The sequence below is a fragment of the Triturus cristatus genome, chromosome 7 (assembly GCF_964204655.1).
Source record: "Triturus cristatus chromosome 7, aTriCri1.1, whole genome shotgun sequence".
Taxonomy (NCBI): Eukaryota; Metazoa; Chordata; class Amphibia; order Caudata; family Salamandridae; genus Triturus; species Triturus cristatus.
In genome coordinates, this window is record NC_140590.1 from 1,852,126,039 (window position 1) to 1,852,367,812 (window position 241,774).

The window sequence follows — 241,774 nt, forward strand, 5'->3', positions numbered from 1 at the left end:
GGACTTATTTTCCAATATTCAGGGTGGACCCAGAGAGATAAAGAGAGAAAAAGAAGAAAGAAGAAGGAGATAGAGAGAAGGTGGTAAAGGAAGAAAGGAGGGATGAAAAGGAACCTACAAGGGTGAGATAAAAAGACAGGAAGGGTAGAGGGGTGGCAGAAAGAAGGAGGAGATAGAGAGAAGGTGGTAAAGGAAGAAAGGAGGGATGAAAATGAACCAGCAAAGGCGAGATAAAGAGACAGGAAGGGTAGAGGGGTGGCAGAAAGAAGGAGGAGATAGAGAGAAGATGGTAAAGGAAGAAAGGAGGGATGAAAGGGAACCTGCAAGGCTGAGATAAAAAGACAGGAAGGGTAGAGGGGTGGCAGGAAGAAGGAGAAGATAGAGAGAAGTTGCTAAAGGAAGAAAGGAGGGATGAAAAGGAACCTGCAAGGCTGAGATAAAGAGACAGGAAGGCTAGAGGGGTGGCAGAAAGAAGGAGAAGATAGAGAGAAGGTGGTAAAGGAAGAAAGGAGGGATGAAAAGGAACCTGCAAGGGTGAGATAGACAGACAGGAAGGGTAGAGGGGTGGCAGAAAGAAGGAGGAGATAGAGAGAAGGTGGTAAAGGAAGAAAGGAGGGATGAAAAGGAACCTGCAAGGCTGAGATAAAGAGACAGGAAGGCTAGAGGGGTGGCAGGAAGAAGGAGAAGATAGAGAGAAGTTGCTAAAGGAAGAAAGGAGGGATGAAAAGGAACCTGCAAGGCTGAGATAAAGAGACAGGAAGGCTAGAGGGGTGGCAGAAAGAAGGAGAAGATAGAGAGAAGGTGGTAAAGGAAGAAAGGAGGGATGAAAAGGAACCTGCAAGGCTGAGATAAAGAGACAGGAAGGCTAGAGGGGTGGCAGAAAGAAGGAGGAGATAGAGAAGGTGGTAAAGGAAGAAAGGAGGGATGAAAAGGAACCTGCAAGGGTGAGATAAACAGACAGGAAGGCTAGAGGGGTGGCAGAAAGAAGGAGAAGATAGAGAGAAGGTGGTAAAGGAAGAAAGGAGGGATGAAAAGGAAGCTGCAAGGGTGAGATAAACAGACAGGAAGGGTAGAGGGGTGGCAGGAAGAAGCAAAGAGGTGCAATCAAGACTAGGCATTTGGCGTCCCCAGTGGTGGAGGACAATTCCCCCCCCCCCCCCCCCCGATTGATTTCTGGTTTTAAAATGCACAAATTAAGCACGGTATTAGCCCAAATGTCATCAATGTACATTGGTGCTAACTGGAACACATAGCAGTGGGTCGGCCATGGTGGCATTTTAAAAACAAGCCACAGAGGTATAACAGGATCCGACAGACAGGCGCTCTTTTTGCAGATTTGTGGTTAGAGATGCTTCTTGCGCTGAGGGTACCCAAGTGTCTGAAGAAGGGCAGTACTTTGAGGTGAAACCTCAGCCATACCTCCGATCATAGCCAAGGTTATCACAGACAGCGGGGTGTCTCCTCGTAATGTGAACGTCTGGTCTGAAGTGAAGCGTTGGTGTCTATGTGATGGTGGACATCCCTTGCGCGGCGTCTCCTGAACCCGGGCTGCGCGTGCCACAATAAAGAATCCTAAGGCTGCCATTTCTGAGCTTTGGATTGCTCAGTATGAGCCAGACCGAGTGCAGAGATGGGTAGGCACTGATCACCAGGGCGCAAAGGCAACTTTCCCAGCCCTCTGATTGCACCACCCCAGATGCCGAGATGTTGATGGCGATCATGAAGGAAGAGTAAAACAGGAAAAAGAAGGTCACAGCTTTGACTGCTCCAACGTGAGCCTTGACCGACGGGCTTCGGAACCCACCCATGGCACCCCCTTGCATCTGCCGAGCATGGCGGCACAGAGAGGCAACCAGGAGTCCGGCAGCCAAGACAAAGAGGAAGAAAGGCGGTGAAGACCCCAGGAGACAAACCAATGTCCAGGATTTTAAACTGGTTTGAGCCATAAAGGCGGGTGGAGTGTTGCCACCAGAGAAGGGTGATGAACTGTTACTGAACATGCCATCGATGTTTGCTAGCACAAGCAGGGCGCACCCCAAGGACTCGAGCCAGGACATGGCCAGCAGCCAGGGCAGCCATTTGGAGAATCCCAGTTTCACGCATGCAAAGATGGCAGAGCTGAAGTTGGCGACCTTGACGCAGTAGAAGGTGCAGAGCCAGGTGGCGCACCAGAGGCTGGAGAAGTAGAAGAACATCCAGTTGACCATGAAGGGCTTGTTGAACCCCTCCTGGGTGATGAACCTCACCAAGAAGAACTGCATAACGTAGTTGAGCAGCAGCGCAAACTGGAAGCACAATCGAGTCGCGCCCAGAGCTCCAAGGATGAGTTCAGCCGTCCCAACAGATCTGCTCTTCGTGCAACCCCAGAGATTTAGAGCAATGAGGAGTCCATTGGCTACGACACTGGTGGCCGCCTCAGCACACAGTATGGCCATGCAGGCTATCACCAAGGGATCCATGGGTTATTTTTTGCCACCTTAAAATTCACTGTCGCCTTGATGCGGTTTTCAGGAGGACTCCTCACTCAATCAAGCAATCAGAAGATTTGTAGAGCGCTTCTTGTCACCCGTGAGGGTATCCAGGCACTCACTCAAGAACATTGTAGTCGCACATCTCCTACGGAATCCCTTATGAACCCATTCACAACACAGAGAACAGGATTCAAATTTTAGATTTGACTTGGGTTGTGATTATGTGAAAAGAGCTTTGTGGATGCAAATCTGCTATACATCATTAGCCATCCTCTGCCTAGAAATATTTGCATTCTCCATTACAGAGCTCTACAGCTCAAGTCTAATGGACTTTTGCACGGCGTCAGCTGGTGCTTTAAAAACACTCTGCCTCACCTTAGGACACCCAGGGACCCCACAAAGAGAGTAGGAAATATTTGTCCATGAGGCAGGATTAAATATCATTTTGTTTTGTGACCCTCTGCAAAAACAAAATAGAAATTGTCTCTAAAGTTGTTTGCACGTGACTTCCAATTCCAAGTAGCGTCATCATTTCACAATCTCTCGTGGAGTTTTGATGCAAAGCCTTGTTGGCTAGTTCCCTGCGAGAGACTGAAGGAGACCCTTACATGACCCTGTGCAGGGGAAAAGAGACCCTTCTGGGACACTGCGTAGGGGATGAAGAAGACCCTTCTCGGACCCAGTGCGGGTATGAAGGAGACCCTTCTTGGACCCAGCGCGGGTATGAAGGAGACCCTTCTCGGACCCAGCACAGGTATGAAGGAGACCCTTCTCGGGCCCAGCGCGGGTATGAAGGAGACCCTTCTTGGACCCAGTGCAGGTATGAAGGAGACCCTTCTGGCACCTTTTGCGGGGGATGAAGGAGATCCTTCTGGCACCCTGTGCAGGGGAGAAGGAGACCCTTCTCGGACCCAGCGCGGGTATGAAGGAGACCCTTCTCGGACCCAGCGTGGGTATGAGGGAGACCCTTCTTGGACCCAGCGCGGGTATGAAGGAGACCCTTCTGGCACCCTGTGCAGGGGATGAAGGAGATCCTTCTGGCACCTTGTGCAGGGGATGAAGGAGACCCTTCTGGCACCCTGTGCAGGGGATAAAGGAGACCCTTCTAGCACCCTGTGCAGGAAATGAAGGAGACCCTTCTGGCACCCTGTGCAGGGGATGAAGGAGACCCTTCTGGCACCTTGTGCGGGGGATGAAGGAGATCCTTCTGGCACCTTGTGCGGGGGTAAAGGAGACACTTCTGGCACCCTGTGCAGGGGATGAAGGAGACCCTTCTGGCACCCTGTGCAGGGGATGAGGGAGACCCTTCTGGCACCTTGTGCGGGAGATGAAGGAGATCCTTCTGGCACCCTGTGCAGGGGATGAAGGAGACCCTTCTGGCACCCTGTGCAGGGCATGAAGAAGACCCTTCTGGCACCTTGTGCGGGGGATGAAGGAGACCCTTCTAGCACCCTGTGCAGGGGATGAAGGAGACCCTTCTGGCACCATGTGCAGGGGATGAAGAAGATCCTTCTGGCACCTTGTGCGGGGGATGAAGGAGACCCTTCTAGCACCCTGTGCAGGGGATGAAGGAGACTCTTCTGGCACCTTGTGCGGGGGATGAAGGACATCCTTCTTGCACCCTGTGCAGGGAATGAAGGAGAGCCTTCTGGGACCTAGCACTGGTATGAAGGGGACCCTTCTGGGACTCTGCATGGGGGATGAAGGAGACCCTTCTGGCACCCTGTGCAGAGGATGGAGGAGACCCTTCTGGCACCTTGTGCAGGGGATGAAGGAGATCCTTCTGGCACCTTGTGCGGGGGATGAAGGAGACCCTTCTAGCACCCTGTGCAGGGGATGAAGGAGACCCTTCTGGCACCCTGTGCGGGGGATGAAGGAGACCCTTCTGGCACCTTGTTTCGGGGGATGAAGGAGACCATTCTGGCACCCTGTGCAGGGGATGAAGGAGATCCTTCTGGCTGTGCAGGGGATGAAGGAAACCCGTCTGTCACCTTGTGCGGGGGTGAAGGAGACCCTTCTGGCACCTTGTGCGGGGGTGAAGGAGACCCTTCTAGCACCATGTGCAGGGGATGAAGGAGACCTTTCTGGCACCCTGTGCAGGGGATGAAGAAGACCCTGCTGGCACCTTGTGCGGGGGATGAAGGAGATCCTTCTGCCACCTTGTGCGGGGATGAAGAAGATCTTTCTGGCACCCTGTGCAGGGGAGGAAGGAGACCCTTCTGACACCTTGTGCGGAGGATGAACAGAACATTTTGAAAACGTCAAATTATTCAGAACATATTTGCAACAGATACATCGGAGACAATTAAACCATCCAGCGGGGTTTTCCCTTAAACGGATAGAACCCATTGGTTCCTGAGTAATTAACATATATTGATAAGTATCACCCAGAGATAAAAGATTTCTCAAGGTTGGTGCTTTCTTATATGTAATTAGTGGTTTATATGGTAAGAATTTCTGTAAATCATCGATCCCTTCACTATACACTGTGATGAATCTCATATCTTTATTGTGTGTGCAAGCATCCTGCAATTTATGAATGCTTGGTTTCAATAGGTCTCCTCTTTGCACTGTTCTGGCCCTTTCACTTGCTCTGGACACCACAGCATTCTGATAACTTCTTTGTAAAAATCTCCTAGTGATATCACCCTCCTGAACCTCATAATCTGAATGTAAAGTACAATTTCTTTTAGCATGTATAACTTCACCATATCGAATATTTTTTGTCTGTTTACTGGAGTGACCCGAGTCAGCATGTAAAATGGAGTTCGTGGACCTAGGTCTTTGATAGAATCTGGATATTAGCCGCCCTTCTTTACTATTTAGCTCCAGATCTAAAAAAAACATGCCGTAAGTTCTACCTCGGATTCATGCCAAATCATAAACATGTTGTCCATGTAACGGCCCCAATAGACCACTTTCTCTGAGTTCTCCGAGGAACTGGACCAAGCGTGCTCTCTCAAACCCATAAAGAGATCTGCATAAGAGGGAGCAAGCCTGGATCCCATAACCATTCCCTTCAATTGGTGATACAGATTATCTTGATAATAGAAGAAGTTGTTAGTTAGCACAAATTCGGAAAATTGTAAAATCATCAGTGAATAGGAGTAAAAGCTGGCTGATTTTGTAAACAGAAACGATTTGAGCGCCTCCAAGCCAATCTTAAGAGTAATGTTAGTGTAAAGACTATTTACAATCTTAGGTGCATATGTATCAAGCCCATTTCCCGTTTACAAAGGGCAGATTCTCAGAATCAGCCTGTTTACAATCGGGAAAAAGCCTTTTGGGCTGTATCATTCCAAACGGCCCTCGCAAAATAGGGATTCGCAAAATTTGCGATTCCCTTTTTTTTTAATGCATTTAAGGAATCGCAAATTGTGATTCCTTAAATGCAATGCAGGAAGCACCCAATTTGTGCGAATTTGGCTGAAGAAATCGCAAATTATCACCAACTCCAAGTTGAAAAATGCACTTTTTTAATTTTTTCAAAGTGCCATGTGGTGCCCATACATGCCATTAGGGCATGTATGTGCACCAGATGTGCACACATACATATTTCAGGGTTGCAACAGGGTGTTCTTTTGACACCCTTGAAATTGCATTCGCAATTTGCGAGTACCTAATGGGTACTCGCAAATTGCGAATGTCTTCCCATTCATTCCTATGGGCCTCTAGGCACCATTGGAATGAATGGGAAGGTATTCCTTAATCGTGATTCGTAATTTGTAAGTCACAATTAAAGAATATGTAGAAATCGCAATTATTAATGTGATTCCTCATACATTGCATTTTGCGACTCCTTAATAGTGATTCGCAAAAAATTGCTATGGAGGACTCGCAAAACGATGTTTTAATACATATGCCCCATTGTTACTAAAAAGTATTCTGGGTCCCATGGTATTTCAGATATTGGACTCAAAAAGTCTTGCAAATCCTTGATGTATGAGGGAAGTGTACTAACAAACTGAGCAATATACAAATCCACAAATTTAGAAATATGTTCAGCGTGGGAACCAATAACCAATATGATCAGTCGCTCTAGTGGAGTCTTTCACCCTTTATAAATTTTTGGTAAAAAATTAATAATGAGGGTAACTGGGAAAGAGACTGTAAGATAATTACACTCCTCTACATATATCAGTTCTTGACCCTTAAACTTTTTCAGTTTATTTTTCAATGTCACCACAGACGTTTCTAGCATTTGTATGTCCACACTCCTATAGTTGACAACATCACTCATTTGTCTCAGTGCATCCATATGATAGTCACTGAAATTCCCCACAACTACATTTCCTCCTTTGTCAGCTTGTCTCACAATTATAGACTTATCTGACCCCAGCTTGTTTAGTGTTTGTCTTTCATTCCTATTCAAAATATCTCTCACATTGCATCTCTTTACATTTTTAATATCTTCTGATACTAGATTTTGGAACATGTCAATTACATTGTCACTATGTAACACCAGAGCAAAGTTGACTTCTCTTTTCACCCACTACTCACTATACATTCTAAATCTATGACCAAATCATGGGCAATGTCTTCAATATTACCACCAGAATCATCAGCATTTAGACTTAACAATACAGAAATATCTGACAATTGTTGTATCGACATATATCTGTCTTTAAAAACTAATAAATATTTTCTTGTAACTGGCTTGTTGGCAAAGACGTGTTTCGGCTTATGTTTATGTGGAAACCTCAATAAATCAGCTTTCCAAGTCCAATCATTGGGTTGTGTGTTTTGGTGCAAATCTTACACCTTTGCTCAATACCTGTAACTCATAGTGTGAGAGCGGTCTATCGGATAAGTTGCTCAACAAATTCACTACTTCATTCTGTCCCTGTTCCTCTGGGATCCTATTCTGACTCCATCAGGATTTGCCTCTTCCATGGACAGATCTCATGCTCCCTCCTTTGGTGCTTCTACATTCCTTGGTGGAGGTCGCATTTGTAGCATTCTGATTCATTTCATCTCCCTTAAAAAAGAAGATGATGTTTCCTGTTTCCAAGTGGAATAGGATGTGGGTGGATTGTCACTTTCTGTCTCACTTCCACTAATAGCTATACTAGATACACTGCTCAGACTAGTGGACACTCGATCTTTCTTCATTGTTGTGTCAACTTTCCTTGCATAAGTAAAAACTCTACCAAGAGCATCTCTGGTGAATTTTTGTTTCTTACGTTCTTGAAGTTCGTCTTGGTATTTGTCCATTACTCCTTCTAAGATTTCAAAATTCTTTTTGGTATTTTCTGGACAGTTAAGAAGTTTCATCTCTTTACATAAATCTTCAATCTGTTCAGTTAAATTCTGCCTGTGAGATTCCACAAACTCAATTAACATCTTCATTAATTCTCTACTAGTTTGATTAATTTTTGCCTCCTCACTGTGTGCATTGTTCTCATCTTAATCATTCACTGTAGGAAAAATATTAATTCTCAAACCTCTAGGGATGCAGTTTACTTACAAATTCTTCATCAGGGATAGGACATCCCAACATTTAGATGAATCCTCTTTCTTTACTAAAAGACCCCGATTTCCTTGTCAGTCAGTCATTACTGACATGTGGATATACATGCTTATCTTCTAGGGCTCATAAAGTGGGGCACGGACTTGAGATCATTTTGAAAGGGTGTTTTAGCAAGTAGGTTGTATGTGAAGGAGATTTGGATGTCAATTACTGAAAGAAATGGATGTGTATCAGGAGCTCATAATCAAATGACATATTAAGTATCGAGGTTAAATTATGATCGTGTTAGCAGTTTTTTATTGTGTTGGAGACATGTGCTTAGTCCCTTTTAAAGATAAATATGTATATATATTTTTTACATGTAGTTACAGGTACAGTAAATTGAATTGAATGTTTGAGATAGCGAGAAAACAACTGTGATCTGCAATAAAGGATTGGGTTATTTCAAAACAAGGTATTTTTCTTGAATTGGCCCCGTAGTGTTTTGACACTTAGCAAGTCACAAGCCTATGAAATAGCTGTGCATGTTTAAAGAGAGGGAGACTATATATAATTTAGAGCGAATGGGGAGGATCACTGATTTCAATGCAATACTGGAGAGAATTTGATTCTTAAAGATAGTATGTTCGTTTCAATGTTTTTTTAAATTCGAATTTAGATATTTGACTTTGTTGAGGAATTGTTGTTTCAAAGTGTGAGCAATTACAAGGACCCGAGTGGTGACAGCATGATTGTGATCAATGCTGAGGTACAGAATTCTGTAGGAATTGATGAATTCTAAGGTATTCATATTTTAAGTGAGTCGAAATATATTTTTGGGGCATAATAAGTGACGAGGGATGAATTACCTTAATAGGTTCAAGTCGGTTCCATACTATATAAATTCAGCAAGATACAAGAGCATAAAATAAATAGTAGTAAATTATGACAACAATGGGGTCAATATAAATTGTGAAACTTAGCCTGCATGATGTACTAGCATGTTTACAATTAGAAAAGCATGGGACATCAAGCTATTCCACAGATTTAATCAGGTTAGGATGCATGTAATCAAGATATAAACTGTTCTCTTTTTCATTACTAATTTGTACACATTAGGGTAATTCTCCTTTTGTATTTATTTTGTTTGTTTCTTGTTAGACCTGGCACCTTGGCGTGAGTTTCCCTTCCACTTTTTGATGGTGTGCCTCGATTGTTTTGCTGGTGTTGTCCGCTCAGGGCACTGCGCCACGGCTAATCCGTGCCGCAGTGCAAGTGCTCCCTAGGTAAAGTGTACCTGTAATTGGTGTCCATGATTGGTTTATTGGATTCACTGTCAGTCCCCAGTAAAGTGCACCAGGGGTGCCAGGGCTTGTGAATGCCAATGCTGCTGGTGGGCTTGCAGCGCTGGTTGCGCCACCCACGGAAGCGGCCTTGTAAAGTGTGTCTAGGGTCTGCCACCGCAGACCCTGTGCGCGGTCCGGGACCGTCGCGCTGACTGCGCAAGTGCCCCCACTTGCCAGTCCCTGAACCTTCCCTTACCTACATATTAGCCACCCCTCTGGTAGGCCCACGGGCAGGGTGCCTTGTAGGCATAAGGTAGGACATGCCCTGATGTGTGTGGCATGTCTTAGTAGTGAATTACAGCCATTTTCGTTCTTCACTATTGAAGGCTACCTGCTCTCCATAGGCCAGAATGGGCTGCAGGGATCACGCCAACGCTGTGACCCCAGTGGACTCAGAGAGCATGGTAGAAGTGTCAAGTTTAGTATGCCTGAACTCAGAATAATAAAATACTTCTTGTAGTCAAGTTTATTTTAATATCCTGGGTTTGTAAATGCTACTTTTAGAAAGTTAGTATTTACTGACCTGACCATCTCAGTCCGCCTCTGCTGTGTGTGTGTGTTCTGCCTGGCAACAGTAAGGAGCAGGGTGGGGGGGATCCCCCAGAGACAGGTTGGCTGCCAGGTGGTGGGTAGAGAGGTGACACCTGGATGGGTGGGAGGAGTACACCTTGACTCTTGAATAGCCCTGTGCTCTGCCACCACAAAGCCGGCGCCGCCCCCTGTGGGGCGGCTGATGTCTCTGCCCTGCTGCTGAAAGGAAAGAGCAGAGTCACCATAACAAAGTGCTCCAGAACTGGACTGAGCCAGGCCTAGGCCCCCTGGCGCTAAAGAACAAAAGAATCATGGTATAAAAGTAGGAGCCTGGCTCCTAAGAAATCAGAATCCTGTTTACCACAAAGAACCTCTGCCCGACTAGAAGGAGAAGAAGACGCTGGAGGAGCTGGCCTGCTGCTTGCCTTGCTGAGGAAGGAGAGGAAGAGACTTACTGAAAAGACTTTGCTACTTTGTGCTTGAACATTCTCCAAGGGCTTGATCTGAGCTTGCCCCCTGAACTGAACCCCAGGACCAGTGGGTTCTCTGTGTTCTTGCTCATCCTCCAATTCGAGCCGTGTGGGCATCCCGCTGGAAAAGAGACTGCGCCCCTCATCGCCCCTCCTAGGGCCGTGACACTCAGAAGCTCGCCTGCCTCCAACCCGTGAGAGCCCCGCTCTGTCCAGAGCCGCTCTCTGTCCCCGGGCCAGGCCGCCTGCATCCCTGTCACCGCCTGCTACTGGAGCGCGCTGACCGCGCTATCACCCCTCCCGCCGGAAGCCGTCCGACGACTGTGATCTACGCCGGGTCATCCAGCTGCACTGACCGTGCCCTGCGACCCCGCTTCGCTATCCCCGGACATCTCAGGCCGCGCCGCCCCCGCTGTGGAGACCCCTCCTGCACCACCGTGCTAAAGGGTCGCGGGCCGCGCCTGCCTACTTGCCCACACCTGCTGATTGAGGACCCAAGAACACTTCCCAAGCTGAGAGTCGCACCGACCTGTGCCGACTCTCCACCTCACGAAAGAAGTTCCAGTATCGGGCTCGGGGCCCGCAACGCCTTATTTCCCCGTTCGCAGGAGTCGATCTCTGTGAGTACTGGAACCACAAGTAACATTTGCAAGAGACTACAAAGTATCCATTTGAAGCTACGAACAACGAACATTTGCCTGCTTTACAACCTGGTGGCATAGCGAAAACGTTATTGGTCTTGTGATAAGTCTGCTGAGATATATATACCTATTTTTACATAAAGAAGCGTATTTTTATATATATCCAAGTCTGGTGTCCGTTTCTGGGGGGATTGATGTATTTACTGTGTGTATGATTGTAAGTGCTTAACCAACAACGCCTGAGGAATCGCCTTGGCTGCTCACGCCACGCACCTAGAGGGTGAGCAAGGGTCATTCGCGAGGGGTTATCCTGCGCCCTGACGTGGAGGAGAGGGTTCCTGCTTGACACAAGGGCAACCTTGCGCCAACCAGAGATCCCCGACTCTAACATTGTTGGCAGCGGGTGGGATTTCGGATTTGCACTTGTAATTTGCATACAGTGAATTATTAATCACCAGATAGTGAGAGCAGACCAAATAACGCAGCCACAGGTTTTCATTTTTGAACTTTGTTGAGACATCTGCCATTACTGCAACCATGCCTGGCTCACTCTCTGCTGGAAGAGCGCTCTCTGTGATTTCTGGAATAGATGAGGTGGATTGGGAGAGACTGGAAGGCTACACGATGGAGCAATTGAAAGGCTACAGTGTAAAATTCCGAGTTCCCCATGCTGGATTCAAGAGGAAGAACCAGTACACCAAGGCGTTGAGAGCCTGGAAGGAGTCACGAGACCCACGGAATGCGGGGGACATCGTTCCACCCGACAACCTTGAGGAGCCCAGCAGAGTCCGGTCGCCAGAGGAGCTGGCAGACAGGGCAGCCGACAGAGCGCATGCAATGGAGATGGCAAAGTTGGCCGGACAAATGGAAATGGAAAAGCAGAAGTTGGCCCTGGAGGCACAACAACGCCAAATGGATCATGATATAAGATTGAAGGAGTTGGAGCTGAAGGCGAAAAGTTTGGACACCGCTCCTTCTGGTGGCAGCGCTCCACCAGCGCAGGTAGAGTCCAAGGTGTACATCCCCAAAGATGTAGTAAAGGAGTATTTTAGAAAGGATGACATAGGGCAGTGGTTTAGAGCCTACGAGGTGGCCATGTCCTCACACCGGGTCCCTGAGAAAGACTGGGGAGCGGGGTTGTGGGGAAGGTTCCTGGCGGAAGGGCGGGACACACTGTTAGATTTGCCCTTAGAAGTCCAGACCTCATACCCCCATATGAAGGAAGCTTTAATGACCAGGTATGGGTTAACTCCTGAGCTATATAGACAGAGGTTCAGGGAGACCAAGAAGATCCCTGAGAGTACGTATGTGGAATATGTGACCTTTTTCTGCAGAGCGCTGGATGGTTGGGTGAAGGGTAGCAAAGTGAATGATTATCAAGGGCTGCTTGATTTAATTGCATGGGAGCACTTGTCCAGTCAATGTTTTCCTGAGCTACGCCAGCACCTGATAGATAGCAAGCTGTCCAACCCGAGGAAGCTTGCTGAGGAGGCGGACCGCTGGCTCAGCACCAGGGTCCACAAGGGTCAAGTGGGAGACTCCGCCAAAGGTGGGCAGGGTCCCCAGCAGAAGAGTGGGGGGGACAAGGGTAAACAAAAGGGGTTCCAAAAAGGCCCCCAAAGTAATTCCCAAGGGAACCAGCAGAAGGGTTCTCAGCCTCCCCCACCCCCGCAGCAGAACGGGGCCCCGACAGGTAGACCTGTTCCAAAGGGGCCCTTCAATTGTTATAGGTGTGGTGACCCGGGTCACATTGCCTCTGATCCTAAGTGTCGCCTGTTTGGTAAGACCGCACCCACTGGTGCTCCACCCCGGCAAGTAGCTAGTGTTAACTTTGGGGAGGAGGTAGCAGTCCAGGAGGGTGGGGGTCCCGGGCAGATGACCCTAGTCTCGCTAGGAGACAGTGAGATGGTCCCTGTAACCTACCTGCCCTCTAACACTAAGAAATATGGGCAAGTAGTGACCATCAATGGAAAGAAGGTTGAGGCTCTTAGAGATACAGGAGCCAGCGTGACCTCGGTGAGGCAACACCTGGTGTCTCAAGAGCAAATTGTACCCAATGCCTACTGTAGGGTTGTCAATGCTGACAACGTAGAGAGTCGTTGTCCAATGGCTCAAGTTCCCTTTGAGTGGGGGGAGGTCTCTGGTACTCTACAAGTCGCTGTGAGAACTGACATGCCTGTAGACTGTCTGCTAGGGAACGACCTGGAGAGTTCCCCTTGGGAAAAGGTGGAGAAGACCACGCATCTGAGGATGGTGGGTCTACCCGACTGGGCGTGCGTGACCACCCGGTCCATGGCAGCCAGTAGGGGTGTTGAGAGGGTCCTGGAGCCTGAGGGAGAGGTCCAGGAACCGGCCTTAGGGAGAAGGCGCAGGAGGCGCGGGAAACCGGCCCCCGAAGTTCCCACGGCCCAGGAGGAAGTAGACCCTGAGGGGGATGCTCTGGAGCCTACCGGGGAACAGATTGCCGAACTGGGAGATCTGCCTGAGCTGACCCATTGGCAGCAAGAAGGAGGTCCCTCCAGGGAGGAATTCTGCAGGGAGCAGAAAGAATGCCCTTCTCTCGTGGGTATGCGGCAACAGGCTGCAGACCAGGCCAACGGTGTTCAGGCCAAAACACACTACGTGTACTGGGAGAGTGACCTCCTGTATTCCGAGCCTAAGGCTGCTGAACCTGGGTCAGCCCGTGTGCTGGTGGTACCCCAGAAGTTCAGAACCTTCCTACTGGGGCTGGCTCATGATGTGCCGTTAGCAGGACATTTGGGGATGGACAAGACCTATGACAGGCTTGTCACCCACTTTTACTGGCCCCAAATGCATAAGAATTCAGATTCCTACTGCAGAACCTGTCAGACTTGCCAGGCAAGTGGTAAGAGCGGAGGGAAGCACAAGGCTCCTCTGCAACCTTTCCCTGTGGTCGGTACGCCATTCCAACGAGTGGGTATCGATATTGTGGGGCCTCTGGATCCCAAGACAGCCCTGGGCAACAGGTTCATCCTGGTCTTGGTGGACCATGCCACCCGGTACCCTGAAGCCATCCCTCTGAGGACAGTGACGGCCCCCGTGGTGGGCCGGGCACTGATGGGAATTTTCTCCCGAGTGGGATTCCCTCTAGAGGTGGTGAGCGACAGGGGGACCAATTTCATATCCACATATATGAAATCCCTGTGGAAGGAGTGTGGGGTAACTTACAAGTTCACCACTCCTTACCATCCCCAAGGAAATGGGTTGGTTGAGAGATTCAACCGAACCCTCAAAGGCATGATCATGGGCCTGGACGGTCCAATGAGGCGTAAGTGGGACGTCCTCTTGCCATGCCTGCTCTTCGCTTACCGAGAGGTGCCGCAGAAGTCTCTAGGGTTCAGCCCCTTTGAGCTTCTGTATGGTCACCCGGTAAGAGGACCTCTGAGTTTGGTAAAGGAAGGCTGGGAGCAATCTCCCAGGAAACCTCCCCAGAATGTATATAGTTACATGCTGGCCTTCCGAAACCAGACTCGGCGTTTCAGGCAACTTGCTGAGGCAAATCTGGAAGCCCGCCAGGAGGAGATGAAGCGGTGGTACGACCGGAATGCCACTCTGGTAGAGCTTCAACCTGGACAAAAGGTGTGGGTCTTGGCCCCAGTGGAGCCGTGTGCACTTCAGGATAAGTGGACAGGTCCATTTGAGGTTGTGGAGCGCAAAAGTCCTATCACCTACTTGGTGGACATGCAGACTCCCAGGAACCCTTTGAGGGTCCTACATGTTAACCGCCTTAAGCCCCACTTAGAGAGGACCGAAGTGGGCATGCTGCTGGCCACTGATGATGGAATGGAAGAGGAGACCGAGCCTCTTCCTGACCTCTTAGTGGCCTCTGAGAAAGATGGGTCAGTGGATGGAGTTAACCTCTCACCCACCCTGACGCCCGAACAACAGGAAGATTGCCGCCACTTGCTGGGACAGTTTTCCGACCGATTCTCCCTGGTTCCTGGTGTCACAGATTGGTGCGTCCATGATGTGGACACAGGAGACAGCTTACCTGTAAAGCACAAGGCTTACAGGGTAACTGACAGGGTCAGAGCTTGCATTAAGGAGGAGGTCTCCAAAATGCTTGCGCTAGGGGTGGTTGAGTCCTCCAGCAGTCCTTGGTCCAGCCCCGTGGTCTTGGTCCCCAAAGCTGCTGCGCCGGGAGCCACACCTGAACTCCGGTTCTGTGTGGACTACAGAGGACTCAATTCAGTAACGAAGACTGACGCGCACCCCATCCCCAGAGCTGACGAGCTCATTGATCGGCTGGGGGCTGCCCGGTTCCTCAGCACGTTTGATTTAACGTCTGGGTACTGGCAGATCGCCTTGACCGATGGGGCCAAAGAGAGGTCCGCATTCTCTACACCAGATGGGCACTTCCAGTTCCGAGTCATGCCATTTGGGATGAAGAATGCCCCTGCCACCTTTCAGAGGTTGGTCAACCAGGTACTGGTTGGGCTGGATGCGTTCAGTGCCGCCTACCTGGATGACATCGCAGTGTTCAGTGCCACCTGGCCCGAACACCTGCGCCACCTTTGGGAAGTGTTGATGGCTCTGCGCCGAGCAGGCCTCACGATCAAGGCAAGCAAGTGCCAGATCGGGCAGGGTTCCGTGGTGTACTTGGGACACCAAGTGGGGAGTGGCAAGGTGGCACCCTTGCAACCCAAAATTGAGACCATCCTGGCTTGGGAACCCCCCAAGACGCAGACCGCAGTGAGGGCCTTCCTGGGGCTCACTGGGTACTACAGGAGGTTTGTCAAGGGCTATGGAACGATCGTTGCCCCCTTGACAGAGCTGACTTCCAAGAAGCAGCCCAGGAACGTGATTTGGACTGACACCTGTCAGAAAGCTTTCGACACCCTGAAGACTGCCATGTGCACGGCGCCCGTGCTCTTGGCCCCTGACTTCTCCAGGGAATTCCTAGTACAGACAGACGCTTCAGAGCATGGTGTAGGGGCTGTTCTCTTGTGGAAATATGGATTTTTCTGGTCAGTTATGTCCCCTATCTTGGACCCCAACGGTTCTATGTGCATGTCACAAGTACATGTATGTTCCCTCCAGTTCCAGTTATGAAGATGCAAATACATGTGCGTCCACCGTTAACATGTCCTCTGCTGATCCGCCATGAATGGGCCGGATATTCCATTCCTAAGTACGAAAGGCCACCGCCTTTATATGGTTCACTTATGCCATTTTACAGTCCAGGCAAGTAGGCCCTGATTCTGTCATCAAGCTTTTCTTGCCTTCTGCCTCTGAAAGCTCCAGTCTGAGCCTGCATCTGTGACCATGAACTTTGTCTCATTCTCTGCGCGGCTCACGAAGCCTGCTGCCTGCCAAAAACTGTATTTCACCTTCGAAAATTATCTGCTCCGCTCCCTGCCCAATGCATTCCTGTCTAGTAGCTTAAGTAAACATTCTGCCAGTTACCGAGCAAAGGCCCGGCTTCTCTGTCTTCATGCAAATAATTCATAGCCCTGTTACTATGGAAGATTCCGCCCTCGCATCTAGTATAGACACTTAGACGCTTGTACACGCACTAATAGTCAGTATAGTCAGTATAGAATAAGATTCCACTCGAAGATACCTCTCTTTTGGATAACTTAGTTCTTTAAACATAGGATGTTAGATATGATTTGGGATTAGGTTGACTTGACCCTCCAGACTTCTGTCGCCATATGTAGAGCTAAATGTCAAGTCCCCTTCACCCCCTAGTTGCACGTCAATCACACGTCATGCTGCTGCGCGCGCATTTCTGCCAAGTATTTCTGCTGACATTGCGAAATTCTTTCATGTGACCACCCTCTTATGACATCACATCTGATGACGTTCTGTAAACACACCCAGTTACGCCTATCTTTGCCACGTATGAATATATTATCTCCACTATCAATTGTTACGCCTCTTGTATTTGCTTCACTGTAATGCTTATTGTATAAAAGTAATTGATTGTCAATAACGTATGTACTTCACTTCCTGAACCTTCGTGGTGATGGAACCTGGAGCAACCGATTATAATCGACCTCTGGAATAAAGCCCATTCCGAACCTCTAATACCACGGATTCTGCCTCTTATTTACTGAGCTATTTTATTATGTTTCTGTATCAAATTAAGTCCCGGTAATTAAATTATTTACCACATGAATGGCGCCCGAACAGGGACACTTTCTCATCTCACGCGCCGGCGGTGCGTTGCTGGCCCGGTCTCCTGCCACAGCTGGACGGACAACAACGCGTACCAGCAGGATTTCCTGTATCTCCCTCCGGTCAAGCGGGGGCGACTGAGGCTGCGATCAACACCCAGACGAGGCGGTGAGAAGTGCGAAGTATCCCGACCAGAGCCTAGCTGAGAGAGCAAGATCCGAGGTATACAGAGGCCCACCAGTTTCCGAAGTCCTAAGTCGAGTCCAGTGTCCGAAGTGTTCGAGTCGAGTCCAGTCCGGTTCAAGTTCAGTTCAATTTCCGAGGCCTTCCGTTCCGAGCTACCCGGTGAGTACCATTACTGGGGAGGCGTTCTGGCGTGCACATAAGTTGTGCCGGTCCAGACGGGTTTGGGTACACAAATCCGGTCTGCACTGTTTCAGCAGTGTATCTGTACTGTTTAGCAGTATATCTAGTATATCAAGTATATAAATTCAGAATAAGTCAGTTAATGTCGAGTATTATGTTTTAGTGATTAAGTTTTTCCTAGATCATCGTCATCATCACCGCTGCTCATTTTAAATGATAAATGTTAAAATGTATTGATACGTCCTGCATATTGTGGTATGAATGACTGTTCATTATTGTGTTTTATTGTATTAAGTTTGTTCAAGATCAAGTAGCAGACCAGTTCTCAATATGCCGCTCTTTTCGAAACTAAGACAGATCACAACTAGAAAAGGGGTACTCGAAGAAGCTGTTCCCATTCCTCCTAGGGACACTCCAGGGTACTTCATGTATCATAAACATGGCCTAGACGCCATATTGTTTCTCGATTTATGGGTAGACTACACTAAGGAATTACCAGAAAGTCAGAGGTGGCCCGCAGCTGGGACCTGGGATGCAGAGTGCATCGTGAAAGTACAGGAAGAATTATGGAAAAAGAAAGCTAGACAATCACAGAAAGACGCCATTGAATTATGGCGTAAAGAATCACATAGACGAACAGAAAAAGCACGTAGACAGGAAGAGAAGAGTAAAGAAAATTCAAATGAAGTCCGAGAAAATCTATTAATTAAAGAAGGTGCACGAGTGAAATCGGAACAAGTAGACAGACAAAGAAATGCCCTTATGAATGGTATGTATCCCCTTCTGGCTGAAGGATTACCTAAGGCTACTCCAGGGATACCAAAAGACTTGCCAACCCCATTATTTCCAATAAAGGTACATCCTAAGGGGCATCCTAGAACCGCAGAAGATGTTTTTCTTTCCTCATATTTAGATGACACAGCTCCCGAGTATGCTAATCCCGCCCCACATAGATCGCCTGCCAGGGAGGTTCATCGCCAAGATCCAGTACCCGTATCCCTACAACAACAAGTTCTGACACAAGTTCCGGCAAGCACATCTGTTTCTGCATCTGTCCCTACAGCCACTTCTATAGCTGTCACTGCCACACCTATAGTTGCTGTATCACGTTCAACGAATCCTTTCACACCCGATACCCCAGACGGGGCTACCGGAGGTGCTACCAATATCTTTTCTACGCCACCTAGAATAAATAAACTTACTTTTCAAGAATCAGCACATCCACGTACCCCCAAACTCATAAATGCCCGCACGCTTAAGGAACTTCTAGTAGATTGTAGATATGACCCTGTGCCCGGCAAGGAGGACGAAATGATCCTGGCATCATTACGTATCAGACGAGCCGCGGTGTATTTAGGGAAGTTACCAGGAATGACTATGCATCTAGATAACATATATCATTATGTCCAAACAGGGCGAGATTCTGAATGTATTAACAGAGCTATGGAATACCAGAAAGTGGAAATACAGGGGGAACTGTTACGTTTCCTCATAAATTGCGTAATCAGAAATCAAGACCGACCGGGGGTAGATCCGGAAATAATGCAAACTCTTACTAGATGGAGCCAGAATATATCAGAAGGGAGACATGATAGGCAAAAATGTATAATAGCCATGTGCAGAAAGATCCGTAAAGAAATAGAACGCCTACACGAAGAAAGATTAACGGTAGACCAGTTTGAACAAAACGAGGAGGAAGAAGGATCAGGACTGCCCACAGGACAGTCAGAAACCGTAGCCTATGTAGGTAGAGGAAAATCTTGTAATAGTACTGGATGTCTTACTGATCCGATACGACCGATATGTCTAGAAAATAACAGGAATTTTCAAACACCAATAATAAATATAAGGTCTAACGAGCATTCATTCCAAGTCGCTGACAAATTACTGCGAGAACGAAGGGGTTATCATTTTCTTGATTCTATGGATGAACAAGAATTAGCTAGGTCAGCCGTTCATTGGATTGACAGTCCCGGAATGTATGGTGATAATACAGTAGCACACACATTTTTGAATCTCACCCCAGATGAACAGCGTTTAGTTGGGATTTATATGATTCAACAACTCCTTATACTATATAAAAGCCAACATTCAGATCCTGGTCCCTTACCTGATATATTGACTGAATTACTCACGAATAAATGGAGAGGTCCAGGTACTAAGCTAATTAAAGAAATACTAGAATCAAGAAAGCAGTACATTCTTTTTATATGCCCAGAACATGTCTCACTGCCCACTAAGGAAAGAACCACGTATTACATGGACAGACAGAATCCCTTACGAGAAGTGCACCCAATACAGGGCGAGGACAATCAGTTTAAACGTGTATATGTGTATACGCCCATATCAAAAATAGAATTGTTAGAAATGAAGAAAGTGGTACCCAGTCATGACAAAGACCCAGCGGGTTTCCACCGAGAAATTAAAGACATGTTACTCATGGGAGAGTATACCTATCCCGACATTATGACAATATTAAAGGTATTAATGCCTGCTGGCATTTATGAAAAACTCAAGGAAAAAGAGTGGGAGGTGGGAGACCAAAAGATAGAGTGGACAGCATTAGAAAATGAAGAAAAGGCCCGAGGTCCAGGTTCGGGGCTTGGGGACAAAACTAAAGCACTACCAGGTTTACTAGTACAGGTACTGCCACGTTTATTAACCACGAAAAAGGAAGACTGGGGTGCAATCTCAGCCTGTAAAAAAAAGCAAGATGAAGACACTAGTGATTTCTATGCCCGATTCGAAAAATGTTTTGGTATAAATAGTGGTATAAAAGCAAGTAGCGAGTCATACCCACATCTGTTTGTGACAAAATTAGTTGAAAATTCCTTGCCCCAAGTGAAGAATAGAGTATTAAAATTCGAGAGTACATGGCAAGGTAACACTCCATCACAAATGTTACAAATGTTACAGTATCATCACAATAGAATTAGAGAGGAACAAGATCATGAACAAAGACGCATGAAAGACACAAAAATGAAAATGCTAGTCTCCCAGACAGTTCCAGCTGAAGGACATAAAAAGGGTACGACACATTCTGGCGATTTAGCAGGACCTGTAAAAGGGACATGCAACTATTGTAAACAACTAGGTCATCATGTACACGATTGTCCAGTCCTGAAGCGTAATATCGCCACGGGTATTACAAAAGAAAGACCACGGCCACTTAGACAGGATCAGAATGAACAAGGAGCTTTGCAGCATGCACAGTCCATGTCAGCTCCACCACAGACTATACAGTTTGTGCCAGCTGCACCAGCACTGCCCGTTGCTGCCACGCAAACCACGACACGACAACTGTACCAGACCGCACAGTATGACTATCCTGATTATCAACGATATGCATGAACCAGCCTAGAGAGGGAAGTTGACTTACCCCTTATCGAGATCCCTGTAGATCAAGAAGGACCTTATGTGCATAGTGAATTATTAGGCCAAGACAGAAAATTTTTACTCGATATAGGGGCAAGTCGAACAACTATAAAACGTAGTGAAGTTCCAGGGGCACCCCTCTCAGGCTCACAGAATATTTCCCTTGGTTTTTCAGGAAAACCTATTGTTAATGAAGTGTCACAACCTCTTCCACTTACGATAGGACCTTTGACCCGAACTACCGATTTGTTGCTTACTAAATCATGTCCAGAAAACCTGTTAGGAATAAAGACATTGAAAGCTCTAGGAGCTATAATATGTTGTTCTCCGGAAGGAGTAAGATTGTTTTTACGTGATTTTAAAGGTCATTATGTGTCTAGAGACATGGATCCCCGATTGCAGACTTTACCTACACATCTATGGGCACAAGGCCCTACTGATGTTGGTTGCATGAATATTACACCATATCGAGTTACACTAAAGGCAGGAGTGGTACTACCACGAATGCGACAATACAAGTTACCACCAGATGCTGTAGTGGCTTTACTACAAATCATTGACGAGCTCATTGCCCAAGGAGTGGTTGTAGAAACAGACTCCAATGTATGTAATTCACCGATAATTCCGATTCTCAAACGAACAGATCCGAAGGCCCCGCCAGTATATCGATTGATTATTGATCTGCGCGAATTAAACAAGTGTATTGTGCCACAATTCCCTGTGGTCCCCGATATCTCATCATTACTGACAGCTATTGATTCCGAAGCAACATTCTTTACTGTAATTGATCTCAAAAATGCCTTTTTCAGCGTCCCAATAGATCCGGAAAGCCAATATTTGTTCGGATTTAGTTTAAATGGACGTAGCTTTAAATTCTCACGCGCACCTCAAGGATTTACAGAAAGCCCCAGCATCTATAGCCAAGCACTGAAACGAGAACTCGACAGTATCCACATGCCAGTCAACACTGCTTTGCTTCAATATGTCGATGATCTGCTGATCACCGCCCGAAGCGAACCTGAATGTGAAAAAGCATCACTGACGGTTTTACAATTTCTAGCCGAAAAGGGGCACAAGGTGTCCCCTTCTAAGCTGCAATTCTGTGTCCAGCGAGTTATTTACCTTGGTCACTCGCTGTCCAAGGAGGGAAGGCAGCTTACACCCGACCGCATTCAGTTAATAGCTAACATGCCAATACCCAAGACACAAAAGGAGGTGCGGGCTTTCATAGGCCTCACTTCATATTGTAGGCAGTGGATCCCTCAGTATGCATTTCTAGCAAAACCACTCATTCAGTTGACAACACAGGAGGCAGCCACATCGACTGTTCTCCCTTGGACTCAGGAACACACACTAGCTTTTGAAAGCTTAAAGAAAGCTCTATGTCAAGCACCTGTTTTAGCAACACCATGTTACAGAAAACATTTTACACTCTTTATTACAGAACGAGAAGGTACTGCCTTGTCAGTACTCACACAGGAACAAGCAGGAGCACACAAACCATGTGCTTATTTTTCTAGTACATTAGATCCCGTAGCTCAGGCTCTGCCTGCGTGCCTGAAATCAGTGGCAGTGACAGCTTTAGCAATCAGACAAAGCGATGCCATAGTGTTAGGACATCCATTGACAGTACAAGTACCACACGCCGTAGAGGTTCTTGTGAATCGAACACAAACACAACACTTGACTATAGCACGACTTACAGGGTATGAACTAACATTGTTTCAGCCACATATAGAAATCAGACGTTGTAACACATTGAATCCTGCCACACTTTTACCTGTAAATGGAACAGACCCATTAGCCCACGATTGTATTGATGTTATTACAATCACGACGAAACCCAGACAAGACTTGACAGATGTTCCATTGTCAGATCCAGACCTGACGTTGTATGTAGATGGTTCATGTATGAGAACAAGTACAGGAGAGTTAGTGGCCGCTTACGCAGTCACCACAGACACTGAAATTATTGAAACCAAGTGTATAAATACCTTGTCCGCTCAAGCAGCAGAGCTCGTCGCTCTGACACAAGCCTGTATTCAAGCCACAAATAAAAAAGTCAACATATACACTGATTCACGTTATGCATTCGGAGTCGTACATGACTTCGGCGTGCTGTGGCGAGAGAGAGGTTATTTAACTTCTCACGGTGCCCACATTCAGTACGGACCCCTCATTCATGCCTTATTAGATGCAATACATTTGCCCATTGCAATATCGATTATGAAATGTAAAGCTCATACGAAAATTACTGATATCGTTTCTCAAGGCAATGATCTAGCTGACAGAACAGCTAAACAGACTGCTCAAACTCAAACATCCGACATGACAAAGACAATAGTCCAGACACCACCACATTGTATGATGGTTAAGGATCCCGCTCTTGATGTAATTGACATACAGACATATGCTACACCAGACGAAATAAAGAAATGGACTGAATTAGGAGGGATCCAAACCGATCAAGGATGGATGATGAAGGAAAAATCTGTGTGGTTCCTTCCTGATTCAATGGTCCAAGTTATAATTAACACTGTACATAGTCCTGCACATCTAGGAGAAAAAGCTATGCTAGATAGCATTCAACACATTTGGTTTAATAAACATTTACGAGCTGCAGCCAAACAAAAAGTTCGTACCTGTCTGATCTGTTGCCAGTTCAACCCAGGAAAAAGCGTTCCCGTAGAACAGGGTGGATTTCATCCTCCTGACCATCCTTTTGAAGTCCTCCAGATGGATTATATCCAGATGGAACGATGTAGAGGATTTAAATATGTTCTCGTAGTTGTGTGTGCTCTTTCCCGTTGGACGGAGGCATACCCGGTTTCAGATTACACTGCCCCGACTACTGCCAAACAGTTGGTTCGAGAATTCTTCCCACGATACGGTTTACCACGTGTTGTTCACTCAGATAACGGCCAGCCGTTCTCATCCGAATTAATGAAACACGTTTCACTTTTGTTAGGCTATCAGTGGAAATTCCACTGTGTCCGACACCCCGAAGCAGCAGGTCTCGTAGAAAGACATAATCAGACTCTGAAAATAAGATTATCCAAAATATGCAGAGAGAAAGGTGTCGACTGGGTAGTAGCATTACCAGTTGCACTCTTTTACACAAGAATGGTAGCACACTCTCGAACAGGGCTATCCCCGTATGAAGTGATCTTCGGCAGACCACCAAATATGTGGGGGACGCCTGTACCACGCAAAATAACTGATATTGACTGTAACATGCTGACAGATTACTTGGCTTCCTTGATGTCTGCACTACAATCTTGTCGTTCACAGGTAGCTGCAGCTTTTCCTGACAACACTGAGGTGAAACCCCATGACGTGGTTCCGGGAGACTTGGTCCTCGTGAGGAACTTTGATCGCAAGACTCAGCTGGAACCTAGGTGGAGGTCACCTCAGCTGGTGTTGCTCACCACAAGAACAGCCGTAAAGATCGAAGGCAGAAAGGGATGGATTCATTCGAGTCATATCAAGAAATTTCATGGACTAAAATCAGATGTGAATACCTCACCTTGTGTGTCTTCACCCATTGACTCAAAACTTCCTTTTGTGGAAAAAAGTGATTCTGAACATTATAAATTAAAGCTCAGGCCCAATCAGTCGAGCAATTTGATTGTTTAAGTCCTCTCCAAGGTGAAGCGGTTGAATTGTCTCTGACATGTATCCCTTGGACCTGAATAGAGAATACACCCGAAAAATGTTGAAACGACAGGCGTACTGTAAATCACTGCGTGGTCATTGCATAGTGACGTTATTAATTTTATTTTTCTCAAGTCTTTTAATAATTACTGCAAGTATATTGTTGCACATATATTATCCTATTTCTAGACATGTTTACAATGTTACTGCTGAACATTCTTTTAGTAAATTACCTCCGCTTGAGTTGTCTTATAGATTTGCACTGCGCAATAACACGTTTATTAGTATGTTGCATCATTCCCATCAGGTTAGCAATGCTACAAATTGTTGGATATGTGGCCGACTCCCTCCCTATCAGAATGATAAAGGAATTCTACCTCTTTTTCCATACCCGTTCACACACAACGGCTCCTGTGGAGCATGGTTTAGTTTAATTAATTCCCAAGATTCGACCTCTGCAGTTTATCAAGACAATGGGGTATGGGGAAATCTGAACTTAGTTTTACTTAAGGTCTGCCACCCCAACAAGGAGGGACTTCCCAAAGGAACAGGAACTGATCTAGAAAATGAAGTATATGGATTAGGTAACTTTACGCTTAATCTCCTGATCTTGAATGTCGAATCCGAAGCTACTTCAATTTTGCCCGCTATGTCAATACTTCCAGTAAAAGGTGAATTATGTATAAGAAAGAATGGTTCCCTACACATGGGCCATAGTAAATGCACCACTGTAGTAGAATTTAGTGATCAAGGCAAGTCTACATTTAGAGCTTCCCGCCATTCCTATTTCATATGTGGTCAGACGGCATATGTACGTTTGCCTCTAGATTGGGATGGTACTTGCTACATTGGATTCCTTTTGCCACCTGTTTTTCTAGCTCCTCCTGATTATCACAGAAATATTAATTTAGTATATAATAGAGTAAGGAGAGATCTCCCAATAGTCGACTACACTGAAACAGCATGGGAAAAATACACCGATTTCAATAAAGGTCTCTTTCCCTATATAGGTACCGTTACTAATAGTAAGCTGATACGTAGATTAACTAGAACCCTTGAAGCAGTAGTGAACGAAACTATTTCCGCCTTAGGCAATTTAACAGAAGAGCAGTCTGCTATGCGGATTGTTGTGCTTCAAAATCGTCTTGTCCTTGACGTCATCCTGGCTGATAGGGGCGGAGCTTGTAGGGTCATCGGATCAAGCTGTTGCATTTTCATACCAGAAAATTCGCCATCTGTATATAAAGCCATAACTCGTCTTCATAAGATTGTAAGCCAGATACACCAGAATCCAGGCACCTGGACTTGGTCCGGTTGGTTTTGGAGTGTATTATCTACCTTTGGATGGAGAGTTCTATCCTTCCTAGGTATTGGCCTTCTCATACTATTCAGTTGCTGTCTATGTCTACAATGTGGACCAGCGATTTGTGGTCTGTGTGCCACATCGTGCATTCCACATCAAGATTTTCATTCAAGATCCCGGAAGAAGAAAGAAGAACAAATGATGCTATATGAACAGATCAATGGATTAATGAAGATTGATATCTCTTGACGGGCAAGTAGGGGACAAGGAGGGAATGTGGAAATATGGATTTTTCTGGTCAGTTATGTCCCCTATCTTGGACCCCAGCGGTTCTATGTGCATGTCACAAGTACATGTATGTTCCCTCCAGTTCCAGTTATGAAGACGCAAATACATGTGCGTCCACCGTTAACATGTCCTCTGCTGATCCGCCATGAATGGGCCGGATATTCCATTCCTAAGTACGAAAGGCCACCGCCTTTATATGGTTCACTTATGCCATTTTACAGTCCAGGCAAGTAGGCCCTGATTCTGTCATCAAGCTTTTCTTGCCTTCTGCCTCTGAAAGCTCCAGTCTGAGCCTGCATCTGTGACCATGAACTTTGTCTCATTCTCTGCGCGGCTCACGAAGCCTGCTGCCTGCCAAAAACTGTATTTCACCTTCGAAAATTATCTGCTCCGCTCCCTGCCCAATGCATTCCTGTCTAGTAGCTTAAGTAAACATTCTGCCAGTTACCGAGCAAAGGCCCGGCTTCTCTGTCTTCATGCAAATAATTCATAGCCCTGTTACTATGGAAGATTCCGCCCTCGCATCTAGTATAGACACTTAGACGCTTGTACACGCACTAATAGTCAGTATAGTCAGTATAGAATAAGATTCCACTCGAAGAGACCTCTCTTTTGGATAACTTAGTTCTTTAAACATAGGATGTTAGATATGATTTGGGATTAGGTTGACTTGACCCTCCAGACTTCTGTCGCCATATGTAGAGCTAAATGTCAAGTCCCCTTCACCCCCTAGTTGCACGTCAATCACACGTCATGCTGCTGCGCGCGCATTTCTGCCAAGTATTTCTGCTGACATTGCGAAATTCTTTCATGTGACCACCCTCTTATGACATCACATCTGATGACGTTCTGTAAACACACCCAGTTACGCCTATCTTTGCCACGTATGAATATATTATCTCCACTATCAATTGTTACGCCTCTTGTATTTGCTTCACTGTAATGCTTATTGTATAAAAGTAATTGATTGTCAATAACGTATGTACTTCACTTCCTGAACCTTCGTGGTGATGGAACCTGGAGCAACCGATTATAATCGACCTCTGGAATAAAGCCCATTCCGAACCTCTAATACCACGGATTCTGCCTCTTATTTACTGAGCTATTTTATTATGTTTCTGTATCAAATTAAGTCCCGGTAATTAAATTATTTACCACACTCTCACAGATGACTGAGGAGGGCTGGGACCAACCCGTAGCCTTCATCAGTAGGAGGTTACTTCCACGGGAAAGTAGGTGGAGTGCAATTGAGCGAGAAGCATTTGCTGTGGTCTGGGCGCTGAAGAAGCTAAGACCCTACTTGTTTGGGTCTCACTTCCGGGTTCAAACGGACCACAGGCCCCTCAGATGGTTGATGCAAATGAGGGGTGAGAACCCGAAGCTGTTGAGGTGGTCCATCTCCCTACAGGGTATGGACTTTACGGTGGAACACCGTCCTGGTACAGATCACGCCAACGCTGACGGTCTGTCCAGGTATTTCCGCCTTAGTGACGAGGAACCCCCTGGGCAAGGGTAGTTCTCCCCACATTTCAGCTGGAGGGGACACGTGTTAGACCTGGCACCTTGGCGTGAGTTTCCCTTCCACTTTTTGATGGTGTGCCTCGATTGTTTTGCTGGTGTTGTCCGCTCAGGGCACTGCGCCACGGCTAATCCGTGCCGCAGTGCAAGTGCTCCCTAGGTAAAGTGTACCTGTAATTGGTGTCCATGATTGGTTTATTGGATTCACTGTCAGTCCCCAGTAAAGTGCACCAGGGGTGCCAGGGCTTGTGAATGCCAATGCTGCTGGTGGGCTTGCAGCGCTGGTTGCGCCACCCACGGAAGCGGCCTTGTAAAGTGTGTCTAGGGTCTGCCACCGCAGACCCTGTGCGCGGTCCGGGACCGTCGCGCTGACTGCTCAAGTGCCCCCACTTGCCAGTCCCTGAACCTTCCCTTACCTACATATTAGCCACCCCTCTGGTAGGCCCACGGGCAGGGTGCCTTGTAGGCATAAGGTAGGACATGCCCTGATGTGTGTGGCATGTCTTAGTAGTGAATTACAGCCATTTTCGTTCTTCACTATTGAAGGCTACCTGCTCTCCATAGGCCAGAATGGGCTGCAGGGATCACGCCAACGCTGTGACCCCAGTGGACTCAGAGAGCATGGTAGAAGTGTCAAGTTTAGTATGCCTGAACTCAGAATAATAAAATACTTCTTGTAGTCAAGTTTATTTTAATATCCTGGGTTTGTAAATGCTACTTTTAGAAAGTTAGTATTTACTGACCTGACCATCTCAGTCCGCCTCTGCTGTGTGTGTGTGTTCTGCCTGGCAACAGTAAGGAGCAGGGTGGGGGGGATCCCCCAGAGACAGGTTGGCTGCCAGGTGGTGGGTAGAGAGGTGACACCTGGATGGGTGGGAGGAGTACACCTTGACTCTTGAATAGCCCTGTGCTCTGCCACCACAAAGCCGGCGCCGCCCCCTGTGGGGCGGCTGATGTCTCTGCCCTGCTGCTGAAAGGAAAGAGCAGAGTCACCATAACAAAGTGCTCCAGAACTGGACTGAGCCAGGCCTAGGCCCCCTGGCGCTAAAGAACAAAAGAATCATGGTATAAAAGTAGGAGCCTGGCTCCTAAGAAATCAGAATCCTGTTTACCACAAAGAACCTCTGCCCGACTAGAAGGAGAAGAAGACGCTGGAGGAGCTGGCCTGCTGCTTGCCTTGCTGAGGAAGGAGAGGAAGAGACTTACTGAAAAGACTTTGCTACTTTGTGCTTGAACATTCTCCAAGGGCTTGATCTGAGCTTGCCCCCTGAACTGAACCCCAGGACCAGTGGGTTCTCTGTGTTCTTGCTCATCCTCCAATTCGAGCCGTGTGGGCATCCCGCTGGAAAAGAGACTGCGCCCCTCATCGCCCCTCCTAGGGCCGTGACACTCAGAAGCTCGCCTGCCTCCAACCCGTGAGAGCCCCGCTCCGTCCAGAGCCGCTCTCTGTCCCCGGGCCAGGCCGCCTGCATCCCTGTCACCGCCTGCTACTGGAGCGCGCTGACCGCGCTATCACCCCTCCCGCCGGAAGCCGTCCGACGACTGTGATCTACGCCGGGTCATCCAGCTGCACTGACCGTGCCCTGCGACCCCGCTTCGCTATCCCCGGACATCTCAGGCCGCGCCGCCCCCGCTGTGGAGACCCCTCCTGCACCACCGTGCTAAAGGGTCGCGGGCCGCGCCTGCCTACTTGCCCACACCTGCTGATTGAGGACCCAAGAACACTTCCCAAGCTGAGAGTCGCACCGACCTGTGCCGACTCTCCACCTCACGAAAGAAGTTCCAGTATCGGGCTCGGGGCCCGCAACGCCTTATTTCCCCGTTCGCAGGAGTCGATCTCTGTGAGTACTGGAACCACAAGTAACATTTGCAAGAGACTACAAAGTATCCATTTGAAGCTACGAACAACGAACATTTGCCTGCTTTACAACCTGGTGGCATAGCGAAAACGTTATTGGTCTTGTGATAAGTCTGCTGAGATATATATACCTATTTTTACATAAAGAAGCGTATTTTTATATATATCCAAGTCTGGTGTCCGTTTCTGGGGGGATTGATGTATTTACTGTGTATGATTGTAAGTGCTTAACCAACAACGCCTGAGGAATCGCCTTGGCTGCTCACGCCACGCACCTAGAGGGTGAGCAAGGGTCATTCGCGAGGGCTTATCCTGCGCTCTGACGTGGAGGAGAGGGTTCCTGCTTGACACAAGGGCAACCTTGCGCCAACCAGAGATCCCCGACTCTAACATTTCTCTTATATGTTTTTCTTTTTCTAGGAGTGTTAATGTGTAACATTGTTTCCAATGCAAATATTGTTTTTCCCCAGTTGTTTATTCCGTTTGTGTTCTCTAAAGATGTTTTGAACACATTTGTTTGTATACTGTCACTTGGTACTCTTTAGACAGGAAATTTGAATATAAACTAATATGATGAATATGTTTTGTATATACTATTTTTGTTACTAAGTAAATGTTTTTCATGTTTTCCAAATCACAGCTCCTGAAGAAGCGAGGATATCGCGCAACATGTGTTGGCTTGGCTGTTGATCTTTAGGAGTATATACGGATCATCGAATGGACATTTGAGGGTTTTTTCCATAGCATGAACTAAAATGTATATATATATATGTGATCAAGGCCCGTGGGAAGGGCTGAAATGCGTCATGGCGACTTCTTGCACGAAATAAAATTTTGCACCAAGTTGTGGTCCATATCCGTTGTTTGCTTACGAAACAACGCGCAATTGAAGCGGAGTACCTGTATGTATATATATATATATATATTTTTTTTTTAATGTATATATGTATTTATATATTTCTTTCTTCTGTCGTCGTTCGGATTACTCCAAGTATGGACACGGACCCAGGATACGTGCAAATAGTTGTTTTTATTCCTCTGTCGCCATAACACGTTTTGGCTCCCGCCAGCCTTGTTCACATGACATGGTTGTGCAAACTGTTTGGCATTTTTGAAGTGACAGTGCATAATTGGTGAAAATCACGTGACGTTAAAAATCATAGACATAAACGACAAATATTAGATGTATCTGTATCGAGCCATTTCATACAAGGATACATAGGTAGTTAAAACATATAGAAACAATTGCCCTCTAGATGTCATTTATAACGATTAAGATATTTCATTTTTTATCGTATTGTACATTTTTTGTAAAATACCTGAATCTACATTTATCCGAAATGTTTGATATGTGTCCACTCCAATTATGCTGGTAAAGTGCCCTGATATGCCCTACATATCTCCAGACAGTGTGTCCTGCGCAGGGTTTTACAATCTGCAATTTCTTCAATGATGAGGATGAATCCTCAAAAGTGATTGTCTGCATAAAGGTTTGTCTTAAATTATTTTCTGGTATGTTTCTTATGTGTAAAACTAAAGTGTTTACGTGACATGAAAAAATATAAAAAAATTGAAACAAAATCGATAAATGAACGTAGTATATACTGAGAGCAATATTACATCTTTGTAGTGTTGTTTCTATGGTGTTGTTTCCATTGGATCTTAGTATACTTCATGGATTCTTTTTTTCGATTTTCAATGTGAGTAAATGGTGGTGGTTGGCCCATAACTTTGGTATGTTTGCAGTACTGTCAACACTAAGAAATCCTTAGAAGACTGTTGGTGTACATGGATGGTTAAGTACCAATACAAGGGAAACTCATCTTGTGAGCTGTAAACATATGGCTGCTAATGTTCAAAAATGGATTTCTGCAAATCCGCTATTGATGTACAAAGATGCATATAGTAAAATCACCATAAAATATGGGAGATTGCATAAATAAATAAATAAAAAAAAATGCAAAAATACATCACTATATAATATACATAAATATAAATATTAATATATAGCAGCATCTAACTGTACCAATGATATTTTGTGATCATACAATCTATAAAAGTAGTATTAAAAACCATAAAACCCATCAATATAAGCAGCTGTAATTGAAAAGAAGCAGTTCGTAAAACCCATTAAAATACATCATGAACAGCTATAAAGATCTTCTGTTACATTCAGGCCTCCTGGGTGTTTAGTGTCGTGTTCTAAGATATATCTGGTCTCGAGTTTTCTAAGCTTGTGTTCCCTATCTCTGCCTTATCTATTGCGGGGGATAGCGTCAATCAAATAGTAGCTGATTTCTCTGCTGTTAGATTTGTGGAACTCCCTAAAGTGTCTAGCCGCCGGATGTGTATTGTATTGATTTGTGATTGCGCGTAAGTGTTGCAACACCCTTTTGTGCACTGGCAGTTTTGTGCTGCCTATATATTGAATGCCGCATGGGCACGAAAGCACGTATGCAGCAAACTCAGTTTTGCATGTGAGTAACTTATTGATCTTATATTCCCTGTTGCTGAAGGGAGTCAAGTACGTGTTTTTGTTGATGCCGTGTATGCATGCTTTGCACGTTTTGCATTTTAAAAATCCCTTGTGTGTTTAAAGCCAACTAGTACTTTCTATAATCTCAGGGTTAATTTTAACAAGACTGTCCCTCATGGGTGGGGGTAGCAGGGGTCCAATCACTGGGTCATTTAGAACCAATGGCCAACTTGTTTGTATAATCTAATGTATGGATTTTTGTTGCCTACTGTACCCCATAATGATTCTGAACTCATGTCCCTGATCTTGTCATGTCTTGGGTCGTAGTATCTAGTTGTTTATCTCCCAAAAGTACCTCTCTGTCCAAGAGCATCGATTTGAATATGGCTTTATTAATTACATTTAGGGAACATCCTCTTTCCAGAAATCTGGATTTACTGTTTCCCTGAGCTGATTTCAAATCAGCTTCATTGCTGCAGATACGCCTGAGCCGCAGCATCTCCCCGCAAGGTATGCTGTTGATCAGGTGTTTGGGGTGTGTGCTGCCAGCATGTAGGGTAGAGTTACCTGCTGTTTTCTTTCTATATAGGCGGGTCTCATTCTAGTTGTTGTGGATATATACCTGTGTGTCTAGAAAATTTACTGTGACCTCGCTGATAGTTGCTGTAAAATGTAGATTAACGTTGTTATGGTTAATAGCATTGACAAATTCCTCTGCCTGTTCTTTTGTGCCTTGCCATACTACCGGCAGGTCATCAATAAAGTGAAGCCACATTTTAATGTTGGCCTCTACAAAATGTCCGTGTTCAAACTTGAGGACCAGCTCCTGCCACCAGCCCATGTGAAGACATGCATAGCTGGAAGAGGAGCTGCCCCCCATGGCAACTCCTCTTATGTGATGATATAGTAAGTTGTTGAGCATGAAAATGTTATTGTACAGACAGAACTTCACCAATTCAACTAGCATGTTGCTGTGTTCTTTGTATTGAGGAGCTCGCTGCGCTAGATAGTGTTCAATAGCATTCACGCCGTCCTCATGTCGGATGCTAGTGTATAATGAAGTTACGTCTAATGCAATGAGCAACTAATTGTCATGCCACGCAAAGTCTTTGATTTTCCTTATAAAATCGCTGGTGTCACGGACAAAGGAGGGCAAGGATTTGACAAACTCTTGTTAGAAAAAGTCAACATACTTGGATGGATTCTCCAACAGTCCCTCTCTTGCTGTAATAATAGGTTGGCCTGGAGGTTTGCTCAAGTCCTTATGTATTTTGGGATGAAGTAAATAGAGGGAGTAGTGGGTTTTTCCTTTTTGAGGAACTTGTGCTCTTCCTAAGTTATGAGCCCTTTAGTTCTCCACGATGACAGTTTGCTGTAAAATTCTTTGTAGGTGGCTTTGACATTGGCCATGTTGCTCTGGCTATAGCAGGATCTATCGTTTAACTGGCTGAACTCTTCATTTTTGTAATCCCCTTGCGACCAAATGACAATGTTGCCACCTTTGTCACTGTTCTGTATGTCAATGCTATTGTCCTTTTGCAGTTTTTTCATCAGGTTGTTATACTGTTGGTCTTGTTTGTTGTATTTTCTCTTTGGCATGAGAGTTGTTTTATTCAGTTATTTGATAAGTGCAATGACTGTCTCGTGAAACACGTTGATAGAGTCTTGGGGAGGAATCAGATTAAAGGTAGATTTGGATCTAAATGGTGTAGATTGTATCAAATTTCCTCCGCTTGGTACGCCGTTATGTGTGCTGCTCGCACCTGGAAATTCTCTCTCATTTCCCTCCCATAGATCTTTCATATCTCTCAGGAGGTGACTGTCTGATTGTGTAAGGTTCGGATGTTCCTTGAATTCCCTTGCTTCACTGCTTGTGGGTTGATGATCATTAATTCCAATTAGCTTATGGTATTTCTTGAGTTTTAATTTTCTTACACCTTTATAAAGATCCATCCTCGTAGAGGCATAGTTAAAGTCGTTAGGTGGAGAGTATGATAGTCCTAGGCCGAGTATTTTTGTTTCTTCTATTGACAGTTTGATTTGAGACAAGTTGACTACTGTATTGTTGGTCATTTCATTGCCGTTTATTTCTTTGCCAGTATCCTCTTCCTCTTTTCTTGCTGGCATTTGTAGCGCTTCCTGTTGGTCTTGCGCCTCTGCCTCTGCCTTAAGTTTTTGTCCGCTCTGTGTTGTTCCTCTGTGGGCTGAGTCGGAGAGTTTGCCTCCGTTCGTGGCATAAAAAATTGATCTCTTCGCCCGGCGATGGTTTGGTAAGTTGTGTCTCACCCTGAGGATTTCTCATGTCCGACTCAGATTCACTGCCCCCTGCTGAGCTTAAATCTGACTGGGATGTGTCATTACTTGGTCCTGCCCTCCTTGAAATCATAGTAGTAGGGCCTTCTGATTTTTTTAATTTGGACACTCTAAGCGCATCGTACTTCTTGGAGAAGGTAAATATTCACCCCAAATCGTAGTCGTTTTTGTCTCTTTGAAACCTATAAGCTTTTCGCTCCTTTATTTTATCTTCTTCTTCTTTGAGCCTAACCATCATTTCTCTGCGTAGTATATATATATATATATAGGCACGTTATTGTTAGAAATTAGCATTTAAAAAACCTTAGAAATTCACTGAAAAATCCATAGGTTTTAGGGAAAGTTATAGTTAGTTGGACATTTCATTCGTACAAAACCAGAAAATTCCCCCGTTATAGTTAGTTCAGCTAACTATAACTCGCGCCCCCGCAATGCACTGCTGATGACGTCACATATTACATCTCTCATGACATGGTCAGTGACATCACTGATGACATCACTGATGACATCTCAAATGACATCACTGATGGCATCACTACGCAAACACGTCCCGTGGCACATTTTAAGTTGGGGGATTAAGTCCCTGTGAATCCTGAGGGTACCTGGGGTCCAACTAGCCCACCAGGTTCCTCCAGTAAGCGCCACAGAGCTGCGTTGCAGAGAGGTGTAAAAAGGGGCGTGGCCTGATCCACCTCTCTGCAACGCAGGCCTGTGGCACTTACTGGACGTACCTGGTGGGCTAGTTGGCCCCCAGGGGCCCTCTGGATTTAAGAGGAATTAATTCCCCAACTTAAAACGCGTCACAGGGCCTGTTTGCACACATGTCACCTCAGGCCCCGCCCCCTGCCTTCACCACTATGCAAACACGCCCCGTGGCACGATTTAAGTTGGGGTATTAAGTCCCTGTGAATCCTGAGGGTCCCTGGGGTCAAACTATCCCACCAGGTTCCTCCAGTAAGCGCCACAGAGCTGCGTTGCAGAGAGGTGTAAAAAGGGGCGTGGCCTGGACCACCTCTCTGCAACACAGGCCTGTGGCGCTTACTGGAGGTACCTGGTGGGCTAGTTGGCCCCCAGGGCCCTCGGGATTTAAGAGGAATTAATTCCCCAACTTAAAACGCGTCACAGGGCCTGTTTGCACACATGTCACATTAGGCCCCGCCTCCTCCCTTCACCACTGTGCAAACGTGCCCCGTGGCTCGTTTTAAGTTGGGGGATTAAGTCCCCATCAATCCTGAGGGTCCCTGGGGTCCAACTAGCCCACCAGGTACCTCCAATAAGTGCCACAGAGCTGTGTTGCAGAGAGATGTAAAAAGAGGCGTGGCCTCAGACCACCTCTCTGCAACGCAGCCCTGTGGCGCTAACTGAAGATACCTGGTGGGCTAGTTCGCCCCTAGGGACCCTCAGGATTGTAGGGGAATTCATTCCCCAACTTAAAACGCGCCACAGGGCGCGTTTGCATAGTGTTGCTGGGAGGGGTCGGGGCCTCCGGCGCAATGCCCGCTTTTTTTAAATGTATTTTTTGGGGAAGTGGGGCTGTGTGACCCCCCTTCCTTTCCTCTTTTTTGAGCCCTGGGGACCTCATCTCCCAGGGCCTAACCCCTAATTGGTTTATTTCATTTTTTTAAAAGGTAAGTGGGCCGGGCGGCCTCCCTCCCGAAGATATTTCCACCTCGGGACTCTGCCTCGCTTTTTGGGGTTTTTTTACTGGGGAGGGAGGCCACGTGGCCCCCTCCTGGGCCACTTCTGACCCCGGGGACACCATCTCCTGGGGCCGGCCCTCTCCTTTGGGGACTGTGGGGGGAGCCCCAATGCCCCCACGGTCCGAGCCGGCTACCCGCCTCCTGCGGGAGCCGGCATTGCTTTTCCACATGGGGAGCTGCTAACATGCAGCTCCCCGTGTGGAAAAGGAATCTGCTTTGCTTCATTGAAGCGAGAGCAGGTTTCCCTGCTCTCGCTTAAATGAAGCAAAGCAGTTTTCAATGACAGGGTGGGAGCCGCACAGCTCCTGCCCTGTCATTGCAAACAGCAGTGTCCCGGGGGTGGGCACCTCAGGACACTGCAGGAGCTGGCCCTGGTGGGTGGCGGTTCCCAGGGCCATTACGGGCTCCAGGAGGGGGGTTGCGCTGCCCCCTCCCTTCAATTGCAAAGCCCCGGGGAGGTGGTGTCCCCGGGGCTCGGGGGTCTGTAACGGACCCCCAAATTAGCCTTTTAGTGCCCCGGTGGTGGCGGTCCCCGGGGTGTGTGGGGGGGCTCCAGTCAACCCACACAGGTGTAATTTTTTTTATTTTTAAACAAGCCCCGGGGGTGGCGTTCCCAGGGCTGCGGTGGGGCCGTGTGCCCCCCGCATATAATGAATGAAAGCCCTGGGGGGTGGCGGTCCCCAGGGCTTGGGGGGCCTTAGAGGCCCCCCCACAGATTAACAAGCATTGGCATAGCCGAAAGGTCTTGCCTTTGGGGCCTTATAAGTGTTTAGCCAGAGCTATTGACTTTGCTAATGTCTTTAAGCTGTGCTGTAGAGAAGTGTGGCTGCTGTGCAGCTTGCTGAAAAGTTTTAATAAAAAAGTGTAGCAAGCATTTTTGTTACCTTATATATGACCAAGAAGGCATTATGTAGAACTGAACGACCACATTAAAAAAAGTATTTACAATAAAAAATGTCCTCAGTTTTCTTTTGTTCTTTCAATGCTGGCAACTTGTTTCTGCCTATTCCAATGGTTGTTTGGTGGTGCTGAGTGATGCTGTGGTGGTGCTGAGTGATATTGTTGTGGCGGCGCTGAATGATGCTGTGGTGTCCCTGAGTGATGCTGTGGTGGTGCTGCTTGATGCTGTGGTGGTGCTGAGTGATATTGTTGTGGCGGCGCTGAATGCTGTGGTGTCCCTGAGTGATGCTGTGGTGGTGCTGCTTGATGCTGTGGTGGTGCTGAGTGATATTGTTGTGGCGGCGCTGAGTGATGCTGTGGTGTCCCTGAGTAATGCTGTGGTGGCCCTGAGTGATGCTGTGGTGGTGCTGAGTGCTGCTGTGGGGGTGTTGAGTGAGGCTGTGGTGGTGCTGAGTGATGCTGTGGTGGTGCTGAGTTTGTTACACTCTGCTTGAAAACAGTTGTGTTGGGGGAGCTGATTTCCGTGTGAAGCGCTATAATGCCCTTGGTTCAAGTTTTTTTTGAGGGGGCATAAACAATCGGGGGGTGAAAGTTGGGAACTATTACCTGTATTATAACACTAGCAGCGGCCAGACCCTAGGGGAGAATCAACAAATGCCAGATTCCGAGAGCAGGCTGGGGTGGTGCTGAGGGATGCTGAGGTGGTAGTGGTGGTGGTGACTGGTGCGGAGACGATGCTGATGTGATGCTGAATGATACTCAGGTCTTTCTGAGTGATGATGATGAGATGGTGTACTAGTGCAAAGGCGATGCTGAGTGATACTGATGTGGTGCTGAGTGATGCTGTGGTGGTGCTGAGTGATGATGTGGTGGCGCTGAGTGATTCTGTGGTGGTGCTGAGTGATGCTGTGGTGGTGCTGAGTGATGCTGTGGTGGTGCTGAGTGATCTTGTTGTGGCGGCGCTGAGTGACTGTGGTGTCCCTGAGTGATGCTGTGGTGGTGCTGCTTGATGCTGTGGTGGTGCTGAGTGATATTGTTGTGGCGGCGCTGAGTAATGCTGTGGTGGCGCTGAGGGATGCTGTGGTGGTGCTGAGTGATGCTGTGGTGGTGCTGAGTAAGGCTGTGGTGGTGATGAGTTTGTTGCACTGTGCTTAAAAACAGTTGTGTAGGGGGAGCTGATCTTCGTGTGAAGCGCTATAATGCCCTTGGTTCAAGTTTGCGCTATAATTATGCGGGACAGGCAAGCGGGTATGGCCTAATGTAATGTAATCGGACAATATCAGGTGAAAGCACTACGCATTCACAGCTCAGGGAGTGCTTCTTATGACAAATCTCCTAATATCACACCCGTTGCGGCTAGGACTGCGGATGTAAGAACTGGGTAACTAGGTTAGAATCTCGGCTCAGGCGCAGCATCTTGTGATTCCGTACAAATCGCTTTGTTACACTGTGCTTAAATACTGTTGTGTAAGGGGAGCTGATTTCCGTGTGAAGCGCTATCATGCCCTTGGTTCAAGTTTGCGCTATAATTATGCGGGACGGGCAAGCAGGTGTGGCCTAATGTAAGATAATCGTACAATATCAGGGGAAAGCACTACGTATTCACAGCTTAGGGAGTGCTTCTTATGACAAATCTCCTAATATCCCACCCGTTGCGGCTAGGGGAGCTGATTTCCGTGTGAAGCGCTATCATGCCCTTGGTTAAAGTTTCCGCTATAATTATGCGTGACAAGCAAGCAGGTGTGGCCTAATGTAATGTAATCGGACAATAACAGGTGAAAGCACTACGTATTCACAGCTCAGGGAGTGCTTCTTATGACAAATCTCCTAATATCACATCCGCAAACAATGAATGAAAGCCCCGGGGGCTGGCGGTCCCCGGGGCTTGACGGGGCTTTAGAGGCCCCCCCCACAGATTAAAAAAAGCATCCCCGGGGGGTGGGGGTCCCCGGGGGCTGGGGGTCCCCGGGGGCTGCGTGCCCCCCCGCAACTCATTAATCAATCCCGGGGAGGTGGTGGTCCCTGGGGCAATGTGGGGGGGATTGGTGCCCCCCACACTTTTTTTTCACTGCCTAAGGACCTGGCCCACTCGGGGGCTTCAATACAACAAAGCGCGGGAGCCCGCGCTTCGTTTATTTTCTCGGCCTGATTCACGCACCCAGCGTGAATACGGCCGATTTTGTTTTTTTAACCGCTTTTTGGAGCCCTGGGGGTCCTTGTGGGACCCCCTGAGCAGGCCTCGCGGGTCAGGGTGTTTCTACCCTGCTCCTTTTCTTGTTTTTTTGCACTTCCTGGTTTGAAGTGTTGATAGCCAATTAGAATAAAGCTTGTGATCGGGAGGGTGCACGGATCCTCCGTGCCTCTAAATATAGAAACTTTTATTTTTTGATTTTCTCAGCAACTACTGAATTGATTTACATCATTTGAAACAAGCATTGGCATAGCCAATTGGTCTCGCTTTTGGGCCCTTCTAAGTAATTATGCAGAAGAATATCCTTGGTGCAACAACACCAACTGTTGCATGGTTAAACATTTATAAGTGTACACTTATAACACTGGAAGGGGAATAATGCTGGGGAAGGCGGAGGTGGTTTGTGGGGGTGGGGCGGATGGTCAGCGCGGAGCGCCATAATTGTGCTCCACCCCCAGTTCCGCCCGGATGCCACCTTGCATTTGATTACGACAAATGCATTCGTAAACGGTGATTGGAACAGATGCGGTGTCTTGCTGAACAATGGTGCGGCTGAGCGCAATACACAAATAGCGTCCTCATTCCATTAGCGGTTGGCAGCGGCTTTTGAAAGATTTGGTATTACCAATGAATAATGAACGAATACACGGCTCCTAGAGACAATGTGGTTCACTCTCTGATGGGTTGCGTCCGCAGCCGCCTCTGCCGGTCGGAGGAGTCGGGTGTGGAGTGTGCGCATCTGGTTGCGGGGGGCCGTGGGTGTGGGTGGTCGTGGTGCTTGGATGTAGCGTATGAATGCAATCGTTCAGGGACGAAGCGCGACAGAGGGATGAGGAGGACCACAGTGAGGTTGGGGGCAGAGTTTTGGATGGGTGGGCTCCGGGGTGCACACAGGAATGCTTGGGTGCAGGAAAGGGCACTCAAGAAAGGGGGTGGGTCTCGGGCTGTGGGATGCTCAGTTGAGGGTTGCGGAGGCGTAGATGGTGGGGCTCGGGAGCACAGGGTGGCGTAACAAGACAGTGGGGATGGTGGGGTTGCCGGGGTGGATGGGGGCTTATGCTCGGAGCTGCTGATCTTGGAGGAGGGGTGGGGGCTGGGTTTGGGTCTCGGCGTGGTCCAACGTCCTGGGTTCCTGGGCAGGGTGATTGGTCTCGTCGGCGAGCTCAGGTGGAAGTGGGCAAGGAGGGGACACCATGATTGAGCAGCCTGGGGAAGGGGCAGCGAGGGGTTTCATTGCGAAGTTAAGGAGAGCGCTGGGAATGCCGGGTGGGAAAGCGGCGGAGCGCAGAAGCAACGGGGGAGGGGCTTGCAGGAGGGGATGTATGCATGAGTTGGGTAGTCTTCTTTCCATAGCCTTTCATACTTCTGAGCCCGGTGTGGTTGGTTACAGTTTCTGCGGGCGCTCGGGAGATATGTCGGGGGGCCGGGCACGGTCTTGGGAGGGGTGAAGGGGTGTATTGCAAGGGAGGATGCGGGGAGGGCCGAGGGTGATGGGTGCAGGGGTGCCGGGCAGACTGTCACCCTCAAAGTTGGGAGGTAATAGAGCCTGGCTGGGGGGAACTTGGAGGCAGTGGGGCACAGGGTGTGCGGTTTCAAAGGGGAGGTTGGGTGCGGATGCACCCGAGGCTGGGCCCAGGGCCACCTCACGGACCTTGCAGCGGCACGCATGGAGGATGGCGGTACGGTTTGGTTGACATTCAGGAGGATGGAGGTGCTGCCGGGCTCGATCTGCTAGCGGGGGGCTAGTTGTGGAGAGTTGGGAAGGAAGCAGAGGTTTTAGTGAGCGGGGGAGGGGGGTTGGGAGGCAAATTAGGGATGGGTGACTCACATGACTCGGGAGGTGGTGGAAGGGTGGATGGGTACAGGGGGGCACCCAATAGGGGGGATTGTGTCCCGGACTGCGGGAGGTTTCAATCGAAGGAAGAAATGCTGGGAGGGGGGGTCGGGAGCAAGAGGTGGTGGAAGCCGGTAACAGTGGGCGGGGTCGCTGTCTCAGGGGAGGAGACGAGCTTGTAGGCAAGGCTGGGTAATCAAAAACACATACACGCTGACTAGGGTTATAAGGTGACAAAAGCGCGCCGGGGGTACTGATTTAAGTGGGTTGGGAAGAGGCGGCAACAGGTCAGATTACAGGGTAAAGGAGGGAGGGACCGGATTGGGGTGGATGAGGCCGTCGAAGAGGAGGAATTTCTCGATTAAGGATATCAGGGTGGGCGGGGGATGACCAAACCTGGGCAGTAAGGAACACTATGCTTTCCTTCCATGGGGGAGGCGGATGGTCTTGCATTTTAACAATTGTGGCGGAGCATGGCGGCTTTTAGAACAACTTCAAGCTTGATTTGTGTTTAATGCTAGACTCGCATTTGCATACTACGGTATGGCTGCATTAAAAATACATGCAGTTGCAGTTGGAAGGCAAAGTTGTGGGCCTCGAGCATGGCATGGGGGAAGGCCATGTATCGGAGTTAGGAAGCCACACCCGTCCGTGTCTGGAATGGTTGGATCCACCGCGTGAATGGTTGCAATGAATGAGCTTGTCCTCTTAGGCGGGGCCCGGCTTTGTCAGGACAGTGCTGCCGAGTGTTAATGCTGCCATGTTTGGAAGCCCCTCTAGCATTCCCTCTTATGAGAATAATTAAGGCTGTTACGCATGTGCAGCGAGGGGGTCATGTCCGGTCAGCGGCTGTGTTGAAGCGTGCGCTTGGGAGAGCAAGCCCGCGAGCGATGCGAGGAGTGCTCGTGCGGCCATGAAAGTAAAAGACAAGACAAGCCTGGCCTCAAAAGTGGTGCAAGCGCGAGCGTCCGCCATGGCAAAAGTGAGAGCACCGCGTTTTAATGACCCGTGACAGAGGAAAGACAGATGGCGGCTGTGCGTGTAACCGCAAGCTTGAGGCCACCAAAAGCCTGTGGTAGCACTTTCAAAACCCACTTACTAAATGTCTCACAGAGCAGCGCATGCACTGGCTCAGACGAGATCTAAAAAAGCATGCTTTCTGAAGCAAGCACTACCTTTTTGTCAAATTTGATGTAATTCCTTTCAGCAGTTCCAGCTGTAGCTGTGTCTAAAGTTTCCAATGGGAAATGCATTTTTTACCTCTATTTTTTGATTTTCTCAGCAATTACTGAATGGATTTACACCATTTAAAAAAAAGGGTGCATTCTGAACCAAGCACTGCCTTTTTGCCAAATTTGGTGTAATTCCGTTCAGCAGTTTTCTCCGGGCTGTAGCCATGGAGAAAACACCTTTTGAGACCACCCTTTTTTCCCGGCCCCCGCTTGGCGAAGCACCCCGAGACTTTCAAGATAGGAGCTGACCGGAGCAGGCCATAAGTTTTGAAAATTTCACGAAGATTCGTCAACCGGCGCCAAAGATATTGGGAAAACAAAAAAAGAGTTTCCTATGGAAACTAGGTCCTAACTATAACTACCTACTGGCGACTGCCAGTAGGTAATATATAAAAACACATATAACCCTCAAAACTCATATAAACATTAACACATGTCTTTATGAAGTAATAAAACATAAATACATTCTAACACCAACCTACACAACAAACAATACATTTAGGCATAAAGCATTGCACCACATTACCATATCAAACTGACAAACTACATACATGCCAACAGACCCCACTCAGGGGGCAGGCTCCTGATTTTCAAAGCCAAATCTGGTTTTAATTTAGCTTCCTCCCATCTGAAATTTTGTCAACTTCAATGCAAGTCAATTCGAGAAATCCATCCCACAATTATTTTATTTAAATCCCCCTCTTTCTGCAGGTCCAATGTTGCCAAGTATAAAAATACTGTGCCTAGCTACACTCTACCAATCCCACAAACCATAAAAAGTAAGTGAAAATAAGTCTTACCATAGAAGTTCACAAGCAGCAGGCAACCACAACCAAATGGACCCAAAGCAGCCAAACAATAACGTGAACTAAATACAAAATAAAGTTATTTGGAAAAAATGGCTGCCTAAGGAGGATTTAAGAATAAAGACTTTTTATTCAGAAAACAAGTGCAAACAATTACAAAAATGTATAGTAAGAGCATTATATACGTATAAGAAAAATTGTAACAATAATAGAAAATAGTGGAAAATACTAATGTAAATATATTATATATTAGCATTTCCGATTATAACAACAATTATGATATAATGGAACTCATATATATATATAGTTAGGAATATTACAAAAGATCAAAGCGATACATTGAAAAGTCTGGAAAAAGACCTTACACTGATCTGCAAGCATTCGGATAAAGGGGGTAATATGGTTCTCCAGACTAAGGAACAATACTGTAAAGAAGCAATAAGAGAGCTATCAGATAGTAAGAACTATGAAAGATCAACCAAAGAGAAATATAATGACAGTATCTCACAATACCATCTGTTAATAAAAATATTGGTATGATAAAATCATGTTGGGGACCGACGAGTATCTGTTTTTAAGAAACTTGAACCCTATAACACCAACCTTTTATCATATTCCCAAACTCCACAAGGACAGCCTCAATCCTCCTGGTAGACCTATAATATCCTCAGAAGGAGGCCTTACGGAACACCTATCGATGTTCATTGATCATTTCTTATTTCAGGTAGTATCACAGTTGTCATCCTATGTAAAAGACACGAAAGATTTTTTAAACCAAATTTAGGCATTGAAGTGGGATCCATCTATAAGCTGGTAGTACTAGATATTGCTAGCCTTTACACCTGTATAGGGCACTCCAGTGGAATAAAAGCTATCCAACTTTATCTGAACAAACGTCCATTAAAGTATGCAGCACAGAATGTGATGCTGCTAGAATTTATGGAGTTCTGCCAATTGAACAATATTTTTCTTCTTCAAGAGAAGTATTATAAGCAGATCTCGGGGACTGCGATGGGCACTTGCTTCGCTCCCAGCTATGCAAACTTGTTTGTTGGCTGGTGGGAGGAGCAAGAGCCCAGGTCGCATCAGGGAGTGTATGGATCTGGAGAAGTCATTGCCTGGAACAGGTGCATTGATGACCTGTTCCTGGTTTGGATGGGGTCAACTGAATCTGCACATGAGTACATCACAACTCTTAATGACAATGCTTTAAATCTGCACTTTTCGGTAGAGGTTAGTTCAGTGGCAGTGAACTACCTCGACCTGAAGGTGTTTATCACAGATGGCAAAATAAATACGGCTTTATATAGAAAACCTACAGACAGAAATTCGACGCTTCACGCGTCCAGTAGCAATCCAACTAAACTAGTACAGAGTATTCCGTACGGAGAACTTTTGAGACTCAAAAGAAACAGTTCTAGGAACTGTGATTTTGAGAAGGTTGCACAAGAATGTATCACCAGATTCAAAAATAGGGGCTATGAGGACACCCTCTTGGAAAAAACTGTTCAGAGGATGCGACAGATCCCTTGACAAAGCCTCTTGTGTGACAACACAAGATGTTACAAAAATAACAATTTGATTGAAGGGAAATTCAGAATGATTACCACTTTCTCGGAGGGTGCTATTACTTTAAAGCAAATCCTCAAAAGAAACTGGCATATTTTGAAAACGGATGTGACGATTAGTGCAGATATACCTAACGCACCACTAGTAACTTTCAGGAAAGCTAGGGCAATTAAGGATATGTTAGTCCATAGTCACCAATTGCAGGACATGTCAAGGGAAGAAACTCTCAAAGAAATTAGGGGATCCTTCCCCTGTGGTAAATGCAAGGCCTGCAAGAACAGTAAAAGGGTCTTGGGTTATAATGTTCCAGTAGTACAAATTAGAAGAAACATAACTACGTTTATAACGTGCACCACAGCATATTCAGTATATTGCCAAGTTTGTCCATGCAGATTGAGGTACGTAGGCAGTACCATCCACCCAGTGAAAGTGCACCTTTTAGAACACATGCGGGCTATCACCAAACAAGATCAAGCGTACCCAGTAGCATGACATTTTGCAATCAGGCACAGTAGCAACAGGGATTTGGCTGTGCGCAGAGGACTGGGCCTGTATTTGGTAAGCCGAGATCCAGAACCTGTTCCATGACCTGAAGGGGTCCACCAAATGTCTCCTCACAACTGGCATAAGACTGCTATTCGTGTCTTGCTTTGGTCACATAAAGTGGTAGAGGCAGTGTGCCAAGTTTTGTGAGTCTTTAGTACGACGAGACCTTTTTCTCTGTGTAAATAGACAGTGTGCTTTACTGACCCTTCTGGTCTGCAGTTTCATCTTGTACTGACATTCTGTGTTCCTATTGATTGCATTTATGTATAATATGTGTATGCCACATGTTGTAGGAGGACTCAATCAATCATTCAGAGTTTGTGAAGCGCAGCTACTCACCCGTGAGGGTCTCAAGGCGCTAAACTCTGGACTCTGTCTGAGTACTAGGACCAGTGAGATCCATTTTGAAAGGCCCCTGGTTTAGCGCAGCACATGGCGGAGCTTGGATACAGTTTTCACAGGCACTGGAAAAGTATTGCCTACATTTCGCGAGTTTCTGAGGGGCGGAAACCCAGACATTGAAGTCAAGGAGGATGGAGAAAGGGCTTCCTTTAGAAGTTCAATACGATGGATGCTGATTGGTTCTTTCTTAGCACTGGTATTTGGTAGATGGTAGGAGTGATGGGGGGGTCCAGTTTCTGTTGTTCAAGGTGAGGAAGTTCTTAGGCGAGGTTCACCATTTTCCTGACTCTGATTACTGCTTAAAAACACTTATGACTGCCAGGTGCATAGACCGCAGAGTTAATTGTACCCTTGTTTTGGATATGCATGCTTCAAGCCAACATAATGGCTTATTGCTGTGATAGCTATCGTCATGCACAAAGGTTGGTCTGGGCCACAGCCAGAAACAAGCATTGGCATAGCCAATAGGTCTCGCCTTTGGGACCTTATAAGTGTTTAGCCATGCAACAGTTGCATAACAAAATACTTATAAGGTCCCAAAAGCGAGACCTATTGGCTATGCAAAGCGGCCCTGCGGGATCACGATCAAACATCAAAGCGGCCGCCGCGAAAGTAATTGCGTTAAAGAGCGGCGCGCGCGCCTGCGCACTTGCACTGTAGCTCTAGGCTGGCCTGGTAGCACTTTTTGGAGCCCTCTCAATAAGTCTCGCCAGACCAGCGCATGCGCTGGGTCAGGCGAGACCTAAAAAGCATGTGAAAGACAACCAAGCAAAACCAGGTCCAAAGTCTCACCTCCTCTGTCTAGAAAATTACCCTACCACCCGACTTTTCTCCTATTCCAAGTGCTTCCTGAGTCCTCCGTAGAGGAGTCACGTGACTGCTGTAAGCAGGACTGGTGTCTGCATGTCAGCCATTCTCCCAGAGGTGAGGGGACATCACTTGAAGTATGCACATTCTGTTGGAGAGGATCTTTCTAACTAGCCTAGAAGCCTGGCTGCGTTCCTTCTGAAAAAGAAAAGGAATGTGCCGGGCCCTGGAGGAGGAGATACTGTCCTGGCTTGAGGAACCGGAACAGGATGCTTGTTTCCGGTCCAGGGAGGACCTGGCTTAGCAGTTCGGGCTGGACTGTTGCCATGAGGCACAGGGTCAAGACTGACTTGCATATGGCCAGGTCTAAACTGGTGTGGCATGGTGAGCAAATGAATGATGGATTTAACCCAGATCTCTTGACTGGGGTAAATGTTTTGATTTGTTCTGCATTACGTCCATCAATTGTGTGTCTTTTGCTTCCATATGAAGCAGGGCCTGAGGACATGTGAAGCTAAACCTGAGGGCACGTGAAGCTGAGCATGACTCCACATGAAGCTGAGTTTGAGGCCATGTGAAGCTGAGTCTGAGGCCACGTGAAGCTGGGAACTAATCAAAAAGAGAAGAGGGTCCCTGAAGTAAAAAACAGAAGGAGAGGAATCCAGGGACGATACTAACAGCCAAACCGAACATAGACTTCTCCAGTTAGAACAAGACAAGAACAATAAGTTTACAATATTAAGGAACCATAGATCAGACCAGTTCAGTTTATAGTTTATTTTTCATCAATATAAATATTTGTATTTTGAATTTAAAAAGATTTTTAATCAAAAATATATACATCGATTTTGTGAGCTCCACATAAGTTCAGAACATACATAAACAAAACCAAGCCAAGGAAGAGAACAACATGGCATATTTGTAAGAACAATCACACCCAATCCTACTCTACAAAAGACATACATGTCAAGACATTAACCACAGATAAAGCAAGATATCATGCGGATTATTCCATATTGTGATTAGAATCTTCGTACAGCTTTAAGAGTTCTTGTGTGCTTTCTCTCATTTGTAAAACAAAATATATAGGAACAGAATTGCGCTGATGCGCGTTTCGGAAGTTAAAGACCGGTTGAAGCCAATAGTGCGCCCTCCATCTGGGCGCTGCCTGTGCTCTGTAGTCAGTGGCCACTGCCATCCATGCTGCACTCTTTCAAGCTCACTGCAGGGTTCAAGCACGGGGTCATATGGATTCATATAACCATCGTCTCGTATCCATGGAAGGTGCCATCTCATGAGTACTAAGTTCAAGATCAAGCCTGAATTTAAAGGTTTCCCACCAAACCAGGAAAGGTGCCCAGGGGGGTATATGGGGCTGTCCCTGTTCCCATGATTCAGGAAATGATCCTGATTCATTAATTTAATGCGAGAAGTCTGACGTCATACGGAGCCGCGTTCCGTCATTAACAGGAATCCCGCTTCCTGATCATGAGACTGGGGCATCCCCTCCCCCACCCCCACGATACACGTGACAGTGAGTGTTCTCAGAGTGGATGGTTTCCATTGCCACCAGTCATTTTGGAATGTTATGTCATCTATACATAGCTAAAGCTACAGATCACATGCAACACCTTGAGCCAGTCCTGACTTTTTAGTCTACACCAATTTGGATATTGGGATTTCTCAGCACAACAACTGAAAGCGGAACTACACGTCCCAGAATGCAGTGTTGTGTTGTCTAACAGGCCAGGGCTGACTGCAGGGGCCACACAGGCACTGAGCGGCCAAAAACACTCTTTTATGTCACCCTTTTGAACAGGTGCATCACGGAGTCTGGGGATTGTGCAGTACCTGGTGTACCTGTTTTCAAAACCTTACCTTGCTGGGCTGCACCAAATAACAATAGCCACTAGGTAATGGCTGCATCTCAGTGTGTGAAAGAATCAACACAAACAGCAGGTCTCCGACTGACAGCAGCAGGACTGTCAAGAAGCTTAGGTGATGGAACATCACCTAAGTAAGAGCGGTCTCAGAACTTGCACATTCACTCACTCACTCACTCATTCACCTATACATTCCTCTCAGTGACTCAGAGCACACGCTTCAGGGCTCTGACTGTAATCTACGTGTCACTCAGACCTGAACTGTAGTGCTTGTGTAAGCGATGGCCGCTGGCTCTACTCTGCCTTGAATAATATGTCCGCATAATGTTCCTGATGAAGACCTGTGTTAGACCTGGCACCTTGGCGTGGGTCTCCCTTCCATTTTTTGCTGTTGCCTCATGTGCTTTTGCTGGCGTTAGATGCTCAGGGCACTGTGCCACTGCTGTCCAGTGCCACAGTGCAAGTGCTCCCTATTGTAAATTGATGTATGAATTTGTGATTCCATGATTGGATGGTTTGGTTTACCTGTCAGACCCTAGTACAGTGCATCAGGAGTGCCCAGGGCTTGTAAATCCAAATGCTGCTGGTGGGCTTGCAGCACTGGTTGTGCCACCCACAGAAGCAGCCTGTAAAAGTGTGTCTAAGGTCTGCCATTGCAGAGCCTGCTTGCAGCCTGGTACTGTCATGCTGACTGGGAAAGTGCACCCACTTGCCAGTCCCTAAACCTTCCCTTTTCTTCATATCAGACACCCCTATGGTAGGCCCAAGGGCAGGGTGCATTGTAAGGATAAGGTAGGACATACCCTGGTGTGTGTGGCATGTTCTAATAGTGAATTACAACCATTTTCGTTTTTCACTATTGCAAGGCTACCTGTTCTCCATAGGCCAGAATGGGCAGTTTGGTTATTACATCTTATAATCTTAACTGACTCAGGGAACATGGTAGAAATTCGAATTTAGTATGCCTGAACTCAGAATGATAAAATACATCGTTTAGCGAAGTTGGTTTTAACATTCTGTGTTTGAAAATACCACTTTTAGAAAGTAGGTATTTTCCTGTCTAACCATTCAAACCTGCCTCTGCTAGGCTGTGTATTCCTTGTCTGGAGTTTGAGTGACAGGGCTGGGGAATTCCAGGAGACAGGGTGAGGTGGCCCAGTGGTGAAGAGAGAGATCTGCATCTAGATGGGAGGGAGGAGCTGCACCTGGGACCTGAATAGGGATGTGCCTTCCCTCCACAATGCTGGCTCCACCTCCTATGGTGCGTCTGATGTCTCTGCCCTGCACTCTGAAAGGAAAGAAGGAGTCAGGTAAACAAAGTGCTCCAGGACTGACCAGAAACAGTTTGAACAAGGAAAAGGCCCCTCTGCCTTCAGAGGACAAAGGATTTTGGGGTATAAGTATTGGGACCCTGATCCCAAGAATTTAGATCACTTTGGGAAAACAAGAAGAAACCTCTGCTGAGAAGAGGAACCAAGAAGAAACTGAGGGGAGACTATCCCTTAAACTGGGGGATTGGCCTGCAGGGGTTGCCTACTGCCAAAGAGAGGAGAAAGGAACTTTGTGTGTACTTTTGCTCAACTTGTGTAGGATCTCCAAGGGCTTGGAAAAGAGCTTGCCTACTGCTGAAGTCTCAGGAACAACAGACTTCAACCACCAGCTCCCCAGAGTTCTTTGGAAGTGCCTGCTGCTGTTTTGGGGCCTTCTGAGGGACTGCGTGTCACAAGGAGCTGGAAGCGCGACTCAAGAAGGAGAAGCGTGCCGCCGTCGGAGCTGTTGTCGTCGCATCGCTTAAAGGAGTGTCGCCGCTGCAGTTGTCGCATCGAGCGGAAGCGTCTCGCATCATCGAAGAAGTGTCTCACAAAGCCGAAGATGCGTGTCGCCATCACAGCCATCGTAGCTGATGCATTGCACCGCATCAAGGAAAGCACCTTGCATCCACGGAGAAGCGTGTCGCCGTCGGAGCTGTTGTCGTCACATCGCGTACAGGGGTGTCGCCACTGCAGTTGTCGCATCGAGCGGAAGCGTCTCGCAACGTTGGAGAAGAGTGTCGCCGCCAAAGCCACTGTCGTCGCATCGCATAAAGGGGTGTCGCTGCTGCAGCTGATCCATCAAATCGAGTCTTCTCGCAACATCGGAGAAGCGTGCCGCATCTGGAAGATCTTCACGTCTTTATTTCTTTGCACCAAACTTTCATCGCATCAACATCGTTGCAACACTTTTGTTGCCCTGTGTGTCGCATCTGCAGGTACATTGACTTAAAGTGTCGCATTTAAGAACTAAAGAGAACTAAGCTAAATTCTACCATCTTAAAGTAATAGTATTGTGGATTTTTGTGGTTTATGGTCTTGTGGTAAATCTATATAAAGAATATTTATTTTTGATATAAAACCTGTGTTGTGTCCATCTGTAGTGCTATCACTGGATTACTGTATGTGTTCACAAATGCTTTACACACTGCCTCTGAGATAAGCCTGTCTGCTCGTGCCAAGCTACCAAGGGGGTGAGCAGGGGTTATTTTAGGAGTGTACCCCTTTACCCTGACTAGAGGCGAGGGTCGCTATTTCTCACAAGTGCATACCTGTGCCAACTGGAGACCCCCAAGTCTAACAACCTAACAATGCAGGGACCAATATTTGAGTGCCGAAACATGTTGGTGGACATTAGAAGCCGGGTCCACTGCTTGACCCTCGTGTTCTTATTCTTGTGTTAGGGAGACACCATTAGCAGACATGCCAACCCTCCCGATTCAGGCGGGAGACTACCGATTTCAAGGCTAGTCTCCCGCCTCCCGATTCAAGCATCCAGAAACCCGATTCCTCGGGGTTTCAGCTGACAGGGCTTGGTATTGTGTAACGTGCTAATTCTTCCAGCAATAGTCAGCGTGGCGACGCGGGGGCTCTAGAAGTGGTGAAAAACCAACAAACCCTCGTTAACAAGCGAATGGTCTTTTAAAGACCTGTGAAGTACTCGGGCGGCTGTGTGTGTGCCCGGGAAGCTGTTTCAGCCCGGGCTGCCACACGGAGGCTAGTGGGGGGGAGTGTTGGTGTTTGCACTGCCAGCAACCTGCCAGGCCAGTGCACAACACTTGTATCACCCTCTCTCTGCCTGCCATTGCGCTCCATGAAGAAAAAAACGTGCATTTGCGTTTCAAATGTCCGATCCTGCAGCAGCTCACTCCCAAGGCCCATACATGACAGTAACCCGATTCAAGGCCCCATTCTCCTGATTTTTTCTAAAAAATGTCCCACTTTGCTCTTCTGAAATGTTGACATGTATGCGTTAGATAACACTTTAGCTTGCCCGCGCACCATTTTAATATACGTCTGACAGTTTAACAAAAGGAGAACAGAAATGCTGAGGTAAGAGACACAATCTCACCCAAGATAGGGAAGCCATAACTTGGAGTCTGTACAATCATTGAACAGCAGCACACATGATGCTTCCCTTGTGTAGATGTGGAGCCCAGCTGTAGCGGTGGCGTGTTGTGAAGTTTACAGCACTGGTTTGGTGAGGGGTCATCACCCCGTGTGTGCACATGGCTGTATGACCATTCCATAGGGGGCTTGGCTGTTTCAGTTTGTTTCTTTGCATATGGCCATGTCTGAACTGTGGAGGCGTGGTGAGCAAAATAACGATGGATTAAACCCAGATCTGTGACTGGGGTGAATGTTTTGCCAATGTGCAACATTCCGTCCATCATCTTGTGTGTTTTTAGGTCGAGGACCGTCCGGTCTGCCGAAGGCAGAACCGGAAGTCGGAGATTTAATGTTTTGGAGAAGAGGGGCTTGAACCCGCCCCTCTTCTCCCCTCTTCTCCATTGGCTGGCCTCTTGAATGCTGGCCAGCCATTGGAGAAGAGGCTTTGTCACTTCGAACAGGCCCCGTCCTTTTCGGATTCGGGGGCGTGTTTTTTCGTTACTTTTCTAATTATCTCCTCCAGCCAATGGCAAGAGGAGAGAAAAGCAAAACACGCCCCCGAATCCGAAAACGCCACTGCGTTTCTCCGAGGCATTTCTGCTTCGCCTCGGAGAAAGGCAGTGGTGTGCTTCTTTTTACCAATGGCATCGCTTCTTGTGCCTCTTGAAAGAAAACAGTAAAAGAGCGCACTGTGTGTGATGGCTCGAGCTTCTAAAGAGCCGGCTTTACTTCAGCAAAGTGCTCTGAAAACGATGTGCCCCGGGGCCTTGAGAGGGAGAGCGGCGAGACATCCTCTGCAGCCCCGACTTTGCAATGAACTCTTCAGAGCTCGAGTACACGCGCTTTAACACTCACTTCATTCCTTGTACCAGTGCAGGGCGCGCTGCTCGATTCGGCGACTGCTGGTTGTATAAGTGCAAACTTTTTCCCCATGTCGAGGCAGTTTCTGCCCTCGTCTTGCACAGATGAAAGGAATTCAACTGCACAGCCCACAAAATGTATGCAGATTTTTTTCCCTGTACAAACCTGGAAAAGGTTTGCCCCCTATTGTGCTTTCTCGGTACTTGCCTTAATCCCCATTTGTAGCATAAAACATGCTACTGACTCTCGCTCCCTCTCTCGTTTATCTGCGCTCTTTAGTGCATGATTTCTCACCCCCCCGCCCCCAACCCCCAGATACACTTTCGACTTCCAATCACAAAATAGAACAGCAATAACGTTCAAACATCTTCGCTTCACAGTATTCAAATCTGGCTGATTTGTGTTTTTCCCCATTGTACATATGTTAGTCAGATAATGGTATCGAGGGACAAAGAGCAAAATGGATTTGCCCAGGATCACACAGTTTATGGAAGTAGCGAACACGTGATGCAGATAGGGTTTTTCGTTTTTCTCGGTGCACAGTGTGGCCACCGAACCCACTCTGTGAGCCTGTAGCTATGTCAGAGAAAGACTAGAACAAGCCTGGGAACTAGAGCTCAAAAAACTATTCAGCCAAGAAGTCCCCTAAACAGCTTCTGGGCGTTCGCAAATATAGACAGATGTGGTTACTTAAAAGAAGTAGCTTGTCCAGAATCACACATTTCAGTGAAGTGGGATACAGGCTTAGGTCTCTGCAATGTAGTCACCAGGACACGTCACCACTCCAGCACGACTGTGCAGTCTTGGTGCTTTACTTTCATTTAACCCGATAAAAGGTGCCAAGGCTTGGTGTATTTTCGAGGCTGCTCTAAAAAAAGAACTGTGCGTCTCTTTGACGTCTGAGAAATTAAAGAGAGTTCAAAGGTGGGGGGCGAGGTTGGGAGTTCAGATGGCATAGTTTAGGACTGACATAGCCGAGCAGATCTCTGTCCCTAGAGTGGAGTAACGACACTCCCACTACCCCACACGAGGACGTGTGCTTCGAAGGCCCGGTTTGAAAACTGGCTTCTAGGCGCCCGGTGCGATCACTTTTCCAGTGAACCTTTCCCTAATGAAGAACAGTTCTGTCAATAGTTACCATCCCCGCCCCCTTCCTCGCCCCTCTCCGGCCCCGCACCCGGTCCTTCCATGGGCACTGGATGACGCAGGGTCTTTTTCAGCTCCCAGTCCTGGAGTACACTGGTGTCACCAGGACAGCTGTGTTTAGTGACTGGAGATGTGTCACGACAGCTTTCAAAGGTCACGGTGCTGCAACTACAAGGTCAGAGTGAAGAGCGTGACATGGGAGGGACCGGTAACACTTGAGGGAAGAGCCTTCATTTCGGCGGCACCCATTTTTTGGAGGAAATGTCAACCTTCATGTATGGCAGATGCTGGATTTATAAGACCTCACGGAGTTGGCAGGTATGGGACCTGGTTGACAGTGAGGTCGAGTGACTTGCCCAGGATCACACAATCGTATCAAGCCAGGATTAGACTTTATATTCAAGGAAATACCTAACTTTTCATCACTGTGGGCTCCCATCCCTTACCTGGGCCCCTGAGTCCATCTCGTACTCTACCACGATCGATGCCCGTCATATCGCATTGCCACCCACCCCCCTCGATGTGCAGCGCTTTAATGCCCCAGCCATTTCGTGCGTAGGAACTTCTTTTCTGAACAGCGATCAGTTTCAGCACTTGACAAGGCCACATGCCTATACAGAACGAGCGCGGATGTCAAATCGTAACTAGATTATTTGGAACCGCTGAACCCTGGTTATAATCCTTGCTTCAGCATGTGACTAATTGTGTGATTTAAGGCAAATCAATGTTTCTCCTTCCATCTTACACTGTGAATATATTTTAAAAGGCGTACGGCGGGGTTTGGGGCATATCAGTTTATCTCCCTTCCTTCTTTTAAAAGTTGTATCGGGTACTGACTAAATTGAATGCCCTTGTCCAACACAGCTGCTTTTTAGGTCGAGGGACCGTCAGGTCTGCCGAAGGCAGAACCGGAAACCCGGAGATCTTATGTTTCTTAGAGTGGCTATTTAGCCCGCCTCTCTTTTTGGCTCTCCTCCATTGGCTGGCTTCCTAAACGGAGGTCAGCCATTGGAGGAGAGAGCCGTCCCTCCAAATAGGCTCCGTCTTTTTCAGGTTCGGGGGCGTGTTCCGTGCTGTTCTTTCCACTTTTTAGCCGCGCCCTTTTTAGAACAGCAGGAACACGCCCTCGAAGCCGAAAAAGTTTTGAAGCTTCCATCCGTCCTTTTCGGATTCGGGGGCGTGTTTTTTTGATACTTTTCGCTGGGTGTGTTTTTCTCTCCTCCAGCCAATGGCAAGAGGAGAGAAAAAGAAAACACGCCCCCGAATCCGAAACCGCCGCTGCGTTTCTCCGGGGCATTTCTGCTTCGCCGCGGAGAAAGGCAGTGGTGTGCTTAGGCAGTGGTGTGCTTGTTAATGCTTGTTACAAACACGCATTCGTAGGAGACTGTCCTGCGTGAATGTTTGAAGCTAGGTTGTGATCCACCAGTCCTCACTAAGGCAGACTTTTAAAAATAGCAGCGTAACATGTAACCAACTGTGCCAAGCCCTACCAGCCTTTCACCCCTTTATGTGTGTCTCCTTTTAACAAACAAGCATTCGTAGGAGAATGTATTGCATGGCTGTTTGAAGCTGGGGTGTGATCCACCAATCCCCCACTAAGGCAGACTTTTATAAGCAGGAACGTAACATGTAATTGAGTGTACCCAGACCTACCAGCCTTTTACGGATAGCAATACATATTTTATTCAAGTGTGTGTATTTTTGCTCCAAACGCGGTCGCTTTCACATTCGCCTGCCACGCTTGTTCAATTTTCTGTTGGTTTGCTCCCGCCCCCCACCCGCTGTCCGTGTTCACAAAGCTCCCACCCCCCCTCCCGTTGTCCGCATTCCCTTGGTGTGTGTCTCCTTTTTACAAACACGCATTAGTAGGAGACTGTCCTACGTGGATGTTTAAAGTTGGGGTGTGATCCACCAGTCCCCCACTAAGGCAGACTTTTATAACCAGCATAGTAACGTGTAACTAACTGTGCCCAGCCCTACCAGCCTTTCACACCTTTGTATGTGTCTCCTTTTTACAAACACGCATTCGTAGTAAACTGTCCTGCGTGGATGTTTGAAGTTGGGGTGTGATCCACCAGCCCCCCACTAAGGCAGACTTTTATAAGCAGCAACGTAGATAGCCACTCTACCTCACAACATCCCTCTCCCTCACTACATCACTGTTTCACTACCTCACTCTTTCTCACTACATAACTCTCTCTACCTCACTACTCCACTCGATCTCACTACCTCACTATCTCACAACTTCTCTCTCTCAAAACATCACTACCTCACTCTCTAGCTCACAACCTCACAACTTCACTCTCTCTCACTCGCTACCTCAATCACTCTCTATCTCACTACCTCACTCTTTCTATCTCACTAACTCACTTTCACTCTATCTCACTACCTCACTCTTTCTATCTCACTAACTCACTTTCACTCTCTCTTTCACTACCTCTCTCTCTATCTCACTACCTCACAACATCCCTCTCCCTCACTACCTCACTCTTTCACTACCTCACTCTCTGTATCTCACCACCTCACTCTCTATCTACCTCACTCTTTCACTACCTCACTCTCTCTCTCTATCTCTACCTCACTCTCTATCTACCTCACTCTCTCTCACTACCTCACTCTCTATTTCAATACCTCACTCTCTCTCTCTATCTCACTACCTCACTCTTTCTATCTCACTAACTCACTTTCACTCTCTCTTTCACTACCTCACTCTCTCTCTGCTAATGCAATAGGTATCAGATATGCAAAAAAAAGCTAATGCCAATAGAAATGACAATGCCATTTATTTAGGGATACAAAAATGATTTAAAAAAAATCATGAGCAATACCAATAGCTCTACCTATAATATTGCCGAGACCATTGCATTGTAAATGCTTGTTCTGTTTGTTTCTGACTGCAGAGAGCGCCCCACAGTCCTCTGACGCCTCACACCCCCTCCTTGGTGTGTCAGCTGCCTGTGTTGGACCTGTCTTGTGTGTGGGGGGGAATCCTGTGACGTTCCTCCTTCATGTATTCTGTGTGTCAGGGAGGACGGCGCTGCCGCTGTCCACGTTGTACCTCTGTAGCGCTGTGAAGCTTGGTATGACACTTTACACTACACAATACACACAAAAAACACATGTCCGATGCTTGTTTTAGTGGATACTTTTGTGAACCCTCCCAAGATATGGGAGCAGAATTTACTTTTGTTGCTAGCCATAACCGCGTGTCCCAGAATGAAACATCCTTTAAACTAAAAGGCAAGGCTCGGCTGGAGTCATGATAGCTGGCATAGCGCCGTGCAGCTGTGACTCAAGGCGCTCTCCTGCCAGCTTCTTACAGTTCTTCCCAACTTCCCTCCCCTGAGTTAACAGCGAAGCCCTCCCCTTCACGCCTCCGGTGCTCCTCTCACACAAAATATGTTGTAGCCTTGGTGTGAAGGGCAGAAGAAGCTTACTTTGTGGCAGGGGTCAGAGTTCGACAAAGCACCCCTGGCCCAGCCTCACCCTCTAGGCACTTTCAGGCTCGCTGCCCTCCTCGGCACAGCACCTCGCAGCCCTCCTCGGCACCGCGCCTCGCAGCCCTCCTTGGCACAGCGCCTCGAAGCCCTCCTTGGCACCGCGTCTCGCAGTCCTTCTTGGCACAGCGCCTCGCAGCCCTTCTTGGCACAGCGTCTCACCCACAGCCAGCACCGAGATGGCAAATAGATTTGTGGAAATCAACAAAACCCTCTCTTCTGTGAAAGCCAAGACCCCGGAAGAGCTGCTGTTCACCTACAAGGGGGTGCTGTACCCCAGCACCCTGTGCAGCCCGGAGACCTTCCAGGCGCTAGACGCTTTCCAGCTCAGGGCAGACGACCTGCTCATGGTGGCTTACCCTAAATGCGGTGAGTAAATGCGCTCTTCGATACATTTCTTTTTTGTCTGCAACAAAAGCCTAGCGGTATAGCCAACAACACTTTCAAGGCTTGGATTTTTCAGCGGCGGCGTTAATGATGAAGTGAAACTACACGTCCCAGAATGCAACAGTTTGTAGCTTTAAAATGGCAGCACTGGGTATGGGGGTCCCAGTGGCACCCTGGTGCTACTTGTCTAAAACCCATATATATTAGATTGAGTGGTTCAGTCTGGTTGTGACCCCTGTTCCTCATACAGTAAGACGTGTCACAACTCTGCCAACTTGTAACTTTGAACTGTGAGATCCCAGCGCCTGCTGCCCTGTCAAGTCTCACTGGTCCATGGTGATGTGCTGCTTCAGTACAGGCTTTTTCATTGCATTCTGGGACTTGCAGTCTTGTTTATTCCATTATAAAACAGGACTACAAGTCCCACAATTCAACGGAGACAAGCAGGCCTGGAGCAGCAGATCACGCATGGACCTGGGAAACTTTGGCAGCTCAGCCCCTGATGCCAAAGACCACAATGCGCGCGCATCGTACACATCTGTCAGCTCCCCTGTCCCTGTCTGGCACTGGAAACATGATATGAGTGCCCCCTTCCGCAGAAGTCTTTCTGTGAGCTTTCTTCTCCTGCAGTTCACGGTCATTAGCTGGCAGGAGGCACTGTAGGGCTATATTTATTTATTGGTAGCGGCTGCTTAGCCTGCGGCCCGGTAAATCCTGAATGTTCGCTCCTATTTACCCGGCAGCTGGCTGAAAAGAGGCTTTAGTTAATGTTTTATTTGTCCCGTGGCCTTGCAAATCGAAGGGGAAGGTCACAATTCACCTGGTTAAATAGTAGAGATTCTGCAGTGTTCGACCGCAGCCCTGTGAGCAACGACACTTCCCGGCCCCTGGCTATAGTAGAGGTTGCTCTGTTCGCCCTAAGTTGGCAGAGTTTGCCCAGACGTGGGTCCCTTGCTCACTTTGCCACTGGATTCAAGCTAGCCTGGCCGATGAGGGGTGTTACCCCGAAAACGGTCCCAGGATGCTTGTTTACGGTCTAGGGAGTATCTGGCTGGCAGTTCGGGCTGGACTGTTCCCATGAGGCACAGGGTCAGACTGATTAGCATATGGCTGGGTCTAAACTGGGGTTGCAGAGTGAGCTAAAGAATGATGATGGATTCAACCCAGATCTGTGACTGGGGGTGAGTGTCTGAAAAGTTTCAGCGCTCCGTCCATCATCTCCTTGTGTTTGCTTTGTTCACCCTAAGGTGGCAGGGTATGCCCAGACGTGGGTCCCTTGCTCACTTTGCCACTGTATTCAAGCCTGTTACCCTGAAACTAGTCCCAGGATGCTTGTTTCCAGTCTAGGGAAGACCTGGCTTGGCAGTTTGGGCTGGACTGTTCCCATGAGGCACAGGGTCAAGACTGATTTGCATATAGCTGTGTCTGAACTGGGGTGGCGAAGTGACTGGGGGTGAGTGTCTGATAAGTTACAGCACTCCGTCCATCATCTCCTTGTGTTTGCTTTATAGTAGACATTCTGCATTGTTACTGTCCGGCCGCAGCCGTGTGCGGCTAAAAAATACCCATTATATACTGCCTGGACAGGAGGTGAACAAACACAAATGAAAGGTCATTATTCACTGGCCAGGGGCTTAATAACAAACATTATGCAGTATTTTTCCAGCTTCCTGCCAAATTGAGAAGAAGCTGCACGCTTTACCCGTCTGCTGGCAAAAATGCAGACATTATGCGTAGTTTGCCAGGTCGTCTTGCAAATTGCAAAGAAAGTTCATGTTGGGCATGGCTTTCTGAGGCAAACAAACAGAAACATTAACTTTTTCTGTCCTCCTAGTCTTCACCCCCTCTCTGTTAGTGACCCTAGAACATGGGATATATTCCCGCCGTACAGCAGTGGGGAGCATGAGCACCCTCCCTACACAGGTTAGGGGCAGGGTGCGAGCATGTTTAGGTTGTGTCACAGCAGGAAGGGCTCTATGGAAGGTACACCATATACCCAGGGCGGGTTTGGCAGTGGCAAGTGGGGGGGCGTGGCACGGATTATGCCTCACGGTACTCACCTGCCCATTAAATCTACTACTCCGGTTAGCATCTCAACAGGTGTGCCAACCCGGAGGGGGCTTCCCCTACTGCCGGAGCAGTTCTAGGGTATTTCCCGGGGTGGGGTGAAGCTCGGGCTTGGTGAGTAGCTGGGCAGGGGCCCAAGCGTGGGTTCCCCCTACCTCGGAGGTCAGTTCCACCCACAGAATACCTTCAGAGGATGCTGAGGCCCCATTGAGGGCGTAGGGCCGGATCGCCTCCCCACTGTTGGTGTAGGGTGGAAGTGCGCACACCCTTACTACCTCTCGTTGGAAGAGGCGCTTAGCTGAGGGGGTGAAACTGATCGTCCACCTGTCCTGGTAAGCGTGGGCACGCTAGCACCAAGATTGTGCTGGGCCTGTGTCTGGTCTGCGAGTGCCAGTCGGCCTGAGCCCTCTCACCAGTGATGTTTCTAGGCCTCGGCACCAGCCTGCCAAGATGGACTGGTGTGTGAATTGGCACCAAGGAAGTGCTTAGCGTGAACTCAGACCGTCATGGTCATCCGGATAAAGCACGGACACCACAGGTGTCCGGGAGACCCAGGCTGCCGGCCTGTCACTGTCAACCGATGGACATGCTGGTTCTCACGTGGAGCCATGAGGTTCCAGGCCCTTTCCCACCGTACTGCAGAGAGAAAGTGCATGCACCCTTCTGGCAAATATTGAGAAGTGGTGCAGACATTATTGTTTGTAAATGTAGGTCAGGCCTGCCATTGTGGCCGGTGGGCGCACTTACACCACCACAGGGCTGGTTCTAGGACGTTTGGGGCCCTGGGCAGAAAGGGAATGTGTGAGGCCCCTCTAAATTGCAGACACATGACCATTCAGGGCTGTTTGCATCTGAATAGATGCCCCTGCGCCTGAAGCTTCAGCCCCCCTCTCAGTCACCTTCAAACACCTCTTAACAGCTCATCAAGGGCGGAAGGTGTGAGGGTTGCCATCCCGCTGTGCCTCTCCAATGCTGCTGGGTATCTGAGCTTTGGTACTGCATCGGAGTCTGTTCCACCCGACCTCAACGGCATCGGAGTCAGGCCCGGCTCCAGGAATTTTTATATGGGTGGGCCAAGGGTGCATTTGGGTGCGCCACTGCGGGCTCGATTTGTCGCATATATGTCTGGGCAGGCCTGCTTCAGGGCCCTCCTTTATCTCTTCTTAGTCTTACAAGGCCCAGTAAATCGCACTCTTTTCCAAATCTCTTTCTAAATATTATCACTCTCAAAAACTGTTTTTTCTATGTAATTTTCCTTTGATGGGAAGAGGAGGTTACTGAGGTGGTAGTATCAGGCAAGTGACACTACTTGGGCTCTCTCTGTGCGAGCCTTCATGGAGGATCCCTCTTCATTACTACCTCCACCTGGCCCCAGACTCCGCAACGCACTGCCGTGCAGGCTTGATTATCCACTACTCCTCTCCAGTGCACCTTATCTCACAGCTGACCTTGGGCCCCAGCCCCATATCAGGCATCATCGGGCTCCACTTTCATTTTTCCCGGTAAAAACAGTAAAATCACCTTCAAACTTAAAACATTGAATATAGCAGTAAATATAATTAGCATGCCCTTTAAAGTATGTTCCACAGTAGCCCTTATGACCCGACTGCTAATTAAATAAACAAAAACAGAAAGGCCATGACAGCGCTGATGCGAAAGTCTTTTTTGGCGCCGCACCAATAATCACTGCCATACGCCACAAGTGCCCCTCAGCTCCCCATAGCCCCTCCCCCTCATGACCTCCTCCTCAGATTCCCTCACTGCCACCCTCTACCAATGCCCCTCATTTCTCTGTAGCCCCTCCCCCTCATGACCTTCTCCTCAGAATCCCTCACTACCATCCTCCAGCAGTGCCCCTCATCTCTCCCTAGCTCCCCCTCCTCCCCCCTCCACCCATGACCTCTTCCTCGGATTCCCTCACTGCCACCCTCCAACAGTGCCCCTCATCCCTTCATAGCCCCTCCCACTACCTCCTCCTTGGATTCCCTCACTGCCACCCTCCAACAGTGCCCCTCAGCTTTACGTAGCCACTCTCTCATATGCATTTCATTTGTTGTGTAGCGCTACTCATATCAGTGTAGTGTGTGTCAGTACTTTACACCACGCACACATTATACAGAGACAACGAATCATACAAGTATGTAAATCAGCCTACAGGGAATGTCACATAAGCCAATGAGGATTACATGGTGTACGAATCACGTCATCCATACTGGTGGGCAGTTATTTTAAGAGGGTTTGGTCTGGAGAAGCTCAAACTCAGGATTTAAAGAGTACTCCAGTGGTTAGGGGTTGGCTTTACTGATAAAAAATGTATATCTGACCAAACATACTCATTTTAGCAACATTAGAATAATGAAAGACTGGGGAAGTTCTAACTATATCACAAAACAAAAAACGCGAAGTTCTAACTATACCATTCATGTTTGTCTGCAGCTCTTTGATGACAGTTCATTGGTCACTGTCCTATGTTAGGATTGTACCTTCTGAACTGCAAGTAACACAAGGATCTCTGTCACAATGACTGTAACCCACTGAGATTCCGCATAAAATACAGTTCATCTGCATTTAAAACTACTAACAGACAAATGATTGCTCTCCAGCAGGATCATTAATCACCAGCGTCATCTGGGCATCTTGTATTGTCTTATTGTTGTCCTGCATCAGCCATAATAATGATAAAAACTGATTAAATGAAGCGCACACGAAGTACAGATCCTGCTGGGCCTGTGCAGATTTTAAAAAGAAAAACAAATAGTAACACATTCTCTTACCTACTCCATTGGTCAATCTTAGTGTCGCAGCCTGAAGTGATAAGCAGCTGCAGGGGTTGGGAAAGGTGAATAAAAATAAACAAACTTATTTTCTCCTGCACTACATAGAACAAGCATTTACAATGCAATGGTCTCGGCATTGGTAAAGTTAGAGCTATTGGCATTGCTCATGACATTTTTATGTTTTTGTTTTTAAAACATTTAAAGAAACTGCATTGTTATTTACAATGTCAATAGTTTAATCACTCTCAAATGCGAGGCCTATTGCATTTGCACCCACACACAGATAAATATTGTAAACAAGTAATGGAGAATTGACGTCAAAGCATTATGAGCAACATTCTGTGAAATGTTTATGACATTCAGAAATTCACAGATAATGCCGGAAAACCTTACTCCTAGGTAACTTTAGTATTTCCATTTTCACATTAGCAAAAACACAGAGTTACACGTGCTCATGTGAAAATCTGTCAATCAACTGCATATTCATTATCCCTACACCCCCTTTCCTCATCATGAAAACAACTAAACTACTGCCTCTGTAGACGTACATTTACAACCTTTTCCAATTTGGAAAGAGATTGGAGAGCATTTGGTTAATACCCTTAAAAAGTAATTACGTGGGTCACACTGCATTATAAACATGGAACTACCAATTACTTGCAGCACATGTATATAGATTTGCAGAAGGCGGCAAAAAACCCAGCCTTGCTAGAACCAATCCCGGATAAAACATGAGCCCTGATGAAATAAGTATACTGCCATAACTTGTCATGTTATTCCAAGGCACCAAGAGGGACAAGTGGAACTTTTTTTCTCAGGGAAAAGTAGATCTCTGAAGCATTCCATCCCTTGGAGAAATATATATATTTTTTATAATTCCAGAGCGCTTCTAGCTATACCTGTGATAATAATTATAACAGTGTGTCAAAAGAATAGGAAGTGTTTTACAGGGGTACGCTAACTGACGATTACAATATGATGATCAGCATGAAAATATGTACCAAACGCACAACTCGTTCGAGTGTTTGCAAATGCAAATTAAACGTTCATCAAGAAAAAAAATGCAATTCCACATTCTAATGTTATACACATTCCAGCAAAATACAAAATAATGCCCATACCACAGTTATACACAATTGGTGAACCGGGAAAGGCTTGTGCAGAATAAAAGGTTGCATGACAAATACAGGCGTGTAGTCCCACTGAATGTTCTACAAATACTAGTTAATAGAAGAGAGTAGTAGTAAAATGGAGTTTGTGGCTCAATGGAAACTCAAACCATCCTTGTTGTTAACTGTGCCAAAAGCTCCGTATCATACAGGTTGCAAGGCAGGTCAGCTCCCTGTTGTTGTTTTAGTGCAGCACTGTGAATGACGTCTACTTACCCCCCCGAGTGACATGCCCTATGCCCTCCTCTCCTGGCTGCGCCTCGGGACAAGCCCTCACTTGTATGTGTAATGGGTCAGCACCTCAGACTACACCTCATCTCTTACTAGTCTGTGGCCCTCTCCCCGGTACTACTCCTGTTTTTGTACCTCCTCTCAAGTGTATGTATCACTCACACCAGTCAGTGGCCCTCTCCCTGGTACTCCTGTTTATACATCTCCTCTCCTGGGTGTGCATTACTCCCCCCTCAACTCTCACCAGTCAGTGGCCCTCTCCCTGGTACTCCTGTTTAAGCATCTCCTCACCTGGGTGTGCATTACTCCCCCCCTCAACTCTGACCAGTCTGTGGCCCTCTCCCTGGTACTCCTGTTTGTTTATGCATCTCCTCTCCTGGGTGTGCATTACTTCCTCTGATCTCTCACCAGTCTGTGGCCCTCTCCCTGGTACTCCTGTTTATGTACCTCCTCTCCTGGGTGTGCATTGCTTCCTCTCATCAGTCTGTGGTCCTCTCCCAGGTACTCCTGTTTATGTACCTCCCCTCCTGGGTATGCATTACTCCCCCCTCAAATCCTCCAAGTTCTTGGCACTCTATTTGATACTCCTAGAAATGTGGCCCTCTCCCGACACTCCCAGCCCTCCCCCTCCTCTTACCGCCTTCTCCAGGTGCCCCCTGGCCAGGTCTCTGTTCTTGGTGTGATGGTGCAGCACGGAGCCCAACTGCAGGTGTGTACGAGCTTCCTGGCGCGGTCCCGGCTTGCTCCCCAGCACGGCCTGCAGGCAGTGCACGCACAACTTCACCTTCGGCGGGCTGGAGGTGCGGAAGTGCTCGGCCAGGCCCAGGAGCGCCACGTACCAAGGCTCGGCCGCCTCGGCCTGGGGGGGCTGCGGCGCCACCATCTTGGCTCCAACAACAAGCGGCCCGGACCCGACGCCCGACGCTCTCGCGAGACCTCTGCGCCGGAGCGGACGATAGACGTCACGCACCCGGAGAAGAGGCTTCTGGGAAATGTAGTCTTCTAGGACCGCCGGAAGCGGATTAGCATTGATTCGAAGCTCTGCATCCCTATTCTATTCCCTGCGTTGTTTACTTGTTTTATAATTAAATTGGGGAGGGTAGAGGGGAGCGGAGTTCCAAATCGACCTGCACGCAGAACATGCGCAGTGCTAAAGGATGCATTGGTTCGCAGACGCCACACAGTCCCGCCACGCTGCAGTGCCATCAGCCATGGGTGATAGATACAAGTCATCCTCGCACAGCGTGCTGATGAAATCTAGCTCACATCATGTGGCTCTGCAGGTTCCGAGGCCGACCACACAAAGTGCCCCCCGTGCACTCACCCAGTCTCCTCTCAGGGTCGTATTCGAGCAGTCTGCTCTCATAGATCGTCCTCACTCTCAACTGTCTCTTCACTGCAGCTACCACCGGGGGGCGCTGGAACAAAGCCCCCGTCAGGGTTTCGAGTGTCTGAAGAAAGAAAAATCATCAAGTCACCTCAGCGGCCAAGCACAGAGCTCCTGCCGTACAGTAGGAGATCAGGTGAGGGAGCAACGCCGGGACACCACCGCCTTTCTCCGAGGCACAGCAAAAATGCCTCGGAGAAAGGGAGCCTCATTTTCGGATTTGGGGGCGTGTTTTGCTGTTGTCTCCTCCCTGAGACTTCTCGCAAAAAACACGCCCCCCGATCCGAAAAGAACGGGGCTTCAACGGAGTGACTGGACCTCTTCTCCAGTGGCTGGCCAGCATTTAAGAGGCCAGCCAATGGAGAACAGGAGAGAAGAGGGGCGGGTGCAAGCCCCTCTTCTCAAAGTCACTCCAACTCATTAAATCTCGGAGCGAGACTGCGCAAGCGCAGCCTTTCGCAGCCGAGACCTAAAAAGAATATCCACGCAGCAGGACAGTAGGCAAAGGTTACCGCGGCCAAAGAAAGGATTTGTCGCCTTCCGCCATGCCCCTGGTGGAGCTGAAGGGGTGAAAAAATAAACAAAGCCTCGTTAACATGTAAATGGTCTTTTAAAGACCTGTGAAGTACTCGGGTACAACTGCGATAATCTCAAAAACTGTCTGTGTGTGCCCGCATGGGGGCACACACACGAAGGGGGAGGTGGGGGGGCTTTGAAGCACTTGAGCCCCATGGCGTTGCGCGCCTCCCTTCAAGCCCTCACTGCAAGGGCCAAGGCTCCAGTTTACAAGACACATACATTTAGGGTGGTGCGACCGGTGCCTGGTTAAAATTACGGACAAATAGCGTCCGTTAAAGAATCCTTCACGGACAACGGACAGACGGCCGAAATTACGGACTGTCCGTGAAATTTACGGACGGTTGGTCACCCTACTCTGACCTTCTAATGCAGGCCGGTGTGCGGACTCACACGAACTGTGCGTTTTAAACCAGTGTCCAACCTGCCACCGCAGGTCCTGGTTAACACTCTTTTGCGCGTAGTCCGGTTGGCCCGTAGCAAACACAGTCCATCCAGAGGAGGCCTTTCACCTCCACTAAGCCGGGTCTGGTGGCTCAGTGGACTAATGCGTCTACTGCAGGAGCTTCTGTTCAACGTCATGGTCACAGGTTCAAATCCCGGCGGGTCCACGCAGCCTTTCATCCACATGAGGTCGATAAAATGAGCACCATTGAGTTGGGTAACAACAAACATCTGTTATTCAGCGCCAAGATAACCGTAGTGGTGAAGGTGCGCTTTACAAATACACATGTTATGTCATGTTAAGGTGGAGGGCTGGGCAGTCAGCCACAGGTGTTCACTGCCCAGGTAGCGGGGAGACCCACAAGGGTTCCCCTACAGAGGAGGTTTGCTCTTCCCTTAAGTTAGACGGGGGAGAGGTCGCCTGTATTTCAAGCTGCGATAACGGATTGCAGTGGCGCAGCCTCATGATGTTTCCTATCAATAGATTTAGGCCAAACCCATTCCAATGGTAACAGTGCGCTTGGCATACCTTGCGTGAAAATGCCACTTATGAAATGCGGGCATTTCTATGTATCAAACTCTATGGCTGCCATGATGTTTGGTGCCGGTTAGCACCGGAGGCCGGGGGAGCACATGAATTAATGAATGAATATTAGCCGTATAAAGCGCAAACTTTGCCCGGAGGAGTCAAGGTGCTGCAGAGACGGCCATCAGACAGTAGTACCTGTGGGACTCATACTGATCGACTGGTAAAAAGCCAGGTCTTCAAAGCCTTGCGGAAGAGAGAGTGAGACTCTTGTCCCGAAATTACAGAAGGGAGAGAGTTCCAGAGCCTAGCAGCAGCGACGGAGAAGGCTCTGCCCCCCCATCTGACTCTCTTAAACCTGGGGACTACCAACAGATTTTTATTGGCTGATTTTAGCTGTTTGATAGGAACATAACGTCGGAAGAGACCTTTAATACCTTCCAAAACTAGATTATAGTAGGCCTTGTGAGTGAGACAAAGAGCCTTAAACAGGATTCTCCGGTTTAAAGGGAGTCAATGCAACTCACTAAGAGTGGCCGAGACTGAGTGGAATTATGGAAGGTCCATCACCAGCCTGGCTGCGGCGTTCTGTACCACCTGCAGACGATGAATGAGCCCTTTGTTAACACCCAAATAGAGGGCATTACAATAATCCAGTCTAGATAACACTAGGGCAATGACTGCCTGCTTTCGAGAGGTGAAGGAAAGAAATTGCGAGATTTTCCTAAGAATCCTGATGTTTCCGAAGCAGGTGGACACCATTTATTAATCTGAAGGCCCAAGGAGAGAGAATTGTCCACATCTGGGCATTCCTCAGCGACAGACATAAACCATTAGGCATGCAATTGAGATAGCTGACATCTGCCATTTGCTAGTCTTGCAGAATATATGGAGGTAGAGATTGTGACACCTGGCCTCTAGGACCAGATCACGGCCCTATAAAGACATAGATCTGCATTCTGCAGCTTCATGGCAGACAGGACATAAATTTAGGGGACACATATGTGGTTCAAAGAAATACCCTTTGACCTGTTTCACAACTTCAAAGGGTTCATGGAGTATAACTACCCACTGCCACCAAATCAAGAGGAGAAATCCGCTTGTCGGGACACAGGACCGGAGAATCTGGACTGCGTCATGCACATTGCCAGAAGACTATTTTGAGCACATGGGGGATATGTGCCCGTGGAAAGAACAGCGTGCCTTCCTGAATAGTGGCTGACCTAGGCCAACAAACCTGCTGACGTGTGGCACCCTGAAGTGGGCTCCCAAGGACCTGTCAGCTGGTCTCCTGTTCTCTTGGAGGTCTCGGGGATATCAAAGATCTCCTATGAGGGGCCCACACCATCTACCGGTGATGTCTGGAGAGTGGTGCCCTCTACGTCCCCCATCGCCTGCTGAACGCTGGACAGCGCAGTGTTAGCCTGGAACTACAGAACCTTGCCTGGAGTTGAGCGTGCCTAGTGTGGAGCTCAAGAAATTGCTCGCATCTATGGCAAAGTGGCTCCGGTGCTGCAGGAACCTCTGCACGCATAAGCGTCACGTTGGAGGTGAGCGGGTTCACCGGTTGCAAGATCCAAAGTGGCCTGCTTCATTGACTGTGCCACAATTCTCTTGTGTGCCACGTCAACTACATGCTCATTGCGTGCAGTGTCTAATTCACAGGTTGCGACCCACGGAGGTGGGGGAACACAACCATTGCAGAGTCTCATTCTACCTCCAGGCATTGCTGAACTTGCTCCTGTGTGTGTGTGTGACCGGAATAGTCTTGTAGATTGGACATCAAGATGTGCAGGACATAGTGCCTCATTTCCAGGGAGGTACAGAATTGCAACTCTACTTTGTGTACACTGAAGTGTCTGGTGCGACTCATCTTGTCGTGCCCCAGACCCTGTGCCCTGTTTGCCAGGGCGCAACCAGAATCAATGTGTATCAGGCAGTGTGCCTCCTCAAGTCGAGAGGCTCACCTGTGTGTTGTTCCCCATTCACTGCTTGTTCTCTCTCTGGCCCCATAACGGTGGACCAACTGCCCTCTCCCCATCTGGCTTGTTAGAAAGGGTAGACGGACCGGGAGGGTCGGCCGGGGTCAGGAGGAGAGGTCTCCGGGGAGAGCCGTCTCCAGCGATCGTACAGACAAGTAACTTCCCTCCCCCACAGACAGATACCACACACGGATAAGGTTCAGTGTTCTTTATAAGTACTTCTTAAGGTACGATTGAATGGTACAAGGAGGTCTGGACTCAGGGGTCCCCTCGAATCGAGTCTCTCAATGCAGGGGAAGGGGGAGCGGGACAGTCTGTTTACCAGTCAGGTAGTTCGGATGAGAGGATGACTAGCTCACAATCCTCGAGCTTGGTGGTTTAGTTGGTACGGGCCGCGGCGGCGCCAGCAGGTCCCGGTCGAGATGGTCGGGACACGGTCCGCGGCAGCGCCAGCAGGTCCCGGAAAGATGGTCGATGTACGGTCCGCGGCAGCGCCAGCAGGTCCCGGTGAGGATGGTCGTTACAACGGGCCGCGGCAGCGCCAGCAGGTCCCGACGAGGATGGATGATGCAGAAGGCCGCGGCAGCGCCAGCAGGCAGGACGATGGTTCACAAGAGCGGGCTACGGCAGCGCCAGTAGTCCGTCAAGGCTGAGTTCTCTCGGTGTCTCTCGACTCCAGGATACAACTGCCTTCCTGCTCCGGAGTTGCCCCAGTTATAGGGCAGGCGCCCTTTGATGTCCGGACCCTCGCACTTGGAGGTCGGAGGGCCCGGGATGAAGGTGTCCAGACACCCAGCAGGGGGTGGAGCCAGCGCCTGGGGGAGCTGGAGGCGATCGGCACCTGGCGGGGGAAGAGCTCTTGACACTTCGTCCTCCCATTGACCTGCCAAGTGGTCCGCTCACCTCCCGGGTGGATGGTGGTGCCGGGATGTCGGGGCCGGCCAGGCCCGGGGTTAGGGTCGGGGCGAGGCCACGCGGCCTCGTGGTGCAGGGCCCAAGAGGGCGGCTTGAACCGGCCGGGGGAGCCGGTGGGGCTGGGCCCCGTGATGAGTAGAGGTCCGAGGGCAGAAGATCCGTCGGGAGACGGGGTACAGGTGCTTTTCGAGGGTTATGCCTGGTGGGCCGGAGCTCGGGCCCTGTCGTGCGGGGAGGGAGCAAGCCCTTCGTGTGGCCTGTCCAACATGCGTCCCCCCCAGCTGAAGGCGGGGAGAGTCACCCATCTCCTTGGGGACTCTCTTCGTCGAGGCGGAAAAAGCGGGACAGGCCATCCGCGTTGGCGTGGTCTTGGCCTGGTCGGTGCTCCACAGTGAAGTCCATTCCCTGCAGGGAAATGGACCAGCGCAAGAGTTTTGGGTTCTCCCCCCGCATCTGCATCAGCCACTGCAGGGGTGGATGGTCGGTTTGTACCCGGAAGTGGGTACCGAAGAGATAGGGCCGGAGCTTTTTGAGGGCCCACACCACTGCGAAGGCCTCCCTCTCGATGGTGCTCCAGCGCTGTTCTCGGGCCAGGAGACGTCGACTGATGAAGGCCACCGGCTGGTCATGACCTTCGGGGTTTAACTGAGAAAGGACGGCCCCGATGCCGTGGTCGGAGGCGTCGGTCTGTACCACGAATTCCCGACTGTAATCGGGGGCCTGGAGCACAGGGGCGGTGCACAGGGCGGCCTTCAGCTTCTCGAAGGCCGCTTGACAATCGGGGGTCCAGTTAATCCGCTTCGGTTGGTTCTTGGACGTGAGACCCGTGAGGGGCCCCACGATGCTGCCGTAGTCCTTCACGAACCGCCGGTAGTAGCCGGTGAGCCCCAAGAAGGCTCGGACCTCGGTCTGGGTGACGGGGGGCTGCCAGGACTGGATGGCAGCAATCTTAAGTTGTAGCGGGGCCACCAGCCCGCTTCCCACTTGGTGCCCAAGGTAGGTCACAGACCCTTGGCCAATTTGGCACTTGCCGGCCTTAATTGTGAGGCCGGCCCGCTGGAGGGCCTGTAGGACCTCTTGGAGGTGACGGAGGTGGTCGGGCCAGTGGCGGCTGTATACAGCGATATCGTCCAGGTAGGCAGCGCTGAATTCTTCGAGCCCCGCCAAGACCTGGTTCACGAGGCGTTGAAACGTGGCGGGGGCATTCTTCATGCCGAAGGGCATGACCTTGAATTGGTAGTGGCCATCGGGGGTAGAGAAGGCTGACCGTTCCCGAGCCCTGGGTGTGAGGCCGATCTGCCAGTAGCCCGCTGTTAGGTCGAAGATACTGAGGTAGCGGGCGGCCCCCAGCCGGTCGATCAGCTCGTCTGCTCGGGGGATCGGATGAGCGTCGGTCCGGGTGACAGCGTTCAAGCCCCGGTAGTCGACGCAGAATCTCAGTTCAGGTGCGGTGCCGGGGGCAGCGGCTTTGGGGACCAATACAACCGGACTGGCCCAGGGACTGTCCGAGGGCTCGATGACCCCGATTGTGAGCATCTTGGCCACTTCCTCCTGTATGCAGGCCCGTACCCGATCTGGTACGCGGTAGGCCCGGTGTCGGACAGGGGGACTGTCCCCGGTGTCCACGTCGTGCAAACACCAAGGGGTGACCCCGGGGGTGAGGGAGAACAGGGTAGCGAACTGCAGCAGGAGGTTCCGGCAGCCCTGGCGTTGCTCCGAAGTGAGGGCGTCAGAGAGCCGGACCCCGTCCACGGAGCCGTCATTCTCCTGAGTCTTCAGAAGATCCGGGAGGGGTTCGGAGTCTTCCTCTGCCCCACTGTCCGTAGCCATCAGGAGGCTGAGTTCTGAGCGCACAAAGTGTGGTTTGAGTCGGTTGGTGTGGAGGACCCGAAGGGGGTTCCGGGAGGTCCCCAGGTCGATGAGGTAAGTGACGGGGCTTTTGCGCTCGACCACTTTGAAGGGCCCCGTCCACTTATCTTGCAAGGCACATGGTTCGGTGGGGGACATCACCCATACTTGTTGTCCAGGCTCGAACTCAACGGAGGAGGCATTGTGATCATACCACCTCTTCATGTCCTCCTGGCTGGCCTCGAGGTTCGCCTTGGCCATCTCTCTGAAGCGCCGGGTCTGATTGCGTAGGGCCAGGAGGTATTTGAAGACGTCTGGAGGGGTCTTTAGGGGGGACATCTCCCAACCTTCTTTTACTAGGCTGAGGGGCCCTCGCACAGGGTGCCCGTACAGGAGTTCGAAAGGGCTAAAACCGAGGGACTTCTGGGGAACTTCTCGGTAGGCGAAGAGGAGGCACGGGAGTAGTACATCCCACTGGCGACGGAGGGGCTCTTCCAATCCCCCAATCATCCCCTTGAGAGTGCGGTTAAAACGCTCCACTAGTCCGTTCCCTTGGGGGTGATAGGGGGTCGTGAATCTGTAGGTGACCCCGCATTGTTGCCAGAGGGACTTCATGTATTTGGATATAAAGTTCGTGCCTCGGTCGCTGACGACTTCTCGGGGGAAGCCTACCCGGGAGAAGATCCCCATTAGGGCCCGGCCAACCACCGGGGCTGTCACGGTCCGTAGGGGCACCGCCTCGGGGTAGCGGGTGGCATGGTCCACCAGTACTAAGATGAACCTGTGTCCTTGTGCCGTGCGGGGGTCCAGAGGCCCCACAATGTCTATCCCCACCCTCTCGAACGGGGTGGTGACCACAGGGAAGGGTTGCAGAGGGGCTTTCAGCTTCCGACCACTCTTCCCGCTGGCTTGGCATGTGGGGCAAGATCGGCAGTGGTTCAGGACGTCGTTCCTCATTTTCGGCCAGAAAAAGTGGGTCACTAGGCGGCTGTACATCTTGTCCTGGCCCAGGTGTCCAGCCAGGGGGGCATCGTGGGCCAGGTTGAGCAGAAAGTCTCTGAAGCGGAGAGGTACCACCAGTACTCGACCGGCCCCCAGCTCGGCGATTCTTTGCTCGCTGTATAGCAGGTCGTTATCCCAGTAGACCCAGTGAGTTCCGGTGGAGTCCCCTGCGTTCTGGGCGCTGGCTTGTTGGCGGAGTCCCTCGAGGGAGGGACAGGTCTTTTGTTCCTGGCGGGACTGTTCTTGGGTGGGCCCCCCTTTTTGACGCCACTGAGCCAGGTCAGGAAGGTTCTGGGGTTGCGCGTCCCCTTCGGTCATCGGGTCTGGGAGGCTGGCCTCGTCGTTGTCTTCTACTGGGGCGACCGGGGGCGGAGGTGCTGGCCATTCCGGTTCTTCTGATCGGGGGACGGCACGGGCGGCCATGGACCGGGTGGTTACGCAGGCCCAGTCCGGGAGGCCCAGCATCCCCAGGTGCTCTCTTCTCTCAACGGTGGCCCACGGGGAACTCTCGAGGTCATTCCCCAGGAGGCAGTCCACGGGGGCATCGTCCCGGACCGTCACCTTCAACAGGCCGGAGACCCCTCCCCATTCGAACGGGACGCAGGCCATTTGACACATACTCTCAGAGTTGTCTGCCGAGCGGACGGGGCAGAGAATGTTCGGCAGGATCTGCTCGGGCTTCACCAGGTGACAGCGGACGGCCGTCACACTGGCGCCTGTGTCACGCAAGGCCTCGGCTCGCTGTCCATTAATGGTCACCCACTGACCGTACTTCCTGGTGTTAGCGGGTAGGGGAGCCCGTGGGACCATGTCTCTTCCCCCTAAGCACGCCAGGACCATGGCGGCCGGTTCCCACTCTTGCTGGGCCGGCTCATACTCTTCGGGTTCCCCCGATAATCGCTCTTCCCCCAGGGCGGCGGCAGCTACCTGGCGGGGCTTGGGTGTTTGGTTCTGCGGGCAGCTCGGGTCATTGGCGTAGTGGCCGACTCGCTGGCATCGGTGGCACGTGACGTTGGCTCGGAACCCAGGACGCCACGGGGGGTTGCCCCGGCCGGCCGGAGGCGGGGTGCTGGCCACGGGTGTTGCTGGCAAGGCGTCTCTCCCTCGCCCCTGGCCCCCTCCTCCTCCCCGAGGACGGTGTTGGCCTGGGTTGCTTCTGTTCTGTTCGTGTGGCCCCCTCCGGCCCACTCGGGTGCTTTCCCATCGGTCAGCTTCGGCGGCGAGCTGCCGGGGGTCAGTCAGCTTACTGTCGAGGAGGTGCTGCCTGAGCTCGACGAAACAGTTGTTCGACAGGTGCTCCCATACCATAAGGTTAAAGAGTTGTTCGTAGGTGGTGACATGGCTCCCCTTGATCCAACCCTCGAAGGCACGGCTAAAATAGTTCACGTATTCTACCCAAGTTGTACCTGGGATCCGGGTGCAATCTCTGAACCTCTGGCGGTACATCTCGGGTGTGAGGCCGTAGCGGGTGAGGAGGGCAGCCTTCATGTGGTCGTAGGACGACATTTGGTGATCTGGGAGCTGCAGTAGGGCATCGCGACCCTCGTTGACAAACCTCCCCCAAAGTCCGGCTCCCCAATCACTCCGGTCGATCCGGTGGGAGGTCATGGCGATCTCGTAGGCTTTAAACCACTGTTGTATGTCGTCTTCTCGGACATACTCGCGGACAACATCCTTGGGGATGTGGACTTTTTTCTCGATTGGCCCCGGGGTGTGTGGTCGCTCAGGCACCCCCAGTTCTTTATTCTGTTTCCGAAGTTCTATCTCCGCTAGTTGGCGCTCGTGCTCGAGCGTTATTTTTTTCTCCTCCAGTTCTCTCTGTCTCTGCTTCTCTTCTCGTTCTTCTCGGAGCCGCATATGCTCGAGGTTGAGTTTCTGTTCAGCTAACTTGAGTTCCCCATCCATCTTGAGTCGTGCCATTTCCAACTCGTGCAATCTGGTTCTTTCTCTTTCTCGGATCTCCTCCTGCGAGAGGCCCGTTCCCCGCTCCTCGGGAGCCGTGGCGTTCCCCTCTGGTGTGATGCTGCTTTGGTCGGGGGGTCCGGCGACCCCAGTTTCTGTCCACGACTCTAGGGCGTGCTTTAGATCATCCTTGGTACTCAGGCCGGTGGTAGCAATGCCAAGTTCTATGCAGAATTGTCTCAGATCGCGGTGGTTGTATTCTTCTAACTTATCCATTTGGAATTTCTCGGTGGAGCTGCTATCTTTGGCTGACATCGTGTTTTTGTCGTGGGGTGAGCTACTCTCTGTACGATTACGCGTTGATTCGGATCGCGCCGCTGGCCACCAATGTTAGAAAGGGTAGACGGACCGGGAGGGTCGGCCGGGGTCAGGAGGAGAGGTCTCCGGGGAGAGCCGTCTCCAGCGATCGTACAGACAAGTAACTTCCCTCCCCCACAGACAGATACCACACACGGATAAGGTTCAGTGTTCTTTATAAGTACTTCTTAAGGTACGATTGAATGGTACAAGGAGGTCTGGACTCAGGGGTCCCCTCGAATCGAGTCTCTCAATGCAGGGGAAGGGGGAGCGGGACAGTCTGTTTACCAGTCAGGTAGTTCGGATGAGAGGATGACTAGCTCACAATCCTCGAGCTTGGTGGTTTAGTTGGTACGGGCCGCGGCGGCGCCAGCAGGTCCCGGTCGAGATGGTCGGGACACGGTCCGCGGCAGCGCCAGCAGGTCCCGGAAAGATGGTCGATGTACGGTCCGCGGCAGCGCCAGCAGGTCCCGGTGAGGATGGTCGTTACAACGGGCCGCGGCAGCGCCAGCAGGTCCCGACGAGGATGGATGATGCAGAAGGCCGCGGCAGCGCCAGCAGGCAGGACGATGGTTCACAAGAGCGGGCTACGGCAGCGCCAGTAGTCCGTCAAGGCTGAGTTCTCTCGGTGTCTCTCGACTCCAGGATACACCTGCCTTCCTGCTCCGGAGTTGCCCCAGTTATAGGGCAGGCGCCCTTTGATGTCCGGACCCTCGCACTTGGAGGTCGGAGGGCCCGGGATGAAGGTGTCCAGACACCCAGCAGGGGGTGGAGCCAGCGCCTGGGGGAGCTGGAGGCGATCGGCACCTGGCGGGGGAAGAGCTCTTGACACTTCGTCCTCCCATTGACCTGCCAAGTGGTCCGCTCACCTCCCGGGTGGATGGTGGTGCCGGGATGTCGGGGCCGGCCAGGCCCGGGGTTAGGGTCGGGGCGAGGCCACGCGGCCTCGTGGTGCAGGGCCCAAGAGGGCGGCTTGAACCGGCCGGGGGAGCCGGTGGGGCTGGGCCCCGTGATGAGTAGAGGTCCGAGGGCAGAAGATCCGTCGGGAGACGGGGTACAGGTGCTTTTCGAGGGTTATGCCTGGTGGGCCGGAGCTCGGGCCCTGTCGTGCGGGGAGGGAGCAAGCCCTTCGTGTGGCCTGTCCAACATGGCTCTTCCGAAGAATTTGTGCCACCAGGTAGGAGTGAGAGGAATTGACTAGGCTGGAGAGACGCTCTTGAGAAAGTTCTGGACCAGGTCAAGAGACTGCGTGACCCTCCTTTACTTCACAAAACTGGGCTGGCGCCAAAAGGCCCTGGTGGATCCCTGTTTGTAACAAAGTGTTGCTGTTGGCCCGTTTCTGCTTTACAACCTGGTGGTGAACTTCCCGAGTGGTGCCAAGACCCCCCTTGTTTACGCCTATCTCTGGTTTATGCTTACTATCTATCCCCACCTGCTTTCCAGGGACCCAGATGAGGTGCCACCTCAGCCATGCATGGTACTATGTCCAGAAGAAGGGGCTGATGAACCTCACTCTGGGGTGTCTGGGACAGTAGGGTTGATCTTGAGGGTGGCGGGAGGCTTGAAACCACGGGGTCTGCAGAGTGTTACCTATTGACCTCTGTGGTATCAGTGGCACCCCATTAGGGTGCGTGTGTGTGTGAAAGTGCCCATACGGACCGGGCTGGTACCTGTTGTATTGAGTTGTGGTGCAGAGTGAGCGTGAGTGTGCCGGAGTGACCGTCTGTGGACTACTGGTGCTTCATGGCAAAGGTCGGCAGTACTGGTTTATACGTTGTTTTCTTGTCCAAACCACTTAAGCTCACAACTGTGGGTTACCCATCTGGCCTCCTCCCGTGGTGCTGCTAAAGTGTGATCATTCTCTGTATGTGCATGTTACTGATAGTCTTGTAGTCCTGGGGGCACCCTATAGTCATGTGAAATTGCCTTATTAGGATTATGGGTGGTGGGAAGGGGGTGGCCAAAGTGTTGCACCTCACAAGAGTGCTGTGGGCAGATTAAAGAAGGACTTTCCCCCTGTGTACATATTCTCGAGATCTGATCAACACAAATTGGGCTTAGTGCCGCTAGTAATATTAACAAGTGGGATTTATGCCCAGGCTGCATAGTATTCATGTTGCATTGTTTCATGTGTACATGTGGAAGATAAACAACATTTCTCATCATAACGTGTGCAGTCTCTCTTTTGTGCTGTGCCGAATATTTATCGTGGTGGCGTGCTGTGCTCTTGCTTTACACATTGCTTCTGAAGGACCCTGACTGCTCAGTGCCAAGGTACCCAAGAGTGAGCACGGGTTGTACAGTGTGTACAATCCCCTGCCCTTGACGGGAGCAGTACCTCTGCCTGGCTGGAGTATCCCTTCGGCCAACCAGATAGTTCCGGTTTCCCTCGCTGCTGGCTGAATAGCTGACAGCTGCCACAATGTGGCCAGGAAACAGGCATAAAGCAGAGAAACTTCACTAATTAACCGGCTACTCTCTAAATACCATGTTAGAAATGGGGTTGTTGGTTGACTGGGGCATTAACCCTGGTCAATCAACAGCCACAATCCCTGTCAGGGTGAACCACAAAAGTCACTAAATTATCCTGTGCTTAATCCTCTGATACCTTGGCTCAAATGTAGTCAGGCTTAACTTAGAGTATTTATGCAGCACAAAACTGATAAAGTGAAAACGCAACACAGGAAAAATTCCACACCAATCTAGTAAATTGTAATAAAATATTTAACACTTGAATGACAAAATAATAATCAATAGAACCAGAATTATGAATTTCTCATTGTGAGAATGAGTCAAAGTAAAAAAATGTGTTCAACAGTAATGTACCCGATACAAAAAGTGTATTGGGCCCAGTTAGCACTCATCCTTCAGACTTAGAAGAAATTTAGCCAAAAATGTTCTGAGAAAGTAAAGGTCCGCAATACTGCAGGAGGTGTCCAAGTAGGGTGTATTGTTGTCGGGGTGCTGCGGGACGAAGTCACGGTGAAGATTTCTACATGCAGACATGGTCACTATTTCTGAAAGCCTACTATCTCCTGCGGACAAAGCTGGATGCTGTAGCCGACGAGAGTTTCACGAGGTCAGATACGCCTTCCATTAAGAACCGCTGAACAGGATTTGCTGCTGCGGAGAAGAACGTAGTGAGAGCTGCCACAAAGTGAGGCCAATCAGCGATGCTCCTTGGACAGATAGACAAGCACGTAGGTCCTGGTCTTCTATCAGTTCTCAGAGGAGTGTTTAGCTAAAAAATGTCGAAGCACAAAGTTTTAGATCTTGGCTACCCTCAGCACCAACGGTCCAGGATTTGAGGGGCACCCCTTGGGGGTTAGGACTCACTCAGGCTGGGTCCAAGTGCAGGTTCAAGATGTTTGAAGTCTGCTCTGTCCCTGAGACTCTGATCAGGAGACCAGCCAACTAGCCCATAAGGTTGCTCTGGTATTCCTGGGTTCAAGTGATGAAACAGGGATCAAGCAGCAGGACTGTCCCCTGAATGTTTAAGGCAATCTCCAGGCAGCAAAGAAGTCCTTTCAGGTGGAGCAAAGCAGTCTTGTGGAGTGCAAAGCAGGCCACAGCAGCAGGCAGTCATCTGAGAGCCCACTGTAGGTCCAGAAAGTGAACTGACAACTGGGTCTGAAAGCCCTATTTTAATATACCTGGTGCCTTCATTGAAGTAGAAGAAGTTTCTAGAGAAATGCCTTTGAAGTCCTTGACGTTTCCTCCCTCCCCTGCTTTGGGTCCAAGCTGGCTGCATGAACAATGCAGTGGTGACAAGTCCTTTGTGAGAAGGCAGGGCACATCCTATTCAGTTCAAGTGGGGCTGTGCTCAGCTCAGCACCCTACATCCTGCAAGTTGATAGCCCATCCAGGCACACCTATTCCCTCTATTGTGTGGCTGTCTGGTAGGAATACACAAAGTCCAACTGCCACCTACACTCAGTTATGTGGTACATGAACAGGATGCTTTCACCAAAATAGTTGGGGCAGGAAAATGGCAACTTTCTAAAAGTGGAATTTTTCAAAATCCATCTTTTTCATTAAAGATGATTTTTATTACAATTTCTTAGACACCAAACAAGAAATGTTTTCCCATTCTCAATCAAGTGTTAGCATTTAATATATGTAATAAGGCAACCCAGTGTTATCCTATCGGAGAGGTAGGCTCCACAGTAGGGGAAAACCAAGTTCGGAATTTTCACTACCAGGAGATGTAAAACTTAAACGTGCATGTTCAGCCTTTTAATCACAGTGTACCTTGCCCTAAGGGCTACCTAGGGCCTAACTTTGGATTGATGTATATGCAATGAAAGGGGAGTAAAACAGAGCCAGGAGGCAGTTGCCAGTATGATTTGAAAATGTTGCTACATACTGGCTGGCACCTAGTGAGAGGACCCCGTGACCCAACGCCCAGATGACTTACATGTTCAGTTGAGTCATCTCTCCCTGTGCCTCACTCAGACCACAGGTATGTTTTGTCCATGATTTGAGCAGGGAGCCTCCGCGGCTGAACCTGGGGCAGGGGGCAGTCAGCATCCTGTCTGAGGTGTGCCTGCTCAGTACTTAAAGCAGCCTTGAAGGCAGGTGGATGCCTGCTCTATGAGTCCTTGGGGCTTTACTCTCTCACATGTTACTGTTACCCTCCCTCTGAAGGCAGGCTGCTTCGATGGCTGGGCAGCAGAATCTGCCAAGTTTGTGTCTATGGAAGGGGAGGTGGCTGCGGCTCTGCTCTCAAAAGCCCTAAAAAATGTGGGGCTGATGGGAAAAAAATGGTAGATACAGGTCTCTGGAGAGAGAGATGCAGTGAGCCAGAAATCAAGAAAAGGAAAGATAAAGGGTGAATTTGTTAAGGAAGAGAGGCAAAGGAAGAAATGTGACATGAGAGGGGAGATACTGAAACAGAAAAAAAAGTGAAAAACGTACGAGAAGGGAGCGAGACTGAAATGAGACATCAGATGACGTTAGAGCATAATGAGAGCATGTGGTCTTGGAAAGAGTAGGAAGCACCTTCTGCATCTTCCCAGCAGGACACTAGTTTGAAAAGAGCTTTGATCGAGGATACAGTCGTGAAGAGAAAACAGGGAAAAGGTCATTGTATATAGAGCAGACATGCTCGGTCTGGAACAAACATAAGGAAACAGTGAATGGTGCAGAGAACGCCAGGGTGAAGCTGGAAAACGCCAACTGTTTGCACTACCGGAGTCTGTTTCCTGGGCACACATCCTATCTTGTGCGGAATGTCTGCAAGCTTTAGCAGGAGCTCCCAGCCCCTCACCCCCAGAGGCAGCAGATAGAGGCACTGCCAGGTCCGCAGACAAACTCTTTGGACGTACACAAAGTTTGGCCTCGGGCATGAGGACAGCAACTATCTATACGCATTGCTGCCGGGGGAAACTACTGGGGCCCTCGCGTGCCCTGTTGCCGGAAGAAGCAAGTGGGTCTGAAACAGAACAGACAGAAGAAGAACAAGCGCGGTACCTCAAAGGCAGCCGCGTGGTTATTTTTGCATCGCGCTGTCAATTTAAGTGAAAGCGCGATGCGAAAATAAACACGCAGCTGACTTTTCCAAAGCCGAATGAGAAGAAAAATGTGCGTAGGGACTAATGAAGGAGAGAGTGTCACGCCGCGAGTAAACGATCCAATCCCGGTGGGCGTGGCCAAAAGGAGACAAGGCGGCAACAAGGAGGGACTAAGAAGCCTCCTTTGCAATCAGAAGCCAGCGTTTTGCATGGACGATGAAGCTACCCAATTAAAAAGATGGGCGGGGCTTCAACTCCGCCTCCGAGAGCTTCGGAATCTGTATTGATTCCAAGAAGCTCTTGAATGCTGAGACCTAAAAATGGGTTCAACCAGGCGCGGTGCGTCCATTGGGGCGTGGGGGCGTAGCCCCCCCGCCCGCGCCTCGCGCCCGCAGCTCCCTCCTCTGTGAATCGCGCCCGCAGCTCCCTCCTCTGTGAATGTCAGTCAGCATGACGTCGGACCGTGGGCGGTCCGGCGTCATGTTGACTGACATCATTGTCAGACGCCTTTGGGAAAGGCAGCACAAGTGCGCATGAGTGGGCATGGAGCTTAATTTTTACTCCGTGCCCAGTCATGCGTACTTGTATTTTTGCTGCCTTGCGCATGCCCATTAGGAGCCCCTCGGTCTCCTAATGGGCAGGCGGCGGGCGAGGAGTAGGCTGTGCCGTCATCCAATCCTGGCGCTGCTGCAGCGCCAGGATTGGCTGAGGGCCGGGTTGCCAGTCACTTGCGTCACGTGGACGTGGTGTTCCGGACCGTTTGAAGGGGCAGAGAGGCGCCAACGCGGGCCAGGAGAAGAGGCGGTCACCGGTCAGGTAAGTGTTTTTTAATTTTAGGGTGGTTTGGCTGGGTTGGGGTTGGTCAGGTTTGGCTGGATAATCTGGCCGGGTTGGCGCCTCGGCAGTGCTGGGCTTGCTTGCAGTTTTGCTGGTACTAGTAATAGGTTAGTAAAATTAAGGTCGGGGGAAAGTTTGACCTTTTATTAGATTACGATTTGGTATTGTTTGCTGAGCGGTTGACTGAACTCTGGCTTCTCTCAAGATTACATTTTGGTAACGGCTTCAGTGCTTGTTCTCCTGCTTCATCCCCAAATTACAGGTTCGCTTTCGCCCTGGTAATCCACCATTGATGTTACCGGCAACATTTATTGTGGCTTTGGTTCCCTGTGGCCTACCACTACAAAGTTGATAAGCTTAAACACCAAAATCTACTTTTCTAAGATAAATTCAATGTTTATGCAACAAAATAAAATCGCGTTTGTTTTTTTATATCTTTAGCATACATTTGACAATTTCCTTTGAAAAAGCTATGGTGAATCAATGCCCTGGAGTATGCAGATGTGTGAGTGACGAGATTGCACCTTTTCACCTGTGGCTACCCTCTCACTTCCACTGCCCATTGCCCTTCAGGGTTTCGCTTTGCTATCCATGCTCACTCACGCACAGGCGGAGCTAGAGCTACCTTCTGGGGAGTGGGAAATCTTTAGACTTAGTCGATCAACACCTGCGAAGCCTGTCATATAGCACTACAGCCACATATATGGTGCCACAGTGCTTTACCGCACAGTTCTAGAACTGAGGTTCAACACCTAAGGGGAGTTGCAGTGTAAAGCAGCCAAACGGACCGAAATGAATTTCTGGCAGAGAATGCTACGGCTAGTTTTTAGAGGGTTTAAACTGCAGACTTGGTAGGTGAGAAAGCGATTGGCAACAGGATGGGGAGGAAGTAGCCATTCATCCAGAACCGCACCTTCCTAGCACGCATTATAAAATTAAAAAACAAATGCACAGTCTCACCTCGCCTCATTCATAGAATAAGCAGGTTGCAAAGAGGGATGTCAAGTCCGCCTCCAGAAGCAGACTCACGGTCCTCTCGCTGCCTCAGACCCCCGGCCATCTCACGCTTGATGGTTATCATTTGCGATGGTATGTTCTGGTATTTTTAACAATTTCGTGCATTATGTACTCATGGAAGTTGAATTTAGCCATAATTTCAAAATCTGATATGAATCCAACCTTCATGGACCAACATTGGACATCACTGCCAGAAAGGGCCTCTGTGGTGGTCTGGTAACAATGGCCCCTTTCAATATACATTGGCTACGAGCATGTGCGTTGTCGGACTCTCTCGCCGCGGTGATGCCTGGGGATGCCATTGGGCCACGTACAGGCCTTCAGACTCTATGTTAACTAGATTTTCATTTCTGTGAGGAGGTTGTTTTTGATGCTATGAATGAATTCACATATGTCCAGAAAGCAACCAGCAGCTACTTGTAAAGTGTTCATTCGCTTTCACACTCATTTGTTTTTCGGTATATAGTTCTCTGATGAAACAGTGTGCATCCTTGAGTGCAGTGCAGCGAAGGGTGAGTGATGTCTGTGTGCGTGCAGGTTGAGCAGTGTGCCTGTATGAGTCCAGGGTGAGTTATGTGGATGGGTGAATGCAGGCTTAGTGAACCCCCTGTAGGTTGTTCCGGCTCGCTCGCTACGCTCGCTCGCCACAGTGCGGTATTTACGCCTCACCACTTTCAAATGTCACCAGCCGCCACTGGGTTCAACTTCTGGTGAGCATCAGGCTTTGCACACAATGAAAGTGCTTAAATATTCACTCAGTGCCTCACGAGCCCGTGGCTCGCTAGTAAATGCCTGTGTGAAATGTGTTTTAAAAGGGGCTGTTTAAAGCGATTTCAAACCCTCCAGCGAGAAATGGAGCTCACTCACCAGCGGTGGCCAGTGCCTCACGGGCCTGGTGCAGGGAGGGACATTGGTCCTCAGTTCGCTGTTTCAACTGTACAATGCAGCCACAATCAGAGTTCAGCGGGCCCCTCAGGCCTCTGGGCCCCGGTGCCACTGCACCTGCCGCACCAATGGAACTCAAGTATGGACTTTCCGGGCCTGATTTGAAGGGATTGCCTAATGCGCAGTCTGCAGGGGTGTGAAGTTGGTTACAGGAGGCGTGGGCAACCTGTAGCGCCCCCCCTCCCCCCGTGAAGCCCCGGGACTGCACGTTGTGGAAGAATGCCGACTCTCCCGGTGCCACGTTTGTGACTCTTGAGTCCAGACCCGGCAGCCTTTATTCTGCAGTCAGTGGCGCGAGAGACAGACGCGACTGTGGCACACATGTGGCGTGCACTCAACCACGTGATCATTCCCACACAGCACACATTTTTCCTGAAAACTGTCAAGAATAAACGTGGTTTGGGTTTGGGAGCAATTAGTGTATTAATGTCTGACTTGTTAAGCAAGTAATTTAAGATGCTGCTAGAATTGTGAAGTATTTTGTACATCTGGGCGCACTGAAGACAAACACCATGAGGTCAGGGAGTGTCAGTGGTGCGGCCTCAGTGCAGCACACGGTGCCAGGGTGAAAGCACTGGGTACCAACAGCCTCGAAGTGAGGCCTCCAGTTCTTGCCCACGCAGCACCATGGCAGCTACAAGCCAGCCCTCTGCCGGATGTGAACAGCAAGGCCAGCACTGTCTCAAAGCCCCGCCAATGATTGGCCTCTCTGCTGAAACTGCTAACAACGCTGTTAGAAAAGGTAGACGGACCGGGAGGGTCGGCCGGGGTCAGGAGGAGAGGTCTCCGGGGAGAACCGTCTCCAGCGATCGTACAGACAAGTAACTTCCCCCCCACAGACAGGTATCACACACGGATAAGGTTCAGTGTTCTTTATAAGCACTTCTTAAGGTACGGTTGAATGGTACAAGGAGGTCTGGACTCAGGGGTCCCCTCGATTCGAGTCTCGCAAGGTAGGAAAGGGGGTAGCGGGACAGTCTGTTTACCAGTCAGGTAGTTCGGATGAGATGATGAGCTCACAATCCTCGAGCTTGGTGGTTAGGTGGTACGGGCCGCGGCAGCGCCAGCAGGTCCCGGTGATGATGGTCGTTACAACGGGCCGCGGCAGCGCCAGCAGGTCCCAGGAAGATGGTCGATGTACGGTCCGCGGCAGCGCCAGCAGGTCCCGGTGAAGATGGTCGTTACAACGGGCCGCGGCAGCGCCAGCAGGTCCCAGGAAGATGGTCGATGTACGGTCCGCGGCAGCGCCAGCAGGTCCCGGTGAGGATGGAGGTTGCAGAAGGCCGCGGCAGCGCCAGCAGGCAGAACGATGGGTCACAAGAGCGGGCTACGGCAGCGCCAGTAGACCGTCAAGGCTGAGTTCACTCGGTGTCTCTCGACTCCAGGATACAACTGCCTTCCTGCTCCGGAGCTGCCCCAGTTATAGGGCTGGTGCCCTTTGATGTCCGGACCCTCGCACTTGGGGGTCGGAGGGTCCGGGATGAAGGTGTCCCGACACCCAGCAGGGGGTGGAGCCAGTGCCTGGGGGAGCTGGGGGCGATCGGCACCTGGCGAGGGAGAGCCTTTGACACCTCGTTCTCCCATTGACCTGCCAAGTGATCCGCTCACCTCCTGGGTGGATGGTGGTGCCGGGATGTCGGGGCCGGCCAGGCCCGGGGTTGGGGTCGGGGTGAGGCCACGCGGCCGCGTGGTGCAGGGCCCAAGATGGAGGCTTGACCCGGCCGGGGAAGCCGGTGGGGCTGGACCCCGTGATGAGTAGTGGTCCGAGGGCAGAAGATCCGTCGGGAGACGGGGTACAGGTGCTTGTCGCGGGGGTATGCCTGGTGGGCCGGAGCTCGGGCCCTGTCGTGCGGGGAGGGAGCAAGCCCTCTGTGTGGCCTGTCCAACATGCGTCCCCCCCAGCTGAAGGCGGGGAGAGTCACCCATCTCCTTGGGGACTCTCTTCGTCGAGGCGGAAAAAGCGGGACAGGCCATCCGCGTTGGCGTGGTCTTGGCCTGGTCGGTGCTCCACGGTGAAGTCCATTCCCTGCAGGGAAATGGACCAGCGCAAGAGTTTTGGGTTCTCCCCCCGCATCTGCATCAGCCATTGCAGGGGTCGATGGTCGGTTTGTACCCGGAAGTGGGTACCGAAGAGATAGGGTCGGAGCTTTTTGAGGGCCCACACTACTGCAAAGGCCTCCCTCTCGATGGTGCTCCAACGCTGTTCTCGGGCCAGGAGACGTCGACTGATGAAGGCCACCGGCTGGTCATGACCTTCGGGGTTCAACTGAGAGAGGACGGCCCCGATGCCGTGGTCGGAGGCGTCGGTCTGCACCACAAATTCCCGACTGTAATCGGGGGCCTGGAGCACAGGGGCGGTGCACAGGGCGGCCTTCAGCTTCTCGAAGGCCGCTTGACAATCAGGAGTCCAGTCAATCCGCTTCGGTTGGTTCTTGGACGTGAGACCCGTGAGGGGCCCCACGATGCTGCCATAGTCCTTCACGAACCGCCTGTAGTAGCCGGTGAGCCCCAAGAAGGCTCGGACCTCGGTCTGGGTGACGGGGGGCTGCCAGGACTGGATGGCCGCAATCTTAAGTTGTAGGGGGGCCACCAGCCCGCTCCCCACTTGGTGCCCAAGGTAGGTCACAGACCCTTGGCCAATTTGGCACTTGCCGGCCTTAATGGTGAGGCCGGCCCGCTGGAGGGCTTGTAGGACCTCTTGGAGGTGACGGAGGTGGTCGGACCAGTGGCGGCTGTATACAGCGATATCGTCCAGGTAGGCAGCGCTGAACTCTTCGAGCCCCGCCAAGACCTGGTTCACAAGGCGTTGAAACGTGGCGGGGGCATTCTTCATGCCAAAGGGCATGACCTTGAATTGATAGTGGCCATCGGGGGTAGAGAAGGCTGACCGCTCCTGAGCCCTGGGTGTGAGGCCGATCTGCCAGTAGCCCGCTGTTAGGTCAAAGATACTAAGGTAGCGGGCGGCCCCCAGCCGGTCGATCAGCTCGTCTGCTCGGGGGATGGGATGAGCGTCGGTCCGGGTGACAGCGTTCAAGCCCCGGTAGTCGACGCAGAATCTCAGTTCAGGCGCGGTGCCGGGGGCAGCGGCTTTGGGAACCAATACAACCGGACTGGCCCAGGGACTGTCCGAGGGCTCGATGACCCCGATCGTGAGCATCTTGGCCACTTCCTCTTGTATGCAGGCCCGTACCCGATCTGGTACGCGGTAGGCCCGGTGTCGGACAGGGGGACTGTCCCCGGTGTCTACGTCGTGCAAACACCAAGGGGTGACCCCGGGGGTGAGGGAGAACAGGGCAGCGAACTGCAGCAGGAGGTTCCGGCAGTCCTGGCGTTGCTCCGAAGTGAGGGCGTCAGAGAGCCGGACCCCGTCCACGGAGCCGTCATTCTCCTGAGTCTTCAGAAGATCCGGGAGGGGTTCGGAGTCTTCCTCTGCCCCACTGTCCGTAGCCATCAGGAGGCTGAGTTCTGAGCGCACAAAGTGTGGTTTGAGTCGGTTGGTGTGGAGGACCCGAAGGGGGTTCCGGGAGGTCCCCATGTCGATGAGGTAAGTGACGGGGCTTTTGCGCTCGACCACTCTGAAGGGCCCTGTCCACTTATCTTGCAAGGCACATGGTTCGGTGGGGGACATCACCCATACCTGCTGACCAGGCTCGAATTCAACGGAGGAGGCGTTGTGATCATACCACCTCTTCATGTCCTCCTGGCTGGCCTCGAGGTTCGCCTTGGCCATCTCCCTGAAGCGCCGGGTCTGGTTTCGTAGGGCCAGGATGTATTTGAAGACGTCTGGAGGGGTTGTTAGGGGGGCCATCTCCCAACCTTCCTTGACTAGGCTGAGGGGCCCTCGCACAGGGTGCCCGTACAGGAGTTCGAAAGGGCTAAAACCGAGGGACTTCTGGGGAACTTCCCGGTAGGCGAAGAGGAGGCACGGGAGTAGTACATCCCACTGGCGACGGAGGGGCTCTTCCAATCCCCCAATCATCCCCTTGAGAGTGCGGTTAAAACGCTCCACTAGTCCGTTCCCTTGGGGGTGATAGGGGGTCGTGAATCTGTAGGTGACCCCGCATTGTTGCCAGAGGGACTTCATGTATTTGGATATGAAATTTGTGCCTCGGTCGCTGACGACTTCTCTGGGGAAGCCTACCCGGGAGAAGATCCCCATTAGGGCCCGGCCAACCACCGGAGCTGTCACGGTCCGTAGGGGCACCGCCTCGGGGTAGCGGGTGGCATGGTCCACTAGCACTAAGATGAACCTGTGTCCTTGTGCCGTGCGGGGGTCCAGAGGCCCCACAATGTCTATCCCCACCCTCTCGAACGGGGTGGTGACCACAGGGAAGGGTTGCAGAGGGGCTTTCAGCTTCCGACCACTCTTCCCGCTGGCTTGGCATGTGGGGCAAGATCGGCAGTGGTTCAGGACGTCATTCCTCATTTTTGGCCAGAAAAAGTGAGTCACTAGGCGACTGTACGTTTTGTCCTGGCCCAGGTGTCCAGCCAGGGGGACATCGTGGGCTAAGTTGAGCAGAAAGTCTCAGAAGCGGAGGGGTACCACCAGAACTCGACCGGCCCCCAGCTCGGCGATTCTTTGCTCGCTGTAGAGCAGGTCGTTATCCCAGTAGACCCAGTGAGTTCCGGTGGCGTCCCCTGCGTTTTGGGCGCTGGCTTGTTGGCGGAGTCCCTCGAGGGAGGGACAGGTCTTTTGTTCCTGGCGGAACTGTTCTTGGGTGGGCCCCCCTTCCTGACGCCACTGAGCCAGATCCGGAAGGTCCTGGGGTTGCGCGTCCTCTTCGGTCGTCGGGTCCGGTAGGCCGGCCTCGCCGTTGCCCTCTACTGGGGCGACCGGGGGCGGAGGTGCTGGCCATTCGGGTTCTTCTGATCGGGGGGCGGCACGGGCGGCCATGGACCGGGTGGTTATGCAGGCCCAGTCCGGGAGGCCCAGCATCCCCAGGTGCTCTCTTCTCTCGACGGTGGCCCACGGGGAACTCTCGAGATCATTCCCCAGGAGGCAGTCCACGGGGGCATCGTCCCGGACCGTCACTTTCAGCAGGCCGGAGACCCCTCCCCATTCGAATGGGACGCAGGCCATTTTACACATACTCTCAGAGTTATCTGCCGAGCGGACGGGGCAGAGAATGTTCGGCAGGATCTGCTCGGGCTTCACCAGGTGACAGCGGACGGCCGTCACACTGGCGCCGGTGTCACGCAGGGCCTCGGCCCTCTGTCCATTAATGGTCACCCACTGACCGTATTTCCTGGTGTTGGCGGGTAGGGGAGCCCGCGGGACCATGTCTCTTCCCCCTAAGCACGCCAGGACCATGGCGGCCGGTTCCCACCCTTGCTGGGCCGGCTCATACTCTTCGGGTTCCTCCGATAATCGCTCTTCCCCCAGGGCGGCGGCCGCTACCTGGCGGGGCTTGGGTGTTTGGTTTAGCGGGCAGCTCGGGTCATTGGCGTAGTGGCCTAGTCGCTGGCACCGGTGGCACGTGACGTTGGCTCGGAACCCGGGCCGCAACGGGGGGTTGCCCCGGCCGGCCGGAGGCGGGGTGCTGGCCACGGGTGTTGCTGGCAAGGCGTCTCTCCCTCGACCCTGGCCCCCTCCTCCTCCCCGAGGACGGTGCTGGCCTTGGCTGCTTCTGTTCTGGTCGTGTGGCCCTCTCCGGCCCACTCGGGTGCTTTCCCATCGGTCAGCTTCGGCGGCGAGCTGCCGGGGGTCAGTCAGCTTACTGTCGAGGAGGTGCTGCCTGAGCTCGACGAAACAGTTGTTTGACAGGTGCTCCCATACCATAAGGTTGAAGAGTTGTTCGTAGGTGGTGACCTGACTCCCCTTGATCCAACCCTCGAAGGCACGGCTGAAATAGTTCACGTATTCTACCCAAGTTGTACCTGGGATCCGGGTGCAATCTCTGAACCTCTGGCGGTACATCTCGGGTGTGAGGCCGTAGCGGGTGAGGAGGGCAGCCTTCATGTGGTCGTAGGACGACATTTGGTGATCTGGGAGCTGCAGTAGGGCATCGCGACCCTCGTTGATAAACCTCCCCCAAAGTCCGGCTCCCCAATCACTCCGGTCGATCCGGTGGGAGGTCATGGCGATCTCATAGGCTTTAAACCATTGCTGTATGTCGTCTTCTCGGACATATTCGCGGACAACATCCTTGGGGATATGGACTTTTTTCTCAATTGGCCCCGGGGTGTGTGGTCGCTCAGGCACCCTCAGTTCCTTATTCTGTTTTCGCAGTTCTATCTCCGCTAGTCGGCGCTCGTGCTCGAGCGTTATTTTTTTCTCCTCCAGCTCTCTCTGTCTCTGCTTCTCTTCTCGTTCATCTCGGAGCCGCATGTGCTCGAGGTTGAGTTTCTGTTCAGCTAACTTGAGTTCCCCATCCATCTTGAGTCGTGCCATCTCCAACTCGTGTAATCTGATTCTGTCTCTTTCTCGGATCTCCTCCTGTGAGAGGCCCGTTCCCCGCTCCTCGGGAGCCGTGGCGTTCCCCTCTGGTGTGATGCTGTTTTGGTCTGGTGTGACGCTGCTTTGGTCGGAGGATCCTGCGACCCCAGTTTCTGTCCATGACTCAAGGGCGCGCTTTAGATCATCCTTGGTACTTAGGCCGGTGGTAGCAATGCCAAGTTCTATGCAAAATTGTCTCAGTTCGCGGTGGTTGTATTCTTCTAATTTCTCCATTTGGAATTTCTCGGTGGGGCTGCTATCTTTGGTCGACATCGTGTTTTTGTCGTGGGGTGAGCTACTCTCTGTACGATTACGCGTTGATTCGGATCGCGCCGCTGGCCACCAATGTTAGAAAAGGTAGACGGACCGGGAGGGTCGGCCGGGGTCAGGAGGAGAGGTCTCCGGGGAGAACCGTCTCCAGCGATCGTACAGACAAGTAACTTCCCCCCCACAGACAGATACCACACACGGATAAGGTTCAGTGTTCTTTATAAGCACTTCTTAAGGTACGGTTGAATGGTACAAGGAGGTCTGGACTCAGGGGTCCCCTCGATTCGAGTCTCGCAAGGTAGGAAAGGGGGTAGCGGGACAGTCTGTTTACCAGTCAGGTAGTTCGGATGAGATGATGAGCTCACAATCCTCGAGCTTGGTGGTTAGGTGGTACGGGCCGCGGCAGCGCCAGCAGGTCCCGGTGATGATGGTCGTTACAACGGGCCGCGGCAGCGCCAGCAGGTCCCAGGAAGATGGTCGATGTACGGTCCGCGGCAGCGCCAGCAGGTCCCGGTGAAGATGGTTGTTACAACGGGCCGCGGCAGCGCCAGCAGGTCCCAGGAAGATGGTCGATGTACGGTCCGCGGCAGCGCCAGCAGGTCCCGGTGAAGATGGTCGTTACAACGGGCCGCGGCAGCGCCAGCAGGTCCCAGGAAGATGGTCGATGTACGGTCCGCGGCAGCGCCAGCAGGTCCCGGTGAGGATGGAGGTTGCAGAAGGCCGCGGCAGCGCCAGCAGGCAGAACGATGGGTCACAAGAGCGGGCTACGGCAGCGCCAGTAGACCGTCAAGGCTGAGTTCACTCGGTGTCTCTCGACTCCAGGATACAACTGCCTTCCTGCTCCGGAGCTGCCCCAGTTATAGGGCTGGTGCCCTTTGATGTCCGGACCCTCGCACTTGGGGGTCGGAGGGTCCGGGATGAAGGTGTCCAGACACCCAGCAGGGGGTGGAGCCAGTGCCTGGGGGAGCTGGGGGCGATCGGCACCTGGCGAGGGAGAGCCTTTGACACCTCGTTCTCCCATTGACCTGCCAAGTGATCCGCTCACCTCCTGGGTGGATGGTGGTGCCGGGATGTCGGGGCCGGCCAGGCCCGGGGTTGGGGTCGGGGTGAGGCCACGCGGCCGCGTGGTGCAGGGCCCAAGATGGAGGCTTGACCCGGCCGGGGAAGCCGGTGGGGCTGGACCCCGTGATGAGTAGTGGTCCGAGGGCAGAAGATCCGTCGGGAGACGGGGTACAGGTGCTTGTCGCGGGGGTATGCCTGGTGGGCCGGAGCTCGGGCCCTGTCGTGCGGGGAGGGAGCAAGCCCTCTGTGTGGCCTGTCCAACAAACGCTGATGCTTAGGGCCTCTTGTGAAGTTGTGTTTTTAGCTGGCATGTTCACCTATTGCCCAGTGGGCGCTGGACGCTTGCACCAATGGCTGGCTGTTCTTTCGCGAGCCTGTAGCCAGGATGTGTCCTATCCACCTTCCCAGTGAGCAGGTATTGCACCTGACCTGTTTATAGTCACTGAGCCCCCCTCCCTGCGCCCCTTGTACCCTCGCACCTTCAGCTGAGCACTAATGTGCAAGGGTGTGCCAAGGCCAGGAGGCCTGGAGATGCGTCTGACACATTGGACTCTTCCTCAAAGGAGGGAGGGAGGGGGGGGGGGGGGAATGCTCATGACGCAATCGAAGCAATGTGATCACAAGAAAATAAAGCACACAGCAACATCAACCCGTAAAATTCAGACAAATGCCCTCAGCCGGACTCCACCGGGCTGCCAGATGAACAGCCGCCTTCAGAGGACCAACGAATCTGTCATTACTACCAGAATCTACTTTTACTACAAGAAGCTGTGAAGTACCTCTAAGGGAAACCCTTGCATGTGTCTTGTGCCCAGCTGGACCCATGCACCCACCTCTGAAGGTTCGCGCCCTGAGTGCGGTCCCACCTCTGAAGGTCCGCACCCAGAGTGGGGTCCCACCTCTGAAGGTCCGCGCCCTGAGTGCGGTCTCAGCTCTGAAGGTCCGCGCCCTGAGTCAGTCCCACCTCTGAAGGTCCGCGCCCTGAGTGCGGTCTCAGCTCTGAAGGTCCGCGCCCTGAGTGCGGTCCCAGCTCTGAAGGTCCGCGCCCTGAGTGCGGTCCCACCTCTGAAGGTCTGCGCCCTGAGTCAGTCCCACCTCTGAAGGTCCGTGCCCTGAGTCAGTCCCACCTCTGAAGGTCCGCGCCCTGAGTGTGGTTTCACCTCTGAAGGTCCGCTCCCTGAGTCAGTCCCACCTCTGAAGGTCCGCGCCCTGAGTGCGGTCTCAGCTCTGAAGGTCTGCGCCCTGAGTGCGGTCCCACCTCTGAAGGTCCGCGCCCTGAGTGCGGTCTCAGCTCTGAAGGTCCGCACCCTGAGTGCGGTCCCAGCTCTGAAGGTCCGCGCCCTGAGTGCGGTCCGACCTCTGAAGGTCCGCGCCCTGAGTGCGGTCTCTGCTCTGAAGGTCCGCGCCCTGAGTGCAGTCCCAGCTCTGAAGGTCCACGCCCTGAGTGCGGTCTCAGATCTGAAGGTCTGCGCCCTGAGTGTGTTCCTAGCTCTGAAGGTCCGCGCCCTGAGTGTGGTTCCACCTCTGAAGGTCTGCACCCAGAGTGGGGTCCCAGCTCTGCAGGTCCATGCCCTGAGTCAGTCCCAGCTCTGAAGGTCCGCGCCCTGAGTGGGGTCCCAGCTCTGAAGGTCCGTGTGGGTCCCAGTTCTGAAGGTCTGCGCCCTGAGTGGGGTCCCAGCTCTAAAGGTTCGTGCCCTTAGAGATGTCCCAGCTCTGAAGGTCCGCGCCTTGAGTGCGGTCCCAGCTCTGGAGGTCCGCGCCCTGAGTGGGGTCCCAGCTTTGAAGGTCCCTGCCCTGAGTCAGTCCCAGCTCTGAAGGTCCGCACCCTGAGTCAGTCCCAGCTCTGAAGGTCCGCAACCTGAGTGCGGTCCCAGCTCTGAAGGTCCGCGCCCTGAGTGGGGTCCCAGCTCTGAAGGTCCGTGTGGGTCCCAGCTCTGAAGGTCCGCGCCCTGAGTGCGGTTCCAGCTCTGAAGGTCCGCGCCCTGAGTGGGGTCCCAGCTCTAAAGATTCGCGCCCTTAGAGATGTCCCAGCTCTGAAGGTCCGTGCCCTGAGTGGGCTCCCAGCTCTGAAGGTCCGTGCCCTGAGTGGGGTCCCATCTCTGAAGGTCCGCGCCCTGAGTGCGGTTCCAACTCTGAAGGTCTGTGCCATGAGTGCAGTCCCAGCTCTGAAGGTCCACGCCCTGAGTGGGCTCCCAGCTCTGAAGGTCCATGCCCTGAGTGGGGTCCCAGCTCTAAAGGTTCGCGCCCTTAGAGATGTCCCAGCTCTGAAGGTCCGTGCCCTGAGTGGGCTCCCAGCTCTGAAGGTCCGTGCCCTGAGTGGGGTCCCAGCTCTGAAGGTCCGCGCCCTGAGTGCGGTCCCAGCTCTGAAGGTCCGTGCCCTGAGTGCGGTCCCAGCTCTGAAGGTCCGCGCCCTGAGTGGGGTCCCAGCTCTTAAGGTTTGTGCCCTTAGAGATGTCCCAGCTCTGAAGGTCCGTGCCCTGAGTGGGCTCCCAGCTCTGAAGGTCCGTGTCCTGAGTGGGGTCCCAGCTCTGAAGGTCCGTGTGGGTCCCAGCTCTGAAGGTCTGCGCCCTGAGTGGGGTCCCAGCTCTAAAGGTTCGTGCCCTTAGAGATGTCCCAGCTCTGAAGGTCTGCTCCCTGAGTGCGGTCCCAGCTCTGAAGGTCTGCGCCCTGAGTGGGGTCCCAGCTCTAAAGGTTCGTGCCCTTAGAGATGTCCCAGCTCTGAAGGTCCACACCCTGAGTCAGTCCCAGCTCTGAAGGTCCGCGCCCTGAGTCAGTCCCAGCTCTGAAGGTCTACGCCCTGAGTCAGTCCCAGCTTTGAAGGTCCCTTCCCTGAGTCAGTCCCAGCTCTGAAGGTCCGCACCCTGAGTCAGTCCCATCTCTGAAGGTCCGCAACCTGAGTGCGGTCCCAGCTCTGAAGGTCCGCGCCCTGAGTGGGGTCCCAGCTCTGAAGGTCCGTGTGGGTCCCAGCTCTGAAGGTCCGCGCCCTGAGTGCGGTTCCAGCTCTGAAGGTCCGCGCCCTGAGTGGGGTCCCAGCTCTAAAGGTTTGCGCCCTTAGAGATGTCCCAGCTCTGAAGGTCCGTGCCCTGAGTGGGCTCCCAGCTCTGAAGGTCCGTGCCCTGAGTGGGGTCCCATCTCTGAAGGTCCGCGCCCTGAGTGCGGTCCCAACTCTGAAGGTCCGTGCCCTGAGTGCGGTCCCAGCTCTGAAGGTCCGCGCCCTGAGTGGGCTCCCAGCTCTGAAGGTCCATGCCCTGAGTGGGGTCCCAGCTCTAAAGGTTTGCGCCCTTAGAGGTGTCCCAGCTCTGAAGGTCCGTGCCCTGAGTGGGCTCCCAGCTCTGAAGGTCCGTGCCCTGAGTGGGGTCCCAGCTCTGAAGATCCGTGCCCTGAATGCGGTCCCAGCTCTGAAGGTCCGTGCCCTGAGTGTGGTCCCAGCTCTGAAGGTCCGCGCCCTGAGTGCGGTCCCAGTTCTGAAGGTCCGTGCCCTGAGTGCGGTCCCAGCTCTGAAGGTCCGCGCCCTGAGTGGGGTCCCAGCTCTTAAGTTTTGTGCCCTTAGAGATGTCCCAGCTCTGAAGGTCCGTGCCCTGAGTGGGCTCCCAGCTCTGAAGGTCCGTGTGGGTCCCAGCTCTGAAGGTCTATGCTCTGAGTGTGGTCCCACCTCTGAAGGTCGGCGCCCTGAGTGGGCTCCCAGCTCTGAAGATCCGTGTGGGTCCCAGCTCTGAAGGTCTATGCCCTGAGTGTGGTCCCACCTCTGAAGGTCTGCGCCCTGAGTGTGTTCCTAGCTCTGAAGGTCCGCGCCCTGAGTGTGGTTCCACCTCTGAAGGTCCGCGCCCTGAGTGCGGTCCCAGCTCTGAAGATCCGCACCCAGAGTGGGGTCCCAGCTCTGCAGGTCTGTGCCCTGAGTCAGTCCCAGCTCTGAAGGTCCGTGCCCTGAGCGGGGTCCCAGCTCTGAAGGTCCGTGTGGGTCCCAGCTCTGAAGGTCTGCGCCCTGAGTGGGGTCCCAGCTCTAAAGGTTCGTGCCCTTAGAGATGTCCCAGCTCTGAAGGTCCGCGCCCTGAGTGCGGTCCCAGCTCTGGAGGTCTGCGCCCTGAGTGGGGTCCCAGCTCTAAAGGTTCGTGCCCTTAGAGATGTCCCAGCTCTGAAGGTCCACGCCCTGAGTCAGTCCCAGCTCTGAAGGTCCGCGCCCTGAGTCAGTCCCAGCTCTGAAGGTCTGCGCCCTGAGTCAGTCCCAGCTTTGAAGGTCCCTGCCCTGAGTCAGTCCCAGCTCTGAAGGTCCGCACCCTGAGTCAGTCCCAGCTCTGAAGGTCTGCAACCTGAGTGCGGTCCCAGCTCTGAAGGTCCGCGCCCTGAGTGAGGTCCCAGCTCTGAAGGTCCGTGTGGGTCCCAGCTCTGAAGGTCCGCGCCCTGAGTGCGGTTCCAGCTCTGAAGGTCCGCGCCCTGAGTGGGGTCCCAGCTCTAAAGGTTCGCGCCCTTAGAGATGTCCCAGCTCTGAAGGTCCGTGCCCTGAGTGGGCTCCCAGCTCTGAAGGTCCGTGCCCTGAGTGGGGTCCCAGCTCTGAAGGTCCGCACCCTGAGTGCGGTCCCAGCTCTGAAGGTCCGCACCCTGAGTGCGGTCCCAGCTCTGAAGGTCCGTGCCCTGAGTGCGGTCCCAGCTCTGAAGATCCGCGCCCTGAGTGGGGTCCCAGCTCTTAAGGTTTGTGCCCTTAGAGATGTCCCAGCTCTGAAGGTCCGTGCCCTGAGTGGGCTCCCAGCTCTGAAGGTCTGTGTGGGTCCCAGCTCTGAAGGTCTATGCCCTGAGTGTGGTCCCACCTCTGAAGGTCGGCGCCCTGAGTGGGCTCCCAGCTCTGAAGATCCGTGTGGGTCCCAGCTCTGAAGGTCTGTGCCCTGAGTGTGGTCCCACCTCTGAAGGTCGGTGCCCTGAGTAGATTCCCAGTTCTGAAGGTCCATGCCTTGAGTGGGCTCCCAGCTCTGAAGGTCCGTGTGGGTCCCAGCTCTGAAGGTCCATGCCCTGAGTGGGCTCCCAGCTCTGAAGGTCCGTGTGGGTCCCAGCTCTGAAGGTCCATGCCCTGAGTTGGCTCCCAGCTCTGAAGGTCCGTACCCTGAGTGGGGTCCAGCTCTGAAGGTCCATGCCCTGAGTGGGCTCCCAGCTATGAAGGTCCGTGTGGGTCCCAGCTCTGAAGGTCTATGCCCTAAGTGTGGTCCCACCTCTAGAGGTCGGTGCCCTGAGTGGGGACCCAGCTCGGAAGGTCTAAAACTTCCCTGGAACAGGGCTCAAGTCCAAAAAGAACCAAGTGGGGGACCAACCAAGTCAGGCAGTATGCACGTGATATCCTGACGTGTGACATTGAGGCAGGTGATCGCACACGGCATCACAGGAGGTGGCATCACAACCCATGACCTCACAGGAAGTGACCTCACAGGAAGTGATCTCACAGGAAGCAACATCAGATCTTACCTCCTCACACATATGATTAGCGGGTCTTTTGTGCGTTCATTTGAGAGCATTACAAGATTTACCAAATGAAGACTGATCAGTACTCAACTTGTGACTTGATTGCCCTGTTTGAAGGAACTAACAACTAACAGTGCAAATGTGGATGGAGTTTGGTGTCTGATTAACTGCATTAGACAAGCAACTACGTTCTACAGGCTCGCATACTAAACTTGGCACCAAGTCCAAAGCACATTACATTAAAATGATAGAAACGGAAATTGTGAATTTCAAAACTCTGAAATGTATTAACCTACCTAACATACCATCATTATATACATTGACAATTTTGGCACGCTTTGACCATTATCAAAATGCAAGTTGCATACTACATTTGGAATTCTAAACATGGCAAAAGAGATTTGCTATGAAAGATACGGTTATAACTGGATATTCTGCCCATATAAATAATTCAGACATTATGGACCATGATATGTTGCCACAGGATGTTTAACCAAAAGAAATGTGTATTTAGGGAGACTTTTTACTTCACTGAATCCCTAACATGTAGGTAACAAAATCACTTTAAAAAGTCCCCGTGCATCTGAATATCTTTTGTTGTGGTGAGCCGTAGGATCCACCTTCCGAGACTGAGTTTCACCTGCACGTCGATGATCAGTCAACCATCTGTTGACACATGACCAGAGAGTCCAGAGGGGAAGAGGAGGGCCCATTAGATCTATGAACTTTAGTGAAGAAAGTTGTGTGATACCCAGACAGTTATGTATGGGAAACATTATCAAGTTCATGGACCGGAAAGCTGTTTCTCAGTTGCTTGACGTCACTGGTAGTGTCTTTATTGCCCTCAAAACAGGTTGCAGTTGCTCTGGCATCTCATTCCCACCATCGTCAACATAGTCTTTGAAAGTATCGGACAAGAGTTTATAAGTAAGAGAGAATCTGCAGCACAGTTCTTTACATTAACACAAATATACACACTCAAAATTACTCTTGCGCATTTTTTGAGGGACTTTCTTAGAGGGTGTTTCTGCTGACACTGATGTAGCCAGTGTTCTTAAGTACATGGGCAGCCAGTACTTTCCCAGCATACATATATTGCCCGTGCAAACTCTGTGCGCACGACTCCTTCAGCTTTAAGCCCACACTTTAAAATATCCTAAAAAAAGTAGTAAAAGAATCCAAGAATCACATGGTCGATATCAGGAAAGAAACGGTTTAAGTATATAAAGTAAACTGTTGAGCAGGGTGGCGATTAATCATTTAGCTGTTTGAATTAAAAGTCTACTACTGCAGAGCCCTGTGTGCAGCATGCAGATTTGTTTGAATCATAGCTACACCACCTCAAACTTTCACCATTGCGGAAAAAGTATTTACTTAGAACTGAAGAGTTGAATTAAAAGCATCCAAAGTTATGAGGTAATTACATCGACCAGAGTAAGACCTTAGTAACAGCAGAAAACAGTGCTGAAACGTGTCAGACAGATCAGTGGACAATACATGGGGCATGAAGGGAGTTCCTTCCTTGCCATGTTTGGAAACCATCCAGCATGCTTGCAGAGATTGTTAAGTGGATTATGAAGCCAAGGGGCAAAAAGTGTATTCACCTGTACTCATGATGTAGGCAGAAGAGTCACACCTCCGTAAGCTACACATAAAGCAACGGTGCCCTTTGTCAGTGTAAAACTTACTTTACCCAAGGACTGAAGGAGAACGAGAGATGGTAAAACATTGATGAATACAGAAAAGGGGATGGAAAAAGAACCCGAAAGAATAAAGTAAAGTCAAAGCAAGTGTAGGATAGCGAAAAAAAAAGATAATCACAACCCCGGCATTCAGGAATGCGATCGTAAGTAATTGTTTGGTGCTCTGCAATAATGTTAATAATTAACTCTCAAATGATTGTCACGTCCACATTGAGCAGCCGACACCTGTCGTGTTCTTGTTGTTGGCATAATCATATCTAAACCACTCTCACATTCACCAGCGCAGCCTAAGGACACCTCAGCCTGGAACCAGTACCAGCAGAATACCCACACACACAATGAACCATACATGTCAACGTAACAGGTATCATCTGCATATTAAAATATTGGTAAGTTCACCAGTGTCTAAGGATGAGAAGGAAATGGAGGTAAAGGTAACTTACAAGAAAAAGGCACAGGCAATTCCTGTTTCAGCTGGCACTGCCATGAAGTTTTGCTGTGGCTAGGAAATATTGCTAGTTTGCATGGAAATACTACCCAGTGTGGAGATGTAGAAACAGTGAAAGACACCACAAACTACGGCCAGTAATCAGAATCTATATTAGACTACACTCACTTGTGAGAACTTTGCACATCTCAGACGTGTTACACCTCCAACACCGTGCCCTGAAGAAGGCCTACGTGACCTACTTGTTTATAGTAACAGTGACCTATTGGGCTCGCCCACTCATTGTAACTATATCCTGAGGGACCGAGCCCTTTGTAAGCACACATAAACTTTCTTCTTACACATTGCATAGCTCTGAATTACATCAGTCCCCTACACCTACGAGCATCATAAAAGCAAAATTGCCCTGAGTTATTGTTTTATGATACAGTACATCGCAAACTCTGCAGCATCGCAGAGGAAGGTAGGTGTGAGAAGGGCAAAGAACAAAGACAGCCATACCTAGACGGGGTAACAACTTGGCAAACTGTAACAGTGCCATATCCAGCGCTCTCAAATTCCCAGAACTATAAATAAAAAAGCTACTTCTCTACCAAAGACAACAGCTCTTCAACATCTAGAGACTGGGGCTGCTAAATAAAAGCCAAAAACAATGAATCGTTCCCGAGCAGGAACAAATCAGTATTCAAAATAAAAGTATCGGTATTTCAAAAGCAAAGTCCCATCCATATGTGTAAGAGAATGTTCTTCTCTATTGTCTTAGTTGTCAGGATCTCCCCTCATGAATTTGACATGGTAGATCATGTTTACAGGCACACCAAAGATGTTTGCAGCCAACACGTGTTTCGTCTTAGGGTAAATGGCCCAAACGACTTCCTCAGGGCATAAAGAATCTGTACTCTGCTTAATAGCGTGGAAGTAAGCCTTCCACCTGATTTCAGAACACGATTGGAGTACTCTCCATACATTAGACTGTTTACTGCTTCACTGACTTCATTTGCTGACCGGGATAAACTCCTTCGAGTCATCTTCGAGATATTTGCTTTAAAATTACCCTTGAGGGACATTGACCGAAGTATTTACCTTATTTGGGACGGTTACTACTTGCAATTCACGCTATTAAGGAGAACACGGATACTTTATGCCCTGAGGAAGTCGTTTGGGCCATTTACCCTAAGACGAAACACGTGTTGGCTGCAAACATCTTTGGTCTTCCTGTAAACATGATCTACCATGTCAAATTCATGAGGGGAGATCCTGACAACTAAGACAATAGAGAAGAACATTCTCTTACACATATGGATGGGACTTTGCTTTTGAAATACGGATACTTTTATTTTGAATACTGATTTGTTCTTGCTGGGAAACGATTCATTGTTTTTGCATTTATCTTTTGTTACCTACTGTAACGGAGGATTATTGGGATATTGGTGGCTGTTTCCCTTTCTGTTGCCTGGAGCACTTCCCTGTCTTACCTTCTATATACACAAATATTGATTTTGCGCAAATGTAACCTAGCCACAGTTCGAGGTCTTATTGCTAAATAAAAGCCATCCTTTCAAACGTTTGGAAATCATTGTTTTTTGTGGAAGGGGTGGATTTAGTTACCTGTGCACAAAACTGAGATCCTTGGGTCACGGGGGAGCGAGCAGGATTCTGCAAACAGCCCTTATTCAAAGTAAAAATGCACATTTGCAACATGGATGAGAGAAGAAGCAAACAGGCAGAGTTTACAAGGCAACAAATAACTGAGAATCAATTTGTGGAACAGACCAACCATGACATGATGTGTTCAAGTTGGAAGTTTAACATACATACATCGGTCTTTGAACTTTCACAAACCTACAGCAGTAAATGAATGCTGAACTGGGGCCTAGCTAGGAGTGGGAGGCAAAGAACTGTTTAATAGGAGTGGATGAAATTGGCGCAGTTTGATTCTGCAGAATGACATTAAAATTTTGTGAGGTTCCGTGGAATTCTGTGGCAGGGCGGAGTGGGCACTTGGTGCTTTTTTCTTAGTGCAAAATGCCCCTCGTATCCAAAACTGGATGCACGGATGCATTGAACGCTATGAAAATAGTGCAGCCAAACGCCAATCTGCTCCCTTACATAGTCTGCATTGATCATACTGTAGAGCAGGGGTGTTCAATCTTTTTTAGGTTGAGCTCCCCAGCTCAATTTTTTTAGATGTGTGCCCCCCCCCCCCCCCCCCCGCCCCCACCACCACCTGACAGAAATTTCTGGAATCTGGTACTCTACATAATGAAATGCCATCCACATATCCCAGGCCATATCCGGCAAATAATGTTAAACACACTAAGAGTGTTTAGTAAACTGCAGTGGGTGTGGTTAAATGACAGAGGCTTATTAACCAGTTCAAATCAAAATTTTCCAAGCTAAAATGTGCACAAAATATTTTTACTAGGGTTTTACTTACGCAGTTGAGTCTTAATGGGACAGTGCTATCTGGAGCAGCCCATTCACCTCCGATGTAATTACCCTCAAGTCTGGTAAATACCTTTCCTTCCATAGTAAGCAAGTAAAGAAAGCCTAGCACATTTATTTGAAAAAGAAGGCTCTCACAGGGTGCTGACATCCCTTCCTGTGATGTCCTGTGATGTCCTGTGACACTAATGCGCATTGCGTATGCTAATTAGCCCCCCACTTGTTTTTTTTTAGGACTTGCGCCCTGAGTGGGGGTTTAGGACACATGTCAGGCTTATGTTTAAAAAATAAAAAAGTGAATGATGTTGCCTATTTAACTTCAGAGCAATATTGTGACAGACTTTGTACTGATCAAATGGATCTTGGTGCAGCTGCACGTTGAACTGGCAGCATTGCAATGCATGTAACTACAGCGGCGACCGGCGCTGGTAAGAGCAGTGAGGTGGCCACATGAAAGTCAGCAGACGATGGAATAGGTCATATTAAATAAATAAGTAAAACCTATTCGGTCCCACTGCCCCACTCCACTGCCCTACCGTGCTTGCCTGCACCAGCCACGACTGACGTGTGCGCCTCCCGGGAGTGGGTCTAGGCAGAGAGTGGAAAAGACTGTTAGAGGCTGAAAGGGTTTATGGCAGCGCTTAATTAATAATAATTAAAAAGTACAGGTGCCAAAGCTGTTATTACGTCACTTCTGCCAGCACTGGCTCTTGCAGGACGGCTCTATACCAGGACCGCTGAGTCTTGAACAAACCAGCACACGCCTCCTTCTTACTCCACCCTGTTTACCCTGCCTCTGTCTCATTCTTGCAGGTTGGTTTTCATCTCTGCTTTATTCCTTTGTCTCTGTTTTCACATCGTTCTTGTCCTTTTTCTTTCCCCCTATCCTGCTTTGCTCTCTCTTGCTCTTGGTCAAAGTTGGATGATGAAAAATAATTCTTGGTCCCTAAAAATGAGTACCAGGGGCCACCACCTGCCAGCTCCGATATAAAGGAAGCACTGCCCACATGTGGAGTCAGCTCAGGTATGGACTGGTTGGAAACACTGTTCGTAAGATCGCCCTTTGCCCCAGAACGACCCTTGGCCCATTCGCCACTGCCGCCTTTGCACTGCAGCATTAATCATGTCATTTGTGTTCATTACCTTAAAGCTTCTGGTTGCATGACTATATACTTGTTTGCCACACAAAGTGCAGACATTATTCAGTCAGGCAACAAGTAGCGCTTTACAGAGGTGCTAATGTAAGAAATAAATATAAGGCGTGAGTTGCGTACATTGCTAGAAATCCTTCCGTTCAACACAGGCATAGAAAGGCTGTTGAAATTTCCCATCATCAAACGCTCTCTTTTGCCTTTCCGCAAGACTTGAGAAACCCTACTTTTCAAGCACGTTGTAGCGGGATCACGATAAAGCATTTCTTTGTGAGCAAAATGCGACAGCTGCAAATTGTGCAAACTAGCCACGCTTGCAATTCACATAGCTGCCCATTTGCTACTGGCACAAAATGAGCATGGCACAATCTGTACATGTAAATGATAAAAAAAAAATCGAATATTTATGTTCCGGGCCGCATGCTCAAAGGATGTCAACCTTGTCACTGACAAGTATAATGGCCTTCTTCATAATTCTCACTTTCTTTTCTTTGCCTCCTGAGGCTCCCAGCATCATTTCCACTCGAATTCCATTCACTTAATACAAATAAAATTGTAGTTGCTTAATTGATTACACTCTCTCATGTGAGGCAACATCAGCTGCCAAACCCCACAGTAGCATGAGCCAACTGCCCTTCATTTGTCCCCTAAGCGATTTGTTTTCAGCCTAATATCAAGAAGATCTGTTTTAAAAGTGTGCTCTTTGAGCACAATGTATTAAACAAACATGAAAATGGCTACAGTAAATGTGTACTTTATTCATTTTGAAAGAAAACCCTGCGTGTATGGCATGCCCATACTTACACAGTTTAAAGAGACACTTTCCTTCCTTTCTGTGAAAAGATGACCATCCCGGCACAGTTAATTCCCAGAGCTGAACTGTTTCGCTTTCGGTTTCACAGCACAGGAGACTCCCTGCCTCCCACTGCAGCTGAAGCATTTCAGCTCCTGGAAGGAGCTTTCATTTGAAATTACAAAAGTATGGGCATGTCCTGCCCCATGGATTTGGTAACAGTGAAAGGTTAGATATTGCGGTCGAGTTCGCACCCCCCTGAGATGGTGATGCGCCCCCCTGGGGGGGCACGCCCCACGGATTGAAGAACTCTGCTGTAGAGCATGTAAGGATGCTGCCACCAAGTGGCATGGAATGGCTTCTAAACTTTAGAAACCACTGCATATCATTCTGCAGGGCATGCTCCTTGGCGCCCTGACATATTCTGCAGTGATTACTGAACCGTATGTTGCAGGGCGCCGAGGGGTATGCACTGCAGTGCACACCCCTCAGTGCCCTTATCTACTTTGCAGTGATTGCTGTAGAGTATGTAAGGGTGCTGAGGGGTCTGTACTGCAGTGCACACCCCTCAGCACACTTACCTACTTTGCAGTGATTGCTGCAGAGTATGTAAGGGTGCTGAAGGGTCTGTACTGCAGTGCACACCCCTCAGCGCCCTTACCTACTTTGCAGTGGTTGCTGCAGAGTATGTAAGGGTGCCGAGGGGTATGTACTGCAGAGTATGTAATGGTGCCGAGGGGTATGTACTGCAGTGCATACCCCTCGGCCCCCTTGCCTTCTTTGCAGTGATTACTGCAGAGTATGGAAGGCTCCGAGGGGTATGCACTGCTGTTGTCTGGTTTCTTATCAGGGCCCCAAGAAGGAGCAGTCCCTCTCTATTTAAAAAACACTGCAGATTAACCCCTTCCTGCCCTAATGCACCAGTGCTCATGTGCGTCGGATTGCCCCCGGCCGTCTGATCACATGGCACAGGGAATCCATCTGGCGCGGGCACCAGAGGGATTCCCTTTTCCCACGAACAGCCTCGGGAGCTGGGAAAGGCCTCCCCAGCTCACGGGGCTGTCTCTTTGGTTTATGTGAAATAACGATCAGAGCGCATGTCGCGCTGACGTCATTACACAGAAACCGAAACGTTTCACTTTCTAGATGCTCAGGGGATATCTCAGCCCCCGTGCACGCAGACAGTCAGGAGAGGTGTCATTGGAAAGGGGAGAATCCCCCCTTTCCAATGGTACCTCTCCCTAGTGGATCCGTGCTTGGGGATCGCCCCAGGAGGGTGATCCCCAAGCAGGGATCCATCCACTAGGCAACTAGGCACCAGGGAGGGGGAAGCAGCCCCTTGTGCAAGGGCCTTTGCTCCCCCCGAACATATTTTGAAAAACAACAGTCTTTCCACCCCCCCCGGGGGGCAGATGGGGGCAGTAGCCCCCAATCTACACCCCCAGGGGGACAGAAAGCTCACTAAAACCAGTTTTTTTTCATATGATGTAGGGGTGGGGGCTGCCTAAGATGCCCCCAACCACCCCTCCAGCAAAAATCAAGTCTTTCTGCCACCCAGGGGGGCAGAAAGCCCACTAGATCCCAGGGATTATTTGTTTTATTTTATTTAGGGGTGGTGCCTGCCCGAGATGGGCATGCCAATGCCCCCACGCAAAATTCCACAGTCTTTCTGCCCCCAGGAGGCAGATGGGGGAATAGCCCCAATCTGCCCGAGAGGGGGCAGAAAGTACGTTAGACACCAGGGATTTTTTTAATGTGTATAGGGGTGGGGCCTGCCCAAAATGGGCATGCCAATGCCCCCACCCCCCAAAAAAAATCCACAGTCTTTCTGCCCCCCCGGAGGCAGATGGGGCAATTGCCCCTGATCTGCCCCCCGGGGAGGGCATAGAGCCCACTAGGAACCAGGGATTATTTGTTTTTATATACATAGGGGTGGGGGCTGCCCAAAATGGGCATGCCAATGCCACCATCCCCCCAAATAATTCCACAGTCTTTCTGCCCCCCCGGAGGCAGATGGGTCAATTGCCCCTGATCTGCCCCCCGGGGAGGGCACTAGGCACCAGGGATTATTTGTTTTTATATACATAGGGGTGGGGGCATGCCAGTGCCCCCACCACCCCAAAACAATTGCCACAGCCTTTCTGTCTCCCCTGGGAGGCAGATAGGGGCAATAGTCCCTTATGTGTCCCCTGGGGGCAGAAAGCCCACTATGCACCAGGGATTTTTTATTTTTTTTATATATGTAGGGGTGAGGGCTGCCGAGAATGCCCCCACCCCCAAAAAAGGCTGTCTGCCCCCTGAAAGGCAGATCGGGCCATAGCCCCCTATCTGCTCCCTGCGGGGGTAGAAAGCCCACTAGACACCAGGGATATGTTTATGGGCATGCCAGTCAGAAGCCCCATAGGGAAGTGTTGCTCCCTTTTTTTAGGCACACATTTCGGCTGTTTCAGTGATATTTTTATTCTCATCTGCACCCAGGTGGGGGCAGACATCCACTAGAAACTGGAGTTTGGCTGATGTTCTGCGTGTACTGACCTTTGGCTGGCATTTTGCGGGCGGTGTGTGCGGACCTGCACTTGGCTAATGGTCTGGGTGGGCTTGTGCTTGATGACGGTGAGTGCAGATTGGCGCTTGACTGGTGGTATGTGTGGAGTGGCGCTTGGGTGGCGGTGTATGTGGACTGGTGCTTGGCTGGCTGTGTGCAAGGATGGTGCTTGGCTGCAGGTCCGAACTGGCCGTAGGGGGCACTGGACATTTCCCCGGTGTGCCGGAGGGGTGGGGGCTGGTTTTCTGGCCATGGGGGGTGGTTTTGTCACTGGGGGCCGGTTTTGCAGCAGTGCTGCAATATCGGGCCCCAGTAACACAAGCGGGGGCGGTGCTTTTTACCAGCACGTCTCCTACCTCCCAGGGCCGGTCAAGCAGCAATCTGCCAGGGCTGGTGGCTGTTCCCAGTCCGGACCTGCTTGGCTGGCGGTTTGCGGGGATGATGCTTGGCTGGTTGAGTGCATGGGTGGGGCTCGGCTGGTTGTGGCGTGGATATTGCTTGGCTGACTGTATGCATTGATAGAATTTGGCTGGCGGTGTACATGGATGGAACCTGGCTGGTGGTGCGCATGGATGGAGCTTGGCTGGTGGTGTGTGTGATGGCACTTGGCTGGCGGTGTGCATGGATGGCACTTGGCTGGTGGTGTGTGTGATTGGTGGTGTGTGTGTACTGACTCCTGGCTGGCAGTGTGGCTTGCATCTATCCCCCAGTGTTTTCTTACACAGAATCCCCCGTAAACCTCAAATTTACTTACAAAGTCCCATTTTCCTGACATTTCAGTGTGGGTAAGTTGGAGGATCAACGCACAGGCACAAATTTTATACTACCCAGCATTCCCCTTCGTCTCCTGAGAAAAAGAGATACCTGGGTGCTCAAAGTAGCATCAGCCTAAAAACGTAAAAACAAACTGCCCTTTTGGACTCACTTTGGGCCCCCCTCGATCTCTACACGTTTTTGGGCTTTCCATCTAATAGGCACTTGGACCATCTGCACAAGTAAGGTATCATTTTTATCGGGAGAGTGAGGGGAACACTGAGTGGTAGGAAATTTGTGTCGTGTGGTGACTTTCCCACACAGATATTAGAGGAAAATGTGACTTTTTAGCAAAATTTGAGGTTTGCAGCGAATTCTTGGAAGGAAAATGTTTGGGCATCAATGCAAGCCACACCTCCTTGGACTCCCAAGTGTGTCTAGTTTTCAGAAATGTCTGAGTTTTTTAGGTTCCCCTAGATGTCTGCGTACCCGGGACCAAAAACACAGGTGCCCACCTATCTATTACAAAACATCTTGGTTTTTCAAGGGGGCTACCTGGGTTTTTGGTCCTTGGCTCAGTGGCCATCTAAGGAAACCTACCAAACCCACATATTCTGAAAACTAGACACCCAGGGGAGTCCAGAGAGGTGTGGTTTACGTAGATCTCCCAACATTGCCCTACCCAGAATCCCCTGCAAACCTTAAATTTAGCTAAAATCCCATTTTCCTCACTTTTCTGTGTGGGGAAATTGTGGGATTACCAGGCTGCCACAAATTTCCTACCACCCAGCATTCCCTCAGGTCTCCCAATAAAAATGGTACCTCACTTGTGTGGGAAGGCATAGTGGCTGCAACAGGAAATGGCCCAAATCGTACTGTGGAGACTTCAAAATTACCTATCTCAAAACAAGCTGGTTTTGCATGAGGGGCACCTGGGTTTTCGGCCCCTGGCTCGGCGGCCCTCTAGGGAAACCTAACAACCCCAAACATTTCCGAAACACAGAGAACCGGGGGAGTCCAGGGAGGTATGGCTTGCGTGGAACCCCAACGTTTTCCTACCCAGAATCCCCGGCAAACCTCAAATCTAGCTAAAATAATCAAAATGTTCCCCAAATTTCTGTTTGGGAAAGTTGTGGGTTCACTGGGCAGACACAAATTTCCTACCACCCAGCGTTACCCAGATCACCCGATACAAATGTTACCTCACTCATGTGGGTGGGCCAAATACCCGTGACAGACAAGGGACCAAACGTATTCAGGAAACATCAAAATTACCTATCACAGAATGACCTGGCTTTGAAAGGTGGGCACCTGGGTTTTTGCCCCGGGCTTAGAGGCCATCTAGGGAAACCTACCAAACCCACACATTTCTGAAAGCTAGACACCCGGGGGAGTCCAGGGAGGTATGACTTGTGTGGATCCCCCAATATATTCCACCCAGAACCCCCACAAACCTCAAATTTAGCTGAATAATTCACGTTTTCCTCATATTTGTGCATGGGAGCACCGTGCCAGCACAAATGTACCACCACACAGCGTTCCTCACAGTCTCCTGAGTAAAATGAGACCTCACTTGTGTGGGTGTCCAATGCAAAATTGGTTAAAACCGTATTATTTTTAAAAAAGTAGCTCTTATAATTTGCTGTGCTTTACCCGTTATGCCTATATTTTTTGCCCTTCCCAGTCCCAGGCCCTTGCCCACCCACACAAGTGAGGTATCATTTTACTCAGGAGAACGCTGTGTAGTAGGACATTTGTGCAATACCCTCCCCCCTAACAGAAAGCTACGACTAGAAACGGGGCCATGGAGTATGCAGTCTTTCAAGGCTGTATCAGGTGACCCATCTAGCTTTGAAGGCAGCCCCCAAATGCCAGAGTAGCAGAATGACCAGTCTGGCCCTGTGCTTAGGCACTGATGCTGTCTTTGTGGTGCCTAGGGGACTTTTAACTTGGCCACAGTCCACACAACTGAACTGCAAATACTAAGGACAATCCCTATTTACCTGGCCACCGGCTAGATAGAAGAGGTTATGTACTATTTGGCTTGTAATAAAGCAAACAGCCAAGACACTTCACTCATTACCCGGCTGCTGGCGAACCAGCAACCGTGCAAATAGCAAAAATACCGAAGTATTTACTTGGCTGCTGGTTAAATAGAAGACATTGTACACTATTTGACCGGTAGCCTGGCAAATAGCAAATAAAGTTCAGTATTTACCCGGCTGCTGGCTACATAGCAGACAGTAGGCACTGTTTGGCGGAAGGCCTTGCAAATAGAAAAGGAACTTCACTCTATCCCCAGCTGATGCCTCATCGCGTTGGATGTTGTGTTTTGCTTCGTGCAGATTTTAATAGGTATTTACACCAGGCAGAACTGCAAACAGGAGGAGAACACGATTGGGATTCATCTCCTTGTGAACGATAAGGTCTTGACGTATTAATATTTCATTCGCAAAAAAGTGGTTTCAAATTCTGCTCACACGCACTGAGGATGGAATAGGGTTTTGCAACCAGACATATGTATTGTTCTGTCAGTTCACAAAATGCTGAATCGCTTGAGGTTGCAGAACGGCTTCCGACCTAATATTCATTAGCCGAGGACCACCTGTGAAAGATTGTTATCAGAGGGATGGTGGGCTGCAGGGGACTGCACACCACCCTCCCTATGACTGTATTCCAAAACTGAAAACATATTTTTTCAAAGCAGCCTGTGATCCTTAACAGAACCAGTGCTGCTTTATGAAAAAGGTTTTCGGTTTTGGAAAACCTCCCCACCCTAAGGCTGCCAGCAAGATTCTCATAAGGAAATGGGTCTGCAAGGGGCATCTTCCCCTTTTCAAACTAGTGACCACCACAACTAGGGTGTTGTGTGCTCATCAATAGTTTGCAACAGCATCAGCAGTTGTGAACTATCAATTGATTCCTTTTCAAATTTGAAAGAAGGGAGAACCCCTTTCATGATCTCTCCTAATTGCAATTCAGAAATGATCGCTAAAGTCTCTTAAGGGCTTAAGATTGTTGAGCTGTTAGCCAGCACAATCTTCAACCATAACAAGCAAGACATTTGCTTTGTTCAAGGTGCCGAAACTTTCATGAGTAACAATGGCCCTATCTTCCAAAGCCAAGACTTCAAGGAATACCTGCAGTCACTGGCCACAACTCACTGGAAGAATACGCCCAGGTGACCCCCAAGACAATGGCGAGGTCGAGAAGAATACACTCTTCGGTTATTTTATAAACCCTATCATACTTTACGTGACGTGTGTTGCGTGATCTACATTACAAACACGTTCAGAGATTTGTGCAGGCTGTAAGCTCGCCCCTCTCTAACCATGGCAGCGACAGCTCCAGCTGTTTAGAGCCCCTATCAGCACAGTAACTGGTCTTAGCTGGACCAATAGAAGGTGCGGTCAGAGCCTTGCGGGATATCTGTGTCCACACTGGGTACGGCAGTGCAAGCGTGATCCAGAGCTGTGTCCACACTGGGTACGGCAGTGCAAGCGTGATCCAGAGCTGTGTCCACACTGGGTACGGCAGTGCAAGCGTGATCCAGATCTGTTTCCACACTGGGTACGGCAGTGCAAGCGTGATCCAGATCTGTTTCCACACTGGGTACGGCAGTGCAAGCGTGATCCAGAGCTGTGTCCACACTGGGTACGGCAGTGCAAGCGTGATCCAGAGCTGTTTCCACACTGGGTACGGCAGTACAAGCGTCATCCAGAATGAGTCGCCACTGGATCTGAACTCAGGAGCCGGGAGTTGGGTTTCGGCAAGTATCATCAACTGCGACAGAGAGCATGCATGTGCAAGAATTTGAGGAACTCCTTTCCCTTTGGTCAATTTTACCATCAAAAGGCAGCGAAGGCACAGGCTGGCCTGCCTATAACATGGGGTGATGTCATTTGATACAAGCCTTATGTATTTATTTATTTAATTTAAATCAGCTGGATTACGTGATATCTCGAGTGTTGACAGGGAGCTGGTTAATCCAAGTCACCACCGTCCCTAGATGGGCTGCTCCAAGGGTCGCCAAGCAAAGCCTGCGCCTGTCTTTGTGAAAATGTACACTCTGAAGTTTCGGGCTTTGTCTGGGCTCTTGCAAAGCACTTCGGGAGCTTCAGAGCACTGAAATAAATGAGCCATTCCCAGCGTCTTGTTTAAACCTGCAATTAGCCATTTTCCCCCCTAACTGTGCTGACCCAGTTCCGGTTTTCTTTAAATAATTTCCTGCATGAACCGCTATCCGTGAAACACATTTCCACCTACCCTCCTCCGAGCACGCGCCTCTGCCCTGATGTAGAGGACTGTAGGGAGAGGCGTGCAATCAGCGAAAGCAGGCCATAATTGATGTCCAGCGTTCCCTGTAAAGCCAAGATCCCAAAACACTCCCCACACTGACCCTTAGGGTTGTACGGCATTAACTATTCTGCAATGTCTTTGTTAATATTTCTTTAACGCTTGTGTTTTTATGCAGATTTAGGGTACAGGACTCATCAGCCAGTACCCTTGTTTTGCTTTTTGTGGAGGGGGTTCTACTGGCACTTGATGTGCTACCCGCTCCCGTACCTTAATTATGGTCATTCCTTCACAAGAGGCCAGACTGGCCTTCTGTACGGACAGATTCCTTGTCCGCTGACCTTATTCAATAGTTGCTAGATAGCGCCTCTCACACTACTGACAGTCAGAGCACTATGCAAGCAGCTGGACTGGCCCTTTCAGGTACTGGCTACTGTGGCCATGGCCACACGCTAAGCTAAACTTCCCCCTACTCCATTACATGTCCTAGTTCACTGGCCCAAGAAGAGACAGCCCTGCCTTTAGGGACTTGCCCTCCCTGGTTTAGACATTGCACCATGCAAGAATCTAAAGTAGTCCATGCACAGGTACTTGTCCTAGTTCACTAAATAAAATGACTCTTGCACACGCGGTGGCTAGACGGGCCTAGTTCCCGTGTGCATGGTCCATCAGCGCAGTCGCTCTATCACGAAAGGTGAAGTGCAGGTCCTCTCTGAAGCTCCTCCTATACCAGTCCTGCTCATCGAAGACTAGAATCCTCACTCTACATAGACATACACGGGCAGACGCAGTGTCCAAATTAAACATTTGAACCAAATATGGGCACATGTTTTGCTTCAAGCCATCAGTCACTGCTTAGCAGTGAAAGGTAGTTGGACTAATGTTGTGTCACAAGGAGCAGTGTTTGTTTGTATGTCTCCTCCCAGCAAATCCAGCAGCTGCGGCGGTGAGGCCCCTGGGGAAGGGTAGGGCTGGGCAAAGGAAGCTGGGATACGCCACTCCCACCAACCCTTCGTCCAGACCTGGTTCACCAGCTGCCCTGGTCTTTGTCTCCTTGGTCTTGGTCGTCCTGGTCCTTCTTGTACTATTGTACTTGTTATCATAAACTTTGCCTTTTGGCCAGGTCCCCGTAGTCTTGGCCCATCTGGCTCTATTACTTTCTGGTCCTCCAGGTCCTGATTACCTTGTCCTGGTTCTCCTAAGCCCTAAACCTCCTAGCCCTGCTACTGCAGGCCCTGGTCCATCTGGCTTCTCATGTCTGGTACTCTTAGTCTGAGTCCTCCTCGATTGGGTTGCTCGGATCCTCCAGGACCGGTTTCTTTTTCTTCTAGTCCTGCTGGTGCTGCAGCCATTGTTCCAGGTCCTGTAGATCCAGGTTCTTCTGGTTCGGTCCTCCTGAGCCTGGTCATTTTGGTCCTGGTCCTCCTCCACATCACTGTCCATTCCGCTTGGTTTTCCAGATGCTGGTTGACCTTCTTACATCAGATCCTCCTCACCCTGGTCCTGCTACAAGTAATGATTGCTCAGCCCCATTTGGTTCTCCTAGCCCTGGTCCCCATGGTCCTGATCTTCATGATCCTCCTATCCCCCTTTCCATTCCTTTTGGTCATGGTCCTTTTAGTTATCCTATTCCTTCTTGCTCTGGTCTTCTGGTGGTGGTTCCCATGGCCTTCCTAGTCCCTGGTTGGCGTATCCAAGTCTCCTGGTTCTACAGCCCATTACCTTCCAGGTGTGATCTTCATAGTCCTTGTCAATCAGGTCCTGATCCTCCTGGCCCTCACCCACCCGCTCCTTGACTCCATAGTTCTGTAATAACCTGTTCTGGTCCACTGTAGATCTTCTTAGCCTTTCCTGGTCATCGTTACCATGTACTCCTGCCTCTGGTCCTTTGCATGTTGTGTTTCACAGGCTCCTGGTTGTGGACCTTTTTATCCTCCTCTCCCTAATTCTCATCCATCGGTTCTCTTAGTCCTGCTCCCCTGGTTTTATCTGGTCCTCTGGTTTGTCTTTTCCTAATCCTTCTGCCATTGGGTCCCCCTCCCTGGTTCATGTAGTCCTGGTCTTAGTTTTGGTCCTAATTTATCTGGTCCTCATGTATCGGATCTACTGGTGCTGGTCCCACTGGCCATGATTTCCCCTGACCTCCTAGTCCCCAGTTCTCCTACCCCATCCTAGTCCTGCTTGTTCTCCTGGTCTCCTGGTTTTTGTTTTCAACCTTGTTCTTGTTCATCGGACTGTGGTCTCTTCTATTATTGTCCTCCTAGGAATGGTCCTCCCGGGTAGGGTCATCCTTGTGGCACTGGTCCTCCTAGTCCCGATGTTGCTGGTCACCCTGGTTCATGCAGTCCTTGTACCCTGGTTTGGGATCCCTGTGAGTTTGACCCTCATACACTTTCTGCTCCTAGTCCCACTGCGCCTGGACTTCCAAGCCCTTTATATCCCTTCTAGTCATTCTGATCTAGGGTCTCCTGGTCCTGTTAGCCTATTCCCGATCCTGGTCCATTCGCTTCTGGCCCGCACTTCTTGTCCTGGTCCTTGCAGACCTGGTAGACATAGAACCCCTGGGGTCCACCTCCTAGTGATTGTTCTCCTGCTGTCATCATCGTCCTCATACTGCTCCCACTCCTTCCTTTCACCGCCCCCCCCCCCCACAATGTCTTTTGCCAGGTACAGCCTGCAAGCCTGTCACTCAAATATTTATGTTTGTTTTCTGCTTCCGATGTCTTTTGTTGAGACAGCACTGACAAGGACAGGAATGAAGGCTCCGTACGGACTTCATCGAATCCACTTAAAACACTGTGTAGCCTGTGGGAAATGGAAGCGGCCCTTCCTAAGATGCATTGGTGCAGATTTACTTATATTTGGAGCAACGCAGCAAGACAACTTGCAGCACCGCGTCCAGTGGAGAGGGCAGGAATGCACCATATCTCCTAAGATACAACGCATTCCTGCTCTCCCTCTGCTCTGGCTGTCAAGCGCCAACGCAGACACCCGTGCGCCATGGTGCAGAGATACCTGCGCTGCAGCCAGGATGGTTTTTGTGCAGGAACGGACACCTTCCTTCGCAAACACAACCCTCTGATGCTTTGTCTTCTTCCTATGTGTGCTGCAGCACGCGTAGAACGAGGAATAAAGTCAAGAAATAAACATATTTCTCCTCGTTACGCCTCGTCAGTCCTGGTAGACTCACCATCTTGGCGCATCCCCAGGTTTACTAGAGATAGTAAATCTTGGAATGCACCAAAAACATGAGTGGATGCGTGAGAACACCCGCGCTTCACAAACGCTCCACCCACGGAACACCATCCCAGGGCAGAGTGGAGTACAGCGGTGACTCGCGGTGCCTTCCGCGGCTCCCGATTCAGTACGCCATGCAGAGCCGTGCAAGGTGGGCCTACGCGGTACAGTAAATATCACTTTAGGGCTTACCTGCCTTTGCGTTACCCTGCGTGATGCAGGATCAACGCAGCCCTTGATAAATCGGGCCCATTATGCGGGTGACTAAAACCCAATGTGGCTGATGGGGCCACTCATGAAATGGGACCAATAAGCATTTATACCTGAAACCCACTCTGCTAGGTGAATAGTATGAAAAAGATGTTTATTCAGGGGTAGCTGAGTGAACTCCTCCTCTGAATTACCCAGATGCAGCGCTTGCATGTCTCCTGCGTTCACTTCCTCATTCCACTGAAGTCCCATTACTTTGTCTCACTCCATTTAGCCCCTGCCAGTGTCCTAAATCATTGGCCCCTCAAGAACCAATCACCTACTGTATGTGTCCCTCCATCTGGAGCCCAGATACCACCTGTCTGTCTGCATTCCCTGTTTGCTGCTGTTTGCCGACTGCTGCTGTGTGCCAGGATTGAAATAACGAGCAGGCACAGTCCTCCTTACAAAGAAGCTAAAACTAGGACTCAGCCTTCCACAAGAAGCAGAAAAAGAGCCAAGCCCTAAATAATTATCAAAAGGCGGATCACCAGCATTAAAAAACAACGAACGAGTGAATAAAGCATTTATGTAACATGCTTTAAAACCACATTCACTATTCTTTGCAGGCAGCCAAATGCTCCTGGACTGCAGCCCCAAATATATTTGTGTGTGTGATCCTAAAGCTCCTAAAACAGAACTCTGCCAGAACTAATAATGTTAGCAAAAGAAACAATGGAAACAAGGATCCCATCCGGCAACAACTCAGTAGAGAACTGGTTCACCTTCACGAACAAATTATTAATTCAAGCACCCAAAATTAATTACACACAGAACAGAAGGTTTAAGCCCTGTGCAAATATTTCAACCAAGGCCTAGTATCTAAGAAAAGAACTGAGAAAGGCGGTGAGGAAAAATAACTTGTAGAAAGTCCCAAATCACGCCTGGGAGAAAATAAATATCATCAAGAAGCAGTATAAAAATGAAATCTGGAAGGACCAGAAAGCACAACAGGAGACATTCTGGACAAAGTTACTTTCTTGTAAAAGAGACAAACAACAGGCATGGGAATAAGGAAATGGCACAACAAGATCAATAGAAGTAATAAATAATGCCTCTGTAACAGAGACTGGTTGGGTAGTTCATTTAAGTAAAATATTTGAAGATCTCACAATATTCCCGAAAAGGGTAAGAAACAGTAACAGCAAATCTCTGGACCCTAACCTTTCTGGGAAGAAACACCTTGGACCACAAGACCTCGGTGCCACCCTAGCCCCACCACAAGCCCTGGAAAGTCAACATTACACCGTAGAAGATATCTCCAGAATCATAAAACAGGTTCGCAACGACGGGGCCCCAGGCCCAAATGGCATCCTACAAGTCATCTTCAGGAGTGATCCCGACTATCGGGCAAAATCATTAACAGGTCTCTACAACGATATCGGTCTAACAAGTACCCCCCACCCCCCAAGCTGGAAAGGGTCAATCCTTAACCCGATCTTCAAGGGAGGTGACAGGGCAGACCCGGCAAATTACAGGCTAATCGCACTTATTGATGTGGAAGCAAAATATTTTGCCTCATTAATCCTGGAGGACATGGTAGAATGGTCCAACATAAAAGGGCTGATTCCATTCAACCAAACAGGGTTCCGCAAAGGATGTGGCACAACAACAAGTATTTTAGCCCTTGCCACAATAGCTGATAAGTGCAAACGCCTGCATAGACCACTACAGCTGTGTTTTATAGACTTCATAGCTGCGTTCGACCGTGTGAACCGCGGTCTGTTATGGAGTAAACTACAGAACCTGGGTCTCCCGGAAACAATGTTACAACCAATTACACAACTGTATATGTGAACGTGGGTCCGTGTGAAAGTAGCAAATGACACAAAATTGTCAAGAAAGATACAAACAGAGATCGGACTGAAACAAGGCTGTGTACTAGCCCCCCATTCATTTAACCTCTTTATGGCAGATCTCTCACCCCGATTGGATCAGGCAAATACACATCCTCTGCGCCTGGCAACATTACCCATAACGCACCTCTCATATGCAGACGATATAGTCTTGCTTAGTCTAACCAGAATAGGCCTACAGAGAGCACTTAATGAGCTACTAATGTTTGATAACACCAACGCCTTGGAAATTAACACCAAAACAAAAACTATGTCACTCACGAACTGTACGCGACATCAGTATCAATTCAAGCCGGGAGAGACGAGCCTTGGAACAGTCAGTACTTATAAGTACCTGGGGGTCTATATTGACAATAGATTGCATTTTCAATTTCAGAAACAATATCTGGAAAAAAAGGAAACAGCATTATTCATGCTTTCTGTGTCCTTGCAAAAAAACTATATGGTCCCTCCTTTACGCCACTAATAGCAGTGATGGCCGCTAAACTACTCCCTGCAGTAACCTATGCAAGCATAGTGTTAAATGGCAAAGACGGAAAACTTCTAGACTATCTGCAAACAAAGGCCTATAAAAAAGTCTTTAGTCTACCTCAGACAGCTTTCCCGGCTCAGGTCCGACTGGAATTTGGCGTCGTCAAACAGGAGATTGGGAGGAAATACGCCGCGATTAAAATGTGGTACAAACTCTGGCAGAACCGATCTAATACCTTAAAAGACACCTTGTGGCGAGCCCAGGAAGACGATCCAAGCTCAAGTTACGGCAAATTCCTGAAAATGGCATTGAACGAAACCGAGACAACCGAACTTTGGGCGCAGAACCCTTCCTTCCAAGTCTTCCGCAGTATAACAAGCAAAGCGGCTAAGCTACAATCATCACTAGAAGACAAATGTACCTTAGCCAAAAGATCCCATGCCTGGAGGGTTCTTCAATCTTATACAGCACTTCGACCGGCGGAATACCTCGGTACAACATTTTCATCCCACTTGAAACGAAAGTTAATGGCAATTAGATGTGGGGTATTACCAAGCCTGGCTGATCTACCTGCATGGAAGTATAAAGGCGGCAAAACATGCAGCTTATGTGGTGCAGCATGGCAAGATTTTATCCATCTCATGTGTGTCTGCCCCAGCTTAAAATCGAAACGCAAAGGCTTTTTATGACAGAGGGATCCGAACTTGTAGATCGGCCATCATTAGAGGACTTGGTACAACAGACCCTCAGTTGACCTGTAAAATGATGAAACTTGTATTATTTTATGAAAAAAACTATATGGCTGATGGGAGCAGGCACTGCCAACCCGGCGATGTTTAGTATCTCAATTGCAATTTTAAAATGTTAAAAAGTTTTCAATGTTAATATTTGATGAAACTGTAATCCTGACAACAATTTTACGATACAGAATCACAAACTCATTTTAACAGGTCTCATGATAGGGACATTATTTCCAGCTTTTAGGATAAAATAAGTAACATGCTCTTTTTTTCTTATCTTTTTCATATCTTAAATCATTTATATGTTGTTAAACTATTGATATCTTATTTGCATTGTGACATTGTTATGGTTTTAATTAACTTAAACAATAAAGAATTGATTGGTTGATTGATCCTAAAATAGAAGTTGGATTACTACATGTCTTATTTGAATATTCAAATTACAAATGTTTTTATTTAAAATTGATTTTCATTTATAAACAGCAAAACTTAATTTACCCACTTTCATTTGGATATACTATTGCACATTTGCATGGGCACTTACTTGCAAATGCTTTACACACGCTGCATCCGCGTTAAAAGATGGCCACCACCCTACCATTGCCGGGAGTCAATTTGTAGTTCTTGGTCAACTAAATAAAGATCTCCTTCACACTATTTACCCAGCCCCTGGTCAAATAGCTGATCATCTCTCCAATTTAGCCTGTGACCTGCTAGACAGCAGAGATTGTGTACTATTTTGCCTGCTGCCGGGTAAATAGCAGAGATGATACACTCTTTGACCGGCGAGCCGGTCAATAGTCACTTCTATCATTATTAGCCCCCTCTCCGTTGCATTGTTTCCTCCCCTTCTGAAGGACTTTGTCTACACCCAAGCTCTCCATGCCACTCCTTGCAGTAGAATATGTTTTGTTCCCCTCACTTCCTGCCTCTCCCCGTCCTCCCATGTTCCCTAATATGAAGCATGGGTCGGGCACTGGGGTTTTCTCCTTTGTGCATGGACCCCTGAAATGAATGCATGCCCCCTCAAGGGTGGGTTCCCAAGTACCCAGCTGAAAATAAACCTGCTCTCGCTGCAGGGGCAACAGCCAGGTGGTCGTTTACACAGGTGGCACAGATGCAATAATGTGACCTCTGAGCTTTCAGTATCAGTACCTAATGAAATGAGGCTGACCTGGCCTTTTCTGTATCTTAATGGCTGCATTGCTGTATTTCAGGCACCAACTGGACCCTTCAGATCTTACATGACATGATGTACAACATGCATGGCAAGGAGCCACCAACCTTCACGCCCATCCTTGAGTTTGGATCGCCGGACAAATTCGAGGTCAGTGCCAAGGAACAGTGACATTGTATATTATACCAATAAATTTAGTTCATTCTGTTTTAGAATACACCTATGTGGACAGTGTTCATTCATACTCAGTTTTATATTTGCATCATAGCCACGCCCACACCAGCCCAGTCCTGTCCAGAGGGTAACCAGCGAACACGGTTGGGTAGGTGGTAACAATGTCTGTGTGGTTCTATGCTTCAGTGAAGCACAAACACAGAAGGTGAAGGATGTATAAACAGCACAGAGGAGAAGGCAAATAGTCCTGGATTAAGCACGCACCACTATTTGAATAGCAAAGATTCACTTTGCATTTGCTGGTCAGGTTTACCCTGGTGGCCTGTTAAGCAGTCCCGCTGCCTCTGCTCAGAGAGTGCTTGTGAGACAATCCCTGATAGGAGTTGTGCCCAGGGTCAGATATGTTACATGCTAAGTTTAGATTGCAATCATTAATCAATCGATCAATCAATCGGATTTGTAGAGCCGAGCTAATCACCCGTGAGGGTATCCAGGCGCTAGGATCCTGCTGCAATCAGTCTAAGCGCCCTGTTTGAGGTCCTGTCTGTCTGCAGCTGCACTCTTACAGGGAATATTTTTTCTGGAGTAAGTGTATTTAGGAGTGAAAAGTAAGGAAGAGTATTTAATAAGTCAATATACATTAAAAGGAACAGTAACGGCCCCTCCCACCATTCTTACAGCTTTGGGTGAGCTGTAACAGCCTGGATGTCACACTTGTAGGGTTGCAATGGTTGGTCCTTGCGTTGATGCTGTCTTTGGCAGAGCTTGGGTGAGCTGTAACAGCCTGGATGTCACACTTGTAGGGTTGTGATGGTTGGTCCTTGCGTTGATGCTGTCTTTGGCGGAGCTTGGTTGAGCTGTAACAGCCTGGATGTCACACTTGTAGGGTTGCAATGGTTGGTACTTGCGTTGATGCTGTCTTTGGTGGAGCTTGGGTGAGCTGTAACAGCCTGGATGTCACACTTGTGGTATTGCAATGGTTGGTCCTTGCGTTGATGCTGTCTTTGGCAGAGCTTGGGTGAGCTGTAACAGCCTGGATGTCACACTTGTAGGGTTGCGATGGTTGGTCCTTGCGTTGATGCTGTCTTTGGCGGAGCTTGGGAGAGCCGTAGCAGCCTGGATGTCACACTTGCAGTGTTGCAATGGTTGGTCCTTGCGTTGATGCTGTCTTTGGCAGAGCTTGGATGAGCTGTAACAGCCTGGATGTCACGCTTGTGGTATTGCGATGGTTGGTCCTTGCGTTGATGCTGTCTTTGGCGGAGCTAACAGGGGCAATGGGTGGTGCAGGCTGCAGTTGTCTCCTAAAAACGACCCGGGCACCTATTTGTTTACAAACTAAGCACTGACTGCTCGCCTGCACAATCCCATCCCAGGTTTACAAATGTATGGTGGATGTTATAAGAATTCTATAATGAAGGGATTGTCTTTCCTCCTCTACTTCTCATGTTCTGCCTTGCTTTATATATATCCTTTGTATGTGTGTGTGCGGGGAGCAGAAACCTTGGAGAAACGCTATACATGAGCATTTCTGTAACAGAGTTTGCGGAAAAGGTGACCGCGACCCTTGACCTGGCCTCCCTGAGTCAGACACCTTCCATCAGTTCTTCAATGCCCTCTCTAAGTCTGGATGCAGTTCTCCCCATACCTGGCTCAGGTGCCTGATCCCGGCTGGCGGAATTAAATTCTAACGGTAAGAGTGGGATGTAATCCAATCTACTCACCCCGCCCCTGTCGGGCCAGGGTCCAGCATGAGAGTGGTCATTGTCCCTGCCCCGAAAGTAAAATGCTCTTTGTTGCATATACTTATGGACTGTGTTTGTTATCTTCTGAACTGGATTAAGTTCCTAAGACCTTTGTGTTTTTAAATACAGAACAGTACAAAGGATGAAGGCTGTACAGATGCTGTCAGAAATGCATTACCCAGATGTGGCCGTAGGAATTGCTCAGTTTTTACGTTCAGTTAGATAGAGTTTTTATGGGTTACAGTAGTGTGAGGGGTGATGGGTGGGCCTTATGGGTTTTAAGTCAATTTTGAACTCCAATTGTTTTTATGTACTGTTTAGAATGTTTTATGGCCAATTGTCCTAATAAACTTGTTTTCTACCGACATTTCTACTCCATTGTCACATGTATGTCACCTCTAACTCTGGAAACCTCCCCCCGTGTTCTCTTCCTGTATGGATATTTCTCTGTCTTTAGTTGAATTTCTGTGAAGGTCTTAGTGTTAAGTCCTGTTTTTACTCCTCTTTTCGTTTTTCTGTAATAATAATATTCTAAATGTTAGGTCCCACTGGGGTAGATTGATGTACAGAAGTCTGGTCCAGAAAACAAACACTGACAAGTAACCTTGCCACTGAGCATCAGCAAGGATGGCGAATCCCCTATTTATTTTTATGTGTCATTTAAAAAACACTCTACTTCACTTGAAGTTGCCATTGGAATATTCATTTAAAGTGTATATTCTTTTCTGCTGCATGATATGACTTGTGATTGGCCTTTGATAATGTTAAACTCTTATTAAAAACAAGCATTTGCAATGCAAATAGGTCTCGCATTTGTGCGTTAGAGCTATTGACGTTGTAAATGGCAATGTTTTTTACCTACACATTTTATTTTTGGAGTGAATGTATGTAGTGTGCTAAATCCCTTGGAAAGGTCCTGCACTTCGTAATAAATATATTGAAAAAGACACAAAGTGTAGATTGTGTCAACAATTGCATGGCACGTACCTCATGGGTGAAGTGTCGCCACACATGCACACCGTGGTGCTTTACTAATGCGAAACTCATTTATAAAAGTAGTGCTTACAGACTAACCAACGCGATCGGGATCGGAGTATGTGAATCCGAATCCTGGCTTCTCTTTCATTTTCTAGACTATTTGACTCACTCTCCTGCGTCCTGGTTATCCCCCAAACACTGGGAGGCAATAAAGTTTGCCAAGGGGGCGGGGGCAGGGGGGGCTTCGGGGGTACATGAAAATGTATTCATTGCCTAGTTGTCAAATGTCTCCCGTTGCTATTAGTTAAAAGTGTGCAGATTTCATTAAGATATTAAGAGTACTTTACTTGCATCTATGGGAAAATTGACATTAACTGAACAAAATGCCAGAATGCGTGTCAGTTTTCACAGTGTTTTAGACAGTACTGGTTGCTTAGTTTCATTGCATTAATTTTTGTATTTACTCTTTTACACAGCATCCAAAGTAGGTTACCTAACCCCAAAGCCCCGAGTTGGTAAATGACCCATAGAAGGGAGTGTTTTACAGTTGAGCAAATGTGTCCAAATGTAATTTTGGTAGTTCCATGGAATGATCAGCCAATGAGGTACTCGATGAGCAGTTATTTAACTACACGTTCAAAACGTGTAGTATTGTGGCTGTTGTTTGTTTGTACACAACCACCTCTCTGAATGTGTTTATTAACACAGAGCTTCATCTACCAGACAGTGCTCACAGAGGGGCGACTAAAGCACAGAACAAAATATATTCATCTATCCTGAGTTTGAAGGCACCTGGAAGGCTTAGGTGCCCGCCCGGAGAGGCTAGGGATCCCAGCGCTTCTACAGACTCTGCCGTGCTCCTCTGCACCAGCAGGGCACAGCTCAGAATCTGCAGCTTCTGCTAAGAATAGGTGAGGGGGATGGGGTTAGGGCATGCGGGAGTTGCTGGCAGATTTCCAGGTTATTGAAAGTGATGATTCTGACGTGAGGCAATGGAAACTGACTTTGTTTGTTTGTCTGCACCAGTCTATTTCTCTACCATCTACCGGGCTCACTGTCATGTATCCATTCATCTCTCTTTGTTAGAGGTGCGCGTAGAGCTAGCCGGAGACGAGCCAAGTGTATACGAGCCAGTGGGCGAGCAGTGAAAATGATTGGCATGTTAATCATACAGTAAACATGATGTAAATGTGCGATAATGTCTCTTCAGAATTAAAAAAAAAGCATTTCTTTAGCGCGTCACCTCAGTACAAAAGATTATAGCACTGAATTGAGAGGAAGTTATTAAAAGTGCTCGTTTTAAGCATGAGTTAAAACACTGCTGCTCCTCCCGCCCGACAACAATGCCATTTGGGAACTAAGAGGCGTCCGTTGCCATGCATACCACGAATGTTACCTAGAGACTTATTATATTTAGAGTAACATTAAAATCTAGTTCATTAAACACGAGAAGTTTTTGTACAGCATGCATCCTGAACTCGCATATTTCAAGGTGGCAATAATAAAGATGAAGAGAGCACGAACGGGAGTGGGGGGGAGGGTGAGTAGTCACAAACTGAGGAAGGGGGCGGTTGGGTGGGGAGACAGGGAAGAAAATAGTGTTAGGAGTAAAGGGGCCAATAGCCGTGGAAGGATACAAATGATGAATGATGAGGGACTAACAAGCCTCAAACCAATCGGAAGGCAGCATTTAAGACAAAAGCCAATGGGCAGAGAGTGGGCGGAGCTTTCACGAAGCTTCCACACTACAGTATATACTGCATTCCTCACAAAGTGATGGCAGCGCATTTGCACTGCAACGCTAGGCGAGACCTAAAAGAAAATAGTGTGAGGCGTAAAGGGGCCAAAAGCTGTGGAAGTATACAAATGATGAATGAGGAGGGACTAACAACCCTCAAACCAATCGTAAGGCAGCATTTAAGACAAAAGCCAATGGGCAGAGAGTGGGCGGAACTGCCATGAAGCTTCCACACTACTGTATATACTGCATGCCTCGCAAAGTGATGGCAGCGCATTCCCGCTGCAACGCTAGGAGAGACCTAATGAATACCTTATTCAGATGCCCTGGGCCACTCTCAACCCCTGATCCTCATCTTCATTATAATGACAACATGAATAACCTTCTTTTATATAGGAGTACTGCCAATAACAATACCACTCAATTTGTAGTTATAGTCGAATTTCAACATCTGAAGGATAACAGGCTGAGTTGTCCTAGCCAGGGTTGAAAGTGGTTGTGCTCAGATGTAAGCAGGAAGCATTCAGCTCACTGAGCCATCTTGCCAGCTTATCTCCTTGTGTGCTTGCCATGTGACCTGCAGCTGTGACGCGCTGGTAAAGAGGGGCCACTGAGGGGTCCAGTCCTCAGCCACGTCAGACATGTTATTGGCCACTTCTTCTCTTCCAGATTATAAACCAGATCCCTCCTCGAAGAGTTCTAACAACACATCTGCATCGCGACAACATCCCCAAGTCAATGGTGGTGAACAAAGTGAAGGTAAGCTCTGCCCTCAGATGGTTCAAGTTCTTAACTTCCGTGTGTGAGAGATATTTACTCATCTCTGCTCAGTGTCACAAATGTTTTGCATCAGAATGATTTTACTGTGATATCCAGAACGATGGGCCAGATGGACGTAGGATTTTTTTTAGGTCGCAAATGGCTGGATTCACAGCTTATCATTGCTTTGTGTGTAACTAGATTGTGTACGGTCACACCCCTTGACATTAGGTCAAAAGGGGACTAGCAATAGTTTTATTAGGTTCAATACTGTGGCATATTGCAATCCTCTGATTGGACAAGTCTATGAAACACATTAATAACTTTACGCTGACTAGGTGCCTTTTGCAGTTTTTTTTTCCTCATAAAAAAGTATTCATTTTGGAGGGGTGCCATGAATCAGAATTCTTCATTTGAATTATTTTAATATTCTTTTTGAGACATGACTTGATGTCAGATCTCCTTTTGCATTTGACTGAGCCTTACACTGATTCCCTAATTTGATTCAGGATGCATTTTGGATGATTTTGAGACTAACCATATTTTGCCTTCTGTGATGAGCTTTTATTATTTAATAAACCGTCATGGTTTCTAATTTTTATTAAGTCTCAAGGAGGCATATTTAACTGATTATGCTGCCTGTGCTCTTAACTATTTTGAATTTTTCAGGGGCACATTGCCTCATATATCCTGGAGGCTAACACCGCGCACCGAACCTGCACACAGGCTTTACCTCATATGTAATCAGATTATCAAAGAGAGCGTCAACACACATTATCAATACACTGAGCCAAGATGGCGGACGCGAGTTAGTATCGCTCTGTGTCTTTCCCCTTGTGATCCATATTAATCCCCTGCATCCAGCCACCATCTGACCATCAGCAGGTGTGGGATCCCCCCTGAGGTTCACTGCCCCAGAAACCCCAGTGAGTCCCGCTGGCAGCTCTGCCCAAAGCGACGTTACTGGCGACGAAGCTCCAGCCCGCGCCGGATACGTGAGGCCTGCACTCTCCAGCCCTGGCTGTTTCCTGCATCACAACCCACACAGGGGCGGCGGACGCCCCTGTGGACCCACTGCAGAGTCGGTGAGCGGCGGCCACATCGCCCCGACGGAGGCTCATGCGCTTGGCGCAGAGTGGTGACTGTGGAGAGGCAGCCGCGCTAGAGTCGGGAGCCACCCACGAGGGACTCCCGGGGCGAACCCTGGGACCATCAAGGCAGCTTGTGCGGGCTGCGGCAGCTCACCCCGTATAATCAAAGGGCTGACACACGCAGTCAGAGCGGGCTCGAGGATGGTGTCAGGAGCCTTATCTGTGAGCCGCCTTTACGCCCTCGGACAGAGGCAGTAACGGCAGCCTGCTGGAAGCCGTGGCAGACATTGAAAGGAGCGGCATCTGTCCACAATAGCCTGGATGCGAGTCCCCCCGCAGTGAGGTGTCAGGCTGAGATCTGAGGGCAGCGGGTCGGTTCAGGCCTAGGCCCCAGCCATGGGAACCACATACGCCACAGACGTATTGCCAGGGCCTTCTCCGGTCTGCACCAGGGACTGTGAGGGGCCCCTCTTGAATTGATCCGCACCCTAATTCACAGCGGCACACGCAGCAAGGCATTTTCCAGCCATCTGAGGCACACTCGGACCTATACGGTTAGACACCGGCATTAGTCGATCTTAGGGCAGAGCGGGGGGGGGGAGGGGGGGATTTAGGCCTAAACCACCCCTCCCTCTTGTGGCCATACCGGATCAGGCACTGAACACACAAACTGGTCCCCTCTCTCCCACCCCGCAGCATCTTAATAAGACGACCCACATCCTCCAGCCTTCTTATGTGTCTAGTCATTGTAGCCTACTGCAGCCATGGCAGAACAGTTCTGAAGTGACACAACTCGCAGCGTGTTCCAGGTACAATAAGCAAGGAGGCCAGACTGGTTTGTACCCACTCACGGAGCTCATCATCCCAATACTGGTCAGACCCCTCTGTCAGTCTGCTTTGCATCAAGACGCCCTCCCCAGGAGCTAGAGGGATAATAGCTGCCATGTGGGACCTACATGTGTGTGTGCCTGCCAGAAGGAGCAGAGGGGCAAGATCTGGTGGCCTATGTGGAGCGCTGGCTGACGGAACTCCTCCCTGAAGGGGTGCTGTCACCCCAGTTTGTGGTGGAACGAGCGCACAGGGATCCGGCCCACAAACCCCACCAGCGGCTAATCCACGACTGTTTTTATTCAGACTGTTGAACTTCAGAGACATGGATACTGTCTTGAGGGAAGCCCGCAAACTTGTCGACCACTAGGTCCAAAATGCCCAAATTATGCTGTTCCCTGACTATACAGCTCTGTTACAAAAGCTGCGCAGCTCCTTTAGTGTTGTAAAGCGCTAGCTCCGAGAGCTGAATATGCGTTACTCCCTGTTGTTTCTGGCCCTTTTGAGAGTGGTGTCAAATGGCGTTACTCGCTTTTTCGACACACCGCCGGATGCCTGGGACTGGTTGGAGGGAACTGGCCTGGCAACTGGACTCAAATCGCCCAATGACCCTCCGACACTGAAACGGAACAGAAGAGGCCGGCGCAGAGGGGGGGATCAGACTACCGCACCCTGCCATTGGCAGCTCCTGACCATGAGCAAATCTTGATGGAAAGACCAGAAGCCCTTCATGTAGCGGCAGCACTTCGTGCCGCAATACAATGTTCCGACCAAGAGGTCGAGTCCGCCAAGTCTCTGAGTGAAGATGATTCTACCTCCACTTGGTCCAGGGACCTGGACTCGCCGCACACTCCAGCTGTCATGCCCCAGACATCTGATGACATAATTTAAGGTAGTGCAAGATGTTAGCAAACTAAGCTATAACATAATTTCTGTGCATTTGGCGGGAGGGTGGTCAGCAGCCGGGCTCTTTTCACGCTACATGATTATGGAACTATGGGTCACTCTACTAGGTGGGCCGGGACAAGGAAGGACCTGACCGCAGCGCTCCCCCCTGTCTGATGATGAACACATGTATTTACACTGTGGGGCACATTTGGTACTCAAGTAGGATAATAGAGGGGTAGACCATCGACTATAACACACAAGGCAGTACCCCCACAGTCAGACACTGATACACGTAGTAGTTGCCATGGTTAGGCACTATAGTTTGGGCAAACTCCTGTTGAAGTTACACAAACTACATTTTTAACTGCTGTTTTTCTTTTGCACCCCCATGGAGCACCACCTGAACACCCGATTCCATACTGCATACACATACCGCCTGGCGACTACAGATGCCATTATCCCTTAACATGGCACACACAAATATCATAACATGGAATGTGAGGGGTATACACACCTCGGTGTGTAGATACTCCATATATTCCTATTTGCAGCGTAGATCCACTAGCATAGATCTCCTGCAGGAAACCCACCTGACTCGATAAGAAGTGGACCACTTCGGTCGGGGCCGGCGGGGTTAAGTATACAGCACTAACTACTCCCAAGCTAGAGGGGCCCTGGTTTGGGTAAAGGCAGGAGTTCCTCATGTAGTAGAGGAGGTAGGAGCCGATGCAGAGGGCAGATACCTGTTAACAAATGGTAGACTTAACAGCCAAAGTCTCCTCATCGGCTCCATCTATGCCCCTAATGTGGAGCAAACTTTGTTCCTCCGAAAGTTGAGGTTCTAGCTCGTTGGAGTGTCATCACCTGGCTAATAGGCAGTGACTTCAATTCAGTACTTGATGTAGCGCTAGACTGATCGTTGCCACCACTGACATGCACTCTAGCCACATCCAATATGCAAACACTGGCAACATGGCTCACCCACTGATCCCTGGTCGACATATGGTGTGCCCGCAACCCAGATGTATGTACATATTTCTTCTATTCCCCAGTGTACGGACTCCATGTACGATTAGACCACATTGTGGTGTCTGCCTCCCTTCTCCCCTTACTCGTAGAGATTGAATACCTAGGACGCACACCCTCCAATCACAATCCACAACTCTTACAGCTCAAATGGTAGGTAGGCCAACCACCAATTCCCACTTGGCGCCTCCAGCTGATGGCATTGGAGGATCAGGCATTTCGGTCGACCCTGGGGGTCATGTCTGTGGGGTACTTTGAGATAAACAACAATTCTACCTGCGCCGCACTGCTAGAATGGGATGCTTTCAAGGTAACCATCAGAGGGCACCATCTAGGACTCACAAGGAATAATCGCAAACAACTGAATGACTCACTCAGCAATATAGAGCACATGCTCCTCCGACACGAAACTGATGCCGCCACACACCTGGGGGCCACAAGATACCTAGAGGAATTGCACAGCGAACATGTAGCATTATTGGAAAGGCTTTGGTGCCACAACTACTCGACACACTCCGCACGCAGACACGCAACATTCGATAGAGCAGGTCGACTGCTGGCATCGCTGCGACACCAGGAACAGACCTGCGAGCCCATACACGCACTACGCAACGAGATGGGACGCATGCTATACATGCAACATGAAATACATGTATCAATGACAAGGCACTTTGTAGCACTCCACAAAACCTCGGGATGTAGCGACAGAGGGCAGCTGGGTGACTTCCTAAACTCGGTGAGCATACTTAAATAACTCCTGAACAGTACATGACACTCAATGCCCCAATCACTCCTGATGAAATTCGCAACGCAGTTGCGGCACTGGTGACAGACAATACCCCTGGGCCTGGCTCCCAGCTGAATATTACAAGACATATGTCACCACACTGATCCCATACCTACATGCCCCCTAGTCCTCAGCACTAGAAGAGTTGGAACTTCCTTTATCGATGTACAAATCAGGCCTAATGTCCCTGTTGAAGCCGGGCAGAGATCCTGTGGATCTGGGCTCCTATAGGTGACTGGCCATACTGAATGTGGACTACAAGGTACCAGTGAGAATCCTTGCGGACCGGCTTGTGCCTATAATTCCTACTCTAGTCCATGCGGATCAAAACAGGTTTGTACCATTTCGCAGTACCTCCCTAAACCTGAGGTACTGATTCAGAGTCGCTGTATATTCAACATGTCACTGGCCACACTCGAGATATTTAATATTGGACCCAGAGAAAGCCTTTGACTCCCTAGAAAGGGATTTCCTGTTCACCGTGTTGGCTAGCAGGGTTAAATTGCTTTATAAGAAGCAGACGGTCCAGGTAAAGACAGGCCTATATATCTCTGAACCAATTGCAATGGGACGGGGAACCAGGCAGGGGTGCCCGTTATCCCCACTCCTCTTCACCATAGCCATAGAGCCCTTGACTGAGGCCATTCGTACTGGGCTGGTTGGTGGTATCCCCCTCGGAGATGGAGTACACACAATCTCACTATACGTGGATGATATCCTGGTGTATATGAGGGACATCCGGTCCATTCATCCATCACAGGTGCACATCCTAGGAGAATCTGTAGACTTATCTGGACTGAGGGTCAATGCGGCAAAGTCCTCCCTATACCCCTTTAATGACACCTGTCAAGACCCTATGTACGTCCTTAATGGAGAACGTGTGCAATGCAGAGCTGATACCTACCGCTATCTCGGCATCCGTGTTTACCGGTAAGAGGCGGACCTCTTAGATGGCAACCTAGGCAGACCGCTGACTGCCATCCACTCCCAAATCTCCTTTTGGAGCACACTTCCATTATCTGTGACTGGCCGGGTTGCCCTCACCAAAATGGCGATTCTACCACGACTTTTATACTACTTTGCAAACTTACCCCTATACATTCCCCTGGCATTCTTTTCTGGCTCTTGAGAAGACAGTTGGAGACCTTATCTTGGGCAATTCTCGCCATCGAGTGGCCATCAAAAAACTTTACCTACCTACAGACCACGGAGGCCTAGCAACACCAAATATGGAACAATATTATCTTGCAGCATAGCTGCAGTAGGTGGCCAGATGACTGGCCTCTCGCCAACTCTGTGACACAGCAACCACACAGCCATCCTTGTCTCTTACCACCCTGCTCCACTTATTTAACCCTTGTACAAAATCCAACGCGCCTGAACCTCTGCTTGTTAAGGTGCCATACAGATGTTATTGCAGGTGCCTATATATTACCCAGAACACAATGCCATACGCACCTGCCTTACCACTCCAGGGCACGTCTAGGGGTCACGCTGTTACCACAGCAGCCGAACTGCGCAGTTTGGGGGGGAAATTCAGGACATAGGAGACCTGTATTGAGATGGCGTCTTGATACCACATGCCACGTTGGTCGAGAAGGAAGGACTGCACTCAGGCCGGTTCCTGCTGCACCGTTCGCTCCTGGTAGCCCTGACTACTAAATGAGGCGATATAACTAACAAACTGCCAACGCACCTAACGATCGAGTACCTGCATGTGATGGTTCTTGGTCAACACCTTATTCAGTGGTTCGCCACAGCAATCACATTTACACCAATAAGGCTCCATTGGTAGGGGGACCTAAATTGCCCATTAACTGATCCTGATTGGGCGGTGGTATTAGGGAGCCCCAAGCACATTCCCCGAAACATGCGCTTGCGCTAGATTCAGTGTTATATTACACAGAGAGCATACCTCACCCCAGCCAAGATCAACAGATATTTTCATCGTATCGATGAAGCCTGCCCAGAATGTGGCATTTATTTCGAATGGGAGACTTACAGCCTACACCTCTATAGCAGAAGTAAATAGCACAAAGTAACCTCTCGCTTCCTAGACTTAGGCTCGGCAGTAGCTAAAAGGTTGATCACTAAGAGATGGCAAGCTCCTGAGCCCTCACATGTGCTGGCCTGGAGGTGCTCTCTATTGACATGGGCTAAAGCATAGAGTGTCGCAATACCCCAGAGGACATATTGCGTACCCCTCACAGTACCACCCAAAGGTCAACCCATGGCGTCTCCTCCGCTAATCATTTTATTTTGTCCTTGTTGCAGCAGCTTTGCGGGCGGAGCATGGCTGCTCTGCTGACAGAGCAGTAGAGGGAAGGAGTGGTTTGCACACCCTAAAGTGCGCATGATTGTTTGGGCTGCCCTCTGGGGCCAGCCAAACACTAATGCACACTTTGCATATTCTCCATGCAGGAGAACATACCCAGCCACCCGTTCTCTGGCTGAGAGCAGATCCACGGTGCTCAGACCAATCACAACACTGCATTGTAACATTGTTATTGGCTATCAGGAGGCTGGGATCCGCGTGAATCCTGCTTCCTGCCCTGGAAGTGGAGAAGAGGGCTGAGAGGAGGCGGCGTGGACAGCGGGCGGCAGCGGCAGACAGGTAAGTATGTCTTTTTTTTATTTCATTCCCCCCACGCGTACGTCCCACCCTCCCACCGATTTCAAATACCAGCCACCACTGCCATCAACGTCTTATATGGAAGGGCAGTGAGAGACGGCACCCTGCATGTGGGAGGAGGGATCCCCGAACCCATACATGTGGAGGCCACGCAGCAGGGTAGAACCGCAAACTTTGCCACTGGATTCAAGCAAGCCTGGCTGAAGACGGCTGAAATGCCAGAAACCGGTCCTAGGAAGCTTGTTTCCGGTCCAGGGAAGACATGGCTTGGCAGTTCGGGCTGGACTGTTCCCATGAGGCACATGGTCAGACTGATTTGCATATGGCCATGTCTGAACTGGGGTGGCAGAGTGGGCTAAAGAACGGTGGTGGATTAAACCCAGATCAGTTGACTGGGGGTGAGTGCTTGCAATGTTCAACACTTCCTTTGGTTTTGCCTAGAACCGCAAGCAACCAAAACGGCAGGATAACCAAGAGCGAGAAGGAAGCGGACCTTTACCTAGGAGACAGGGTTCTAGTGCAGGACTGCTTCGGTAGTCGACAGCGACTTCGCTTGATGCACCTTCCCCATTGCAAGAGATGGGTGAATGAACAAGAAAGGGAGAGCCCCGCCCGCGCGCAGTTGTGTGCAGGAGTTTGAAACACACCCCCTGCCTCTGCCTCCTCTTCTCTGCATGCCCATAGCATGCCTCGCTCATGTTTAAACTCAGCGACACCGGTGCTCTGGTGTGGGCTTTCATTTTACAAACCCTTGCAGCTTCCCTGACACTCACTCTGGAATATCATCATGTTAATCATTATATGAGAAGCAGCGCATGAGGGGGGCTTAAGGGCCAAGGGAAAGGAGTGCGGACTGTGAGGGGCACTTAAAACGCAGTATTTTGTAAAATAACCCTGTTTTAAGACCTTCAGAGACGAGAGAGAGTGTTTTGTCTGAGTGAATATTCAATAATCCCAGGTGAAATCCGACAGACTCCTACCGTACCCCACTGGAAGATCCTGTACCCAACTATTTATTAAATAATACATTTATTAGGGGGGGGTCGCACCCCCCCCCCCCCCCCCCCCCCATGGCTGCCATCTGTTCTACATCCGGGTCCTCTTTCAGACCAAACAGCAGCTGAGAGCGGCCTCTTCCTCACCAGGGGACGCAGGCGCACTGGGCACTTCCGGACACTCCCAGAGGGGCCAAGAGGGGTCATGAGTCTGACACAATGCTGGGGCCCTCTGCAGAAGGAGGAGAGAGGCCAATGAGTTGCCATATCTCATACACTCGCGAGCCTTTGGCTGAAGGGGGCCCCTGAAAGGAGACCCCCTCTCCCCTGGCCTTACCTCCCATGCTAGCAGACGTTTGGCTTTCTGCCAAAGCAGCATACTTGGGAAGGAAAAAACATCTGAAAATTAAATTCAGCGTGTAGGGGGTATTGCTCAATTTTGTTCATCTGTGCCAGTAGCTCTTTCATAACAGCTTTCAAAATTGTAAACGCCCTTATAAGTACCCTGCTCGCTCCTCTTTTAGCACTCCCTTGCTTCATCATTTAATTATCTTTTCAGTTTATTTGCTATGAGAACATTTAAAGAAAAGAAAAAAGTTTTCCTATAATCAGCTCAACTGGAATTATGCGGCAGAGGGGGGCAAATTATAAGGCAGGGTTTAGTAAATTATTTAGGAAGAAATGGTCAATTATTTTGCATAATGTGGCACATTGTGTGATAGTATTACCACATTATTTTGTCACTTTTACACATATTAACAGCATCAGGGCTACGGTTTGACCTTTTTAGTATCTGTTTGACACCCATATACAGCAAAAAACAACAGTAAGGTGACCAATCAACCTTTGGAAGGCAGTTGTCGGTGTTTTGCAATTTTTTTTTTTAATCTGCAGATTATGCAGCAGGTGCTGGATTATGTGGCAAATATAGCATTTCCATAATTATGCGGAAAATGCTGCATCCACAAAGTCGCATAGTTCCACTAGTCCTGCCTATAATGCCCTGTTGTTGGTGAGCACCCTGACCAAGCAGTAATCGCAATCCTAGTCAGGGTAAGTCACAAACACACTCTAAATTAACCTGTGCTCACCCCCTAGTGGTTGGGCACAGAGCAGTCAGGTTTATTTTAAGATGAAATGTGTACAGTGTTTGTGCAACATTTCAAACAGTAACAAAGTGACAACACAACAAAGATACTCCACACCATGTTAGAAAAACAGAGCTTAATTGTAATAAATGAAACAAGACCAAAACGATAAAATCCAATCAATAGAAGTTGAGGTATGAATTTTTAAGAATAAACTGTAAAACAGTGCTTTGTAATCAATTCACTCTTAAATAGAATATCTGCTCGCACCAGACCGTAATAAACGTAAATTAAATTCAGCGTGTAGAAGGGGTTATTATGCAATTTTGATCATCTTTGCCAGTAACTCTTGCAGAACAGCTTTCAAAATTGTAAACGCCCTTATAAGTACCCTGCTTGCTCCTCTTTTAGCACTCCGTTGCTTCATCATTTGTCTTTCTAGTTTCTTTGCTATGAGAACATTTAAAGAAAAAAAAGTTTTCCTATAAACAGGACAACTTGAATTATGCGGCAGAGGAGGGCCACATTATACGGCGGGGTTTAATAAATTATTCAGGAAGAGAAGGTTTTGATATGTTATGCTATATAGTGTTTGTAGAGCGAAGCTTTCACTCTGAGGAGCATCATGGCGCTATGCGGAGCCCTAATAGACACACAACCCCTAACTGAGGGATAAGATTAGTGATCTACATAGTGCATCAGGGGCGGAAATGTTTCAGGTTTTCAGGGCCTTCCTGAAATGGTCTCCGTTTGAATAAAATGCAGATGGTTACAGAGCATGTTCCAGGCTCTGGTCCCGAGCACCGCAATAGATTTCCCACCCTTTGTTATACATCTAAAACCAGGGTGCTTCGAAAGATTCGCAGTGGGGGATCTGAGAGTGCGCTGCGTCACATAGTGGACAAACCTGGCTCGAAGATAGTGGGGGCCTGAGGAGTTGAAAGCTCTGTGGGTAATTACTAGGATCTTGAAAAGGACTCTTTCATGCATGGGCAGCCAGTGTAGTGCTTTAAGGGCAGCTGAAGCTGAAGCGTTCCTGGGCCATTTCAATAGTAGCCGTGGGGCTGCATGTTAGACCATCTGTAGTTTGTTTAAAACAGACTTATTAGTCCCTTCATAAAGACTGTTACAAGAGTCAAGTCAAAGGACCCTGCCAGCAACTCCAGGCAGTTGATGTGAAGTCCCAGTACCTCCCTTAATCAATGCCAGCCGGGGGAGATTGAGTCGCATCTTGCTCCCCAGCTCCAGCCTGCTTCCATCCAATTCAACTATCACTTCGGATGGTAACTAAAATCACCCTGCTGTTCTATGTCTCCATGTGTTGTTACCATCAAGTCATCTTGTATCTGGTCTCTCACAATAAGAGAAAACTGTCTGAATAGGACAGACCTTCCTGCATGTGTCTGATCTTGAAGTGTTGAAGGGCCCTGCGGTGGAGGGGGCCCAGAAATATGGCCTCAACAGAGGACACTAGATGGACCACCACTCCAGCAACTTGATCAGGTCTTTGGAGAGGAGCTTCGTCAGCACCAGTTGACATCTCGGATCAGCCGGGCTGGTAACAATAATTACGCCATCATTGAATCGATCCAGAAACCCAGAAAATACCCAGATTGAGATGGAGATGGATGAGACGTCTTCTCATTCAGTAGAAACCCCAGGTGTTTCAGAAGTAATACAAGAACGATGAGTTAGAAAGCGGTCTCTATATTGAACCAGAAGAAGTAGATCCTCCAAATAAATTGAGGCAAACCACCCGTGCCCTCAAGGTCTCCACCTCTGGTCACATTAACTTGGTGAAGCACCAAGGGGTGGAAGACAGACCAAATGGAAGAGCAGATACTCAACCATTAATTTTGCATTGGGACTGGAGGAAACGCCAGTGTGGAGGGAAAATCTGAACTGTCAGACACACGTTCTTCAAATGAAGTGGACCATCCAGTCGTTCTTCTTGAGCAAGTCTCTGAGCAGATGGATACCCTCCATCTTGAAGTGACAGTAGAGAACACAGCTGTTGAGCTCTTTCAAGTTCAGTACCAACCGGTAACCTCCTCTTTACTTGGGCACCAGAAAACTCCTGCTGCAAAAACCCTTCAGTTGAGAAAAGGAGGGGCGGATGACACCTTTCTTTAGAAGGGCCTGAATCTCTCTGTCAATGATGGTTTGGTCTGCAAGGGAGAAAGACAGTTGTCTGGGGTGAAACCATTGGCAGCGGGACCTATAAAACTCTATCTGGAACCCTTGAAGTGCCTGAAGAAGCCGATCATTATGAGTGATATGTGTCGGGGTTTGTCAATAGCACAAGAGAGAAGAATAAGCCACTAACCTTAGTAACAGCCAGCGGGGACGACAGCACTCAGAAAGGCCTCCCTATTCTCCGGGGCACAACCCCCCACAGTGTAGGGGACACATCTATGGGAAATAGCACTCCGGGGAACAGGGAAGGGAAGGTAAATGAGGCAGCGCAGAGGGTCTTGCAATTCTGGGGTTGCGGCAGGTCTAGGCACCTTCTATCGACGTACTATAGAAAGACATAAGACAGAAGGATATTTAACTCTCCGGGATGTATCTAGGTTAAAGTTACCACCACCCCTTTAGACAGAACCCTTCGTTCACTCACAGAGTTCTGAAGGAACTAGTGTCTCTGTCCGTGTTCGGTTGCCTACTTCTCCTACGTTAACTCCTTAAGACCATACACATAACGGAAAAAATGGAAATCAGGCCGCCTGGCTGTTATCTTCACAGCAAGCGGTACACCAACTTGTCCCTTTAGAAAATGTCTCATAAGCGTCAGGTACAATTATCACAGCTTGAACAAGTTGTTGCCTCTAGAAAAGGAATCCTTTTACCTTAATGGAAGAGCCCTCGCGTCTCCCCGCGTATTGCCCTTGCAGTCAAGGCAACCATGGAAAGGCCGAGAAAGGAGAAGGGGTGAAAGTAAGCGTTACCTCTACCAGGCGGTGATTCGTATCTTCGGCTCTGAGGCGGGTAGGAAAGCGTCCGCCCTCGGAGCTCCGATGCCGATGTCTCGTTCCCTCAGGGTCAGGAATGGCGCACGGTTGAATGTTGCGGGAACTAGATATCCACGCGGGAAGGCAAGCGTCCGCAAGCCTTACTTGAAAGGAAACAGCATACAGGTAATGCAATGCGAGGAGGACGAGATACGTCCTCTCGCCGTTAGCTACGATGATTGATTGTCAAGCACCCTCCCATTGTGGAGGCGGTGCTTATGTAGGGAATGCCGCCCACGGGAGCCGTGTTGTTGCCCGGCAGGCCCCATTGCCTCCTGGGAGTTGTAGTCCCGTCTACACCCTGACTGCCTCCGCCATCGCCCACAGCTGCAGGTGGACTTACGGGGGTGCGAGAGGCCTTGACCATGCTGGACACATCCTAATACCGTCACAGAGCTCCCTCTCAAGGACCGCCGTCTCGGCGGGCGGCCTGGCTTCCCTGGATTGTCCCTATGAAAGCGCTCTAACAATTCCGGGCAGTGGAGATTCTGCAACGGTTCCCAGGTTCTATCTTCCACCCCATATCCTTTCCATTCAACGAGATACTGCACCCTTCCCCATACTAGTCTGGAGTCTAACAGTTTCTGGACCTCATATTCCTTCTGACCGTCTTCGTCTATGGGAGGGGGTCTGTCGGGTAATCTCATGTGTGCAGGACAGGGTTGAAGCAGGGAGACGTGGAATACAGGGTGTATGTGCCATGCCGGGGGTAAGGTCAATTTCATGGTGACGGGGTTGATAATCTTCTCGATGCTATAGGGACCAATGTATTTGGGTTTCAACTTGCCCACCCCTTTTAGGTGAAAATGTTTTGTGGCTAGCCAGACCTTGTCCCCCACCTGATATTCGGGTTCTTTGGTTCGTTTTTTGTCAGCAAAGTGTTTTTGTGCTGCCTGGGCTGTGATCAGGTGTTGTTTTGCATCCAATAGGACTGCCTTAAGGTGCGCATGATGCTCTTGTATGCTTGGGAGTTTAGTCACTACTGGCCATTCAAAGGGGAGCATGTTCGGATGGTGTCCGTATAGACAAAAGAAGGGAGAACACCCCAATGTTGCATGGTCTGCATTGTTGTATACAAACTCTGCCATCCATAATAAGGTGACCCAATTTGTGGTGTTTTGGAGAGCAAAACACCGGAGGTATTGCTCCAAAGTCTGGTTAAGCCTTTCTGTTTTTCCATCCGTTTGGGGGTGATAACTGGAGGAAAGGCGAGCGTCTATCCCCATTGTTTTGCGCTAGGCCTTCCAGAAACGGGAGGTGAATTGTGTTCCCCGGTCTGTAATGAAAACACTGGGTATTCCGTGGGCTCTCACTACATGTTGTAGGATGAGAAGGGCTAGTTCTGAGGAAGAAGGAAGCCCCCTTACTGGTATGAAGTGTCCCATTTTTGTTAAGTGATCCACTATCACTAGGATCGTAGTGAAGTCCTGGTAGGGGGGCATCTCTACAATAAAGTCCATGGACACCGTATGCCAGGGCCTCGGAGGGATTGGTATCTGTTGCAATAGTCCTGTTGGTTTGGAGTGTTTAGCTTTCCCTTGTGCACACACACTACAACTCTGAACGTAGTTCCGGATGTCTTCCTTCACAGACGGCCACCAGAATGAGCGCTCTACACAGGCTATCGTTTTGTGGATTCCCAAGTGCCCTCCTAATAAAGAATCGTGTGCCCACCGAAGGACTTGTACTTGCAGGTCAACGAGGGGCACGTATAATGCTTGGTAACGGTAGAGCAACCCGTTCTCAATTGTTCTATGGTCGGGGCCCTCGTCTATCCAGGTCTGCACGTCCACGCCGGCCATAACTGCCTTGACTTCTGCCACAAAATCGTGAGGGATTAGGAGCGCGATGGATTGGTCTTGAAATACTTTTTCCTGAAGTATGAACGGAGTATCTGACGGTGATTCTTCTTCTTCTGTGGTCATACTGCGAGAGAGGGCATCCGCCTTCCCATTCTGGGGTCCCGGGCGGTACTTTATCATGAAGTCGTATTCTGAGAAGAAAAGAGTCCAGCGTAATTGGCGAGGTGTAAGCGCCTTAGCAGTTTTTAAAAATAAGAGATTGCGATGGTCCGTGTAAATTTCAATGGTATGCTGGGCTCCCAAAAGATAGTGTCTCCATTCTTCGCAAGCCCTTTTTATGGCCAGCAATTCCTTGTCGGTGATAGAGTAATTCACTTCACTGGGGTTAAGTTTCTTCGAGAAATATGCCACGGGGTGTATCTGTCCTGTTTTTGGATGTCTTTGCGACAGTACTCCTCCTAAGGCATATTGTGAGGCATCCGTCTCTACTATAAAAGGGAGGTGTGTGTCCGGATGTGTAAGGATGGGAGCTTGAGTGAATAAGGACTTTAACAACTGGAAGGAACGTTCGGCTTCATCTCCCCATACAAATGGTGTGCCTTTTCGTAATAAACAGGAAATGGGGTGTATAATCTTGGAGAAGTCCTTGATAAATCTCCTATAATAGTTAGCAAACCCCAAAAAACTCTGGATGGATTTCACATGTTTAGGGGTTTTCCAATGGATGATGGCCTCGATTTTTCCGGGTTCCATTTGAAAGCCCTGGGCGTCGATCACGTATCCTAAAAAGGCTACCTCCTGGACGTTGAAGAGGCATTTCTCCAGTTTCGCATATAGCTCATGTTGACGGAGTCTACTGAGGACCTCTTTGACGTGCTTCACATGTTCTCGGGGACAGGATGAATAGATGAGGATGTCATCTATGTACACTACGCAAGTAGTGTCAAGCAATCCTCTCAGTACTTCATCCATGAAGTATTGGAACGCCGCCGGGGCGTTACAGAGCCCAAAGGGCATGACCCTGTATTCAAAGAGACCGAACTTAGTCCGGAAGGCGGTCTTCCATTCATCCCCGCTTTTGACCCTGACCAGGTGATATGCTCCTCTGAGGTCCAACTTCGTGAAATAACGGGCTCCTTTAAGCTGGTCCAGAAGGACTGGAATCAATGGTAGGGGGTACCGGTTCTTCACTGTGATGCTGTTTATGGCTCTATAGTCTATACAGAGTCTGAGCTCGGCACAATCTTTCTTCGGTATGAAGAAAAGAGGGGACGAAGCCGGGGACGAGGAAGGTGCGATAAATCCGGAAGCCAGGTTCTCCTCAAGATAGTTCTTTAAGTACAAGGTCTCAGGTTCGGTTAAAGCGTACACCCTACTGCACGGGATGTCTGCTCCAGGCGTTACTTCAATACGACAATCGTACTCTCGGTGCGGAGGAAGCCGCGTAGCTTTGTGTTTATCAAAGAGAGGCCTGTACTCTTCATACTCCTCGGGTAAGGTGGTGGTACTGCTGCAGGGTTCTTGTGCACATGCCGTGGCCCGGAGACCAGCCTGTGTGTCCATGGTCAGCACCAATGGGGCTGTCTGTTGGTTGCACGTATGTCGACAGTAGGTGGAGTTCAGGGTTACGGTGCGAGCAGCCCAACTAACAACAGGATCGTGTAGAGTGAGCCATGGCATACCGAGGATGAGCCGGAATTGTGGTGCATCAATAAGATCGAATTGTATATATTCATAGTGCTCTGTGTTGACTCGCTTCAATAAAGGAAGCGTATGCGAGGTGACAGGTCCCGAGGTTAAAGCTGATCCATCCACAGCTTTCACGTACTCTGGTTTTTTCTTTAATTCCCACGGAACACCGATGGTTAACGCATACCCTTGGTCCATATAGTTTCCGGTAGCACCTGAATCCAAAAGCGCCGCTACTTTCCTGGGGTTGTCCTTGGTCACCCACAACGATACACCTATGCATAAATGAGCCACAGCCGGTTGTAGCGTATTGGCTATTGTCGTAGAGACCTTTGTATGTTGTCCGCCCGACCCAGTGATCTCCTTCTGGTTCGGGCTGCTCAGTTTTCCGCCACCTCTTGGGTTCCCAAGATGGCTTGTTTACGTGGCGTGGCCCCACGTTCCGGGAGTTGAGCTCTGGCCCTACATTCTCTAATGAAATGCCCTCCTTTTCCGCAATATAGGCATAGTTTCATTTTAAGTCGTTTTTCCCTTTCTTCTGTGGTAAGGGGACCTCAGATGCCCCCGATTTGCATGGGCTCTGTTCCATCCACTGTCTTGGGATGGTCTTCAAAGCTTTATTTTGGTTTGGGGTACCAACCCCGGGGTTCTCCTTTCCCCTTATCTCCCTTTCTATCCAACAAGCGATGTTTCAATTGCACTGTGAGATCAATCATCTCTTCACAGGTTTGTGGTAATTGAACCACTTGCGAGAGGACGTCCTTCAGCTCCCCTTGCAATCCTTGGTAAAACAGCGATGTTCGTTTCTCTTGGGGCCAGTCTGTTTCTACCACTAACCGGTTAAAGGAGGTGATATATCTCAGTAAATCTTGGGACCCTTGACGGAGGGTCAGCAATTCGCGGTCCAAGGTTAACATGTGCGACTTCCTATCAAATAATTTCCTCATGGCTGTACAAAAGTCAGGGAAGGAATGCAGCATGGGGTCATTTCTTTCCATCAGGGGTATGGTCCAACTGGCCGCGTTTCCCCCATGTAAGACATCATAAAAGCGGTTTTCGCAGTCTCGGTCTGAAAGACTGCAGGCTTACATAAGAAGTGGAGTCTACATTGATTGAGAAAGGTCTCAAATTTCTTTGGGTCTCCATAGAAACGCTCGGGTGGTGCCAGAGGGATCCCAGTATTCTGGATTACGTGAACAGTTGGGGCATGATCAGGGGCCGTGGAAGGCACAGGAGGGACGGTAAAGAACCCACCCAAGTGTGTGGTAGCTGTAGAAAGGGGAGGTGCAGTATGTCCTGGCGGAGGTAAAGTAGCTTCTCTAATATATGAACCTGCACCGGGGCCCTTTCGAGATAGTCCCGCCACCTCTCTGCGCAAAGTACTCAATTCCCTTTTTAGGTCCTGGTTTTCTAATCGGGAGGTCTGCACTTCCTGCCGGATTGCTGTAAGGCTATCCAACAGCGAAGATAAGACCGCATTGGTGTCCATCATTCAGGCCGGACGTCTAACTTGGGCGTGACAATCTGTCGGGGTTTGTCAGTAGCACAAGAGAGAAGAATAAGCCACCAACCTTAGTAACAGCCAGCGGGGACGACAGCACGCAGAAAGGCCTCCCTATTCTCTGGGGCACAACCCCCCACAGTGTAGGGGATACATCTATGGGAAATAGCACTCCGGGGAACAGGGAAGGGAAGGTAAATGAGGCAGCGCAGAGGGTCTTGCAATTCTGGGGTTGCGGCAGGTCTAGGCACCTTCTATCGACGTACTATAGAAAGACATAAGACAGAAGGATATTTAACTCTCCGGGATGTATCTAGGTTAAAGTTACCACCACCCCTTTAGACAGAACCCTTCGTTCACTCACAGAGTTCTGAAGGAACTAGCGTCTCTGTCCGTGTTCGGTTGGCTACTTCTCCTACGTTAACTCCTTAAGACCATACAGATAACGGAAAAAATGGAAATCAGACCGCCTGGCTGTTATCTTCACAGCAAGCGGTACACCAACTTGTCCCTTTAGAAAATGTCTCATAAGTGTTAGGTACAATTATCACAGCTTGAACAAGTTGTTTCCTCTAGAAAAGGAATCCTTTTACCTTAATGGAAGAGCCCTCGCGTCTCCCCGCGTATTGCCCTTGCAGTCAAGGCAACCATGGAAAGGCCGAGAAAGGGGAAGGGGTGAAAGTAAGCGTTACCTCTACCAGGCGGTGATTCATATCTTCGGCTCTGAGGCGGGAAGGAAAGCGTCCGCCCTCAGAGCACCCAACTCACTCCGAGGCAGGAAGGAAAGCGTCCGCCCTCGGAGCTCCGATGCCGATGTCTTGTTCCCTCAGGGTCAGGAATGGCGCACGGTGGAATGTTGCGGGAACTAGATATCCACGCGGGAAGGCAAGCGTCCGCAAGCCTTACTTGACAGGAAACAGCATACAGGTAATGCAATGCGAGGAGGACGAGACACGTCCTCTCGCCGTTAGCTACGATGATTGATTTTCAAGCACCCTCCCATTGTGGAGGCGGTGCTTATGTAGGGAATGCCGCCCACGGGAGCCGTGTTGTTGCCCGGCAGGCCCCATTGCCTCCTGGGAGTTGTAGTCCCGTCTACGCCCTGACTGCCTCCGCCATCGCCCACAGCTGCAGGTGGACTTACGGGGGTGCGAGAGGCCTTGACCATGCTGGACACATCCTAATACCGTCACAATATGAGACTATAAAGAAATAGCTGCGACCCCCAGAAGAAACTTCCATAGGTGGAATTTAGCTCATTTGTAAGGGACACTTGATTCGTTGTAATTGCCAGAGTGGAATCCACCCCTGCCTTGCCAGCTCCTTCGATAGCGAGATCTCGCTGGGAAGATGGAGCCTTCGCCTAAGTCCTGCTAAGATGAAAGTCATTGGTTGTCGAACGCACAGTAGGAGCATTGGAAAAAGGCACAGCCGGTCTATCAATGCCAATAATGCCAGGCCCTGCCAATAAGGCCAGTCTGAAATACCTTTTTCACTGATGATTGGGCCTTGCCGAAGCTGTGAAGGTGTTGACAAATTTCCCCAGGTCTTTAATGAAAGGGTCTCCAAACAACAAGCCATCAGCAATGGAAGCAGCCTCCACAGAGGACAACTCTGTTAGTTTCATGTAAATCCTCAGCACTCAGCAGGATAGACTTCCTGCGCTTCGGAGGGACCATGCAGTTGGCGCTGCCCAGTTTACAGATGGCACGTGGGACCCACTCAAAAAGGGCATCTGGGTCAATGGGGACTCTGGATTCTTTAGCATCGACAACCATTCTGAGGGATTTTGCCCAAAATGTCTAGGAGGCAGTCTTGGCACAACCTCTAGACTTCGTCAATGCCCTTCTTGGTGTCTTTAGAATTTGTTTTGAGAAAAGGACTCAGGTTAGGGTCCACCTCAGGAGTTTCAGCAACTTTGCCTTCCAAATCTGGGTTGTGGGCATCTTAGCGTAGTGTAGCGTGCACATCTTAGTCGTAGCCTTTGCGCAGGCGGAATCGTATAGTGTGCAATCTTGGGGTGAGGAAGCCACTCTGAAAAGCCAATAATCTCATCTGGGTGAAAGTATAATTGGATCCCTTCTGGGGTGCCTCTGTGGGGGGTTGGGAGCCTTTTACTCTTTTGCAGAAACAGGGCCATCATCAGAAAGAGTGGCAGCTAGTCACAAGTGGGCAGTGTCTTAGAGCAAATCACAGCACTCCCAAAAGGAGAGTTGCTTCCCGCGGGGAATGGAAATAAAAAGAGGACTGCAGCCGCCTTGTTTCAAGAGCAGACTATGCACCAGTAATGATTACGGGAGAACGGAAGGGAAATGTGTAGTGCATGTCAGCACCCGAATATGCGTAACCTTTAAATGACAATACAGATGATCACAGAATATACATGAACAGCATGTACAAGTACATAATATGGATGAAATGAAGGTGGCTCATCTCAGGCTGCAGCAACAAAGAAAGAGGGGGCGTTGTACAGTGTTTGAACTATTATAGGGGGTTGTATGCCCTGACGAGTGGCTGATTTTAAGGAAAAGGTTTTGTTTTTTTACTGTTTTTATTGGCTGTTGAAAGTTTTGCAGAACAGATTGAGAAGCATAATCCTCGCCTCTGGTCCTGACACAGATTTTCTGATCACACTACACCAGCGGCTCTTAACCTGAGGTCCGTGATCCCCTGGGGAGCTGCAACTCTGGCGGAGGGGAGCAACGACTGTTTCCAAAATTAAACAATATAGCAGATTAAAAAAGATTGCATACATAACAAAGGAAAATGTAACATTGTCAACTTTAAAATGCTCTGTAAATGTGAAAGAATTTGAAATTGTAAAAATGTGGGTTGGCATCCTTAGCTAGATTGTGGGAAGCTACATGGGTACATCAAACAGCATCTACTGTGGTCGATTGTTGGCCTCAACTGAAGCTCTGGTATGCACGATGCAGGGGCAAAAAAGAGCATGGTCTGGAAGCAAAACAGACAAAGTGATGTGCTGGAGTCTAGTTCATCACTTCGGGACAGACATGCGCCCCTCAGTGCTTGAAACTCGCAATTTGCATTTTTTTGCGGCTCACAATCCACTGATGTACAGCAGTGTCTGAAACACTGTTTGCAAATCCCAAATGGGTCAGAAAGGACCTGCCTCATTACATATTCATGAGGCAGTTTGCCTTTTGGAACCCATGGGGCATGGCTGGCACTCACAGGAAAGGTGGCCTGCTGGGGTCAGCAGACCACCATGTCTGTGACTGCTTTTTCAATAAAGCCGTTTTTTAAAAATGCAGCCCGTTTTCCTTCAAGGAAAATGGAATGCATTAAAAATAAATTAAACATTTCAGTTCCTCTTTTAAGAGCATTCCCAGATCCATGTGACAAGTTCATGCAGTACCCTTTTCAGATCTTGGCCAACTTCTTGACATTTGCATTGGCCAATTGCTTCTGGGGCTTGGCAACAAGGCCTGGGGGCCAGACCCTCTGCACAAGCTTCCTTTGGTGTCCCCCTTCAGTTGGTGCAGGTGGAGGGGGGGGGGGGATTTGGGGGGTTGGCTAAAGGACTTGGGAAGGCTTGTGCTTAGCATAAGTTCAGTAAGTAAAAGTCTCATTGAATGCCGAACTGAAAGCAATACCCGGGTGCTGTGCAGGTTTGTCTGATGGGGAGATGGCAGTTAGGCACTCTGCTGAGAGTCTGGGCTACAAGTGTGGAGTTACCAGCTCTTTGCTGACTCTCTGTGCAATCCTGGTCCTCTCACTGGTTTATTTCATGTTTATTTAGTCAAGAAATAGGAGCAGCGTTACTTTTTCCACCTCACAGCAAAGTCCTGGAATGCCCTCCCTCTCCACCTCCGAACAGCACCCTCGCTGACGGACTTCAGGAAGAGACCCAAGACCTGTCTCTTCGAGTAAACCCAGCAACACAGCGCCTGAAAACCCTCATGGGTGATAAGCTGTGCTTTACAAGTACTGATTGATTGATTGATTGATTGATTGATTGAGGGATATCTCTGTTGTAGTAAGCCCCACACCTTCATACTTTTCTACGGCAGAGGTAAATCTGCTGTCAGAGACAAGGACTTAATATTGTGCGGAGGGTTGTTGTGGCCTGGCGGTGGAGAAGCCCGTCCCTGCAGGCTTCTCTAAGTACCTTCAGTACAGAGATTGTCAATGTTCTTTCCAGTAAGTGGCCATGTTTTGTCCACCAAGGCCACCATACTTTGGAATTATTTAAGTGAACACTCTCTGGTGTAATCGGGAGAGCAGTTGTTTTATGAAATTTCCAGTGAACTGTTGGGGGACGGAGCTGCGAGGTACACTGGGGTGGCTCTGTACTGTTGATCACGGAATAAACTGAATTTCTACTTTACCCTCTCTATCCTCTGCTCAACGATTGCGACATCAGTTGCTGAGCCATCCTTCTCCTGCAGAACCTACTCATTCATATCCCTACTGAATGGAGACCTCAAAATCCTCGCCAGCATCTTGGCAGTGCGCCTCAGCAGAGTCGTCCCCCTTCTGATACTCCCCACGCAGGTGGGCATTGTCATGGGACTTTCCTCGAGGAACCATCTCCACACCCTCGCCTGCACCCTCTCGGCGACCAAAGACATACCGGTCGATGCTTTGGCCCTCTCCTTTGATGATGGAAGAGCATTTGATCGAATGGGGATACCTCTTTGCAACGTTGAAAAGGGTTGGCCTTGGGGACCAATTCATTGCCATGGTGGTCCTGCTCTCTGACTGTCCAATGGCCCAGGTCAACTGCGTGCGATTTTTATAAGATCCCCTCCAGATTCAGAGGGGTACTCGCCAGGAGTGTCTGCTCTCTCCCCTCCTGTTCCTCCTGGCTATCGAACCCCTAGCAGCTACCATACGGCAATCATCCCACATTATGGGAATACCCCTAATGGGTCGGATGGCCAAGATCTACCTCTGCGCAGATGACGTCCTGCTCGCCCCGACGGACCTATGCTGCTCCTTAACTTCCCTGCTGGAGGTTAATAACGGCTTCGCTGCACTTTCCGGTGATAGGGTAAACTGGGACAAAAGTAATGCCCTCCCGCTCTCAGCCTGTACCACGAAAGAGGCTATTCATGGATACCCTTTCCGCTTAAAGTCCTCACGCCTCAAATGCCTAGGGATTCAGTCAATAGGGTCAGGATGATCACGGACAACTTAGATCCCCTAGTTGCCCAAATGAAGCTGGACTTCAAGAAATGGTCACACATGGGGCTCTCCATGTGGGGCAGAGTACCGGCAGTGAGGATGGTCACGCTGCCGCGCTTCACATACACATTGGGCATGCTACCTGTGATGGCGCCTTTGGCAGCTCTACAGCTCGTAGACTCCCAGATTCATTCCTTTGTATGGGGCTCCTCTCAGCCCATCAGACAGCGGCCAAACTCGTGGCACGTCACTCCTGTGAGGTCCCTACATACCCCGTGTCGAAGGCCACACAAAGGGCATGGCAGTGTGCTCACTGTCTTTTTGGTGTGGACCCATACCTGCAAGACAAGGCGCCTCTACGGGGCAATGACGGCCTGCGCATCGACGAAAGGGCCCTCCGCTGGGACCAGTGGATAGAGGCTGGCATATACAACCTGGTCCTGGACAACGAGGGCCTTAAACCATTTGAGCGCCTGAGGGAAAAATTTGGCCTCCAACCGCAACAGGCCTGGCGCCAGCTGCCGCTGAAACACTGCCTGAGATGCTGCTTAAGTCCACGCCCATGGAGACCTCGCCGGGTGGTGTCCTATCTTGCTACCTGAGGTCACCGTAAGGGAGTGATATCGGGTATCTGCAGCACACTCAAGCATCACCTTTTCTCAAAGCCCTTCCTTCCCAACCCCCACATCAAATTGAGGCCCGCCTACAGATAACACTCGAGGAGGACAATTGAGCTGACATCCTGGAAGCCCTGGACAAGCGAGCCCGTAAGACACGCTTAAAGTTCTGCGTCTTCAAGACGCTCGATGAATGCTTTGGACCCCAGTGAGACTGCACAGGGCAGGGCTCCTACCTCACGCAAACTGCTGGAGATGCACGGCCCGCTGCGATCTTACTCACATCATTAACGAATCAGGGACGTAACAAACACCCCCGCAGCCCCCGCGTTGCATGGGCCCCCAGTCTTTAGTAGGTGAAGGGGGCCCCCTCTGCTCTTCCTAGAGAGCTGGGAGAGGCTTGCTGTAAAGCAGCTGCAGCCTGCAGCCTGCCCTGAGCTCGGTGCTGACCCAGGACTGAAGAGAAACAAAATAACAACTTACGTTGTTTCCCTTTAGTCAGAGCCAGGCCCGGAACAAGGATGGGGGCGGGGGCCCTCAGAGAGAGCATTCTCCAAACGCAGGGGTCTCCAACTGGTCGATCACAAGCTGCTGGTAGGTCTCCCAGAGCAGAAGGTAAGCCTAGCATAAGGAGCCCAGCGCTGGACAGATCAGCTCCACACCCGGAGTGAGCCCTGCCCTGATAGCTGTGTGGGCGAGGCGGCTCGTTTATCTTCTGTAAGCATCAGCGTAATTGGGACCAATCATTTACATGCTCCATTAATGTTACTCTTGCCAAGGATACAAAAATATTTTTTTCTCCCTCAAACCCCCACCTACCACACCTGTCCCTCCCTTGTCCTTCTTCCTCTTATTGTTGGAACAACTCGTTCCTCTGCCCTCCTCTCGCTCACACTGTGGAAAAGTAATTGCTCTGCCCGGTTTGTGTGAGAGAGGCCAAGCAGAGGCGAGAGACTCCGTGCCGGTGCAGCTGCTGGCTCCTCTCAAGGCCTGGGTGTAATTCAGAGCCATCCTGTGCCCACCTGGAAGCGCGGAGCTGGCGATAGCACCTATGGCAGATGCCCGTGTATCCGGCTGGTGGCTGTGGTGTTAGCTGAGGCCTGCGGGCCGGGAAGGCCGAGGGGTCATTTAGCTGCTGTAAGCATCAGCTGCATTGGGTCAAATCACGCTTCCCAAGGCTTCAAAAAGTGTTTTCCCCGCCGTCCTCACCTGCCACTCCTGACCCTCCCTCACCCTTCTTCCACTTATTGTTGGGACAACTCGCCGTCAACCAAACAACAGCCCTCTTCCCTCCTCCCGCCCGCACTGTGGAGAAGTCTTCACTCTGCCCGGTCTGCAAGAGAGAGGCCGAGCAGAGGTGAGAGGCACCGCGCCCAGTGCTGCTACCGGCTCCTTATAGGGCCTGGGAGTATTTCAGAGCAATCCTGTGCCCTCCTGTAAGCAAGGAGCTGGTGATGGGACTTATGGCAGAGGCCGGTGCATCTTGCTGGTGGCTTTGGCGTAAGGTGCGGCTTGCGGGGCTGGGGAGGCTAAGGGGGTGGATGAGAAGACTGCTACTGGGCTGAGAAGAGAGATTCAGAGGGACACCAGCCCCTACTTAAATACAGGCCTGTGGCATGGCAGCCCCTGAGGCCTAGCAGCCTTTAGCCAGGAAAGGTGATCCGCAGTGAGCCAAGTGACCAGCACCCCTAAGGGACATGAAGCCCTGAGCCTCTCAGGCAGTGTCAAACGCCAGTAAAGAACCACAGACCCGGGCTCAGCAGGGTGTGAAAAAAGGCGTATTCTGTTTTGGAACGCTTGAAAGCAGCTTTACAAGTTTACCTAAACTTGAGCCAGTAGACTTCGCTTCTGGCGTCTGGCTTCTGCAGCTCGGTAGTTCCACCAGCAGTACTGGAAATGCAGAAATTATTAGCTGGGTCTCACTTACCATCAAAGAAAGCCCTCGCAATTTGTGTACCACCCAGCTCAGCCCTTTCGCAGCTCACGGAGGCGCAATGGTGATGGAGGTCTCACACATTACCAAGGGCAACAATCTTGCGTCTTATCTACCTCAGGTGCATATAGGCCCCTCTGACTTCTTCCTCCACGATCATACTCGCCCTGTGGGGAGTTGGCTCCGTTTTTTCCCTACCGGTCTGAACGGCCATTTCATCGGCTCACTGGGAGTTGCAGATATGTCTCAAAGGTTTCACTCTATTCTTCACATTCTGTCACCAGTGCCCTCCAACCTCCAACATGCCTCACCTGCTTTCATACTGTATGTACGTCATGCCTCCTTTCTTCCGCAGGAGCATCAATCCTTTTTGGCAAACGGGGCCATAGAGGGGTTCACAGAGGTGGAAAAAGGCAAGGGGTGTTACTGCTACTCCTACTATTTGTTGGACCCCAATAAGGGTCAAGCGCTTCATCCTCTTAACGCCTTCTTGTTTGAGAAAAGATTGAAAATGCTGACTTTAGCCCAGACCCTCTCGGCCATGTATCTGGGGGGTTGAATGGAGTCTTTGGAATTGCAGGACACATGAATATGTGTCAGTCGTGCGGTCTCACAGATGCTACGTTCCGTTCATGGGGTCTTGGAAGCATTTGCAGTACATAGTTATGTCATTTCACCTCACCTTTGCCCTTTGGGTGCCTGTGAAGCTGTTGACTGTTACAGTCCTCCATTGTTGCAGACCTCCAAATAGGTCACTCTGCAGGGTGCGAGGGACTAGTAAGGAATCACAGGCCCTGAACACTGCAGTGTCAACCATGGATAGGAAACCACAGGCCTGGGCACTTCTGGAAGCCCAAATAAGCAATCAGATCAGCCAATGGAGTCATGTAAATGTATGAACTAGAACGCATTTAAAAGTGCTTTCTGTTTATATTTGCTGTTTGAAGTATGTACAAAGGGCTCGCTAAAAATACCGGCTTTAGGTGATCTGACTTTATTTTTGTACCGGCTTGGACATTAAACTACAGGTGGCAATGCTAAGTGAAAACTATGCCAAATATATACAAAACATAAAGTATGAGCTTATTAGGCTTATAGTCAGTGAAGCTGGGCGTGGGAGGTTTCTCGGAAAAATGTGTGAGTTGCTCGGCCTTTAGTAGCTCACAACGATTTTCACTGATCAGAAGTAGCTCTCACTATAGGAAAAAGGTTGGAGACCCCTGCTCCAAAGTGTACTGCTCATCTGAGAAGGGACAAGGCAGCACAGAGCTTACTGGGGCAGGAAAAGGTTTGCAGCTCCAGGAACAGGATCTACTGGGACGCATTGGAAGGTAAACAAGCATTTGCAATGCAATTGGTCTCGCATTTGTGAGAGTTAGACCTATTGATGTTGTAAAAGGACTATGGGGTACATGCATCATTGGAAATTGCGGTCGCAAAGGGGCAGATTAGCAGAATCTGCCCCTTTGCAACCACAATTTTTGCATTTGGGATGCATCATCCCAAATGCAACAAGAACAAGCATTGGCATAGCCAATGCTTGTTCTTGTTGCATTATGCACTGTAGCCTAGAGCTACAGTGCATGTGCGCGGGCTCGCGCGCAGCGCTTTTCTGCAATTTACTTTCACTTTCGCGGACGCACGACTGCTTTGATGTTTGATCGCCAATAGGTCTCGCCTTTGGGACCTTATAAGTGTTTAGCCATGCAACAGTTGCATAACTAAATACTTATAAGGTCCCAAAAGCGAAACCTATTGGCGATCAAACATCAAAGCAGTCGTGCGTCCGCGAAAGTGAAAGTAAATTGCAGAAAAGCGCTGCGCGCGAGCCCGCGCACATGCACTGTAGCTCTAGGCTGGCCTGGTAGCACTTTTTGGAGCCCTCTCAATAAGTCTCGCCAGACCAGCGCATGCGCTGGGTCAGGCGAGACATAAAAATCGCTATTTAAGTAATTGCTAAATTTGCAATTACTTAAATTGGGATTGCTTTTAGGGAATTGCAAATTGCGTGTTGTGGAAGTGTGCGCTGTTGTGTGAAAATTATGTTGAGGGGTATTATGAGGCATGGTGTGAAGTGTAGTTATGTGCAATGTTGCTACATGGCATAGACTGGATTTATGTGGAGCATAAATATGCATAATTATGCGGAGGATAATTATGTGGTGCTGAGTGGTTTTATGTGGAGTATAATTATGTTGTTTTATGAATTGTGTGGGGATGAACTGTGGAATTGTGTGACATGTGGAATTAAGTGGCATGGTGTGATGTATAATTGTGCGCAGTGGAATTATGCAGCATGTTGCAGAGTTGTATTTTGTGGAGGGTAATTATGTGTTTTGGAGTTGAGTGTAAATATGTTGTGTGAAGTATAATTATATAGGTTGAAATGGAATTATGTGTAGTTGAATTGTATTGTGTGGAGAGTAATTATGTGGTTTGGAGTGGTATTAAGTTGTGTGGAATATTATTATGAGATGTGGAATTATGTGGTATGGAGTGAAGTGGAAATATGTGTTTTTTAATTTTTAGGATTGTAATTATGTGGTATGGAATGCTGTAGGGTTGAATTAGTTATAGTTGAATTGTGCGGCATATAATCATGAGTTGTTCAAATGTGCTGTGTGTGGTAGAATTAGGTGGTGTGGATTTGGACAAGCTGTGCACGCTAAGGCTTTTATGTCATGGGGTATAAAGTTGATGATTGTCTATTTTTCTTGGGCTGTTTCTTTACCTTCCAGAACATTTCTGAACAATTTGTTAAGCTAAATTGTATTGTTGCATTGTGTGCGCCTACAGGGAAGAACGAATGTCTGGCAGACATGCAAAAAATCATCCTACATCTCAGTATTAACTTCCACACTTCTAAGCAGTAATTCTAGTCCCAGAATGTTTGCTTTACAACGACGGTTAGTAAAACAAGTAAGTGCTTTGCCAGCCTGTGTAAGTAGCAAAGGTTTTAAAGGGACATGTTTTTGTGCAAGGTATTGCTTTTCTTATGTCACGTAAGGGATAAAAAACATTTCCAGATAATAATAGGGTTGACAGGAAGGTGCGATAGCAGAATATTGATACGTGTGGATCTGGTGAGGACTGCGGGCAGCAAGTGCTTGATACGCTTCTGCATGAGAAAATACTATATATTTTTTTCGTTATCCTCTATTAGTTATTAGTAAGGAAGGGGGAGAGAAGCGTTCACCGACAGTATTTGGTTAGTCTTAGGGAGACAAAGAATGCTGTGGTCTGTGGTAGATGCCGCCCAGAAGGCATAGATATATGTATCAGGAGCTGCCAATGAAAGGAAGTGGAAATGCGCTTTAGACGTTGCCGGTATTGATGGCTACTGTGCGGTAGCAGACTTTGCTGGGCTGACAGTGGGTGGGGAAATGCTACGTTGTCACTGTAGGTTTAATTACATGAATCGTGCATTCTCTCTGGTGTTTGTCCTTGGGGTACTTGCTGACTGGTGCTACATATGGGATCAGGTTTGTCTTTGACAGGAGGTATGGTTTAGTGGGGTACATAGTGTAAATGAATGTTGGCTTGAGGAAACAAGAAGCAGACCCTTTGTACATTTAATAATATTTTGTGCATCATGCAGAGGATGAAAAGTAGCAGGAACGGCTTTGATGCCGTGGAGGCTAGCAGGAAGAACTGTTTTGTGGTGGTCAGTTGAAGAGATTTTTTAACATGTTTTAAACTACTACAGTGGCATTGGGGAGGGCAGCAGCTGAAAGGCTCTGTCTTTACTGGTAGGCAGTGGTTAGATGGGGACCGGCCATCAGTCTTTCTGTCGGTGGTGGACAGGGGAGCAGTGGGCGGCGGTCACGGGTTCGCTGTGACTTGCGAGTAGTGGTTTTAAAGGCGGGCGGAAAAGTATAACTGCGGGTTTCGTAGGGGTGAGAGTAGAGTGTAATGGATGCGTTAGTAGCAGGCACAACGGCAGTGGTTTGTGATTGTAGCTGGTCAACTGAGCGGGCTTCGCTTCGAGGTGGGTCATCAAGTAGGAGGATGTGTTTGGTGGGCCGGCTGGAGGCAGTGTTATGTAACTTTGCTGGAGGGCACAGCAGTAGTATTTACTGATGTATGTAAATCGCCCGATGAAAGGGCGAATGTGACCAATGGAGTAACCAGAATCCTCCTTTTATGGCTGGGTTGAGCCCCTGCAGTATGGCGGGTTGCTGGCCTGAGAGCTCTTGACTGGCGCAGAGAATAGGGGGCCCCCTCCATGTACTTTGCAGGGGGGCTCCCTCAAGTTTCATTACGCCACTGTTACGAATGCCCCTCGAGCCAACCCTTTTGGACGGCCGTTGGGAATGCCCTGGGGTCATCCATGATACTGTGACTCCCCCTCATGCCCTCCTTGACCCTCCTGTATGACGACAGGAACTCACCGGATCTCTCCCGCCCACAGCGCCGCATCCTCCATACACCGCTGACTACAGCCAAAATATGCATCCGCCGCCAATGGAGGTGCCCCACACGCCCATCGCAGGAAGACTGGACAGTGGTGATGATGCAGACAGTGACGTACACACATGTTATCAGCAACCTGCAGGACCAATCAGAGGTGTCCAGGCAGATATGGGCACCCTTCTTACAAGGTGATCCCTGAAATGTGCCCCACTTGCACCCCTCAATTCCTGAGCGAAGAGGCCCATATACCTGTGGACCATGATGGCCTTTCTTGGCGAGATGCTGTGAGGCCTTGACCTAGGCCAAACATCCTCCTTGCGCTACCCCCTCTCCCCCCCACCCCACATCCCTTTTCTTTCCCTACCATCCCTCCCTTCCCACCGTCCCCCCTCCTGACCCTTTTTTCCCCGCTCTCTAGCTCCCGCAGCCTTCTCTTTCTCGTATCACCCCTCTATCCCTCCACACCTGCGATCTCCCCCTCCCCAGTTTTTTATCTTCCACCTTTTCCACTTCTACACTCCTCCCTCCCACACTTCCACGCTACCCCTCAGACACGTACACAAATCGACCCCTCTCTGCACCATGGGCCACTGCCACTTTTTCTGCACCCCTCTACGTGCATTGACAGGGACTACACCCCCTCTAGTGCCCCATGGAATGCAATAGGACAGGGGCACGGAGCTCCTCTCATACTCTGCCCCAGCCCCCCTCTCCTTCCAATGCCCACACCATCCTGCTCCCTGGGGCAATCCCCCCCTACTCTCAGTGATGGCTAACCACCCCCCCCCCTGCTGGGGACGCTGGTCCGCCAACATTTAACAATTGCAGATGTATAAGGTACAGTGGCTATCAGCATTGTTTGCACTGGGTGACCTCATAGTGTAGTATCTTAAACTGATTGGTCGTGTGTGTGGGAATCGTGTACGTGTATCAAGTGTTAGAACTGTGTGATTTAATGTTGAGTTGGAGATAGTTCAGAGACTGTCCCAGATGCCTCTCTCGTGCCTTTCAGAGGATTTTCAGCAGACCCTCACTGTCCTGTCTTCTGTCTAGAACTACCCTGACATGTACCCCTCTAGGGCAGGGTGCGGGGTACTCTCTTAATAGGAGAACTCATTTTACTTGACTTTTGTTGGATTTGGCCCTTTTTGCAGGGTCATCCCTAAACTTTTTGCCTTCCTCCTGTATTTTTTCTGACCTGTTGGCTGTTTTATGACTCTGGGCACCTTACCACTGCTGACCAGTGCTAAGGTGCATCTGCTCTCCCTAGGTAAAGTGTACCCGTAATTGATATTCATGATTGGTTTATTGGATTTACTGTCAGTCCCCAGTAAAGTGCACTAGGAGTGCCAGGGCTTGTGAATGCCAATGCTGCTGGTGGGCTTGCAGCGCTGGTTGCGCCACCCACAGAAGCGGCCGTGTAAAATGTGTCTAGGGTCTGCCACTGCAGACCCTGCGTGCAGTCTGGTACTGTCATGCTGGCTGGGCAAGTGCACACACTTGCCAGCCTCCAAACCTTCCCTTTGCCTCATGTTAGTCACCCCTATGGTAGGCCCACGGGCAGGGTGCATTGTGGGTGTAAGGTAGGACAAGCCCTGAGTGTGTGGCATGTCCTGATAGTGAATTACAGCCATTTTCGTTTTTCACTATGGAAGGCTACCTGCTCTCCATAGGCCAGAATGGGCTGCTGGAGTCCCTACACGCTGTGACCCCAGTGGACTCATAGAGCATGGTAGAATGTCAAGTTTAGTATGCCTGAACTCAGAATAATAAAATACTTCTTTTAGTAAAGTTTATTTTAATATCCTGCATTTGTAAATACTACTTTTAGAAAGTTAGTATTTACTGACCTGGCCATTTCAGTCCGCCTCTGCTGTGTGTGTGTGTTCTACCTAGCAACAGTAAGGAGCAGGGTTGGGGAATCCCCAGAGACAGGCTGGCTGCCAGGTGGTGGGTAGAGAGATTACACCAGGATGGGTGGGAGGAGTACACCTTGACTCTGAATAGACCTGTGCTCTGCCACCACAAAGCCGGCTCCGCCCCCTGTGGAGCGGCTGATGTCTCTGCCCTGCTGCTGAAAGGAAAGAGCAGAGTCACCATAACAAAGTGCTCCAGAACTGGACTGAGCCAGGCCCAGGCCCCCTGGCGCTAAAGAACAAAAGAATCACTGTATAAAAGTAGGAGCATGGCTCCTAAGAAATCAGAATCCTGTTTTACCACAAAGAACCTCTGCCCGACTAGAAGGAGAAGAAGACGCTGGAAGGACTGGCCTGCTGCTTGCCTTGCTGAGAAAGGAGAGGAAGAGACTTGCTGAAAAGACTTTGCTGCTTTGTGCTTTAAACATTCTCCAAGGGCTTGATCTGAGCTTGCCCCCTGAACAGAACCCCAGGACCAGTGGGTTCTTTGTGCCTTTGCTCGTCCTGAAACGCGAGCCGTGTGTGCATCCCGCTTGAGGAAGACTGCGCCCCTCATCGCCCCTCCTAGGGCCGTGACACTCGGGAGCTTGCCTGCCTTTGCCCCCTTGAGAGCCTCGCTCCAACCGGAGTCGCTCTCTGCCCCGGGCTAGGCCGCCGGCGCCTCTGCCACCGCCTGCTACTGGAGCGCGCTGAAGCGCTATCGCCCCTCCCGCCGGAATTCCTATCCGACGATCGTAATCCCCGCCGGGTCCCCAGCTGCACGGACCGTGCCCTGTGACCCCGCTTCACGATCTCGACCTGAGATCAGGCTGCGCCACCGCCGCTGAGGAGACCCCTGCACTGCCGTGCTGAGGGTCGTGGGCCGCGCCTGCCTGACTACACGCACCCGCTCAAGAGGATCCAAAGGTGCCCCCATCATCGCTGAGTCGCACCCTCCCGTGCCGACTCCCAAAAGCAACTACACGTTCCTTAAGAGGTCCAGTATCGGGCTCGGGGCCCGCAACGCATTATTTCCCCGTCCGCAGGAGTTGATCGTGCCCGAGGGCCGTGCTGTCTTCAAGGTGCGCTCACGCCCGATGCGTGAGCCGCGGTAGGGCCCGGGCCGATTTTCTGTAAGTACTGGAACCACAAGTAACATTTGCGAGAGACTACAAAGTATCCATTTGAAATTGCAAACAAAGAACATTCGCCTGCTTTACAATCTGGTGGCCTAAACAAAACGTTATTGGTCTTGTGATAAGTCTGCTGAGATATATACCTATTTTTACATAAAGAAGCGTATTTTTCTACATATCCAAGTCTGGTGTCCATTTCTGGGGGGATTGATGTATTTACTGTGTGTATGATTGCAACTGCTTAACTGACTATCGCCTGGAGAATCGCCTTGGATGCTCACGCCACGCACCTAGAGGGTGAGCAAGGGTCATTCAAAAGGGGTTATCCTGCGCCCTGACGTAGAGGAGAGGGTTCCTGCTTGACACAAGGGCAACCTTGCGCCAACCAGAGACCCCCAAGTCTAACATTGTTGGCAGCGGCTGGGATTTCGAATTTGCATTTGTAATTTGCATACAGTGAATTATTAATCACCACATAGTGAGAGCAGACCAAGTAACGCAGCCACAGGTTTTCATTTTTTGAACTTTGTTGAGACATCTGCCATTCTTGCAACCATGCCTGGCTCACTCCCTGCTGGAAGAGCACTCTCTGTGATTTCTGGAATAGATGAGGTGGATTGGGAGAGACTGGAAGGCTACACGATGGAGCAATTGAAAGGCTACAGTGTAAAATTCAGAGTCCCCCATGCTGGATTCAGGAAGAAGAACCAGTACCTCAAGGCGTTGAGAGCCTGGAAAGAGTCAAGAGACCCACAGAATGCGGGGGACATCGTCCCACCCGACAACCTTGTGGAGCCCCGCAGAGTCCTGTCCCCAGAGGAGCTGGCAGACAGGGCAGCAGACAGGGCGCATGCAATGGAGATGGCAAAGTTGGCAGGACAAATGGAAATGGAGAAGCAGAAGTTGGCCTTGGAGGCACAACAACGCCAAATGGATCATGATCTAAAAATGAGGGAGTTGGATCGCAAGCTCAAGAGTTTAGACCGCTCTCCCTCTGGTGGCAGCAATATTGACTTTTACAGTGCTGAGAGAGTAGTACGCACACCCAGAGATGTGTCGCCTGACTTGAAGGAGGGGGTTAACATACACCAGGAGGTTCAAGGGCATGAGGTAGCTCCAGTAGTGCGCAGTATCCCTGAAGGGAATAGGGTAACTGGCGCAGGGGTTCATAGTCCTAGTGGAGGGAGGGACACTCTACTGACTCTAGCTGAGAGGTACAGGGAGAGGGGTTCCCCCAAAATTGAAGTCCTGGCGGGTGAGTGTGAAGTCCGCCCAGAAGAGTGTGGGTTGTGGGACAGAGACAGTCAGATACTGTCATGCCAGCCTCAGGAGAGTGGTGTGGAGTACGTGTGTGAGGCACTGGATGGTAAGGTGAAGGATAGTTTGGTTAACCCTGCTAGGGGGCTGTGTGATCCAATTGTGGGAGAGCATATTGTAAGTCCCTGTTTTCCAGAGCTATGCCAACACCTGTGTGAGGGTGAGTTCTCTGACCGAAGAGAGCCCACATTGGAGGCAGACCTTTTGGTGGATCCCAAAGGGTCTGGAGAGGCATTGGGGAGTGACCCTGTGGGGACTGGCTCAGGTATCTTCCAACCCAGAGTGGTGGAAGTGGTGTAGAGTAGCCCAGCTAGGTCCCATGGTAGTGGGAGGGGCGTAGGGGCTCACGTCCTGTCTCAGTGGAGAAGGAGTGAGTGTGGGGCTGCGTGCCCCCAGGTGCCCGAAACCCAGTCTCAGAGCCTGGATGGTTCTTTAAGGGAACACCAGGCGGGGAGCCTAGGCTGTCCTGATGGGCCGCCCGTTGAGGGGGATCCCCTAGTGTCTGGTGAGCTGGGAGTGTCTGTAAGCAGGCCTCCATCAGTTCTGGTGTCTGGCAGTACCGCTCCAGTTGGGAGGGTGCAGAGGTCCAGATTGAGGGGTGAGAGGGGGAAAGAGTCCCCAGTGGAAGAACCAGTGGGTCAGGGGCCAGCCAGAAGGGCTGTGTCCCCCGTGAGTGACCATGGTGACACCACTTCTGTCCTGGGGGATCTTCAGGCACTGTCAGATGGACAGGGGTCGGGAGATCAGCGCCAGGCAGACTGTCACACGACACATGAGTTATGAGTCACCCTCAGGGGGGGCATGCATGCTCCCCGAGAAGTCCTGGTGCACCAGGCGAGCGTTCAACCGCATGGGTTTGTCCCAGGGTTGGGAAGCCAGGTTCAAGTGTTGTCTGGCCTGGAGGGTGGGACTACTGTAATCAGTGTCCTGACCCATGTTGTTTCTGGGGGTGCCACGCCAGTTGGGAGTGGGCAGTACTCTGGAAGGGGGTGCCGAGGGAGGGAGTCCTTGCCTCTGACCCCGGCTCAACTGAAGGGTTTAGACCCTAGGTTGGAGGGCCAGGTTCAGGGTGTCCCCCCTGACCTGGACGCCCAGTTGCAGGATAGAACACCTGAACTGGTGGGCGAATTGCGCAGGACACCTGCCCCAGGTGCCCTGGCAATTCTGGAAGGGGGTACCACTCCAGGTGGGAGGGTACAGAGCCCCAAAGAGAAGGACCGGGTGTGGGAGAGGCCACCCCAGTCTTGGGTCCAGCCGCCGGGTACAGTCCTGGGGCTGGTGGGTCAGTGCCAGGATTTCATACCTGACCTGACAAGGGGGAGAATGGACAAAGGGTGCCAAGCACCTGGGGCTACTGCCCCCCGCTCCCTGGCGCCACAGAGGATTGAGAGCCCTGAGAGGCATACGGCCTGGGTCACATCCCTGACTACTGTCAGTGGCCACTGTAGCATTTTGCTGTCTGTCTGTTGGGACACACCTGTGGGCCAGTTAAGGTTAGGTGCTGCACAGGTGGTGTCCACAGGTGAGGAGAAGGGTTCCCCATGGATTGGCTTGGTGGGCCCTGAGAGTATGGACAGAGGGAGTCCGATAGGTTCAGATTGGCGTAGAAATGGAGTCTGCCCCTGCAGTTGCGGGCCAGGTCCTTGTTCTATAGCCCCAAGTAGGGAAGACCATCACGGTGGTGTTTGGTCTACCCTGCGTTTTGGCTGGAAGGGGGTTGTGTTGGATTTGGCCCTTTTTGCAGGGTCATCCCTAAATTTTTTGCCTTCCTCCTGTATTTTTTCTGACCTGTTGTTGGCTGTTTTATGACTCTGGGCACCTTACCACTGCTGACCAGTGCTAAGGTGCATATGCTCTCCCTAGGTAAAGTGTACCCGTAATTGATATTCATGATTGGTTTATTGGATTTACTGTCAGTCCCCAGTAAAGTGCACTAGGAGTGCCAGGGCTTGTGAATGCCAATGCTGCTAGTGGGCCTGCAGCGCTGGTTGCGCCACCCACAGAAGCGGCCGTGTAAAATGTGTCTAGGGTCTGCCACTGCAGACCCTGCGTGCAGTCTGGTACTGTCATGCTGGCTGGGCAAGTGCACACACTTGCCAGCCTCCAAACCTTCCCTTTGCCTCATGTTAGTCACCCCTATGGTAGGCCCACGGGCAGGGTGCATTGTGGGTGTAAGGTAGGACAAGCCCTGAGTGCGTGGCATGTCCTGATAGTGAATTACAGCCATTTTCGTTTTTCACTATGGAAGGCTACCTGCTCTCCATAGGCCAGAATGGGCTGCTGGAGTCCCTACACGCTGTGACCCCAGTGGACTCATAGAGCATGGTAGAATGTCAAGTTTAGTATACCTGAACTCAGAATAATAAAATACTTCTTTTAGTAAAGTTTATTTTAATATCCTGCGTTTGTAAATAAAACTTTTAGAAAGTTAGTATTTACTTGTCTGGCCATTTCAGTCCGCCTCTGCTGTGTGTGTGTGTTCTGCCTAGCAACAGTAAGGAGCAGGGTTGGGGAATCCCCAGAGACGGGCTGGCTGCCAGGTGGTGGGTAGAGAGATTACACCAGGATGGGTGGGAGGAGTACACCTTGACTCTTGAATAGACCTGTGCTCTGCCACCACAAAGCCGGCTCCGCCCCCTGTGGAGCGGCTGATGTCTCTGCCCTGCTGCTGAAAGGAAAGAGCAGAGTCACCATAACAAAGTGCTCCAGAACTGGACTGAGCCAGGCCCAGGCCCCCTGGCGCTAAAGAACAAAAGAATCACTGTATAAAAGTAGGAGCCTGGCTCCTAAGAAATCAGAATCCTGTTTTACCACAAAGAACCTCTGCCCGACTAGAAGGAGAAGAAGACGCTGGAAGGACTGGCCTGCTGCTTGCCTTGCTGAGAAAGGAGAGGAAGAGACTTGCTGAAAAGACTTTGCTGCTTTGTGCTTTAAACATTCTCCAAGGGCTTGATCTGAGCTTGCCCCCTGAACAGAACCCCAGGACCAGTGGGTTCTTTGTGCCTTTGCTCGTCCTGAAACTCGAGCCGTGTGTGCATCCCGCTTGAGGAAGACTGCGCCCCTCATCGCCCCTCCTAGGGCTGTGACACTCGGGAGCTTGCCTGCCTTTGCCCCCTTGAGAGCCTCGCTCCGACCGGAGTCGCACTCTGCCCCGGGCTAGGCCGCCGGCGCCTCTGCCCCCGCCTGCTACTGGAGCGCGCTGAAGCGCTATCGCCCCTCCCGCCGGAATTCCTATCCGACGATCGTAATCCCCGCCGGGTCCCCAGCTGCACGGACCGTACCCTGTGACCCCGCTTCGCGATCTCGACCTGAGATCAGGCCGCGCCGCCCCCGCTGAGGAGACCCCTGCACTGCCGTGCTGAGGGTCGTGGGCCGCGCCTGCCTGACTACACGCACCCGCTCAAGAGGATCCAAAGGTGCTCCCATCATCGCTGAGTCGCACCCTCCCGTGCCGACTCCCAAAAGCAACTACACGTTCCTTAAGAGGTCCAGTATCGGGCTCGGGGCCCGCAACGCCTTATTTCCCCGTCCGCAGGAGTCGATCATGCCCGAGGGCCGTGCTGTCTTCAAGGTGCGCTCACGCCCGATGCGTGAGCCGCGGTAGGGCCCGGGCCGATTTTCTGTAAGTACTGGAACCACAAGTAACATTTGCGAGAGACTACAAAGTATCCATTTGAAATTGCAAACAAAGAACATTTGCCTGCTTTACAATCTGGTGGCCTAAAGAAAACGTTATTGGTCTTGTGATAAGTCTGCTGAGATATATACCTATTTTTACATAAAGAAGCGTATTTTTCTACATATCCAAGTCTGGTGTCTATTTCTGGGGGGATTGATGTATTTACTGTGTGTATGATTGCAACTGCTTAACTGACTATCGCCTGGAGAATAGCCTTGGCTGCTCACGCCACGCACCTAGAGGGTGAGCAAGGGTCATTCAAAAGGGGTTATCCTGCGCCCTGACGTAGAGGAGAGGGTTCCTGCTTGACACAAGGGCAACCTTGCGCCAACCAGAGACCCCCAAGTCTAACAACTTTATTTTGAGACAACTTTATAATAGTTCACCTTGCTTCAATGATTTTGAATTTCTTTGAAGTACATATTGACTAATACAGCCATAAATTATTGATTTATAACTGATTTGAGCCTTTGAATTTGTAACTTTGCTAATCCTTTAATAAACCTTCAGGGTTTAAAAATAACACTCTCTGTCTTCCTTGTGGAGCCGGATGTGCTTCACAGTATTGAACTGTTTTGACTCTGATGCTTTCCCTCATGCAAACCTCAACAGGCATCGAAGGGCGCTGCTTGAACCTGGATTTGCAATAGAATTTGCATGAAGGAAAGTGCTCTATCATTGGCCACCTAAAAACACATAGACCCTTTTCCCTCACATAGCATACACGTCACAAGGCCATGTAGTGTCAGCAACTTGCAGTGGAATACACCTTAAGTTCCAAGGCCTATATATTGTATTTTCAAACCACAGCACTATTGTGTCAGCTCCGCGACCCATGCCACTCACTATGTGGTTATTTAGCCTTGTAAAGAAAACACGAGTTTCAGTTCTACCAAAGGAGCCATTCTGATTGTGACAAACACTTCACAATACTGAGTGCCATCTTGAAATACAACTCAGGTTATTAAATGACAGAGCTGTTGTACCAAGTTAATAGTGATATACGTGCTTATGCTTGTTACATGTTCATCAGTATCAACATTTCAGACTTATCATCCTTAACACAAGTTATTTTACCTAGACTGTGATACATTCCTCTGCCATCTGTGTGGTTGCCATTGCTTATCTGGTATTACTCTTTCCATGATTCTCAGGTATTTATAATTGCAATTTAAGATTGCAATGTTAATCTTGATTGTCACATCTACTTCTTATTCTTTCTTCCATGCAATCAGTAATCCTACGGCCTCCATTTTTGGAAATTCCTTAGATACATCAATTACACAGTAGACCGTTGTATGAACTTGTAAAACTAATTTGGGAGCAATGGGTTCTTTAAGATTGAGATCCGAATGAAAGAAATTCCTTCTTATAAATTTGTTGGGATTTGAGGAAAGGATGATTTTCAAACATCTGTCAAACATTGAATTAGCCAAACGTGATTTTTAAAATGAGTACCAAGAAGTATTTAAGAAGCTAAAAAGACGCTTTGACGTCCAACCTGGTATTGCGGTTCAGAGACAAAGAGGAAATATTGATTCATATGTCACTGCATTACCGAGACTTTTAGCAGATTGTGAATATGAAGGATTCACTGATCAACTTGTTCTTGGCCAATGGGACAAAAGAATACAGCAAAAACGCTCTCTTTAGTTAGTCCATCTTTGGAACAAACAACAAAAATAGCTAAAAATATAGAAGCCTCTCAAGGTTGAGTAGGAGAACTAAACAATTCCAGGTTGGAGTCAATCTGTGACGTTAAGCAAGAAAGGGACAGATTTCCAAGAGAATTCAGATCAAGGGAAAAACGTCTATTGAAAAATGACATTACATATTTACAAGAAGGAATGCATGTTATGGTTCTAGTGGTTTCAAATAGGAATGTATGAAGGAAAACAACCCCGTAGACTGTGGTGAAGCATGCGTAGATGTTGGGGTGGCGGATAAGATCCTGCACCTATCACTAGAATGAGGCCAAGGATCACCATGATAATAAGGAAGCTTTTCGAAAACACTTGGGTAAAAAGAAGCTAATGCCATTCTGATTGGGCCCCACATCATGTGAGGGACTGAAAATTGGCCTATTGGGACATTTTAAAGACATACTTTAAATTCAAGGGTAGAGGAATACAGGGAAAGATGTATGTGGCCACTAACAGGTTGAACATTTTAGGTTGGTTTCACCAATGCCTTTTCGATATGGTGCCAAAGAGCAAGTACTGTTTAAGGGGTATTAATGGTAAGCTATCCTAGAGACTTTTCTGGAGAACTGGCAAGAATCAAAGGTTTTAAACGGAAGACAGGGTCACGCAAGGGGCAATTTCTATCAAACACAAACTTTTAGGTGTACCTTTCAGTATCAGAGAGGAGCTTGAAAAAGAATTGCATATTTTTTGTCTCGGGCCAGCATTGAACCACTAGGATCTCCGTTTTGTCTCTCACTTTTACTTGTAGCTTGCAAGCACATTGGTGAACTGAGAGAGTGTGTCAACCTGCTTAACTTGAACAAGGAAATTTGGGTAAAAGCATATCCCGTGATAAAAATAACGATGGGTGGTGCTGTGGTTCACCAAGACAGATCTCACAGCTTAACAACAAGAAGTTTTGAACACAGAATCAAGACTGCATTTATTTTGCCTTGTGGGTGTTTGAAGTACTGTTGAATGCCATATGGATTGGCTTGGACAGCCTCTGTTTTTCAGCAGATTATGTATCATATGCTCAAGGATGTATAAGGTGCGGCTGTGTGTCAGGATGATGTTTTGATTTATGCTAAAACAGTGAGGCACATGATGCTATCCTATACATGGTACTTGGCATTTTCCAAAAATTCAGGGGCATATTCTCAAGGAGCTATCGCCGAGTTAACAGCATTTTATCGCAGCCAAAGTCACGATAAATTTATCACCCCATTCACAAGCCGGTGCTAACATCCCATAGCACCAGTTTACCTGCGATAGCAGCGCTAAAAACATCGCCACAGATGATCCCGGCAACTATCGCTAATTAGATGCAGAGTAGGCGTTCCAGAGGAAAAAGCAGCGACAACACCACACTTCAACATTCTCAATGGCCAGCCAGATCGGAGATAAAAACACAAAACAGGCGATAAGGCACTTTAGCAGGAAACTAACACCTGCTCGGACAGCAGCCTGCACCACAAAACGGGGCCCAGCCCAGAGCCACACCTGAAGAACAACAGATGCCATGGAGCCACTGAACATGCGGGCCGGACACCAAAGAGGGCCCCAACACCCACTGCCACCACCCCCATAACCACGCCCACTCCCCCCGGACACCCCCCCCCCCCCCCCCCCCGGACCAACACTGAGGCAGCGCAAACAAAGACAGCGACCCTCTGAAAATGCACCTTCCTTACACACCCAACACCAGAGAATGTCATTGCCCACTACATGCTCAAAGTGACAACCCTCCTCTGCATCTGACCACCATTGCCCACAGGCTGACGCTACCAACACAGCAGACAACCAACATCCCACCTCAGACAAAGCTGCTGGCCGTGCTGCACGTGTTGGCCTCTGGTACCCTCCAACCAACATCCACCTGAGACGGAGGAGTCACACAGCCAGGCCAATCCAAGTCCCTCACAACTGTCATGGATGACACCATCAGCTTGGTATCCCACTATCTATACTTCCCACACACTGCGCAGGAACAGACAGAGACCAAGAAAGGCGTGTACGCCACAGCTGGCATCCCGCACGTGTCAGGGGCCAATTGACTGCAAACATGTCCTACTAGTGGGCCCTGGCAACACTGCACACAATAAGCGCAACAGAAAGCGCACGTATCCCACTAATGTGCAGGCAATAGTGGACCAATGGGGAATCTCCACCAACGCTGCTGCAAACCACCCAGGCAGTGTGCATGATTCCTACACCTTCCGACAGCCCATCATCAACCTGCGCCACCAGGATGGCACCTACGGACATGCACTGCTCGTTGGCCAATACCAAATGCACACACCACACACGTCAACTACACAATCATGCAACACATAACACAGGAAATGCACACACCACGAGCTCACATACAACATGCACACCCACCAGACATGAAAGCACAACTCACTGTGGGAACCTGGGCCAGCCATGTACATTAGCCATCAACGGCATGGCACCTGGGCCACACAATAGCAGAATGTCGGAAGAGGTGGGGACAAGGCATGTGCAAAGGAGGCAAGTGACCGATGAATGAGACTGTTCACAATGCCAAGTGTGGCGTGGATGTGCTGGCCAGACTGCAGTATGCAGACCACACACATATCCATGCCGACACACACCGCTGGTGTTTGGAGTGTAATGGACAGTGGACGCAACCATGTCAACCCAGCCAGTGGGGAATATCGCGGAAATGCAGCTTGTTACGTCCCCCCCGTAAGCGTGAGCGGAGTGGGCTGGCCCGGCGTATGCCAGGCCAGCATAGGGGGGTGAATAAAAGGCACGTAACTCTGGGTGTGGTCCTCTTCTGGAATGCCCAACGTCTCTGCCAGAGCGGCACCTCTCACCCCGCCACGAGGCCGACGCCATGAATGGTGTTGCCAGCGATCCTGTGCGCCTGCTGCACCCCGGGACGCTGGTCCCCGAACCAGTCTTGCCCGTCCCTGCGCACCCAAGCCTCAATGCCCACCTGCCGACATCGGTGTGTGTCAAAGAGGGCCGACCACGTGCCAGTGCAATCTCCAAGCCAGAGGCCTGTGACCTTGGAAGCCACCTCAGACCATCACGGCCTCCGCAACACAGGCCCGCAGTGATCCTTTCTCATTGACGTACTCCACCAGCATGCACAGCAGACAAGTAGGTCACACATTTGGAACTGAGTCTTGATTGCACCATGGCAGAGCACATTAAGGCTGAGTGTATGTCACTATACACCCTTCGATGTGGTGCCACCAGGTCTCAGTCGTACATCACAACCGCAAGACTCTGTGGGCCCACTCGGACTACTGCTCTCGGCCTACGCTGCGCTCGAGTAGGTCACAGAATTGTAACTGGATATCGATTATTCAAAGCAGAGTATATATCATTGCACGCAAGGAGAGGCGTAAGAGGATGACGCATTGCATTTGGGAGGAAAAAAAGATCATCGTTACGGAGGTGATCGAACACTACCGACAACTGCCCTGGTGTCACTAACTCTGTGCATCGCAAGCCTACGACACGGGGCTGTGGCCCACTGCTGACCACTACCTCCGGCCTACACTGCGTTCTAGTAGGTCACAGAGTCTTGATTTGGCAATGCCGGAGTTCATATCAGTGTACGGGCATCATCACAGTCTACATCCCCTCTCAGCCACGGTGCCACTAAGTCTGTTACCTGACATTCGTGGACACTCTCTGTTCGTACATTGGTGGCGTCTGAGTCTATGGACTAGGGGGTAGTTTTCATCCTCATGCAGCTGATACTGAATTAGTGGTGGCAACGAGGCTGTCGCTTTCCACTCCTCCATTTGCTGCTTCCGGATAGCTTCTGTCCTCTGCATCATGCCCTGGAGGACACCTTCCACTGTCCTCCGCAACCCTCTGCCACATTCACCTTCGACATCGATGAGGACCTGCTCAGTCTGCGTGGCCCTACCTCAGTGGACCGCAAGCCACCCTCCCATGGTGGTGTGCCTGTGCCGGCCGCTGTGCATCCGAGGCCACTAACTCTGTGCAGCTCAAGTCATGGACCCTGTCTGAATGAATATTGGATGACCTCTGTGACGGTGGTCTTGGGGTCATCGACGCCATGTGCATGTGGCCCTGCACTGTCCGCTGCCTCCGGCCTCAACTGTGGACCACAAGGGCTCACACATCAATGCAAGTTCTGACCAGCCCGGACATCTCATCACCGCAGGAGGCACACGCCACCATCGCCAGGGCCAATTCCAACCACCGTCTGCCAGAGTCGAAACAGTGGTACTGGACGACTAACGAAGTTGCTCAGACCTGTAGTGGATGCCATCATCCGCCTGATCCCCTGCTCAGCACTCCAGGTGCCGCTTACTCAGTGCACCGCAACCCATGGACCGTTACTGATTGAGTTTTGTGCTGTGGAGAGGTTGCGCAGCAATGTCACCTCAGGCAGTGTGAGAGACCTGGGACGTTGATGAGGAAGTTGATGCAGGTCTAACACACCCCACTGCATCTGCATCAGGAAAACCCGAAGGGACAGAATCCTAGACATTTTCTTCACATGAGCACACTCATCTCTAGTGCCCCAACCCCAGCGCACTGCAACTCACGGACACTTCTGTTTGTATTTTGGGTGACATCTGTACTTGCTCTGGCTCCCTCCATGTTGCTCAGCAGTTGACTCGGTTATGCAGGTGTTTTCTGTTTCCATTGCACTGGTGTCCACTGTTCAAGTTGTTGCCAGCACCAAGCACTCCATGCGGGCTGGCTTATACTCACCCCACACACATCCAGCACAGGCGTCACTGACCCTGCCAATAAAGGGGCAGGGCGCACATGCCCGTAGCCAGTTCAACATGATATATGCGTGTGTCCCTGTGGTCTTGTGGTATGCATGAGGGCCCTGGGCCCCACGACATTACATTGTGCTGTGTACAGCGGATGCAGACATGTAACCGCAGGCAGCGGGTCAGAGCTTGGACAGATAGCTTTGTCATCACCCACTCAATTCATAAGGGGAGTGGACTGGGCTGTCGTACACTGAGCCAATGTGGGTGTGTGACTGATATGTGCGTGCCCCTGGGCTGTGGTTCTGTACTGGGAATGTACATTTGCATGTGTCTCTGTCGCAGTGTGGGTCTCCTTTGTGGGGTGTAGGTGGTCCCTGATGGGACTTAGACACCCATGTATGTGATCCAGTTTGGCTTCCATGAGCTCTGACCCAACCTGCACCTATTTGGCCACCTCCTTTTGGCATTCTAACACCTGGCATTGGAATGCTATGTGTGCCTCGGTGAAGTGTTGGGAGCCAGCCGTGGTGGCGGGTGCTACCTGCCTGCTGTGTGGTCTGTCCAGGGGCTGGGGTCTCCTCTATGTAGTTTGGCTGCCCTGCTCCTGGGGGTGGGTTGCCTGAGATGTCCATGGGCAGTTGTAGGGCGTCGGTGTCGAAGGGGTGGTGGTCCTCTCCAGCATCACTGATGGGTTGTCTGGTCTTACCTGCTGGAGGTGGTTTTTGTCCCTCTGCAATGTGAAGGGGAGATGCATGTTGTCATTGTGTTGACATGTATGTTGGCGCATTGTTCTTGTTGACATGCAGACTGTGTGACAATGTACATGGTGACTGTTTGGGCGGTGCTGGCAATTTGAGGGGGGAGAGTGGACATTTGGACTACATGACGGCTGTGAGGTTGTACCCGTACATTTGCATCTCACAGTTCCCTGCTGTGTTAGATGTGATTGGCCTGTTTCTGCGCATGAGCAGACCCAGTTGTGTCCCCTGTTCTGCAGTGTCGTTGTTGCACTTGGTGCCGCATTGTCATGGGATGTGCTGTGATTGCTATGTGTGTGTGCTGCAGTGTGCCACTGGGATGAGGGACATCAAAAGCATGTGTGCTATTGTGCCCATCTCCCCCAGTCCCCCAGTCCATGGTCGTTACTCACCCTGTTGTTGTTGTGTCAGGTCCTCTCGAGCTGTGTCCGTACTCCCACCTCCTTGCACCGTCTCCACACTGATGACTGGCCTCCATTTCCTCCAGCTCCTCCTGTGGTGCAGGACTCCCACCTCCTGTTGCCGTTGCTGCCTTCCTGATGGCGGCGTCTTTGTGCCTGGTTTCGGTTTTCACGTCATGCAAGCGCCTCTTGGCCTCCTCCATTTGCCTCCTCGACACTATTCAAGGTAGTCTGATTGTGGGTCAGTTGATGGTAGTGTTCTGTCATCTCCGTGACGCTGGTCTTGTTTTCCTGCGTACTGCACCCTGTCTTCCTCTACCTCTTCTCCCTGGCCTTCCCCGACCCTGATGTACCTTGCTGATGGTCTGTGGGGCTTGGGGGGTTCACGTTGGCCTCTGCGCTCGGTCAGGGTGCATCCGTTGCTGCGCATTTTGGATTGTTTCTGGTGTGTTTTTCTTGTTCTGCTTTTATAGTGCATTTTCCTGCCAGACACGTGGGATTTGCAGGCCTGCCACTGGTTTTCGCAGCTTTTTGTATCACGCTTGGCCTCATCGCAGCTTTTTTTGCGTTCGTGTTTCGCATTTTTGCGGCGTGGCGTTGGTTTTAACGCTGCCATTTGACGCATTATCTGGTGACTATCGCATGGTACCGCCGTGTTGTGAATACTTGGTTAACACGGCGTAAGTTTCTCGCGATAGACTGCGATGTTGAAGGTTGCATAAAGTAACTTTTGCAATGGTTATCACACGTTCTTGAGAATATCCCCCTATGAGTAGTAGTCAAAAGGGGAATATGTCAAATTCTTCAGCAGCAGGTTGAAAATATGAGATATATAGTGACGAAAGACGGTGTAAACTATGACCTGGTCTTATCAAAGCTGTTAAGGAGACTCATCCAACCAAAGACAAATATGTTTTGAAGGCATTTGTGGAATTTTTAGAGTTGTATTCACATCTTATATCTGACTATGCCTCCTAAATGAGATGTTTCAGTAATTAAGAAAAGAGTTCTGTTGATGTGGGATTCATATTTTTAAAAGGCATTTGAATAGATTAAGGGGCAAATAGCTGATGCTGGTGCATTGTTACCCTATAATCCTTTAAAATCATTACAGTCCATGAAAGCAACTATGGCCTGAGTGCAGTCTTTACAGAAGGAACGGAGCAAGGGGTGACTATGCATTATGATTTGCACGCTTTAAGACAGGCAAAGTTACATTTTTCGCTAATTGACAAATAACTAATGGCTTGTTGTTGCGCTTTGGATAAATTTAGCTGTTATGTATGGTGCAGAAATTTCATTTTGAGGACTGACCACAAGCCACTGATATGGACATTGAATGGTGGGAAGGCACGTAAGATCACCCTAGGCTGGAAGGCACGTAAGACCACCCTAGGCTGGAAGGCACGTAAGGCCACCCTAGGCTGGAAGGCGCGTAAGACCACCCTAGGCTCAAAGGCACGTAAGGCCACCCTAGGCTGGAAGGCACGTAAGACCACCCTAGGCTGGAAGGCACGTAAGACCACCCTAGGCTGGAAGGCACGTAAGATCACCCTAGGCTGGAAGGCACGTAAGGCCACCCTAGGCTGGAAGGCACGTAAAATCGCCCTAGGCTGGAAGGCACGTAAGATCACCCTAGGCTGGAAGGCACGTAAGACCACCCTAGGCTGGAAGGCACGTAAGACCACCCTAGGCTGGAAGGCATGCAAGACCACCCTAGGCTGGAAGGCACGTAAGACCACCCTAGGCTGGAAGGCACGTAAGACCACCCTAGGCTGGAAGGCACGTAAGGCCACCCTAGACTGGAAGGCACGTAAGATCACCCTAGGCTGGAAGGCACGTAAGACCACCCTAGGCTGGAAGGCACGTAAGATCACCCTAGGCTGGAAGGCACGTAAGGTCACCCTAGGCTGGAAGGCACGTAAGACCACCCTAGGCTGGAAGGCACGTAAAATCGCCCTAGGCTGGAAGGCACGTAAGACCACCCTAGGCTGGAAGGCACGTAAAATCGCCCTAGGCTGGAAGGCACGTAAGATCACCCTAGGCTGGAAGGCACGTAAGACCACCCTAGGCTGGAAGGCAAGTAAGATCACCCTAGGCTGGAAGGCACGTAAGGTCACCCTAGGCTGGAAGGCACGTAAGGTCACCCTAGGCTGGAAGGCACGTAAGGTCACCCTAGGCTGGAAGGCACGTAAGGTCACCCTAGGCTGGAAGGCACGTAAGGTCACCCTAGGCTGGAAGGCACGTAAGGTCACCCTAGGCTGGAAGGCACGTAAGGTCACCCTAGGCTGGAAGGCACGTAAGACCACCCGAGGCTGGAAGGCACGCAAGACCACCCGAGGCCTGCCAGATTAGCCTCTAGGCTTTTTCAATATCAATTTGTTGTTCACATACCTGAGGGGGATCACTGACAAAATATCGAGAAGGAGAATATCGACCTGCCAAAATATCGAGGAAAAAATATAGAATGGCAAAATATCGAATCCCTATCTCCAAACGGGTAAGTACAAAAGTATAGAATCCAAAATATCGTTGTAAAAAATATAGTTGGTCAAAATATCGAATTTTTTAAATGTCTTAAAAGTAATGTAAAATTAATGAAATAATACATATAATTAACTAAAATATACTTAAAAATACTTAAATAACTTTAAAATTAATAAATAATTATTGTAAGTAAAAAAAAATTAATACATATATATTAACGTAATATTAATTAACAATATTCAATATTTTTTGCGTTGGATAGTGGGCGGGTAAAATGTACTATTACCGCTCCAGTAAGTGCAATAATAGGAAAGCATTGGATAGCGTAGGGGTAAAAATTACTATTCCCACTCCAGAGAGTGCAACAGTAGGGAAAGCATTGGATAGCGGGAGGGTAAAATTTACTATTCCCACTCCAGAGAGTGCAACAGTAGGGAAAGCATTGGATAGAGTAGGGGTAAAAATTACTATTCCCACTCCAGAGAGTGCAACAGTAGGGAAAGCGTTGGATAGCGTAGGGGTAAAATTTACTATTCCCACTCCAAAGAGTGCAACAGTAGGGAAAGCATTGGATAGAGTAGGGGTAAAAATTACTATTACCACTCCAGAGAGTGCAACAGTAGGGAAAGCGTTGGATAGCGGGAGGGCAAAATTTACTATTCCCACTCCAGTGAGTGCAACAGTAGGGAAAACGTCAGATGCCGTAGGGGTAAAAATTACTATTCCCACTCCAGAGAGTGCAACAGTAGGGAAAGCGTTGGATAGCGGGAGGGTAAAATGTACTATTCCCACTCCAGTGAGTGCAACAGTAGGGAAAGCGTTGGATAGCATAGGGGTAAAAATTACTATTCCCACTCCAAAGAGTGCAACAGTAGGGAACGCGTTGCATAGCGTAGGGGTAAAAATTATTATTCCCACTCCAGTGAGTGCAATAGTAGGGAAAGCGTTGGATAGCGTAGGGGTAAAAATTACTATTCCCACTCCAGTGAGTGCAATAGTAAGGAAAATAATAATTTAATAATTTATTAAAAAGAAATTAATTATTAATACCCCAAAAAAAGTATTACTTACCAACACACAATATTTAATAATTAATTAATTATAAATACCAATATTTTTTTAATGAATTACCTATTAATAATTAATTAACAAGCAATTAATTTTCAATACCAAAAATTAATAAATACAATACCAATTAATAATTAATTAATAATAAATGAATTATCAATATGCAAAAATTATTTCAATAATTAATTATTTACAATTAAATTACTTCCCACCATATTCCCCTATAAACCCACAACCCGCTACAAATAATAAATTAATACAATTAACATAATTATCAATTAAACAATTAATACAAATTAATTACCAATTCATACAAATTATTTACCAATTAATAATTAATCAACAACCAATTAATTTTCAATACCAATTAATAATTACTTAATAACAATTAAATTACTTCCCACCCTATTCCCCTATAAACCCACAACCCGCTACAGAAGTAAAACGCAAAATTAAATTAAAAATAATTAATAATTCCTAAAAATTATTATTTAATGTACTATAATTAAATTACTTCCCACCCTAATCCCCTATAAATCCACAAACCGCTACGGAATTAAATTACACAAAAATTAAATAACATAAAATTCATTACTTTAAAAATATTCAAACATACATTCCAAAATTAATACATACTTTTAACACTTATACTAACACTTAAAACACTATAAAAAAATTCGATATTTTTAACAACTATATTATGACGGTCGATATTACTTACTTCTATATTATGTTAATCGATATTTCTTACCTGATTTTCGATAATCTTCACCACTATATTTTAGCAATTGGATATTCTGTCCATTCTATATTAAAAACTCGATATTCTGTCCAGTCGATATTTTTTTTTCGATATTCTGACTGTTTACCACCTGAGGGAATACTGGCAGGGCAGGCTACTTCTCAGCATTTCCTATTTAGGATGATGGTGACGCGTTTTCGAATGAAGAATTGAAGGATTATCTTGTGGCGGCCGTGGACCTTGAAGAGGTCTCTATCGGTACCGAGCAGGAGTGGAATGATTGTTTTTTTGTCAAACACGATTGGCCAAAAGACCAGAGTTTGCATGGGAGTCTTCAAGCCTATGTAAAGGTTGTAGAGCAGCGTTCTGTTGCAAATGGCATGTAATGCAGGATGACAGGATGGTTTCTCTGGAGAGTCTACGGCTTGGGATTCTCAAGTGTGCTCACAAGGTGCACCTCGGGCACCCCATCACCAGGCGCTGTGAGGTCAGCTGTGTGAGGACTGAATCTGTGCTGGTTAGAAATAGATAAGTCTGCCTATGCTGCTAAATGGAGATCTTATATTTTAACCTCCCTAACAGATATTGGTCTGCAAATTGGACTGCAAGATCTGATAATGCCCAATTATAAGTTAATCTTAAAAAAACTTAGCAAAGCTGGATCGTTCAAGCTGGATAAAAATGCATTAGTAGAGAAAAATGATGCATGGTATGTGATTAATTCATACCAATCCCTACGCATTCAGCCGTATTTGACTGCTTTTTTTTCAGCAAAGTTTAAAAATATGTTTTTAAGGTTACGTATGGGAATAAATCCAACAAAAGAGGGCACGCAATCCTGGATCAAGCAGTGGCCAGATTTTAATTGTAGACTATGTGGATGGCCACAAGAAATATTAGTGCATATAGTGTGTGTGTGCCCCAAGTTGATTAACCTTTGACGTACCATTCTGAAACCACATTTTCTGAAGAGCAGGGTTAGATCAGCTGGTTAGGCTTTAATGATGTCACTCTCTGGCGAATCAATTCCGCTATTATGTGAATCGGTAAAAATTTTAATGGCAGTTGAAAAATGTCTGATATAATAAGGTTGAGCGCCACTGTTTTAATGGCTTTGGAGCCTAATCGTTTACGTTCTCTTTATATCCTGTATATCGTAACTTTTGATGCACCTAATCATTGTCTTAATATGATGGTCGTTTCAATTACTGCACATTAGCACTTTAAAATACAACATGTGTAATATTCTGCCTTAGAAACTAATGAAGTATTCTATTAATGTATTGCTGCGGGGTAAAGGAATGCACGAAGCCGGTAGGTAGATTGCAAGGAAGTTTATTCTGCTAACAGAGTTCGGGGTTATGCAAAAAGTCCAAATTAACACTGTCCACACTCTCTTCGATGGGGAATCAGCTCTTCGCTCCTCTGAGGTCGCGTCGTCTTCACGGACTTTCCAAGTAGCGGTATGTAAAGAAAAAGAAAACACAAGCCTTTACTATCAGGCGGGTTTGCAAAGATGAGGGGTGGGTGTAAGTGAGGGAGCACCAGCATGCCGGGGACGTGAAAGGGTAGGGGAACCAACACCGAGACAGGGACTTCACCCTGGTACACAAGGCTATGGACACCACCCGCTTTAACTGCCACCCGGGTATGAGGTAACCGCCTGTCTCCCAGACCCCCGCAGTTGGTCCCGAACCTGTTGAAGCCACGAACCTCCAGGTCGGTGGCTGGGCGCTTGGCGGGGAATGCCTGCTGGATCCTCGTAGCGTTGTCCGGCGTCGGGATTCGGTTCCGTAGCAGCAGCGCTCCGTCCTCTGGGCTCCGCTGGTCTTGGGTGTTGTGGATCGCCTTCCTCACCGCTTTGCTCGAAACTGGCGGTCCAGCCTTTACATGTTGGCGAATCCGGTCCCGCGTAGCCGTTAGGGGTGGGGCCTTGCTGCAGGTTAGCTCCGGAATTAAAGGACCAGAAACCCGGGACGTCCGGAGTCCCAGAATTGCCAATGGCAACATCAGCATCCGGAAGCTGAAAACAAGAAAAGGGATTTGCGAGAGGTGAGTCCCGGGGTTGCTCCATAGGGACGGGAAAGGACGAATCCTGACATGTATTTTATATATGTCGTTAGATACAGGAAATTAGTATGTTGTACACGCTGTTCCTTTAAAATGTGAAATGTGCAATATCATGTTATTGTAATTGTTGATGTAGATGATTTGATTTGATTGTATTGGTACATTTTTAAATAGTATATGTGGTATAGTTTTTAATATTATGTGATGGGAAGATGCTTTTGCAATTTGTATTGATCCAGCAATAAAGATTATAAATATAAATCTAGATTGTGTGCAGTTTGTGCAACCTGAGGGGTATCTCGGTCATTGATGCTGAGATCCGTAGAAACCTAATAACTCAAGGCCTTTTTAAATCCCAGTCCGTAAAATCTGTGTAAGCTGAGGGATAGCATCGCTTTGTGATGCCAACGTCTATAAATTCTAAGTAACCTCAGGGACACCCTTGCTGTGTTGGGGCAAGCTCGTCAGTGCAGTGTCCCCTTGGAGCACCTGGCCTGTTTAAAGCCACCGTTTGTGATTCCCATGGGATAGGTCTGCTGTCTGTGACTGGGTATAGATAGGAGAGCCAATGAAGGTCCCAGCCTGACTAGTGCCAAAGATCTGTCTCTGGTTCAGGTCTGGGTTCAACTGGGACACATGATAGCCATCCGCCGTCGCTGGCCTTACCCCAGCTCCCCGCTCTAAGGCAGCGTAGAAAAAAAGAACATTCAACATCCTGCGAAGGGTGGTTTGGTCCAATGCTGTGCGGGCCATGGACTCAGGACAAGTAGGCTTTGTGTAGACCTATTCCACTGATCAAGCAGTTAATTAGGACAAGTGATTGAGTGTAGTCCTGTTATGACTTGGCCTGGCAGTGTGATCTTATTGAATTTCTGCACGTCAGCCTTTTTAAAAATGTACAGAATTGGAAGCTGTTTTTCGTGCTCTTCTTTACGATATTGAATTCTTCCCCAACAGACTTTGGTGGTGTTTCGAAATCCCAAAGACACGGCAGTGTCGCTGTTCCACTTCTGTAATAGTTTGTCTGTCATGCCCAGCTACAACTCCTGGGATGAGTGTTTTGAGGACTTCATCAGTGGAAAAGGTAATTTTCTTTTTGTTGAAAATGGCCGAAGAGTGCTTGAAAACCTTGTTGTCAATGGTGTCTCCGGTGGGCCGCCATGTTTAAGGGCGCATTGCACTGTGGAGGAGCATCGCAGCCTGCTTCCTTGTTTATTACCATGAACTGTGCAGTGTCTTGGTCTGGTTACATCAGTTGGATAAAGAGTGGGAATGCTGCAGTAGGAATGTAAAAAGAACTGTTGATGGACAGAATGCAGAACAACGTCATACATTCACCCAGTACAGAGATCTCGGTATAAATCCATTGTTCTTTTGCTCACCATGCCATTCCAGTTTGGACCCAGCCATATGCAAATCAGTCTTGACTCTGTACCTCATGGGAACAGTCCAGCCCGAACTGCCAAGCCTTGTTTTCCCTGGTCCGGAAACAAGCATCCAGGGACTGGTTTCGGTCTAACAGCCCTCATCAGCCAGGATAGCTTGAATCCAGTGGCAACGTGAGCAAGGGACCCACGCCGGGGCAAACCCTGCCAACTTAGGGCAAACAAAGCAAACACAAGGAGATGATGGACAGAGCGCTGAAACTTTTCAGACACTCTCCCCAGTCAGAGATCTGGGTTGAATCCATCATCGATCTTTAGCTCACTTCGCCACCCCAGTTCAGACGCAGCTATATGCATATCAGTCTTGACCCTGTGCCTCATGGGAACAGTCGAGCCCGAACTGCCAAGCCAGGTCCTCTCTGGACTGGAAACAAGCATCCTAGGACTGGTTTCAGGGTTTCACCCCTATTTAGCCAGGATAGTTTGATTCCAGTGGCATTGAGAGCATGGGACCCACGTCTGGGCATACCCCTCCCACTCGGGGAGACAAATAAAAAAATAACAATTGATGGACAGAATGCAGAACAATGTCATACATTCACCCCAGTACAGAGATTTGAGCTCAAACCCATCGTTTTTTGCTCACCATGCCATTCCAGTTTGGACCCAGCCATATGCAAATCAGTCTTGACCCTGCGCGCAATGGAAACAGTCCAGCCCGAACTGCCAGGCCAGTTCCTCCCTGGACTGGAAACAAGCATCCTAGGACTGGTTTCGGGCATGTCTGATGTAGGCACATGTTTTGGGCTTCTGCACATACTAAAAAATGTTCTTACATTTCCTTTCATTCTCTGCTAGGAAGTCAGTTGTCCAGGCACTTATAGCCACAAGGTTGGATTATAGAAATGCCCTGTGTTTAGGACTTCCCGACTACCTGATCCACAGACTTCAATTGTTCCTGAACATGGCAGCCCATATTTTCCTTAGCCTACCTCCGAGAATGTACCTGTCCCCCGCACCTACACGCCCTCAACTGGCTCCCAATAAGGAAGAGGATACTGTTTAAAGCACTAGTTCTGGTCCACACAGCACTTCATCATACCTCTGGACATGAAGTATGTTAGACCTGGCACCTTGGCGTGAGTTGCCCTTCCACTTTTTGATGGTGTGCCTCGATTGTTTTGCTGGTGTTGTCCGCTCAGGGCACTGCGCCACGGCTAATCCGTGCCACAGTGCAAGTGCTCCCTAGGTAAAGTGTACCTGTAATTGAGGTTCATGATTGGCTTATTGGATTCACTGTCAGTCCCCAGTAAAGTGCACCAGGGGTGCCAGGGCTTGTGAATGCCAATGCTGCTGGTGGGCTTGCAGCGCTGGTTGCGCCACCCACAGAAAGCGGCTTTGTAAAATGTGTCTAGGGTCTGCCACCGCAGACCCTGCGTGCAGTCTGGACTGTCGCGCTGACTGCGCAAGTGCCCCCACTTGCCAGTCCCTAAACCTTCCCTTACCTACATATTAGCCACCCCTCTGGTAGGCCCAAGGGCAGGGTGCATTGTAGGCATAAGGTAGGACATGCCCTGATGTGTGTGGCATGTCCTAGTAGTGAATTACAGCCATTTTCGTTTTTCACTATTGAAGGCTACCTGCTCTCCATAGGCCAGAATGGGCTGCTGGAGTCACTACACGCTGTGACCCCAGTGGACTCAGAGAGCATGGTAGAATGTCAAGTTTAGTATGCCTGAACTCAGAATAATAAAATACTTCTTGTAGTCAAGTTTATTTTAATATCCTGGGTTTGTAAATACTACTTTTAGAAAGTTAGTATTTACTGACCTGACCATTCCAGTCCGCCTCTGCTGTGTGTGTTCTGCCTAGCAACAGTAAGGAGCAGGGTTGGGGAATCCCCAGAGACAGGTTGGCTGCCAGGTGGTGGGTAGAGAGGTGACACCTGGATGGGTGGGAGGAGTACACCTTGACTCTTGAATAGACCTGTGCTCTGCCACCACAAAGCCGGCGCCGCCCCCTGTGGAGCGGCTGATGTCTCTGCCCTGCTGCTGAAAGGAAAGAGCAGAGTCACCACAACAAAGTGCTCCAAAACTGGACTGAGCCAGGCCCAGGCCCCCTGGCGCTAAAGAACAAAAGAATCATGGTATAAAAGTAGGAGCCTGGCTCCTAAGAAATCAGAATCCTGTTTACCACAAAGAACCTCTGCCCGACTAGAAGGAGAAGAAGACGCTGGAGGAGCTGGCCTGCTGCTTGCCTTGCTGAGAAAGGAGAGGAAGAGACTTACTGAAAAGACTTTGCTACTTTGTGCTTGAACATTCTCCAAGGGCTTGATCTGAGCTTGCCCCCTGAACTGAACCCCAGGACCAGTGGGTTCTCTGTGCTTTTGCTCGTCCTCCAATTCGAGCCGTGTGTGCATCCCGCTGGAAAGAGACTGAGCCCCTCATCGCCCCTCCTAGGGCCGTGACACTCAGAAGCTTGCCTGCCTCAAACCCGTGAGAGCCCCGCTCCGTCCAGAGCCACTCTCTGTCCCCGGGCCAGGCCGCCTGCATCCCTGCCACTGCCTGCTACTGGAGCGCGCTGACCGCGCTATCACCCCTCCCGCCGGAAGCCGTCCGACGACTGTGATCTACGCCGGGTCATCCAGCTGCACTGACCGTGCCCTGCGACCCCGCTTCGCTATCCCCGGACATCTCAGGCCGCGCCGCCCCCGCTGTGGAGACCCTCCTGCACCGCCGTGCTAAAGGGTCGCTGGCCGCGCCTGCCTACGTGCCCACACCTGCTGATTGAGGACCCAAGAACACTTCCCAAGCTGAGAGTCGCACCGACCTGTGCCGACTCTCCACATCTTGAAAGAAGTTCCAGTATCGGGCTCGGGGCCCGCAACGCCTTATTTCCCCGTTCGCAGGAGCCGATCTCTGTGAGTACTGGAACCACAAGTCACATTTGCAAGAGACTGCAAAGAATCCATTTGAAACTACGAACAAAGAACATTTGCCCGCTTTTAAAACCTGGTGGCCTAGCGAAAACGTTATTGGTCTTGTGATAAGTCTGCTGAGATATATATACCTATTTTTACATAAAGAAGCGTATTTTTATATATATCCAAGTCTGGTGTCCGTTTCTGGGGGGATTGATGTATTTACTGTGTGTATGATTGTAAGTGCTTAACCAACAACGCCTGAGGAATCGCCTTGGCTGCTCACGCCACGCACCTAGAGGGTGAGCAAGGGTCATTCGCGAGGGGTTATCCTGCGCCCTGACGTAGAGGAGAGGGTTCCTGCTTGACACAAGGGCAACCTTGCGCCAACCAGAGACTCCCGACTCTAACATTGGTGGCAGCGGCTGGGATTTCGGATTTGCACTTGTAATTTGCATACAGTGAATTATTAATCACCAGATAGTGAGAGCAGACCAAGTAACACAGCCACAGGTTTTCATTTTTGGAACTTTGTTGAGACATCTGCCATTACTGCAACCATGCCTAGCTCACTCTCCGCTGGAAGAGCACTCTCTGTGATTTCTGGAATAGATGAGGTGGATTGGGAGAGACTGGAAGGCTACTCGATGGAGCAATTGAAAGGCTACAGTGTAAAATTCCGAGTCCCCCATGCTGGATTCAAGAGGAGGGTCCAGTACGCCAAGGCGCTGAGAGCCTGGAAGGAGTCAAGAGACCCACGGAATGCGGGGGACGTCGTTCCACCCGACAACCTTGAGGAGCCCAGCAGAGTCCGGTCGCCAGAGGAGCTGGCAGACAGGGCAGCAGACAGGGCGCATGCAATGGAGATGGCAAAGTTGGCAGGACAAATGGAAATGGAAAAGCAGAAGTTGGCCCTGGAGGCACAACAACGCCAAATGGATCATGATATAAGATTGAAGGAGTTGGAGCTGAAGGCGAAAAGTTTGGACACCGCTCCTTCTGGTGGCAGCACTCCACCGGTGCAGGTAGAGTCCAAGGTGTACATCCCCAAAGATGTAGTAAAGTATTTTAGAAAGGATGACATAGGGCAGTGGTTTAGAGCCTACGAGGTGGCCATGTCTTCACACCGGGTCCCTGAGAAAGACTGGGGAGCGGGGTTGTGGGGAAGGTTCCTTGCTGAAGGGCGTGACACACTGTTAGATTTGCCCTTAGATCTCCAAGCCTCATACCCCCATATGAAGGAAGCTTTAATGACAAGGTATGGGTTAACTCCTGAGCTATATAGACAGAGGTTCAGGGAGACTAAGAAGATCCCTGAGAGTACGTATGTGGAGTATGTGACCTTTTTCTGCAGAGCGCTGGATGGTTGGGTGAAGGGTAGCAAAGTGAATGATTATCAAGGGCTGCTTGATTTAATTGCATGGGAGCACTTGTCCAGTCAATGTTTTCCTGAGCTACGCCAGCACCTGATTGATAGCAAGCTGTCCAACCCGAGGAAGCTTGCTGAGGAGGCGGACCGCTGGCTCAGCACCAGGGTCCACAAGGGTCAAGTGGGAGACTCCGCCAAAGGTGGGCAGGGTCCCCAGCAGAAGAGTGGGGGGGACAGGGGTAAACAGAAGGGGTTCCAAAAAGGCCCCCAAAGTAATTCCCAAGGGAACCAGCAGAAGGGTTCTCAGCCTCCCCCACCCCCGCAGCAGAACGGGGCCCCGACAGGTAGACCTGTTCCAAAGGGGCCCTTCAATTGTTATAGGTGTGGTGACCCGGGTCACATTGCCTCTGATCCTAAGTGTCGCCTGTTTGGTAAGACCGCACCCACTGGTGCTCCACCCCGGCAAGTAGCTAGTGTTAACTTTGGGGAGGAGGTAGCAGTCCAGGAGGGTGGGGGTCCCGGGCAGATGACCCTAGTCTCGCTAGGAGACAGTGAGATGGTCCCTGAAACCTACTTACCCTCTAACACTAAGAAATATGGGCAAGTAGTGACCATCAATGGAAAGAAGGTTGAGGCTCTTAGAGATACAGGAGCCAGCGTGACCTCGGTGAGGCAACACCTGGTGTCTCAAGAGCAGATTGTACCCAATGCCTACTGTAGGGTTGTCAATGCTGACAACATAGAGAGTCGTTGTCCAATGGCTCAAGTTCCCTTTGAGTGGGGGGAGGTCTCTGGTACTCTACAAGTCGCTGTGAGAACTGACATGCCTGTAGACTGTCTGCTAGGGAACGACCTGGAGAGCTCCCCTTGGGAAAAGGTGGAGAAGACCACGCATCTGAGGATGGTGGGTCTACCTGACTGGGCGTGCGTGACCACCCGGTCCATGGCAGCCAGTAGGGGTGTTGAGAGGGTCCTGGAGCCTGAGGGAGAGGTCCAGGAACCGGCCTTAGGGAGAAGGCGCAGGAGGCGCGGGAAACCGGCCCCCGAAGTTCCCACGGCCCAGGAGGAAGTAGACCCTGAGGGGGATGCTCTGGAGCCTACCGGGGAACAGATTGCCGAACTGGGAGACCTGCCTGAGCTGACCCATTGGCAGCAAGAAGGAGGTCCCTCCAGGGAGGAATTCTGCAGGGAGCAGAAAGAATGCCCTTCTCTCGTGGGTATGCGGCAGCAGGCTGCAGACCAGGCCAATGGTGTTCAGGCCAAAACACACTACGTGTACTGGGAGAGTGACCTCCTGTATTCCGAGCCTAAGGCTGCTGAACCTGGGTCAGCCCGTGTGCTGGTGGTACCCCAGAAGTTCAGAACCTTCCTACTGGGGCTGGCTCATGATGTGCCTTTAGCAGGACATTTGGGGATGGACAAGACCTATGACAGGCTTGTCACCCACTTTTACTGGCCCCAAATGCATAAGAATTCAGATTCCTACTGCTGAACCTGTCAGTCTTGCCAGGCAAGTGGTAAGAGCGGAGGGAAGCACAAGGCTCCTCTGCAACCTTTCCCTGTGGTCGGTACGCCATTCCAACGAGTGGGTATTGATATTGTGGGGCCTCTGGACCCCAAGACAGCCCTGGGCAACAGGTTCATCCTGGTCTTGGTGGACCATGCCACCCGGTACCCTGAAGCAATCCCTCTGAGGACAGTGACGGCCCCCGTGGTGGGACGGGCACTGATGGGAATTTTCTCCCGAGTGGGATTCCCTCTAGAGGTGGTGAGCGACAGGGGGACCAATTTCATATCCACGTATATGAAATCCCTGTGGAAGGAGTGTGGGGTGACTTACAAGTTCACCACTCCTTACCACCCCCAAGGAAATGGGTTGGTTGAGAGATTCAACCGAACCCTCAAGGGCATGATCATGGGCCTGGACGGTCCAATGAGGCGTAAGTGGGACGTCCTCTTGCCATGCCTGCTCTTCGCTTACCGAGAGGTGCCACAGAAGTCTCTAGGGTTCAGCCCCTTTGAGCTTCTGTATGGTCACCCGGTAAGAGGACCTCTGAGTTTGGTGAAGGAAGGCTGGGAGCAATCTCCCAGGAAACCTCCCCAGAATGTATATAGTTACATGCTGGCCTTCCGAAACCAGACTAGGCATTTCAGGCAACTTGCTGAGGCAAATCTGGAAGCCAGCCAGGAGGAGATGAAGCGGTGGTACGACCGGAATGCCACTCTGGTAGAGCTTCAACCTGGACAAAAGGTGTGGGTCTTGGCCCCAGTGGAGCCTTGTGCACTTCAGGATAAGTGGACAGGTCCATTTGAGGTTGTGGAGCGCAAAAGTCCTATCACCTACTTGGTGGACATGCAGTCTCCCAGGAACCCTTTGAGGGTCCTACATGTTAACCGCCTTAAGCCCCACTTAGAGAGGACCGAAGTGGGCATGCTGCTGGCCACTGATGATGGAATGGAAGAGGAGACCGAGCCTCTTCCTGACCTCTTAGTAGCCTCTGAGAAAGATGGGTCAGTGGATGGAGTTAACCTCTCACCCACCCTGACGCCCGAACAACAGGAAGATTGCCGCCACTTGCTGGGGCAGTTCTCCGATAGATTCTCCCTGGTTCCTGGTGTCACAGATTGGTGCGTCCATGATGTGGACACAGGAGACAGCTTACCTGTGAAGCACAAGGCTTACAGGGTAACTGACAGGGTCAGAGCTTGCATTAAGGAGGAGGTCTCCAAAATGCTTGCGCTAGGGGTGGTTGAGTCCTCCAGCAGTCCTTGGTCCAGCCCCGTGGTCTTGGTCCCCAAAGCTGCTGCGCCGGGAGCCACACCTGAACTCCGGTTCTGTGTGGACTACAGAGGACTCAATTCAGTGACGAAGACTGACGCGCACCCCATCCCCAGAGCTGATGAGCTCATTGATCGGCTGGGGGCTGCCCGGTTCCTCAGCACGTTTGATTTAACGTCTGGGTACTGGCAGATCGCCTTGACCGATGGGGCCAAAGAGAGGTCAGCATTCTCTACACCAGATGGGCACTTCCAGTTCCGAGTCATGCCATTTGGGATGAAGAATGCCCCTGCCACCTTCCAGAGGTTGGTCAACCAGGTACTGGTTGGGCTGGATGCGTTCAGTGCCGCCTACCTGGATGACATCGCAGTGTTCAGTGCCACCTGGCCCGAACACCTGCACCACCTCTGGGAAGTGTTGATGGCTCTGCGCCGAGCAGGCCTCACGATCAAGGCAAGCAAGTGCCAGATCGGGCAGGGTTCCGTGGTGTACTTGGGACACCAAGTGGGGAGTGGCAAGGTGGCACCCTTGCAACCCAAAATTGAGACCATCCTGGCTTGGGAACCCCCCAAGACGCAGACCGCAGTGAGGGCCTTCCTGGGGCTCACTGGGTACTACAGGAGGTTTGTCAAGGGCTATGGAACGATTGTTGCCCCCTTGACAGAGCTGACTTCCAAGAAGCAGCCCAGGAACGTGATTTGGACTGACACCTGTCAGAAAGCTTTCGACACCCTGAAGACTGCCATGTGCACGGCGCCCGTGCTCTTGGCCCCTGACTTCTCCAAGGAATTCCTAGTACAGACAGACGCTTCAGAGCATGGTGTAGGGGCTGTTCTCTCACAGATGACTGAGGAGGGCTGGGACCAACCCGTAGCCTTCATCAGTAGGAGGTTACTTCCACGGGAAAGTAGGTGGAGTGCAATTGAGCGAGAAGCATTTGCTGTGGTCTGGGCGCTGAAGAAGCTAAGACCCTACTTGTTTGGGTCTCACTTCCGGGTTCAGACAGACCACAGGCCCCTCAGATGGTTGATGCAAATGAGGGGTGAGAACCCGAAGCTGTTGAGGTGGTCCATCTCCCTACAGGGTATGGACTTTACGGTGGAACACCGTCCTGGTACAGATCACGCCAACGCTGACGGTCTGTCCAGGTATTTCCGCCTTAGTGACGAGGAACCCCCTGGGCAAGGGTAGTTCTCCCCACATTTCAGCTGGAGGGGACACGTGTTAGACCTGGCACCTTGGCGTGAGTTGCCCTTCCACTTTTTGATGGTGTGCCTCGATTGTTTTGCTGGTGTTGTCCGCTCAGGGCACTGCGCCACGGCTAATCCGTGCCACAGTGCAAGTGCTCCCTAGGTAAAGTGTACCTGTAATTGAGGTTCATGATTGGCTTATTGGATTCACTGTCAGTCCCCAGTAAAGTGCACCAGGGGTGCCAGGGCTTGTGAATGCCAATGCTGCTGGTGGGCTTGCAGCGCTGGTTGCGCCACCCACAGAAAGCGGCTTTGTAAAATGTGTCTAGGGTCTGCCACCGCAGACCCTGCGTGCAGTCTGGGACTGTCGCGCTGACTGCGCAAGTGCCCCCACTTGCCAGTCCCTAAACCTTCCCTTACCTACATATTAGCCACCCCTCTGGTAGGCCCAAGGGCAGGGTGCATTGTAGGCATAAGGTAGGACATGCCCTGATGTGTGTGGCATGTCCTAGTAGTGAATTACAGCCATTTTCGTTTTTCACTATTGAAGGCTACCTGCTCTCCATAGGCCAGAATGGGCTGCTGGAGTCACTACACGCTGTGACCCCAGTGGACTCAGAGAGCATGGTAGAATGTCAAGTTTAGTATGCCTGAACTCAGAATAATAAAATACTTCTTGTAGTCAAGTTTATTTTAATATCCTGGGTTTGTAAATACTACTTTTAGAAAGTTAGTATTTACTGACCTGACCATTCCAGTCCGCCTCTGCTGTGTGTGTTCTGCCTAGCAACAGTAAGGAGCAGGGTTGGGGAATCCCCAGAGACAGGTTGGCTGCCAGGTGGTGGGTAGAGAGGTGACACCTGGATGGGTGGGAGGAGTACACCTTGACTCTTGAATAGACCTGTGCTCTGCCACCACAAAGCCGGCGCCGCCCCCTGTGGAGCGGCTGATGTCTCTGCCCTGCTGCTGAAAGGAAAGAGCAGAGTCACCATAACAAAATACTCCAGAACTGGACTGAGCCAGGCCCAGGCCCCCTGGCGCTAAAGAACAAAAGAATCATGGTATAAAAGTAGGAGCCTGGCTCCTAAGAAATCAGAATCCTGTTTACCACAAAGAACCTCTGCCCGACTAGAAGGAGAAGAAGACGCTGGAGGAGCTGGCCTGCTGCTTGCCTTGCTGAGAAAGGAGAGGAAGAGACTTACTGAAAAGACTTTGCTACTTTGTGCTTGAACATTCTCCAAGGGCTTGATCTGAGCTTGCCCCCTGAACTGAACCCCAGGACCAGTGGGTTCTCTGTGCTTTTGCTCGTCCTCCAATTCGAGCCGTGTGTGCATCCCGCTGGAAAGAGACTGCGCCCCTCATCGCCCCTCCTAGGGCCGTGACACTCAGAAGCTTGCCTGCCTCAAACCCGTGAGAGCCCCGCTCCGTCCAGAGCCACTCTCTGTCCCCGGGCCAGGCCGCCTGCATCCCTGCCACTGCCTGCTACTGGAGCGCGCTGACCGCGCTATCACCCCTCCCGCCGGAAGCCGTCCGACGACTGTGATCTACGCCGGGTCATCCAGCTGCACTGACCGTGCCCTGCGACCCCGCTTCGCTATCCCCGGACATCTCAGGCCGCGCCGCCCCCGCTGTGGAGACCCTCCTGCACCGCCGTGCTAAAGGGTCGCTGGCCGCGCCTGCCTACGTGCCCACACCTGCTGATTGAGGACCCAAGAACACTTCCCAAGCTGAGAGTCGCACCGACCTGTGCCGACTCTCCACATCTTGAAAGAAGTTCCAGTATCGGGCTCGGGGCCCGCAACGCCTTATTTCCCCGTTCGCAGGAGCCGATCTCTGTGAGTACTGGAACCACAAGTCACATTTGCAAGAGACTGCAAAGAATCCATTTGAAACTACGAACAAAGAACATTTGCCCGCTTTTACAACCTGGTGGCCTAGCGAAAACGTTATTGGTCTTGTGATAAGTCTGCTGAGATATATATACCTATTTTTACATAAAGAAGCGTATTTTTATATATATCCAAGTCTGGTGTCCGTTTCTGGGGGGATTGATGTATTTACTGTGTGTATGATTGTAAGTGCTTAACCAACAACGCCTGAGGAATCGCCTTGGCTGCTCACGCCACGCACCTAGAGGGTGAGCAAGGGTCATTCGCGAGGGGTTATCCTGCGCCCTGACGTAGAGGAGAGGGTTCCTGCTTGACACAAGGGCAACCTTGCGCCAACCAGAGACTCCCGACTCTAACAAAGTAGCTTTTACGTACCCTCTAGAAATTCGCCTTCAGGCTAGGATCCCTAAGATTTGCCTTACTAGAGTGGGGGCTGTTCCTTCTCTTATCTAGGTGTAAAAAGAACAGATGATGGACGGAATGCTGAATCAATCGAACATTCACCCCCTGTCACAGATCTGGGTTAAGTCCATCGTTTTTTTTTGCATGCCATGGCATTCTAGTTTGGACCCAGCAATATGTAAACCAGTCTTGACCCTGTGCCTCATGGGAACAGTCCAGACCAAACTGCCAGGCCAGGTCTCCCCAGACCAGAAACAAGCCTCCTAGGACCGGTTTTGGGGTTTCACCCCTCATCAGCTAGGCTAGCTTGAATCTGGTGGTGTAACTAAGAATAAACACCACTGGACAAGTAACCGGAGTGACATATTTATTACAGTAATGTAATAAATAAAGTGAGTGTTATATAGTGTAAAACATTTATATTGCACTATTGTAGTAGGTGGAATTGTAACTGGCTTATACCCATTGTGAATAGTTAACTACAGTATGTCTCTATGTAAAGAGGATTTATAATGATGTTGGGAATCGATTCTAAGTCATTCGAGTGATATAAGACTTTTTCATCTGATCCCACACTAATGATGGACTTCGGGTGTTATCTGTGTATCTAGATATGTGATCAAAGGGAAGCTGTGTTTTTCCTCTTACCAAGTGCTAAAGTTTGCGTCCATTGGTTGATTGATTTTTGATGTTCTTTTTTTGCCGGTGTCATAAAAATAAAATAATTTTAAAAAAGACTAGCAAATGGGCATAAGGTCGCCTACACCCAGATGTTGAGATTATTGGAAAAAACAGTAGCCTCTCTGATGCAGGGGTTGACTCCTGCCCCCCCAAAGGAACAGAATCCACCACAGTCTTTACCCTGGAAGAAGGCAGAGGTCTGCGGAGCAAAGGTAGGTCACTCTGATTCCAAGACCCACTTGCGGGGTTCAACACTTCCTGCCACCCAACCCCTCTAACCAGACTCCACGAGAAGGGTTTTCAGGACAAAGCCCTGGGTGGGACACCCTCTTTCCTGGGTGATCGTAAACACAGCCTCTCAATACTCTCAATGTTCTTTAGGGCTCAACCATCTGCTCCCTCCACCTTAGCCTTCTTCACCAGCCGACATGATTATTTGGCATCACTTGCTTCTGTTACCCAGAAAACACACAGATCAGGTGGAAGGATCAGAGCCTCAAGCAGACCATGCCCTCCAGAAGGGAACCATCTTTGTTCACCATCAGAGGTTGGATCAGGGCCAGCCATGTTAACCTGAACCTAGCTAAAACTGAAGTACTCGGATGTGCCACCTGGGGGCACTATCTGAGAAGGACTGCTAAAGTGTAATCTGTTTCTGGATGGTTGGAGCTTCCAGGAGGGGGGATCAGAGCTCCTCAGGTGGTCTTGGCCCATAGATATCTCGATTTTCTCACTGAGATACTCAGGGGCTCTAAATCCTTGTGAGACATGCACCCATGTTTCACAATATGTATTGGTTCCATAAGCAGCCAGTTCAGGAACCTGAAAAAGGGGGAGATATCTTCAAACGTACTGGCTCTGGTGACCAATCAGAATGCTGAATGAAAGCTTGCTTTGATGGGAGCCCAGTGCATTCTGGGAACTAGGAGAGGATTGGTGTTATCCAATCTTGACCTTTTGCCTGGTCTTGTTTGGAATCAGGGGATGAAAGCAGGTGTCTGAGCTATTGCAGCAATTTAATTTCAAGTGATGTTCCCCTGGAAATATTCTTGAGGTGGAACTGTATACTATGATGTCTTTAGAGCTGAGAACTTTTATCATCTCCAGGTGTCCCTCTAGCAGTGATCCTCAAAGTAGGGTCCAGGGGCGCTCGCGGCCCTCCTGACCTTTCCATGGGGCCCCTGGAGGAACAGCAGCACTGGTCTGCTGTTCACCTTGACTCTGCACTAACATTCAGAATAGAAGTCCAGCAGCACTTAACTTTAGAAACACCATCATTTTTTATAGACATTTTACAACAAACTTGTAAAACTACGATAGTCTCTTAAGAATTCAAAAACGTGTATTTAGTTACCAAGCAGAATCTTTTCACCTCAGTACATCTGATGATATCACTGTATTGAGAGGTGTTATTATTAAATGATAGTTTTCAAACATGAATTTAGAAAGATTCACGCTTCCACCGACCCTGACAACAAAGCCAAGCTAAGAGGCAAATCAGTTGTCATGTGAACCCTCTGGGTGCTCTGCTATTATAAGGACAACATCATAGGTCAAATGGGGAAGCGGGGATTGATCCCAGGTTTTCTGGTTTCGCATTGTGCAATTCACCACATCATGTACACCCTTCGCTTTCCCTACACCCAAACCCCATATCTCCTGACTGCCACCCTGCTGGTATCAGTGCAGCCCTCGGTCACACCACAGACCATACTTTGTGGCCCCTGGGAAAATGTCTGTGAGTACTCATGCTCTATAGGGAAAGGGAACATACCACATGCGATGTCTCATAGGCGTGGCTCCATGTATCAGTATTAGCTGGTGTCCTAAACCTTTACATCTCCTTACAGCGACTCTAAAGACACCCTTGCATTTATCCTTTAACTCCGTAACATCTGAATGCACTGAGACCTGTGCACGCTCCATTCTATTACCTATAACTTCCCTCGCAAATCAACATCCATGGGAGGGTCAACCTTGGGATCCAATTTACTGCCTGTTTCCGGTTAGTGTGGCCAGTCCAAAACAGGGTCACATTGCCTGCTACATAGATTTTCCCCTGGGTTCTATATCATAGTGCCTGTCAAAGCAGAGATTTCTTAAATGTTGATTTGTGGCCATTGTAACCCACTGGGCAAATATTAGTAGGTAGTTACTTAGTTCCCAACTCCTGGAGTTCGACTTATAGGGCCACATGTATGTAGCTTTATTCTTGTCGCAAATAGCCGATTTGCAGGATTGGGCCATTTGCATTCGGAAACCGGAAAAAAGCCTTTTACTGTGTTCCAAACCCTATTTTGCTATTCGGTATTAGGATGGGGCTGTTAAGGGAGTCCCTTCCTAATAGGTACTTGCGGTGGTACGTACAAATGTTTTGCAATGGAGATGGGGTTGCAAAACATTTGCATTTTACCACCAACGTGAAGTTGGTAGTAACCCTTTCGGAAATAGAAAGGGATCCCCAGGTGACCCCTTCCCCTTTGTGAATGGTAGCAACTGGACCACTGCCTAATCTTTACATTTCAAATTGAATCGTTGTATTTTTCTTTTTGAAAAGCATCCCGTTTCCTTTAAGGAAAATGGGCTGCATTAAAAAAAACAAAATGAAACGTCTCTTATTTAAAAGCAAAGACAGCTATGGTGGTCTGCTGTCTCCAGCAGGCCACCATCCCGGTATTTTATCGATTCAGGTGGGTCGCACATTACGGCCTACCTCATGAATACTGATCGGTCTATTGCGACACCATTAGGAGTCAAAGACTCATTAGTACATAGGTGTTTGCAATCAGGGCCGAACTGGGAACTCAAAGCCGCCCTGGCAATTGTATCACACCAGCAGCCGGATGAAGGGTGGGCGCAAGTGTGATGCACCGCTGCTTTTGTTACTGGGCACCGATATTGCAACACTGGCCTCCAGTAACAAAACCAGCCCCCATGCCTGCAAAACCACCCCCACCCTTCCAGGCTCCTGGGGAAATGCCCGATGCCTGATACGGCCAATCTGGCCTGTTTGCAATAACCTAATAGAGAATTGCCAAAATTCAATATTAGGTAATAGCAAAATGAAACCTACGCATATGTGGCCCATAGTGAACCACACACAAGAATCCATCATTACTTGCGCATCAGTGCCATTATGACTTGGGTCATCCCTTGCACTGTTCTGTCTGGTCCTAAACTGAAAACGATGTTGGCATTTAATTATAAAGGGTCTTCCTGTGCCCCCTGTGACACCACAGCCAGCCTCACCTGCGCACTCTCATCAAATGGCTCTTACTTTACACTTATGGCGGTACCTATTATGAGAAGGGCATTGTCCAAGTTACTATGATCACCGTTTCTGACACACCTGTCACCCCTGTAACACTTTGGGACCCTAACGGGTGAGTAGTGCGCTTTACAAACCCCCGATTGATTGATTTATCACTGCGCAGAATCACTCTTATCACAAGTAGAGCTCCCTCTGATTTGTTTTAATGTCTACATGATTTCCCTTTCGTTAATAATATTCACTTCCACATTTCATGATCCTCTCATTTGTTTTACTGTTTTGTTCTGATTGTTCTTATCCTTGGCTCTCTCTCTGGCATCTTTTAATTTATGATCAGAAGTTGTCGATACTTTTTTTTAACCATTCGTATTGATTAACAATTGATCATGATTTACTTGCTCGCGAGTTATGTTCAAAATCAGAGTTGTCTGCGGTCGTCCTTAGAGTCTCCTCATCTTTTTCAATGGATTCTCTTACTTCTTGGAGCTAGAATGAAAGGACCACCGCCCCATCTCAGGGTTCACCTAGCAGCCACACCGTAGCAGGCAATCTCAGCGGCGTTGAACTGGGCAGTATTTCCCAGGGGAGGTGGGATCTTCCATTCCGGTGAGCCTTCTCCACCCAAACACTTCTCAAGGAGGGCTTGTTTCCTTTGGTGTGTGAGCCCCTTCTAATTACTCAACATAGGACTGAACATCTTATACCAAACCCTCCACTCAAGGTCTATCTCACCTGCTGCTGGCAAAAAGAATGGAGGAATCAAGACAGTGAACACGTTGAAACAGAGGGAAGAGTCATAGAACAGTACTAAGAAATAAAGAATGAAAAGAAGCAGGGTGGTCACTATTGTCTGGGATGAAACAAACAGTCACATACAACTGTGAGTTCACATGCTCCTCGTGTTCCCCCCTGCTTTCCATGTAGTAAAGTGCAGGACACCTTCCTACGCAGTGCCGCGCACCACGACAGGCGCACCTCTGGACCATCACAAGGCACGGTGCTCCATTTTGATTTTCCTATCTGTTTCCCCAAAGTGCACCAGTAAAGCACATATAATGGCATTGTGATCTGGCTGAGCCAGGTGAAACATTGCTGGCTGAATAGACACCCGCAAGGCTCCAGAGGTGGAGCACCCTCTGGACATCTGTACTGACAACACGCACGCATGTCTGTCAGACCCCATTCAGGGAGCCACGGGGAGGCAGGGGCTACTGGACGTCAACAGTGGGGTTGAGGGCATTCGCCTCAGATGCCTCTGAAAACTGGGCCAATGACAGCCCTTTCTGTCCTGACTCTCAGAGCAGCCAGGACGAGCAGTCGCAGGCTTCTCAAGCTCGAGCTCAGATCTTAACAATCAATCAACAAACCAATACAGTGAATGTTCAACCCAGTGCTTATCTTTTCAAGAAAGAGACTACTTTAATCATACAATGTTAAACAATATACACACTACTATGAATAAAAACAAGTATGTGACCCTGGGTGCTATGTTCGTAGGCCCGGAGCCTGTCTCTCTCCGTCGCTGTTGCCTGGTTCTCTAGGACTTCTAGGCGATCTCCCCTCTATCTATAGGGGTCAAGTGGAGTAGCATGAGTCTAGCCCAGGTGCCATTCAATCACCCCAGTATGAATGTGCACTCAGTCTCCAGTCTCTTACCCCTTCACAGTTTAATCAGACCTCTCAGGGTCCCTTTCAGGCTGCCCGGTGCTTGCAGGACGCACCTACACACTCCAAAGAGCAGGGGTGCACCTGCAGGCGGTTCCGGGGGGCCTTCGTCTCAGGTGCTGCTCCCTGTTCAGTCGCCGGCCTGTTCTGCCTGTTGCAGTCCTGGTTTTATTGTTGATAAGAGCCTTCCCCAGGGTCCTTGCAGAAGGCTGCTCTGACCTTCGCTGTGACTCGCTGGACCATAGGCGTAGCTCCCAACAGGGCCTTCACGCTTGGGCAGTTCCAGCCAGTGCATGGTCTGGTCTTGGGTTCGGCAGATGCAGCCTCACACAGACGCTGATCAGGAATTAGGATGTTGCATTGCAGACTGGTCACGGATTTGGTAGATGCAGCGCTGCAAGGGCCAACCAAGAATAGATGCAGCCTCGTGCGGGCAGATCATGCAACACTCAATCACAGATTTGACTGGGCCCTGGCAGTCACGTATTATGGAGTTGTGGAGTCTACCTGGAATTGTGGGGCAGATTTGGGAAGGAGGGATTGTCCCCTGAGACCCGGGTCCTCCGGGATTGCTCTCCAGCAGTCGCCTTCTTCTGAGCATCCACAGCAATGGGGACACGTTGAACCTCACTCCTTCCCGGACAGTCTCTCTGCAGTGTAGGCAGCCTCCTTCCCTCGCTCAACAGACAGGTCTGGGGGATTCAGGGCAGGTGTGCAGCTGCTCAGCAAGAGATCCAGACTTCAGGTAATATCCCTCCGCTTCTGGGTCAGCAGCCGTCAGGCAGACGCCAGCTGTGGTTGTACAGCAGCCTTCTGAGCACTGTGCGAAACACTCCCTTTCTCAGTCATACAGCACTTGGAACAGCCAAGTGGGGGAGTGCGTCCCACTGTTATACACTACTGGCAAACAGGAGATGTCGATCCACTGTCGCAACAGTAAAACGGGTCTGGGCTGGTTCTGCTTTCGAGTGTCCATTCCAGGCTGGTGTTCAAGCTCAGCCTTTGTGTCGAGTGATGCTTCTCACAGCAGGGTCATCTCCAACCTGGAGCACCCACAACTGTGTCAGAAAGAGGTGCGGCGTTTCTGTGCTTGGCTCATCAGCCCAACTGAAGGAGTAAACAGGGAAAGACAAATGGCAGAGCTCACCTATAGTCCTCCTCGACTTTCACAATGGAGCATGCTTTCCCACCCAGTGTTTATCATAATGAGTACCGGTGCCCAAAGCAGTGCTCAAACGATAGTGACCGGTGCTATTAAATGTCCCCACTCTGAAAACCAAGACTGCGTAGTCCAGGATCCATCTTTTCATTAATCCACTAGGACTGTGCTCTTCTACAGTGGAGTTGTTCCTGCTCACATTTCTACTGCTGGAGGGAGGACACCTACACACTGAAGCGGGGGTAGAGAAAGGGCTCCTTTCTATATTCAAAGAGTACTTTTAGTTAGCACGGACCTGTTGAATACCCTTGGTGAGCAGTGCCATTTGGTGGATGGTAGGTATGAGGGGTGGGACTAGAGCTTAATTTGAGCCAGTGGTTGCAGGTGGGGCTCACGGCACTCATGTTTGTGGCCTGTGGGGCCCACTGACACTTATTTTTCCTTATCAGATGTTCCATGAGACCAAGAGAGGGATATTCACAAAACAGGATAGAAGAAGGAACAGAAGGCGGGAAACCCATCAACAAGGGAGAACGCTGTCCAAACAGTACTGACCACACACAGAACATTGTGTAAAGAGAGAGAGAGGGACCCTATATCACCAAAGGGGTAGGGTACCACAGGACCAAAGTCAAAAGAACAATCCCCTTGGAAAACTGATCAAACAAAAACCACTAATATTCGCATCCACTCTCAGACAGTATCAAGAACATACAATCAGACTCAGAGGTGCAAAATTAATTAGCTTAATAATCAAGTCAAAGAATGTGTTTCAATATAACATTTATTAAAATAGTATATATACATAAACAATTAATCCCAATAATATGAAATCCAATATTTTATGACAAAATTACATAAGCAGATATTTCATTAAGTTCAAAACAGAGATCATGAATAAAAACAGATGAAAAACAGATAACAAACACACAGCAGCGAGTGAGAAAAAGAGCAGGAAAAAATAATTTCCAATCAACAAAACTTCACAGTTATCAGACAACAAATAAATCAGTAAATAAAGGTGCACACTATCGGATCAAAACATGTTTTCAAAATAATAACCATAAAGGTGCTGATTACGATCCGGTAAAAACCGGGTACGAACCGTCGGTCGGAGCGTTTTCTCCGTCCGGCTCGTACCCGGTTGTACAACTTTACAAACATGGAATTACGATTCGCACAGAAACACTATTTCCGTACGAATCGTAAAAAACACCGACCGACGAAAATATACATACGAATGTGATCCGGGAATGCTGCGACGTGATGTCGGGACGCTTTCAGGCTGCGGTTCACTAACCAGGAAGTACGATTTGAACCGACAGCAGTCCGGACGGCAATATTTTCACGGCACCCAAAAAGTGCCGGAAAAGCGAAGTACGCCGCAAAACGACCAGAGTAGGTGGCCCGGTATGCGCCGTACCCCCCCCAGCCCCCGCATGTACGCGCCGACCCCCCCCCAGCCCCCGCATGTACGCGCCGACCCCCCCCCCCAGCCCCGGCATGTACGCGCCGACCCCCCCAGCCCCCGTACGTTCGAGTCGTACCCCCGTGTATGTACACCCCTGTACGTGTCGTACCCCCGTGTACGTTCGAGTCGTACCCCCACCCGTGTATGTACGGTGCGTACCCCCAGCGCTATGTGCTGGGGGTACGCACCGTACATACACGGGTGGGGGTACGACTCGAACGTACACGGGTGTACATACACGGGGGGTACGACTCGAACGTACGGGGGCTGGGGGGTACAACTCGAACGTACGGGGGCTGGGGGGGGTCGGCGCGTATGCGGGCACATGTCTCCATGGTTGCTATGGGAGTTCGGTGCGGACGGTGTTTTTACCATACGGTTGTAACATCGGACGCACGGGATGGATCGTGATTCCGCGGTCGGACGTCACTTTTCACATTTGTACGGTAAATCGTCCGAGGATGTGTCGGACACATTTTCCGACCCGAGGACGTGTGGGGAATTATTCCCAATGCGATTCGTATGGACTTTTTCCCATGCGAATCGTAATTGGCAGTTTGTACGGCACTTGTACGATTCGTACGGTAAAAAGACCGGATACGAGTCGTACGGGGAATTTTTTTACCGGATCGTGATCGGCACCAAAGTGTTGCACTTGTCGCTAATCCGTGATGAAATCAAACAATCAAAGCATCGATGCGTTTCGGTGGGTCCGAAAAATGTTATGACCCCCACCTTCTTCAGGAAAGAAAGAATATCTTCCACACTTGTATTTAAGATTTTTCTAAATGTAAAGAAAAAGAGAACCATTTTTGAATTGATTAGAAAGCTCTCAATCAGCATCCTCTGTAAGTGCTACCATCATAATGTCAAACTCCCACCATGACCATAGAGCTACACCCATGTAACCCTCATGCAAATATTGCTACTGATCACAACCATACTACATTCATTCCTCAAGAATGACCATATATTAGCCACATATGTGTTCAAAACAAACCAAACACCCGATCCAACCTAAATTCAGCGATGTGGGCTAAACCTAGCTTCACATAGAGCTGTAAACAATATCAGCCCCCAACCATTCGGCTTCTCATCAATTATAAAATATATTACATTGGAAACAAGGGGCAAAACATACCTCCAAATGTGGACACTGCCCTGATCTGGTACAGTGCCCAACAATTCTGTCGCGTTCCCCTACAGACACAACTGTATAAAATATACAGGGAATTAGACATAATAGAAATAGGTCCTATTTCCTATCTGCTGTATGATATATAAAGCTATAGTTCTATAGATGTCTACCTTGGTCCAGACAGGAAACAGTCACCCTTTAATTTCAAGCCAACGGGTACCTTTTTAGTAGGTCACTCTAATATCGACCTGAGATATATCAGAAAGGTGAGCATCCCAATCTATATCGGGAAATGAAGATTGCACAATCTATCAAAATAGTGAGCCTTACGAATTACCCTGGAACTTTAACTATAAGTATCGCATATTACAAAGTCCCTACATAGTTACCTGCTCTGTAAAAAGTTTCAGACTGATAATCCTTCTTAGGTTTTATCAGCAGGAGGGAAGGCTTAATCTCACTCCACCCACTTTGTTAAAAGACAGGCATACCTATAGATAAAACAATAAGAATAGTAGAATACAGGAGCTTAGCGCGTGATCAAGATGGCCGCGTGAGCCTAGAGCTCCCGAGACCCTCGCTCCCTCCGGCGGCTATCCTGTCTATTATCCTGCTTTTGATGCCCGGAATATTGGAGGGGAGCTGTTGCTGAGGCGAGAGTCGCTGTCCGGATCGAAATCGTCCACCGGAGACCGAAGTTGTACTGACTGGAAGTTTGTGGCCTACTCCCCGCACGGTGCCCGGGCCTTGCGTTGGCACAGTGCCCGTGCACTAATTGAACAACAACGGCCGGGCTGGGGACGGGTCGGCGGAGGGAGGGTGTTTCCACTTTCACTTTCACTTTCGCCTTCCAGTCTCCACAGCGCCCGGGACGGGGCGTGCGTAGTGCCAGCCACTGGTCGCATGGTTGATTACTCTGTATGGGCAAGGAGAGTGTATACAAGGCAGATTGCGATGTCGACCAAGTCGGACGCCGACAAACAGAAGCCCAAGAGTACCAGGCGGGGCAGTTACACCCAGACTAACAACATGGACCGGTATGCCCACCAGAAGGGGTCTCCGGGCGGATCGGGCCCGATACTGGACGCCCCGAAGGACGCAACACCTCCCCCCACAGAACTGACCCTGCAAGATATTATGGGGGCCATCGAAGGGATGAAGTCCTCGATTGGGCAACAATTTGAGACCCTGGCACAAAAAGTGGATGCCATATCGATTGACGTCCATCTGGTTCGGGCAGACCTGGGGAAAACTAATGAGCGGGTTCAGTTCCTGGACCTCAAGACTGCCGGCCTCCTGGGCGACGTCTCCGGCCTTCAGCAGGAAGTCCGTACCCTGCGGACGGCAAGTGACCACTTCGCCTGACGGTTGGAAGAGTTCGAAGGCCGCGCAAGGCGCAATAATGTGCGCATCATCGGGGTCCCGGAAAATTCGGAGGAGCAGTCGGTGGACCTGTTCGTGGAGGACCTGGTGGTGAACCATCTGGCGCCCAAAGGCCTCAGTAAGTTCTTTGCTGTCGAACGGGCCCACAGAGTCCCTGGCGGGAGGCCCAAGGTGGGGGCCCCTCCGAGGCCGATTGTCGCCAGGATTTTTAACTTCAGGGACCGAGATGCCATTCTGCAAGCATCGCGGGTGGCCGGCCCGCTGCCATTCCACTACTGTAAGTTTCTATCCGGACTTTACCCAGATGGTGCAGAAGCAACGGCAAGGCTTCCTGGCGGTCAAGAGAAGATTACGTGAGATGGGACTAAAATATGCCATGCTTTTCCCGGCCAGGTTGCGGGTGGTGTTCGAAGAGCGGACTTTCTTTTTTGAGTCACCTGACATGGTCGGAGACTGGCTGGACACATTGCCCCAAGGACGGTCTGGCGTGGAACGCTCCGGTGGCGCAGATGGTGGTGGAGATGAACACTGAGCCAGGACTTAAGTACTAGGACTCCGGTTCCTCCGGGAGGTTGATAATCCGGGGGGTAGCGGGGGCAGTAGGGGAGCCTTTTCCTCCTCTGGGGTTCTTTTCGTAGATTAGTAGTTTTAAGGGGCGACAGGCACACTGCAAGTTGGGGGGCACTTTAGAGCTTACGCAGGGGTGCAGGGTGGGGGGTGGATGTGGGTTGTTGTTGGGGTTGTTGTTGTTTTTTGTTATGCAAGGCGTAAAGATGCAAGCTGCTGTGACTCGGGTCTGGTTCCACGCGGGGGGTGGTGGTCTCCTTACATGCTGGGATGGGGGGTAGGGGCCTAAAAATACTCAGTTGGAATGTAAATGGCTTGGGGGATCGTATAAAGCGTGGGATTGTCCTGCAATTTCTGAAGCGATGTACCCCTGATATTGTCTTATTGCAAGAGACGCACTTGATTGGTAACACGTGCTATGCACTCAATCGTAAAGGCTATAAATTTGTTGCACATTCCGGGTTTTCCTCGGGTTCTAGAGGAGCGGGAATACTTGTCAGGTCCTCTCTGCCATTCGAGGTTGACTCCACTACCGTTGACGATAGGGGACGCTTTGCGGCAGTGGCGGGGCGGTGGGAGGGCAGGACCCTGGTCCTGGTGTCGGTTTATGTCCCCCCTGCATTGCAGCCTTCTACACTAGCGGACTTAGAGAGGACATTGTTGGATCTCCCAGAAGGAATGTTGGTGGTGGGTGGCGACTTCAATGCGGTTGGCTCTGGCCTGCTCGACAGACACCCGCAGAGGAGTTCGGGGGGGGCTCAGAAGTGGCTTCCTGATTTTATAGATACCCTTGGGCTAGTTGACTGTTGGCGATTGTTGCATCCCACACAACGACAATATACTTTCCACTCAGGGGCGCATGGCAGTCTCTCTAGAATCGATTATGTCCTTACCCTAGCTGCACACGCCTCCTTCGTCTCTGAGGCCAGGCACATGGCACGAGGTATTTCTGACCATTCCCCGGTGTGGATCTGTATGGATGTTGGTAGAGGAGTGAGTGGTAGGGTGGCCCCAATTAACCCGTGGTACTTCAGGGACCCTGCGACTCGTAGTGCGGTATTGAAGGCGGTCGACCGTTACTTTCAAGAAAACCTTGGTTCGGTCACGTCGGCGGTGTCCTTGTGGGAAGCGTTCAAAACAGTGATTAGGGGTGAGGCCCTCTCCTTGATAACAGCGGCCAAGCGTCGTAGAGACGCGGAGGTCGCCCAGCTTGAGGCGGAGATTGCGGATCTAGAGTTGGCTCTGGAAGGGGAGGTCACGTCAGAGGCGCTGCACAAGTTGAGCCTTAAACAATCGGAGTACAGGGCCCTCGTGACGGATGCGGCCAAAGCCCTGAGTAGGGAACAGCGGGGCCGTCTGTACGACGTCGGGGACAAGGCCGGGAAATTGATCGCGTGGCTAGACAAAAAGGAGCGGGCCAATCGTGTAGTGCCGGACCTTGTGACGGAGGATGGCGTTCTGGTCACGGAGCCGGACGGCATAGTCCAGTGCTTTGCGGATTACTTCCACACGGTCTATACCTCCGTGTCTGATAGGCCAGTGGAGGATTCATGTGAGCTCCTGCGCGATCTTGCCCTGCCTTGCCTCTCCGACATAGACAGAGACGATCTTGATGGTGACATCACAGTCGACGAGATTGCGGGGGCTATCCGCTCTTTGCACCCGGGCAAGGCCTCGGGTCCGAATGGCCTGCCAATTGAGCTTTACAAACTCCGACCGGACAAGATCGCTCCGCATTTGCGGGCTATGTTTGTGGAGGCGCGGGAGATGGGCTGCCTCCCACTTGACCAGCGCCTGGCAACGATCGTGGTCATCCATAAAGATGGCAAGCCCAGGAACCGGTGCAGCTCATACAGGCCGATCTCGCTCCTTAATGCTGAGCCGAAGATCCTTGCCAAAATCCTCGCAAACCGGCTGGTCAGGGTGGTCGGGGATCTGATCCATCCTGACCAATCTGGCTTCATCCCGCATCGTAATACCGCGTTGAATCTTAGGCGCATCCATGGAGTGATCGCGAGGGTGGGGACGATGCGGGAGCCGGCCATGGTGGCTGCACTCGACGCAACGATGGCATTTGACACGGTGGAGTGGGCATACCTGTGGGCTGCGCTTGCGAAATTCGGTTTCGGGCCCGGATTTGTGGGCTGGGTAAGGCTATTATACGAAGAACCTCTCGCCAAAGTTGCAGTTAACGGTAGGGCGTCCCGTCCCTTCGATCTGGGGAGGGGTACCAGGCAGGGTTGTCCTCTATCGCCTTTGCTGTTCGCCCTCGCCCTTGAGCCACTGGCGGCCTGGATACGCTGGCACCCAGACGTGAGGGGGATTCGTTGGTCCCCTGACCACGAAGACCGCATTTCCCTCTATGCCGACGATATTCTGCTCTATCTTACTTCACCCCGGAAGTCCCTTATAGTTGTTTGCGACATACTGACTTCTTTCGGGAGGAACTCGGGGCTAACCATTAATTGGGGTAAGTCATATCTGTATGCCCTGTGTGGGGACGTCCCGGTTCCCCCGCGGAACTGCCCGATCCAGATTGCCCGGGAGGGTTTCCTGTATCTTGGGATTTATATCTCTGCCGACCCAACGGTGCGGTATGAGAGGAACCTGCTCCCTCCGTTGGCGCGCCTGCGGCGGGATGTGGCGGGCTGGCGGCGGTTGCCGCTTTCCCTCCTTGGCCGTGCGGTGCTATTCAAAATGATGTCTCTTCCCCGTTTTCTCTATGTCCTGCAGAACACCCAGGAGCTGGTTCCGGCCAGCTACTTTTGGGAGGTTGAGAGTCTGCAGCGTTCGCTGCTGTGGGACGGCCGCCCGCGTATAGCGATAGCAAAATTAACTCTCCCTTGGTACGACGGGGGTATCGCGCTTCCCGACATCCGGAGATACTATTGGGCCTCCCAACTGAGCGCGATCAATCATGGAGTCTACGGTCCGGCGCTTGGCCCAGGCTTTGCTATGGACCGGTGGTTGCTGCGGGGTGGTGGCTATTATAGAGCACTTTATTCGAAGCCATCGGCTGGGTCCCTCACGGGGCCGACCGGGGTGGCGGTGCACGTGTGGAAGACAGTTACGAACTCCCTGGGATGGAAGGATAGGCTCACCCTCGCCACTCCGTTGTATGACTCGGACATGTTGGGGAACCTCTGGCACTCTAAGGGATTCGACAAATGGGATCTGATCGGCATCTCCAGGGTGGGGGACATGCTGACCAAGGGGCGGATTAAGTCGTTCGATGAGCTGCGGTCGGAATATGCGCTTGAGGGCACGGAATACTTCCGGTATGCGCAGGTGCGCCATGCGCTGCAGTCGGTCCTCGTTCAGGGGGAAAAGGTGCCTGAGTCCTCTCCATTGGAGGACCGGATCCTGGACGGCCATATGCCGGAGAGCACAATATCCCTAATTTACAAAAAGCTTGTGAACGTTCGGACCGATCTCCTCCTGGGGGTGCGGGACCAGTGGACTAGAGACGGCCTTGAGCTGGACGATGAGGACTGGCAGTACGCGGTCTCCTCTCCTAAGGAGGTCGCAATCCCCGCCAGGTTGCGGCTTGTCCAGCTTAAGATACTCCACAGAGTCTATGTCACTGGGCCCCGATTGGTCCATATGGGTTTTTCCGAGGACGGGCTGTGTAAAAGGGGCTGCGGGATGGTGGGCACCTTTCTGCACATTATATGGGAGTGTGGTGTGATTGAGGAACTATGGAAGCGGATTCACGTTGTTAATGAGGAGGTCACGGGCATTGTATTGCACCCAGAGGCGCGGCGCTGTCTCTTGAATGTGTGGGGTCCTACAGACTACGATGCGGCGCAGACTCAATGGGTGACCCTAGGTAATATGGTAGCAAAGCGAGATATTGCAAGATTGTGGGGATCCCCTAGCCCTCCCACCCTGGATGCTTGGAAGGACAACATGGACTGGTGCATGTTCCGGGAGAAAACGGTGTATAGTGCGCGGGGTAGGCCCAAGAAATGGCATAAGGTATGGGGAGGTTGGAACCAGTATAGGGGGTTCATATGTTTGCCTCCTGCCACTGAACCACTAGAGGAGCAACTTTCCCCCTAGCCTCGCATCCGACTTGGGTATCTCTGATGCACCTCTGCTAGAATGTTAGCGCCTCTGCTACTCCCTCCTCTCAACCGGTGGCTTGAACTGATGTTGGAAATGGGGCCGCCCCCTCGCTGGGAGCTGACGCGAACTTATGATGTATATTGCCTTGCTTGTTGTGTTCATTTTTAAAAACAAAAATTGGAACCTTTGTTTTTTTCCTGTATGAGAGCTGTAGATGATTGCACTTGTAGATTGAGGAGCTGCCGAACCTCCGGGTTGTCGGCTGAATAGCTGTGTATCTGAATTATACGAATAAAGGTTTTTAAAAAATAAAAAAATAAAATAAAAAAGAATAGTAGAATACATTGAGAATTAGTGGAACATAATCTACCATAATGTACATATATACCTAGCAATGATATTAAATTGGTCAAACAGCCTCTAATGGTTAACTGTAAAGAGACCCTAATATATATATATATAATATAGCGGTCACAGGGATGGTGTCTTAATATATTGTAATCAGCTCAAAGCCCCTACTGCTATTCCCATATAGCAGCAGGTAAAACATCACTAGCATAGTGCCTGGAGAGAGACTAGATACTAACCAGCCCCTGCTGACATTACATGTCATCACATTCTAAGTTCCACGTGGCCTTTCCAGTCCAAGACTACATTACAGAATTACATCATAGATTCTACACATCTTTTCCCTTATGAAAAACAAATGGAAAAGTACAAAAACAATGAACAAACCTTTAAATCCCCCCAATGCAATATAACTATGAACCAACACAATTACATGAATAAAACTCAAAATAACATTGGCGGGAAACAAACAGTTTTTCTTTTATAGGCATACACAGAATCCACCCACACATGATTCTTGGCATCTAAACAAACAAGATTATCTTTCCAACCAGGTTCCCTTCTACTCAGAGAAACAAAGGGTGAGACCCCAGTCACAGCATGAGGAGCAGTCCTGAGGGCCCACATCAATTTCCTCAGTTCTTCCAGGACAACCCACTAGCCAGTGATAATTGTACATTGTCCATGATTAAACAATTGATTCGTTCTACCATGCCATTTGCTTGTGGCCTAAACAAGGCCACCGTTTCATGGACAATGCCCCATTTCTCCATGAAACCTTTCATCACACGTGATACAAATTGTCCCCTGTTGTCAGAAACAATCGTTTTTGGCTCACCTTCCTCCAAGAAAACTTCTTCTCGAAAATTCATCACACTCTCAGAAATGATAATACTCATTGGTTTGATCACAAACCACTTAGTGTGATAATCGGCAAACACCATAATGAACCTGCACTCACTACCTAATGTATTTATGGGACCAAGAAAATCCATGGCTAATCTCTCCCAAGGTCTTGCAGGTATTTCAACACACTTCAGCGGGGGTTGCTAAAGCCTTTTCTTTTTATCACTGTTGGCAGAGGCACAACAATGTCTCACTACATCCACCACCATGTTATCTAATTTTGGCCACCAATATGTCTGTCTTATCCTCCTCTTGGTCATGCTCCTCCCAGGATGTCCCTCATGTGCTAATTGAACATTCCGATCACGAAGTACCACAGGAGGAATAATACGATTCCTCCTCATTACTTTGTCACACAAAATGCTCAACTCCTCTCTAACACCCCAATATTCCTCTACTTGGACATCGTGACGCATTTCCTGCGCCCATCCCTGCCTAATATTATCTTTCATTTTTTTCAACACCAAATCCTCCTCCATAGCAACCTCCCATTCCTCTTTTTTCAACACCATACCCTCATGATCTCACATGCATCATTTACATAAATTTCCTCTTCTTCTACTATTCCATTGGGAGGCAAACGTGATAGGCGCCACATTCCTCAAATATTCCATTTCATAATTGAACTCCAAGACAGATAAGATCCATCTAGAAATTCTGGGGGTAACTCCTCCTTCCAATCCCCTGCCACCTTTGAACAGGTGCAACAGCGGCTTATGGTCTGTTCTGACTCTGAAAGGCAGACCCCACAAAAAATGCTTGAAATGCTTAATGCCCCCACAACACGCCAAAGCCTCTCTTTAAATTACAGTGTAGGACCTCTCCGCACCCCACAACCTCCTGGAAGCAAATCCTACTATTTTCTCCTGATCCTTCACAACTTAGGTCAACACTGCACCTACGCCAACATTACTAGCATCCGTAGTCAAATATGTTTTAGATGTTACCTCAAAGTGACTAAGAGAAGGGGCTTGCATAATACTTTCTTTGACTTGTTGAAATACTTTCTTTGATACGTGTCACTCCATTCAAACACTGCATTCTTCTTCATCAATATTCTAAAAAGCTCAACTATCTCAGTAAAATTCTTCACAAATTTCAAGCAGTACTCTGCTAGTCCAAGAAAAGATTTTAATTAATCCTTATTCGTTGGACATAGCGCTTTACTTATCCCCTGAACAATACTCTTCTTTGGTTGTATCCCTCCACTTGATATCTCAAGTCCAAGATACATGGCAAGTTTCTTTCTGAACTGACACTTTTCTTGTTTAACAGTCAACCCGTACTCAGCCAGACATTTCATCACTTGTTCAAGCAACTCATCATGATGCAACTCATCCGTTCCAGCTATCATTACATCATCTTGAAAATACCACACTTTTTCCATGTCTTTAAAAACCTGTTTCATCACCCTCTGAAACACTGCTGACGCCGATGCCAGCCCAAACGGCATTCATAAATAATGGAATGCACCCAATGGGGTAACAAAGGATGTCAGGTGCCTGGAGTCCTTATGCAATTTGAACTGGTGATATGCCGCTGACATATTAACCACACCGAAAACCTTTCCTCTAGACATTGCTGACAACATTTCTGAAATGTTAGGAAGGGGTTGTCTGTCAACCCAAATATTCCTGTTGAGGTCTTTTAAATATATGCATAATCTGATCTTACCACTCTCCTTGGGAACAATGACAATTGGGGCTAGCCATTCCGATGATTCTATTGGCTCAATTATCCCTTGACTTAACAACTTGTTTAATTCTAGTAGCAAAGGTTCGTTAATCAAGAGCTGTACATTCCTCACTGTATATACTACTGGGACTGCCCCATTCTTAAGAATAATTTTGTGAGAGAATCCCTTGAGTAATCTCAAATCGTCCTTGAATACACCCATTCGTCAAACATATTCACCTGACTCACAAATTGCGTTTTCTTAGTTAATAACATGACTGGATTTTCTGCATAAGATTTAAAACCATGCCTAAATATCTCTGATGGCACCATCCCAACAGGTTAGAGCCAAAATCAGTTGGATACACCCAACCATGCACCACTTGTCCTTCAAATGATATATGCATCCATCTCAGTGCAAGAATTTCAATTCTTTTTCCTCCATATCCCACAGCCTTTATGTCAGGTTCAGACCAATCCTCCTACAGACTCTTAGACAAAGTCTCTTTTGACACTGAAGCGGACCTACTACCGGAATCCACCAGCTTTTTTTACTTGCAAGTCATCAAGGTACATAATGCTATGTTTTGTTTCCAGCTTCCCACTGCTTTCCTTCTTCACACCATCCAACCTCCTAGTAGATACATGGTTTAATGTCACTGGAAACTTGCGCTATTTGTTCCTCATCATGAATGGTCAGCACTTTCACACACTTCTTCAACTTCCTTTATCCACACTGGATTGGAACTCGACCTACACATCTTAGCGAAATGTCTTTTTTTACAACAATCTATGCCTCTTGCTGCGCCTTTAAAGCTAGTAGCAATATGTTCAGGAGCACCCACCTAAAACACTTTATTTCTCATGTTGTAACTTCTTTCTTTACCCCGGTACCGGACATGTTCTTCTTTACATCTCCTGTAGTGTTCTTTCCTATGTTTCCACCAGGACCATGTACTTCCAAAGTCGAAGTACATTCACCCTCAACATTGGCTTCTGTCAGACTGAGATCCTTCCTCAGTAACTTCTCTCTCACTCTTTTGTCATTAGTACACCTTACAATCTGATCCCTAATGAGCGATTACCTAAGTTCTCAAATTTACAAGTCAAGGACAGTGCTCGTAATGCTGCTACATACGTATCTATATCTTCCTCCAGTAACTGTGCCCTTGAAAAGAACTTGTGGCATTCCATCACCACATTATTCTTATTAACGAAACGTGCATCTAACATATGGATAGACATCTCAAACACATTATGAGGCTGACCGTCCCTCATCTCTAGAGAAACCTCAGGGAGATTTTCATATAATTTGGAGTAACATCTATCACCACCAATGGCCAACATGTATGTAAAAAAAAGAGGTTTGCAGAGGATTCTGGGTAGGAAAACGTGGGGGGACCCAAAAACTGTTTTCCATTGTTCCCAGGGAATGGGTGGATTACCAGGTGCAGCAAGAAAGGTTGGGGATGACGCCATGGCTTGGGCATTCATTTTCAATGCCTATACCAAAATGTAAAACAATTAACTAAAATAACTAATTAAAGTAAGGAGGTAAAATAATAAATTAATAAAAACAAGCTAACACAGCAAGCTAACATAACAAGCTAATATAACAATGTTCCTCTTCTTTTTTCTTTCCCTATTTCCTCCTCTTTCCTATTTCTTGCTTATTCCTTCTTATTCATCTGTGCCACATACACTCCTTTCTATTGTTCCTATTTCTTTATCCATGCCCTGTATGCACACATCCCGTGTTTTTTTTATTTCTTAAATTAGTCCTTCTGCACATGACGTTAGACAAAGGTGCGATGAGGAGCACAGGAGTATACGGATGTCAGTACGTAAAGTTTTGTTTTCTTTTTGTTTTCTTTTTAGGTCTTGCCTGAGCCAGCACTTTAGCGCTGCTCTGGCGAGAGCTATAGAAATCGGGGATTTGTAAGTGCAAACGAGTGCTTTTCAGGCCCCCAACTACAGTGCATGTGCGCCGGGCGCGTGCCATTTGGCAGCCTGCGTGTACATTTCGCGGGCGCTTTGATGTTCTCAGTGAGCCGCGCGGCTACTACGAACATCAAAGCGCCCGCGAAATGATTACTTTCACTTTAGCGGCCGCACAAGTGAAACATACCCTCTAATTCTTCTTTGGGCCACACCTAACCAACCCTTTCATCCTTACAATCTAACGTTCGCACCTACTTGGCAGACAAGAGAACATTAGCACCCCATCTCTACCTCACGTACATGTTTTTTTAACTAAGGCCATGTGCTATACTTTTGTGATTTACAATAGGGTTCCCTTTTTTAAAAACTATTTCGGTACTTAAATGGAACAGAACAAGCTTTTGTAATTACTTCTTGATCCAATGCCATACCTAGACATCGCCAACTATAAAAGTTTCACTACTTTTGCTGCAAACAAACACAGTAAGTTTTTTAAATTACAGAGCTACATCTCCTATTTATGCCGTTTTTAAGGTCTCACTGTGCATTTCTCTACCGTTAACTATAAGTGCACCTCCACTGCAGTTCACTTCAGTGCGCTTCCTGTATGTGCACTTTTTAGTATAATACAATCCTACGCACTACATACTCCTAATATACAAACGAGCTTTCGCGCTGTGCCTGTACATGCTACTACCATAGCTTGTATAAGCGCCAGCCTTCAACATGTTGCGGATTAAACATCGAAGTGGTGCCTTCCCTTATTTAGACATTTTGGCCCAGCAGCTACTTTAACCGCGCTGCTGGCTTCTTTTATTTCTGAGGCGCATCTTCTTTCTTACAGTTCGCTAGGCTGCAGTGTAAGCTCGTACAGTTAGTGTTAATTTCTTTATATACAGGAATAGAATAATGCATGCATTTAAAATAGTGACTACACTTACAGGCTCATATACATCATTGTTTCACACACATGCTACTTTGAAGAGCACTTTGCATTACTTTTTAATTTGCGCAGTAAATGTCACTGCGCTTGCAAGTGTGAGATCGATATCACTGTAGATATAGGTGTGATATCACTATTACTGCAGATGTAAGTGTGGAATATCTATTATTTCAAATATTGGTGTGAGATTGCCATCACTGCAGATATTGGTGTGAGATCACTATTGCTGCAGATATAGGCCTGACATCACTATCACTGCAAATATAGGTGTCAAATCACAACAAGCATTGGCATAGCCAATAGGTCTCGCCTTTGGGACCTTATAAGTGTTTAGCCATGCAAAAGTTGCATAACTAAATACTTATAAGGTCCCAAAAGCGAGACCTATTAGCTATGCCAATGCTTGTTTAATTGGTGTTTCACAAGGATGCGTATTTTAACGTGCACCGGCACTCGATGAATGTGCCTGTTTCAACATGGACGTGTATTCAAACGTGCACCAACACTCGATTACTGTGCCCTACATGCCTCCCAACCGCCAGCCCCAACAGCGCAGCCAGTGATGCCGGCAGCAAATAACGTGCCTGACATGTTTCTTGACAGTGGCACTCGATTAACGTGCCAGACACATTTTCTCCCTTACAGCGGAGGTAGTTGCTGGTGCGGCTGGGAAACGGCATGCGTAGATAATGATAAATACGCAGCTAGTAAACCAGGCAGCACGCGCCTTGCAGAAAGGTGCTCTTAGCCAACGGTAATCGTCAGGGTAATAATCGATGAAGTAAATAAACGAGGACGACCCTCAATAGAATTGTACATCCCACAACAGAAATAACTTTAGATGTACTTTTATGTTTTTCTCTTCCTTTTGAAGAAACGTAATCTTACTGCGCTTGTAGACACCTCACAGAGAATTCTTTTTGAGCAGGGACATTGTTCAGTCTGCCCCCTGCGCAGACACAGTTGTCACCAGTAAATGTAGTAAATACGCCACTCCAGTTACTTGTCCAGTGGTGTTTATTCTTAGTTGATGTCCCCAGCAGAGCAGTTACAACTGTGTGCCTCACGCTGTATAAACAGTACTGACCACACACAGAACATTACATGTCATCACAGTCTAAGTTCCACATGGCCTTTCTAGTCCACGACTACATTACAGAATTACATCGTAGACTCTACAATTACCCCTCAGCCAATGACTAATCAGCCTTTTCGCTCCTCAATTGTCACACGGTAAGTACGCCATATATCGGGTGGAGCTCATGAGGGTACCCAAGGGACCCCTCTTTACAACCATGCACAGTGTGGCAGGCACCTTAGGGTGCCCGCAACAGGGTGCAAGATTTTCCACAACCACCCCTTTTTTCAATAGGAGCCTGTGTTGTCGGTCGGAACACAGGCTCCCAATGATGTCAATGGGAGTCTGACTGAACAGTGTTCGGAAACATTATAATCGGTTGGTCAGACTCCACGAACCTGAGCCGTTCAGAACTGCTTCCAACAAGGAGTCGGTCGGAATGCTCTCCGACGACATCATAATGAGGCCCTAAGACTCAGCTTTTTAAAAAGAGCTCTAACGAGTGTGTTTACTATTTTAGTTTACATTATAGCAAGAGTGAGGGTGGGCTTGGCTTCCATCGGTGCAGCTTCTGCGATGGGTTTCATGCTTAGGATTTCCTTGAAAGTGTCATGGGTCAGGGGTCAACTCGGATCCATATCTTCTGCTGTCTTACTAGGGTTGTGTAGACCAGGCGAGAGGGGCTTTAGGGTGCTTGCTTCAGGTGCAGGCCTGGTTGGGACTGTCGGTTGCTCGATGGCTTCTCTCAGCTCAGGAGAGTCTGTTGGTCTTAGATCTTCGCAGGAAGTGATGGACAAGGGCGCCAGGTCATATCTGCCAGAGAGATGCTTCATCGACCCAAGCCCTCGGGTTCTTGAATTCTGAAATGATTGTGAGCCCTCCCCAGCTTGGCATGATACAAGGGGGAGGCCAGAGGAATAAGACCAATGTCTCCGTTTCGAATGGTTGCTCTGTTGATGTGCAGCCGGTGGTTGTAACAGTGCTTGTTGGTAGGTCCAGCTCATTAGTACTAAACCCCTCCAGTGCTTTTTTAGTGGCTTTGAGGCACTAGAGCTCTTTGGTGGTGATGTTTTTCACTGGGACAGTTGTCGAATGATTTTGGCAAATGCTTTTGATAAGCATTCATTACATTTTTACTGGCTGATGGCTGGTAGCTGGGGGTTGTGTTATATCATATTTTAACATCCAGCATCAACTTTTGAAAGCAGTTGTAGGCTTTGCTTCTGAGGGTTCCCATTGGATCACAGAAAGCCTCTCCGGTTAAGACTGTTCATAGCCTGTCTTCAATCTATTCCTACAGCCAGGTGAGCTGCTTCTCTGTGCCTCCTCCACTCTTTGTGCTGCTTCTCTGTGCCTCCTCCACTCTTTGTGCTGCTTCTCTGTGCCGCCTCCACTCTTTGTGCTGCTTCTCGGTGCCGCCTCCACTCTTTGTGCTGCTTCTCGGTGCCTCCTCCACTCTTTGTGCTGCTTCTCTGTGCCGCCTCCACTCTTTGTGCTGCTTCTCTCTGCCTCCTCCACTCTTTGTGCTGCTTCTCTCTGCCTCCTCCACTCTTTGTGCTGCTTCTCTGTGCCGCCTCCACTCTTTGTGCTGCTTCTCTCTGCCTCCTCCACTCTTTGTGCTGCTTCTCTGTGCCGCCTCCACTCTTTGTGCTGCTTCTCTGTGCCGCCTCCACTCTTTGTGCTGCTTCTCGGTGCCGCCTCCACTCTTTGTGCTGCTTCTCGGTGCCTCCTCGACTCTTTGTGCTGCTTCTCTGTGCCGCCTCCACTCTTTGTGCTGCTTCTCTGTGCCGCCTCCACTCTTTGTGCTGCTTCTCTCTGCCTCCTCCACTCTTTGTGCTGCTTCTCTCTGCCTCCTCCACTCTTTGTGCTGCTTCTCTGTGCCGCCTCCACTCTTTGTGCTGCTTCTCTCTGCCTCCTCCACTCTTTGTGCTGCTTCTCTCTGCCTCCTCCTCTCTTTGTGCTGCTTCTCTGTGCCTCCTCCACTCTTTGTGCTGCTTCTCTGTGCCGCCTCCACTCTTTGTGCTGCTTCTCGGTGCCGCTTCCACTCTTTGTGCTGCTTCTCGGTGCCGCCTCCACTCTTTGTGCTGCTTCTCTCTGCCTCCTCCACTCTTTGTGCTGCTTCTCTCTGCCTCCTCCACTCTTTGTGCTGCTTCTCTGTGCCGCCTCCACTCTTTGTGCTGCTTCTCTCTGCCTCCTCCACTCTTTGTGCTGCTTCTCTGTGCCGCCTCCACTCTTTGTGCTGCTTCTCGGTGCCGCTTCCACTCTTTGTGCTGCTTCTCGGTGCCGCCTCCACTCTTTGTGCTGCTTCTCTGTGCCTCCTCCACTCTTTGTGCTGCTTCTCTGTGCCGCCTCCACTCTTTGTGCTGCTTCTCTGTGCCGCCTCCACTCTTTGTGCTGCTTCTCTGTGCCTCCTCCACTCTTTGTGCTGCTTCTCTCTGCCTCCTCCACTCTTTGTGCCTCCCATCCCCAGCCGCAGTCCCTCTGACCTTTCATAGTGGTGGGAAGTGGATGTGTTCTGACATCTAGGCGCTTCACAGAACTCCTAAAATAAATAAATATCATATCTGACCAGACACCACCAACATTGAGCTGCAGTTGTGACTTCAATCCAGAGGGTTGCCACCGGGTCGCAGACATTGTGGCGTGCACAGGTCTTAAGCATTCATAAAATATACAAAACATATTAGGTGGCAGGCCTTACCTGCACAACAATGTAAATAAGATAATGTGGGCAGGAGGTCTTTATCTGAAAAAGGATTCTATCTCTCCTGAGGCACACACTCAGATTATGAAAAGAGCAGGAATTAGTTATTTGAAGTTTCTTAAGATAAAACCTCATGCAAACAGGAGGGAAGGCATAAAATAAAAGGGTGAAGCAAATGTAGCCTATGGAAATAATGTTATGTTTAGGTCTGATGTTAGCCAAGTTCTTTTGATTTTATTAAAATTATATTTTTAATATACTTACTCGAATGGGCTTTCAGCCAGCACTCTTCATCCATTGGTCTGTTGTCTCACTCATCCGCACACAAGCCAGTGCCCTTCAGCGTTTGTGTACTTGGTTTGACTTTATAATGACTGTAATGTTGCCTTTGTGTTTAGAGCCTGGGGTGAAAGCAGGAGGCTTTATACCAGATTTGAGTGGAGGCCACATACCATCTTTATCAGCTCCTGTCTCGTGCCAGTGCTGTTGTAAATTCATTTTGTGCCCTTTGTCAATCCGAATCCTGGTACTTCACAGCATAACAGATTGTGTCCATTTGAAACTGTTCTGTGTTAAATCTCTCTTTACTATGCGTTCCAAACACAAACCAATACTTCAATATAATACATGTGAATTCATAAGCAGACAATTCTTCGGAAGTCGTTTATTCTGGACTTAATTTCACCAGTGCTTCTTTAATAAACTTTGCCCAGGGAGAACATCAGCCTTTATTGTGTTGAATTTGCAGCACTTTTCTTAATTTTGTTCCTTCCTTCTTTCTTTCCTTCCTTCTTTGGTTGTTTGTTTGTTTCTTTATTTCATTATTTCCATTTCTTGACCTTTAATTTATTTCTTTTGTTCTACCTTTCTTGTTTTCCTTCTTTCTTTTCATCTTTCTTTCCTTCTTCCTTTCTTTCTTTCTTTCCTTCATTCCATCTTTATTCCCTTTTTCATTTTCTTCCTTTCCTTATTTCTTGCTTTCCTTCATGTTTCTTTCTTTCCTTCCTACTTCTTTCTCTTTTTTCTCACTTTCTTCTTTTTTGTCTGCTTCTCTTTCTTTCTCGCTCTCTTTCTCACTCTCTTGCTTTCTCTGCCTGTCTCTCTTTCTCTCTTTGTTTCTCAAAGACTTGAGGCTGACAGCCAATGCAGAATGATTGGCTTTTTTAGCTCCGTATTAGCCAAGACGTTTTGATTTTACTAAAACTATGTGTCTGTCGTAGTTACTTATAGGGGTTTTCAGCCGCACTTTTGTCTGTGATTGTGTCATTCACATTTTTCTCCAACACACTCAAGCATGCATCAAGGGGAAATGCATCAGCCTACTTCCGCCATTGGCTGACTTCACTGCCAGTTACGGCATGCTGCCTTTTCACAATGAGCACATCCACACACAAGGTAGCGCCCTTCAGTGCCAGGGAGTTCTATGGTAATGTGCTTTCAGACCATAAAACTTGGTTGCCTTTAGACAATAATTGTTTTAAGATTGATGAGGCCCCAGCAGCTTCCCGAACAATAAAGCTTTACAAAAGCAATGACCATACAAAACAAGAGCTGTCAAAAGGCTGAACGACAACTCCAGACCTACTGGTCCTTGCCAATGCTTGTTTAATTTAGGTAGGTTTGCATAGCTAATGTAGAACACCACTTTATTACAGGCTGCACATTTCCAGTTTCTCTCGACCCCAAGATTACATTTTTATTAGCTTCAATATTCAGGACTTTGCGCCTTATGTCCGTACACAGCATTCAGCAAAAGTGGTCGCAATTTTTACACCGACTTTATCCGAATACATTGAATTTTTGCAAACCAACATATATATTAAAACATGGTTCACAGAATTACAAACATGGTTCACAAAATTCCTAATTAGTAAGGGGTGGAATTTGACCAACTTCACTGCTATGCATGAGGTAGGTCGTAAACACAGCCTGTTTACCTAAAAAAGAAAAGTTTCAAAACTTTTTGTACCAGAAGGCAGAGGTCCCAGAGACCACTGTCTACTCCTAAAAAATCTTTTTCACAACATTGACAAAGAGGAGTGGGTCCCTAAGAGCCCCCTTCCTGTTTGCGAGTGGCTTACTACCTCCTTTGGGGTGTCGGGAAACCTTTCAATGATTTGTGACCATTGGCCCATACCATTAGAAATCACAAATTGGAAGGTACACCCTACACATGCCTTTTTCAATTTGCAATTCGGTATGTAGTGGCAAACCTGTTTTGCGATTTAGTATCAAGCGACTCAATCACCATTAGAGTTCTGAACATTCCCAAAGGCTACTTTGGAGTAGCAAAGGCTCCGATTGTGCAGATCGGAGTCTTTGCGACCGCAAAAAAGCATTGGTCCTTTGTGCAGAATGCAGTGGACAGACTAGGGTCAACATAGGTGATAATTATGAAAAGTAGATTGTTGATCTGTTCATCTGTCGGGTATAAAAGTGCTAAAATGTAGTGTGGCCGCTGTTTGTGGTGACACTATCTTCACCTACATGCCTTTCTGTTTCAGTGATCTACGGTTCCTGGTTTGAATATGCCGTTGCCTGGAATGCACATATAGACGATGACAATGTGATGGTCATAATGTTCGAAGACATGAAAGCGGTAAGAAGTGTTTGCTGGTGGTTTCCATCACACTGTGAGGTTTAGCATCCACGTGGAATATATGCATAGTTGTTTGAGACTCAAGTGACACAATGGCCCAAAGGCAGTAACTCAGCACCTCCCCATCTCTGCTCTACTGGTCCTGAAGAGCAGTGGCGGCCGACACAATGGAGAGGTGGTGGGCGGGTGGAGGAGGTGTGGTGGAGCAGGGCGTGGGGTTAACAATTAGGAAACAAACACTTACCTGAAGCTTCCGGCTGCATCGCTCCTCGTGCCTCAGTATTTTGCTGCCTCCTGGTCCCAGAAGACACTGGGACAGCAGCAGCGCGGGACAGGCCTGAGTGGGCTGGTGTGACGCTCTGCTCAGGACAGGGAGTCTGTGCTGTTTCTCCAACCCGGCTGTTCAATACATCACGGTTGGAGAAACCTAAGTGCAATTGTATGTTTGTCCAGTCTAAGACGGGCTCCCAAACACACATGCACACTTATAAGTGTGCAAACTAGTCTTCCTCCCATGGCCCCGGCCTCGCCTCTCCCTGCACACACTGGCTCGGAGCCTGCAAATTAATAATAAAACAATGATAGTATATTGTTTTATCGTTCACCTGCTGGCTCTGAGCCAGTGGGGCGACGCTCCTTCGCCATTACGGATTAGCCGCCCCTGCTGAAAAGGCATCCGGCAAAGGTTTAGCTGACAGAAAAGAATCTTTGTGTGTCAAACTGCTGTACTTGTGCTGCACAGGTCTAACTATGAGGAGTTTAGGAATTTAACACCGAGCAAAGACAATCTTTCCGGATCCACTATGCACACTGTCCATCCAAAAATACATGCAAATGCCACAGTGGAAGAGGGGACACGTGTAGAAGACCTGGGTGTCCCTGGCAGGTAGCATGTTGAGGGTACCGCTGTCCTGGTTGCATATACCAAGTTCATTACTGTTCCCTGTGTGTCCTAGGCATGCAATATGTTGTGGTTACAGCTATTCTTTTCAGATATACCATGTTAATTAAAGTTACCTGTGTGTCCTTGGTGGGTAATATGTTGAGGGTACCTCTGTAATGTTTACATATATCAAGTTCATTACAGATCCCTGCATATCCTTGACATGTAATATGTTGAGGGTACCAATGTCTTTTTCACATTTATCAAGTTCATTACAGTTTCCAGCATGTCCTTGCCATATAATATGTTGAGGGTTCTGATGTCCTGTTCACATCTCCCAAGTTAATTACAGTTCCATGCATAGCCTTGGCATGTAATATGTTGAGGGTACTGCTGTCCTGTTTACATATGCCAAAATCATTCTAGTTCCCAGCATGTCCGTGACAAGTAATATGTTGAGTGTACCACTGTCCTGTTCACAAAAATCAAGTTTATTACAGTTCCTTGCATGCCCTTGACATATAATATTTTGAGGGCACTGCTCTCTAGTTCACATGCATCAAATCCCTTACAGTTCCCTGCATACCCTAGGCATGTAATATTTTGTGGGTACCGCTGTCTTCTTCACAGATATCAAGTTGTTTACAGGTTCCTGCGTACCCATGACATGTAATATCTTTAGGGTGCCACTGTCCTGTTTACATATGATAAGTTAATTAAGGTTCCCAGCATGTCCTTGCCATGTAATATTTTGAGGGTACTGCTGTCCTGTTCAAATATATCAAGTTCATTACGGTTCCCTGTGTACCCTTGATATGTAATATGTTGGGGGTTCCGCTGTCGTGTTCCAGTCTCCCAAGTTTATTACAGTTACCTGCATACCCTTGGCATGAAATTTGTTGAGGGTACCTCTGTCCTGTTTACATATGCAACGATTATTACAGTTCCCAGCGGGTCCTTCACCTGACATGTAATATGTTGGGGGTACCATGTCTGTTCACATATATCAAATGTATTACATTTCCTTGCATGCCCTTGGCATGTAATATGTAGAGGGTACTGCGGCCTTGTTCCCATGTACCAATTACAGTGTCTCTTATAGTACATACGTGTCTCCATGCCTTATATGCATTTTCATCCTTACATTAACGGGTGCCTGAGCGGGTACTTTAGAAGTCACACCAAGTGCACACGATAACATGAGTACTCTCAGTTCATTGATCGATGAGTCACGATGACCCAAGATGAACTTTAAATTGTTCAAATTCTGAAGCACAATGTTGCATCATTTAAGTTTCTAAAATGTGTGCCTTGGATGACAGGAGGAGCAATGGGCCGAACTAAGGGGCATATGTACAAGCCCCTATCGCCAGCATAACGTCACTATTACCGACGTTGTAGTGGCGATAGGGGCTGCGCCTTATTTACAGCAGCGTTAAGCCACTTAATGTGGCTTAAAGCTGCTTTGTACATAAGTCCTCCTTTCACGCTATGGTAGCGTGAAAGGGGTGGGCAACGGGTGTTGCAATGGGGGTTCCACCGCAACACCTATTCATTTTGACGCTGTCCCCTATGTACAAGGGGAGCGTACATAGGAGGCAGTGCCAAAATTAAGACCAGGTAAACCCTGGTCTTAAGTTGGCGAAACGAGGAGAAATTCATTATTTCTCCTCGTTTTTGCTTTTTCCATGTGGGCTGCCTTGTGCAGCACACATGGAAAAAGCAAATTGCCATGGTTTGTTTATGTACAGGAAGGTGCTAAACTTAGCGCCATCGCAGGGGGGAAACGCAAAGCTGCACAATATTCTTGTAAATATGGTGCAGCCTTGTGTTTCAGAAGTGACGGAGAAAGGCGTCGAGCCAAGAAGGCTAACGCCTCTCTCCGGCACTTCATGGTACATATGGCCCTAAGAATTTTCAATCAATCAAAATGTAGTATGCGATTACTTAAAATCATATACACAGCAGAAATAACTCGAACATTTCAATAAAAACACTGTGTTAAAACAAGACTCACTAAAATAACATTTCCTAGATCAAGAGCTGTCTCTCAGACATGTTGAAATTAATGCAGTCCTGAATATTGTGCATGCTAGCCTATTACCCTGTGCAGAAATCAGCTCAGGTCTTGTAGGGTTTAAAGATATCTGAGATTTTTAAAGTGCTAAGGCTTCAAATCATGAATATTATATTTGAATAATGAGTAAGCCGTTGTGGTTTAATCCTGATATGGTGTTATGTAGATATACAGAATGAACTAAACTTTCCCCCTGTTTGTCCAACAGACTGTCGTTCACTAAGGTCACTTCATGTGTCCTAGATTTCAGAATCTGTCATAAGGAACATGTTCGAAGACAGAGAATGACCAGCCTTTTGTGATAATGGATTGAATTGTGGTATCTGCAGGCTCAGGTGATTGTTTGTGGAGAGGTCTCATGCTTAGAATGTCCAGGATTAAACCTAGGTAGATGGTTGGGGCCAACAAAAGTGGTATCATTTCAAAGATTCTCCTTTTTAGGTTTCGTCTGCACAGTGTGAAATCTCTTGTATTTAATGTACCTTAAAAAGGGCTCTTATCAGTTCCACTTCATCAAAGTACTGTGTTCATCCGCTTTTGTGTGGAGCTTTTTCTGGTTTACTTTCCCGGATTGCGCGCATTGAAACTCTGTCACGGCCATCGTTGCTTGCTGTTTAAGCACAGCCTTTTGTTGCTTGCCCGATGACCATTGCGCGACTTTAGAGCGCGATTAAACTAATGACCATTCCCTGCTTTCCAAGCTTTTGTTGCTTAATTTGGTTTCAACTTCAATTTTTTTAATAGTTTTCCTTCCAACGTATGTTTGGGAAAAATGTACTTAGATATCATGTTAAAACCTCACCACGCATTGTGAATGTTTTTGAGAGCTGTATCATTTATTGTGTTTTGGGGTGCGATGACTCGTTTTTTTAACTAATGTAACCGTTAATGCTTTTTGCTTGCTTTCGTCTCAACACACATTTATTAAATATAATTTTATCGTTTCAGCACCGATTGTGAAAGGTTTTCAGAGCTGTATGGTTTCTTCATTTTTAGGGCACACTGCATTTTATTGGCTTTGTTGGACAACTGCATTTTGTTTCCTTTACCCGGTTGTCTATTGGCGCTGCATTAGTTAATGCTAAAGAATAAAAACTTTCCCACACACAACTTAAAAGTTAATAACAAGTGGGCGACTACTAACTTAAAAGCTTGTGTTTTTGAATAAACAAAACCTATTAAAATGCAGCCATCGTTGCGTGTTGTTTAAGCTCAGCATTTTGTTGTTGGTGTATCGACCATTGCACGCATTTAACACGTGATTACACTAACAAGGATTACTTGCATTTAAAGCTTTTGTTGCGTGAACTTTTCCTGCATTGACAATGTTTTTGAAAACTGTATAGTTTCATTAATTTTGCACGCACTGGCTTGTTTTATTTTCCAAATGTCTTTTCCTATTTCCTGTTATCCTACTTACGTGAATCCTTGCTATATTTGTCAAACACGCCAACTTCATTCATAATGAGGTATTTTTGTGTTGACTCAGGGTACTTTATAGCTATCTTTTATGTTAAAAACGCATACCTCCTATTTAGGGTGACCAGATCCCCAAAACAAAAAACCGGGACAGGTCATAAACATAGAAGTAGGACTACAGTTTACACTGGTGGCTGGCTGGATCTTGGTGCAGGCAGTGACCTCTGATTCCTGTGAGCAGGGTCAGGCTGGTGGTTCGGACACGGTGTTGCCCCGATGGCTGGCATAATGACATTCTTGCTGCGTGGTAGAAACAGAAGGGAAATCCCGAGAGAAAATGTCTCTCTTTAAAGGATTTCGCTTCCCACAACAACCTCATCTGGAGTGACGTCACGCCATAACATCTCCAGTAGTGAGAAGTGAGCATGCGCACCTCTTTTTAACACCCCAACTTACTTACTCAGCCGCTACTCAAAAACCGGGACATTTCTGTGCTCATCCTAGCCACTATACAAAAACGGGGACATTTATTCAGTTTGGAGGAAAGTGTAGGGACACCGGGATACTTCACAAAAAACCCGTACGTGTGGTGATCCTACTTCTATTTCCAAGCACGGGCAGTCAAACTACCTCAGTTCACCAGACCAACGCAATGCTTTTGCAGCGGAATCGGTTTTTTTCTCAGGTGCCTTCTTCATGGCTAGCGAATTACTAAAAGAAGTTTAAAGGTCTCTTACAGTCTCTCATTTTGTTTGAAAAGGCTCTTGGTTAGCATCATCCTCATTTGGAGCCGAAGAAGAAGTTTATCTGAATACGTTGACTTGTAGGTCGAGCCTCAGCCAGCGCGCAAGCACTGCTCTGGTGGTCTGTTGTAGGTAGAGTACGGAGGAGAAGCCCCGCCAACATTTTTCATTGGCTAGTGTCTTTGTCCTTCATAAATGCTGGTGTCTGATTCCTTAGTAGGCTTGTTAGTCCCTCCTTAGTACGGCCATGTGGTCATTTGTATCCTCCCATGGCTAACGGCCTCTTTACTTCGGTTCTTACACGGTAAGCACTATATTCTTTATTGAGTCTGTCTTACTGGAGGCACAATAACGTGCTTTTTCTACATTCAGTGCCCTGTGTGCGCTGTCACTTTCTAAGCTGCCAGGACAATCGCGATCGCTTGTTTTGTTTGGGTTGCCAGAACCCCGAACCCTTGCAGAGCGTGTTATAGGCAAGAAACACAGAAGACAACAACTGGGTGCTCGCTTGACAGACGTAAGTGCCCTGCGCGTGCTGCTTCATAGCAAAGCAGCTTCAGAGCCAAGCTGTGCAGCCCTGTTGATGGGCAGCCTTTTGTTTTGTTTCCGTTACAGAGTTAAAAATAATGTGATTTAATAAAATGGCTGAGTCATCATCTCGCTGACAACCCACACGGAGGTTTTGCCTTGACATTGTCCCGCGTTCGTTGTGCATTACAAGCGTTGTCCTTTATTCCGAATTGTTTAGGGACATATTATACAGGTTCTGCAATAAAGAGATAAGACGGCAATCAATAGTTATGATTACTGCCTCCAGATGTGCCGTCCTTGTTGAACCAGTGCCCGTGATGCTCTTGGCTGGAATCTGCGGGAAGCAGCCACCGGGAATGTCCTTGCCGAGGTCTTTTAAATCCAATTTTACCCACCTAATCCCCCTTTTGTGACATTTCTACCCAGGCATGAACAGAAAGTACTAGTAAGTTGTAAATGGTGGTTTCGTAGTGTGACACATATGATACTTTTCCTGAATGAGTTAGTGTTTATTGTATGCCTGTAGCTAATAATGTACATATTAAATGCATTTCACAGCCACAATAACTTTCAAACTTATATGTAAGCAACTTCCTTTAATTCCATTCACTATCATGTATAACGCCCAGTTTTTTATTTCACTTTCTTTGAATGCTGACAATTTCACGTTAGTACAACGTTTGATTGTTTGAGGGCAATACGTCATTTTTAAACTAGGTAACACATATAGTGCATACATATGCACAACGTTTCTTGGTGTGGGGTAGCAATAGCCACCATCTTCCATCTAGAGGAGAGGCCTTCAAACTTCTTAATGCTGCGCCCACCATGTAAAATAAAAGTCCTTGGCACCCCCTCAAGTTTTTCACAATTATTTTACTGTTCCCCCTTTTTAGGTCGAGGCTGGGCAGCGCATGCGCTGCTCTGTGAGGCATTCTGTGTTGAGGTAGGGACTTGAAGCTCCGCCCACTCTCCGCCCACATTTTTCATTGACTTGTGCAATTGACCAATGTAAACTGTGAATGTTCATTAGTCAAAAGGCTTAGTAGTCCCTCCTTATAATACTGCCTTGTCTCATTTTGTAACCACCCATGGCGAAACCCCCTGTTACGGGTGTTGTTACTCTGTAGGCCTTAATTACAGCCTCCGAGCACTATTTTCTCAAATAGCTTTGTCCTGCCTGTTGTTTTTTTATTTTTATAGCATGCATTTGCAATGCAATAGATCTCACATTCACGAGAGTTTAAGCTATTGGCATTGTAAATGAGAATGCCTTTTATTTATCTGTTTTAAAAACAGCACATAAATAAAAGGCATTGTCATTTACGATGCCAATGGCTCAGACTCTTATAAATGCGATACCTATTGCATTGCAAATGCTTGTTTTAGATGCAAAGAGTGTTTTGTTGCTAAAATCCAGAATTTACATGCGCTATGACACTTAATTAAGTCTATTAATATTAATGCAGGTTTTAACTCGTGTTTGTCTTGTATTAGCAAATGTATTAATTTACACGTCAATGTAAATATTGGCTTTCTTCTTTTTTAGGACATCCCTCGTGATGTTTCCTTTAGGTGTGTAATCGGTGTGCCTTTGACGTATTGCTGTAATGATGAAATGACACATCCTGACTGCCCAAGGTTTGCTTAAGTTAGTAAACGCTGTCCCTGTCCTTGCTCCGGTCTCTCTCTCCCTGTCTCTCCATCTGGTGTAGATTACCGCAGCTCCCTCCCGGAGCAGGCTAGCCTGCTCAGTCACAGTCCGAGCGCAGCGTCTTCCAGCTGTTTTCACTAATGTATTAGAGTTTGTTTTGTTGGCAAGAGCTTGAGACGTGTGATTGAAGGATACCACTTGATGAAAATAAACGAAATACTCTACCAGAGTGTCAAACAATAAAAAAGCGGGTTGGACTACTTTGTTCTGCTTGAAAGCGCCCATTTAGAAATGTTGTAGTTTGTTCTACTTACCACACCTTTTTTGCCCCTGTCTTTTAAAGTTTTGCACATCTGTGGTACGATTTCCCTGTAGCATAGCACACATGCCCACGTGACGGTGCCCTCCATGATTCGCTGAACGTGGCATAATGCGGAGCTGAGCGCCTTGACCACTGGTAGCTTAAACCTGCAGGTGGGAAGAATTGTAATGGGTGTGAGATGGAGGCTGTGAGACTATATCTGCTTCCATAAGATGGTCATGGGTTTTAAACATTGGCTGTAGGATGAATTTATCCACTTCTGCTGATGTCAACAAGTGCACAGTTTGATGCCACTTTCATTAACACCATCACTGTAAAATATCACGTGACATCACTTTCGGTGACGGTATCTGGAAGCGAAAGGATGCATGATGTCACTTCCTCTTCCGCTGTGAATTTAGTGGATTGAGTGCTCCTGCCCTGTAATGTTTCCGTTGGTGTAAGTAGCTTATGTTTCTGTACACACAGTCCTTCTTGTACTGTAGTGGCCTCCCAGTCAAAGATGTCTCAAATCTCCAAGTGACGTCATCACACAAAACAACATTCTGGAATGCTAGTGTAGTGTCGCGGTCTAGTGGACGCGCGCACTACGGAGGGACGTAGAGGCGCGTAGCGGACGTCGGACGCTACCGCGCATGCGCGAGCAGAACGGCGCGAACGAGGGACGCGATCGGAGCGTGTTGCCCGGCGCTCTCTCCTTAGGTGTCCTATAAGGTTAATAAAGGTTCTAATTTCAAGTAGAACGTCTCCAGAGAGTCTGTGGGGGAAAGTACTTACAGCCTGGCATCTTACAACATTACAGTGGCGACGAGACTGGGACAAGAAGAACCCCAGGTGCAACAGGCGGAAGGTGCCCCCCTTAACCTGCATCAGAGAGAAGCCCACCAGGAAAAACACCACCATACGCGGTGAGAGACCGGAGAGACTAAACAGCAGACACCTACACACCGGGAGAGCGCGGCAGAGGCAGATAGAAGCCGGAGAGTGGCACGTGGGCAACGAGGAGCCAGCCACGTGGTAGGGGATATCGCGGACGGACGGCGGAGTCGCAGAAGAGATCCTGGCGGAGTCAGGGGACGACGGAGCAGCCGGCTCGAACGCAGTCCCAGGTACCCGAAGCAGGGGAGTGGGGACGGACGCACCTGGTAGCCCAAGGAAGCAAGTGGACGCAAAAATGAGTGCACAGGCAGCGACCCTGACGACGCCGATACCTTTCCTACCACGCCCGGGAGAACCCATAATGAAGTGGGAAGACTGGAGGGAGTACTTCAGAAACTACCTGGAAGCGCTAGAAGATGAGAACGAGGAGGCGTTCTCTAGCGCCAGGAGGAAGAGGATACTCCTACACAACCTAGGACCAGAAGGGATACGGGTGTTCCAAAATCTCACACCGATCATTAGACCAGTAGGAGACACAGACGTGTTCACCCACGCCATAGAAGATCTAGACAACCACTACCGACCAGCAGCGTGCACCTCCATCGACCGCTATAACTTCCAGCAGAGGAAGCAAGAAGCGGGAGAATCCGTGGATGACTACGTGGCGGCACTGCGGAAGCTGGCGATGACGTGCAGGTATGGCGGACTGCAGGACGAATTCATCAAGGACCAGATCGTCATGCACACGACAAGCAAGTCAGTACAGGACAAACTATGGGCGAATGGAGATGCAACGCTGAACGAAGTGATCGCCATAGTGAAGAGAGCGGAGCTAACAAAACGCTGTGCGGAAGCAGCCAAAAGAGAACAGGCCCCCAGACTCACAGTCAACAAAGTAGATGACGCGGACCACCAGGCGCGGGGGAAACAAACGACGGGGGAGTACAGAGGGGCGGCCACAGGGAAACCAAGACCCGGACCGTCATGGAAACAGAGCAAAGGCGAGGCCATGAAATGCTACAGGTGCGGCAGCTCGAATCATGCAGCGCACGACAAACGGTGTCCCGCATTCAGAGCCAAGTGCGCGTTCTGCGGCCTAGTCGGCCATTACGAGAAGGTTTGCCGCAGGAAAGGAAGACAGCAGGCGGTGAAGTTCGTGGCACAGGACGATGGGGAAGAAGCAGAAGGCCGTGAAGAAGACGAGGAAGTCCTGTGTATTGAAGACCAGGTACTGGGCATAGAGGAGAGAAGATCGCGCAAGCCCCAATGCGACATGATAGTAGGAGGCATACCCATCACCATCGTGGCGGACTCAGGATCTCCTTACACGATCATTCAACGTTCAGTATGGAGCGAGAAGTTCAGACCCACGTGGGGCGCACATCTAGAACCCCCCGACATTCGACCAGTCACCTACACAGGGGACCCAATCCCGATGGTAGGGTTCAAGACAATGAAGTTCCAGTTCAAGGAGAGGAGTGCGATCTGCAAGCTGTACGTTGCGGAGAAAGGACCGTCAGTCCTGGGCTGGATGGACCAGGGAGTGTTGGGAATACAGCTGAACGCAGGAGGGGACACCCAAGTGCTGGCGACGCTGGACGGAGAGGAGTCGACAGCAGGAAAATGGCGGAGCGGGCACCCGAAGGTCTTCGGCGGGAAGATAGGAGGCTGGAGAAGTTTTCCCACAAAATCGTTCTCAAAGACAACGCACGGCCAGTCGCGCACAAGGTACGGAACATCCCGATTGCCGTTAGGGAAGCGGTGCAACAGGAGCTCCTCCGACTGGAAGAAGGAGGAATCATTGAGCCCATTGACAGCGCGGAGTGGTTGGCTCCCTTGGTGGTGGCCATGAAACCGTCAGGCAAAGTGCGCCTCTGTGTGGACCTCAGGGAGTTGAACAAGTGCATAGTGGTGGAGAAGTTCCCCTTGCCACGCATTGAGGAAATGTTGGCCCGCACGAAAGGAGTAAAATGGTTCTCCACCATAGACTTGCAATCGGCGTACCATCAAGTAGCACTACATCCGACAAGCAAAAAGTTGACATCGTTCATCACGCCGTTCGGCTGCTACCAATTCTGCCGCATGCCCTTCGGTCTCGCCTCGGCAGCGGCGGTGTTCCAGAAGCTGATGGCCCGCCTATTCAAGGACATTGAGGGAGTGCAATACTTTTAGGACGACATCTTAGTGATGGGGACGGAGCAGGAGGACCACGACAGGAAACTGTCGGCAGTACTGAAGATCCTGGAGGAGAAGGGCCTCACAGCAGAGTGGGAGAAGTGCCATTTTGGGATGACATCTGTCACCTACCTGGGACATGAGATAGGGGCACAAGGAATAACGCCGAAGAGAGGGAACGTAAAAGCCATCTGCGAAGCACCGCCACCCATATCCAAGGAGGAAGTACGGTCGTTTCTAGGGATGGCAGAGTATTACAGTAAATTCGTCCACCACTTTGCCACGAAAACCCACCACATGCGGCAACTCACGAGGGACAAGACGGCGTTCAGATGGACGGAGGAGACGCAAGAAGAGTTCGACACAGTGAAACGGGAGATTGGTGGAGCGATCCCACTGCAAGGATTCGACCCCCAGGGGCGGTCGATATTGATGACGGACGCGAGTGAAAAGGGGCTGGGAGCCGTGCTCATGCAGGAAAGACCAGAAGGCGGAACGGAGACGATCAGCTTCGCGTCCCGGACGCTGACAGCATCGGAACAAAAGTTCAGCGTGATAGAGAAAGAGATGCTAGCGGTAGTGTGGGCCATGGCGAAGTACCGTCAGTTCCTGTGGGGGACCAGATTCCAGGTGAAGACAGATCACAAGCCTCTCGTGAAAGTACTAACATCAGATGGCCATGCCAGCGCCACGCCCAGGATAGCGAAAATGACATTGAAACTCCTGGAGTACAGGTACGACGTGGAGTACATCCCAGGCTCCAGGAACAAAATAGCGGACTACCTCAGCAGGGCATCGGCGATGGACAGCGCTTCCAACGACAGGGAAGACGACGACGAGATGGTGGCCCTGACGGACGATCCGGAAAAGGCCATCAGTAGGCAGGACTGGAAGGACGCATATGAGGTAGATGCCGACATGGAAGAAATCAAGGCGTGCATTGTGCGGGGATGGCCGGACAGGAGGAGACAAGGCCCAAAAATCAGGCAGTTTTACGAAGTCAGAGAAGAGCTGTCGGTGGGCAACGATGGAGTATTCGTCTACAGGGGTGACAGGGTGGTGCCGCCGGAGAACATCGTACCTACCCTGCTAGCCATACTTCACGAAGGCCACCTGGGAATTGTGAAGACAAAGGCCAGAACAAAACAAACTTATTGGTGGCCAGGAATGGACACGCATGTGGAGAGGCACGTGAAGGACTGCGCGCAATGCCAAGGGGCAGACAAGACTCTCAAACCAATGAGACCACCCCTAGGGAAATTCACCAACCCCAGCAACCCGTGGGAAGAGGTAGCAGTAGACATCCTGGGACCAATATTGGACGACCAAGGCATCCCCAAATATCTATGTGTACTAGTGGATAAATACTCGAAATGGCCAGAAGTGCACATCAACGAGGTCATGGACACGGACGAGATACTACGCTTCCTCAAGGCGATGTTCCTTCGGGAAGGCATACCCAGGAGCATTATCAGCGACAATGGCCCCCAGTTCATCTCCGACAAGTGGGTCACGTTTGCGAACAGGAATGGCATAATACTCAAACACACCTCGATATACCACCCATCCAGCAACGGACAAGTAGAGAGGTTTAACAGGGTGCTGATGGGCTCCATACAGGCGGCCATCACAAGAGGTAAAGACTGGGAAAAGGAGGTGCTCAGCACGATATGGGCATACCGCATCACCCCCACCGGAACGGGGTACAGTCCCTTCCAGATCTTACGGGGGCGGCAACCCTTTACCAAAGACAATGTGGCATGGCAGGAGAAGACCATCACCAGCAAATGGTCCCCAGCAGTGGTGCAGCACAACCTGCAGAAGGCACAACGCATCTACACGGAGCACTACAACCGCCACAAGAAGACAACAGATGCGGCGTTGGAAAAAGGGGAGTGGGTCAGAGTGAAGCTGGCTGTCCTTAAGCGGAAAGGAGAAAGCAAATACTCCCCACCCCTCAGAGTGGAAGAGGTGTATGACCGGGCGGCACTGCTCAGTGACGGTAACGTGTGGTCACACGAGCGCATGGCCAAATGCAATAAGATCTTACAGTGGCCCCGAGAGTGCACGGAAGGGGAAACCCCGGCAGAGGGGGTGATAAAGGACACAGACTCATCCGAAGGAGGCCCCGGAGAGGACATGGGCGGTGAGCAAGAGAGAGAGAGAGACAACTCAGGGAGAAGACCCATGGGGGAGACCACGAGAGAAGATGGCGAGGTAAAAGAGAAAGAGAGTCCGGGCACTCCGAAAAGTACTGACGGAGGCCTGGCCACAGAGGGAAGCCGAGAAGGACATTCCACTCCGGTAAGACACACCCGGGGGGGAAGAGCAGTGGTGAGACCATCCAAGTTCAGAGACTTTGAAATGGACTGACCTCTGGGTCGGGGACTTTGTGTGAGTGGTGTGAAAAGGGGGAGATATGTAGCGTCGCGGTCTAGTGGACGCGCGCACTACGGAGGGACGTAGAGGCGCGTAGCGGACGTCGGACGCTACCGCGCATGCGCGAGCAGAACGGCGCGAACGAGGGACGCGATCGGAGCGTGTTGCCCGGCGCTCTCTCCTTAGGTGTCCTATAAGGTTAATAAAGGTTCTAATTTCAAGTAGAACGTCTCCAGAGAGTCTGTGGGGGAAAGTACTTACAGCCTGGCATCTTACAACATTACAGCTAGTTCTTGTTAGCAGTGATGAAAGGCTGGGGAAAGAGAACAGTTTTTTTATCTCTCCACTAGATGGCGCTCTGGGCGTGCATTACAAATGTCTTGCACCTGATATCGTTGAAAACAGTTCTGAAACATTGGCTTCTGTCATGATGACACACATGCTTACAGTTGATGATTAGGGGTGTAAGAAATTTGCATAATTTGCTTTTGCATTTTTACATGAAATTTCAGGGAAATTACTCAGAATTGCCCAAAATGCAAGTCTGCCATATTTCGCTATATTCTAGCACGAAATTCGTACTTCATTTTCGGCTTGAGGGCATATTTCGTGCTAAGAAATAGAGCAAAACGCACAGTTGCCGTGAACAAGTCACTCGTGTTGTGGTTGTTTGCGCTGTTCCTGCACTTTTATGCTGTCATTTTACCACAAATGTTGGTGCAATTACGTGTTGTAGGGGCACCATTTTAGCAATTTTGCATAACGAGTGCAACGCAAAAATTGCAAACTTTAATGTCTTACATCGGCGTAGTTTAAATTTCGCCGCGACCAGCTGATGAGCAGCCACTGACTGATGTAGAATGTTACTACTCTCCACTGTCTGCAGACAGATGTGTGGCACTCCCAATGGATGGAGTGAGCAACTTCATGAATAACCATTGGCAAAGCCAATCCACCTCACTTCTATGATGCAAGTGCTACGCTATTGGCTTTGTCAATACTTGTTTGTAAGGCGTGCTTAAAGAAGTTAAGGAAGAGCAAACAGACATCGCAAGGCATCCCCAAACAGAACACAGGTCACTTTTTTCAATCTTTGCACACAGCATGGTTTATTTGTCAGGTTTTACGCAAGAAACCCTGAACAGATTTTAAAAAGCCTGTTGCCTGTGACCCAGATAAGGAATTAACACACTGGATTAGTTTCAAGTAGTTAGAATAACATAACAGATGTCTGAGAAATTTAATAATGTATAGGAAAATGCTTCCCAAATGCTTTCCAGGTGACTAGGACCGGGTGCAAATGCTGCAGACATTTGGCACTCTCCAGCAGCCCGGAGAGAACATCTATGGGCCGCCGGGAGAAGATACATCCTTTCATTCACTCCGAGTACATCTTGGGCCTCCAACACAAGCAGAATGAGTCTGGAAGCATTCCCCCACCTCCAGAAATGCTGCCTTTGTGTGCCGAGGCCTGGCTTTCATGCTTCACATGGAAAGCAGAAAATAAAACATGCAGTCTCCGGGAGTGCCATTAGGTGATTTGCCAGAGGTGGGCTTAAACGAAGGTGTGACTACAAGCCCCTCTACCCCTGCACATCATGAGGCAAAATTCTGCCTAAACTAAAACACTACATGTCAGTGATCAACCATGTGTTACGTGTTAGGTGTGTACACAGTAGGTGTGCACTTTATTAATTCATAATTATAGGCTTGCTAAGGAGTGGCACGCATGGGGCTGGTCCTCGTGTGGCCCTGAAGAAGAGCATTGAGGGGACAGCCCGAAACATGTCGACCCAATACTAGGGACTCTATACTCATTATAGTTAGACTTTCCATATTATTAACCCCTGATTTTAGTCATACTAACTAGGGGCAGAAATAACATATTAGCCCACTAATTAGGTATTTTAACTTTTGTTTTTCCACTCCACTTCCACTGCACTACACATTTCCACAACTTAGTGATCCTACATAGTTCCGCAAGTCGCAGCACGCCTCAATCTGCAGCGTACTGAGAGGACCCCAATGATGAAGCATGACACCTAGGGTAAACCCTGGTGGGTGAGGGGACTCTAGAAAATAATTTTTCTTTCTGGAAAGAGGATTTTCATACATATTCAGTGAAAACCCTGTTCTTCCCCACGGTTAGGTTTTTATTCTGGTATTCCAGATTTTGTGAAACAAAAAAAGAAAACAAAATGTAACAAACCCAATAAAATCTGATCTTTAGTCACTCCTGGCAACAATATGTCTGGTGCTGTGACTTTACGGATGAGCTGGATGGTGGGGAGCAGTACAGTGAGCGTAAGGAAAGGGGATGTGAGGAGGGAAGCAGCACTTGGGAAAGAGAGCAAAAAAACATGTGCACTCCCATGCAAGGCTCAAAGAAAAAGAAAAAACTAGTTCACCGATGCTTGCCGTGGAAGGATTTACATCTTCCAATCAAAAGGTTGGTAAAGAAGCTACCCTCTAGGGAAAACGCAACACAAGAAAAGTATGGAAAGACGCTGAATAAGAAGCAAGAACATGAGATTGACAAGAAAATAAACAAATAATAAGCAATGGGAAGATAGAAAGTGCACTCAAAGTATTGGAATTGTACATAAGAGGTGTTTGACAACAGACAGCTAAAATCTGTCTTTGGGTGACGCCTAATGGTACTTCGAAGAGGCCTTGTGTCTTCTAGAGCGACCGGTGAGGAACATACGTTTTAAGGCTGAGTCTTCTCATTCCAGGATCTGGCTGCGGCAGTTAAGAAGATAGCAGACTTTTTTGAGATTATTCTGACTGAAGAGCAAATGCAATTAATCACCGAAAGAGGCCACTTCCAAGCCATGAAAGGAAGGTCCACAGAGACGCACGGAATCTTGGGCCCCCATGTTTTTCGAAAAGGTACGTTTGCAAATATCTTTTTAATCATGAATGGTACCGTGGTCAATGGGATTTTCATAGTGCTGAGGTTCAGAGCCAGGCACTGTGGCTCTGACTTTGTTACTTGGCTTTGCATCATATCCACTGTAGCGTGCATTCAGCAAGACCGGAGCACTTCTTGCCTGGTCCCCACATGTTGTGCAACGCCACACTGAGTTTACGTTGTTCTGCCTTTGCCAGTTGTATCATGGCGACCAGGTTGGGTAGGTGCTTCTCCCCTGGGTTTTTTTAAAACACATTTTATTGTGTCAAAAAGACATATACAGTGCAGTGTTCCTTGACCCAGGAAACAACTGCCACACCAGCATTGTAAGTCAATGTCTTTGACAGTAAGTGTATACATTATTGGCAGTAAAATCATAAAACACAATATAACATAAACACCCTAAACACCCCCCCCGTCATACTAACACACTGCTGCGATTCGATCGTCACTACATCACCCATCCCGGGGAATCGAGTCCCATATTATATATCCAGTCCCTTACCCCAGTGGCCCACAGATCAAGGCAGATATAAATGTGTCCACCGGGGGCACCGGGTCCAATTCCAGGTCTCGGTAATCTGCCAATCGTTTCCAGATTATGGGATGTTTTTGCGGGCAGCCCCTAGCCTTAAATATCGGAATCTCTAATCCCATATTAAAATCTAACCCATTTTTCCATGCCGAGAGAGGTGGAGGGGCTGTCACCTTCCACAGCCTTGCTGTATCTCTTTTGGCCAAGGTCAGCCCCAGTAATAGTAAATGCCTCTTATATATGTTACCTCCTATACCCTCCATGATATGCAGAATTGTCAACCTCGGTGAGGAGGGGAGCTCCCACCCCAATACCTCCGCCGAACAGGCCAAAACTCCTCTCCAGAATTTCGTGAGCGCTGTGCAGTGCCAAATAGTATGCATTAGGGACCCCTCTTCGCGTCCACAGCGCAGGCACATCGGAGATGCTACCAGATGTGCCCTCCGGAGCCTGAGCCTAGTATAATAAACTCGATGAAGGTATTTAAATTGAATGAGACGCAATCTCATCGATGTCGCTGCTCCTCTAGGGGAGGCCAGCGCGTTCATCCAGTCATCTCCATCCAGTTAACCCGCATCCCCAACCCACACCCCTCTGAGGTTATCTAGTGTGGTGGGACTATGGGGCTGGAGGCTCTCCCTGAATTCAGTCCAATTGAGGCAAAGATTTTCGTGGGAAACCCGCAAGATCATAAAATATCAAAGATTATCAATCCTTGATAAATCTTTGATATCTTCTGACCTTGCAGGTCGCCCATGAAAATCTTGGCCTCAGTTGGACTGAATTAAGGGAGAGCCTCCAGCCCCGAGATACTCAATAGATAGCATGACGAAATTGGAGGTATTTACAGAACTGAGGGGCATATTATCAAGGCCAGGCGATAATTATCACTCAGCGCTCTTAACGCAAGGATAATTATCGCTGGCCAACTCTGAATTTTATCGCGGAGATAGCATGCTATCACCAACGCTTATCTCCAAAGCGATAAGATTCAGAGCGCAAGCTGCCAACTGTGTGATTATCACTGGAAATACAGCGATAATCGCACAGGGTTTGGCGATAGCTTGCTGATAGGGTAAGGCAGACTTAGCCATGATATCCATCTTCCATAGGATATCATGGCTAAGTCAGTTTAAAAGCAGGCGAAAGGAAAGTAGCGATAACAGAGGTTATCTCTACTTTTCTTGCCGCTATGCTTCTTAGCGTGAGGCTTGATAATAGGAGAAATGCCGCTAAGAAATTTCGCTTAGCGACATTTCTCCCGGTATTCTGGGGAGGAACGCCCACTTTGCATCTCATTAGAGATGCAAAGCTGGGCGTTAAGGGAAAGGGTGAAGAAGCATGGATTCACGCATGTCCTTGCTAATAGGGCGTTAAAATTATCACCGCTTTTCGTCGGAAAACGGACGCAAAAGCGGCGAAAATTTTTTATCGCCTCGTTGATGATCTGCCCCTGAGTTCTTGGCATGTGGTACTCTCGCGGAAGATCTTGAAAAGATTTGAGCACCGAGCCTCTCATTACATCTCTCAATGTGGAAATTCCTATATTGTCCCATCCATGAAATCCAGCGAGTGCCACCAGCTGCGCTAGACGGCCATTATGCCATAATGGGGTCTCCCTAGTCAGCCTGTTCCACTACCCCATCGTACGGAGGGAATGATTCCACACACAAAACACCACCTGAGTGGCCTATGGTAGGGAATTATGTATCGATGCAAAGTACAGAATAGTATGCAAGGTGGACTCCCCCATACACCTCTGCTCCACTGCATAGGCGGGATCGGCTCGGTTTCCATTCACCATTCATTTAGCACCAGGAGATGTGAGGCCATGTAGTACGACTGAATATCTGATGTGGCCAACCCCCCGCTATATGTTGACTGAAAGCAGGTCCGCAGCGCCACCCTGGAAGCTCACCCCGCCCACAGAAAATGTCCCAGCGCCAAGTTAACCTGGCAAAACCATGAAAGGGGCACCGGATATGGATAATTCTGTAATTTATAGAGCAGGCACGGCAGTGTCAAACCATTTTAAAAATAGCCAATCTGCCATTTATAGAGAGGGGCGTGCGTGACCAAGTTTTCATTTCCTCCCTAGTCCACATCCAGATTGGAACTATATTTCTGTCCCACGCTACTCTAGGCAGGTCTGAGAGGAAAACCCCCAGATATTTCACGCCCTCAGTTGATGCCTGTACTGCCGTAGCATAGGACCCCAAGTCCGCCATGTCCCCCAGTGCCCACAGTGTGGATTTACTCGGGTTCATATGCAGTCCCGATAATTCACCAAAAATTTGCATGATACGAAGGAGCCGTGGCCCATCCTATTTCTGTCTATCAAGAAAAATAGGACATCGTCCGCATATAAGGCTATACGGTCCGAGAGCCCATGATCGCACTCAAACCCCACCACCTGCGCGTCGATCCGTACCCATGCCGCCAACGGCTCCATCGCTCGCGCAAATAGATATGGCCTCAGGCGACATCCCTGTCGAGTGCCTCTGCCTACTGAAAATTTAGAGGAAACGGATCCCGCCACCCTCATTGATGCCGTAAGATCTGTATAATAGTTTTAGCTATGCCAAAATGCGTGGGCCTATGTTAAGCCGATCAAGGAGCGCGAATAGGTATACCCAGCTGAGGGAGTCAAACGCCCTATCCATGTCAGTCAGCAAAAGAGCAGCCGACACGCCTCTTCCCTGGATGGCAGCTATGGCATTATGCGCCTGCTGGATGTTGTGGCGCGTTGCCTGCTGCGGCATAAAGCCCGCCTGATCTGTATGGATCAATGTAATTATATGAGATTTGGCCTCAACATTTAAAAGCGAAATGGGGCGATAAGAGGCGTGTTCATCCGGGGGCTGACCTGCTTCATTGAATACGACTACTTCCACATGCCTCCAATCTCGCCACAGGTATCCCCGGTCTCTCACTTCTTCGATGACTTGGTGATAGTTTGCCCCCATCTGGGAAAAGTGTTTCTTAAAGAATTTGCTGAGGAACCCATTTGGACCCGGCGCCTTACCCAAATTCAATTCCCCCAATGCAGTGCAAATCTCCTCCTCAGTAAATAGAAGTCCGCTCGCTCGTCGTCAGAAAGGGTGCGGGATGGTTGGTCGTTTAGGAAACGATGAATAGCATCTTCCTGCAGACATTCCCTGGGGGTATAAAGCTCTGCAAAGTATTGTGCAAACTCTCGGCGATGAGGGAGGGGTCACTCAGGACCCGCCCATCAGGGCCCGGTATACTTGGGAGAACCTGGGGCTGCAAGGTCCCCAGGCAAAGCCTATGCAGCAATTTACTGGACTTGTCGCCCCATTGGTAGATCCTGCTACGGGACGCGAGCCACGCAAGGCAGGCCTCCTCCATCAGGGTATCGGCATAGGTTTGACGCGCCAGCGCTAGATGTCGGCACACCGAATTACCTCCCTCTTCCCTACTACTCTGCTCTAGTTCCATTAGGTGGGCCTCTGACCGCAGCAGAGCCTCCCGCCGGGTACGACGTGCTGCCACACAGAAGGAAATATCCACTCCCAGCAGAGTAGGTTTCATGGTCTCCCACAACGTTGCGGCCTCAGCCACCATCCCCACGTTCGGATTTAGATATTGTTCAAGTGCCTGCCCAATGTGATCCAGATATTTCCCATCTTGGAGATGCCATGAGGCGAGATGCCAGAAAAGGGCGGTTTCTCAGGACCCAACTGCACCGTCAGAACCACTGGAGAATGGTCGGCTAAGCCCCGTGGGAGCATCTACCCAGCCCTCACCCTCCCGACTGCTCTTAAGGGCACAAAGAGATAGTTGAGGCGGGAGTACGAGTCGTGAGAAGTCGAGAAATATGTGTAGCTGCGTTCCGTTCCATGCAACCGCTGCCAAACATCTACCCACCCCAGTCCCGTCGCTAAGGAGCTCAATTTAGTACTGTGTTGGACGGTGCGGTGTCCCCCTGATCTCCATCTGTCCACCGCCAGGTCCAATACATCGTTCCAATCTCCCCCTGTTATTGCCAACCCCTCCGGCATGGCCGCTTACAGAGTCGACCAGAGCCCATTGTAAAGGCAGGGGAGCATACACACAACCCAAAACCACCTGCTCCTCGTATATGGTGCCTTCAATGAAAACTTATCTCCACTGTGGATCCATCCATGTCTTAACATGTTTGTACGGGACTCTACGATGCAACAAAATTGCGACTCAATGCGACCCCCTGGTGAAGCCAGAATGAAACACTTGGCCATAGCCATATCAGAGGAGACACAGTGCTTTAGTACCCATTACGTGCGTCTCCTGAAGCATCAGAAAATCAGCTCGGTGCTGTTTAGCCTGTTGGGAGTATGGCCCCTCTCTTGACCTTATCCAGAGCCCCTCTGACATTCCAACTCACTATTCGGAGTTCTCCCGCGTGGAGTCACGCCCTATCCATAAGACTCGCCATCTAAGGGTCTCTGAACCTCAAAATTTGGGACAGCCTTGATCCGGAGTACAAATGCAAGCCATTTGTGACAAAAACGCAGTGCAAACATAAAACTAAAATTCCCCAACATCCCCCAACGCCCCCATACCTCAAAACAGCTGAAGTATCTCTTGCAGCGGAGGTGGCTTGCAGGCTCCAATGGGCACCCCCCGCCCTCCTCCCCCAATGGATCCCCAATAACCTGCCCATAGTCAACGGATGTTCCCTTCAACTGTTGTAATAGGAACAGAGGTACTAGCCCCTGCTCATGTTTCATCAGTCTGGACACAGGGCAGCAACAGTCCCCCATTCAAAAACATCATGGCACTGCTATGATACCGAAGATCCCTGCCGAGGCACTGATGTAGATCTACCAGGATCATTGCAGGATTTGGAGCGGCATCTCGATCTCGACCTCATGAAGCCTTTGATCTTAAGTTTGGGTGGCTTGCAGATGACCTCACTAGACGACGAATCAGACTTCAACCTGGGCAGCGTGCGGCGCCGGAGCTTCACAGTTTCATCCGGCCAATTGAAGACATCCTCTGGCAATTCGAAGAAGAGAGTGCGGGACCACCCGCAGCTTGGCTGGATACAGCAATGCATAGGTAAGTTTCAGCTCACAGAGGTGGGCCTTAGCTGCCATGAATGATTGTCGTTTCTGCTGGACTAGTCTAGTGTAGTCCAGAAATATGAGGACGCGAGTGTTCTCGTACAGCAGAGGTTCCTTAAGTCCAGCCTGTTTTAAGATCACATCTCTGTCATGGTAATTCAGGATCTTAGCAATGACAGGTCTTGGTCTGGCACCAGGGGTGGTTTCTGCATCAGGGCCCTGTGCGCCCTTTCAATTAATAAACAACCGGGCAGTGACTCTGAAGGGAGCCAGCTCACTAGCCACCGAGTAAGGAACTGTTCCATGTCCACCCTTCACATCCCTCCGGGAAACCCACAAAGCAGAAGTTGTTTCTTCTAGCCCTGCCTTCCGCCTCCTCCACCCGCGAGGCCAGACCTCTGGTGACTGACTCCAGCGATGCGACCTGTTTCTGCAGTGTGACGACTGAATACTCCACTTTGAGGACTCTGGTTTCGACCTCAGTAATGCGTTCTACTGCATTTCGAAGATCTTGGCGCAGGAGCGCGACGTCAGAGCCCACCTCTCCAATCTTTGTTTCCAATGCAACCCTTGACTGTGTGATGGCCGCCATGAGCACGGCATTGTCTGGGATGCCCCCTTGTGTCCCTCCCTGGTCTGCAGCAGAGGCGCCCGACCCAGTAAAGCAGTCTAGCGCGCTCTGCTTGGCGGATCCTCCCACCGGTTTGTCCTTAGTCATGGTGGCGTTCAGATGCCTGTCTTCTAGAACGGCGGTTCAGCTGCCCCCCTGCCAGACTTCTAGCACAAAACTGTGCTAGAAGCGCGAGTAATTATATCTGTTGCAGCTTCAAGCCTCTGATCATACAGGACACGGGTGGAGATCTCCTGCCCACAAACCGCACCAGGCGCTATTCAGGCCGCTTCCTTGGACGGTCGTGCCCCCCCAATAGGTGTCCCACTGTCTCTTCAGGTGCCACCTCCAGGTACCAGGAAGGTCCTCTGACCCCCACACCAGTCTCCTCCTTCAAGGCAATGGTCTGGCCCAGCTCTTCGCAGCGAAGGACGCTTTGGAATTATCTGGCTGTCTCAGGTCAGCTCCCCAAGTGTTGATCCACTGGTTAATAGCCCCCAACACACTGCAGATGACTCGGCAGGGCCTCTCGCTGCTGCACAAGGTTCCAAACTGCTCTGGGGCGCACCTCCACTCAAGGCCCACACTCAGTGCTGCCTCCTGACCTGTGTTACAGCGCACACAATCACTGACCGGGTCAGTTTATAGTGGGGTGCAGGCCGTGGCACACTTTCCCACAGTGGCGTCTCTGCCCTCCTGCCCCTAGAGCGATTGCGCAGGGCCTGTGCACTCCAAGCGGCCGTCGACCGGGAGACGCGGCCCTGTTAGCCGGCTCGCCGATCTCCAATGAGGCCTGAGCGCCTCAATCACTGCCCTACAGTGTGCCGCAAGGGCCCCAACCGGCCCCGTGAGGGAGTCCCAACCCCCGGGCAGCCAGCCAACTAGACGCCTTCCCCTCATGGCCTGACCTGGCTGCCAAGCACTGTAATGGAGGCAGGAGGAGGAAGGGGGGAAAGGAGGGCCGAGCCGGGGCACTCACCGGGTCTCCTACGTGGAGCTGCCCTCCACACAACCGCCGTCATCACAGCCGGGCGGCCCCCAGGAATTTAGGTGCATTCTCCGCCAGACCCCACCGGTCTCAGGTCGAATCTGCACTGCCGCTCGCGCCTGCCCTCGCAGCCGCTCTGATGTCGCCGCTGCTGATCCGCCTACAAGGCCTCTCCGGCGCACCTCCCGACTGCTGCCGCAAGCATCTCGATTTCCACACTTCTCCGGGTACGAGTGCGGCCACTCAAGTCTCAACCCCCACAGGGAACTTCAGTGGGGAATTCGACCGGCAAAACAGGGTAAATGCAGGATATTGTCGCTGGGGTGAGCAGAGCTCACCTAACTCGCGTCCACCATGCTGGATCGCTAGCTTCTCCACTGGTTTAGTACGATTATTCAGCTGCTGGGACACCTGGCTGTGGCCAGTGAACCCTCCTTGACCCCGGTGCATGTGCATGCAGATGCCCCTGAGTGTGTGAGGCTGATGACACCCATGAAGTTTGCATAAATTTAACATTGGGTTATTTATTTGTTTGTCCTGTGGTCTCTGTTGTAGAAGGTAAACTATGGCTGAATCAGTAGCCAAAGAATATATTTGGCTATCTACGACACACGGTTCCTTTGCAAGCCTGACATTCTAGCTTTGAAGAGAGGAAATTGGAGGCTGAAGAAAGAGGATAGTAAGGAAAAGGAGGGAGGAGAAACAAGGATGAGTGAGAGAGATGAGATAATGGGGTACAGAGGATAAGAAATTAGTGAGGGGAGTGAGAGGAGAGAAAAAAGATGGAAGAGAAAGGAAAACGATGGAAGCACAGACGAATCAGGATTGCAGAAGAAATAATATGGATGAGGGAACAGTAGACAGAAGTAGCGAGAAAGAGGATGAAAAACTCATAGAGAAGACAAGTTGAGAGGAAGTGGAGAAAGACTGATAGTAAACGAGGACACTATGGGAAAAAGATGGAGAAAGAAAGTGACAGAATGAAGAGTTTGACAAGTGTTTGATCTGGCATCCTTGGCGTGGGCTTCCCCTAACTTTTTGTCTTCATACCTCCTGCTTTAGTTCACTTCATTTTTGCTAGCCTTAGGACTCAGTCCACTTTACCACTGCTAACTAGTGCTAAGGTTCTTATGTGCTTTCCCTAAAACATGGTTGATTGGCTCATACCTAACTGGCATGTTTACTTTACCTAGTGAAGTGCCACTACCTGTGCCCAGGGCTTGTAAACTAAATGCTACTAGTGCACCTGAAAGCACGGATTGTGCTACCCACTGACGTAGCCCTTTAAACATGCATCAGGCCTGCCATTGCAGAGACTGTGTGTGCAGTTTTAAACTGCTTTGTCAACCTGGCAAAATACACCTTTTGCCTGGCCCAAACCATCCTTTTTTCATGCATATAAGTCACTTCTAGGGTAGGATCATGACAGCCCAATGTGTTTACTAAGTTGGACATGCACTTTTAAGTTTTACATTGGTAGAAGAAAAACTCTTGTTTTTTTTCACTACTGCAAGGCGTACCTCTTCCATAGGATAACATTGAAATTACCTTATTACATTTTATAAGGGTAATTTACAAATGGGAACAGGTATCTCCTTCATTTTTGGTGGCTCTGGAATCACAATTTAAAATCCTAACTTATGGTGAAGGCAGTTCCTGAATTGCAATTCTGAAAATGTCCCTTTCAGAAATTGGTGGTAGGGTGGAACCACCACAGGCATTGCACACCAAGTTAGAATAGTTGCCGTATAACAAGTTTAGTTGGAGCAACAGTTAAGTAGAGTGAACGCCAGCTGTTATTATTTCGCCTTTTAGAAAGCTGGCATTTTCTTGCTTTAGCCATTTGGTGCCTGCAGCCTGTCTCTCGGTCACAGTTGGGGTTTGTGTATTCCTCCTAGACAGCCACACACCATTGGGAGCTTAGGTATGACTCGATGAGCCATCACTAGCAGGATGGGAGGGAGGAGCAGGGCCCAGGCCCGCTTACACTTGAATAGGCTGTGTCCTGTCTCTGCACAAAGGTATGCATACACCCTATAGTTTATTTGGAGCCAGGGCATCTGAGCACCTCAAAAGCATGCCTCTCGAACCAACTCCCCACATCAAAGGCACAACTGTAAAAGAAGGACAGCAGACAACACCAGCGGCATCAAAACCTCGTGCCACATACCAACATAACACACCATCACCCTCTTCTCTCTCTTTACTCCTATTCCTATCCTAAGGCCTGCGTCCTCTCACTCAACTGTATTTTTTCTTTACCCATGTGCTCTGTTGCTGCTGATACCCTTGTACCTTTTCTCTTACTGATACCCTAGCTCTACCTTTGACTATACCCTACTAAATCTACCTACCCTTGAATTCCCAACCAATGTTCCATGCACTAGTACCTCTAACGCTGCCGATACCGAGAACCTAAAGCCCTGCTCATATCCTAGTATTTGTACTCTTGACTACACTCTTGCACCCTTTCCTCTGCCCATATATCCCAGCACCTCCCTCTCTGGTTATACCTTTGTACCTTAGCCTTTGCATGTACCCTCGTACTTCTACTTCACTCTATATCCCAATAAATCTATGTACCCTCGAACCTCTGCCCCTGCTCCTTTATCCCAGTATATCTACCCACTCGCAAGTATGCCCTGTGCTACCTATATCCGAATACTTCTGCCCCTTATGATACCCTATGTTCTTCTACCCATTACTACACTTTTGTACCTTTACCCTGCCCATATATTCTAGTACCTCTACCTTTCCCTATATCTTAGTCCCTCAATCCCTCACAATACCATAGTATATCTATCCTTGCCTGTACCCTACTACCACCCATGACTACACTTTAGCTACCTTTACCTGTGCCATTTACCCTAGTGCCCAACTCCTGACAATACCCTAGTACCCCTATCATTGCCTATACCCTGGTACCTTAAACCCTGTTTACCCTCTAGTACCTCTACCTGTACCCTACTAAATGTACACCCCCTTGACCTCTCTCTAACTGTTCCCATACTCTAAGATCTCTACCCGCACCATTGAATGCCTCAGGCTACCTCGTCCCCAGTACTACCGCCCCTTCCTACACCCTACTACTTCTACACCTGCCTACACTTTAGCACTGCATCATTGCTCATAGATCCTGGTACCTCACCCGTGTCTGTACTGTGGTTTCCCTACCTCTGCCTGTACCTTAACGCCTCAATACCTGCTTATGCCCAAATCCCTATACCCTAGTCCCTCAACCCGTGTCTGTACTCTAGTACCTCTAGAGCGAGACCCTAGGACGAGGACCGTGTGCATCGTCCAACCCTCAAACCTCTTCCCCTAACTATACGCTACTTTCTCAACTTATACCCTCTTCTCTGTCCCTACTCTAATGCCCCTTTTACCCCCTCACTGTTTTCTTGTGACATTTATTTACCTCCGTGTCCCATTTCTTTTGTGGTTTGTGTCGAATTCCACATTTTTCAAGGAAAAGGCGGTTCCTCAGTTTGCAAACTAATGAAAATGGAGGTTCCCCTGTCTGGAGCCCGCGGACTGGCCTTCTGCGTCTTCAAAATGAGTTCTTGTCACGTCATTGACAAGAAATAGGAAATTTACAATAATTATCTGTTTTAGCAGAAAAAGGACAAAACGTGTAATAATTTCAGTTTTAGCCCCTGGTGAAACAAAACTCTGTGTATCACATGTCTGCTGTTAGCAAGTGATGCGACGACACTTGGCAATAGATAACATTGCTTTATTGTGTTTCCTGCACAGGTGATGTCGGAGACTGGAAGAACTATTTCTCTGAGGCTCAAAGCCGGGAGATGGATGCAAAGTTTGAAGAGTGTTTAGAAGGAACCAAACTTGGAGAAAGGATGAATTACAGAGTGCACTGCGAGAGCTAAACATTCATTTCAACCCTGCCCGTGACGTCATGAGTCAGGACCCATGCCGAGCCGGAATTACAAGCTCTAAGTGGAAAATTATTCAGTTATTTTAATTCTGAGACCACTGCTTTGGTGAATAAATACATTTTTCAGAATGCCTCTACTGTACTTATTTTGTTATTAATTTGAAATCTTTGACGTTTACTTTGAAAAATATTTCATTATGAAAAGAAAACACAGCTTGGTGGTCTTAGATGCAGTCTGCACAGCCTCACTGCTTGTCCAGCGCCTTCTCTAAGAGAGTGTTGGCTTCTCATGCGACTCTTTGTGCTAAGCTTGTGGTCTTAGATTCAGTCTGCACAGCCTCACTGCTTGTCCAGCGCCTTCTCTAAGAGAGTGTTGGCTTCTCATGCGACTCTTTGTG

At 49.3% G+C, this 241,774-nt stretch overlaps 2 protein-coding genes and 1 non-coding gene across 3 annotated transcripts; 1 reads left to right on the forward strand and 2 right to left on the reverse strand.

Annotated features, from left to right (window-relative positions):
* Window positions 1-1,502: 1,502 nt before the first annotated feature.
* LOC146813446 (taste receptor type 2 member 39-like) lies at window positions 1,503-2,435 on the reverse strand. The gene has a single exon (XM_085614205.1). The coding sequence runs from the start codon at window positions 2,433-2,435 to the stop codon at window positions 1,503-1,505; it is 933 nt and encodes a 310-aa protein (XP_085470331.1).
* Window positions 2,436-56,886: 54,451 nt separating this feature from the next.
* On the forward strand, window positions 56,887-241,507 carry LOC146813447 (sulfotransferase 6B1-like). Its single transcript, XM_085620206.1, has 7 exons — window positions 56,887-57,362; window positions 117,994-118,103; window positions 123,255-123,344; window positions 175,734-175,860; window positions 214,212-214,306; window positions 230,104-230,260; window positions 241,238-241,507. Exons 1-7 carry the CDS (start codon window positions 57,173-57,175, stop codon window positions 241,366-241,368), a joined length of 900 nt encoding a protein of 299 aa, XP_085476332.1. The 5' UTR covers window positions 56,887-57,172; the 3' UTR covers window positions 241,369-241,507.
* Window positions 64,825-64,900, reverse strand: LOC146813448 (small nucleolar RNA SNORD83). The gene has a single exon (XR_014967328.1). It is a non-coding gene; the product is annotated as a small nucleolar RNA SNORD83 (small nucleolar RNA).
* Window positions 241,508-241,774: the final 267 nt, after the last annotated feature.

Coding starts and splice junctions, on each gene's coding strand:
- LOC146813447 (XM_085620206.1), top strand. CDS start 57,173: ATGGCAAATAGATTTGTGGAAATCAACAAAACCCTCTCTTCTGTGAAA. Junction 123,345..175,733: donor TGGTGGTGAACAAAGTGAAG/GTAAGCTCTGCC, acceptor CTTCCCCAACAG/ACTTTGGTGGTGTTTCGAAA. Junction 230,261..241,237: donor CCCCCATGTTTTTCGAAAAG/GTACGTTTGCAA, acceptor TTTCCTGCACAG/GTGATGTCGGAGACTGGAAG.
- LOC146813446 (XM_085614205.1), bottom strand. CDS start 2,435: ATGGCCATACTGTGTGCTGAGGCGGCCACCAGTGTCGTAGCCAATGGA.